The sequence below is a fragment of the Rhipicephalus sanguineus genome, chromosome 1 (assembly GCF_013339695.2).
Source record: "Rhipicephalus sanguineus isolate Rsan-2018 chromosome 1, BIME_Rsan_1.4, whole genome shotgun sequence".
NCBI lineage: Eukaryota > Metazoa > Arthropoda > Arachnida > Ixodida > Ixodidae > Rhipicephalus > Rhipicephalus sanguineus.
Genome location: NC_051176.1, coordinates 164926368 through 165180358, shown reverse-complemented (window position 1 = coordinate 165180358; position 253991 = coordinate 164926368). Strand labels below are relative to the sequence as shown.

General features: G+C 46.6%; 1 protein-coding gene across 2 annotated transcripts; it reads right to left on the bottom strand.

The window, feature by feature from the left end:
* Positions 1-19454: 19454 nt before the first annotated feature.
* LOC119401541 (protein NDNF-like) lies at positions 19455-221873 on the bottom strand. 2 transcript variants are annotated; one of them, XM_037668433.2, is made up of 6 exons: positions 221610-221873; positions 127124-127193; positions 62152-62370; positions 48806-48933; positions 26514-26761; positions 19455-22362 (listed from the first exon to the last, which is right to left on the bottom strand). In XM_037668433.2, the coding sequence occupies exons 3-6, from the start codon at positions 62358-62360 to the stop codon at positions 21220-21222; spliced, it is 1728 nt and encodes a 575-aa protein (XP_037524361.1). In that variant the 5' UTR covers positions 62361-62370; positions 127124-127193; positions 221610-221873; the 3' UTR covers positions 19455-21219. The 2 variants fall into 2 exon arrangements, with proteins under 2 accessions (XP_037524361.1, XP_037524369.1); XM_037668441.2 differs by lacking the exon at positions 127124-127193.
* Positions 221874-253991: the final 32118 nt, after the last annotated feature.

Here is a 253991-nt window from a genome sequence, read left to right as displayed (position 1 = left end):
AATAGTGGTGACTGCAGCTGGTCTTTGTAGCCTGCCTGGTTGACTATGCATGTCATTTACCGAGAATGATGAAACATTTACCTGGTGCGAGCTTTCCCTCAGCTACAGAACGATATATCCACCCTGAGGTTGCACTGTGGCCTCTCATTTTCCCCTTTTTGTTTAGTAATTCCGAAGAAATAGAATGCTACGCTATGTTGAGCAGGTAAGGGCTTAAATATCTTTTCCCGAGCATTGAGTGATAGGGTATTCTGGGTTCCAGAGATGGGCTTGATTCAGGTATATTATGGATTCACTTTAAATCACCCACCAAGCCTTATGATAGGCCTTGCTGCGCCATCTCTGGAGCAGAACGTGAACGAGACCTCCAGTACTTCCACAGGCGCTCGCTTTAAAATCGGCACGACGTCCCCCAGATACACGAAACCTCATAATTTGTTTAAATATGATTGGGACTGTAGACGTGCGGGAGCCGTTCCCTGAATGTCAACAGCCTTTTTAGTCTCGTGGATGTGCCCGAGTACTGCCAGGGATATCAGTTATCACAAATATAAGGAGTCCAATACATTAAACAGGCGTATAAGAAGCTATTTGCTTTTTGGACACATTTAGCGGCAAGATATTCCCCAACTGGATGTCACACCACCTTATACCATTGTTGTATAACTGAAATGCGGGCGAGTTGGAACATATCCCTTCTTGGGCGGCGCACAAGAAGACGACACACTCGTCCTGTGTTCTCTCTCGTATGTTGTCTTGTTGTGCGCTGCCCAAGAATGTATGGCGCCGTTCTCTCAAGCATGAAAGAATGCATTCTGCATACTGAATCGCCTTTACTGCCATTTTCCATCCATTCAAAATATTGCCCCGGCTAGAGAAGCGCTGAGTGAAATTACCGTGCCAATGGACGTCTTATCCTAAATTTAAAAATAAATTCCGGGGTTTTACGGGCACAAACCACTATATGATTACTAGACACGCCATAGTAGGGGACTCCGGGCGAATTTCAACCATCTGGGGGTTCTTTTACGTGCAGCTAACTACACTGGGATTTCGCTCTCGTAGAAATTCGGCCGCTGTGGCCGGAAGCCGAACCCGCGTCCTCAAGCTTGCGAAACATTAGCCGCAAAGCTAACACGGCGGGTCGATGTTTCGTTCTGTGAGGCTAGAATAACGGCATGAATTTACGTAAGCTTTAAGTAAACGTAAGGTTCATAAATTGCCAATTTTTGCTTGAAATTTAAACGTGAAAATTTTCTTTTCACCGCACATGTGGAAAACAACAACAACAACAACAACAACAACAACAACAACAACAACAACAACAACAACAACAACAACAACAACAACAACAACAACAACAAATCACCGACGATTGCGATACAACGCTAAATGTGAGCGTAGCTGTACGTGTATTTTCAACTGTCGATATAATGAGGCAAAGAATTTGAGAGAGGCGTTTGTGTACGTACAGTTAGAGAATACTCTGCATTTGTAGTTTTTATTACTTTTGAAACATTTCTTTTTATTTTGTCTATTATTATTATTATTATTATTATTATTATTATTATTATTATTATTATTATTATTATTATTATTATTATTATTATTATTATTATTTCATTTCCTTTTTATCTTCTGTATAGGAGGCGAAGGTTCCAGAGTAATCCAGCCGGCCTCGGAAATAGAGCCTCGCGTGGCTCGAGGCGCGCCAGGCAGGCGCCTACGGCGAGGGCCAAGAAGGAACGAACGACGCTCAACGCACTGATGGGCGCCGAAGAGCTGTGATCAAAAACGTAGTAATAAAAAATTGCCCTGAACCTCTGGCGCGCGTGTGTGCGTGATTCTTGCGTTTTGGTATTCTAGAATTTCCTTGCCATTTTATGAGATCTTTTTAGTCGGAGCACTTTACTTACTAAAAGTGGAGAAAACACGGAAGCACTGCGTCTACGTAGCGTGACCCGGCGAGATTCTGCACTAGCTTTTCAGAAAATGCACAAAAAAGAAAGAACGAAAAAAAAAAGAAAACAGTGGCGCAATCAGCCGTCCGAGTTCCATGTTAAGCAGCCATAGCAAGTCAATGTATACTCTGCACATGGAATTGTTAAGCAAGGGATTATGTTTACTACGTGTTGTTAAGTTTGCGTTTACCGAAGTGAAAAGCAGGGAAACGTGTCATTTCCGCGAGATATATTCAGCAGAGGAATACGTTACGCCACGGCTTTTCCGGGGCCAGTGTTATTTTTAGAAAAGGAACTAGACGAACCACATGGTAGAGAGAGAACCCTTTACTGAAAGGCCTAGAATTTAGCCAGCGTATAAACTTGCTACTCTGCGTGGGGAAGGGGAGACAAAAGATAAAGTGAAAAAAAAAATTAAAATAGGAGAAGCAGCTAAAGTTGATCGAGCTTTATGTAAATAGAAAGTTCATCGCACGCCTCTCTTTTCAACCACATGATAAAGTTAAGAAGTATACCGTTTTTTCAAAAAGTATCGAACCTTCTTTTTTTCCCACGCAAACCAATCAAGTGCGGGAGGTTTTCTTCTTTGGAGACAGGGAGGGGACATTCACGCGCATGCGTGAATTTTTTTTACGTCTGCCTACAGCGTCTGTTTCTGGTAGACGGCCCATGAGTGAGGACGTGCTGTGAGCGCTTGTCGGATTATGGTAAGTTGTAAAATGGCGAAACAATATGAGCAGCGATATTGCATCAGATTTTGCAAAGCGCTTGGCGGTACCCAAGCGGGAACTTTTGGCAGGATTCAACAGGCTTTCAGTGACAATGCCATGAGCACCTCTCGGATAAAGGAGTGACACAACCAACATAAAGATGGGCGATCATCAGTGGGCAGCCAACCGCATTCAGGCAGACCCTCAACAAGCCGAAAGGAGAATGTATCTGAGCAAGCGCGGGCTCTCCTCATAAAGTTACGTCTCCTCACAGTCTGAGAACTTGCAAATGAGAGAGGGGTAAGCACTGAATCACCACATTCTATTTTTCGTGATGCTGTGCGGCGCAAGTGACTGGATCTGTGGAGAGCAAGAACTTCGCAGCTACATCATGACAACGCATCCGCCCATTCTGTGCATCTGATTCAGGCTTATTGCACCGAACACAACATTCCTGTAATTCGGCTGGCTCCCTATACTCCCCAGAAATGTCTACGCGTAACTTTTGGCTGTTTCCCAAGATGCGACGGGTCGGTGATCAGCCTTTCAAACACTGTGTTCCAAAAATGTTTCCAACAGTGGCGGGAGCGCTGGGAGAGGTGTGTGCATTGCCGAGGAGTCTACTTTTAAGGCGATTAGTGTTCTTTTTTTACCTTCTAATCAATAAATTCATTTCTTCTGGCCAAAGGTTCGATACTTTTTTCAATACGCCACGTATTTAAGAAGCTGTTGTTCTTAAAGGGGCTATGCAACACTTTTCGAAGTAACCATTACATGGCCTCATTAAAGGAGTTTATTGCCTCACAAATCGACTGTCGAACAATTTTTTTTAGAATCCGTCGAGTACGAGCGGTGTTACAGAGATCTGTCGCACTCTGTAATTACTTTCTCTCTTCTCTCGTCCCGAGCACGCTGGAAGCTGGACCACGCTGGACCCGAGCACGCTGGGATGGCACAAGAAAAAAAAAAAATCGGCAGATCCCACGCAATGTGGGAACCGACGTAATGCGAAGCAGCCAGCAAAGAGCTGCATACATCGTCTTATTTGTCATTGAGGCTAATGAAGTCACTCATGTCGTGACATCTAGTTCGTCATATATCGCGAGGTTGTCATACATGCATGCGTGTAAAATCTGGTATATGCCATGCTAATGAAACATATATTCTGCTACATATATAGGATGCGTGACCTGCTATTTATGTTCGTGACTCACTCCTGTCATGCCATACAAATTTTGGTACATATCCAGTTAACAAAACGGCCTCGAGTGCACCATGAGCGTGGCGTCTAAATCATGCCCTACATGACATGCATGTCATGATTTTCGTGTTACCACCTCTTATTTATGTTCGTCACACAGTCACATCGTGCAATACCAATTTTGGTGTATATCAAGCTAGCGAAACGGCTGACAGCGCACCATGAGCGTGACACGTAAGTCATGCTTTACATGACATGCGTGTGATGATTTTCAAGTTAACTCCTGTTATTTGTGTTCGTCAGACAGTCACGTCGCGCAATACCAATTTTGATATCGATCAATCTAGCGATACGTCTGCCAGCGCACCATGAGCGTGGCGCGTAAATCATGCTGTGCATGACATGCATGTCATGTTCCTCATGTTACCACCTGCTACTTGTGTTCGTCACACAGTCACGTCACGAGACACCAATTTTGGTGTATATCAAGCTAGCCAAACAGCCACAAGCGCACCATGAGCGTGGCACGTAAGTCATGCTTTACATGACATGCGTGTCATGATTTTCATGGTACCAGCTGTTAGTTGTGTTCGTCACATAGTCATGTCGTAGCAATACCAATTTTGATGTCGATCAAGCTAGCGAAATGGCCGCCAGCGCACCATGAGCGTGGCATGTAAGTCATGCTGTGCATGACATGCGTGTCATGATTTTCATGTTACCACCTGTCATTTGTGTTTGTCACACAGTCACGTCGCGAGACACTAATTTTGGTGTATATCAAGCTAGCGAAACAGCCACGAGCACACCATGAGCGTGGCACGTAAGTCATGCTATGCATGACATGCGTGTCACGATTTTCATGGTACCACCTGTTATTTGTGTTCGCCACACCGTCACGTCGCGCGATACCAATTTGGGTGTATATCAAGCTAGCGAAACGGCCGGAAGCGCACCATGAGCATGGCACGTAAGTCATGCTGTACATGACATGCGTGTCATGATTTTCATGTTAACTGCCGTTATTTGTGTCCGTTACACAGTTACGTCGCGCAATACCAATTTTGGTGTATATCCATCTAGAGAAACGTCCGGAAGCGCACCATGAGCGTGGAATGTAAATCATGCTGTACATGACATGCGTGTCATGATTTGCACGTTTGGAGCTGTCACTTATGTTCGTCATACACTCTTGTCACGCCATACCAATTTTGGTATATATGAAATTAACGAAACGGCCGCAAGAGCACCAAGACAGTGGCATGTAAATCATGTCGTTCATGACATGGACATCATGATTTTCATGTTATGGCCTGTCATTTATGTTCGTCATAAAGCCATGTTACGCCATACCAATTTTGGTGTACATCCTATTAACGAAACAGCCAGGAGAGCACAAAGTCGTAGGCGGCTAGATAGATAGATTCGCCGCGAGATCGGGCTACAGGTGGCAGCACCGTCGCCGCGCTAGTGTGGATATGCGGTTGTCAGCGCGTATACAAACGTGCGCAACAGCGCTTCGTTGTGAGCGATGTGACTCGATTTCCGGCAAACAAAATGCATTGACTGCAGCTTTGTGGTAATATGTGCGCTCTTCATTCCCGAATTAATGCACGAAGCGTGCCGAACGTTACAATTACTTGTGAGAGAAGCGCATTCTGCCAACGAACGCGTTGCTCGTCTTCGGCGACAGTCGGCGTTTTCGCAATAGGTGACGTTTTCTTGTTGTTTTATTTGTACATGTTTAGCTTGTGTTCCACCTGCTACGCACTGCTGTATCGCGCGACTGAATTAACTATTTACTTCTTGTTCATTTGGATGCCCCTCAACAAAAAGAAAGCCCGTATTCCTGCACGATGCGTTGAAATAGCACTTTGTGCACTGCGTGCTCAAATATTCATTCGCATTTCTTATTCAGTTCTCCATGAAATGTAGGACAGTTTATAGGTTTACTGAGGAAAGCTACGTGGCTGACAGCGCTTTAGCGCTACGGAGACTTTTAACACGCACACGATTGTTTTTATTCCAGTAACAGTATATAAACATAACTGTACAGCGCGGAAATTTCTTCGATTGATTACTTGCACGACACTAATGGAACAAAGGTCCGGTTATTTCACGGGACCAAAGTATGCTTTTTAATACGAATAATGTTCGCTGCCTTCTGTCAATCTAAACAACGCAACACAAACGCTCAAGATAATGTAAAGAAAAAAAAGATGTGGCTTCGCGTGAAATTACTACGACATGAATGTAAACTACGCCGTTTGGATTAATTTTGACCATTTTGCGCTCTTTAACGCGCACCTTAATCTAAGTACACGGTTGTTTTTGTATAAATTTCACCACAAGTTAAAATTGCGCAAGGCAACTCAGTTTTGCGATTTCCGTGTCATTTCATTTTTTGTTCTTTTTAGGGGACAATTTAAGTACCGAAGTGTCAGACGTGACTTAACAGAACTATATCTCTCTAGTGAGACCAGGACCGTACACAACTAAAGCTCGTCGCGTAACGTATAAACAACACCTAACCACAACGCTCAAGTGCATGCGAGTCTTTTTTTACCACCGCGCCGCTAAAAGGCTATATTCCCGTGAGATTTAATACTTATCATCTTTAGGGCGACGCCAAGTGCACTTCGCAATGCGCTTGAACCACAGAGCGGCACCTACACTGATATGACTCTCGTGAACGGAGGGTACGACGACCACACACAGCACTCTCGACAAGTGCACTCGCTGATCTTATTACAGTACATATACAGCCGATCAAGGCCAAATGCTTCTTTACATCGTGTTAGGCATACGTACGAACGGTCAAAGTTGCATTAATGCCACGGAATAAACCGCCTTTTGAGGATCTGCATGACGTACGCGCACATGCAAACACAACGGGGCTAGCAGACGACGCACGGAGCAATCCACACTATGCGCGGTTCAGCCAAAAGCCGCTAGGTGGCGACTCCGCTCGATCTCGCGGCCAATAGATAGATAGATAGATAGATAGATAGATAGATAGATAGATAGATAGATAGATAGATAGATAGATAGATAGATAGATAGATAGATAGATAGATACGCTCAAAGTCGCAGAAGTTCGCTAAGAAATGCTTCGCGTTTAAAAGAAGATACGTCACGCGTGCGTCATGGCCTTGAGCACATTTTCTTTTTTTTCTTCGAACGTGGGGCTTACTTTCAGTGTGATCCCGAGCGCGGGCACGTGGCGGCCTCCCGCGGCGGTCGCGGTAGCTATGCGGCTAGCGATGCTCAAATCAGCCAATGGCCGTGAACATGGGTATATTTTGCGGTCATCTGGATACATGGCATCATTTGTCGACAGTAGAGGGAACGATCTCTAGCTCACTTTGAGAATTGATTGTACATTCCAGGCCGCGTGCTGCGCTACAATGTTTGGCTCGGGTGTTCTCAGGAGCATAGGCGTTCGTATGGTTCCCCTGCAGGGGGTGGGGGGGAGGTTTATCGCAGCGCCCCCCACTCCCTACTAAGTCAAAATATGGGGCAGACTTTGACCCCCCTCCCCTCCCCCGTGGGCACGCCTATGCTCAGGAGCCTCGGCTACGGTTCGGCAGCGTTTTCTGACCATGCTGAAAAAGTGTTGCAGGGCCCCTCTAAGCGTTATTTATCTGTATTTTCAACAGCCCCTTAGCTTTATATTATTTTTTTTTGTCAACACTCCCCAGTTTGAAAACTGGCACCGGGCAGGACACCCGGAAAAGCATTTTAACAAACATGAAGCGAACACTGCTTCCTCCTCTTCAGCTTTTGTCATTTCACATTTGGCAGTAGAGCAGACATTTAAATTATGCAGAGTGACGCCTTCTACTGTTGCGGAACTCTTTGCAATTTTATCCGCGTTGCGCTTTGTAACAGCAGTAAAAAAGGAACCAAAATGGGTCATTTTTAGCGATTCACAGGCCGCTCTAGCGTCGCTGCAAAGTAATAGAAAAGATTCTCTAAACTCTTCCCTGTTATATGAGACCCTAAAAGAACACGCAAAAGCAAAAGCAATGAATCATGTGATCGCGTTCCAATCGATACCAGGTCACTGCAACATTCCAGGAAACACTGCAGCGGACGCCGCGGCAAATCGGGCACACAATGACGAAGAGACAATTAGTCTTCCAATTTCACGCAATGAAATCCGCCTACTCCTGAGACAGGTAACCTGTAGCCTCACCAAAGACAAATGGTTCGATGAAAAGTCTAAAAGTTCGGACTTATATTTAATGGTCCCTTGCATAAAACTATGCATTCCATCAGACTAGAGAGAAGAGGAGATTTGAAACATTAGTCCACCGCCTACGTACGGCTTGGCACAGCATTTAGGCGACACTTCCTACACAGGATAAAACGTGCGTCTAGTACAGAATGTTCCTGCGGCCACCCTGACGAAGATGCACATCACCTACTTATCGATCGCAAAAAAAATATAAAACACAACTAAAAGCATTGCGAGCAAGTCTACTACTTTTAGATAGAAGGCCTTTCAGAGTGAAGAAGATACTAGGTCCATGGCCACCGGCAAGTCTTCAGAAAAGAGCGCTTGTCGCCTTCAAGAAGTTTCTTGAAGAATCTATTATTTTATAGTAATATTGATGTACTGCACACGATGCCGACTTCCCCTTCATACTAAAGGAAATGTGTAATGTTGTAATTTTATGTGTAATCATTTCTGTCAGCGTGTTTTCCTGTGTGTGTCATGCAATACAGAATATCTGAGTTTGAACGTCTGCATGTGAACTGACTTTTCCTATTTGAACTTGTGATACAACACTTGCGGACATATGAACCTATTAGACGTATCTGGACTGCCATGTGATGTTCGGCTGTGCGTATTTTCACATCATGTGTTCTACTGTATTACATTTTGTGCCCTTATTATCTTTCTTACTACATATTTTGCCTGCTAAGCGAGAAGGAGTAGCCGGTGCCACCATAATGGCACCAACCTGTCCTATTTCATCATTTCAATAAAAATAAGAAGCGAACACTGCAAGATGTCGCTTATCTAAAGTAATAAACGCTTGAAAAGTCATATTTAATTGAATGGATGAATGAATGAATGAATGGATGAATGAATGAACAATATTGTAGAAACCGCAGGAAGTTAATGAACCAATTAGGTGTGTACTTACAAAATGTTTCAGATTTTTCTGAGCCTAGGCAGGAAAAGTAAAGAAAATTACGCTGGCATTCAGAGAAGAAATAAATTGCAATAGTGGTTTGAAAGTATGAAGCGAGTAATTAATTCTTTCAAAAAGTATCAGTTTCGCCTTGCAGCGGCAGTTGTAGAATGTTCAGTTGCCCTATATCGTGTGCAGTAAAAAAAAAAAAAGAGCTAATCACCAGTGGAATAATCACCACTAGAGGGATTGCTCAACTAAATTTGTCAGTTATACTGTAGGTAATAACTTTAGGAGGACAGGTGACGAAAGACACTTTTATCCTGATTTCCTTCCTCGCTCTCTGCGTTGATCCCAAGTCTCTCCTCTTCGCTGAACACTGCATGTCGCTTGTAATCTTTCGGTAAGATTTTTCAGTCAAATGTTTTTATATTGTGGTTGAATACTGGCACTGTGTTCACCTCGTCGTTTCACAAGCGCGATATTCGCCTCCACCGCTCAGTCTCTCTTAAAACAAATCGAAGGATATGTGCAATGGAAGCGAAACTAGCTAGTGAACACATGTTGACAGCAGTAGTCAGTGATTTTATTTCTCGTCGTCGGATAAGGCACCCTCACAGTTTTGGCGGTTGAGTGGCCTATTAGAGAAGCCATTAATTCTCCTAGACGCTCCCCTCTCCTCTATTATTTTTTTTTCACGTGTTTGCTTTGTTTCTCTGTTATTTTCCGTATTTCTTTCACCCGCAATGTAAGCTGGCCAGCCAGAAGCTTCTCTTCCAGTTAACTTCTCCTGCCTTTCCCATCTCACTTCTCTCTCTCTCTCTCTCCAAGCTTTCCATGCACTTTTTGACGTGCATGTGTAGTTTCCAATGCGGCAGTTACGCTGCTCTTTCGCTATCTATTGGCAGTCTTGCTACCTGCTGTTCGTTTCCATCTTTTCTTCCGTCTTTATTATTTTTCAGATTCACGTGGACATAAGCATAACAGGCGCCATGAGTAATTACCTTAAATGCGAAAGTTTGTCCAGAAAGACGTTTCGGCTTTCAGCATCCTAAACGCGACCTGGCAATGTGATTAGCATGCGGCGCTGATTTTGCGGTGACTAGTTTTTTTAGTAAGGGCGGTGAACATGGAAAAAGGAGTATGTGCGAAGACTAATTTACAGATGTGTTTGTTTGTGAGTGCTCTTAGCCATCGGCCGGCCGCCTTCGTTAATGATATATCCAGCATAAGGATTAGCTGAAATTTTCGATTCTATAACGTAGGGGCTCTTTTTCTTCCCCCCCCCCCCCCCCCCCCGCGAATACAGGGTCTGCGTCCTAGTTTAAAAAGTCTTTTTGCTCTAAGAGATCATTTCTTCGAGTCTTGATGCTGCACTCGAAGTGGACAGTCCATGGCCCAGATCACTCACGAACGAAAAGGTTTGTGTATTCGGGGCCCTGACCTTTCCAGCACAATGCTGTGAATGTATACGAACTGCTTTCAAAGCCAGCTGCCCCTCTGAACTATACATTTAATTCTCGTCTGAATGGTTACTTTGTTGTTAGGGAACGCGTACAACGAGAATCACCAATGTTTACTTAACATTGTTTATTCAGTGGCACGTAGCAAGGATCAGCCATGAGAAGACTTGCTTTTTATTTCTCGATAGGAGATAAATTTACGATCTGAGAATCGGGAAAATCACGCTAAAGATGTAGATAAAACAAAATTTGCGCGTTGCAAGCAGGCATGGTGATAGGTGTAACCTTAAAAATGTGATAGGTGTAACCTTAAGGGTGCCCCGCAACACTTTGCCAGCATGGTCAGAAAACGCTGTCGATCGATAGTCGAGGCTCCTGATAACACGTGAGCCAAACATTACAGGCCAGCACGCGGCCTGGAATTTACAATTAATTCTCAAAATCAGCTAGCAATCGCCCTCTCTTCTATCGACAAATGATGCCATAAACCCAGATGTCTGCACCATACATGCACCATAAACCCAAAGTCCACGGCCATTGACTGATTTGAGCATCGTGGGCTTCATAGTTATCGCTGCCGCCGCGGGATGGCGCGACGTGCCCACTCGCTCGCTCGCGATCACGTTGAAGGTAGGCCACGCGTTCGAAGACGAAAAAAAAGAAAAGAAAGTGCTCAAGGTCAAGGGCTCGCCGCCTGGTGATTCCCCCTCCCCCTGCGTAGCTTTCAGCGCGCTCGCTGGTACGAAACGAGAGAGAACCTGTAACTCCGCTCGTACATGACAGATTCTAAAAATTTCTGACGCAGTCTATTCGTGAGGCAAGAAACTTCTTGAATGAAGCCATTCGATGATTACTTGGAAAAGTATTGCAGGGCTGCTTTAATGAACATGTTTATTTTAACGCTTTCTATTTTTTCCTAGCTTTCTGTCTGCAACACTTAGATAAAAAAGACTTTTTTGCCCACCATAGCTGCTACGTCTCTATAAAGACATACGTATTGTCATTCTTTCATATCGAAACAACCGTGTGCGTGCGCTAATCAACATAAGTAGTTTCCCGCTCCTATCGTGTAGGATAGACATTCATAAAACTATGAAACTGAGCACGAAATGAAAATGCGGACACGAGAGGAAACAGGAGAAGTGCACTTCGCATAATGTTTTCGTTTTCATTTTAGGCACCGTTCCTCTGCTATATGAAAAACTCGCAGGGTCCCTTATGCATTCGCCTAAGAGGACTCGAAGGCGAAAGTCATCTTCTTTTTGTGCTCAGTCGGTGTATTATATCCCGCACGGCAAGCGCTTTCGGCGGTGCCGCCATGTTTTCCGGGCGCGCGCATGCGCAGTTCACACCCGGTATTCCTCTATACGCAAAGCATTTTGCGTGTACCGGTGTGCCGGACCGACTGAAAAACGTTATTGCCCCCGCGTTTGTCAGCGAATGACTTACGCTGGCGGTCCAAGTACTACGTCGGCAATCCAGCATGTTTAGGCAGCGCCCACGCTTTCTGTACGCACGTCATCTATACCTCGCTTTCGGGGTTACTGTACCTGACTGCATTTCCTATCGCTCACTCCACCAAAGCGCGAGTGCCTTTTTCTCTGCACCCGGCGAAACTGTCTTTACTTGTCCATAAACGTCGTCCTACTTACTCTCTGCGCTCGAGCTGTCAAGACGTATATTTCTCGCTTCTGCTGAACCAAACCTCCAACAGATCAGTCGACACTAATTTTGTGCCCCACAGAGAGGTGCGTGAAAGATATTGGCATGTTTCCTGGCGTCTGTGACAACAAAACACATTATTGAATACAAAGTGAAAATGGTCATGGGGTGAGGCCTAACATGTAGGAGCTACAGCTTCATCAGATTGTTCTGGATCTGATCATAGAAAGCAACGCGAAAAGGAAATTAGCAAAAATCAAAGCAAAACCACAAAATTTCGTGATTTCTACTGTTGTAATGACGCTACACATGTCTACACGGTGCTCTACCGTGCACGGCTGAAGTGTCGCCTCCGCAAGGGCCAAATTATTCGCGCGTATTGGATTGCTTTGGCTATAGTCGTAGTCACAGGTACCCGTATATCCTCGTGGGCTTAGGAAATGTAACTGCCGTCACTTACACGGCGTTAACGAGTGACGCCGCCCATCAGTGTGGCGATGTATCACACGAGAACAAAAAGATAGCTATGTGGCCACGTTTAAGCTGTGCTCGTCCATGAAATACACTGAGCGACAGGTGAAACAAGGCTGCGGCACTTAACTGTGACTATTAAAGTCACGACGAGCACACAGTCACTTCCCCGTCGCGGGAAGTTCCGGTCCGACGTAGCACAGTGGTCGCGCTTACTGCGCAGCCGGCGCACCCGGTTTCGATATGGGAGCCTTTAATCGATGGTAAATATCTCAAATTACGTGCAAATTTTATGATTTCTAGAAAAAATGGACATTTCATAAACTGTAACGCCCTACAACTTTATAAACTGCCTTCAAACTGATGAGCAATGAGCAATTAAAAAAAAATTGTTAAGTGGTCATTTCAATCTAATTTCGACAGCGGCAAACTATTTCCTTTTCGCCTCGACGTAGTATTCGTCTGCGAAGACGACTGGTGCCTTACTGAAATCCTGAACTGTCTAAAAAAAAGAACAGAAAGAAAAGACCCTGTATTATACCGGGAACTCGCCACTTGAGATGAATGCGTCAGAACTTTTCGACTCTCCTCAATCTCGGCGTTCCGTCTTATTAGATGGAGGCATAAAGAGTTTCTGTTTTCAGTTGTAATTTCAAAGTTCCAGGATGGCATAAGGATTGGTGGTGTTTGACGGCAATCAGGGATCTCTTCTGAGGAAACGCTGCTTCGATAACAAAAGCTCTACGAGCCGAGTTAGTTTGCTTGCCCGAGGAATCGTCAGATTGGACTACCTCTCTTAAGGGTGGCTACTTATTTGAACAGCTCTCAGTGTCGCTGTGGTGCATAATTAGCGGCACGTATAACGTTGCAAAAGCACACATTTCGAGCGCAACCTGATCCGAACTGCAGGCATATAGGGGGTGAGGAAGAGGGGTGCGGGGTAATTCCACTGTGACAATAACCTTATGAACGAAAGTGCAGGTTGTTGTGCATACATTTAATAATAGCGATCAAAACACGATATGATGGCATTGTATATAAACATGGAACGTTGTCACTCTGCTAGTCGTGCAGATTAGTTCCATTTCAGGTAAAACACGTGGCTTGCACACTTGCTGGCGCCCATCGCTTCACCACTTCTGCGGCATTACCCTAGCTTCTCCTGTAGCCTATAAAACACGTTTGTTTAGGCTCCAAGTGGCGAATATCTTTTGCGCAAGAACTCAATATACAAAGACAGCTAGGTAAATTTACTAAACAACATATTAAATAATTATTTTACGGTTCGTGTAACAATGGACAAATTCTAACGAGTGTGGTTGCAAGGCATATATACACTCAGAATGAAATGGAGTTCTAAATGCCCTGTTGTTCCAGTTACTTTTTTTTCTTCTTTCTACCGAGCTGCCAGAAGTAGCACCAAGCTACCAGCAAGCCCTCGTATTTCGTCGCACACTCCGGGAAGGAATATTTAGAAAGATGTGCCGCTCTGAAAATTGGTTCAAAGTGAATAAGCCTCGCGCATTAACGAGCGGCAATTCGCTAATTGCAATGTGTGCCTTAAATAATTAATAATTACGTTTGTAATTATTGATGTTTGCCCTGCGGCATCAATACACATTACACAAAATGGTGCAGCTGTGTTTCCTCCATGAAGTCCAGGAGGGACCTATGATTCGGACCGTATATCCATCGTTGCAGGTCCGGTGGCCTGGTGTGCTGAAGTCCTGCACGCCGCAGGTGGCGTCGACGAGCCGCTTGTAGCCCAGGGCATGTAACTAACGCGAACTAACGCGAATAAAAAAAATTATTGATGTTTTGTTAATTAGCCGATTAGTGAATGTTGACTTCTCGCGCAGTTAATGTCTCACCCTTGACGATTACCTCCTTCCAAGGGGGTGTGCTGCTCGATGCGACCATCGAGCTCTGCTGACTTTCGTGAACCAAACGGATCTAGACACCTGTTTATAGACACTTTTTTTTCGTGCTTTACTTAACTTTGTACGAGTCTCCGTCATTTTTTTTCTTTAGGCTGCTATTTATTTTCCTCCTATCTTCCTTTCCTCTATCTCCTCCGTCCTCCCGAAAGAGTAGGCAGTCGTCGTGCCCCTCTGGGTGGCAGTTGCCAGCCTGCTCTCTCCCTATTTCCTCTGTGTCCTTTTGTATTTGTGTATGCATATCAAATAAATAAATAAATAAATAAATAAATAAATAAATAAATAAATAAATAAATAAATAAATAAATAAATAATGTCCCATGGCGTAATCGAGCTCTGCGACTACGACTGTGTTGAAGTTGGTGTAGCCTAAAAAAAAAAGAAAACATCAGGTATAACTTCCTGAAGAGCCGTGAATATATTTTTGTTGTTGTCGTTGGAACTGCTTTGTGAGGAAATTGCAGTTAATGGAATACTTATTACACGATCTTCATAAAAGCCTTTGCAGGACCGGCCATCTGGCTATGCGTGCTTACCTTTTTTGCGCTTTAGAAGCCCACCCTTCACCTGGGCCCCTTTCAGAAATGTGATTTACCCTGAAGTACAGTGTTGTTTATACATCAACAACAGCACTATCAGCTGGTCCCCAACTCAATCACGGCAAACAAAGGGTGCTCCATTGAATGGAGAGACACGTAGGGCAATGGGAGCGACGGAAACTGGACACTGTAATACGAACTCTTAGGCCGGTGGTTCTCAGCAATGGATGTTTCGGGGACCCCTTGTGGACATGTGGATATGATGAGGGACCCCTTACAGTGAGAGAAAAGGGGGCGGGGTGGTCATAAATTAACACAACATGCCGCGTGAAATAGGTGCATTTTATTTCTCCTTGGCAAAGAATGGTCCAATTAAAGTGCCATTCCAATTCGATCTCAACAGCTTGTCAATAAGTTGTGCGATCTGCAGCCACATTCAACCTGTTTCCAGCTATGTTTGCTCTTCAGATATGCAAGTCTAGAAAAAGTATGCTCGCTTGCATATCTTGTAGAAAACGGCAACGAAAGCTTTACTACCATCTCATGGAGAAGGGGAAACATAAGTTAGCTCCGCCGCAACGCAAATGTGTTACGCTGTGAAGTGTACAAAAAGTCAGAAAGGGCCGCTGTCGCGGGACAAAGTGTCTCTCCAAAAAAACGCATTTTTTTTTTTTCTTTTTGAGGAGGGGCTCCGCGGACCCCCAGAAATGGCTTGGCAGACCCCCTGGGGTCCGCGGACCCCCATTTGTGAACCACTGGCTTAGGCCTATTGCCATAACACAAATTGAGATGTAAGAAATGAAAATCGGAGGACGCTTGAGCTTCACCTTGAAGAGTAGAACGAGATAGCGTAATCGGGCCCCGTGTGCATTGCCTTCTCAATTGCTAACCTGGCTTCGGTTCTCGGTGCATGCCTCAACCGTGTTGAAGGGAAGTAAACGACTGTGCGCGTAACATTGGCCGTTTCAAAGCAGTATTCTAGAATGCATACTCCAAGTACAGTTGTTAAGTGCCCGCTACGCCATAATTATTCCTTTTGCGAATCAGCGAAGGGCCAATTACGTGTCCGCAGCTACGCAGCTGTTCACTTTGTTGATCCTTTTGCTACTGATGATGATTAAATATGTCTGAGTGCTTTGTAATGGGTGGGCCTTTAAAACACCCGCTCGTTGCGCAATTCATATGTTTTGACGCCTGGCGCGATTCTACGCTTCTGCCACGCAATAATACATGCATGAAGGAGACTCCTTCCACTACATGACATACATGTAGTGTTTTTTTCCCTTAGTAGATTCATGAAAATGCGTGGCTCTGTGTTAGAACACCTGCTTGCCAAGCAGACGGCCTGGGTTCGATTCTCACTCGAACTCGGATACGAACGCCTTTGCTTGCCACATCGGAATGACAGACAGTGCTGCATGTGACCATTGGGGTAATGACGAAACCATTGAACATATTTTATGTCAGTGCCCTCAGTACAGCTCTGAGAGACAGTCCCTCTCATCAGTGTTTGCTCGCCTCGACGATCAGCCGCTTTCTGAGCAGTCAATCTTGGAATGTCGGAAAGATCGAGCTTCACGCCAGAAAGCAACGAAGGCGCTGTTGAAGGTTCTGCGAGCGACTCGCCTCGTTGAACGATTGTGACACTCCTCTGCGTAGTGCGTGTGTGTGTGTGTGTGTGTGTGTGTGTGTGTGTGTCCCCTTACCAATTCCCCAGTGCAGGGTAGCAAACCAGATATGTCTTCTGGTTAACCTCCCTGCCTTTGCGCACTACATTTTTCTCTCTCTCTGTATTATTTTTTGTATTTGCATCTTTCTCGATTTTTCGGTCACAGATAAAATGATAATATTTCGCTCACAACCAACGACGCCTTGACCGACGCCGAAACCGGCATTTCTGCGAAACGAGCTCTTTAACGCTATCGCGTTAATATGACCCATCTCAGAGGATCAGCAGGACTAAGGAAAAAAAAAAAACTGCGGGCTATCTTACAAGAGATGGCGAGAAATGGATAGTGCCGACACCTCGGCTTAATCTTCGAAAAGAATTACGCCTCTCCCTCTCTGCCTCTCCTTAATATCTATGCTCTTATTGATTTCTATTCTTTTTCCTGTTCTCATGGAGAACTTCGCGATATGTATTTAACGCGAGGTCGCGAGGTGCTGCCAACTCAGATGATCACTAACGCTTATTTTAAGACGAAATTAAAATATGTCAAAGGCAACGTTCGCCACTAATAATTGATCAGAAGTGCCAACGTGTACAGGTCAACCAAAAGGCACAAACACCTCGAGGCTTCAATTTGGCGTCACGGGTCTATAACAAAACAGAGGAGCGAGAAGTGTAGCAGTGGGAACAAAATGATGACCGTAATAGCAAGCTATTTGCGAAGCGCATTTACTGAGTGGTAATCTGGATCAACGCATATACTACTAGTGGCCCTGTGATGCCTGCGTTATATCTACTTTATACTGCTTTTGCTGTCCCCTTGGCGATCACGTGAGCTTGCTCAGGTGATCTGGTTAATGGCACTCGCAGATTCTTCTTGTTCGCCAAAATTGTATCCGTTGAAGTGCTTGAGCCACCTGTGCAAGCAACATTTCCATAGCTACCATAGCCCTTCTACCAAGATTACTTATAATTTTACTTTATTAGAAGCTCTGCATACCAAGTGTTTTTACCGTTGACATATTAAAAAAAGACATCATATGGCACATAGCAGGAACCTATCTTGAGCTGCACTGGTCGCAGATCCATGCATTACCTGCACTGAACATCTAAATACGTTATTTATTTATAAACAAAAATTGAACTAATAAACTCTCTACCGTATTACTTTAGCGCACATATCGCAATACACGAATTGAAGCGTCACTTCATAAGGCACATCCACTTGGAACGAATTAGCAAAATATAGCACCAGTTTTGAGATAATTACTGACAGACGTGCAGTAAAAATGCACTGTTCCACTTTTTATGCACAAGAAAACGCTTTTTTTTATCCATTGAATTTAAATAGTTTACTAGGAGACGGATACATTTTGTAGCACACTTCGGGAACGCATATCTCAAAACGGATGCCATGTTCAGAATTTGTTCCAAATGCACATGATTTTCGAATTCGTGCCGTAAAGAAATGAGTTCAAAACCGTAATTTGAAATTCGTTTAAAACAAATGTACCGTAAATAAATTGGTCTAAGCGTAATTAGCTGAATTCTAATGATAAATAAACTATTCATTTTGATTTCTCGTTCATATAATGTCCGCTTCAGAGAGTAATCCAGTTCAGGAAATATAGTTTTGCTACGTGCCATAAGTGATTAAAAAAGAAATTTTTTAACAATAAAAAATGCCCCCTACACGATGTCTAGATGCCACCGCTGTACGTGATTCCCACGCGAAAATAAGTTGACATAAATATTTCAAAAAAGGCCTCCGTTTAACGCACAGACTCTCCTTCACCAGCTGGTTACGGCCCTGGTCAACGTAATGATCGCATTCGTACGTACTTCACAAGCCTTCGTCATCGTAAAGACTATTCCGAAAGCCATGCTGCCGCGGGTGACGAACTAGCGGCGTTAAAAGAAAAAAAAAAAAGATTACCCGAAAGCTTCGTTATTCGCGCTTGAACATGTTTGTATCCTTGTGAAATGCGGTATACCTAAATAGGTTTACAAAGAGCGGTCAGAACTGCGTTCTTTCTTGAAGCACGTAGAAGGGATTCGCCAGTAGATGAGACTAAGTAAGATGTTTAGAGCTATACGCATTTGCACGAACAAGTGATTGCATGTCATGAGCGCGAATCACATTTAGAATATTGCACAAGCTGATCTTCGAAAATGTGTCTACCTTTATCTTTTACGATGTTGTCGCGGTTGAAAAACGTCAGGTACTATTGGCCGACGGTGTCACATTATCAAGTTCCGGAAGGTGGTACCTGCATCTGGGTATTCACCTTTACGCCTTATGTTTGATAAGTAGATATGCACAAAAACTGCCGAGAGACCTCTCAGAAAGAAAACAAGAGCGTATGCATGGTCTACAATGTGGTATTGTACTACCATTAACTAGAAAGTAGCAAAAATATTTACCCATACTAGTGAAAGGTGAAATTACACCATCTGTGGTCTGCTATGCACTTCTACGAAGCTCTTAAAGTGAAAGCCGTTGACTTTAGGAGAAAGCTGGATATGCGAATAGGGAACGGTACCTCGCTGAACGTCAACTCTGATCTCGAGGAACAAATAACGTACCGGAACAAAATTTCAGATCATTTATGTCAAAACAAAATAAGCAGTAGTTTACGCTTTACTATACAGAATGGTAAGTGTTGGACGCGTGAAAGGAATGACAAAAAGCAAAGGTTCCGGGAGTGTACCCTTGGCATGTATTTGACTAGCGCAAAATCTCTACGTCCCGAGCATCAAGCTTAAAGATCAGCGAAGACAATGGACACAGTTCCTTGCTTCTTGCGTAGCAAATAGTTCATTAATGGCGGTCGATGCTACCGACTTCACGATACACAGTTCAACGTGCAATCGCACAGCTACTCGTGGAGAACATTGTTCATGTGTAGGCCCGTCGGTGATTCCGATGATGAAGACAACACAGGTGAAGCGAATGGCTCGGAGATGTGTCGCTGTCCGCCATTTGGTCTTCAGACGACATATGTTGTTGGTCGAGGCACGAGAGAAGGATCAGCGACGATGAACAACGAAAAAAAGAAGACGACAAGCTGGAAGCCTCAGTGAAAAATACAACGTCAAGTTCACATTGTAGTCGTAAACTCTGAATGTGAACATTGAGAAGGAAGCGTTCCAGGCACGATGTCGAGAGACTTGATTTTATAATATGTGAGTGGACATGCTTGTGTGAACTCCGCAACTGAGGCGTTGGAGTGTGGTACCCACAGTCCGCAGCTGTAATATGGATGACGCGACGCAGGCGGACATATGCTATGCATTGTAATGAAAACAGATGAAAGAAATATGAATATTTTACGGAGTATAAATGCATTGTTGCGCTTCCTAGCACGAAACGCGGCAAGCCATGGTGCTAGTTTCGCTTTTGAATCTCCTATAGCTTCCGTGCGCAGAAGCGGGTAAACCGTCATTTTATTGAAAACAAGCGGGTACACCTAAGTATATATACGCTTGTAAACACATAAATGCAACCATTAAAGACGAGCCCTTGCGAAAGACTTGGCACCTGAGCACAGATTTACTGAAAGTACGTGCGCCTGCTGAGTTGTCACACACGACCTTAGAGAGGAGAATGAAATGGCCTAAGCAGAGTGCCAGACTTCACGTCAGTATTATTTATCCGGTACATACACACAACTTTTTTACGTTATAATATCACTTTATATTAAAAATATTAAAAGCAGGGATAGTTTCTTAACCTTGAATAAATGTTCGACGCGCAATGGCTGCGAGGATATTTATAATGAATAAAATGATGTGCATAAACGTTAGCCATTGCAACAAGTAACAAAATGGAACAGTTTAGCAATCACATAACCTGTCCGCACTCCTGCCTCTATATACTTAATTCAACGTCCTTTAAGTAGGAGTTAAACTGGTGGGACGCTATCGAAATAGTCAAACTCTGAACAACAGTAAATACTGCATTCTTAAACACGGGGGCTGACTCATCGCTCTACCACAGCATCAAGAGCTATAGCAGAGCCTTTACAGACACTGGCGCGTTTCAGAGCAACGCTCAAAGCTGGCATGAGACAGTGAGCTCTGCACATACCGACCAACCACGTGGTCACGGTGAGCAGGAGAGGACCTTCGTTTTTCATTTTTTTGTGGATTTTTTTTTGAGGTGGCAGTGAGTTTACACGCCTTGTATCGCCTATTATTGCCACTTTGCACTCGCAGAAGCGTGGTACTACAGCGTTGTACGAACATAACGCGTTGAGAACCAAGCAATGGTGTTGTGGTATCGAAATTAGTCTTTCACGCGCCTATTTCACCTGCCTTACTTGATCACTGTGATAACGGACACTGCCTCAGTCCACAGGCAGATTACCACAGTCTGCCATTGTACACAGTGTTTCAGCACAACCTTGCCGGCCGCGCAAGTATTTTTTTTCTTCTTTTGTGACGAGGAACGCCGCATTATTCATCGCTTTCCCTTCCTATAGGACGGACTACAGCTTCTGTGCGTTGTGGCCCAAACTTTCTCGTATGCTAGCGTTCGACCTCGGGCCTTTGTCACGAGAACTTCGAAAACGTATGTCGTGTCCGACTGTAGCTTTCTAATCTTCTGCATGATGACGTTTTGGAAACGGTGCTTGCTGAAGCGGTGGTAGCGGCGACAGCTCACCTTACCACTCTTCTCCGCCAATTTGGTCTCGTCACAGAAGTCCTGCGGTCTGGCGAATACACCCGAATAACTTCCACGAACCTCTTGCTTGAAGATGCAGTAGCGAACTTTCTCATCGAGAGCGGCCTTCCAGGCAAGTGTGACGGAGTTGCAGGTGGTCAAAGAGCCCATCACTTTTACGCCACTATCGTCTGGCAACGTGGGAAACGGAAATTTGTGGTACTTCTTGCTAACGAGAAGGTGAACTCTGCGTAACTGGGGGACCGTCGACGATACCTTAATGATGTACGTTCCGTTCGACGGGTGGTTCAGGGTCAGCGTCCTGGTGTCCATTACCTCTGCGGTGAGCACCTTGGCTTTGCGCAACGTGACTGAGAGCTGTATCGGACCAGGGCCCGAACAAGACTGGACGAACAACCACATTGTTGGCACGTTGGCATTCACCGAGTATTTGGCTACGTGGGCAAAGTTGTCCCGCTGGTCGAGCACAATGCGGACAAGCTGGTTGTCCTGGATACGCTGGTTTCCCACGCTCCTGGCGACAACGCTGGTTCCCGGGTAAGCCGTACTAGAGTTCGTTTTTCCGTTGATCGCGAACACGTCGATGAAGTACCTCTGGTCGACTTCGAGGTCGGCGAAGCTGTGCCAAGTCCTACGGCCTACGCACTCGAAGACCACGTCGCGCTGTGGCCGGACGGCGCGCTGTATCTCGCGCGATCTGAGAGCTAGTTTGCGGCGGGCTGCCTTTTCCCACCAAAAGCCGAAGCCCGAATCAGGATGGGGCGGACTGGGTACGTCGCCTCGCAGGGCGCTGTCAACGGCGCACTTCGTGTGGAAGTTCTCCTTGCGGTTGGCCGCCACACAGTACTGCACGTCCTGATGCGCTGAGCTTTCAGACGGGCTTGGCTTCCACGTGAACAGCACACGGCCGTTGCGTACCTGCGAGTATCAGCACAATCAATGAGATGTGGTCAGGCGAAATTGTGCTTGTCTTAGCGATTAAAAGGTTAGCATTCAGACTCACTAACAAGCTGCAAGGTGATAAAGAAGTTTGCGTCATGCCTCAACTAATAGGGAATGTCTCCAAGGCTCTATAAGATTCTCTCACCTATAGTGAATGAATAAATTTATTGTGAACGCGAGTAAATGTTCTTTTTTTTTAAATTTCACTTATATGCACATTGCAATCTCTTTATTACAGCTTGATGATCTTCCTTTTCTACGTGATCCATGTAATTGTTTTGTCTGTGTTTTTTCGTTTTTGTAGACTTTTAACAGTGCATTGTGTTTCATTAATCTGTGTGTTTTGCGTACCTGTAATTATGGAACAGCAAAAAGCCCTATCTGCGGTCCGACTTCGAATTTCACGAATTAATAAGGAGTAAGCCGAGAGAATGAACGAATAAAGATATTAATATTTTCGTCAGTACGCAATGTCAAATGACATGTTCATAGAGATTTCGCTGAACTTCGTATATGCCCAATAAAAAAATATTGTAAACAATACATGGTAATGCACAATTCGGCATACCTAAGTGCAAGTTAACCAAAGAGAAACATATCAGCTTTTAGCTTCATACTAGTTTAGGTTGAAACACCAGCCGCAGTCACACTCGTCCATAGCACGCGAAATCACGCTAATTAATAGGCTAATAATATAGACTATTTCATTGACTTTCTGATTAATTACTGGAAGGTACATAAAAAATCCTTGAACAGCGGGTGTCGCTGAAGCCGATGTTTCGACAAGTGGTCTTGTCTTCTTCAAGGCAGCCACTGTGTATACCCCAGCGTCCAAAGATTTCACCGTAGCGTTAACGTAACAGGATTTTACGTCTCTTCGGGCCCCCATCTTCTCCTGAACTTCTGCCTTGCTTGTAAGGGAAATATTAATATTAATGAATAGTAGCCGATGAGTGAGCTCGCAAGCCACATCTTAGGATGGTGCGGATTTGAGACATGTGCCATCGAACTTGCAGAAAAAAAAAGTGCGCTGTTCGCCGATTTACTTGCAACGAAACGCTGTTTTGTGTATTGAAACACACGAGAGTCGCTCGATGTAGTCGCCAGTGTGTGGTTGATATATATGAACCACACAATGACGGCTATATTGAGCGACTAAGCCCCCCACTAGTACACAGATGATGTCGAGAGACCTAAAAAAGTCTTCCTCGAAATTTTCTCATTGTGAAGTGACGGGCATCTGCCATAGTGAAGGTTCGTCTTTACAGGCTGATTGCTAATGGAACTTTTAGCCATAACTCTCCGGCACCTGCTGTATCACGCATCAACTGCGACTTCGCATGGTTTTGACAGCGTGAGTTCTGATACGTGAGCATATCGGCCAGACGTTTTCTCTGAAACATGCGCAGACGCGATCGTTACCTTCATCGCAGTCGCGAACAACTGCCATGCACGCAAGCTGCGCCACAACTGTGTGATTAGAGTATGGCTTTTAGTTACAACAGCAACTTCGATCAAACTCCTGTAGGATGCATGGGTCGGTAGTATTGCATAAACAAAAATACTGTGCGATCTATTAGCGTGTTGCGCGCTGTTGCCTACAATTTATGTAGTACGCACAGACGCCATCATTGGTCTTATCTGCTTCGCAAGCACTACAAACTGACAAGAACTTGCACAAGTTGTACGATCGATAGCTGAGTGTAGCGCGTTCAGCTTCCAAAGTGAGAGCTTTGAGGTAGCAAGAGTTCCATCACTACTGGCGGCGGTAAGCAAAGCTTGCTCATCGTCGTTCACTATAGACGCCAGCTTTACGCCACTGCAACGTCAGCGCTGTTTACCGGCGGCGCATATTCTACTCATGGCGCTACTAAAATTTGACCTTTACCAACATAAAATACGACTTTTCGTCGTAACATTAAGCAACAATCGCTCTGTGACATTATCTATATCCACCGGCTTGCCATGGGTGGACGTTTATGGCCGCGCTTAGTCCCAATCGAAAAGTGGTGCACGCTGATTGGTGTATGTACGAGGCATTCATAAAGTAAGGGCTGTAGGCAAAAATATTTTAATTAGAAAAGGTTTTTATGCTGGTCTTAGTTTCGCACAAAACTTCTTAATTTTTTTCTTCATAATTGCTTTAACTTCTGAACACGTTTGGTGACGCTGCGCTAGCTTCTTTAAACCATCTGCGTTGAAGTTCAACGCCTGAGAATTGAACCATTTGATTAGTTGGACCATATTTTTCAAATGTTCAGGTGAAGAAGAATGACGCCACTGCATTGATTGTTTCTTTTTGTTTCTGCGTTAGTGCAGTATATCGATACCTCATGGCCGGTAACAACATGGGAAAGCAAGTCGTCCCTGTTTTGTCGATAGCCGTCCAAAAACGGTCATCCACTTGTCATACTTTCCTGTCTCGTCGGCAAGCATTTTCGGTGACCACCTTAAACACAATTTGCAATATATGGGGTTTTATGCTGCAATCGAGTAGGGTAAGGCAGGGCAAAATGAGACGCGTGGCAAAACGCGACATTTTGACTTTGCCGCCCTCTACAGGTAATATAAAAGGTACCTTTTCTTTCTTTCTCTATTTCAGGGATAGGTACCGGTAGTTTTCGACGTTTTTTGTGTAAAAGTTGATCGTTGCTCACAGCGTTCCCGCGGAAAAAAAAAATTGCGTGGCTGATGTCAGTGTGTTCGTAACCCGCCAAAAAGAGGGAAATTCTGCTCGGCCAAATTTTCGGATTCGTCCATGAAGCTACTCCGGCGTCAGTACAACAACGTAAGTATTTATATTGTTACTTTATACTACTAGCTACATTCCACCAAAAGTTTAGTTCATTTGGTGCCGTGGGCCAAAGGGCAAATTTTTTTGAATTCGGGCATGTGAGAGGGGCAAAACGCGACAAAAAGGCATTGAATTGCCTTAGAGAGTGTCTTATTAAATGAACCACTTATTTACGCTCATTATATATAATATTTTATTGTTTAGGATGGTACGGACGTAGAAGAGGACATCATCTAGAGTTTCCTGGGCGGAAAACGACATGAAAAATGCACTGACTGCTTTTCAGGAGTTTCGGAGCAACACAACGTCGGGTTCTGTGTGGATTCAATGCGTGGAGTGCAAAGACTGGGCTCATGATGACTGCGTGGGGGCCCACGGAGTGAATTTGAAGTGCTTATACTGTAAGAACTCAAATGATAAAATTTTTTCACACCGTCTCGTTTTGCTTCCCGCAGCGTCTCGTTTTGCCCCGCAGGTTGGGGCAAAATGAGACATCTGGTGCATTTTTGTTTCTTTTTAAAATAAACTTTTGAGCAGTGGGCTGTCCAGCAGGCCCATGAAGCGGCCGCCAGGTATTCTCTGTCGGTCGCTACGTGGGAGACGCCCGCCACGAGCTGAGCGCGTCCTGAAGGACGTAAATAAAGTTTTTCCAATCCAATCCAATCCAATCCAATCAGTTGCAACATCGCCATATTTATGTAGCACATACCTTGTACCGAAAAGAAAGTTACTGCATTGATGTTTTATGGTAAGGAGTGAAATAAAATAAAATATTCGCTATTTTCAAATTTTTGTCGCATTTTGCCCCGCCCTACCCCAAATACGAACAATACGGAATATAATCGAACAATACGGAATATGTCAGTCAGAACACTAATCGTCAGTCGTCGACCAAATCAAGCTTTTGGCTCACCTGTTCAACGATTTCATCGGTTTGAATACTGAGCCTATCACTTCGCTCTTCACCACGCACATCTGTGCTGCCATTCTTGCAGTTTTGACGCCACTGTGTAACCTTTCCTTCACTCATTGCTGTAATTCTGTAAACTAGACAACTATCGATGAATTTCGGTAGCTGATGACCATTTGGTACACAAAGAATGGAATCGGCAACTGGCAGGAGCGACGAATACCGCGGACATAGTCCCCTGCATTCACCGACAAGCTAACAACTATAATGGATTCCAACAATAATCTTAGTGCCCGCAGAAGAAACCAGTACACGGCACAGCATGTGTACAACTTTGTTCCGACCCTCCAATAGTTAAACATACTCAAACGCCCCTTACTTTCTGAATATGTCTCTTCTGTAGAGGGAGGCTAGAGTATTCACCTGTAACACATCCACTTTAGGCTTGATTGGCAGCAGTGGGAATGGGTAGTGGGTGTCAGCGTCCGAGGTACCGTACACGCGCACTCTGGTGTCGGCCGAGTCCGAGTCAAACTCCAGCATGTACACTCCTCTGGGTGCATCACGTCTCGAGAAGCTGAGCCGGCCTCGGCCATAGAACGAACCGCCGACTACCGGCTCTGTCGACGCTCCGTCGTCCCGGTACAGCAGCGCCGATGGATCCCGTGATTCTGCGTCAGGAGTTGACAGAGCGCTCAGATTGCTGCGCTATGACAGCAACAGACATGCAATATTTCTATCACAGACTCAAGGCGGCTATCATAAAAAAATGCCTTTGGTGAAAAAGGAATACTAACAAATGAAACCCCCCTCTTTCTCTCTTGTATGCGCCTTGTGCCTTTTTTCGTATTCCCTGCTGCACGTGTTTATCAGTATTACAGTCAATATCGCGACACAGCTGCGGGTCGTCGTCAGGCGCGCATGAAACGCGCTTTCTATACCCCTGAATACCTAGAGGCCCGCAGTGGGAGCTTAGTAGGTACGGTGTCGCGCTGCTAAAGCCGAGGATGCGCGTTCGATTCCCGGCCTCTGAGGCCGCACTTTGGTGGGGAACAAATGCAAGAATACCTGCGTACTTAGGTTTAGGTGCACGCTAAAGAGTCCCAGCTGGTCAACGTTATTTCGTAGTCCCGCACTGTTGTTGTCTCATACTCATACCGCGGTTTTGGCAGGTAATACCCCAGAATTCATTTTTTTTTTTCACTATGGGAAGCCTGCTTTGCCTCCACCATGGGTCGGTCAGTATTGTACTGTCTGGGATCGGCCTTATACGTGATGGCGTCACCATGACGTTAGAGATCGACAAAATTTGTGACGCTACTATGACGTCATCGTGACGTCACTCAACGTGACGTCATATGATGACGCTATAACATCATATGGTCGTTTTGCATTGCCTCCGTGATCTGGGACTGATTACGGAGGCAGTGTAATCGTCTTAGACTTAACGTGGCATACACGAACGGTTATTTGTACCGAATAGGGCGTACTAGTTTCGGTGTCAGAACACCCCCCGAAATTTTCTGAGCACGGCATACCCCATCCCCCTCATTTTTATCTTTGATTTTAATTATTAAATTTTTTCCACAAAAGGGCGGAATATTCGAACTGACTCGCCAACTAAAGCTACGCATTAAAACGCTGATACAGCTTATTAAGATTGTAAACACGGGGATACAGTGGGGGGTTTCAGAGTACCTGCATCACCGTGTTTTGTTTCCCTTGTCGGTGTACATGGCAATCCAACACATAGCTGTTTGGAACACGTGCAAGCTGCCAAACAAAGATATGCCATGAATGATCTCACGTCAAAAATGAACAGAAAAAGACAAAAAATAATTGCAAAAGAACACAACAGGAAAAGCACCGTCAGACTGATGTGCTACAGCGCCGAAGCTGCATGATGAGCAAGGCTTCAGGAACACAGTAAGAAAAAACAAACAATTATTGAGCGACAAGGAGTTTCCAGTGTCGCCGAAAGCAGTTAACCTCTCCCATTTCATCAAGTCAATAAAACAGCAACTACGAATGTTCACTGGCGCGGAAATAATAGAATGATTATTCGTGTCCTATTTTATTAGCCCGTAAGCATTCTTAGGCTACTCACCCAGGAATTCAGTCTGTCCGTAACGCGTAACACGATGCGCCCCATAAAAAAAGTAGAGGAGATAAAAGCAAACGTTGGCAATGTGCAGTTTCCAGCATATACGACCTCACGCTCAGAAGCCGAGTGCCTTACCCATTGGGCTAAACATCCATGCATGCCGAAGGTCAATATATGTGAACCGTTTGTACAGGTGACAGCGGCCTCCGCGTGAGAAGTGCGTCTGCTCACATGACAGCGAGGATCACTCAATCTGCGGAGCGGTGTGATGGCGAGCGGGCATGCGCTCGCAGTGCTGCAATGCCGCCCAGTCGAGAGCCGCTAACGGCGTAGAAACGCTGAACGACAGCGAGAGTACAGACTACGGAGGAATGAGCGAAGTGTTCTTACAATACGCACAGATAGGACCAAAGTGCTCATAGGTTTCCAGCACTATGCGCAAATTGGAGTAACGGTTCAACTTGCTCAATGATTCAGGGTGGGAAAAAGGATTACTCGTTCTCCGCCAAAACAAAAGCATATATAAGTACCCTCAGGGTGCAGCGTCATAGCTAACTGCCCATCGGCGCCGGAGAGCCCAGGAAGGTGTGAAGAAATCGCCGAGTTGAGGCAAGAAGCCAGACGACCGCTGTACTTGTCCTTCTATCTCGGTCATTTCCCGCGTCACTCGCACGCGTCAGGCAGGCTTCGTCGTGAATCGCTACTTCGGGGAGCCCGCAGGCGTCTCGCCTAGTGCTAAAGCGGCGCATGGAGCGTCTTCTCCTGAAGACCGGATGATGTATAGGTTTGAAATGCTTTGCTATAATGATCCCCTGTCTTTCGAGAGCAGAACCATCGTCTCTGGTGCACTGCCTTTCATTGTACGTTTACGCGCGCTACAAGGCTGAGAATGGTTCTAACAGGGAACGATGAACTGTCACGTGGGCTTCGTTTACGTGAGCTCGGCTCGAGCTGACCGAGTCAGGAGTCGAATTAACCCAGCATGCACACGACTGTATTTACATATAGACATTTCTAAACTGATGGCACGCTTCTACCCACCCCTCGCAGGCATGTTGATCGGACTCGCCCGATAACTCGGCCCGATCCTCAAGAATTTACATGAAGCCGACGGCCGATTTTATACCCGGCAAGCCGACTCGACCCGAATGTATTGGGATGATGGACAAGTAGCTACGAATATATTTATTAACCTCGACGCGTGTACAACATATCCGGCAAACGCGAACTCCGTAGCGGGTGTGTCGGCTGGCGCTACACGTTTGTTGTTATTATTAATATGAACTTCGCGTGGATGGGAAAGTGGACTATATTAGAGTCGCGTATTACCGTACACCGCTGGGAAATTGATTTCGTAAAAGTACGCACCAACATGTCACAAACATGACGGCAGCCGCGTTCATTGCAAGCTACTCTTGTGCCCTACATTCGCAAATTCAAGGTCATTTAACAATTTTCAGCAGCTCCGCTTGAAGCTCCGCCAGGTTATGTCGGCACCAGGGCAGAAAATGCCATACCAAGCTTTCGTGGGGCTAGTTACATATATATTTTTAAATGCGAAGCATTTCTTAGCGAACCTCTGGCACTTTGAGCGTTTCTATCTACGTATCTATCTATCTATCTATCTATCTATCTATCTAGCCGCCTACGTCTGGGTGCTCTCATGATCGCCTCCTTAACTTGGTGTAGACCAAAATTTGCATGGGAGGGTAAGAGGATTTGACGAATATGATTGCCAGGTCATGACATGAATAACTTTAAAATCCTGTCGCGTACGTCGTCAAACCCTTTCCACTAGACACCTGTGGCACATACCCGTCTACCACGGGCCGCGGTGTACGGGTATGCGCCACAGGTGATTGACAGTAGATATTCTACCCAGGAACGGCGATAACAGACATTGGTAACTTAGATGCGAGAGCGTTAAGAAAAACCAACATCGGCAGCGTTGACTTGCCGCATGGAGAGAATGAAAATTAGGATCCCAGCAGGAATCGAACCCAAGCATTCTGCGTGGCAATCAGGTATTTAACCACTGAGCCACGCCAGGTCTATAAAGTGGTTCGGAAAAACAGCCTACGCAGGCGTAATATTGGTGCAACGTCAATTGTGGTTGTGGTTCTGGCTATCTAATTTTACAAGAAAGCAATAAACACTACATGATGCTCCTACGATGTGTACCCCTACGATACGTGCGTTTAACGTCTGTAGTTCCAGTGTTGGCTCCGCTTTTATAGCAGTGTAATAAACATTGCGTTACTATTCCTATGATTCAGCAAGCTATATTGAAGCATTTCTCGACCCTGGAGGAATACATTAACGAAAGTTACATATGATATCGACATCACCGCAACGTAAAGTGCCCTTCGTCCACCAGAACGACGCAGTGTCCTCTTCATTTCTTACTAGGCTGGGCGATGGCCTCATGCTGACCGAGGATGATGCCAGATTGATTGACAGCCGCTTTGTAGACTAGGCTACGTAGACCACATACGCCCAGATAGTCTACGAATACGACAAACACCATCCACTGATGTTGGTCTAGGTAGCACTATCCTGGCCTACCAGCCTCGACGGCCTATACCTCACCAACGCGAAGGGTGGCTCCAGGTTCCGACATGTCGCTGGCTCGGTCGACAGACAATTTGTTGACGAAATGACCGAGGCATCCACGAATTCCAACAGCTCTACTATACCACATACTTCTCCACACATGGACTCCTCGTCACCACGATCACGACCGGATCCTATAACAAGTCATGACCAGCTGCTGGTGCTCACTGATCACGGTAATGATGCCCTTGTTGAAGAACTGTGAAGAACTTCTTGCACACATGCACATGGGTTGGTGAAACGTGCGTGCGTTCTCGGGACACGTATAAGCACTACACGTCAGCTTACCGCTTCTGGTGTTGGCAATACCCACGTTGCCATAGGCAGCGTTACCCAACCGTAAACAACTGGTTATATAACACATATGCGGCTCTTCAACATATATATGTGTGCGTTTAAAATTTATACGAATCTTTAGCCTCATTTTGTAACGTGTCGCTCATTAAAAAAAAGTTACGCCACACTCACCTACCCGCCGCATGCTTCGCATACCATCGACTCCCACGGTACATGGGATCTGCCGGATTTTTTAGCATATAAATTCTACATTAAAAACGTGTCACGACTGATTTTCATATATGTTATTCATGTGTTCTGTTATATAAACACAGGGTTTATACGCGGGTCTGCAGAACCTTGCGTGCAACTTATCTTGTTTAAGGAACTGTGATGAGTCCATTCAGTGCTTTTTCTTTCTTTCTTTCTTTTTAAGACGTGTGCGGAACCTGGAAAAGCTTTTGAACTGTCCGCTGTGCTTTTATATATTTTCACTCTTTATTTGCACTTCTAGTTGTGTATGCCATGGGAAGAGGAGTAGCCGGCTCCAGTAAGGAGCCTGATTTATTAACCATACCAACAACAAAATCGCCACGCATGCTTTAAGCGCGGCAACGGACTAGTCGGCAGTTGGGTCGAAAACGAGGGCCGTTCTGTCAATTATTCTTACGGCCGCTGCGTTTAGGAGATCGCGTCGTGGCCAGCCGCACATCTCGAGCTTCAAGGGCAAGGCTCGCAGATCCCGTCGCAGCCATAATGACGCCGGTGGCCGGACGCTGACAAACGCCAAGCTGATCGACAAGACGGGAAGTGCGTCGGGGAGGACGCATTTTTCTTCGCCGCGCGCGCCTTAGCGCTTCCCTCGGCGCAGTTCCCTGCAGCTCGGTTGGAGCCGAGCCAGGCGCGATTACACACGACAGGGCCTCCCCGGCGGCAGGAAGTGTAGTGCCGCGCTTGAATGGCTCAATGGTCGTCGAATCACGGCTTTCGCGGTTCTCGCGACGTGACACACGGGACGCTAAACACTCCGACTGTCACTCGGTCCTCTCGGAAGGAAGTAAACGCGCACTCGTGACTAGCAAGCAAACGCCAGTGCTTCAGTGACGACGTTCGAGCGTCTCGGTGGCCCTGATTGGATCGTTTGGCGGCCACGCTTTTCCGGCGTGCTGCGCGGAAGTGCCGAGGTGGAGTCGCAGTGGCCGCGCGTGACGGCTAGAAGATACGGCCGTGTGGCGCAGCAGCTGGGCTGACAGCGGCAGCGTGCCGTCGCTGCTGTGGCGGACGGGGGTGCTGAGGAGCACGCTTTGGCGCGTATTCGTCAGCGTCAGGACCAGACGGAGCGTTAAATTAGGAGGAACCCCGAAAGACGACCGAGACACCGGCGTGCCACGCCACTGACGGATGAAAGAGCACCCGAGAGTGGAGGGGGCCGTCCTGCACCGAGCATGTCGTTGGCCCTTGCGTGCTGCCTGAGCGATGGCCGCGGCTGTGCGGCCGGCGCGGCTACCGCGATACCCGCTCTACAGTGCGCCTGCTCGTAGTATAGACAGACAGCGCGAGAAGCGTCCACTCGCCAAAGGCGTGCACAAACTCCCTTACGAGGCCATCCTTAAAACACGGATTCATTATCTGTGTATGCTGAACATGTACGGCCAGGTGAAAGAAAAAAAAATCGTTCTTGCAAGGGGACTCATGTTTCACAAAAATACATAGATGTGTCTATGTTAATGAAAACCAGCAAATAATGAAGTCAAGGAAGGTATAGGGGACGTTAATTGTACTGTTTTAAGTGTATATTGTAGTAACTGTAGCGTCTATGTAACTCGCTCATTAGAGCCGAATAGGAGCAGTGAGTTTTACGCACCCCGTTGACTGCACCGTTTCTCACGGGTTGGCAGCAGTCTCAGCTTGATGAAATAGCAACGCACACTTGTTAACGAACAAAAAAAGATCTCAATGTTCCCAATGGCCATCTAATGCTTCAAACATTAGGAAATCAAAATACGTTTGGTGAGAACTACGGTGCAACAGAACAGTGTGAACAAGCGCACGCCCGCACACATACGCACGCACTCGCGCATAAACACACACTCAGCACACACGGACGTCTGTTATTTACATGTCGAATGTTAAGCTTAAACGAAGCGCTCCGCGTAGCGAGAGCAGTACACGATGGAAAACTCGGCATGTGGTCTGTTCTTGCAGGCCTGCTGTCCTGTGCGCAAGCCTTTCGCCCATGTTTGGTGTCCGCCGTAGCGTGATGCATAGCAGCGCTGCTGAAATAAAGCAGTTTAAACATGGCCCTCGCAACCGGCGAACCCCAGCGTGAAACCAGAAGCCCTCACGCGATTTCTCTCGGTTCTACCATATTTTGGTGTTTGATGGGATAATGGTTGGGAACAAATGGCGCCAGCCTCTCGACCTTTCCCAACTAACTGCTGCTGTTGGTTGCCGCGGGATCTTAGCGTGCTTTTGAACTCTTAAGGATTTCTTCGCCTCCTTCCCCCCATGCCTGTCTTTTGCATAAACATTCGTGCGCCGGTGGCACCTATGAAACGGGAGCGTACCCCGGCGATCGAAGCTCGTCCTATGTTTGTTTGAGGAGAGGGCGAAGCCTTTACGGCGGTCAGATTGAGTAAAGCGAAGAATGAGAAAGGCCATTCCTCGCTTTGCGATGCAGCGCGCTAAAGATGGGAAGAGAGAACATCATCAAAATTTTCACGCACATTTTCAGAAAGAGAGAAGGAATGAATGAGGTTCATGGTTTCTGCATGGGTTGCGCTAATTCTTAAGAACATTATGCGACACCAAGTCACCCAAACTGCCCCCCCTCCCCCTTTTAAACTTCATATGCAGGCGTTCTGCTTTGTTCATTGCACTCGAGCCTCTAAACGCCATAAACCGGCATCGTGCTGCTGCGCGCTCATTTATCGTGCACATTAAATTGGACGCTTATCGATGCCCAGTAGGAAGAACAAACATAAGCACATGGTAGTTTGCTTTTAACGCTACAAAGAGACGCACTCTAATGAAAATCCAGAAAGACCTTTCAAGTGCTGAGCCCTGGGCAGTGCACCAAAAGTTGCGCGAGACAAGTTCACGGCAACAAAATGCGCCTAAGAGCTGTTGCATAATACACATAACGAGTATATACAAATTCTATGTCATGCTGCTTTATAGGCGTTTATCCTTCCTAAACCTGCTGGCAATACGCATTTTTTTGTTGTTCGTTTCGTCACATGAGATCACGAGGTGTAAGCTTGCGTCAAACAAATTGCTTACGTCGTGTAGTGGAATACTAACAAACATAGGCGTGCGCACTGCGGGGGGCAGGGGTGCGGCCGCCCCCCCCTATTCACCTAAGAGGGGGGGCGCAAAGTCAGCCCCATGCATTGACATAATGGGGAGGGGGCGGTGTTGCGATTCGGGGGGGGGGGGGGGCGCAATGTCAGCTTTATGCATTGACTTAATTGGGAGGGGGGAATTGCGACGAACCTTCACCCCACCCCCCTGAAGGGGAACCTTGCGCACGCCTATGCTAAGAAAACAGAACACTCGCTTGGTTACAAATCTCACACTCTGCGTGGCAACATTTTTAGTTCAACTTCAGCCGCATGAGCGCTCGTATATTGCCATTTTCACTTTGTTTCTAACACAAAACAATTCACTTGTTAAGTTCCCCTATAATTGACTATTGCGTGCCCCTTTGAATTTATTCCTGCTCGGATTTCTATGTGTTGGAGTAATCATTATTATTCTGCTTAAGAATTATTGGCGAATGCGCGCATCATTACTATAACAGAGTGAGTTGTTGGCATTTTGATTTAAAAGTTCAGTTATACTGAAGTAACCTGAAGTAACCTTAAAAAAAAAAGAACACTCGCTTCTCCCTCTATTTTGTTGTACAGTAGGCAAGTACCATTCCAATGTATATAAAAGACAGGTCTCTAACCACCGATAAGTTATGTACAAGTTAACAGTCGCCGGCTGACCGAAAATATGACGCGCCAAACTGGAACCCCGACTTCTCTTTCTGTCGAAACTAATTCTGTCATATTTACGTTTCGTCCTGCGCGTCTCTTTTTTATAACAGCTGACACTTGGGCTGAGGCTGGTTTCATTTCTGCCAGCAAAAATGGGGAACGTCAATAGGGTGCAAAACGTTAGAAAACACATCATCAGCTGCTTTCACTTGAACAAATAAGCGCGTCATACGTGCCGACAGATGCGCGATGACTTTATTTGCGGAAACGCAACGCGTACACCACACTCACTTGTTTGTCCCAGTGATTAGCTCCTTACTTCGCCGAAACTCCTTGTAAACACGCGTCTCTTCGACGTCAAGCAGCTGCTCCGTGACGAGTTCGAGTTTCCGTACATAGCGCTAGCGTAAATGCCTATACACTGTCAGGTCGAACACAGCTGCCATTTATCAAGACGAATTGGGCTATATAGACAGCGGCCCTGTATCGCCAGATCTCCTTTGCCGCGAACAAGTACAATCTGTTCATTTCACTTCTTACACTTTTAGTGTTCTGCGAGCATGCATACTCTGCGCTATCTACGGTAGGTCGAGTGAGGAGAGCCATATGACGCGCCCCCGTTATCGGGGCACAGCTGCCAAAATCGCGCCCGACGCTTCCTCGTGCGGTGTCCTCTGTTTGAAGTACGGCGGCACGGAAGACGTGGTGACGCTGGGATGTTTTACTACAGAGCCCTGACTCAATCACAGAGGTTGCAGTGGAAGGTCTCCATTATTTCGCCCATTTCACCGAGAGCATCGCACCACTGACAGGCCGATACCGAGTACACAGTGGACAGAGCGGCTAGTATGATCAGAAAATTTTTGTTAAGCTGCCCAGAAAGTTGATATTATGCGTATAGCTGAAAACGTCTAACGGACTGGTAACATTCATTATTATTATCATCATCATCATAATTATTATTATTATTATTATTATTATTATTATTATTATTATTATTATTATTATTATTATTATTATTATTATTATTATTATTATTATTACTGCTAATCTGCTCGTTGCTATGCCGCCATTCAAATCATTGTTCAACCCGACGGTTGAGTTGCAGCACTTATTAAACTTTGAGTTCAATCGCGAATACCTTGCTCTTCGAATATTACGAGAAATTTCTCGCTATGCTGTAACGTCTCCCAAAACGATATTTGGTAGAAGTATTCGAAATAGCCTTGTCCGAGTAACTTTTATTGAACTCTCCAGGAATGCTATCTGTGCAACTAGAAAAACGTACCTTAATAAATGTGGTACAGTCACTGTTAATCTGCAATATCCCTATTAATGTTCTCTTCATACATTATATCATTGCGCTTTTCTTTAACTGCTGTAAGTAAACCAGGTCTCTGGTCGTCTTTCTTTTTGTTTGTTTGTTTGTTTGTTTAAGCTTTAAGTACTACAATAAGCACTACGTTTTGCAATACTTATTAAAGTCATCGCTTTGTTTCCTGCCCACATGCCGGGCCAGTAAATAGTCATGCGAGCCGCTTCTGGGTTTTAACAGGTCTGCTATTCACGTATTACTTCGTACAAGATGACCCAAAAGTCTATAATTATTATTAATACTGGCTTTTGCTTTACGTGCCAGAACCACGATATGACTACGAAGCACGCTCTATTAGGGGAGTGCGGATTAATTTTTACCATCCGGAGTTCTCCAACGCGCACATAAAATTTAAGTAAACAGGTGTTATTGCATTTTGCCTTTAAGGAAATACGGCCGCCGTGGTCGGGAATATAACCTGCGACCTCGAGCTTAGCAGCGGGACTCCTGAGCCTGCAGAGCTACCACGGCGGGCAAGACTATTATTATTATTATTATTATTATTATTATTATTATTATTATTATTATTATTATTATTATTATTATTACTACTACTACTACTACTACTACTACTACTACTACTACTACTACTACTACTACTACTACTACTACTACTACATACTTTATTTATTGCTGTCGAAAAAGTTGTGTCAAATCGCATTTGAATTTTCGAATTAAAAGTTGAAAAGTCCACATGGATGAATAAATATCGATGCATTTTTGCACAAATAAGATCCATTTAAGAGAAACATCGGCTTCGAATGCAATGTAACATAGGTTTATGCAATGTCCGAGTGCTGCGTTCTGAATCCACAAGTTACGACCGCCGCTACAACTCACTTAGTTAGCAATATATACACTCTAAGAAAAAAAAGAGTCAAAAGAGGGTCACGGCCGCGTGACTCTCTTCGGGTGTCCATTTGACCCCTTTTGGAAGGTACAGGCAGAGAAAGAGAGTTCGCAATTCGGCTGGAGTCACGGGACTCTCCTGAAGCGCGTTTCGATTGGCGGCGGCGCCGTATACGCCATACATATCGCGCGCTTGCCCTTTGGCGCCGTTGTGGCGCGTTGGCTCGACGACGGAGGCGAGGCAACGCGCCACAACGGCGCCGGGGCGGCGTGCCGCTTCTGTTTTCCTCTCTGTCTCCTCGTCTATTGGAATGCGTTGCGTGTTGGTTGCGCGGGTTGTGTGTCTGTTCATGCGCGTCTTCGGTGGTGTTGGTGTTGACGCCGGCTCCGTGCACGAAGTGACGCGGTGACGCTTGGAGGACGGAATATTCCTGGAGCTGCGGACAGGAACAACGGGCGCCAGTTAACGGTGAGTGTACTGCTTCGTAGGTACTAATTATACAGCTTTAGCTGGGCGTCTGCAGCAGCTCTGCGGAAGTTATCTGCCAGCCATTTCCAACAGCAGCCTGTGTCCGCAGGGCTGTTGCGGATGCCCAACTAAAGCTGTCAGTTAACGAGTTGCCACCGCATGCGCGTTGCTGTGCAAGCTCCCTTATAGTGAGCGATGCAAAAAATTATCAAGGGTCATTTTTTGCTGATCGCACGTTGTGTCTGCGCTACTGAATGTGCAAGATGTCGTTTTGAGATGCACTTTAGTCTACTTCATAACATTTCCATCGACCTTGAGTGTGTAGCGTGCTTCGGCGCGTGGGAACGTGAAAAAAAAATGCCTCTGTACAGAACGCTCAGACGCACTATATATAATGGTTTTTGTTGGCTTAAAGACGGTAGTTTGAGGTGCAGATATAGTACGGTGCTTCCAGAACGTACGCGGTAGTCATTCAAGTTGGACACGCTTCACCGGTAAAGTGAAAAAGCTCTAGACTTTCGACGGCGCGCGTTGGTGCAGCCGCGGCCGTGCACTCTTCCCTCGTTTCTGTTTGCTGTTTTCGTGATTTGCATACACTGCGATGACGTTGGGCGTTATTACAGAATCGAGTGAGTGTGCGTGATTGTGGGAGCTATGTGCGGTAATTCTAAAATGTGACATATCTGATCTCGACGTCAAAAAACTTGGTTCCTGAGCATGCCTGTTTGCATTTGTTGTTTTGTTGTTAGCCTTTATTATGTCTGTGTTAAACACTTATTGTGTAGGTTTTGCAAACCTTTACTGCAATTTCATTTTCTCATCATAATATCACGTTCTGCTTTTCAGATACCGTTTTTCATGGTGCTCACGCTGGACAGGAGCGACAAACTAGCAAGCCACAAGTCTGATGCCTCAAGCCGCCACCACTTTTTGATTTATTTTTAATCAGAAGGAATAAATATGGAAACATGATGGCGATTTCTGCTGTTCATTTATCACCATATGACACTGTACACATCACAGTCACACATTTTGGTTGGCTATACTCATAGAAGCATGTAAATGAGGAATACCCAAACTTCTTAATTGGAAATCACAGACCATCATTTCGCGCTTTCTATATAACTTTGCTGGAAAATATGTGTTGTTTTGACGAGTTTGAATAAAATAATGCTAAAACTGAACTATTCTTTTTTACAGTCGCTGGGCAGAACGGCAAGTATTATTGGACTTGCTTAAAATGAATACTCCACTATTTTCAATAGTAGTCGCGCAAAAGTAGAGCAAGGATCAAATGAGTAGCTTAAAATACTTGTGGAGTCGCTTGATGCTTCGGTGTGGGTCCCTTGACCACCCTAGAAGCGTTACCGGCAAGCGTCGTCTGACTCCCTATAAGTGGTAACGTGATCCTCCCGATAAGAGTCTTTGCACTCTTCCTAGAGGGTCAGGAGACTCTCCTAGAGCGAGCCGACCCTGACCCACGAAGAGAGTCACCGTGACTATTTAAAGAGAGTCGTATACGTGGCAAGTCAGAACTCTCCGAAAAGAGTCACGCATACTCTTTTTTTTCTTAGAGTGTAGAGCAACACACTTGTTTTTAGATATAGCCGCTGTTCGTTAGCTACTCTTACAAAATAACAAGCAAACAATTTTCCACTGAATATGTCAGCGTCCAAGCACTACACTCAAGTGGGTGGTCTTGTGTCCAAATACCTGTCCGTCATAACACGTTAAGTGTGCGTTTTTCTTTCTTTTAAATAGAAACATAAAATTGCCGACAGGACCGATCTCACGATGGCTGTCCACGTTAATGCGATTTGTATCAAAACAATGTTGCAACACACCAGGGGCGTAGCCAGAAATTTTTTTTCGGGGGGGGGGGGGGGTTCAACCATACTTTATGTACGTTCGTGCGTGCGTTTGTATGTGTGCGTGTATATATACGCAAGCAAAACTGGAAAATTTCGGAGGGGGGGGGGTTGAACCCCCCCCCCCCCCCCCCTGGCTACGCCCCTGCAACACACCACATAGCTACCGACTGCGGACGTATCATGGTTGAGGCATGCGCTGCAATACAGGTCTCCTCTTTCGCGCTTCCCTCTAGACACGCTACGCCATCTAGAAGCGCTGCCGCGAAGACCAAGCGTGTCATCTGAGATTCGTTGACAATTGTTTTCTCGCTTCCAGCGCACCTTCGCGGCGCAGCAGTGCTGAAGCTTCGCGCTACTGTGCTGAGGAACCCGTTTGTTAGCTTCTGCCGAGCCCCGGAGAAATTTCAAGGGACTTTTTTTTTTTTTTTTTTAGCAGCGGAACTGTTGAGCTATCGGTAACTTGTGCTCCGTCGTGCTAAACTCCTCAGGTGGGTATACGCCACAGGAAGTGGGCAAGCCCCACTACCGTGTACAGCAGGTGCGAGTGTCAAACGAGAACGAACATGTGAAAAGGAGAGAGAGAAAGAAAGAGATAGAAATAAAATGGAAGAGAAAAATAGAGAGAAATAAAGGGAATAAAGACAAAAAGATATACCTGAAGACAGAGAAAGACAGAGAAAGCGACAGAGAGAAAGAGGCACGAAAAAGAGATAGAACATCATGAGAGAGAGAGAAAGAAGCAGAGAGAGAGAGAGAGGGAAGAAAAGAGAAATAAAGATAGAAAGAGGGAGAAAGGGAACGAAAAAGATCGAAATAGAAATAAAGAAATATAAACAAACAAACACAAAAAAGAGATACAAGAAACAGGGAGAAAGAGAAAGAAGAAAGAAAGAGAGCAAAAAATAAAGAGAGACAAGGAAGGCCACCCAGCTGCGCTCTTCCTTCAGGCTTGGCGCCACTAGCGCGAAGCTGCCATAGCGTTAGCGTGTAAGAGGTAAGAAAGAAGCATAGTCACTGTGGACACACATACTTTGCACGAACAGCTATTGGGTGCAGCTCCCAAAGAATGGTAAGCGCAACAATAATAAAATTTACTTCGAATACACGGAATTATCACAGGTTTCTGCATATTTGATAGATAAAAAAAAAGAAAAAAGAAAGCTGTCAGGAAACATCCGACAGACCTAAAATTGAACCGTACACTGTCACCCTTTTTTTTTTTTTAAAACGCCTTTATGTATACACTAATAACTTCTTAACTGCGCTCAAAGCAACAGTAGAGAGAGAGAGAGAGAAAGAAAACCCGATTAAGGATGACTCTGGTGAATGGTTAGCATGTGAGAATCAGTGCAGGAAAGCAATATTTCGCTTTTCTGAGAAATATTAAAAAACACGTTGCCGGTTTGTCCCGCGTATACGATGGACAGTGCTCAGCAAAAAATGAATCTTTATTTTTGTGTGTTCAAACAAGTATCTCATTTCCAAGTTTATAGTACAAGGAGGTGAATCCCACGCCATCGCCTATTCAGCTTTCAATTCACCCCAGCGGCATAATTGCCGGCGGCACTAACCAGACAAATTCGTGATATTGTGAACGCATTGCCTATGCGTCGCATACTAATGGTTTTCCTTTCAATCCTCTTCATTTTACTTGGATTCGCACTTCATTTACTGCAGCTTTCACTAGACGGGGGCATCAACCTCACAAAATTGAGAAACATATTTTCAAAAATTCAAAAATATAAAAGCTATTGCATGTATGCTATTGGGCGAACAAAGAAAGAGCGAAAATTTTGAACGAAACTTGTAGTGGTATATACCAGTGCGTGAAGTTCGATCATCTACAGCCTTGTGATGGGAAGAACTGGCATTTGAGGCGAATCTTCCGTCTTAAAGATTTGCTCTTGCAAAGTTCTCAACGTGGCCCTGAACTGATCGTCCGTTTATAATTAATTGTTGGGGTTTAACGTCCCAAAACCACGATATGATTATGAGGAACGCCATAGGTAAGACCTCAGAAATTTCGACCGCCTGGGGTTCTTTACTGTACACATAAATCTAAGTACACGGGCCTCAGGCATTTTCGCCTCCATCGAAATGCTTCAGGCGAAAATGCTCGTGGCCCATGTAAATCGCCAGACATTCTTGCAGATACAAAAATGAGATAGCGAAGCCTGGCTGACAAATGCTCACTGTAAATGACGTATTCGAAAGGTGTCGAATGCGACGTTTACTCTGCAACTAAATGTGCAACCTGAAATCAATATCGCAAATAATGTGCTGCTGTGGTTACCGCAACACTTCGGTCATCTATAGGTTTCGGGGCATATTCGACATGACGTGATATAAGTATCTTCTGACATTACGTATTGTGTTAGAGCATTTGCTTTGGGTAAGAAATGACGACGCAACGCCTCAATCTATAAAGGAGATTAGTGCGTGAAGATTATGAGAAGATTCTGAAAGATAAGCAGCGCGACAGAAACCCCGGAAGAGAATCGCGTTCCGTTTTCAATGGGCGCTATCGAGTTCAGAACATGCAGGCGGATCCGGAGACGCGAACTTTTGGCTCGGGCGTCGTGCACGTGGAGCCGCCGTTGTTACTGCGCAGACTGTGGGCGGGCCGGAACGTTTAACGTTTGAGACAGCGTGTTGCACTCTTGCCAATGCAAAACACGTCCCCTGACTTCGTGTTTTCTTGTTGGCAGTACATATCGGCTCCTTCAGGCGCTCGTCCTTCGTTGCTGCCTTGCTACCACTGCTCTAGCCTGCACTATAGGGCGTCCACATGGCGAAGAGCCGGGACAGCCGCCGGACCTTTTTTTTTTTGTTTTGGTTTGTTTTCTTTCGTTTTGTGTGCATACGGCGGTTCCTGCAGCAGACCTGAGACGACGACAAACGTGGCGCCTATTTCGGCGCAGCGTCCCCTGCGCCCAGCCGCAGGGTTCACGGCCGCCACACCGGCGGCAGCAATAGCATCAGCATCGAAGGAGCAGCGCCGCACGGAAGGCGGGTCGTGCACGCACCGGGGTTGACCGACCAAAATAGAAGGCGGCCTGCCTCGTCAACCCCCCCCTCCCCCCAATGCGGGCGGGTGCGCGCTCTTCAGCGTCTTCTAATTGCCGTAGAAATGCGCCTACTCGGCACTCGTGGGGCGAACATCAATTCCATCACGGCGACGTTACCGCGCTGCTTGGTACATATTTATAGAGTGAAGCCACTCCACCCGCGCCGTTCGTCCGTTCATCAGTCATGTCGAGGCGACGTCAAGTGCGCGGGACATTTATTCATCTCTCGATCGGATTCGCGTGCGCAACGCAGCCCGTCATCGGCGAAATGCATGTATGCTCTCGGAAAGTGACGGATTTCGCAAACGCTACGATGCTTCCGACGAATATGGCGGTGGGTGGTGAAAGTTGACTCCTTGTAACTGTTTCTTCATTCACTCGCTCATCAGAGACTTTCTGCAGCAGGCTCCGTCTCTCGACACAGCGACACGCATGAGAGCGAAGGATGGACGTATCTTCTAAATGCACTATATAAAGGCCTGTTAAAACTAAAATCATCCGCAGTACATCGTCCCGGCCAGTGAACTTTTTCCGTGTCGAGGGATATGTGTCTATATGTTATATGAGAGAGCCGCAGTTGTTGCTTATTATTATTTTTTTCAGCTTGTCTAGCGCTATCCAGCTCTTTAATGTAGCCTACCCTGCGCCGCCCGTTCGCAGATTTTTGAAATAGTATAGGAGAGGGGCTTTTTAATGAAAAACTGGAGATGCCCGCCTTGCGGTGAGCCTATAGCACGCATATATGTGGATATGCATAGTGCACGCGACATACAGAACATACCCAAAACATACCACAGCACTCAACAGGCTAATCTACCAAAATGAGACCGGTGTCTTTAGGGGAGGTTATAGATGTCTTCACTGAGTGAAATGCAGAGTAGCATTAGTCCAACAGTTAAATACGTGTCCTAACTTATGAGCTGACAGTCCTTGAAAACTGGTCAAAGAGGACATTAAGGCTCTTTCTTCCAATAATAAGATTTTTTTATCTTTATTTTTATCTTAATTTTTTCGATATATTTGTATTCTGAATATTGTGTTCTATATGTTTTTTTTTTCTTTTTTTTTGAAACTGTGCTATCGCTGCCTGCATTGTAGAGGTGGCTGTGGGCCTCTGTCAAGTTGCTTGTGTTTCAAGCAACTTTTACCCGCAGTCTCCTCCATCGTTGATGGAAATAAAGAAGTTATTGTTATTATTATTATTATTATTATTATTATTATTATTATTATTATTATTATTATTATTATTATTATTATTATTATTACTTGCAGGTACTGCTGGCTGAGCGGGCCGTTACAGGGGTGGGGTACAAATCTGACACAAAATCCGTCATTGCTTAGATGAAGTAGTGAAGTGTAGATAATAAATAATATTTAGAAATCGTGATGTGTCATTATATATAAATAATAAACAAAATCTGACATAACAACCATCATGTCAAGCATAAAGCAGCAATGCAGAGCCGATACAAAATATACGCTGATATATTTTGGCGATATACGCAAGTATACGCTGACAACTTTATCGGCTTGATTGTAAATAAGAAGAATTTAGTGCTCGCGACATTTTGCCAAAGGTATGCCCGATCGCCGCTCTTGGTTCCCCACAACCATAAGAAGAAATAGTAGAGAAGGAAAGGCAGGGAGGTTAACCAGTTTAGGAAAACCGGTTTGCTACCCTACACATGGGAACAGGGTGGGGGGGAGATTTAAAGATGGAGAGGAAAGAGAGAGATAAGATCGTAATTGGTTATACGCACGCTGCTGTTCTGAGTCCGGCCAGGTAGCACGTTGCAAGCCAAGACACACGAGATGATCCGTTGCACTCAAAGAGAGGTATCGCAAGTAACTATGTAAAGTTTGTGCTGAACCAGCAGCGCCGTCTGCACGAATGTAGCGCGCTACTCCGCAGTGAGAAGGCAGCCACTACAGAGCAATGCAAGTTCACAAGCCACCGGTGCCGTAAAAGAGCTGATAATTGGTGCGGGGCGATTTTAACGCGATAGCGTTAAAGAGTTCGTTTCGAAGAAAGTCAGGTGTCGGTGTCGTTGGCTGTGAGCGAAAAATCGGCGTTGTCCGTGAGCGAAAATTTGAGATAGATGCAAATAAATAAATAATAATAAATCTTGGGTCCGAGTGAGAATCTAACCCAGGCCTTCTGCGTGGCAAGCAGGTGTTCTACCACGAAGCCACGCTAGTGCTTGAACTTGCTTTCTAAAAACGCTATAAGAATGTCATGTGGTGGCAGGAGTCTCCTTAACGCATGTAATATTGCGTGGCAGAATCGTAGAATCGCACCAGGCATCAAAACATGTGAACTGCGCTATGAGTGGGTGGTTTAAAGCTGCCCACCCATCACAAAGTGTGCAGCTGCGCAGGTGCACGTGGCACCGTATACGGACGCGTATAGTGGGCATTTCGCCAATTTGCAAAAGGAAGAATTATGGCGTAGTGGGCACTTCGCAACTGTACTTGCAGTAAGCATTCTAGGATAGTTTGAAACGGCCAATGTTACGCGCACAAACGTCCCATTCCTTGCGGCAGTGTTGATGCGCACGGGGCCCGATTACGCTATCGCGTTCTACTATTGAAGGCAAGGCTCAAGCGTGTTCCAAGTTTTCATGGAGAATAGGGGAGCAAGAAAGTCTGTACGGGTGACACAGGAACTATTTGGCTCTTTCAAGCTGTAAGTAAAAACTGTGCTCGGCACTGTCAGCGCAATGATGCACCACTGATGCCTGTTGATGAGATCTACGAAACTATATGGCAGATGAGTCAGATGTCACAGAGTGCTGAGTATATTGTTCGTATAGCAGCGTACAGCGACGATTCATGTATTACGCTTTCTAGTCATTAATGGAGTTATAAACTTCAACGCCAGCATTCTTTTGCAAATTGAGGGATAACGTAAGAATAGGTATAAAAATAGCAGTATATACACTGAAGAACTTATTGCGGCGGCTGCACAGCCATGTGGCTTGGTTACGCGATATCAACACCTTTGATGCGGCTAAACAATGCAGGAAATCAATTATTCACGCTCTTGCTTGTCGGAACCCCACATTCGCAAAGCAAAATTTCTTTGCCCAGTTACGAGTATGAAGTATAACTGCAGCCTTTCGTTTGTAAATCAATGTTACTAAAATTAAGGGGAACTATAGACTCCTCGGTGATGAACACCACGGGCGCAAAACTATTGGTTTTTAATTATTTATTTATAAAAGGCTGGGTCCCTCACGGTTACGTAATGACATAAGATGTTATTCACGACGCTATTTCTTTCCATAGCCACCCAAGATCAACGAAAGAAACTATATCCTTTGTTATCGTTACCAAAAGAATAAATCCTTCCTTCGAATAAATTCCGAGAGAGTGAACCAACTGAGGTTCGCGCAGCTCAGCTTCGAGAATTTATGGGCGATTCTGAAATCCATTGAAGCACGAAGATTAACAACCGTGATTTAAACCGGCACAATATAGCGTGCGCCTGAAAGGTGGAACATGCTACATAGTTTCTTCGCTATACGAAAAAAACAAACAAACAAAACTATTCACTATGTAGTTCTGGGTTCACCGAGAAGTGACTGTGTGTCACGTTTCGGCAACAGCTTTCCTAAAATGCCGTCTTTAAGAGAGAGTTTTAGATTAGGGAACACGAGCGTCGGGCAACGGGAACTCTATTGTAGACCCTTTGTGCTAACTCTTTTGTGCTCGCTGCGCTCTTTTGTAAAGGCCGCCGGTTCGCGAACACCAATGCTTGGGGCTCCCTAATGTAAAGCTCTAATAATTGAAAGGAACACCATAGGCAAACAATAAATCAGGTCAAGCTTTTATAGTTTTCTATTATTAACCTTGAGCTTCAGGTATTCGATCGGTGGATTAAAAGGTGGTCTGCGTGTGGCCGAAAAAAAATGCGATAAGTGCGAGGGAGGTGATTTCTCCCTCTCTTCAATGTACAACATATGTGTTACTGGCCTTTGTCCCATATTTCGTACACTTCACTCACGGACGTTCATTCTGACCTTTTTTCTTTCTTCTTAGCAAGAGCGAGAAAATCTTCTGAATGTTAAGAGCAGTAGTTTTTCTTTATGATTTTTCTTATCGTATTTTTCTTTATTTCTTTAGCTCGGCGACATTGCACTGCTGAGTTTCAAGTCGGATTCCGGATTGACGTCCCCGATACAGAAAGATAAATTGGCCACATATATACAACAAAATCTCTAAACACTTCTATCTAAGCAGAATAGTTTATCCGCACCCCCACGCAAACGTAAAGAGAGCTCAAGCCACAACGCTAAGACAACTACAGACAAAATCGCGCTATTGGCCAGTGCAAATCGGGCAGTTGTACGGAGCAGAAGAAATAAAAATTACATTCAAAGATTGCAAAGAAAGTATACGTATGCACGTTAGAACGCACTCTCTGGGACTTTGGCTCACTGGGGCCCAGTATTACGCGGGACCGCTTTGAAAGACTCATCAAATCACCATCTTATCACAGTCAAGTCCCGGCTGTCCAGTACGCCCACGACAGGGCCAGGAGGCTCGACCTCCCGGTTCCGTCATGGGAGTAGCCAAGCTGGCGCATTCGCGTCATGTGCAGAATATACAATAAAGTTTTGAAGAAGAAGAAGAAGAAGCAGCAGCAGAATAAGAATGATGTAGAAATGCGTAATATACTTTGGCGATGACGATTATCAGTATTACATCTCTTTGAGTCCCTTTTGAAAGGGGGCGGCCACAAATAGCCTCCTGCCACTGCTTGATGCACAACGGCCTTGCGCTTTGACCTTTACTCTGCATTTATTTGTACGTGTAACGGCTACGGATTCCTCAACCTCTTCCTTGCTTTCTTTTCCCCGTCAATACTTTATACGTCTCTAGCTAATGTCGAACGCTGGTCAGTTAATGCTCGCTACCGCTTCGAATCCCAGGGCTCCTGGGAAAATATATTGCATTGCAGTAGGATCTGCTGAGTTGTATCCGGACGCTTGCTACAGCACACACATGCCCGATACGGTTGCGAGCATTTGCTGCCAGATGAAAAGAGGGCCATAACTGCCACCGCTCAAGCATTATGCACGTGGATTACCATAGATGGAGAAGCACTAACTTCTTTCACAAATATGAAGGCAGTTATCGTATTTATCCCAGGTAGAATGTCGCGAGCATTTCCCGTGGGACGAACCGACAGGAAAGACTTCGTTGTCCTTCCTATGAAAAGAAAACAAAAAATGCATAGGAGTAGAATTTATGAGAAAGAGTTGCCCGGCTTGAATAATTATTCAAAGTTTTACCATCCCGTTGCCGCTATCTTGTTCAGTGGTTGTTGGAGACATAAAGCGAACCGACGGCCACTTGAAGAAAGTGCCGTATACCTTGGCAAATGGGATGCACGAACAAGCAAACAAATCAATGTTGACTGGCCCTCTTCTCTCTCCTCCCCGACGCAGGTCAGTGCCATACGTACACGCAGTGCGATTTGTGAATAGACATGCACGTACGTATTTAAGTGCGTCATCTCGAAATCAGCACTACCTTGAGGTCTCTTTTATCGTTACACCTGAGAAAACGCCGTCGAAGGTTTGTCGGCGCGTATTTGCTTTAAAAGATACGAGAAGGCTAGGACTGGTCATCTACAGTCGAACGCTAGCCCCGGACATCCTAATATCAATGGCCTGCTGGTTGTTTCTGCAGTCTGAACACATCGCGAGCTTTGTTTGCTATTTCTTTAAAAAAATTTCACCCCTTCGTGGCATGCAAATTTTGCGAAGCCACCTCGAAATGGTGGGCTGGCGTCCGCTTTACAGAAGGTAGTGTAGAATAGCACACGGGCCCCTTTTAAAAGCAGTCGGCCCCCGCACGAAATGCCGCTTCTGCCATGCACGTTCAAGTCGTGGCTTGGTGCAGTCCCTACGGTTAGTCGCGGCGTAATGCCATAGCTGGCCGTGGCTATCAAGACAACTGACACGAGTAACAGCGCCTGGCGTGCCATCCACTCGCAGTCGGCACTCGTGCATCTGCGTGCATTGAGAAACAACGGCACAATCTCTCCGCGTGTGCGCGCGTCGTGCATGCGAACGCCTACGGCGGCTGAGGCGACCCACCGTTGGATTCCTCGGAGTAGTCGGACGGCGCCAGGGGCTTCCTGAAGATGTGCCACTCGATAGGCGCCGAGCAGGGACTCGCTGTCAGCAGCAGCGAATTGCGCTCCTTCTCCACCAGGAAGAACACCCTGCAGATCCCGTCGGTGGGGAGGGAAGTGAGGAGGAAAGAAAGAGCTTAGTAAATGGATCGGTCGGCTGCCGGCATACGCCGTTGGCGTGATGCGGCGGCGCAGTTTACTAGCGCTAAAACGCGCATCAAAGCCCATTACTCGGGATAGAGTCCGTGATAGGCGGTTCCGAGCGACCAAGAAAGAAAAAAAAGAAGGATGCAAAAGGCGGGAGGCATACGCCCACCAGGACCACTTCGATAGCGGCGCCGAGACGTGCGCCGCACTTACACGCAAGCTCTGTACGGTGCATGCGGCGCAAGACACCTCAGTGCCGTGGTTGAACATCAGCCGCAACAAAAACGACATTCGGATAGAACGCACGTTGCTGCCTCTAAATTCTTCATATCTTTGCGTTAGCCAGACCCTAAAATGCAGTGCAGAGTTCGTGGCGAGGTCTGTACGTTTAGCTCGCTACGTGCTCGAGGTAAATCGGCCGCCAACCCGGCCCCTCACGACTTGCTTCTCATGGTCGTATACATGTTCTGCGTATGCAGTCTTTCTGTCCCATTCACCCGGTATTTACGAACTACCGTCCAAGACTAACGCTTCGTCCCAAACCATATCTTTAATCTTCGCCTAGGCACACGCGATCGTAAATATTGCTTTCTTTTTCTCCCATAACGTCCACGACGATGACTACTCGTGCCGCTATATAATTACAGTGACCAGTGAATCATTATAATTATAATAATTACACGTTCGTTAAGCGTCGTGTTACAATGTAAGCTGGGAATGTAGGTCACCCCACAGAGTGATCGACACAAATAAAAAAGAAGAGGTCAACAACAACAAAACAGCAGTTAATAGCATAATTGTTGCATACCTCGTTAGGTGTTTAATAATGCTGAGTTGGCAACAGTATAAGGCTTGTTAAACTAGCCTAATCGGAAAGTTCAGTGCATAAGGAAGTATAATCTTCGTTAACATTATACAGGGTGTTTCAAGAAAAGTGTCCGAAAATCCTCAAAAATAAGGAAAAAGATATTTTCACGCTCCCTTCATAATTACTTTTTTCTGTGGCAGCAGGCATCCTAATATGGGCAGAGGCATCAATTACAACACTAATTAAACAAGTCAGGTTAATTAAATTTTGAATTAGTGGAGACAAGCGGTCGGGTCAAAAGGGAAAACTGCAGCCCTTCCAGCGAAGAGCCTGTTGCCGCTTTCAGATCTTGCAAAAGTAACCACTGGCAATTATTAGCGAATAATGAAATCTGACGAATTTCGCCGGCGAAAGTGAAACCGAAAGAGAAACTCGGTAGAATTCCCATTTGACCCGACCTAATGTCTGGGCTAATTAAAAACTTAATTAATTTATTTTAAATTACTGTCGTATTTGTTGTGCCTCGTCATCTTAAGATGTCTCCCACCACAGAAAATGTCATTATGAAGACAGCGAGCAAATATTCCACCTCCCTTATTTTTCATGATTTTCGGACACATTTCTTGAAACACCCTGTACACCAAATGTTTGCATATTGTGCAATTCTGTATAACACGATTAACACGATCACCGAATAACGGGTGATCGTAGAAAATGTTATTGAAATAAGGCATATTTGGTCACCTCAGAGACGACCAACGTAAGGAGACGGCGGCCTCGCTATATTCCGATTTATTGGAATACCTTATTGCGTTTATTAATTCTAAAGCTACTTGTGTGCTTGCTTGCTTGCTTAAATTTCGCAAAATGGCCACATCTTGGGACAGGATACCACTTTGTACAGCTTTCTTCTCAAGAACGTAAATGAGGTAGCACGTGTGTTTCACATAAATATAGAACACCGTGTGCTGCATTCGTCGCATGCACGATAATATGTTCAGGAAAGCTGCATGTGACTTTTAACTGAGCGTCGTCTCTCTCTCTCTCTCTCGCTCACACACACACACACACACACACACACACACACACACACACACACACACACACACACACACACACACACACACACACACACACACACACACACACACACACACACACACACACACACACACACACACACACACAAAGAAAGGGTTTCACATAGCCCACTTGGTCCAGACATTTGCGTTTATTAACACAGCATAAAAACCTATAGGCCTATGGAGATTAGCACAGTGCATCGAATTGATAAACAGAGTTAGAAAAGAAGCTACCGCACTATTATTGATCTGTTTTTCTAAGATCACAATACCCGAAACACATAAAAAATAGAACTTTCATGCGGAGAAAAATATTTAAAACAATAGCTCGGGCAAAGGCCTATACGCATTTTGCTGGTGTACTGCACACCCACCCAGCTGCTTGCAACTCGAAATGTACAAAGGTAATGATACTCGCTTTGTATATTTAACGGATATTCAGGACGAAGATGTTGCGATAAACTTTAAAGCAGAATATAGGCTGAGCTCGTTTTATTCCAAAACCGGTCCGCGAAGGCTCCTACTGTGGGCCTACTTTTAGTACAAAATCCAGCTTTTTCGCTTGATCGGGACAAGATTTGGCTATCGACTAATCAGGCTCCATTCACCATTGTCAGCGCGTCTTACGTGCGAGTGGCTGCGAACGCCCTGAGCGAGACCCATCTGGTGGTGCAGCCCACGATTACGTGCGGCACGTTGTCTCGCGCGTTTCCTTTAGACAATGCGCGGCGACAGGCTTTCTCGAGAATGCGCGGCGGCGGCGGCGGCCCTTCACATCCAAGCCGTGCGGCGACCTGCGCGCGCCCAGAGATACGTGCCGCTACACTACGGTCGTTTTTTATTGGGGCTCGCGCAGGACGTGCGTGGCCTCTTAAAGGGGTCTTTGCGTATGCACGCGGTATACAACTTTCCCCGTGTACGCATGTAACCGAGATTGTTTCTCCGTTCGCCCTCTCCCCTCTAATCTTCTCTCTCCGTATCTGGAATCTTTCGCTTGGTTTGTTTCTCTTTCTAGTTCCTCTCGCGCTTTCTTGCTAGTTTTCGCTCGCTCCCTCGCTTCTCGGATCTCTCGGTATCGTATAAGGCAGAAATAATTTGCTCCGCCGGACTCCGCTGTGCACGCGCGCACGCGCGCGCACGCAGCCGCAGCTGGTTTCGGAGCACGCCTTCACTATCAGCCTGTCATGTGGCAGAATGCCTACATTTGTCTCGCAGCAGCCGCACGGCGGGTTTTTCACCAGTCCCGACAGCGCGACAATCGGGAGCGACTCGTCGCAGACTCGCGTCCAAAGGACGCGGCCCGCGGGCGGCCGTTCGCGCGAGCGGAGGAAACACGCGCAGTGCAACGAGAGCGGCGCCGTTTCGAGCACGTGTCCCGCGGCGGTGTTTCACTTCGGCCGCGGGGTCCTGAATGCGTGCGAAGGCCGGGAACAATGATGGAACGCGTGTGCGCCGGAGACAACGTATCGTTGCAGCCAAGGCCTGCTGCATGCTGGGGAACGCGAGAAGAGATAACTGGCCCGCTCGCCTCATGCTCGGCCGGAACCCCTCGTTGAGCGCACGTTCTGCGGGTAATTGATGATCAAACTCTGACAGTGGGATAAGACATAGCCGCAATGAAGACACCGTATGAGTTAGGGCGAATGAATCAACGATTCTACGTCACACGATGACTGTGGTGCACTGCTCCGAAATTTGGTTGCAGTCTCCGGAAAAACGGAGCCTGCAACAATGCGGATTTTCTTGCATTCTCGCTTTTATCTATATAATGCTTTGATATCGGCTGATTGAACGAAAATGAACACATAAATGACTCCGCGGTACACCTTTCTGCCAAATATGTGTTCGTTTGGCTACAGCTTTCAGGAGATACGGCGATTACCTTGCTTGACAGAGATAAGGATTTCGTATACCGTCATGGGTCATTTGTCAGCACTGTGCAGCTACACCTGAAACAACCTGGAAATAACCTGTAAACTTAAATGGCTGCGTTATCTTCCCATTAAAAAAAAGTCTTACGGAACCCATTTCACGACGAATGTTGACGTTAATGGGTTCAGCACTGAAGCAAGGTAACGACACATTGTATGCCAAGTTCTTCACTTTTGCGTAGCCGATTCCTTCAATATTTTTTAATTGCTGACATATCTACGCCTCTGAAGCGCAATGCTCCCCGTTCAATGAACGCTTTTGTTTCCCTCCGTTCACTTTATTTTTCCTCTTCATTTTATTTATCCATAATAATACCCTCGAAGGGGTTATGGCAGCAGCGGAGTAAAACCAAACATGCGAAGTACATAGAAAACACAAACACAATATCAACACCTGTCAGCAACAATTACAAAATCCCTCAGTGCCAAAGATCTAACATCATCGGACAACATATTTTAATATTCGACTGCACGAGGGCAGTGGCTTTGTTTCCACCTTTCGGTCCTGGCGCAACGTGCACGATTTTCAGAGCGGGATAATTTTTAGTTAAAGAAAGTTATTAACACTTAGCCTAATGTAAACACATATAGCGTTCTGCGTTAACAACATTGTATAAAATTTAAGGAATTTATTTCGTTCTCTGTAATCGGCTATTTCTGACGCCGACTTGTTCACTTCTTGCCTCTTGTGTATTTCTACCCGCGCACCTACTCAGTGGCACATGCACATTCTGGAGGATTGGCCAGAAAGGTTCCCGTAACTAGACATACACAATGGCGCATCCAAGCACACACCGCATTTAACAACGTCATAGTTCGAGCCAGTTGGTGCTGCATACTTGACCACCGTTTAGCGCACCGTGAAGCGTGCGTGTCTTTTTGTCTTTTCATCGAAACGTCAAACATACCACATTCCCACACCCGACTACCAAAGTTGTCTGTTTACAAGTTGTATACTCCAGCACATACTCAGTAAAGTTCTATGAGCAGTGTGAACTCGGACGGTCTTTTTTACTCACCGAATTCGCGGGCTTATATATTCCAGTCAAGTCTGTTTCTCAAAATCCTATGATCGTGTCATGAATAGAGCTCAGCAAACAGAGTTAGAACGTTGTTTTTTTCATAAGATTGAATTGCCCTGAGTCATGCATTATATAGGTTCATGTGAATTGCGTGCTTTTACAGCCTTCAAAATAAGCAGAATTTTCAACTTGCACAGTTGTGCAACTTTTTCCTCGTGTGCCTTTGTACCACAAGAAGGCTTGCCTCAGTGAGTTTTTACGTGGGCGCCAAGCGCGCTTGCGCTAAGTCCCTTGCGGGAGACAGGTTTTGACCTCGCGTGGAAAACTAATATAAAAAAAAAACGGTGCCCGTGCTCGAACTAGTATAAAAGAAAACACTCGTGGTTGTGATAACATCTTATAGTATGACAGTTTCCTGGAATTCCCTAACACCAACAGTCCAACATTTTTTTCGAAGAACGTTTTTATAGTGCCCTAAGCTAAAGGATTTGACTGCAGCGTGCCTCACACCTCTGGTAGTAGAGGGTTCCGTACAAAACCTCCTTGGTTCCGTATAAGTTTTGGGCCTCTTGAACATAAAACTTTGTACATGAACAGTTTTGCATCCCACCCACTTCAAAATGTGGGTATCGAAATGATGCCTGTGACCTTGTCTGTACTGAGCAAGCATGACGCCACATTCACTAAGTCATCGTGGCGAGTCTTGATTTCTACAGAAAAATGAAATGCCTCGCACCTTACTTTTATCACTTTCGCACATTTTTTTTTTCGCGGTCACAAACGCCAGTCTTGTGTCGTTTCTCCTCATAGATTACAACGCGTGTTTGTTTTTTTTTTCTTTTTCTCTATGTCTTTCTCTGGCAGTTGCCTTTCTCTTGAGGCCAGTAAGGAAGCAACAAAAGACTTTCGGAACGGCGACGACAGAGGCGTGTGCCGCCGAATGGACAATGTGAAGGAGGAAGACTGGACCCCTTACACTGCATACACCGCAATTGATACCGACATACGGCGAGTGTGTGTGTGTGTGTGTGTGTGTGTGTGTGTGTGTGTGTGTGTGTGTGTGTGTGTGTGTGTGTGTGTGTGTGTGTGTGTGTGTGTGTGTGTGTGTGTGTGTGTGTGTGTTTGTGTGTGTGTGTGTGCGTGTGAGAGAGAGATGTACCGCACGGTTCCTTTATAGTCTTCGCTGTGTGGAAGGTTTCGCCCTTTCAATTCGTTGCAGCGAGCGCGGTCGTCGGCCATATTGCGGTGCACGATGTCATCACTCCCGTTCTTCGATCCTCCGTGGCCGACCTTCCTCGGCTCGCTTCTCTTTGTCTTCGCCGCCGTTTTCGATCTCGAGGTGCTGGCACGGCAACTCGTGGTAAATCACTATCATTTCACCCTATATGCTCCATATCGTCGGGCCAGCAGGTGTCTTAAGAGGCCGACTGCGTATATGGAACGGTATAGCGCGATGCGACTATCATAGCCACGACGAGAGTGGATGAGTTCCCTCTTGGGATGGCGGCCACTTCGGCATGCGGCTAAGCCAGCCCAATTGCCAACTCACATGCTATCAGAGGCTTCCAACCCGTTTGTGGGCCTCATTTTATCGCGCTCGCTCACTCCAACGTGCTGGATGCACGGTGACTCGTACATCATGGCCCGATTCACCGGTGTCGTTGGTCCAGCTCAGCAGCTGCGTGGCCGGTGCACGGCGCGTGATAACGACTTATATACGCGCCACTTTTTACGATCCGTCAGGGTATTCCACGTAGCGCAGACCCTGCATGCCGTCCTTTGTTTCATTGCAAGGATATGCAACGAGCAGAACAGGTGGCATGCTTTAGAGGAGAAAAAAAAACATATGCATATAAATATGCACACACTACAGCTTATACAGTTGCCACCATCCAGCACCAAAGCAATGAGTCAACGGCAAATGGGCAACTAAAAATTGAAAAAAATAAAATTTCTCAACCGGAGCATCAAGGTGCTAAGCTTACTGTTGACGCTTCGGGATCACCATTAGTATAGTCTGATTTCGAGCATATACAATACGTTTCTTCGGTTATGGATAAGCCGTTCACATTATACAATTTCAGCGGATCTTTCTGTTCGGATGACGGTTTTTTTATCGTTATTTTCATTGATGTCGAATCTGTAGACGCTTATAATAACCTGTAAGCTGCAGTGTTGTCAAACATTGGGTTCCTTTGCTCGCATGAAATGTTAGACATGCACGATGCGCATCATGCATAAGGCGCATCGCCTATAAGGCGATGCGCAAAGCGCCGACAACGCCATCTGCCGCCACGGCTCAGAAGCGTCGACGGGTTCGGGCGAACAGCGTTTCCGTGAGCGTGTACGCGAGTGCACGGATGGATGTGTTTTTCATCGGGATTTAAAGAGTCTGTCGGGCTTCAGCGACGTCGGAAAATCACTGCTGCGCTGTCAGATGCTCAAACACATACAAAAACTTGCCTGGAGCGCAATTTTACAAGTTTCCGGTGCTATTTCATGAGCGAGAGCGACGGCGGCGGTGGATTGCGGCTGTCCGACGCAGAAGGTAGGCAATCGCGCTTTGTTTACGGTAATGTTAGAACGATTACCATGTTTTTATTTTTCCATTTATGCCGCTAAGTCTTCAGCGAACGCTACTACGTTTACACTTCGTCGCCTCGCCTGCATTGTAGACGCTACAATGCACATGAGGTTGTTATTACTGATAAGACGCGATGCCTAGGCTCTCTTGAAAAACGGATGGCGCGAAGCGCAATGCTAGAGAATGTTGGGCAGCTGACGGATCCTTTACAAAAGCGCCGTGGAATCACACGTGTGCTGCACGAAATCGGCTGCATTCTAGCTATTGATGGCACTGGAATGCGATCATCGGTGCAGCATGTTCACTGTGCGCTCGCCTCAACGATCACTCGCTTTATCGTGCTGCTCTTTATTGCAAGTTTATCGTTATGCAAGTTTATCGTGCTAGTTTCAGAGTTTTACCAACGCTGACCCTGCGCGTGAGTGTACCTGTGAAATCCATGCGCCGGTGCGACAGCGCGCTCTCTCAAGATCTCTACTATGTAAACACATGGCACATAAACGAAGCTACTGTGTCAATAAAAAACGTTGGTTCACGCGTGAACGTATGCAGGCATTAGTGACCGGGGCGTTATAAAGAAAGTTGTGTACTTACGATGAGCTCCACTTCGTAGGGAAGCTTGTTAACGCTTTTCTGTGGCAAACACTTGGCGAGTATGGTGACAATAGGGAGTTTTCGAATAGGGGCCCCAATCGTTTTGGGGCCCCAAAGAAATAGCGTCGAGGCCACTGCGCATGCGCGAGACCCAAACAACGTTTGGGTTTTGCGTTGGGGAGGCTAATTCTCGAATTTAGCAGGAGCCCCAAAGCCTGCCCCTAACGCTTTGCGTCAAGCAAACATGACGGTCCCCATTGAAGCGACGGCTTTTGGCCAAGACTAAAGTGTCCAAAGCGCCGCAGACACGATTCGAAAACTCTTAGCTCCTGCTTGACCGAAAGCGAGCACACGCAAAGGGCTTTGGGGCCCCTATTAAAAAACTCCCTAGTGTCATCCCACACAGCTGTGACATAGGACACATCTCTACTAGCGGCTCCTTTGCGCACACTATCGCCGCAAAAGTAATTTGGGACGCGCACAAGCGGCAAATCGCACGCGCGCACTTCCGTCAAGCTTGCAGTGAAAGAAGGCGTCTGCTACGCGGCCCGCTTGCGGTTCCAACGGCCGCCGCTACGCGGCTTTCAGTGGCGCCCCTATAGGCGCTGCGCATCGCGATAAACAACTCTAACGCCGCGACAGGGAGGGGATTACCTAGCATTGCTAACACGCCTGTCGTTATATATGTGCCAACTCGTTCGCGCTATAGTTTTTAGCCGTTTTTCAGCGTAAATAGCGAATAATTGCGCTACCCAGCACTTTCTCGGTTTCCTTTCACTTGTTGCCTACGTAGAAGTGATCTAAACGAATCGCTACTGAGCCCGACCAAAAGAAATTTTGCCTGCGTCTACGGTATACCTGCGTATATGCCAGTAGTGCATATAGGAAAGAAGATTTTTAAGGGCTCGTTTTTTGTTGTTAGACACAATATTAATGAGAACTAACAGACAATAATGCCACAGAAAGTAGAGAGGATGTTATTTGTAGTGATTAGGATATAAATGTGAAGAGAGTAAAGTGGACGCAAAGATAACTTGCCGCCGGCAGGGATCGAACCTGCGACCTTCGAATAACGCGTCCGATGCTCCACCACTGAGCTACGGCGGCGGTCATCCTCCCGTCCACTTTATGTCGTATTAAACCTAGGAGTGTTAGTCAGCGCCGATCGCAGCCATGGCGGCGAGTGTGGTTCGCATTAGTAGTGCATATACTTTTTTTATTTTTTAATTTCCAAGCAACGCATACTTCCCAGGCTGCTATCAGGAATCGGCTCTCTCACTATCCACGCACTCTCTCTCTCTCTCTCATCTCTTCAAATAGTTGTGTGGCTCGGTGTAGAGCCTGTTTCGGCTGAGCTTATGAATGAAGCTGGCCTCGAGTAATGCCCGTCTGCATATAGTTCTAGAATGATGCCCGTCGTTGCAACCCAGTGGCTGTTTTACCGCTTCTCTATATCTTCTCTGTCCTTTTTTCATGTTTCGAGCATTGTACCAGGAATAAGACTTTTAGCAGGCTATTACCACCATTACGCTGCTAGGCTCGAGGTCGCAGGTTCGATTTTTGCCGCGGCGACCGCATTTTGACGGGGGCAAAATGCAAACATTTTCTGGCATTTCGATTTATGCGCACAGCCCAGGAGGAGAATATTAACCCAGAGCTCCTCACTGTGATCTGCATCATAATGAGGTGGTGGATTTGGTTCGTATAACTTCAGAATTTTTGTTTTCTCAAATTCGCCAACGTAGTAACCTTTCTCTTGCTTTGGCGGCGCAGATTACTTGTAATACCATGCCTAATAAATAAATAAATAATAAATAAATAAATAAATAAATAAATAAATAAATAAATAAATAAATAAATGCTCTGGCACTCGAGCTTGCTGTGCAACGTACTGGAAGCTGAATGAAGAAAAAGAGGCAGAGGGAGTGCAAGACGTTGACTGTTAAAGTCGGAGCGCGCTCACGCCGAAAAGTAATTCGTGTGCAGCGTCGAGCGGATTGCCTATTTGCTCATAGATTCAATGGACCAAACTTCACAACGAATCACCAATAAGGAAAATACGAAAGCGTTCAGTCCTCGCTAGACTAATCTAATCGGAAAGACGTATAGAACGTACTATTTTCATTTACTTCGGACTAATCAGTGCGACGACTTGAATACGAATGAAAATTGCCAGCCGATGTACTACATTGGCATAATCGATCAGAAGCATATTGCCTTATGTTATGTCTGTTTGCTCTGTTTCTTTCTTTTTTTTTTTTTCGTCTGTCTGCTTCTCTTCGTTTACTTGTCTTCTTCTGCACTTTTTAATACCCCCTAAGGAAGGAGCTCGCGCGTCAAAGCGCTGCTTTAAGGTCTGAACATAGCACTCTTTCATTCGTCTCCCTCATTTTTCGAAAGCACGAAAGCGTGCTGTCAGGTGTGTCTGACTGCGTCGGCGACAGCAGGAGCCGAGTTGTAAACGAAAAACTGCTGCTCTTGCACAACTTAGCCGCTAGGGCATGGAAACGAAGCGCAGGAAAAAAACAATCACTTTCCAAAGCCCTATTGCTATATTTTACCGGGCTCTTCTTTTTTTTTTTTCCTTATGCATGCTCCTGCTTCGCGAAATGTGCCTCGTTTAAATGTCTCCCCTGAATTGAAAGAGCAATGCTTGAAACACGAAAGGCTTGCTGGCCCAAGTGCTGAAAATTCGCCTATTCCTCAACCATTTCTTGAATGCGGGCTTAAAGTGCGTCGAACCAGTAGCAGCATTGCTTTCGTGTTGCAACGTTTTCTCTTGTCACGAGCACGTAAAATGCCGCTCGCCAACATGAGCGAAGAGGAATGCACTCTGCTGCCGGTTGCTCCCCCCTCCCCGCCTCCCTTCGCCTCGCCATGCCTGGCGGTCAAAGAGGTGGTTTATGATTACTGTTTGCTCAAGCCAATCCATACAGCAAACACACATGCCGTATATATATATATATATATATATATATATATATATATATATATATATATATATATATATATATATATATATATATATATATATATATCAGGAAGTTGAAAATCCGGGGGGATACTTCTCGTCACAAAGCGAACATACGAGATAGACTTCTAACGAAAACGATATGCATGAACTACGACGCCAAAGGCATATATAAAAGAAGTACCATTAACAGACGCCACTTGTGAAACAAATAATTCTTGGCTGAGGTGCATTGGACAAAAAAAAAAAAAAGAAAGAAGAGTGCGTATGGATTTAATAGTAACACCTTTTATGTTCCTTTTATATCTCCCTCTGTTCTCTTTGGAAATTTACCCACCTCGTGCCAGGGTACCTAAACGGAAACCCGCGCCTGGTCAATATACTTACCACTCCCTCTATATGCACAATGGTGCTTAGCAGATAGCTGCAACTCTGAAATTGTTCATATCACTGGTGGTCTCTATATTCTCACGGTCGTGGACCTGCATGGCTTCGAAAAGAGCAGCATATAGTGCTTTAAAGGCCGTGCAAGCTTGTGCACACGAGCGACACCCGCTGTGGTGGCTTAGCAGGTAAGATGTCGCGCTGCCAATCCCGAGGACGCGGGTGCGATTCCCGGCCCCGGCGGCCGCATTTCGATGGGAGCTTAGCGCAAGAATGCTCGTGTAGCTCACTCAGAGTGAAGTGTACCTTAAAGAACATCGGGTAGTCAAGATTAACTAGAAGTACACCACTACGGCATGAATTTTAACCATATCATTGTTTTATCACGTAAAAGCACGGAAATTATTACTATTATTAGGCACGCGACAGGCATAAACTAAGCGCTGCGTGGCATTGTGCAGTATAAAGTTTGAGGCATCGCCATTTACGAATCACCGGCAAGCGCCGAGATCTGGGTAGTTGGTAATGATCCATAGCTCCTGATCACCCAGATAATAATAATATATGGGGTTTAATGTCCTAAAACCACGATAAGATTATGAGGGACGCCGTAGTGGAAGGCTCCGGAAATTTCGACCACCTGGGGTTCTTTAATGCGCACCTAAATTTAAGTAAATGGGCCTCAAGCATTTTCGCCTCCACCGAAAATGCGGCCGCCGCGGTAGGGATTCGATCCCGCGACCTTCGGGTCAGCAGTCGAACGCCATAACCACTAGACCATCGTGGCGGGGCCCTGATCGCCCAGAGTACATGAGACATGAACAAAGTACACAGAGCAAGCATTACTTGCAACTGAGTTTTATTGCGAGGTAAGAAGCTTCGCATTTAAATGCGAATATAATAGCGTAATATGATCGCATTCAAATGCGTGTATAATATTATACCTTAATATTTCAGACGTTCTGCATGACAACGCATATTAGCCCCTACATTGTACAAACGAAATTTTTTCTCTGTACTAAACTGCAAACTGAACGTTTAGCGTTGTTCCCAAGTCACGGAGCGCGTGAAAAGTGCCGCGTGCATAATTTCGCAGGTTGTAGCTCTTACTAGCGCTGTAGAATGGGCTGGAGCCCGAGTTCATCTTGCCATATTTGTCAAGAGAAAACGTATTGCCATCATCGACCGAGACACTTGCACCTCGTAAACATCTGTGCAATAAAAAAAAAAAAACGTTAATTGAATATCGTCTAATAATTACATCGTGTACTGCTATAAAAAAGACTCAATTGAGAGGTCTGAGAAGGAATTTCCAACTACTTGAGGCCATGTGGCGCACCGAAGGCTGGGCACTCGAGCGTCGCAGCAATGTATGTGATCAGCATATAGCCAGGATTGGTTGCGCTCAGCAGCGGGTAGACGTGAGTATTGGTCCACCTTGATAGATCCTGAATAGGTTGTGCACTCTCTTTCTTTCTCTCCTGTGTTTATTGCGCTCGGCGTGCCACAACACTGCTGCCACTCTCGCGAATGATGCAGTTGCTCTCGCAACGCACGTAATGGCCTGACAACGTTTGACAAGTTTGTTTAACGTTTTGGGTATGTTCTGTGTCCTTCTGAGTTCTGTATCTGTCGCGCACTCTGCATATCAGTTCATTCTTCATCATACCTGCCTGGAGCAGCATGCTAGGCGTACCGCCATGCAGACCGTTTCAGTACTTATTAAACAATCAATCCTTCTCTACCTCTCTCTCAGGAACAAGCTCAAGTTGCAGGCACGTATACCTTCTTATTTGATCCTTGAAGACGAACACGCTGACCTCTCCGTTCTCAGGTACCACGTTGTTATCGTAGAAGATTTCCGGCCTGTGCTTAGCGAAGTGGAAGGGCCTCTGCGACTCCGGCCTGGACGGTGACGATTGCCGCCGCAGGTCCACCGCCACGGCGGCTTCCCCACGCAGCAGAAGGCACACAAGCAGCGCCAACCACGGCATAGCTTGAGTGCTGCCAACGAAAGAGAGAGAGAGGGAGAAAAAGCTATGAGCGTCATTTGTATCATGTTTACAGCGCATGGCTATGCACAGAGACGACAAGCAAAAAACAGGCACAGCGCTTCTGCCCATGTTTAACCTTACGTTGTAAGCGCACTCCTAATGAACCAAGGAATAGCCCAAACATTTACGAAGTGCGTCACTCGAGAGGGCTTGCATTCATATAGGTGTTATTACCCTGCAGAAAAGGGGAGGAAAAGACAAAGGCGTGCTAGCCAGATTATGGACCGGTTTTTTACCCTGCGCTGAGGTAATGAGTTAAATGAAAATAAGTAAGATACAAGGCACGAGTAAAAAGAAAACAATTAAGAAGATTGTACATGATTGCAATGTAGCGCACGACACTTTAATCTGTCATTCAGTATAAATGTCCTCAACACCTTTTGTAGTGAGGGCGATTACAACCTGTTTTCGGCAATTGTGGGCTCCCACAAAGGACAATTGCTTAGTCGGTCCCATGCGTTTGAGAGTTGTTTGTAGGTGCACTGAAGCCAGGACTTCCACAAATGAGACGCGCTTTCGTCTGCTCATTTTTCGAATGTATACGGTTTTCTGCCATACCGATGTTAAAATGAAACAAATACTGCGAAGTGCACGCCTCAGTCAGGTGCGACGTTGGCCACATAGCAGAAGCGGTCGGCCAATGGCAAGCAGCTTTACGAACGAAAATCTTTTAAAATTCAGCCCCATATTTTTTGGAACAGGACCCACCTCAGAGATGCGATGGCCGTTGTATGCTTTCGTCGCCCATGAGAGAAGTGCGGAGCAATACTCAAGGCCGCCTAGCTTTAATAAGAACCAACCTTTTTTTATTCTCCTGTTGGCGCTGTGTTCTCGGTTGGCTATGGTGTCGTTATTGGCGGCTAGATCGTTCGGAGTCTCACGACAGCCAGTCCCTCCCGCAACAAAAGAATTGAGGTTGCACTACCAACAAAATAAATTTATACATTACTAGTAACTGAAAGTGCTTATGTCGCTCTCAAGAAGAAATGCGCCCTGCCATTTAGGACATTTTTTTGCAGTTTGACTGATTGCATATAATACTTGTACAATGTCTATCATTCCACTCTGGCTGCAATCCGGGTGCCGCCGCGCGACCGCATTAGGTAAGAAGTGTAATAGTTAAATCACATAAAACAATACACGGTTAAGAAACAAGCTATCGCCCCACGGTCAACAAAACTGCGAAGAGAAGCAAGTAGACATTAACACAATGAATGATGGGAGCACTGCGTGGAGGATGGAGACAAATAGGCGACCGCTGTTCGTAACGTTTGCCGGCTCCTCTAATTAATTCCCGATCCTCGTCATATCCTATAAATGCTCATGTTCAGCTGCACCACGGGCTTCTTAAGCCTTCGTTTTCCTTTTCTTTAACACCTTATAAGGTGTTAGCAGGCTGCTACTAGGCAGCCTGAGTGTCCCGCACCGTACATGGTCAAACCGAGAGTGGTGTACCTCTGGGGGTCTAAAAGTGCTTCTTCATGGCGGCGAATTCTCAGTGCTGCTGTGACGAACTAGCGACGTTGATGACATCACGTGAGGGCTCACGATGTCGGCTGCTGTGACGGGCCGGCGTCAACTACGTCACAACGTCGTCAGGGCAGAAGACGCGCGGGGCGCATTCTGTTTGAAGACGGACGAGCGGGGGCCTATTTCGACTGTCGTGCGCGCGGTGACATACCGCCGGCTGCAGCTTCCGGCAGCAGCGCTATCTGGTGCGCGGACTGGTCGCCCATACCGGTTTCGATATCGCAAGCGCACGTGAGAGCCGTGCTGCTTTTGCAAGCGCGGCTGGAATTCTTGAATCTTGAGAATCGTGACCTTTTTGCCCGAGAAAAGCGGTGGCGACCTCGGTGCGAGCAACGGGAAGCGCGTTCCCGCGAGTTTTAAAGCCGTGGGCCACATGGACGACATGCATTCTCGGCGGCCGCGCACTTTTCACTGCTGGACTATCGAAGTGGTCCCGTCATTTCCATTTCAACGATCTCCAGTCATATCCTTGGTTTGTTTCTCACTCCACTGTTTTTGCTTCACGTCGATGTTGCATGCCAGAATAATTATGCGCAGCGCGGTATGTTTTCTCTCGCACGTCAATACCGCTGAGCACATTCCATTTATTTGTTCCTCGAGGTCAACGCGCAAGATGTATGTTGCACAAGATTAATGTCTGTACGTGGACAGGCACCTACAGTATGGAAGAGGAAATAACATACGTACCCACTTGCGCTCTTAGCATAGGTAACGTCTTAACTATAATAAATTCACTCGGTCGTCGCCTGAGCAAGGCTGTCCATACACTCGCGGAGCACTGAGCTCCTTGAGGTCATACGGACTGTGTGCTTCCTCGCTTTATGCGCACGTTTTGTTTGCTGTTTTTTTGTGCCTCCTCTCTCGTACCCGCTCTTCCTTATCATAATACGACGTAGCCAACCGGACCCTTAATCGGTCAACCCTGCCACTTATTCCTCTCTAACGCGGACTCAGTGAAAAGCCTGAAAGTAAGCCTTGGAGCTTAGCTTGGGGAAACTAAGAAATGAATGGGCGTCTTTCGCGGTGTTCGGCAGGAAAGTGTTCTCTCTTCTTCGAAAGCAATAACCTCTATAACTTACAAAGTTTGCGTCGTCGCATCCATGAGGATGTTATACATCTATGCATATTTCTTCATATAGTTGTCGCTTATCAGCGCCACTGTCCGGCAATAGTAGCACGGTGGTTTCGTCATCACCGGTGGTGGAGAAGTCAGCTTTCGTCTTCTTTCTTTGAATTCAGCCCGTTTGAAGGGGATCGGATGTGGTGGCGCATAGTATTGCTACAGGAGGATTTGAAATGTCGACCTAGGCGGGCAATTGCTCCGTCTGAGCATACATTTAAGCGACACTAGGGCATTGAACCCTCGCTCAGCAAATCACCGTGACCCTGGGAAGCGTAATAAGAAAACGTTAAGCTCCCATTCGAGACATTACGAAGCCCTGTGGAAGCACAAGTTGTTGCAGTGAAGTATGTGGAAGCTTCTTCATCTATCATCTCGAGAAGAGCACGCCCCTTCCTCCACATATTGGGCACGACCACAGAAAGTGTTCGATGTCTCTTGTTTCGTTGCACAATTTTCAGAGCAGTGATTCTGTACATCCCGTCTTGAGTAAATATGCAAGTGCATAGGCAAATCCTCCTATTCGATGCAGCAGTGTCGCTCTCTGTCGACTAAACCACATAGTTACGTAGGGCGTATGTGGCGGAATCAAAAGCGACAGGGAGCGAGCACTGGTGTTCAATTTCGTGACTGATATTTCTTCAGAGTTCTGACATTATATATGCGGGGGCGTGAGAACGCTGTTTCTGCAAGAGCAATAGTTTTGTCATTACCAGCGGTTGAAGTGGCCAGGGAAACCTTCGGGGGAAGAAATCTGTGTTGTTGAGGTCTTTAACTAATGATAGTGACTTTTGTGAAAATTTAATAATAATAATTGCTATGGTTTTACGTGCCAGAAGCACGATATGATTATGAGGCACGCCGTAGTGGAGGGCTTCGGAAATTTCGACCACCCGGGGTCGTCAACCTAAATCTAAGTACACGGGCCTTTAGCATTTCGTCTCCAGCGAAATGCGACCTCCGCGGCCGGGATCAAACCCGCGTCCTTTGATTTTCGTGAAAATTTGCTAGTCAATAAACCATGGCAGAGCTGCTACAACACAGGCTATGAGTCGGTAAGACGTCTGCAAGATACATGAAGAGGGATAGGTGCGCGGTTCTGTAACTGTAGCGATCGGTTTCCGGGCATCAGGCTGCTACGGAAGAATACTTGGAGTACAAAAAAAAAAAAAGAGAGGGGTGGGGGTGGGGTGGGGGACGAGCTCTCAAAGAACACAGTATAATTTTGCTGTAGGACTGTGCTGTAGAACACAGTTTGCGATACACAGCACACTCCGTGTGCTGTAGATAACTTATGGCGAATTCCATTGAGAGAACATGAGTAGGGGCGTCGTGCAATGAGGAGTGGGGGTGCGAGCACTGAGAGCATGGGCCACTCGATCTGCCATGGGAATGCGGCACGCACTCTGACAACAGGTGAGAGAATGACGAAAAATACGTCATGTGATCAGAACATTCGAAGCCCTGGCATTCTCTGCGGGACAGCAGCACAATACGCGAGAAATCTGTCGGTCACATGTGCGCCATTACCCCATTTGCAATTGCGTACTACGTTTGTGCAACGACGCATCCAGTAGACATAGCTGCGGGTACTTCGTAGTCGTCATCGTGGCTACTGGTATAAACAAAACGGCGCCAATACGCCCAGATCACTGGTGCTAGACTACACATGGTTGCTACCCTTGCCACGGCGCTCACCGGCTTAGGCAAAATAAAAACAAATAAGGAGAACGTGACGTTTAAAATGCACGTGACTCTCTTCGTACTACGCCTACTCCGCTTTCCAGGTGAGAACACTTTAAACTGCTCCTGGCAATAGCGCTCTCGCTCTACCACTGGATGACAATACTCTTACTCCTGTTCGACCACTGAAACACGCCGGCTCTGAAGACAGCACTTTCAGCGTGCTTTTGAGTGCTCCTGTTCTCCCAATGGAATTTGCCATTAGGTGGCAGCTTCGCAGAGACTCCGTGTACAGGGTCGACCACATCTAAGGTGAGCACCTGATTAGTATTCAAACCGCTAAATCTACAACGTTCATTGTGCTTCACGAGGGAAATGTCCGTTATATGACCTCTAATCATGGTTTCGATGAGCACAACAATAGTTTTCCGGATTATGTATTAAACGTCAGCTTCTACGAGGTCTTGAATGCTAATGAGGTGCTCACCTTAGACGTGGACGACCCCGTACACCAGTGCGTCGGTAACCTGCACACCATGTGTATGCTATGCTTGCACACAGAGTTGCTAATCTGCTGAATACTTTACCACGTATGCCACTAGTGCCACTCACCAGTTGTTTGCTATTAGCAGCACTGCTTGCAGCAGTCCACAAGAAAGACATTCGGCTGTGCCTGCTAATTTCTGTGAGCTCCGAATGAGGACGTGACGTGTTAAATAAAGTTGTTTCGCGCCCACTCCCTGGCGTCTCAGGCTCTCCTGACCTGGCTATTTGAGTCAGGTGAGTCTTTTTGCGACGAATCAGTGGCAGGTGTCGTTCTCACTTTTCTGCACCTGTGAACGCGCTTGGCGTTTTAAGCTCACGCTGCTCAAGAAAGATGCAATAGATAAAGGCTCCGTGAATGTCATCCTAAGGGGGCACAAGGGGGCATAAGGGCTCCGTTTAAAGTGTTCCATTTCCAGTTAAAGAAGGAGAACATCTAGTTCACTAGCATTTCACTGCAGCCAAATCACCTCCTACTGTGCTCCTCCTACGGGTCTACTAAAACAAACGCAAGCCACTGTGAGGCTGCGGTCCGTATAATTTCTTTTGGGGCAGCTTGGTCGGGCACTAGGGACTCTAAGCTGTGGTCTTCGGTCGTGCAGTGCTCAAATGTAACTGCTGCTCTACGCAGCTCTACGCAATGAGGTTTATGGGATATTTGGTGAAGACGGAGAGAAGGGTGCGGCGCCGCTCTCGTCATCGACAACGATTATCTGTAAAAAAATTGCTAGACCATCTCACAAATCACAAAACTTCAAGAAATGTCTTAACAGCGAAGCTGTTAAGCACGGCATGAAAACGTCTCTGCTCCGCAAAGAACTATCATCATCATGAACGGGTGTGTGCCACAGGATTTGAGCAAATCCCACTACTCACCACTCCGGCAGGGCCTTTAATAACCCTGATGGGTGAGAGAACGAGTGCAGAGAGAGAGAAAAAAACGAAAGAAAGAGAGAAATAAACAGAGAGACAGACAGAAAGAAAGATATAAAAAAAGAAGGAAATTCTTGCAGAAAAAAAATTCTTCACGAGGCGGGATTCGAACCCGCGCAGCCTGGATCCGAAGGCGAGCGTCCTAAAACCTCGGCTATCCAGGCACGCTAGCAGAGCATAGCATAGCCTTGTAGGGTATAGCAGGCACGTAGGCAAGGGTGGGGGCCTTGGGGACCCCCCCCCCCCCGAAATTCGTCCAGCCTTCTATATGCCTGGGCAACTTTTATTTTCTTTTTGCCATGGAAAGACTTTCTTTCGAACAATTAGGCTTTGCCCCCCCCCCCCCCCCCCCGAAAAAAAATCCTGGCTACGTGCCTGGGGTAGTGTAGCAAGGGGTTGGGAAAGGGAAGCGAGCGTGAGAAGGAGAGATGTGAAGGTGAGGAGGAGGGAAAGTAGGAGGGGAGCGAGTAAAACGTAGCACAGAACGAGTGAGATAGAAATAGAGAAAGAAATGCAGAATGAGAGAAGATGATCGAAAGGGAGAGAAAGAAAAAAGCCGGCAGATCCTACGCATTGTGGGAATCGATGTAATGCAAAGCAGCCAGCAAAGAGCTGCATGCATCGTCTTGTATGTCACTAAGGAAAATGGGTGTCATGGTTTTCATATTAACTCTTATTATTTATGTTCGTCACACAGTAACGTCGCGCAATACCAACTTCGGGGTAGATCAAGCTAGCGAAACGGCCGCCAGCGCTCCATGAGCGTGGTACGTAAGTAATGCTGTACATGACATGTCTGTCATGACTTTCATGTTAACTCGTGTTATTTATGTTCGTCACACAGTCACGTCGCAAGATACCAATTTTGGTGTATATCAAGCTATCGAAACGGCCGCCAGCGCACCATGAGCGTGGCACATAAGTCATGCTGTACATGACATGCGTGTCATGATTTTCATCTTAACTCGTGTTTTTATGTTCGTCACACAGTCACGTCGCACAATACCAATTTCGGGATAGATCAAGCTAGCGAAACGGCCGCCAGCGCCCCATGAGCGTGGCACGTAAGTCATGCTGTACATGACATGCGTGTCATGATTTTCATGTTAACTCGTGTCATTCATGTTCGTCACACAGTCACGTCGCAAGATACCAATTTTGGTGTATATCAAGCTAGCGGAACGGCCGCCAGCGCACCATGAGCGTGGCATGTAAATCATGCTGTACATGACATGCGTGTCATGATTTTCATTTTAACTCGTGTCATTTATGTTCGTCACACAGTCACGTCGCAAGATACCAATTTTGGTGTATATCAAGCTAGCGAAACGGCCGCCAGCGCACCATGAGCGTGGCACGTAAGTCATGCTGTACATGACATGCGTGTCATGATTTTCATGTTAACTCGTGTTATTTATGTTCGCTACACAGTCAGGTCGCAAGATACCAATTTTGGTGTACATAAAGCTAGCGAAACGGCCACCAGTGCACCATGAGCGTGGCACGTAAGTCATGCTGTACATGACATGCGTGTCATGATTTTCGCGTTAACTCGTGTGTTATTTATGTTCGTCACACAGTCATGTCGCAAGATACCAATTTTGGTGTATATCAAGCCAGTGAAACAGCCGCCAGCGCACCATGAGCGTGGAATGTAAATCATGCTGTACATGACATGCGTGTCATGATTTTCATGTTATGACTTGTCATTTATGTTCGTCATACAGTCATGTTACGCCATACCAATTTTGGTGTACATTCGATTAACCAAGCGACCAGGAGAGCACACAGTCGTAGGCGGCTAGATAGATAGATAGATGCGCTCAAAGTCGCAGAAGTTCGCTAAGAAATGCTTCGCATTTAAAAAAGTCACAGTTTCGCCGCAAGGGCGAAGCAATGAATGCGATAGCAAGAAATTAATGCTATACGACGTGAGGCTCGCCAATGGATACTCTCAGTTTGAACAGCGCTCCTGTTGTAAAGGCGGCTGAAGCAGCGAAGGAAACTAGCGTGCTTCGAGTGTCGAGCTGTGACACTTGACAGTTCGCGCTCATCTTCTGTTTGTTCGTTTAGCGGCGTCCCTTGAGCTCGAGTGACTTTCGTACGCTCCGTAACATGAGCGCGGACATCACGGTGAAAGCGTGAGACATTCCTCTTCCCCTCACCACGAGAAAACCGCGCGAGCACACAGCGGAAGGGCAAGGTTCTCTCTGCGCAAATATAAGAAGCGAGCGAGCTCGCCGACGACTTTTAAATGCGCCCGTCGCGCTCCTAGCGCCATCTCGCTGGTAATGAAGAAACGCTTATTATCGCCTGCCGTCTCTGAGTCCGTCCAGCGGGAAAGGGTGTGTATATAACGCTCGCCGTTAGCTACGTGGAGGATCTGCGTTTCGTGGCGTAGTGAATAGCGCCACTCGCTGCGGAGCAAGAGGTCCCTGGTTCGATTCCGCGCTTCGAAAGCATTTTTCTCAATTATTTTTTTTGGGGTTTATATATATATATATATATACATACCTATACATATACGGTGCATGACGGCGGCGACGGCGACGGCAAAATCCAGTCGAGACTGTCCATATAATTGCTATCGCAATAATAGAGAGAGAGAGAGAGAGAGAGAATGGGATAGAAAGGAAGAGGAAGCAAGCATCGCGTCGTCTAGCGACCAGGTACCGCACCACCTGGCCAAGCCGAGCATGCACAGTAGCTAAGTCACGCCCACCGACGGAGACATCGCGCGCAACCTCCGCTCTACAGTGCATAGCCTGGCTGCGCCCAATCGTGCCGAGACAGTCATGGGGCGTCCTGAGAAAGTGCGTACTCCCGAGACGGAAGCCGCGCATTTTGAAGCTAGACTTGTCGGTCGACGGGGAGTACGAGTGGCGACGGGCCCGTGCTTCGCTGTGCCAAGCTTTTCGCGACTCAGTGCAAACTCCCCGCATTTTTTAACGAAAATAAAACAAGAGAAAAAAGAAAGACAGCATGAGTGCTAAATTAGCTAAATCGCTGCTTTATCCTACACGCTGTGGACAGTTGCGAAAGTCGTTAGTACGCACAGAAATGAAAATGGGTATTACTATTATTATTTTATTATTATTTGAACGCAAAAGCCTTAGATGCCTCATCAAACGCGAAAATTGACCGTCGGCGTACCGCGGCGCCGGGCACAGCACGAGTGATGCAAAAAATCACCATCACGTGATGACGTCACCATATGACGTGGTCATTACGTCACAGATAGCAAAAATTTGTGACATCATTAAATTTGTGACATCATTATGACGACATGAATTCTGGCCTGACGTCACGTGACGTAACGCCACATGATGCCGTCATCGCATTACATCGTAGCTTGGTCAAAGGTGGGCCGATCACGGAGGCAGTGCAAAGCCAGGACAGGTGCCTCCGATCCTGGAGGCAGTGCAAAACCACGCTAGGTGCACAAAGCTTTCGGAGAGTGGCGGGGCAGGATGAATACATCGAGTGAGAAGAAAAAGAAGATGGCTTTGGCCTTCAAGTCGTCTTTGGTGAATGCATAAGGGACCATATGAGTTATTATTATTATTATTATTATTATTATTATTATTATTATTATTATTATTATTATTATTATTATTATTATTTCATATACATATAAGGACAGAAAGAAAACAAGGCGAGAACAAGCTGACAACTGCCACTGAGAGTTCACAACGCCCGCCTGCTCTTTCGAGAGGAAGGAATAAATAGAGTGAATGAAGATACGAAACGGGCACTGTGAAATCGTGCAGGCCGTGAAACAGATATGCACGATGAATGTTTTCTGATATAGACACAGCCAACATTCTTTGCACGCACGAAGTAATTACTAATTGCCACTTTTGCACACGGAAACCACAAGGTAAGTGATACAAACCCTCCCCTTTGCCCCTTATCCGGTATCTTAAAAAATTAAAAAATAAAGGAAGAAAGAAAGAAAGCGGTATTAGGAGTCTTCGTTTCAGGTTCTTATCTGTCTTTTGTCGGTGTTCTTTTTCTTGTAGTATTTTGTAGAGCTTGTGTTCAGAAGTCGTGATAAGAAACTAGTCTAGCCGTTAAGTGGAGCTTGAGTAATAGTTGATCCCTTACAGGTGCATTAACTTCTCAAGGAGATGCCCATCAACCATTCCTCTCAGTGTTCTCTTCAAGAAACGACAGAGCACTGCCTTCCGCTTGATTTATTGCTAAAGGCGTTTCCTGGTAAAACCTTCGAAGCATATTAGCCCTCCGGTGAGAGAGTTATGTAGGTCGAGATTAACCTGGGCGAAAAGAATAAACGGCAAAGCAACAAATATACAAGAGCAGACAAAAAAAATCTATGGTGCTTAACCTAGAAACTATTCATGAATATTAACGCTTAAGATGGTTAACTACGGGCTCTCTTATGGATGGATGAACTCACGCCAGAATGGTCCCGGCGGCAGACCACAACGAGACCACTTGACTTGCAAAAACGCAGCATGGTGTCTACGAAGTTCTCCCTCTCTACCGTCCGCATCGTCCCGTCGCACGGAAAAACAAAGCGCGAAAAGTAAAATAAAGAAAAAAAAAGGGGGGGCGGGGAGTGCTGGTGTCCGAGAGGCCAGCGTGCCTGTCTAAATAAATAGGCGTGGCTCACTTGACCGCGCGTGTCTCGCGTCTGAAGGCGCGTTCCGGCGGCGTGCGCAAGAAACCCGAGAAGAACAACCTTAACGGGACCCTGCAACGGAAACTCGCCGAAGCAGTAGTTCCTTTGCTTTTCCTTCACTCTCCTTCTCCGTTTGTCAGTGGGTCGTATGATGCCCCCCCTGCAGCGGATGCAGCACTTGCGATACTCGGGGAGTCATACGGAATGAAGCGACACGCCCTTTTGTTGTGTTCGCCTTCCGACCGACGAACCTTTGAACATGTACCAGCCGTGGCCTTTTTGTCTTCAAAATGCGCGTAAAAATTATTGATGACTCGCTAAACAACCCGTGAGAGAACTTTGGTGGGTTAACGAGGTGCATTTAGTTTTAAACAGAGACGTACCGGAAAGATAAAAGTGTGGGGTTTACCGTTCCGAAACTGCGCAGTGTGCTACGAGGGAGGAAAAAAAAAAAGAAGACAGCGGAGTTGGTTCCCGCTTTCGTGACGTCTTTTGTAATGAGCACTTAAGTAAAAATTAACGCGCCTTGCACTAAGTCGCGCAAGGCTGGGCCACAGCACCTAGCTGGTCCTCGATTGGCTAGGCTTTTATCCTCGCCTCTCTCTTTCCCACCCCTTGTTATACTATACTAAACACGGCTATGCTTGCTCTCTTTTTTTTTCTATCTTTTTTTCTCTGTTTATTTCTCTCTCTTTCTCTCTCTGTCTATTTGTTTCTCTGTCTTTCTATCTTTTTTTTTCTTTCTTCCCTCATTTCTCTCTTTCGGTTTCTTTTAACCTCTTTCTTTCTTTCTCTCTCTCTGCACTCGTTCTCCCCTCCTACCTTCCCTCCTCCGCACCGTCACATCACTCCTCCTCACCCTCACTTTCCTTTCCCACACCCTTGCTATATACTATACAAGGCTATGCTATACTCTGCTAACGAATATTTGTTTCATGAATGACTGCAAAAACGTAACAAAAAATGTCACACGGTGGTGAAATAAACTTTAAACTTCAAAGTTCAATCGTGCCTGGATATCCGTGTGGTTACAACGCTCGCAATCGGATCGTGGGTACGCGGTTTCGAATCTCGCCTCGCCAAGAAATCTTTTTTTTTTTTCGCCAAGAATTTCTTTCTTTCTTATATTTCTTTCTCTCTCTCTGTACTAGTTCACTCGCCCATCAGAATTGTTGCGTCCCAAGCCAGACAAATCGGCGCAAGTGTTCCGGAGCGAAGCAGAAGAGGACGAAGAGAGTGCGTGCCGGTCCATGATGACGACAATTTTCTATCTACGACACACGGCAAACATGGAGCATAACAGCTCTGCTGTAATGCTAATTGCTGGAGTTTTACGTGCCAAAACCACGATATGATTATGAGGCACATCGTAGTGGACTCCGAAAATTTTGACCACCTGGGGTTCATTAGCATGCACCTAAATATAAGTACGCGGGCTTCTAGCATTTACGCCCCCGTCGAGAACGCAACCTCCGCGGCCGGGATCGAACACGCGACCTCCGGATCAGCTGCCGAACACCGTACCACCGCGGCAGCAGCACTTAAATATATAAGGTACAATTCGCGCAAGTAAAACAAGGTCAAATGCCATTGTTGGTTGGTTGGTTGCTAAGGGAATAGCTCAACCCACTACGGGGGATCGGCCACGAAGCGTGCGGCAGTAGACTTGCGCTTGAACTATTTTGTAACAACTTCTTTTTCTTCCTTATGCCAGAACAAAAAAACAAAAATCGTGCGTGACGCGCATGTTTCAATACGAATAGCTGTCGTACATGCAGATTCGAAAATCTCAAGTCTGCGCAAGTATCGTCATGCAAGTGTGCACACAAAATTTTCGCAAATATTCATGTACCAACTAACGTGAGGATTGCGTGCCGTATATTCAAGGCGATTGTGCAACACTCGGCCTCTTCGTGTAGTGTCTGCTATACAGAGCGTTTTCTTTTACAGCTAAAGCTGTTATGAGATCAAAACGACGGCCGTTTTTGGCGCCGTAGTTGTCAGCCGCCGCCGCCGCCGCCGCCGCAGCCGGGGTCGGTAACCGCTATCGCGCGAAAAAAAAAAAAAAAACCGAAAAAATATCCAGGATGGAACGGGGCTCGAACCTGGACCCTCTACGTCAGAGCCCAGTATTCTAACTCAGACCATGCCGGTGCTTGAAACTGCTTTGTAAAAAGACCCTATTATACAGGTTTCATGTCGGGAAGGGACCACATTAACATATGTAATATAGCGTGGTAGAAGAGTAAAATAACAACCAAGCGTCACACAATGCGAATTGGACAACGAGGGGGTTGTTGATTGCTTCCAACTCATTACAAAGAGCCCTGCCATAATTCTTCATCGTCATCAGGCACAGCATCAACAAAGTGCACATAATGTCTTACAGGCGTTTAGCGGGTACCACGGTTTTCCGCAGAATGACGAAAAATGGCATAGTGGCTGCTTCCCTACTTCACAAAAATTATGATGATTTATAGCGTAGTGGGTTCCTCGCAAGTGCACTTCTATTGGTTGTCAAGGAAGCCCATAAGGTCCCCATGATCCATTTCCGCAAGGTCTCAATAAAGTTCTTTCCCTATCTGTCTCTCTCTTTCTCACGTTAACGTATGTTATATAGCGTGGTGGGAGAGTGAAATAACGACCGGGCGTCCCACAATGCGAATTACGTAACTAGTGGTCGTTTAAAGGGGTCATGAACCACTTTTCCAAGTAATGATCTAATGACCTCAGTATCAGAGTTTACTGCCTCCCGAATCGATTGCCGCAAAAATTTCTCGAATCCGTCAAAAATGAGCGGAGTTACGGAGGTTTGGCGCACGCTCTCACCGCTTTCTCTCTTTTCTCGTGCCGACGAGCGCACTGGAAGCTAGACAGGGAGGGATGGCACGGGGGTAAGGAGTTACGTCAGCGCGCGTCATGAAACGCGATCGCTCTCCCGCTGTGATTCGTGTGCGCGAGTGCGGCTACCGTGTAAATTTAGCAGACTGAGGAGTGCTGCGCGGGCAAGTGGCGGCACACCGTGGCAAGAAGCTCATCTCATCCGGCTATCGGCCAATAAGCATGCTATATCTCTTGCGACGTAAACTGGCAGATCCGCGACGTCAACGTGCAGACGCCCCGCCCACCGACGAGAGTGAGAACCGGCCTCTGTTTGAAAAGAGGGCGCCTGAAGAAACGGCAACTTCGCGCTCCGCTTGTGACCTTTACGCGGCGCGCACGACTGTAATATTTTGCAGAGCAGTTCATAGCCGTGTCAGCTTTCCGCAGGATGTGTTTTTTCAACAAGCCCAAGGGGTGCTTCATGACCCCTTTAAAGCTTCCAACCCATTACAAAGGACTCAGCCATAATTCTTCATCGTCATCAGTCGCCGCATCAACAAAGTGCACATAATTCATTACAGATCTGTAACTGGTACCTCGCTTCTCCGCAGAATGACGAATAATGGCGTAGTGGGTGCTTCCCAACTTTACAAAAATTATGATTTATGGCGTAGTGCGTACCTTACTAGTGTAATTGTATTAGTAGCCCCGTAGCCCCAGAGAGTTTACAACGAGCTCAAGAAATTCCGCTCTGCCAGCTTTCGCTGTGACTGTGCTGCGCTTTCCGCGCAGGCCTGGCGCAGGCCTGGTGTTTTCTTTTTTTCACGGTCGCCTTTTCTCTACGCTCCTCCTTCCATCTTCCTTGCCCCCTTCTCCTTTGCGTAGGGTAGCAAACCAGATGTCTCCATGTTGGTTAACCTGTCTGCCTTTCCCTCATCTTCATCTCTCTCTCTCTCTGTGTCTATCTAGCAGTAACGTTATACTTTTTCTGCAACAAACTTCAGAAATGACATTTTTCGGGTGAAGAATGAAATCATTTACTATGAAGAGTTGTTCAATGCACACCGTTCGCTTTTGTTTCTTTTTTATTCTGTTGCGAATTCACCTTCTATAAGCCCTCTCCTACTTGCTTAGCTAGCAATGGTGCTTGCAGTAATGTACAAAAGAATAAGTGTTCGTGAATTCAATTTTGTTTCTCATTTCTCACACAGTTGCAAGCAATGACGGGCACGCCTAAAAGCGTCTAGGAAAAAGGTACTCGGTCTTATATGTTCCGTTACTTGCTGCAGAACGCCAGGTTTTACGCCGTCACAACCAGACGTATACATACGCCCGTTACATGTGTAACGGGCCTACACCTGTTACGTTCAGGGGCGTAGCCAAGGGGGGGGGGGTTGGGGGGGTTCAAACCCCCCCCCCGAAATTTTTCAATTTTGCTTGCGCATATATACACGCACACATACAAACGCACGCACGAACATACATAATGTATGGTTGAACCCCCCCCCCCCCCCCGAAAAAAATTTCTGGCTACGCCCCTGGTTACGTTGTATTCTGTCTGCCAAAAACTGCGCTCGTGCCGGGACCCGTTATCTAGGCTGATCCTCGTCTGCCGGTATTGGCTTCGAGGCATTCTTGGCGTACTGACAAATGCTGTTCACGGCACCCGGAAAACTTGGCGAGGGCGAAAGATGCCGGACTGTCTGCAACAGTCGAGCTGCAGGTGAAGGGGCGGCCGAGGTGAGGAGGGCAGGCGTGAGGGGAGGAAGCCACGGGTCTTGTGCAAGGCCCCAGCACCAGGCTGTCTGCGACGGCGGCCAAAACTGTGCGCGTACGCACGTCTGCATGCAGGGACGCACGGCGATTCTTGGCAGCCACTTCAACTCGGTGGCAGGTGCGAGTCCCCGGGGGGTGCCATGTTAAGGGAAGCAGCCGCATAAACAACCACAACAAAGGACACAGAAGCCAGCGGGTGCGGCGGAAGGTGGCGGCGCCCATTGTATAAACACCGCGCAGGGGGCTGGCATTATGTACCACTTTTACGCATTTTTTCCCCTAACGAAGCGTGTTTGAGTGTGCGTCCTTGTAATGTTCGTGAGTCGAATGAAAAAATTCGTTCTTCGTTTCCTCGAAGATTCAGTGGCCAGAACAAACCAAAGCGACACACTTCCGTTGCCTCGGGTTGAGACCCGTCGGGAATTGTGGCTTGAACTGTGACCAAGTATATAGTTGCACTGTGCGCGTGTATACAAAATATTCTGCACCTTCTACGACCTATAAGTTACTAGCTCTGGTATCAGGATGCTGTAGAGTCCCCCCTCCCCCCCCCCCGCCAATTCACTAAGTAATGAAGCTTGTTAAATAATAAGACTCCGGGTAGCGTTGTACAAAATTCACTTTGACCAGTGAAGCAAAATGGAATGGACAAAAGACGGCTCAAATAAAACATTCTTGTTACATGTATTTTCAATACACCGGTTATGTGCAATATACTTTCAGTCGTACAGTTCGAAATTACACTGCTGTTATTGCTTGAAATGTACAAAATAGCATGCCAATAGGCATCGATCTTGTGTAGCATTCCTGCAGTGGTTGGAACTGCTGACAAGCATGCCGCCCGCTTAATTGACCTTCTCGTTAAAACTGCTGGCCGTGTGCACAGACCTCGCGCTTTCAGAAGAGCCGTGAACTTTTGGCGGCGGACCAAACAGCGGCGGCTTGAATGGCATGTTCTTGTTCTTTGCCATTTTCGTATTGTATACAAGGGATTCGGTGTTCGTCGAGACCTTGATGGCCACATTGCCGGCTGTCCTCTCGTCTGTCAAGCGCCACAAGTTCGAATCCTTGCTTTTCTCTGTAGTCTTTCGGGGAACAATGAAGCCGGAGCAAAAGAGGGCGGTGCGTGCACTATGGGGGACTAGCAACAAAAAGAAAAAAAAAAAGGTGTATAATGAGAGCTACTACTACTGGTCATACAGAATGCAGTGCGAAGGACAACAGAACGCTCCGAGACAGCTTTCTTCTGGTCACGCTCTTGGCGTTGAGCCGTAATTGACGACTTTGCTTTTTTGTCGTAGTAGTTTTGTACTGCGATTTGTCTTTTGCGTCGACAGCTACAGCGATGTCAATAGTCTGTACTGGCCATGATAAAGTGTTCGCATCGGCTGCGTGCCGATTGTGCATACTAATGGTCGCTGCTATCTTGCGCGTGTATATATTCATTTGCGTGTTCCAGTGGTGTCAGAAATAAGATATGTAATGGCTGTTCGGCCATGGATGCGGTGAATGGCTGTTCGGCAGCTTTCGCGTGTGACTTTTGGCATTGTGCCGCAGAGCCCACTTCCCGAACACTGTGACGAACAGCGAAATTGCTCTTTCATCAGACAATTTATGCAACGAGACGTCGAATATGGTGTTGGGCAGTGGCCAAACCCTTCGTTATTGATCGTTAGAAAAACACGAAAACACACAGTTTCAATTTGGTTCCTGTTCCACTTGGTGCGGCGGCTTGCCAGCTTTCTTTACATTTTGTTCTAGACAGCCAAAACGTACGGCATGCTATCTCCAGTTGCTCGACATAGAGCATCAATCAAAATGAAGGACTCGTGCCAGGGACAGCATTTCCTAGTGATAAGCACGGAAGGGATCGCAAGGCGCCATAGTTTCGCGTGTCCTTGACCCAACTCGTGCGGAGGACATAACCAAACAAGGAAAGGGTTGCATGCATCTCAGAAAGTGCGTGCCTCTGAGTGTGAACCAAACTGCTGTTATTGGGATAACTTGTTTAGCTCTTAGTTTAGCAAAGAGGGGTCATTTCGACTTGAAAGCGCCATCACCGTACCAATCGTCCTATCTGCATTTGGTACAACAACAATTCAGGTACAGATGGGTGTCACGATTATCCTTTGGCCATCATTAGTGTCCTCTGCTGTAATATTGCAGTGTTTATACAGCATCTACACTAGCTAACTGTCATGTCACATTTCGTTTTCGCGTGTCTGTTTCTATTACACCAAATATTCGAGCTTGATATTGGCAGATACGGGTAGTGCAGGAACAGGAGGCTGCTAAAACCCTAGTTGGTACACCTCGGCTAAATTTAGTTAATTGTAAGGAAGCAGAAAGACGACGGAAACAACGGTCTCTATTTTTTCTCACCAAGCTGAACCGAAATACCTAGTGCGAATTATACGCCCTAGTAGATGTCCCTTTGCAACGAAAGGCTACATGCCTGTATAAGGAACCATTGAACGTTTTATATAAAATTTGTGTTCCGAAATCACTTTACCTGCTAATGTTAATGAACCCAGAGCGAATAAGGCACTTGTCGCCGCTCATACTGGCCATTCAAGGGATGGGCATAATAAAGATGTGCTTTAATCCTACCACTCTTAATGCAGTGAACGAGAGTGGAAGCTTGGCCGAGTTGGTGACAGTGCGTCGCACAGCGCATAAGCCTTTTTTTTTCTTTTTGTTTTTTGAAAAAAGTACAAAGGAGAAGAAAGAGTGCTAACTTTCCGCTGACTTTTACGTTTCAGAAGAAAAGATACAAAGAAAAGAAAGTCAACAGAAACCAGTTATGTCGAAGACAGGTCCAATCGCTTAGAGCACGTGCACACGACTGCCTTAGAATCGGTCCAGATAAAAACGCTCAAGCCGGGAGACCATAATAAAATGGGTGGTTAACGCAGCAGTCACTGAGCGTACAAATATTTTCGGCTTCAATTCACATGTTAACTGGGACCTACGCCTTGCAAATACAGAGGACTCATCAAGAAGGGGGGCGCAGCCAAAATCGTGGCAGTGAATGTCAATGCGGTGTAGTACAATGCAGTGCAGGGCAGCTGTCATCACACCCTCGACAAATCTTGACGAGACCAGTGTCTAGACACATGCTGAAGCAGAATCGCGAGTTGGGCTAGTTGGTGGATGTTCATCGCAACATAATTGACAGCGCAACGGTGTCCTTTACTTCTTTCTGTCCGTGTTTAACCCGTTGCGCTGTCAATTATATTACGATGAACAGTGTCTAGACGGCGAGGCTGTGACAGGGAATACAGAAGGCAGCTGAGCAGTGGTTTTCGGCTACTCTGACAGGTCCCAAGGTGAACACTTGTAGGTGAGTCGAGTATGTCGTGTTCAAGTACTTCGGAACAAGTGACCTGACGTCTGCAGATAGGATGGAGCTCTTTGACTTCGATCGTGGTACCTTTAAGCTGCATCCAGTATTTTTTATATGTTCAGGACCTTTTGCGTCCATCTCGAGCAACGCAATCCTAGTAATCGAAGCATGTTCAGCGCTGTTAAGAAATGTGAACGTGGGATGCCACTTTTACATCACGGAAGGTCATTACTGGTCGAACGCTCACTTAAACGCAAATGATGAATCAAGAGGATCTGGGAAGCCGCCGGACTCGATCATCTTCGTAGCGCACCGTTTCTGTTCAAAGCCGGCTGAGAGGCTCCCAGACTGTCAAAAGACCCCCTCCTATCATCATCATCATCATCATCATCATCATCATCAGCCTGTCTACGCCCACTGCAGGGCAAAGGCCTCTCCCATGTTCCGCCAATCAACCCGGTCCTGTGCTTTCTGCTGCCACGTAATACCTGCAAACTTCTTAATCTCATCTACCCACCTGATTTTCTGTCTCCCCCTCACGCGTTTGCCATCTCTTGGAATCCAGTCAGTTACCCTTAATGACCACCGGTTATCCTGCCGACGTGCTACGTGCCCGGCCCATATCCATTTCTTCTTCTTGATTTCAACTATGATGTCATTAACACCCGTTTGCTCCCTGACCCACTCCTATACATTGCTTCAAAGTGCTCATACTGAAGTGTCTGAGGGTGAAATGGGAGGTAGCTGTTGAAAAATCCGACAGACACTGCGGTAGCCTGGGGGAGGAGGGTGAGTTCAAATCCCCTTGAAATTTTTCAGTTATGCACGTGTATATCTATACGAATCCATATAAACACACGCACGAACATACATAAAGGGTGGTTAACCCTTCACCCCCCCCCCCCCCCCCCCCACACGTCCCTCAAACTTTTTGGGCTACGTCCCTGCCGACAGGTATAAAGAACGCTGAATGTAGCCGTATCATCGGCGTCGAGTGCTTACACCAGCCAGCGTTTGAACTCATACGCACAAAAACATTAACTCAAATGTAGTTAAATTACTTCAGCGCTAGACACCGCTTCCTGTGAGCAAAACTACGCGATAAATATGTTAGATCTACCTTCAAATTTTTAGGAACCTTGACTACGAGTAACCTGACCATATCACATTACCTATCTTCACCCCTACCACTTGTCGAAATTAAATGTACACAAGTCACTCATTAACCCTACCGTGCAATAAAACTATTCGCATTAGGGCGCAGCTCCAAGGCGCATGTTCCTGCGTGGAGCGTGGTCCCCCGTTGGCCCTCGCCTTATCCGCCTGCCTCGCGCGGCTCGAGCCACGCGACGGCTTTCTTTTGCCGGGACCAGCTGGATTACTCTGGAACATTCGCCTCCAAAACAAAAAATAAAATAAAAACAAATAACAAAAATGAAAGGGAATGATATAATAAAATAAAACAAAAATATACCAGCGAGGTCTGTGTATTTTCGCTGGTATGTTGTAGGTCCCAAAAGATACGATATGCTAACTAGCTCAAGTCGAAGCTCGTCTAAAATTTATGCGTTTGCTTACGTTACACTGTTTTTTGGTGACCTGACTGTCTCTATATGGCCTGGCCCCGTGAGGCTCTTTGCACGCGAAATGTCTTAGTTTGCACAAATGTGACATCACTTCATGAATATGTATTTGACTGTCGCGTTATTGTGGAACCTTTACTCTGTACCAGGGATCTCAAGCTTACCTTAGCTAGCGGTTCGCAGTCCCGAAATTTAGTCTCGCAGAGGGTCAGGACAGTGAAAAATGTGGAAGCGGCGGGGGAGGGGAGGGGAGGAGGGAGTAGATTGAACAAAATATCAGCTGACACTGTCGTTTAAAAGACGCCCATCCCGTATCCGATATATGGGTCATTCCGGAAGGGTATTTGGCGTCAGGATTCGAGAAACATATCGGTACCGGTCTTCAGAGTGACTCTGAACATAGACTATGCTCTTAAATATAGAGTTTTCGTTCCGCGGTAATGTTTCAAGACAAGGTGAACGCGTGAGGTGCCTCACACACACACACACACACAAAAAAAAAAGTGCTTAAGACCAGTCACGTCTGTGCAGCTTACCTGAACAAAGCGTTATTAATCGCAATAGGCGAGAAAATAATACGAGTTCCATTCAGCAATGGTACAAACAGTCGCAAAACCATTTTTAAAAAATGCGGGACGAAGACAGTCATCTGCGGGCCGAGCCGCTAGCGAAAGGTCGGCGGGCCATCCCTGTACCATCTCTATACACCGCAGCCTCCTTTGTGCTATGCGTCGTAACACATTTTTTTTTTTTTTTCACTCTCCTCATTGTTGTGTGTTACTTTCGGGCCAGCAGGAACACTCGGCGTCACGGCTAGGCGATCGCACGGCAGCTAAGGTATATGACGGTAGTTTAGCCCAATTTAAACGCTCTTTCTTCAAATTCACATTGCCTATACCTTTGCTTAATAACCCGAAACAATTTTCGAAAATGATCCTACCAAAACAACTTAAAGCATCTATATATACCTTGAAGACAATATGGTGCCCCAATTTCCATTATTGAAGCAGGGGAAACACTTAATTCTGCAATATGTTATCACTAAAGAACTTGACAGTGACCCCCCACGTTTCCCACCCTTTGAGTACCGCGTTATGTCACGCATCACATTTTGGCCCGAAGGTACTGCGAAAATAATTTATTCGTTAAAGCTAACTTTATCTGCTTGTCCGGACGGCATCGAGCCAAAAGTTCTGAAAAATACTACATGCATATATGCATGAACAAATGTTATCTTGTCCCACATTTTTCAACAGCCTCGCGATTGGAAGTTGGGTAAGACTGTTCAAGTTCCTAAGAAAGTGCCGTAACTGCCACCCAATTTATGTTGCTAGAGTTGCTAGTGTCTGCTTGAAAATCATGGAGCACGTCCATGTCATTTACACCCAAACCGTCAACTTTCTAAATTTCGGTGACTATTTCAATCCAAGTCAAAATGGGTTTCAAAAATGCTTCTCATGTGGAACTCAACTCGTACCTTTCCTTCGCGACATTCATACTAACGTTAATCTAAACATACCCGTTATCGTCCCCTTCATTGATTTAGAAAATGCATTCACAAAGTCCCACTCTCGCGACTTCCCCTACATCACCTTGTCTACTGGCAGCAGTTGCTGCATGCAAATAATACTTTTTCAAGTTTATCCCCTCTTTTATGTCGCGTGCCACAAGGCACGGCACGGTCTTGGGCCCACTCCTTTTCCTAATTTACATTACCCACCTGCTTAGTAATATTTCGTCAACGATGCGCCTGTTCGCAGATGACTACGTCGTTTATCGCCCGATCACTGACGTAAGCGGTAATCGATCACTGGCGTAGAAACAATTTGCGCAAATTAAGTGAATGTCACAATGCCTGGCTTCTGAATACTAACAAATTTTTTTGGTTTGCTTTCATAGGCGACATGAGTACTCAGCAGTTAAATACTTTATTAACGACAAAAACATCACTTCACAATTTTGAGCAAATTACCTAGGCATTACTCTCTTCAGCAGTGTTGGCGGTAACGCGTTACAAGTAACGTCGTTACCGGTAACGCGTTACTTTTTTCAGTAACTTAGTAACGTACTCGTTACTATTTCAGAACTGTAACGGGTAACGTACTTTCGTTACCATTTTTCGGTAACGTGAGGTGTCACGTTACTCGTTACTTTTCATTCCAATTATCCATGGTCTTACACAAAACTCATTCGTCTTGTAGGAGCGCCTTTCTTTGAGCTCGCCCCGACGTTATTTTGTTGCTGCTGCGGACTGCTGTCGGCCCGCCAAGCGTTGATAAAACGACCCCGCACGGGGTCCTTTTTTGCGCAGGGGAAATTGTAATGGGGAGCAAATTACCGAAATGTATTAATTAGATATGCTATAGCTTCGACTACCTTGCTATCGAGGTTCAAGTTGTCGTTCAATGTCGACGAAGCGAAGCGTTACGCGGTGCTCGTAACCGTCAAAAGCGAACTGTCGAGATCTGCTCTGCTTGAGGACATCGACTCGGTGTGAGATCCAGCACAAAGAAGGATGACTTCTTCGTAAATGCCTTTTGAACCTAATCGCCAACTGAAGATGAGCGGCTGTCTCGGTACCTTTGATGACGCATGGCATCGTCAAGGAAAGCTTTCCGCGCGCTCACCAGCTCTTCCTTAAAGTGAATACAGGAGTACCATATAGTGCGTCCGTCGAGCTCCTATTTAGCGTAGGTGCGGACGTATTAGCTAATAAACGAGTCAAGCTGTCCGATTAAAGCTTTGAAACGCAGCTGTTGCGTATATTCAGCAGTTTCTAGTTACATTAGGAAGCTGTTCCTGCAATACTCTAGCACTGCTCATAAACTTCGTATTCAAAATTAGTTTTGCTTCTTGTTATTTGCAACTGCGCCTTTGTTTCTGGTTATTGAAATCCTGAGCAAGCGACGCTGACCTTGAACACTTTCACATACGCAGTCACAATATTTGAGGCAATTATACAGGTCATATTGGAAAAAAAAAGAACTTGTTTATGTGCGCAAATACTTTTCCCCAGATTTATGCCATTTAAGCATTCTTTTATTGCTACAAAATCTGCGCATTTATTTTGGTAGTAGAAGCACGCCGTCATAATTACTGCAGGCTTGTTCAGTGGTGTTTTCATTGCGGAGAGCGTTGGTGATGAAATCGATCACTTTGTGTTTAATGACCCATTCCGAAAAATAGCTTCCCCATGTGCCACGCAGTTAGAAGCCATCACACGTAATTATACAGGTAACTTTAGGCCACTATAATAGTGCGAAGTTACGGCAGATTTGTGCAAATTGTTCTTGTTTAATCAGTATTTCGGGTAAAATTTTTGCTTGGGCGACAACTTTAATGTTACATGTGAATAGGAGTTTTATAAAGTTGCTATTGTAGGTTACTGAGTTGAAAAAGCACTGATTAATATTTCTGACTATGGTGTAACGGCAGAAGTAACGTCCGTTACTTTTTTTCGGTAACGGTAACGGTAACGCGTTAACTTTTTTTATGGGTAACGCAGGGCGGTAACGCGTTCCTTTTTCTTTAGCGTAACGAGTAACGTATTTAGTTACTTTTTTTCGGTAACGCATACAACACTGCTCTTCAGTGACCTAACTTGGGTAACACATATACCCAAGATCGCTGACGACGCTAAACGCACTTTACGTTACCTCAAACGGAATCTAACACGTGCTTCCCCTTCTGTAAAACCATTAGCTTACAAAACACCAATCCGATACAAGTTAGAAAATATTTGCTCTGCTTGGGACATTTGTGAACACGTTCTAACCTATCTAATTGGATCGGATACCAAACCGCGCCGTGAGATACATATGCTCAGATTACTCTTACACTACTAGCGTAACTAACCTAAAAAAAAGCACGATAACGTCGGTTACTAAACATTAAAAAATACGCCTCAAAAGCGCAGGGCTTTCACTGTATCATTAATTTCTTCATGTTTTGTCTAAGTGTTCTCCCATCAATCCAGCTCATCGCATCTCTCAACGCATCAGCCACGTTAAAGCTGTGTACCTTCAGTCGTTTTTTATCGAGACGGCCATCGACTGGAATGATACTCCCTCAGCCATCGTCCTTCACGTCAATATCAGCTAACTTGTTCTTTCACCCCCCCCCCTCCTGCTCACGTGAAACCTCGTATTCTTGAGGTATTTTCACCAAATAAATAAATAAATGAATAAACAGAGTGTAAATAAATAAATGAACAAATAGCCTAAAGGTCGTACCTTAGACGACAAGAATCTGTGATTGTCGCTTAATATGCCTTCACAAAAACAGACAACCGGGGGTTCGACCGAGCGGGGGGTACTGATAAGAAAAGGAGCTCTGAGTAACTTTCCTTACTTCGATGAATTTGTTTACACGGAGGGAAATGATTAATCCACGAGGTCCGCCCTGGTCGTATTCACGATAATGAGAGACAGACAGTCAATGAACAAATGCAACGAAAGAGCTTACAAGTTATATATAATGACTAAATTAAGCGCCGCATTCCTCCTTTGTAGATGCGCGATGTTTCCGCTTGGTATAGCTTATACGGATGTCCTAATTAAAATCAAAGGAAATGATGGTGTTTGACGTCTCGGAGCTGGAGTTGTTTAATGAGCACCTAAATCTTAGTATACGAAAGTTTCGGCATTCCGCCCATAATGAAATGCGGCCACCCAAGATCGGTTTTATGAGTAAACATTATGGGTGGCGCTAATCAAGAACGTTACGCAAACAAAAAACTTGCGCTATGAAATCGTATGAGCCAATGGCGTAGCCAGAACTTTTTTTTATTATTTTTTTTTTGGGGGGGGGGGGTTGTCAGCTGTATTATATGTTTGTTGGTGGGTGCTTATCTATGTGGGCGTCTATGTACACACATGCAAAATATACACAAGGTTAAACCCCCCATCCCCCTTTCCGGCTACGCCAGTGGTATGAGCGCAAGTGGAGTAACAGTGCATACACAAAGCTTAGCCCGTGCAAGCCTTGGCGAAAGATAAGGGTATACCGTATACACACGTCCCGCACAGATGAGGGCTGGAAGACCTTTGTGCGCGTATCCTAATCTGTTTCAAAACCGTCTTTTGTTTGCGAAAGAGCGCAATCAGTCAGATAGCGCAGTATAATTCAAACGTAGGGGAAGGAGCACATCAAAATGCGCCTTTCTGGTCTCAATAAATTGCGAGGGTTATTGCCGTAGTTACCCCTGGCAAGTCTATATCCACTTTAGGACTTCAATTTTGTGACGATTGCTCACTTGCATGTTTTTTCCTGGCTTGTTTCAATTAGGCATTGCTGGGGAAGGTGGTTCCATTCGGTACATCTCGGGGGTGGAACCACCTATTCTCAAGCGTCGCAGCCGTCACTGACAACGAGCCTTTCGACGAAACGTTAGCTGACATTGTATAACCAGGAGAATTATTCTGTTACCTGAACTCACTACACTCGTTTGTTTTTTATGTTTTATTTATTGTAACCACTCCCTTCCTCAATGCCATTTCGTCCTGAGGGTACTATAAATAAATAAATAAATAAATAAATAAATAAATAAATAAATAAATAAATAAATAAATAAATAAATAAATAAACACTGTGGCTGAATATTTGTCGTTATTGTTATTGGAAGCAATGCAAAGAGAGGCGGTCATGCAATTCTCACCAAAAAAAAGTACATCACACCACACGCAGTTTTATTACACGCAGTGAGTACGAGCAATATATGAACGAGTGTAGGCCTTCAGTTGCCGCAAGAATTCAGGCACAGCGTTGCGAACTTCTTATGAAGTTGAAGTTCGTGCTTTTGGAAAGGGGAACGACTGTTGAAACTGGGCATTGTAAAAGAAATTGTAGTTTAAAAATTAAGTAAAATCACTAAGGAAGTGTGTCAACTCCCTCATTCTTTCTCCCTCTGGGAAATAACACATCAAGCGGTAAATATTTCATACATACTCTTCATGGTATTTAACGTTTATTTACAGTGCATAAATGAAGCCCAACTCCGGCGATTTTTCCAGTTCAGTGCACCTCAGTGAAATTAGGTGAGCGCATTGTCCTGCACATTTCCATAATTTATGCAAAACAACAGGCCCCAGGGATGCGCAGATTTCTTACAAAGGAATTTTACTGAGTACCCCTGGGACTTCATCACAAGCAAAACGAACAAAATAAAGCTTTCTACCCCCCCCCCCCCCCTACTACTATACTATACTATACTTCTACTCGCACCACTCACTTGGCTTTCCGCAGTTATTGGCCACATTGTATGAGACGTCCGCTCGCGCAGCCGAATAAAATTGCTTTTACAGTTCACTTTTGAGCATACGGATTTCAAGTCAATCATTCTCTATTTCGTACAATGCAAGCAAAACACGCGAATAGCAGTCACACTATAAACATCGGTTTACATTCTCGTCCTCGAAAGCTGCAAGCCTCATTCAGTTTCAGTCGCGTATCACCCTGCGAGTGTCTTTCTTTCCTGCGGGCCTCCCAGCACCTGGCAACGCGTTACAAAATGAAAAATCACTGACCATCACTTCCCCACTTCCCTAAGTTGACATTGGTGAGTGCGCACTTGTAGCTACTTGAGCGTATTGTTACGATGAAGAGTTGTTTAAAGGGACACTAAAGGCAAATAACAATTTATGTGAGAGTGAAAGCTCAATGTATGACAATATCTAAAACCGCAATATTATCAACAGCAGTGCCCTACTTACTGAGAAATTAAGCTAAATGTATCACACCACGTGCGCCACAAGTGGGACATTTTGGAAATGATACCGATGACGTGAGAGCGTCCGACTACAATTAATCACTAGTAATCAAACTAGCTGCAATAAAAAAAAGAACATTCCGTGCGCCAAGAGACGTAATAAAATGCTGCTCGTTCGTTTCTGTTTGATTCATGGAAAAAAGAACCTCTTTGGCGTTGCCATGGGGAACGGCGCGCGTGGTTCAAAGGTTCCGTTTTCGCCGAAGTGCGCTTCGCCCGGCGCCCGGTTTCGCTCACGCGGTCCCGTCTCAGTGGTAGTTTCGGTATCGCGTACTGTCACGTGTGTTTTGCGCGCTCGTAAAACTCGCTCTGACAGAAAGTTCAACAAAATGCCGCATGCATGTGATGTTGCCGGATGCCCGAATGGTGCACGCCACCGCGCAGTAAAGGCGGGCAACGTTGGGCACGGTAACAGTGACGTGAGAAAGACCGCTTTCAGGCGGGTTATTTGAAGTGTGCTAACGCGATGCGGACCACTAAAACGTGATTTTATTTCAAAGTAAGCCCTTCCTTGGCACAAAAGTAGCACTACGAGGTTTCTGGACCGCGATTTCAACAATCAACGTCGACTTAATATTTGCCTTTAGTGTCCCTTTAACATCTGAGCCACACGCTCATCCCAAGCGGGTAACAGGCGGTGGTCACCTCGATAGAGCAGCGTAAACAATCGGCTCGTTTAGCTGTTATTGGTGTCAGTATTGGCATTGATAAAAGCGCAAGAGAACTGCACGGCTCTAGAAAGGAACAATCATACGCGCGAACTCCACGGTGGTCAGGGTGGTCTAGTGGTTATGGTGCTCGACTGCTGACCCAAAGGTCGCGGGATCGAATACCGGCCGCATTTTCGATGGAGGAAAAAATGATCGAGGCCCGTGTACTTATATTTAGGTTCACGTTAAAGAACCCCAGGTGGTCAAAATTTCCGGAGCTCTCCACTACGGCGTCTCTCATAATCATAGCGTGGTTTTGGGACGTTAAACCCGAAGAATTATATTAACTCGTAATCTATGTCTAGATTACCTAACACAAACGGTGTGCACTGAAGTGCGAAGAATCATAAATAAGCAAATCCAACAACGCATACTATATAATCGGTCACCCGCTCGCTGTTTCCGTTGTCCGGTTGCTTACACCAGCGCGGCTCAGATATGTGATGGTGCTGGCGTACGCAAAATCTGCTTGTTTTGCTATCGTTTGGGATTATTTGGTGCCACTGAAGCGTGGCTTGCACTCAATGTCAAGCGAGCGAGGAGCGGCTGCTGTACCAGCCAACGTAAACAAGTGCACCGGTTGTTGGTTCGCGCGGTCACTAGCGCTCTTTCGAGGAAATAAAATCAGCGGTTGGGGCTATACGTTCGATCGTCACTTTGCAGCGGAATGTGCTGCGCTGGGTTATCGGCGTTGTCAGCAACCGGCTCGGGTGGCGACGGGTGGAATGCGAATGGCGATTAACGACATCGCAGCTGTCACTGTTTTACAGCTCCGATGACGTGGTTCTATGACACGGAGCGGCCACAAACCGGCAACGTCTCTCGTAGCTAATGACCGTTGAATTCATTAACATCGCTGTTCTACAGCTCTGAAGGGTTGGTTCTCAGATGCGGAGCGGCCGCAAATCTGCAGCATCGGCTAGTTTTTCGCCTTCGCCATTTTCGTTCTCTGCAATGGCCATGCCGGCGCGCTTTGCATGATTTTCCGTATGTGCACGCTAACACGTCACGCGAAGGGCCTACTACTCGGTTGGGTTGTGGTTTCGGTGTAATGATATTTGCGGGTTTGTTCAGTGTTTCCACTGTCAGACTCGTCACAGGAGCATCTAAGGGATACATAATTGCCATTCCTACAAAAAAAAATTGCCGGAGTTGGAGGTAGGTGCTGGCCCCAACAGACGGTGCCGGCTATGCTCCATTTTACACGAAAGGAATTACATGTATACCACATGCAAAAAAAAAGTCGCAAGAGTGCACAAAACAAAATGACACTACAATCAATCCTCACGGCATGAAATGTCCCCACAGAGAAATGTGGAGAAATCCGAATAATTGCTCGAAAAGGTTTGCAAATCTGCTCCTGCGCTTCTGTAGTGCTTCGTGGTTTGTGAGCGCGCGTGTCGAGCTGCTTGGTACGAGTTAGAATAGTCAATAAGGTTTTTCTATCCATGTTGACCAATTAGCACGCTGGCGAAAATGAGCGAGGTAAATGAAAACGGATCGCTGTAAGTCCGTCCACAATACTGGTAGCAAGAATAACCTTAGCGCCAACACAGACGAAATGAAGAAATGAGACAAACCGTGTAAAAGGACATAAAAACGGGCACACACACACATGATATATATATATATATATATATATATATATATATATATATATATATATATATATATATATATATATATATATATATATATATATATATATATATATATATATATATATATATATATATATATATATATATATATATATATATATATATATATATATATATATAGCCATGGTACCGTTTCCGGACTTAGGTATCTTGTATCGTATTATCGTATGCATATTTTTTCATTGTCGACTCCAACGAACACAAGTAGCCGCCACAGAAACCATGGACTGACTAGAATGAGTAAATCCATGCGCTCACCACTCTCTGGTTGTCGCGGCTCGCGTGCGCACAGCCCCGATGACCGCTTTCAAGAGGATCCGCTGCTGTCCGTGTTGGAGCGGGGGTTGGCTAGGAATGCGGGACCGCTTCTTTCAGGTCTCGCGGATTGAATGAACACCGCCTCGAGTCCCGCTCTCACGCTTCTTCCTGGGAACGTCCGAACTGAAAGCAGCGACTGCTGGCCAGTCCGCGCGCACTCGCCTGCTGGCATGCAGGCCACTGAATGAAGACGCGCACTGTGCCCACACGTCCCTAGCCCGTGGCGCCGCCGGAGGGGTCCTTCCTTCGGTGGTGCCTCCCCCTTTTTCTTTCCTGTTGCCTCCCCTAGTTGCTGCTCCCTTTCTCCCGCTCCGCTCCGGAAAAACACCGTCAAAACACGATATGCGGAAGCCGCCTCTGGCCACGTATGTTCTTGTTTTGCGAGAACATAGAGTGGACGTCTTCCATTGTTCTGAACTTCGGTCGGCAACTTGAAAAGGTGCCTCTATAGGTCGGCCGAATGTAATTGCATTTGGTTGAAAAAGGAGCGAGGGACGGAAAAAAGCTACACGGAGCACTAGAATAGACTGACGGTGCCCACTGTTATATTGCTACAATAGCTCCTTTATATGCGACGGATGTATGCAGCAGCAAAACGACATTTCTTGGTGTTAAGCATCTTGTGACTGGGGCGGACGTATATATATGAAAGCCAACGCGTCTTCTTAAAATAAGTGGCTTAAAGCGTCCTAACCTAATAGGAATAATTCTTTGATAGACATCAGGTTTCAATACATAATTATCTCAGCCATCATATAAAGCACCCTTTGACAGCACAGGGCCAACGTTGCTGATATCACCGACGGCGGTCCTGTGCATAGCAGTCTACTCATACATCGAGGCCGAATCCGCATCGCGTTTGCACACAAGACGCGACGACCGCCACTCCACTTTGGTTCCCAGACAGGTATCCGAACAAACGCCGTCGGCCGCTTCTCTGAGGCGATGTCCTGGAGTGGTGCAAGCCGCCGCCCCCTTGTAGAGTCAGCTTCGCCGTATACTCGACAACCTCTGCTGCGGTCATTTTGTGCCAGGCGAAGCCGGGGTCTCAGCCATCATCGCACAGGGCACGGGTCACAGCCTTAGAGAAGCGCACGCGCAGAGATCACTGGTGCGCATGTCGCTGTCGCGAGCCTTCGGTCGTGTGGACGGCTGTTCTTCCTTTCTTTTTTTTTAGACATCTTAGACGGTGCCTTCTTTTCTTTTTTTTTTGTTGTTGTCTACTTTTTGAGTCGCCTGGCGCTTTCAGCCGAGCCCGCACGTCCCAAGTGCATGGGCTTCCGGTGTTACGTTACAGGAGTTCTTGGTCTCCTTAGTGACGCGTTTCCCCCGCTTCGCTGCCGAGTGGCTGCGCAGACGACGTGGAGATCGCATTCTTCGACGATGTTTTTATGCTTTCGGGGAATCGCGGCCCATATGGAACGAAAAAAAAAAAATCAACTAGTAACACCAGAAACCGACACGGGGTTCGCGCTGCAGGAGGCTTAACGGAATAGAGGGGAGACGTAGTCAACGAGCGCGGTATTGAAAGTTCCAAAAAAAGACAGAACGTCGGTGCTGACGGGATTTGCTGTAAATCACGAGCCTTGTTCTCCAGCAAGGCATATTTGGAGATTTTTCTCTACGCGCAGGCACAACATGACGGGCACACAACGCTTATCCTTGCTTGCAGACCAACGCAGTTGTTTGAGGCAGACGACCACTGGAACTCAGCGCTTTGGTATTTAAGTTATTTTTCTTACCTCGAAAGGATACGGTGGACGTATTTCGTGCAAATAATCTAGAGCTGGAAAATTTCCTTCATTTGTTGCATAATTACTTGAATAGTTAAGCATCCTTTAAATAAAAAGTGTCCCAAACCTGCGGCCAAATCCTATAGAAAATAGAACATACGTGCACACACATCACTCAGTTACAGAAAAGGTTAATGACAAGCCCAGTACTTTTCTGCACTGTACAATAATCTGACAAATCTCTTCCGTAATTTGTCGCTCCGTCTGCAGGTTAACATGCGGCTGGAGTGATGCCACCACTGCATACAAACGACAGCTGAGTGTCAAGGATCTGGGTTCTGGGTTGTCCCAGTACGCTTATGCTACTTGTCGTATAACATAGCAGTGAGTGCGACTGATATCCGGTAATAAAACTATAATCATGAACAGTTACTCCAAGTCGTTGAGACCACCCTTCGCTTACAAAGGGCGACTGGCTGTACATAGACATGTCGGGCTAACTCTTCACTGAGAATGAGGCAGATAAAATAAGTCCGTCATTGTTGTGATAAAAAATTGGAAGTTTTTGTGTCATGTGTTTGTGCAAGGTTCATTCCAGCATTACACTATATGAACAAAATGGAGCCGCTAATTAGGGCTACGAAGCAAGGGCGTAGCCAGAAATATTTTTTCGGGGGGGGGGGGGGGGGGGTCGAACCATACTTTGTGTTCGTGCGTGCGTTTGTATGTGTGCTTGTATATATACGCAAGCAAAATTGAAAATTTTCGGGGGGGGGATTTGAACCCCCCCCCCCCCCGAACCTCCCGCCCTGGCTACGCCCCTGCTACGAAGCTATGCTGCCGGAGGGGGACGTAGGGAGGGGGGGGGGGAGGCGACCACCATCTCCCCGTAACTGTTACCTCTAATATAATAATTGTCGGGGTTTAACGTCCCAAAACCACGATATGATTATGAGGGATGCCGTAGTGGAGGGCTCCGGAATTTTCGACCACCCGGGGTTATTTAAAGGGACCGACAACTTGGCAGAACGTGTGATTAGATCCTGGTAGAAATTAAAAGACCTTTAAATATAGTGACAGATTCCAGCATCCTTTTCGCGTTGTGAGTAGGATTTATATTTTTAAATCGTGCTTAAAAGTAACGAAAACCGGTATGTCGCGCAGCCTAGCGGAAGAGCCTCGAAGCTAGATTATGAAGTCGGTCACTTTGCTGTACTTAGTACACGTAGTATGATGCTGTCATGCGCGCCATAATTGGTCCTCAAAGTTAGAGTATGTATATTATTATCTATCCCCGCTCTGTTCTGTGCTGCCTATGAGGTAAAGGGAGTTGCACGGTGAGAAGCGGCGCTGCCTTCGCGGCCGCCAGTGGCCCATGTTCAGCCGCGGCGCATGCGCGCGGAGTGCGCGCATGCGCAGTAAACCGCCGCGCTCGAACACGAAACCGCTCTCGCGCTCACTGTTTGCAGCATGTGTTATCAAGTGTGTTTAAAGGGGTCATGAATCACCCCTTGGGCTTGTTGAAAAAACACATCCTGTGGAAAGCTGACACGGCTATGAACTGCTCTGCCAAATATTCCAGTCGTGCGCGCCGCGTAAAGGCCCCAAGCGGACCGCGAAGTTGCCATTTCCCCAGGCACCCTCTTTTCAAACAGAGGCCGGTTCTCACTCTCGTCGGTGGGCGGGGCGTCTGCACGTTGACGTCGCGGATCTGCCAGTTTACGTCGCAAGAGGCATAGCATGCTTATTGGCCGATAGCCGACGCAAATCGAGAGCGGCGTTCGGATCAGATGCGCTTCTTGCCACGGGGTGCCGCCACCTGCCGGCGCCGCACTCCTCAGTACACCGTAGTCGCACTCGCGCAAGCGAATCACAGCGGGAGAGCGATCGCGTTTCATGACGCGCGCTGACGTAACTTCTTTCCCCCGTGCCGTCCCTCCCTGTCTAGCTTCCAGTGCGCTCGTCGGCACGAGAAATGAGAGAAAGCGCCGAGAGCGTGCGCCAAACCCCCGTAACTCCGCTGATTATTGACGGATTCGAGAAATTTTTGCGGCAATCGATTCGGGAGGCAGTAAACTCCGATACTGAGGTCATTAGATCATTACTTGGAAAAGTGGTTCATGACCCTTTTAAGACTTCATATTCGCCGCAGATAGTAAAATTCTGACTAAAAATGTTTCACGGCGTTTTCCACGTTCCCATTCTGTGGCTAGACACTCTGACCAGTTTGCTTTCCGCTGCGCTAAAGAAAATAGGTGCCCGAAAAATTGGTTCTCAGTCCCTTATTTAACGTGCAATAAATATAAGTACACGGGCCTCAAGCACTTTCGCCGTCATCAAAAATGCGGCCGCCGCGGCCTGGATTCGATCCCACGACCTTCGGGGCAGCAGTCGAGCACCATAACCACTAGACCACCGTGGCGGGTAATTGTTACCTCTGGATGTTGTAATTCATTATGTCATGACCTTATTTTATATGGACCCTTTTATACTTAGTAGAGTCATTGGCTCTTGCTTTGTTGATCATGGCAGATGTACTGCTTTGTGCAGTTGTAGTTAAGTACTTTAGCTCGCACCGGAAGCCACGCAGTCAACTGTATACCCTAGTATTGTCGACAGAAATATGCGCATGTGATATGAAGGCAAATCAACAACACTATTCGCAAAACGCATGGTTATGGCAATACAGCGCGTGAGCTGAGGCCCGTCTCATTGCGATTCCGCACATATGCACTTACGTGCACGTTAGCAGACGAAAAGTCTTTAAAGAGCTGCTGAAGACATTGCAGGGATCGGCCGTCGAAGATGCCCGCCAGAGCGACGCCATCTGAAGCACAAGGCTTTCAGCGCAGGCTGCTTAGAGTTTTTGACATTTGCTACTATTCAATCAATCGAAACTAAACATGTCCTTCAGTACAAAGGAGATACCAAACGACGACATATGCTTCTGCGTGAGCACGTTCTACAAGGAAGAAGAGCAGGAGCTAAGCCTATCTTTATTTTTACAATTTTATACTAATAACCCAGTGAAAAAGGGTAGCCGTCGGGAAGAAATGGCAACAACTTCTCTTTTTATACTCGTATTTATGTGAATAAAAAAATAGCAGGAGGACGAGCTGTTGGCGCGTGGTCGGACAGGCCTATACAGCCCTTCTCAAAGCCGCCTGCATTCGTTGTATCCCACGCGTTAGGCCAGAGATGCGGGTAACGAAGGTATACGAGGTACCATTACATGACGAGTCAGGACTGCACCATTTCCTAAGAGCACAGCATGACGCGGAAGCGTATCCAACCTATAATGGGGCGAATGATAATTTTGTCATTCATGGATTAATATTGATAATTATATTACTACAACATCCGGGGCGCCATTTTGGCTAAAATTCATGAAGCTGGCATTCTTGAACGACAAGTTACCTAATTAATGAGGTTTGAATTATTACCTTTCCATTAACACAGTCAACTTCTAGTTAATTAAATAGTTAATTCAATTGGAATCATTATTGTGACTGCAAAATATATTGATTTAGAACGTTTACAGTCGCTGCGGAAATAAAATCGTCTTTACATATTTTATTGGGCATATGAAGTGACAAACTGTTAGTGATATTCGCCCTCCTTTTTATTTTCATCCTGTAGTGGAGTATCAAAAACACGTCCATAAGAAGAGCTTTGAAGGACTGGGTGATAGACAGTCTGTTCGAACAGTTTACTGTTGTGCATTTTTCCTTTGCTTTTTCTTAGGTCAGGACTAAACCTTCAGCAACCATTTATTCCGGCGTCACTTTTTCTTTTTCCAACACCGCTCGTTCGACAAGACGTACGTGCTACACACAGACGTGTAAGACCGATTTCTAAAGCTTATAAGCAGTGGCGTAGCCTCTACTCCTGCGTAGTTCATAAATAAACAGAGCGCACATAATCTACATGCGACCACACACCTAAAGTGGGCGCGTCGGCAAGCTTACCGCTCGTCGCGGGCGTCAGCCCCCTCTGTTTTCTACAAAGGAGCATTGATGAAAGGGCGCATAAACTCTTGGTGCGTCCGAACCCTCCATTTGACTATGGCATCCAGCGTACTGTATACTCACGGTATTGTCGGGCCGCAATATCTGCGCGTAGCCGGTAGAGCAAATCACTCAGACAAAGCGGGATCCACTTCCGCCACGTGTTGACCTGACGTGGACAAAGCCTCATGACCGCGCGGTATATGCGTGTTGACCTAACCGGGACAAAGCCTGGGTGCCCTCCTGCCGCCGCTATTACACGCTCACGCTCGTGTCTCATTCGTGTATATACGTATACACACGGATATCGGCCTCAGAGCGTGTTCTTCGGTCGTGCACAAGTGCGGGCATGCAGCGGTACATGCAAATGCTATACTGATGCGTTCCGGGGGAAGGGACGAGATTGGCAAGACAGATAGAGGAGACGCTCGAACGGCTGCTCAGCGTGTTTAATTCTGTGCAGGTAAAGCGAAGCCTAGGTAGTTTACCAGCTCTGCACGTGGCTCGTGACCGAATGCGGCCATCACACTCACGTAGGCTATCGCCTTTTTCGCGTAGCTCTTTTCTTGGCCTCCTTGAAGGCTATATTCGTTAGAAGACTTTTATTCTTTTGTTCTCTTATTTTGTGATTTCTTCAGAAGCGTTAGGTAAAATAGCGAGAAAACGCTCAACGGGTCTAAAAAAAAAAGAACGAACTTAGGCCGTCGTCACAGAAAACAGGTACTAAGATTTGCCTGCGTGCTTAACTTCTTCAGCAGGGCGTAAAACAGCTTGCAATGAGAAACTGTTGTTACCTAAACAATCTGCCTTTTTACGTAAAGAAGTAATCATGCGTAGCAGGCTTCGTGAAAGCGGCGGTCGTCACTAACTCCTAAAGGGACTGTCTACCGCTCAGAACATTTTTTTTTAAATTGTGGTGAAAATGAGAAGATTGTTTGCCACATCGGCGGTAGCGGGCATGCTTTTTTCCAATAAAAAATGGATCATAACTTTAATTTGGCTCTGGAAGTCGTGAAAGTATGACCGCTAACGTCACCAAACAGCGATGTGGTTCAATCTAGTGGCAGGAGCGAAAAACTCTCGCATGTAGACTAATTTTGTTGAAAACAAATATGTATAACTCTAAATTGTATTTTAAGGCCCGGTCGGCGAAAGCTCTGCAGGACTATCAATAAAGTTGTTACCAACTAACCAAAAATGTACTTTTCGCAGCTTTCCTTTGCGTCAAAGAGTAATTTTTGCTTTTTTTTTTCTCATGCGTTCAAAGAGGCACTCGTGGCGCTTCATTAATACTTCATTTGACAGTTTGCATGCTTTAAACGACCACTACGGTATTTGTTCTATTATTAAACAATAAAACACCCCAATAAAGCCTGCAAAAACTGCACGTGGTTCCGGTTTTCGACTTTCACCGGCACTACAATCGTCATCGCGTCCACCAAATAGTGTTGTGAGCGTCCCCCTATCAATGGAAGAAGTTCAAAGGCAGATCGAAAAATTCTGTTTTAAAATTTTCTACTTGCTTTCTGGAGGAACCGCTGCCAGGTTGGACACTTCAGACGGTACGCTTTCTATTGCGATACAAAACAGGATGGCGATAAAGGACAGTACACAGTCCCTTTAATGTGTCCATCAGTACGCGGACGTGAACTCATGATACGTCTATGGCCCCGGAACGTTTATTCTTCGCGACAATGACGCGAACATGTTCGCTGGACGGGTTGACCAGTTGTATCGGCATGAGTTGTTATACACAACGACAGACCATACTCCCCGTGATCGTTAATAATAACCTCAGAATTCGCCTGACAACATCAACTATCCCCCCACACGGCGGCGACGACGACGACGACGAAAACAACAACAACAACAACAACAACAACAACAACAACAACAACAACAACAACAACAACAACAACAACAACAACAACAACAACAACAACAACAACAACAACAACAACAACAACAACAACAACAACAACACATTTTTCGAACACATTTTTCGAACAACACATTCGAACTGCCTGAGCGCATGCCGAACGTAATGTAGTGTATGCTTTGCCAATTTTCGACGTCAAAAAGAAAAGAGAGAGAGGGGGGTGGGAGAGAGTCTCCGACCTGCTACAACTCTTAAATAAATAAAAAAAACACAAAAGAAAAAACTTTGACATAATTATGAGAAACTTTAATAAGCTTGTCAATCTCCACACGCATACAGAAATTCGAGAACTGAGCAGGACGTGATTATATAAAGCACGGTTCCAATTGGCTGTTTTTAAAGGCAGAGCGAAAAAAAAAAGAAGAAAGTCGGAACGTGCGCTTGCACAAGAGTACCTACGTACACAAGACATTGCGAAATTTGTGACTATGCACAGAAACAGCGGCAAATTATCAAGCAAGCCCTTTCCGGGACGACCTAACCAGCGCGTTCTCTGCATGTCGCACCATATACATTGTACAACTCGTCAAAATTAATCAGAAATATTTTTCTGTTTTAACCCGCTGCGAAAGGCGAAAAAAATCAAACAAAATTCTTTTTTTCACGGACTGTAATCCTCGATAAGACCGTATTGTGCATGATGAAAGTACCACCCGACCAGGGTGCAGAGAAGGCCAATTTTCGTAGCCGCACTACTCTCTAGGCTTCGAGCGAGAGTACAGAGTAACTAGCCAGTCGGGCACCACTCAGCGATGCAGACAGCTGTAACAACGGCACCGCAGTAGCGGATTGTAGTGGCCCTCCTAAATGAATCCCGCGTACGCGGAGAGAGCGCTGCACCGAAGTGGACGGGCGGGGATGCTGTCTGGCGGAGGGACGGAGCCGCGGGATTAGACGTCCTCTCTCGGACGTGCGTGGTCGGCCGGTAGGTGTAACGGGCAGCACGAGGCCCCGACCAGCGTGAGAGCGTGCTTACACTGCACGTTCTGTCCGTTAATTAGTCGACTTCAAAGTCTTACCGAACGCGCACGCCGCTTCGAAATACGGCGGGGCCCGGGCAAATGCGATTAGGGAAGCAGCCCCGGCGTGCTCGGCTGTTTGTATACCTCGCAATTAGCTGCGCCTGCCAATGGATGCGTGCGTGGCGGAGTAGGAGCAGCAATAAGCAGCATTAAAAGGAACATGCGCGGGAGAAGAGCGCGCGAGACAGAAATCTTCGGCGCGAGCTCCAGGAGGCACAGCCCCGGGCTTAGCGTAATCGACGTCCCAGTCCGCGAGGGAGAGTGCACGCACTCGTTAATATACGCGCACGGGAAACAGCTTGCCATTATGAGTTGGCGCGAAACACCCGTTTTCGCTCTGCGCGGGGACCCGGGGATGCGGTTTCGCGTGTTTTTGCGCACTCTGCGACCGTTTGGCAAAGATGCACAGCCGGGAAGTCTGTATGTGTAGAGGAACGGCTTTGAGAGGCCCGATCGCGGGGGCGGTGGTGGGTCATGCTGTATGTGGATTAATGAAGTTTATTCTGCGTCCGACGTTGGTGACGGGCGCGCTTAATTCTTCGCGAGCACTATCCAGCACTTAGCGCGAGTTGGGCGCTGTGCGAGGCGTAAACAGTGCAGCAGACGCTAATTTCGAAAGACGCGTCCGAGACGCCCTTTAATGCATTTCATGTTATGCGCGGACATTTTGCCACAGCATGTTGGAGTGCTCTGACGTCGGCTGAAAGCGGTTGTCAACAGCTCTGCAAAGAAGTTTTCTTTACGCTTGTATGACTGCTGTCAGTTATGTTTGTGTCTGGCATTTTAGGGGCATCAGTTTGTAATAAGAGGCTAATTACTGCGACATCTTTTATAAGAACAACAATCAAGAGATGTCATTGCTTTAGAGCAGACACTAATTCATTTGAACCATGCTGATTAACATCTAGCTAATGTACAAAAGAGCCAGACGAAGAAGAAGAAATGTCTCGTAAGGATGTGAACACATGCGTGCTGTAGTACCAAAAGCGAGGGCATGACTGTGGGGAGGAATACAAAGAGAGAAAAATGAAATACACTTCAGTCACGAGCAAGTGATCAACAATGATGCGACGACTTAAAGATAAATATTTTCTCAAGAGCAGTTCAAAGTTGTGGCTAAATGCAAAATCACAGACGTTGGCGCTTTCCGTGCTTTCGAACAGATGTTGACAACACTAAAAAATACGATCCGCGCTGAGATTTCCCGTTGCAAAAACAGCGTGGTCAAGGAAGCCTGTGGACTTCTGCGGTTTCAGCAGCGTTCTCATTGTTTTTTCCGCCAACGAAGGATGTAACCGATCCAAAGACATTTCCATGTGAAAGTTTCTAGGCCTATATTCAACCCGGTCTGCCGCAATTATGAAAGCAGTAGACGTTGTACAACGTGCTGATGGTGCTTCAGGCAGTCTTGGCGGGCTATTCCTGAATTGATCCAAACGAACACCTCTCTTGAGGTCACAAAGTGAGTTACCATTCTGAAGTGAGAGTCAGTCTGAGAGTGACAGTCATTCTGAAGTAAGAGCGGAATGCCGGATACTTGTACTATTCTTAGACCTTCCGGGAGCAGGTGTTCGACAGTCTCCACACATTAATCCATTATGAAAGTGCCAGCTATTCCAATATAAGAAGGACGGACGGACGGACGGACGGACGGACGGACGGACGGACGGACGGACAGACAGACAGACAGACAGACAGACAGACAGACAGACAGACAGACAGACAGACAGACAGACAGACAGACAGACAGACAGACAGACAGACAGACAGACAGACAGACAGACAGACAGACAACGAACTTTATTTGATTCTGAGGAGTTACCGAATGAATTTTTTTTTTTGAAAAAGTACAGCGGTGGACACGTCTCATTGTTTAGTACTTTCGACTTCTCGGTGTGGAGAAGTAAATGAACACAAATGGTCTCCGTGTATGTTCTTCTACTACTACCAACCTTGGATCCACGAAGGTCACTCCGCTTGCGCTAAAGGAAATAGCTTTGCAGCTCTGACACTCGGCCTCGTTCACGGCGTCGCGGGGGACAAGAGCGAGGTATTCTGAGGAAGGCTGATTTTCAGGACGCTACAAGAGTGAAGTCAGTGCTCAATAAACTTGAGCGTGTGTCATAGTCGGACTCTAATTAAGCTTCTGTTGTGACAAGAGTGCACCCCACTGTTGCTGGAAAACGAGCTGTCGTTTTCAAAAGTTCCCCAGCAGATTCGTGCCTGTCCACAGCTACTGCTTGGCTCTGCTGTGCGAATTTATGTCACGGCTGGCTCTCGAAGAATCGGAAGAACGAGAGACATCATGTCGCTTCAAAACATTGAAGCGCTATAGTGGAACGACATGAGCCACCCTTCGTGGTCCGGATTAAATTTCGGTCATTCGCAGCGTTTCCTCGCTCTCCGGTCATGTACAAGAACGTAGCATGTGCAGTAGGAAACAATAATGCCACACCAAATGAGAATGCGCTTCGACGTCAAATGTTTTCGACTGCTGCCACGCGATTTCGATAACATCAACGCCACATCAAGGAAGAAGAAGTGGTCCAGGGGGCTGAGTGATTGTTAATGCAGCATACTGTGATGACAAAGCAAAAATGAATTTTTATTTTTACCTGTTTTTGTTCATTGTTAACTGCTGAGCGTAGACCTAATGCCTCGATCAAGTCACAACCACGAGCACGAACTCGTTTACTCCGTCTAAACCATACTGGCTTGTTCTATATCAATTTCTATATAGAGAATTAGGGCATTTCAAATAACTCCAGCAAACTTATGTCTACCCATGCCTTGGCCATATTAAGCGATTAGGTGACTAGCTTTTTTTTTTATTCAGATTTTTTTTTCTGGTATTAGGACATACCGGTATAGTACGATCACGTAGATAACGTATTTAATGTAGTCAATTTATTCAGGAACATATCATTCGTCTCGTTTGAAGGCAAGTTAGTTAAACAAAAACGCTCGCTTGTTTATGAACGCAGAAAAGCCGAGCCAAAAGTGCTTAATTATGAGAACTGAAAATATCAATATATACATATATTGCCTTATACTAATCAGATCACATGGTGCAGCGAGGGGACAAAATAGTTTCTTCTTAAGTGAAAAAACAAAAACAAAAACGTAGAGACATGCAAGAGGCATCTCGAAGATTCCAAATAAGCTGTTTTCCGAACTGTGCATGCTGACTGCAGATAGCGGGAAAAGAAATTGCGTTTTCAGTTTCGTTTCACTAGGCCAGACACGTCGTACTGCCAAACAGTCTTCTCTTCCTTATGCTTCTTGCCTGGCAATCTGTTGCTTTTCTGCCTACCGGCGGTCGCTCGCAGTATCTAGTCTTCTATTTCACTTTTGTTCCCCCAATTCTGCTTTCTTTTGTTCCTGATGAGAGAGTCATGGGTTCCCAGTTAGTTGCTCACTTTCCTTCCAGCTGTCCCTCAGGTTCTTCAGGGTTTGCCTAGTATGGAAGGGCACCAGTGTGCAGACCCGCAGCGCGACGGTGTCTGCAACAAGCGCGAAACGCGAGGGAAGCCAAAAGAGAGCGCGTTTGTGTTTTTGGGAGGTCTGTCTCTGAAGAGGGCGCATTGCTTTGCTTCTGTCTGCTCTTCCGGCTGCCATTGTGAGCGCAACACGAAAAGGAGAAAGTGATGGGAAGCCTCGTTCGCTCCGGGGTTAGACAAAGGAACGCATCAGGAAACCACTGAGCCGTAAATGCACCGCAAGGACTGAGAAGGATCTGCTCCAATGGGTTTGCGCCCAACAGCTTTCGGTCTGTAACGCCATGCCTCGAGTAGGCATGTAAGGCTCCAGTGGCGCGAGGTGCAACATGTAGCGTGCAGTACCGCCGGCTACAAACGAGAAACCGCAAACCGAGACTTCTAAAAGCGCCTAATGCCGAGTTTGATCCGGCTTTCCGCTAAAACGTCCGCTATTTTCCCGGAACCTTATCTCGTCTGCATGATATTGCCACGTGCGTGCTATGAGAAAGACGAAGACGACAGCGAAAAGGCTCATACGCGTTTTACAGGAGCCAGAATGAAGAAAGAAGAGGAACTCGCTTGCGCGCGGTATTAAAAAGACCGACCTGCTGTTCTCTCGATCTTGGCGTTACGACCTCTCTCTTGACGTCGCGACACTGGTGGAGGTGCTGGAGCCTGCAACCTGATGCAGGAAAGCCTTATTCGGACACGTACCCCCAGTCCGGAGACTCAGCCTCTCGTCACGACTCCAGTCCACCGATTCAGCAGGCGCCTCCTAGGCCTAAGTCCGGAGTTCTCGACTGTTGCTCCTCTTCCCAGCATGGCCGCTCCTACAACATCAGCGGATCTCCTTCCTTCCCAGGTGACTCTAGAGCATCCTCACGTGCCTGAAATCTTCCGTGGGGAAGCGTATGAGGATGTCGAGGACTGGTTCGAACAGTTCGAGCGGGTCGCTGTGGTGAATCGCTGGAACGAACGACAGAAGCTTGACCGTGCCTATTTCGCGATGGAAAATAGCGCTCGCACATGGTACGAGAACCGGGAGCCCACTTTCCAAACTTGGGCCAATTTTCGCCACAAGCTCCTCGAAACATTCCAGAGCTCGGATCGGCGGGATCACGCACAGCAACTGATTGAAGCCCGCGTGCAAAAGCCCAACGAAACCGTTGCCATGTTCGCAGAGGACATGACTCGTCTGTTTCGCCGAGCTGACCCTGACATGCCCGAGTCGAAGAAGCTGCGTCATCTGATGCGGGGCGTCAAGGAACCGCTGTTCGCGGGCCTCGTACGAAATCCGCCGACAACAGTCGACGAATTTATAAAGGAGGAGACTGTTATTGAGCGGGCACTGCAGCAACGATGCCGCCACTTTGACCGCCTGCCCAACCACACGCCAATAAGTGCTGCGGCTCAGAACGCTGCCGTTGGCGAAAGTTCCCTGCGACAAACGATCCGGGAAATACTGCGTGAGGAACTTCGGGCCCTCGGCGTTCCTTCTACCGAGCCGCCAGTTGCGTCTGTCGCTGAAATCGTGCGCCAGGAGTTGCGGCAAGCCTTCACATCGCCCGCGCCATGTCCTGAGCAGCGTTCGCTCAGCTATGCTGAAGTGGTCCGTCGTCCTCCACCTTCACCTGAGGCAGCGCCCTTCCAGCCACCGCCCGCTCTCGTGCCTTGGTGGCAACGGGATTCTGCGAGACGACCACCAGTTCGCAGAACCGACCTGTGGCGCACGGCTGACCGTCGACCCCTTTGCTTCCACTGCGGGGAACCAGGCCACATTTCCCGCTACTGCCGTCATCGAGATGCTGGGTTTGGCAACTTTTCACGTCCAGCTTCTTTTCGCTTTGAAGACCGTCGCGCCCACGATGGTGACCGCTTGTCGACCAGCCACGTACCTTCACCAAGTCGTCGTTGGCAATCTCCGTCACCTGTGCGTCACACTTCCCCGAACCGCCAGAGCTACGCTGACGTTACCAGAGGCCGTTCCCCGAGCCCGCGCCGGGGAAACTAACTGCTGCGACCTCCGGGGGCAAGGTTGCCAATCGTCGAGACGCCGAAAAGTCCCCCCTACCGCCGCAAGAAGACGATATGACGACGACGACGAATACTAATGCCGACGACGTCGTACGGGCCGATCTCAGTGTTCTCATAGACGGACACCACGTGACAGCACTGGTTGACACAGGCGCTGACTTCTCGATTATGCGGCAAGAGCTCGCCGACCGCCTTCGGAAGGTCAAGACGCCGTGGACAGGGCCGCACATAAGAAGTGCTGGTGGTCAGCTAATGACTCCAACGGGTAAATGCACCGCTCGGCTTGTAATCGGCGATTCCAGCTTCGTCGCCACTTTTGTCCTTCTACCAGAATGTTGTAAAGAGCTCATTTTGGGTATGGATTTTCTGCGAGAGTACGACGCTGTCATCAACATTCCGGACCGTATGGTGACGTTTTCCGCACATCCGTATGTCGACACCACCACGACCACCACTGACGACCGACACGAGCGTTTGCGAGTTGCCGACGATGTGACGCTCCCGCCGAGATCCTGCTGCCTTGTGTCTGTATCATGTGGGCGGCCGTGTCACAAGGATGTGATAGCGGAGCAAATAGCTACGCTATTGCTTACGCAAGGTGTTTCCGTCGCGAGAGGCATTCTGGCACTGGCTGGTGGGCAGGCAGAAGTACTCCTCACCAACTTCAGCAACGAGCGCCGTCACATCCAGAAGGGTACCGCGATTGCCTACTACGACGACATCGACCAAACGAGGGATTGTTTCGCTTTGCAACCTCATGACGCGACCACGCCTCCCTCGACTCCTTTGTCTGTCGACGTCAGTTCTACTCTGTCACCCTCTGATAGGCAGCGCCTACTGGAACTGATACACCAGTTCGAAGATTGTTTTTCGTGTACATCAAAGGTCAGGCAAACACCATTGACCAAGCACCGAATCGTTGTTGAAGATAACACGAGACCGATCCGACAAAATCCCTACCGTGTGGCTCCGAAAGAACGCGAGGAGATTCAAAAGCAAGTACAGAAGATGCTCCAGGATGACGTCATACAGCCTTCAAAAAGTCCTTGGGCATCCCCCGTGGTATTGGTTAAAAAGAAAGACGGCAGCTTGCGCTTCTGTATAGATTACCGCAAGTTAAACCAAGTCACGAAGAAAGACGTCTACCCGCTGCCACGCATAGACGATTCTCTGGATAGACTGCGGCATGCACGCTATTTCTCATCAATGGACCTACGAAGCGGCTATTGGCAGATAGAGGTCGACGAGCGCGATCGTGAGAAAACTGCTTTCGCGTCGCGACAATATGCGGTTATAATGATAGCAAGAGTGAAGGAAAGCTCGTTGTTTGTCTGGTATGTAATGTAACAAAGAACAAATACGAGGCCTATTTTAGTACGGGACTATAAACTACCAAAATATTTGACATTGTTTTGTAAAAGGGGCTGTTTTCAAAGAAACATTATTCGTTTATCCCGTTAATCACGAAGTTTCAGCTACCGATCTGGAAGGACATGTACTTACGTCAAGCTATTTCGATGTACACAGCGGTTCACTGTTAAAGGGAACGTCGGATCGCGTGTCTTCCACTCGGCGCCCCCGGGGGCTACAACGACTTTCGCACAGTCGCTGTAAGCGCCGGGCGCGGTGCTCCTTCGTCGCGTGAACAGCCTGCTTCGCGACGATTCGGTGTGCGGCAGCTCGCGGCAACGGAAGACGAAAGAACACAACCGATAGTGCTCACTGCGCTGGCGCGAAACTCATTGCAGCCGCCGGCCGGCGTTGGCGCCGAGTGGACGACGCGCGATCCGATGTTCCCTTTAACAGTGGACCGCTGCGTACTTAACTTGGAACCATTCCTCAAGACGAGATCATTTAACGTGTGCCTACAAAAAATTAAAAAAAAATTCACCATCTCCCACTAAAGGGAACCATGTGGGGATGCGAAGGAGCGCATGGGTCGACTTAAAAGTTTCGTTCATCACGGGCACCTTAACGCGTCCTTGCCTGTGGAGCACACCATGAATTCACTGTAGTTGCTGTTGCTGTTACTCGTCCCGAACTCTTGTTGGAGCACGCCACGCGGGTTCATCGCGCGTCTGCAGAATCTCGTTCCCGACGCCATCAGGTGATTTCTGAGAGAGTGTAAGGGGGAGAGGCCACAACGTCTTACCCAGCCCCTCACACAGGCCCGAACGCGCTAGCGCGTGCCAGCGCGTTCTTATGAGGATACAACGCGTTGGTTCATCGCGCCTCTGCAGAATCTCGTTCGCCGACGCCATCACATTATTGCTGAGAGAGTGTAAGGGGCAGAGGCCACAGCGTCTTACCCAGCCCTTTACACAGGCCCGAACGCGCTAGCTCGTGCCAGCACACGTGGTTTTGTCTGCGTTACGCCAAGCTAGGACAGCATACGGCATCCCGGGCCCCTAAAGTGCTCTGCACGTATCATCATCAAGGCGGTCGAAGAACAAGACGAAGAAGACTTCTCCTTGGCGCAAGCGCGCGCTCTGCACGTATCATCATCAAGGCGGTCGAAGAACAAGACGAAGAATACTTCTCCTTGGCGCGAGCGCGCGCTCTGCACGCATCATCATCAAGGCGGTCGAAGAACAAGACGAAGAAGACTTCTCCTTGGCGCGAACGCGCGCTCAAAATGTTACAGATGGCTATGGTATGTTTTAGAAAGCGGACGGTCGCCAATGGAACTATACGGACAAAGCCCAGTGCAAAAGCTGCTTCGCATATAAAAATGGGGTAGCTGCACACTAGTGGTGCGTATACTGTGGAAACAGCGAAGCTGGTGGCCTTTGCCTCCTCGTCACCCTCACATCACTCCTCCTCCCCCTCACATCCCTTTCCCCATTTCCCTTTCGCCGTTGCTATACTGTAGTATACGTGGCTTTGCTATGCTCTACTTTCTCCCCTCCTCCTTTCCCTCCTGCTCATCCTCCTCCTCACCGGCACTTCCCAACCCCTTGCTATACTATACTATACATGGCTATGCTAGGCTTTTTTTCTCTTTCTTTCTATCTCTTTCTGTCTCTGTCTACTTGTTTCTTTCTGTCTCTCTGTTTACCTTTCTTTCTTTCTTTCTTTCTTTCTTTCTTTCTTTCTTTCTTTCTTTCTTTCTTTCTTTCTTTCTTTCTTTCTTTCTTCTTTCTTTCTTCTTTCTTTCTTTCTTTCTTTCTTTCGTTGTCTCGCCCATAGCAACGCAATCACATATGGTTCGTATAAATGCTTGTTCTGCTAGCGTGCCTGTATTTCCGAGTGGTTTCGACGCTCGCCTTCGGACCGTGGGTACCCGGATTCGAATCCCGCCTCGACAAAACAAATTTAATTTGTTTTATTTATTTGTTCTCCTCCTTCTCCCCACCTATCTTCTCCTCTCCTCCTCCTCCTTTCCTTCCTCCGACACGTTGCTAAGCGACGCATGGTGACGTCATCGCTCGGCGAGGTTTTTCTGCGAACACCTGATGGGGAAACCTCCGACTGTTGAAAAAAGACTTGCGAAAAGGGAACGAAAAGCAATAGCAATGTACCCGTATATACTCGGAATATACGAGCACATTGATCGACTGTTTACACCAATGCTTTTTCGCAATCCAGACGTTGGAGTTTAGATACTGCTCGTCAACGTATTGCTATTTACGTCGGTCGCCCACGTGCGCCTGGCTGCACGCACTACAGGACTCGAAAATACATGCATATGTGCTGTGCAATGTAGCATGAAACAGAGCTGATGTTCGGCATAACGACCGATATTGGTGTACACACTGACTTATGTAATGGTATGTGAAAGATGCACGTACGCTGACTGCTCTGAGTGTTTTCCGAGGCTACTGATAATTACGGGGAAATGCTAGGATCACGAATACATGCGAAGTTTGCCTGTTTATAAGATACCTCTGAACATGTGCTCGATATGTATGTATGTATGTATGTATGTGTGTATGTATGTATGTATGTATGTATATATGTATGTATGTATGTATGTATGTATGTATGTATGTATGTATGTATGTATGTATGTATGTATGTATGTATGTATGTATGTATGTATGTATGTATGTATGGTATGTACGTACGTACGTACGTACGTACGTATGTATGTGTGTGTATTTTCTCATACATTTGAATAATGGGTCATTTTACCATTAACTTTTCTCTCTAATCACTCTTTATGTAACTGTCCCCTGCCTTCAATGTATGTGACAATTGTATTGAGTCGTGTTATGATGTATAATTTTGAAATGACTTCTTTATGTTTGTGATATCATACGATGAATTTCCACGTCATCCATCTAAAAAGAGTAGCCTGCACCATATTTTAGTGCCCACATCTTGAATCATGTCAATAAAAAGTCTAAAGAAAAGAAGCTTGTGCTGAAATTTCTTTAATCACTTCGTCTCCATCTTACTCATTTATACATCAGTTATTAATAAAAAAAAAACATCTCTGTTTCAATTAAAGCGATCAAGCAATCCACGAGTAATGTATGCGACTGATGCTAGACAGTTTTTTTTAATTGTTTAAACTCAGGTGAATTATTACAAATATTATGCGAAGATGTACACAGCGTGCTAGACGCAACGATAATGCCTCGAAACAAGGGGGTTCACAACTACTTTCTTTTTCTTTTTCACCTCGTGGCATAAAACGACGGATGTTGAACGTGTGAACGACAAAAGTTGCTATATTACAGTCAAGAAAAAAGAAAAAGTGCGGGCGCTGGACACCGGAAAGTGAACAGAAATCAGCCACATCAAAATCTCTCCGATTCCTCAAATTCCTCTCAGAGCAAGAACAGTAACGAAAGGAACATGCGGGCTAAACGGGAGAAACTGCAGTTGAGTCGCCATCAAAACCAAGCCGGTGAGAAACGTGTGAGGAATTGAATGAGGGGCTCTCAATACATTAAAGAGGGAAAAGACGGGCAGGACAGGCGAGTAGTCGCCGCAAGGAGGCAGAAACGCAACAAGGCGTTGTGAATCGCGTTTAGCCACAGATCCCAGAGAACAGCTATATTTAAAGTGCACGCTACTCGTTGTACTTCTTCCTTTCCCTTCTTCGCTTGCTGGATGATCAAACTCTGATATCAAGGAGGACAGGGGTTCGTGGAATGGTGGGACAATGCGGCAATTTTATTCGTGCAAAAAAAAACAAAGAAAAAAAGCAGCCACGCTGTCACAAGGGTACAGCGTGCGGGCTGTCACTGCTGATGGAGAAGGACATCTGCGACTGGCAGCGATGTGCAGCGGCCGCGACACCTCCTCTCGGCATCGTGTGTGTCCTACGGTGAACAGCGGTAATCGTGGAGCACGCATACGAAAATAATAAGGGACGCATAGCGGGAGAGGGACAGATAGAGAAGGTAGTAAGAAAGAAAAGAAAGTACCCGGTGGCTCCTCCGCTCCTCATATTTAGAGGATCGCGATAGTGCCGCCAAAACGCGCACCCACGGCGGCGGTGCCAAGTTCAACGGCCGCCTCCGCTCACTCCCACCCCTCCGTGGCGGCCGCTTACGGGAATGGCGGCGTCCCACACGGCAATCAGGTCGTCTCATCAGCGCGCGATGGTCGTCGCCGTCGCATCTCGACGCGTGTACCTGCACGCTTGAGTCCCCGCTTCCTTCCTCCATTCTTCTACACCCTTTCGCTGTCACTCCTCCTGTCGCTCCATTCGAGCAAGGGCAGAGACAGAGAAAGAGCAGGCACCACCATGGCGCGCGTCAAACACGACGCTCATTGCGAAGAGGAAAATAAAATGGCCCCTCCTTTCTCTGCTCCCATTTTTTTTTTTCCGACTTAACGCCGAACTTGGGAACTCGAGCAAGAGCGGAAGCCGAGCTTAAATAAATTAACCAATGATTTTACGTTTCAAAACTGCCATTTCATTATTAGGTTTCTTCACGTACACATGCACTGTGGTGGCGAGGAGACTTTACAACCCCACTACGACTGTCCTCGCTACATTGTGCAGAGGTGATCACTCGCAACCGCTCTAGCTCACTTTGACCCCAGACCGATTTCGGTAGCAGCCATTATGGAATGTCGTCCTGAAAAGTCACCGAAAATGAAGGCGACGAAGACATTATTAATGTTTTTAGAGACGACAGACTTGCACAAGCGGCTGTACACTAATAGTGATGTCGTAATACTGCATAAGAGTGACTGCCGCACTGTGTATGTGTTTCCTGTCTCTCTATCTCTCTCTTTGCCTTTAGATATGTTATGCGGCAACGTTAACTCTCTGGGAGATATTACACTCTTACATGAAAAATGAGCATGCAGAAAACTCATTTTAATTATGGGGCTTCAAAACAGCCCAGTTTTGTCTTTTTTTTTTTTTTTTTGTCACTATATCCCTCTGCTTGGAGTACGGGAATTAAAGCAGCGAGAACTCTCCAGGTACACGTGGAAACTCGACTATATTTCGTCTTTTCGTTGCGATTCCGGGGTTTTCAACGAGAAATCATTATCGCAAGGGTCTGCACTAATGTGCGGCGTCCGTATAGCCCTGTCCGACGCCATACCACGGAGCGATCCCAAGCTGCTGCGGCGGCTGCAGTGCTCTGCCGCGCGGAGCAGCAAAGGTTCCTGGCAGTGCTCCCTCGCCACGAATCAGAGGAGAAGAGACGACGTCCCTATTTTTAACAAAAAAAAAAAAAAAAGTGCGCGCGAAGTAGATTCCCCCCTCGAAGGTTCCCCCAGCCTCTCCGCTTGCTTCTCCGCAGCACGTGTGCTGTCGTGATGGTTGCTCCGGGCCGGAGCTCAAAGGGCCCTCAACGCGGGCACGCTAGACAGGGGCTGTGCGTTACCGGATTCCCCCTGGCAGAAGCCAAGGCAGCCTGGCTGTCTCCGGCTGCACGGCAATTACGTCTTTTCCTCGGCGTTTCTGCGGCCGCTATATCACCGCTCTGCTGCTGTTCGCCAGCGAGACTGCTGGACTGGCGGCGCCGCGAGGGTGGGCTTCCTCGCACGGCCCCGGCACCCAACTCCCGCCCATTTCTCCCAGCCAGACACGCGCGGCCGCTGCGCCCCATTGTTCTCGAAGTGGTCATTTGTTGACCGGACGGAACGCCGGTTCGGTGTACTTCTTCCTGCCTGCTCCCATTGCTCCGGTCGACTCCTCTTCTGGCATTGGCAATGTGTTTTACCTTTTCTGTTTCCCTCTGCACTTTTCCTTTTGATGAAAGCTCTTCTTGGCAAAGCCATTGTCGCTGGCGCCGAGCTCTTTCCCTGGGAACAATGGCCCGATCGTGTAGCGCACGAAAACAGAAGGAATCGAGGCCCGAACAAGGGCTCTTCGCCGGAGTGGCGACACCCCTCCTCAGAGTAGCGCATCTCTCGTAGGGCGAAAGGAACTGCGCGGCCCATCGTCTTCTCGCTCTCTTTGTTTCCCGTGTCTCCACTGCTCGTTTCGCGTTCGTTTCTCGGGGAAAGAGCATTATGAGCGAAGAAAAGCACTCATTTTGTAAGGAACAAGCCAGCGCACGCGGAGCGCTAGGCTGACATTGAGCAGGTAAGCAAGAGTGGAGTGACGCAACTTTTCCGCTAGGGTCCATTGCTCCTTTGTTTCGACCCTTAATTTATTAAGACCTGCAGAAATCAAACACGAGAATTGACCGTCGGTGTCGCGCGTCCACGGCGTCAACACTAGCGATGCAAAAAACCGTCGTCACGTAATGACGCCACAGATCGCCAAAATTTGTGACACCACATGATGACGTCATCACATGACATCGTCGCTTGGTCAAACGTAGGCCGATCACGGAGGCAGCGCAAAACCAAATGAGATGCAGAAAGCTTGCAATGCCTCCGATCCTGGAGGCAGTGCAAAACCACGTTAGGTGCAGAGCTTTCGGACGTGGGCGTGGAAGGATCAGTACATCGACTGAGAAGGAAAAGAAGAGGATGGCTTTCGCCTTCGCGTCGTGTTAGGCGATTGCATAAGGGACCCTGCGAGTTTTTAAATGTACACTCACGTTTCTTTTTACACTTCCTGATGGCACTATGTTTTCAAACTGCTGAGATGTGCTGTAGCCACCGGTAACGCCATCATCATCATCATAGCCCGCTTTCGTTTCTTATATTTGCTGTGTTCTTAGGCTGACGTTCTAAGACATATGCCAGACATGAACGCTCAGAATAGGCATTCCACGCGGCTGAATTATGTGGTGAACATATTCGACGTAAACGTTGCGGAAGTTCTTGTTGAATGCAACTAATAAATAACTAGCGTTGTAACCAGGGGCACTGTTCTGAAAAGATTATTTACAGTTTGCAACCTTCTTGCCTATCGTGTCTATGCTTTAATATATATCGCACTTCTTAGGCCACAAATTTCTACCAGCTCGCAGCGTTTTCTCTTGTTCTAAGCTTTTTGCGGTTACGCAGGATGTTGGATTAGATGTGGCCTAGCGTAGGCATAACACCCTGGCCGTAATGGATTGCAGAGACCCTTCACCTCGACCACTACCAGTAGTTGGCGAGCACCGATCAATAGATATGCGGCGTCTCAGTGCAGGCATAAGATATCCACTTAATTGCTGAGCATTGTTCTGCGAAGCGTTCGTTGGTCGTCTCGTGGTTTATAGGCACGCCATGTGTCGTGCGCAGCATGCATAGAGGCGGCGGCGAACGGAGCATGATTCTCCAGAATTACATGTATCGCCAGTTGGTCGAAAGTACCCAGTCACGTATGCTAAGGAAAGTAATTAGACCCTAAAACGTCTTCATCATTAGCATGCCATATTGATTACGATTGCACGTAAGGCTGGTTTTAATCAGATAAGTGCACGTCTCCACTTCACTTGCGCGATTGTGGACATCAAGAAGACGTTTGATTACGAAACAAAGTTCAGCACCGCCTTCCTCATTCTTAAACAGGGCTGTTCAGGTGATTCACGTAGCAAGGAGTTAGACGAAGAATGATAGAAAATTAGGCGAGTTGGAGTACATTCATGGTCCAACAGCGCAAAAGGAGAGAGGAGGCCAGACGACACGAGCGATCATGTCGTCTGCTCTCCTCTTTTGTCCATGTCATTTTTCATTGTTGAACCATGCTTTAGATGAAGCCATGTCTGTCGCTGATCCTGTGAACATGGCTATATGATACAGTTGGGCTTGTTGGTAAGTATAATTCACCATACAGTCAACACATAGACAGTGCGTCACGAAACACGCCATGTTCACTGCAATAAGGGTTCTCTACCATTTCAACTGATGACAAGCTAGACGTGTAAGAGTCAGTATACACTGATGAATTTAATAGGCCAGAAATATCTAAGCACTGAGCGCAACCACAGTAATCGCTTACAAGCTTCCCATAACATTTTATCACACTTATTTACTTATCTACCATAAACCCCATAGGAGATTGGTCTTATATTTTACAAAAAGTACGCCTTCTCGCACAAGTTTAAGCCGGAGGAATAATAGCGTCGCACTGAAAGTTAATTAAAATTTACCCTAGCATTATTCACGGCCTTCTCCAAGGTAAAATTCTGCGAAATTCCCAAAGCCACGACTCAAGCGCTGCGTCTACAAAGCGAACTTCTAGCTACCGCTATCATTCATCTCATTCTTTATGATATGAAATATAACCAGGCCAACAATCCCCCGCGGGGCTGTAGAAAAGTGGTGAGTAAGTAGTACAGGAAACGATAACACAGTTTTAGCACTTAATCGTAAAACGAATAATACTTTCTCAACTGCGGAGGAAAACATATATACATAATGGTTTGCTGCTCGTAATAGAAGGAACATGATTGTTTTATTCGTGTATCATTAAACGAGTAAAGCACCCCTTACGACCTTCCCCATGAAATGAGAGCCCACCCAATGTTAGGGAATGTTTATGCCGGAGTGCAAACTATATAGAGTGCAAGAGAAAACAAAAAGTTTCGTTCTTTTTTTCTCTTTCTTTCCAATTTGCACCGAAGCATGGTTTAGAGCGTGAGCTTCATGCAGGATCGCAGAAGTTTATACAGTAGCGTAGCCAGAAATTTTTTTTTTCGGGGGGGGGGGGGGGGGGGGGAGTGGGAGTGGGGGCGTTGAACCCCAAGATGAGCGACCTCTGTTGTTTTAAGTATACAGAGTCGATTAGCGGCTATGTGTGCAACGAAAGGCACGGTAAACAATTCGTCCAGAAACGCGAAGCGAAGCAGCAGCGATACGCATCCAAGAAAGATGACTGGAATGACACCAAGCCGGGCGGTGTCATTACGCAGAGAACAGACAGAAGCGGACTAGCGCCGTGTCATTCACAGGCGCCCAACAAGTACTGTGACAAGCACTTCGTGCATTGTGACTCTGGTTCGCCGTGTAGCGGTGCCATAGGCTCACGGTTTCCAGCGAACGTGTCTAAAGCAAGTTTACGTTGGGGGGCATTTGCCATCGAAAACACCGTCCCACTCTGCACTTGTCAACAGACTTTAAACAAGGAGACCACTCCCAGAAGACTATTAAGAAAGTTTCGCCTGAACAGATTTTCACAGCACGTGGAATCCGTATAATTCTTTGCAGACACCATGGGACGGGAAGTCGCCGTCGGCGCCTCCTAAATGCGATAAAGCCTTTCTCGAAATTAACGCAACAAAAAGAGAATCCTCATCCACCGGTACCACGGCGCAAGTTGGTTCCCGTTCCGGGGCCGGCGACGCTGGCTCGGTGCCCGCGGGTACAGACCGCCGCGCCGCGACAACGCGAGATGCTGAGCGGCGCTGACGGAGGCGCCGGGCGGCGCGTGCTCGCACGGTCTGGCGACGGCTGTGTCGCGTGACCTAAAAGCCGCCCGCGTCGCGTCTGTTAAAAACACATTAACGGTTGGGCACTTGGTGGAAATGCTCCGAGCGAAACTATCGAAGCAGCGCATCTCTCTCTCTTTCTCGCGACACGCTCCGTGGTTCGGCCACGAGCCTGCGTCAGGAGCTCGTGCCGTGGTTCGGAGCGGGGCTCGTCATCAAGCCCTCGACGAGTCAGTTTCAAAGAGACGACGGACGCATGTTGTGCCCTGTTTCGTTCTGACAAATTGCGCGGCTCCGCTCCCATAACTCTCTGCTCAAATGAAGAGTGATTAATGAAGAAGTCTTCTTTCCGAAAGTACTCTGCTGAGTCACTGTAGTTGGAAATAGGCTGGAATGGAAAAACCACGCCCATGACGATGCTGTTGGAAAGAAACGAAACCGAAAGAAATAACGAGGAATGAATTACTGAAAGGTCGCCAATCGGCCCGGCATCACGGCGATCAAAAAGCAGCATGCTTAGTTTGGAAGACACAGTGACAAGGTACTAATTAAGTTATTACTGTAGGCTCACGTGCACACAAATAGAAATGATGGTCAAACAATTAAACGACAATGTGTCAGCCATTTTTTGCCCCCTCCGTCATGCGTTGGCCAAAACAAGAAAAAGATATGCCCGAAGCTGTTATCTTCCGGCTGGATGAGAAACCCAAGCGTGACCCACAGTTGCACGCCCCGATCGAAAAGGACCTTCATCGGCGTGTACCAAGGTGACGCAGCACAGGAGAAGAGTGTGAATGCAGGCATGCACGGCCTATAAAGCACGCGCCCGTCGTGTTGCCTTCCTCAACAGCGCTCGGCTTCACAGACGGGCTCCTCTTTCTGTTTATTGACGAAAAGTGGCGCGTGATGGAGATCCGCGGTGGAACGCGCACGAAGGCCCTCATCAGCTTCCCCAGCTTCCCGCCGCTGAGACAGCGCCCTTGTTTCGCATCCGTGCGGTTCCTGAAAGCCGGATATTCGTGTTTCCGACTCAGACGCCGCGTGGTTTAAGCAGGAAACCGAATTGTTGCAATTTTTTGCCGACCGACGTGCCATCGGGGCGACTCCCAGTGCTCGGGCATCATCGCCATGGGCTGTGCGGCGGCGTGCGTGACCTGGGCGCGCGGTTCCTCGCTTCCCGTGTCACGGGACCCCCTCGTGTGACTGAAGCGCCTGCCACCGCCGCTGCTCGCAGTGCGCCCTGCCCGGGCGCTCGTGAGTCGCGTGCTTCTTCCAGTGTCACGTACGCGTTGCATGCGCACAGGCTGCGTGCCTCCAAAGCTGCTAAGAGAGAGCAGGTCGACCAAGAAGACATGAATTATGTACGCCGCCTCCCAGGTGCTTTTCACGGTATCGCTGGAAGAGGCCGCGAGGGCTTCTTGCGCGTGTACTTCACGACTGAGTGATCTACCTCGGAGAAGGAGAAGACAGATTTTCTTACAGTCTTTTATTCTATTGCTTCGTTTCACCGACGCTAATCCTCCTATACAATATGGCCGCACCCGTGCTTGAGTTACTGCCGGAAGAAGAAATCCCACAGTACCGCTTTAGTCCCCTCATACGTACCGCGGACCGCTGCTCGACCACTTCATAAGATTATATATACTGGTACTATAACTAGCAGCTGACGATCCAGAATCATGACCCAAAGGTACAGGTAATACAGAGAAGGTTATCAAGTGATTTATCCTAGCTGTCTGAATACCCAGTAGGTGCAAAAATAATTGCGTGAGAACCACATGTATTCTTTATGTCATGCTTTCGTATATGTTCAGGTATCACAAACGAAACTTTAGCACTAACACAAATTTCCTGTCAACACACACACACACACACACACACACACACACACACACACACACACACACACACACACACACACACACACACACACACACACACACACACACACACACACACACACACACACACACACACACACACACACACACGCACACACACACACACACATGCGCGCGCGCACAAGCGCAAAAAGATAGACAGACTAGAGCTGTGCACGGGCCGCATTTCCGAGCCCGAGCACGACCCGGGCCCGCTGACTTTGTCGAAGGCCCGCCCGAGCCCGACGGCAAAGGGCTGCGAGCCCGCCCGGCCCGGCCCGACGTACGAAAACACAATCCCGGGCCCGGCCCGGCCCGGCTTTTTGAAGGTTCGCTGCGAAAACAAAACATCCCGGTAATTTGGCATTTTATTGAGCATATCAAATATGATCAAACGACACACGACGAACAGTCTCTATTACACAGATTACAAACTGTCGTGCAAAAGCAGCAAACAGTCCAACGATTCCGGCTTCAACGAAGCACGGCGCTTTCGCATTATGTAGCCCGCCGAACTGAAGTTACGTTCGCTGCTTGCACAAGGTAAATGTAAATGGTAGCGAAGCTTCCATAGAAGCCCATACGTTCAGAAAATCCAGAAAATGGCTGCTCATCAGCTGCTCATGGGTCTTAGCGCCATCTGTGTGAGGAGGGAACACTTCCGGCGGAACAAAAAATAAAGCGGATGTGACGCAATATCCGGTAAAGAAGTGACGTCAATTTGTTGGCACTAGTGCGAAATTTGACCTCAAAATATTTTTCTTAGGCCCCTGATCGCTAAGGACTCGCGCTAAGGCGAGCCGGCAAGCCCTTGGCGAATGCGCGTGAAGCCAGCGCTAGCTAAACTAATATCGACCCGTGACTAAACAGCGGTGTTTAAGTGTACCGTCGTGCAATTCGCCTTGGTTTTACCAGGAAACTTTATTCTCTGAGCTTTTATTCTGCGTTCGTGTCATCTTCCACGGCGTGAATAAAGTGGGCAACAGCGTACCTCTCATGTTTGCAGCGTTGCTTATTTGCTTCGCACATGCGCAGGTGACTTAAAGAGCGCATTGCATGTGTCCTTCAGTTCTAACGAGAAGAAATGAAGCCTGGGCACGCCAAAATAATGATATTTCAGTTTTATTCAGTGATCACAATAACGCAATTTAATACACCCTACACAATGAGCAACAAATGTCACAATAAGTACAAAACGTGCGTACACTACGTGCACTATGTTTTGCCTTTTGTTCCGATAAATTAACCTTACGTGTAACGTATCAAGACATACGAAATGTAGTGATTGTAGTGCGACAGATAACTTAGCGATCTGCTCACCGATAACAGGAAATATAGTAGGCCCCGCGTGTTCACGAAGGAAACCGGGCAGCAGGAATACTGATCCATGAAAATCCAGCAAGCACACTACTCCGAACCGTTGCCCCGGTGTCTTATCTAGAAGAGAGGGCTCGCCAGGCGTAGGCGTGTTGCTATTGCATCCTTGAAACACCACATCGTTTCCGCGAGTACCGAGGAAAACGTTCGGCGTGAAATGTTAGCCGCCTCGTGCCCTTGTCCGTTGTACACCGCAGCCAACACGTTCATCAATGATGGAACGCACCTCGCAACTTCGCTCACACCAAAATGAAATTCTCACCACAATAATTCACAGAACGCATGCAAGTGCGAAACACCAGAACACCTGACGGGGCGTGTCGCCGCAGACGAACTTACGAGCGCGCCTTTCCATGCACCGCAAGGGCTGCACTGAATGACAATGACGAGCGCCTCTCTTCAGGGGGCGCTAAGAAAAAGGTTTTTCGTAAGAATTAAACACTGTCGTACATTCTTGGCACATTGCGCCTGCATAATATTGTTCGGGAAATAAATGTAATTTGTGAAACATAAAGATTGCTTTACGTTTGAATAAAACTTGGTTTTTCGCTATTAGTGTTTGTTCCCTCCGAACATAGTCGCGCTTCAATCGCAGTACCCATAACTCCCCTTGCTGGTGTCGTTGGCAATAGGTACTGAACCGTTTTTCGCCCGAAGCGACCTATTTGAATCGACCTTGGCTTGCACTCGTCGCCGAAATTGCTAATATATTTTTTTGCCAGCCTGGCAAGGTTGGGATATCTCTGCTGCTTGTTTTTTTTTTTTTTTTTTCAGAAGATTAAAGCTTCAGATGGACAGGAGGGCGATTCCATAGAGAGATAATCGGGGAGCTCATCTTTTGTAACTGCTACATTCTCACCACTGTCGCTCCACTCGCTGAACAACTGCATTGGAATAGAAAAGCGGTAAAGGGCGGCCGCGGAAAAGGCGCTGTATGCGTGCTGGAAAACAATTGCCGCTCATTCTCTATATTTCGGGCTTGAGTCGAGCTTTGCGCCGGGCCCGAGCCCGACCCGCTAAAACTCCAAGTAGCCCGAGCCCGGCCCGGGCCCGAGGTGAAAATACGCCGGCCCGCCCGAGCCCGGCCCGCGGGCCGGGTCGGGCTCGGGCTTTCGGGCTACCCGGAGCCCGTGCACATCTCTAAGACAGACAGAGACTGTGTAGCAAGCAGTTATAGGTGGCAACCCGTTACAGGCCAGGCTGGCTTGGTTGCTTGAGGGAGGGTGACCAAGCACGAGCACTTTAACACTTGGCTTACATCGAGGGTAATTCTTTGCAGAATTTTGCTGCTGTTTCGGCAACATATTTTTTATTTGCTACTGTAATCACCTTTCGCTCACGCGCTTTGTTAGCACTTAATTGTCAACTGCAAGACAGCTTATTTTTGGAAAAGGTGATCATAAATGAGTAGCACACACAATCTAGACATTTTGGCGATAGTAAACAGCTAGCAATTGTTGAACTTTTCTTTTTCAGAAGTTAGAGCCCATGAAGAGGTGGCACCATGGCTGGTGTCACCTGGCGTCATGCAACACCCAAGATCAAGCAGCGACAACGGCGCCACCATGGCGAAGACTTATTTGTGAGCACTCAGAAGCCGCACCATTACTCAACGTCTTCCTCAACGCTACTCAAGTGGTAATGGCGGCTTTTTATTTTTCTATTTTTTAAGGTTTTGCTATCCAACACATCTGTTTTTCCGAGATTATATAGTGAAGCATTCGCTCGCGTTTCATGCGTGATCTTTTTCACAATAGCTGCTCAACATCGACACTATCAGCAACCAACCTTTTTGTTGCAGTGGGCCTTTATTTAGTGACAAAAAATGCGCATGACACGCGAAAGCGGCTTTCAATGGGCACGTTCACAGGAAGCATTCTGCAAGGCCCCTGTTGCTGTGCTGAAGTCGGCATGCGCATTTGATATTTAGTAAATAAGTTTTTTTATAACCTCCTGATCGCGCCCGAATGCAGCTAGTGTTATGCCAAGCGGCCTTGGCTTTATGTGCGCAACGTTGATCGTGCATATTCATGCTCGATATTGTACATAATTATAGCACGCCAATACATATGTAATCGTGATGAAAGGCAGGGAGGTCGGCCTGCTACCATGCACTGTGGAAAATATAAGGAGAGGCAATTGATGATGAGTGATGAGTAAAGACGACGTATCATTCTTGTCCACTATACAGGGTGTTTCGAGAAATGTGTCCGCAAATACTCAAAAATAGGGGAAATGGAATATTTGCTTACTGCCTTCATAACTAATTTTTCTGCCGTGGCAGACATCTTAAGATGACTGGAGACATCAGTTACGGTAGTAATTAAACAAATTAAAGTAGCTAATTTTTAAGAGTGGAGATAGGCAATCGGGTGAAATGCGAGAATTGAAGCCCATTGCCACTTGGAGGTTTCAAAAAAGTTGCCTCTAGTAATTATTGAGGAGTAATGAAAGTCGACTAAATTCATCGGCGAAACCTAAACGCCAATGAACGCACTTAGCAGACGACCAGAACGACGTCAGTGTACACGAAAACAATTGCAGTGGTGTTACTTTTTCTCTATTCGTTGAAGGGGCCCTGAACCACACTTCCAAGTAACCATCGAACGACCTCAGTACTGGAGTTTATTTCCTAACGAATCAATTGCCACAAAAATTTCTCGAATCCGTCAAGAGCGAGCCGAGTTGCAGAAATTTGTCTCACGCTTTAAGCGCTTCCTCTCTTCTCTCGTCCCGACGAGCGCGCTGGAAGCTAGACAGGGAGAGGGGAAATGAGTTGCGTCAGCGCGTCATGACCTTGAGAGTGCGTGATGAAACGCGATCGCTCTCCCCTTGGGATTCCTGGGCGCGCTAGTGTGGCTACTGTGTGATTTTAGCAGCATAAGAACCTAGAGTTGGGCTTGAGAACGTTGCGAGGGTGTTTGCGGATTAGTGGCCACGTGTTTTATAGCTGATTGTCATTCTTATATTCTGTTGTTTCTTGTTCATGTGAAAGGTTTCTTTTTCTGTTATCGTTTTTTTCGTTCTCTTCTTTTTCTGTTTCTTTAGCAATAAATATTTAGTTGTGACCAGCACCCGTTTTTGTCGCTCTTTTCTCGTCTTCGCTTTTTTTTTTGCGCGCTGTTTTTACGTTTAAGATGATTTTAGCAGACTATGTAGCTCGGCGCCGGCACGTGACGGCATCCCGTGGTAAGAAGCGCATCAGATCCAAACGCTGATCTCCATTTATGCCGGCTATTGGCCAATAGCATGCTACTGTTGTGTGGCGCCAAACAGATGCCGCCGGAAGCTTCGAAGAGAGTGAGGACAGGCATCTGTATGAAAAGAGGGTGCCTTAGAAAATATCAACTTCGCGCTCCGCTTCTAAACTTTCCCTGCCGCGCATGACTGTAAGATTTGGCATAGCAGTGTCTTCCTTCCGCATGATGCGTTTTTTTCACCAAGCTCGAGGGATGGTTCACGACCCTTTTATCATGCGTGTGCCATGAGTGCTATAATCTCAAGCGCAGCCCGCACACTGTCGAAGCGAAATCGATCGATGGTTGATGTAACGACGCTCGCTCATTCTGGACGTCTTAGAAAAAACATGGCATGCATTGCGCTCTTCCGCGTTTCGGTTTTGGTTTCGCAGGCGAAATCGGTCAGATTTCATCAGTCCGCTAAAATTACCAGCGGGCGCTTTTTGGAAATCTCAAAGTGGCAATGAACCTTTTGCAGGAATGGCTCCAATTCTCCCATTTGAGTCAGTCCAATTTGACTCCAATTCTCCCATTTGACCTTACTGTCTTCACTAACTATCAAGTCAATTAGTTTGATTTATTTAATTACTATAGTAACTGATGTCTCTAGCCATCTTAGCACGTCGACTGCTACAGAAAACGTAATTATGAAGGCAGCGAGCAAATATTTCATTTCGCTTGTTTCGGGGGATTTTCGGCCACATTTCTTGAAACACCCTGTATATGCAGCCGCATCTTTAAGGCCGTAGTTCAGTGACTATCAGAAAGGCTTTATCAGCTCTTGTGATCACGGCTGCTCAGTTTGCGTCAGACCAGGCACCGAAAACAAACTTTCTCAAAGCTGAACAAGTCGATCAGTCTGACGGTATGAAGCTTTGGGCATTCCACTTGTAGTGTCATTTGTTTCTTACACGTACACTTTTTCATGGGAGATTATGGAAACGTTTTTACGAATATAGCCCCCAGGCCGTATTCGTAAAATGTATATCACCCGAAGGTGTTTCCCAAGTGTCCGATGTTTAAGGGGAGCCGATCATACCCAACAGTGGGTGTGACAGATAGACGATGGCCGATTGAAGACGACGCTTACAAGAGACAAGTTTTATGACCCTGCGTGAAGCACTTAACACCGCTTCAACTTTTGAACGCTGCGCTCATGCCGACTAAAGTTCTGCAATGATTCGTATCTGCTGGTTTTCCCCAAACATTTCATTTATTGATTGAGAAATCAAGTCAGAGAAGCACGGCTTTGAAGAAAGCGTGTGAAAATTTCAAGAGCGTTTCACGTCGGAGGGCACTACGGCAGAGGCCGATAGCTTGTGCCCTTCAGCGCAAACTGATCGTGTCAGACGCTTGCGTTAAGGTTCCAGCTAATTTCACGCGCTTCCTTTTCAGGCCAAAAAACAGCGGTTACCAATGCGGGAGAAGGAAACAACTGCTGGATTTCTGTTCACCCTTTTCCCTTTGTGCGCATGCGTCAATAGCGACAGCTGTTTGTGCAGCGATTTCGTTTCCGTTTGAGATTTTTTATTTACGAGACAATAAGAATATTTGGGGTTTTACGTTCCAAAACCACGATTTCATAATGGGGGACGCCGTAGTTGAGGGCTCCGGAATTTTCAACCATCTGGTCTCCTTTAACGTGCGCCTAAATCTAAGTACACGGTTCTCTAGCGTTTCGCCTCCATCGAAATACGGCTGCTGCGGCCAGAATGCCGTCCCGCGACCTTCTGGTCAGCAGTCGAGCACCATAGCCACTAGACCCCCGCGGCGGGTGATTTACGCGATATAGTGCGTTTCGCATGCAACTTACTCTAAATCGCACATTGTTCCTGAACAGCGTATTCACTGAAACAGATAAGGTAAGCAAATGGAGTATTCTAGGATCGATCAGTTATGTAAGAGCTATAATTTTACGGGTCCATCTTGTCCAACTAGCATCAAGAGGAACTATATCTGGCTTACAAATACGGAAAGGAGTCTGCGACCATCAATGCTTCATTTAAGGGAAATAAAGATATTTCGGTGGGGAATTTTGCTGTTCAGCTATAGTACTGTCCTCACTTACATTTTGTTAACTGTTACATTGTTTGCAGAGATGTAGCTAGATAAGTCATACGAGGGAACAGTGACACACGTTCAAATAGAAGTGCACTCGACACAGCGATGTCCGAAATCGAACACATTACAGCCATATGCTCGCTGAAATTTTACGCATCCATCGAACTTTTATTTTTTTTTTTGTTCCAAAGTTTCATCGCACAAGGAAAGATACAAGTGCTTGATTAGCGCAGTACTAGGCACATCTCTCTCTCTTTCCTACTGTGTTGGATGATACAGCTTCGCAGTTCTTGAGAACTTGAAGAATGTGTTCCGATTACGGGAGTGGGACCAGAGTGTCATGATGCGAGATATACTGCGTGCTTATCGTCAAGCTTATCCGGTGCAGTGACAAAACTGGCCGCAAGGGAAGTTATAGCGGACGCAATCGGCCTTGCACGTGGTTGGTATTGTATTTATCCTCAGGTACTAACTGGTGCATAACCGAAGGTTCACTCGGAGTACACGAAGCACTTGCGTCATCCATTTCTATAGCTCTTTATTACCGGCGCAGGCACATCCAACGTGTCATGGTTGCCTGAAGAGATTCTGTCGCTTAGTGAACATCAATAATATTATTTTTACTGCCACTGTCCAACGCTGCTAGGTGACCGGCTCTCACCACCACCTCGGTCTGAAAAGCAACACTGCGAGACCCATCAGCTTGAGCACACGTGCGTTCTAGTACGCACATCAGACCAAGGTTCTTGATCTGAGCTATATATGACAGAGAGACCTGGGGCCTGTCTTTGAGATCTGTCAGAGATCTGGGACTGAATTTCCAAAGTTGTTTTTCGTACCTGACATTGGCTCATTGCCTTCGCTAGTGATGTGTCTAGCTTAAGTATTGACTAGAAAATACTCTAAAATACAATTCTGATGTAAGATCTTATTTTTACAAAAATACGGGCATTGGCCTGTCATTTCACGTCAGGTGTCAAGAGTGTTCTGTGAGATAAAATACACAGGGTATACATGCAGTTGCTACGACGCTGTCAGGAACGCTCCGACAAGGGTGGGGGAGTCGGCCTGCCATCTTCGGGCTTCTCAAAGGCCTGTTGAGCTGTTACACACCATAATTGACATCGGACGCTATGGTCTGGTTGCGGTGCATGCAGCGATGACACCTCGACTGTTTTCCTTTGCACGATACAACACCGCGGCCAGGCACGTTAACGGTGTCTGTCACCTGGGCCACGCTGGTTCGGCTACCACACGTGTGGATCCTGGTTTCGACTGCCTCCGGCATATGGCTCTCTGAGGCATTGTGCACTGCGAGTTGTGCTACCAGAGGTCACGACGCCAGGGTAGCGCCCTTGCTCGCTGCCTTGGCGTCTGTGCCACGCCACTGTGCCCCCTTCAGGCACCTTCACACGCGATGCGCGTACAGTACGGTTAGAGGCGTTCCGCAAGTCCCCACTCCCCCGTTTTCTGTCTCTCTTTACCACTTCTTGTTCTTGTGAATCTCGCTTCACCACGGCCGGCGCAGCAGGCAGGCGAGGCCGTCTCCCGCCCGGTCTAAACATAGGCCCGCTGGATTTAAACCAGACGCTTTCTGCGCCTTTGTGCGCGGCCGCTCTCCTACCAGAGCGCGCTCCGCTGCCGCGCGGCCACGCGCGGAGGAGGCCGGCACGAGCCGGCGCGTCCAGATTCCGGCTTTGTTGTTGCTTTCGCACCCTTCGCGAGTGTGTCTCAATGCGCGTCTCTAAGTCCCTGCTTAACCTACTTTTTCTCGGACCGCACGCTGCTCCTTCTCGTGCGCTGTCACGGCACGCTCCAGGTGAGGCGTTGGCGCCCTGCGAACAGAGAGGGGAAGGCCCGACATGAAGTGAGCAGCGCCCGTTATAGTTTCAGGAATCGGGAATTGGAGAAACAAGAAAATGTCCAGTGGCGCCAATTATTAGAGCGCGCCTCGCAGGTAGTACAACAGGCTGAACAAATAACCAGAAGGCGCGCGAAAGAGCAAGCTCTCTCGTCAGAACGAAGGCATTCCTTCCAGTCTGCTAGAAAGTCAAGAGCCGAGGAGGCAGGGAGTCTGCAAAGACATGCAGCAGACGCTGATGGCGTTTGCGGACGGATATTTATATTTGCTAAAGTATATATACGGTCTAGCTACCTCAGATCTTTTCGTTTTCGGGGCCTCAGCGCAGCTTGTCTTTCTCAGGGAAAAGTTGTCAGCTAAACAAGCAAGAAAAACAAAAACAAAAACAAGAGCGACTGCAATAGCAGCAAAGAGGGGGAAAAAAAGGCCGAGTTAAAAGCGGTCTGCTTTGCTCTTGAGAGGGGTTGTGCAGGAGGCATTTTACTTTTTTTCGCTTGAACACTTAGTCCTGCAGTCCATAAAAGTTCGCGCAATGGACACTGTTTGGTGCTGCTGTAAAGTGCACAAGGGAAATACGTACTCGACGGAAAGTCATAGTGGTCAGTTTTTTTCTTTCTCGAAGCTGAGGAACGCGTCGTCTATGGACAGAAAGAAGAAGCAAACATGCGTAATGACCTCCCAGTGAAGCAACACTACGCGTTAGTTAGGCAGACGGCGTGGGCGGCTTCGCCGAATATGTAAACTTTACCCATATCTTTTTTTTTTACCCTCACTTTCTCAACGACGCATGCCCTTACCCAGCGCCCCTATGGCCCATTAGAAACAATATCTGGTTAACCTTGTCGCGGGATCTCATCCTTTTCTATCATTTCATAGCAGCGTGAGGCACGATGAACCTTTGTGTGTTTGAACTTTTTCCCTACTCTCTATCATAAGTCATTTGCTATCACTTTTCCATTTTCGTTCTCTCTTTCTTTTTTTATTGTTTACAATTTACAATAAGAAACACGTTCGAGCTCACCTTGGTTCCGGTTATCATAGTAGCGTAAACAGACGAAATATACAAAATATATCTGCCGCGGTGAAAGAGAGAGGTAGAAAAAGGCAGCTTTGCTAAAACGCAGAAAATTCTGCCAGTGTACGTATATGCAGGCGCCTACGCGCCACTCTGCAGAGAAAAGGAAATCGGAGAAAGAAAAACCCAGCAGGAGGGCGAGAAAGAAAGGAAAATATACGTTCAACTATCAACGATTGAGACGAATGTGATGTCGTTGACAAAGAAAGGTCGACGCATGTGAATTAAGCTAACGTCTTCGAGGAACGCGAAAATAAATGTTAAAGCTTGACGTTGCTGTCACGAGGACACACGGACTAGTATTTTCGCGAGATATAGTGGTGCTTGGTAAACTGAGTCCAGTCTACTGTGGCAACAAGTTATTTTGTCTCTGCAAGCCTGGGCATTACAACCAACGATGAATATTCTGCTGTTTCTGACGCTCCAAAGTTACCGCAATATGGGTTGGCAATCAAACCAAGTCGGCACAAGTAGATATGAATGCGCTGTTTAGGCGAAGTCGATGATCTAGTGTGCCTCGATTTCAGGGGCGGCGAGTTGTGGCTGTTAGATTCTGCTGCCGTCCACGAGGTTCCTATATTGATTAGCTGTCGTGTCAGCCACATATTGAATGGGGATCAATGAAAAACAATAAAAAAAGTGCTCACGTGTTGTGCTTCGGGGGAACGAAGATGAATGCAGGTATTTCAAAGTAAATAGCGAAACCTCTGATTCGGCGTTTCTCATACAGCCTCAGTGTTGCCTTTAAGATGTGCGCGCTCCCTGACGAAGCAACAGACGAAAAATAATCAGTTATCAATATAAGGGGCTCTCAAGTGGTTCAGCGAATGGCACGGCGGTGCAGGCACATAAACAATGACACCGCGCACACAAATGAACATCGTACACAAATGAACATTGTAGCTCGAGTTATACGCGGCTTTAGAGACTCCAACATTTTGCCGCCTTGGAATACGCTTCCTTTCTATAGGCTCCAATCATCTAAGCCTGGGGCACAGCTGTATGTTCCACGACTTTCATGAAGTTCACAGATTCACCTTTCATTGCAACATCAACTAGTTTATTCTTCTACGAGCGTTTATTCTTTCATACAGGCTGCAGTCAATCTACTTCTTAGTCTTACATCTATCATCATATTTTCCAACACTGTAGTTGCGCGGTTACCTCGTTTGTTCTCGTTTAATAATTTCACACACTGAGGAGATCAGACATTTTTAGCTATACCCAGTTTTCGCAAAGGTCACATACACATTGCACAAAAGCGAAAATATATATAAACAAGAAAGGATACAAATAAAAGTAAACCAGGAGAAGCGACCGATATGCATCCGTGTTAATTAAAGTTCGTATACATTGTTCAATAAACGCACCACTACGTGCTTTACACCCGAATGTTGTTTTCCAAATAAGCCGGACGTCAAACATGCAATACACGTAAAGAGCTCGTAAAACTTATACATTGGAACGCCTTTATTACCTACAAAAAACAACAACAAAAAAATCACAGCATATCCACGGAGTGAATGATGATGAGTGGGCGAAGCTGCGGAGGTTCATCGGTAAACCGTGAATCTTCCGTGAATTCTGCCCAGTACATCATCACCGACGTGAGATTGGGCGGGTTTATACTAAAGGTTCGATGAGAGTTATGACAACTTGCAGCTCACTTTAATTTTGCATGTACGCTGTGAATTTTAATTGTTTAGAAAACCATTGCTTTAGAAAACATCTGGCGTCTTTCGTTAAGCAGCTGGCATCTTTTCGTTCTGCTTTAGAAACATCTGACGTCTTTTCGTTTTGCTTTTAGAAAACATCTGGCGTCTTTCGTTGGTTTATTTCATCAATCAACGGCGTTTTGAACAAAATTTTTATTGTTTAATCACGCACAGGAGAAATCTCACCAGGCACTACCTTGGAGGTAAACAATGGCTGCTAATGGGAATGAGAGACAGAAGAAGTCGGCTTTTAGCTAACACTTACACTTCTAGTTCTACTAACGTTTCCTACTGGAACATGCCAATGGCTGTTAATGGGGAATGAGAGACAGAAGAATTCGGCTTTTAGTTAACGCGCACGCTGCGAATTTTTTATTGTTCAACAACGCACAGGAGAATTCTCCCATCGGCACCACCTTGGAGGTCAAGATCTGGTACTAGCGTTAAGACTGGTTACGCACTACGACGGGGGCGAACGAGTGCCGCTTTAAGGAGCTTCGCCCTTAAAAAACTCCCGTACGGCTGTTACCGCACATCACAGTTTATCGGGGCAAAGCCACGGACTTATTCAAGGTGAAAACATTAAATGGCCCATCGGTCGAAAAATCTGACTTCCGGCAGCGTAGTCCCGCGGCATCGTGAACACTAATGGTACCGAAATTCTCGTCTGACGTTAAACACAGATGTAACTATACCTAATCATTAGGAGTGCAAATTTAAGTGAATTCAAAGTGAATTTAAACTGAATTAACGTACAATAAAGTGAATCAAGAAAGCCTGGCAGAGCATATAGACTTTCATCTGCGATCTCCTTAGCGTTAGCTGTAGGGACCCATTGACTGTTTACTTTCGTAATAGAAAATTCACGCTTGACCAAACGACTTGACTTGCTTGTTTTCAAGATCCACTGCTTTTCTTTACGTGTCCGCCATCTTTTGAATACCTCTACTTTTTATTCTGCCTGTTAGTAAATTTAAATGCTAGACAAGCTGTATTTGATACTGAGAAGCTGAGTGGGGTAAGTGGCTTCCATGAAACGAATTTAGAAAGAAAAATATTCCTTCGAGAATAACACTTAAAAATATTGGGCCATGCGGAGCCGGACGGATGATGTTAACACAATATCATCTACTCTCTAGCATACCTGTACAGTTGACACGCAACGACAGTATAGCGTGATGTTTCACTCTAGTCCGCAAAATACAAAGCGCAATGCTCTCGATTTAAGTAAAAGACGCGGAAAAATACGCACGTGTTTCGTCAGTCAACTTGCCCATGGAATCCACAGTGAAATCAATTCTGAAACAGGCGTCTATCTCTAAGGAGGGATAACCACAGGCATAGGACAGGGAGGTTAGCCAGGACAAGTGAGCGCTCGGTCCATCAGCGCACCTATAGTTCGCAGCAAAACATGAAAACAGGTTCTGTTTACATGAATTAAGAACGGCAACCAAACAAAAGTATCGAGGATCTACACGTCTTCCTGTCCCATTTTTGATGGGTGATAATATTTTGCGGCCGCAAAGATGTAAGTCACGCCTGAATTTCTATGCTGCAAATATTATTAAAAGCAAATGTTATTAAGGCATGCATTGTTTATTCGCATGCAGAACACGATTTCACTAGAACGTGTATGACAGGTATAAAAAGTGGCTGCAGTCTTGTCCAGCGTAAGAGCTGGCAGCCGCTGGCAGCCGAAAACCTTGCAGTGCCACTCGCAGCAAGATTTGCGCTGCAACCGAAAGTAATCAAGTACAATAGAAATATTTCACCTCCCTGTACTGATGTATGACACGCCTTATACAATGCCTCTATCCCCTAAAGGTGGAATCAATGAAATAAGTGAAACGAAAAGCCCGCACTGGCTGCAAAGTTCCCACGGCTCCGGCTCACATGGCACCACCAGTTGGAACGGTGGCCACGTTACACACGGTGTGTTTTCTAACTGACAAAACCTACACCGTATAAATGATCGAACGTGCGGTATTATGCACGGAAAGGTGCTTCCCAGATTCGTCATTGAGATATCAAAATTAAACAAAATTGAACAAAACTAAACAAAAGCGCTATAGAGCCGGAAGAAACTTCGGTACCGGAATTACAATGGTCCATTGACTATATCTACCCGTACTATGTCATTCGTTGATATGCCTTTTCAGATGCGGCGCGAAGTAAAATTAATAACATAAAACTTGAATGTCAGCACGGCTATTGTGTATACTGTCGTCTTTGCTGCTCAGGTTAGTCGGGGCCATTCCCACGTCGCTTGGCGTCTGTCGTCATCTCCTGCTGAGATCCACATATCTATACACATACCTATATCTGGCTTGCGAAACACACTGAAACGTGCACGTAAGCACTACGCACGAAATGGCAAAACGCAATGACGAGGGCCCGTGGCATTACTGCGCTGAAACAGTTGAAGCATGCGATCGTTTGCGCTCGTCAGGTCTACCACCCAGAACTGCGCGTGTGGTTGCCACCACGGCCACTAGGTAGGACGCTGTCCTTCAAGAAGGCATTGATTTACCGCGCGCTCGCGGCGAACACCACATCCGTGGGGCATGTACAGTTCCATGAAATATATATGTCCTCCATACACAGCATGAAAGGTATATACCGCTGAGAGTGGGCGCATCAGAAAGCGCGAACCCTGCAGGATGCGACATTTTCGCGCAGTTATTTTGGCGCTCACAGGTCCGCGGTGTGCCCGGCTATGTCTACGCGCCAGGCAGCCCAGTGGCGGGAAAAGCGAGGACACAACGCGTCTTTGAAGGAGGCGGCATCTCAACGCGCGCGCGTGTATATGAAGGCGAGCTCTCTCACCTAGGCGTATATACCCGCGACCTCAAGCGCAGCGCCAGCAGCGTCCGTCTCGAGACGCTTATACACACCGGGCGTCTCGTCTCCCGTTCTCCGCATGTTTTTTTCGAATCATTTTATTTTTACCGGATTTCCTTCTTCCTTACTCTCGTTTGTTTGCTCTGAGCGAGTCTTTTTTGTCGTCGTTCTCGCGAGCGACGCTCGCCGCCCGAACGAACCGGAGCAAGACGGACGTCTTCGTGCAGACCGGATTTGCGCTTTCTTTTCTCGGGTGTCCCTTTCGCGCACAGAAGCAGACGGCGGACGCGAGTGACATTCTCAAAAGGAGAGAAAAAAAATAAAGAAAAGGAGAGAGAGAGAGACAAGCTTTTCTTTCTCTCAGTTCCGCAGGCGAGTGAATTGCGCCAATGCGGGACGTCCCGAGAGCCTCTACGAATGATGATCGCGGCGTAGACCGCTCGCCGTTTCCTCTCAGTGTTCCCTTCTTGCCTGATTTATAGACTGGATTCAGATTTTCTGGCATTTATTCGACAGGAGAAAATCTGACGCCGTCGCCTCTCGTTTATTTACGCGTTACTCTACGTTCTGTCTGGGCGCGCCGTCTTAAATATAGGACGCTACGACGGTATCGCTCGATGAAAAAGAAAAAAAAAGTGAGGGAATTCAAATGAATCCAATTACTCGGCACGACGGAAGTTTGACTTGCACTGCGCGCACTGGTACCGTGTGCAGTGCACGTATACGGAAGGCGATTCACGTTCGGCGCGCATTCCAGAGACAGAGCTCCTCCGGTGTAGTTCTTTATAACTGCGAAGGCAATCCTCTGACGAAAATCATCAGCGATGCTGCCAGCGCATTTTGACGACTGTCAATGCTACGTTTTCACTGAGGATAAGAGTCATAATGATAAAAAGCATAGCCGAGAGAGTAATGACGCATTCAAAGTTTGAGTCTATCAAAAATAATAGTCGTACTTGCTCCGTTTAACTAAATTAATCAACGGCGACGATGCAGGCACTGCACTTCACATTTGTTTTCTATATTTTTTTCGAGTGCTTGCTAAGTTATTGACGAAAAGTGAGCACCATATTGGAGCAGACAACATCATATCAATCACAGTCACGGAACCAAGCCCGAACTACGAGTATGTGTTCTACAACTTCTCATTTTTCGTAGGAACAAACAGAACTATTAGCTGGTAGATTCTGCGTATGATGGAAAAGCGCCGTGTGTATCTGTCTATTGTAGTACAGGCAGTACCAGCTCATAGTCTACTAAGCTCGAGGGCGCGGGTTCTATGCCACGGCGGCTGCATCTCGATGGAGGCAAAATTAAAAAAAAAAAACATGGTTGATACCTCCGTCATAGGAATCGGTATGACACGGAAGTGCAATGTGTCCTCGCAGTAGTTGAATGTTATTATACATATATTGATATACGAGAGCTTGCAGAATGTCTATTGGTGTTTGGCAGCTATAGCACCGCTTCATGTGGACGCGCACGCGTTGACGCCTGGTGGCACATCTCCATCCCGACGACTAACGTCCATGAACATGATTAAACCTTTGTGGTAGCTCTAGCAGTTAACATACACCTGGACACAGCTAATGGTGAATCCCGCGCAAAGATGGCTTCAACATACACATAATAAACGCTAACTCGACATGCACTCTTTCAAAGATCGTCATTTGAGGAGAGAAACGGCAAGGTGTGCGCTCCCTAGTAATCGGTGCCAGTTCACTCGAAACATTAGGCGGCGGAGAAACACTGTTAGTCCAATTGGAAGCGGCCCTACGATGGTGAAGAGGCGTCACATGCTGACGCGAAAGGTGAATCGCGTAACTGCATCGTCACCGAATCAAATCACCATGGACACCGCATTTCACCGACCATAGACTTTTCTACAATATTGCAGCGAAAGCCTCCGCCACCCTGAGACTACCGAAACGCTCACAGTCGGTGCTCGTTAGTGTCGTGATGCATTACTCGTGGCCTCCGAGATTGGCTCCGGCAACGCGCCGTTGCTAGTGTTGCTCGGTCCGTTCCATTCGCACGGGGAGAGCGTAATCAGAGAGAGCGGTGTGGCAGTCAGAAGAGCGTCGGTTATTGGACGCTGAGTTTCTTTACTGAGCTTCGGCTAAGGTCGCGGAATGTTAGAGAGTTAACAGAAGGATCCCACCACGGCTGGTCTAGAAACGTGACAGGAAACGCGGCGCCCGTCGTGTCTCGCCTCTATAGTCTGGCCGTGATTACTCACGGTTCGAGCTGGGAACGCGGTGTGACAGCTAGGCGAGTGTCGCAGAGCTATTTCTTAATATAGATGGATGCTATGAGCGAGGCTTGGGCTAAAGCCGCCACCTCGCGGTGTAAGGCGTTGACAAAATTACGCTTCTTTTGGAAACGCGCCGAATGGGACGGCCGTAGCAACGGCGCGTTGTCGGAGCTAATAGCGGAGGCCATGCAAAAGGGAGGAGGCAGGGAGGTTAACCAGGCAGCAGTCCGGTTGGCTACCCTACGGCGGGGGAAAGGGAAGGGGAGTGGAAAGATGGGAGAGAGAGAGAGAGAGGGAAGCGAAAAAAAAAGGAAATGATCAATAAATGTGCGGACACGTATGTCGCGGTGGCACTGTGCAATAGTCACAAGCGTTCAAAAAGGCCCGTAGTCCTTAAAAAGCACAAAATTGCTTTAACTGTCTTGTGGGCGGACGAGCGATGGGGACGGTGCACCAGCAGCATCTGCACGGAGAGCGGCCTATCGTCCAATCGTCGCATCGCATCAGAAAGAGTTCGTCTTTCAGAGGGAAATCGAGGGCCGCGGCATATCAGATGATCAATGTCTTCCTCAGTGCTGCAGATCTCGCATGTCGCACTGTCGGTCACTCCAATTAATGTTGTGTATGCCTTCGTGAAGGCAACTCCCAACCAAAGTTGACAAAGAAGCGAAGCTTCACGTCGACGAAGTCCGGATGGAGGTCAGAGTTCCAGCGTAGGGTTTATTTGGTGGAGTCTCGTACGTCTTATACTTGGCATGTTCCACTCCGCCAAACAGGGACTACGTGCCAGGTGACGAAGCCGCCTTGCAGCGTCTGTTCTAGAAAGAGGAATCGGAACGGTGGTCGCTTCTTGATGAGATGTGCGAGCAGCATTGTCTGCGGAAACATTGCCACTGATCCCGTAATGACCAGGTAGCCACTGAAAGTCAACCTCGTGGCCTTTTTCTTTGACGCGGTGATGAACCTTGAGAATTCCGTACTTAAGCTGTTCGTGGCATCCGCGGCAAAACTTACGGCTCTGCGTTGTGCCCTAGAGTACATCGATTCGGAGAGACCGAGCAAGTGGGCTATTTTCTGCCACTCTAAAGCGGCGTTACAGTGAGAGATAAAAGGCGCGTTCGTGAAGCCTCCTGCAGTGTGTGACCATGGTGCAGTGGTTAGAGCGCCTCTTTCCTATCGTTGCGGATCGAGAGATCGTACATTCAACTCCCGTTCACGGAACTTTTTTCTTCTACTTTTTTTCTTTGCCATCTGATCGTGTGCTTTTTTCTGACGTATTTCCGTGACGGAAATACGTCATGAAAGTCTTGGTAGACCCCGGCATAAAACACTTTCGCGTTAAAAAACATTCGTGCTCTTAGATTTAGATGCATTAAAGAAACACAGGTTGTCGAAATTGAATCCGGAGTCCCCCACTATGGCGTGCCTCGTAATCATACCGTGGTTTTGTCACGTAGAACTTCAGAAATTATTATTATTAAGTTGCAGTCTATATACGGAGCGTAGCTTTTTGTTACATGCATAAATTAAAAAAAAAGATCACCTGTGACATGCGTCATATAGCGGAATTCTGCTCCTTCAATTTGGTTACCCGGGGAGTTCCTGGATTAATAATAACCTTTTACTAGTTTCTTTTGTCGAATAGCCTACATCTGCGTCAAAACGGTAAAACGAAACGGAACCCTCTCATTGGTGAGCTTCGCGGCAGCCGCAGTTTCGATGAAGGCGAAAATGCTTGCGGCCGGTGTACTTAGATTTAGGCCGGTGCACGTTAAAGAACTCCAGGTGGTCGAAATTTCTGAAGCCCTTCAGTACGGCGTCACCCATAATAATATCATGGTTTATTATTATTATTATTATTATTATTATTATTATTATTATTACTATTACTATTTGGGTGAGCTGTAAGCACAAGCCTAAGAATCTCCTGCACGCGAACACATAAAACATATAGCAGTCCGAAGGCGTGAAATGTTTCACCACCTACATTGGCCGGGCTAGCCATATTCAGGCCTTAGTTTCCACGGCGCGAGCCAACACGCGGAAAAAATTAGACGAACAAGTAGTCCACAAAGATTGAGATAGGCACAGTATCTGCACACACGCCAATTACACTCGTCGCGTACACATTCACTCAGCGCGAAAGGCCGCGTGTTGCCTGTATATCGAAGCTATCGGCCTAAGCAGCGTGCCATCGGTCAAGGCGCGACTGCGGCATGGCAGACGGCACGTTTTGGGCGCGACCTAAATGAGCCTACGCGGAGGTGTGTCCACGTTATAGCCGCCACAACGTTGATCGCGAGTGTCAGCGACAAATGCCGTTAAAGAGCGTTTGCTGAACGTTTGCTTACTTTCTTTATTTTCTGTTTTGTTTCATTGTATCTTCCTTCGCCGGTTCGCCGATGTCGGTTCTCTCAAGCTTCGCAGTGCGGCCGCTCCGGCGACGAACTTGCCAGCTTAGCAAGGAGGGGCGTTCTCGAAAGAGATATACTCCGTCTCTTGGCTTATACTGGCTGATTGATTGCTGCCCGCACTGCCCTGTGTATTACGAAGTTTCCTTTGGCGTCCTCGTGTAGCCCGTGACAGCGGAATGTTCGGATTAACCGCAGCCTGTTCGTAAACACGGATTCACAAGACGGATCGGATCACCAGCTTAATGCGCAGTCGTGCTCGCGGAGCGACTGAATGCTGATTATGTTAAGTGCTACTTTGGCTGTTACAATGTAACGTCATACCGTGTGCACGAATTCGCTGCAACCAACTCGTTTTCCCCGAAAATGTAATCTCAATAATTCTATAGGAATTTAGTGCGCTTCCTTTACATGAGACAAGAAGACGCGACGCACTGCATTCGCGCCGACGTCTTCTTGTCATCGTGGCAGCGACGAAAAATTGTTTCGCCCGTAACGCGCGCAGCGAAGCGATAGCTGGCAAAATGCACTGCGCAGTAAGCCTTATACTGCTTCGGCTGGTGCTTGTTGGAATGAACATACACGCAGGTGGTAATGGAGGTGGGAGGAATAGATCACTGTTACATTTTGAAAGCATGCAGCCATGCAGAGACAGTTGTAATTCTGCGTGTATTGCCATGGTATGGGTCAGGTTCGAAGACGCAGGTTCTATTCCCGGCCACTGCGGCCATGTTTCCATGGAGCCTAAATACAAAAAAAAAAAGAGAAATACTTCGATTTAGGTGCACGTACTTGATTTAGGTGTGCGGGAACGAACCTATGTGATCAAAATCAATCAGGGGCCTCACGCTACGGCGTCACGGCGTGCCTTGTGATCACATTGTGGGTTTGTCACGTGAAATTCCAGTTTACTTTTTTTTTTACCGTTAGGTGTCAGCAGCAAAAATCATTGCAACTGCCTACAACTATCCTGTCCCGGATACAGAAGCCCCCAGAGCACAAGTCGGATCGCTCGCTCGCGCTTCTAATACCATTCAACATCGCTGCCAACAGGCCAACCTCGTACCTTTTTCTGACAGGCAGTATTACCGGTTGCATTAACGGACGAGGAATTTGGTGATGAAGCCGCTCCGTATACTCATCTATAGGCCACGAAGGAACTCAGTCATCTCGCTGTCAAGAACAGATTCAGGAGAGAAACTTCGCCTGTTTGCCACTGACGTGACTCATTCTTTATGGAACACGCTTAGTTTCCAGCGCACACGTCTGCATTTCCCCTCTTCGAGTCCATCTCCCATCTTGACTATAAGCCGAATCGAAACAATCGGCTCTACAGGCTGTGGGTTAGCGTATTCTTTTTTTTTTCAGAATCCTTTGTTTTTATCGTCAGAGTAATCAACAGTCCTGCTTGTGACGACTGTGACAACCAGGATACTATCGAAGACCTTCCTTGCCATTGTCCTTAACATACACCCCACAGTGAATATTTCTCGATACCGGTATAGCCCATTTAGACAGCCATCGGCTGCTTTTATAGCAGGCGATATTCATGGAGGGTTGGCTGATCAAGTGGCTGATATTAGAACGACTTTGATGTGCCCGCATACTTTGTTTGTCTCCTAAGCGTTCAACCAGCATAATGAATCAAGTGAGATGTGTTCGTTTCAGTTAACGTCCCCATGTTTTTCCACTAATTTATCTTGCTCTACCGTTGAACACCATGCGTACACGCAAACCGGAACCTTAAGCCTGTTTCACATGCGAGCGACCGAGCGGCGGGGCCCGCAGCGATCGAGCGGCAGCAGGACGCTCGGACGCGGCTTCGTTTCACATGCACCGCTCTTGCGCGGCGCGCGCCTCTGCGATGCGCAGTGATGGTTGTGGGAAGCGCCCGTTATCCGCGGGTTTCCTTTCTCCGGGCTCGCTTGTTTTGGTGCGCTTGGGTTGCAAGTTTCACGAGCCTTCTACTTCGGTGATCAAATTTCAAGCGCCTAAACCTTGAATGATGAAAATGTGCAGTGTATCAGAGTGCAATTAAACAACTTCAGTAGTCACGTTTATTTCTGTTCCAGCTTTCTTTTTTTACCACGCAAGTCATGTTGCACGCCCATACACTTGGCCATGGAAAAGCGAAAGAAAGAATTTGTTTTGGGGGTTTTAAGCTTTCACAGGGCTTTCGGTGGCTTTGCTCTCGAATGCCGCAAGGCGCTGGTGCGCCGTATGGGCCGGCAACCGGATGCAAGCGGCCCAGTCGACGACATTGTGGGTTTGTGAAGGAGCTCGTCTCTTTTTTTTTTTTGCCTATGGGCATTCTGCAGTAAAGTGGCGGCGGCATTTGTCGTCTTCGGGGTACGTGACCACTAAAAAAAAAAAAAAAGGAAAAGAAAACAGTAAACTGTTCGAACGTGCTGCACCAGAGTAGTAAAAAAAAAAAAACTGAAACGTCTACTGCGAACAAGTGCGGAGTGTCGTAGGTTCCCCCTGTGCGGACCTATGTTGGTGTCACGATTCGATAAAAATACAAAAGAACAAAATGACACGTGCAAACGATTTGTCTGCTTTGATGGAAGCGCAGTAAAGAACAACAAAAGGAAAAGAACGGCGTTTTCTACACTGCCAGCTCGTTGCAGCGAATGTCGTCTGCTAGCAAACCGAGTCGGAGCGAGTTCCTCCCGGCGCGCGCGGCTGCTCTCGACTCCATCCCTACGGTCACGTGCTCCCCGCGTCACTGCTCCCCCATTGGTTGACCTTGGGCAGCCGCTCTGCCGCTCGCGAATTTTTCCAACTCCGGCGATCTCCATCGCGCGTCCACTGGTCGCTCGAAAAAACCTGTTTTTGGGCTTCCGCGACGGCAGCCGCTCCGCTCTTGGAGCAAAATCGCTGCATGTGAAACAGGCTTTAGGGGCATTCGCAATAGCCGCGGCGTATACGTCCGGTGCGCGTATCTCTCTGAACAACATTGAAAGGGGCGCAAGTACTGAGTAAAAAATGTAGAAGCAGTAACAATGAAGCGATAAATAAAAATGAAGAATTATCTAAATATTAAATTATTGCAAGTAAAATAACAAAGAGGATTCTTATTAAAACATCTACAGCCAACAACGTACATCGTAAGTCTTTACTGACAAATGTAATGCAGACGTTTACCCATCCTAATGCGGCACAGGCTGGCTTCAGTTATGTGCTCGATATAGTCGATACGCTGGGATATTTCATGAGAGCTGTGCCCGTAAACGAGCGTCTTACTTCATGCTGACTTAAGCAAACAGCCGTATTGACATTCCCTGTCATTATGTTTGTTGGTCACCAGCGGGTTCACTAAATGCCTTAACGGCGTGTCTGTCAACTTCGTCGCTTTCGAGGGTGTTTGTTTTATTGTTTGTTTGTTCTTTTTGTGACTACGCTGCCGGTTCTACTTTAACTGCCAAGAAGCTTCGGTTTTCTGTCCTCCTTCGCTCCGCTTTTTGGAGCACGAAAGAATAGCGAGGCTGTCATCTTGGAGCTTTAACGAGCAGCCGCCCCGCAAGCTTGCTGGTGATACTTTCGCGACCCAAAAGCGACCCTTGTTATGACGTTGAACAAAAGTCGATCGCGCACAGAAACGTTAGAAATGTCAGAGACGTTCCCGCACAAAAAATACTTTTATGCTGTTTCACTTCGCGCTGTCATTTCGTCTCTCATCTGAATGACGCTGTATAAAGACGCGTGCATTGCTTTCGACGATAGCGACTTTAGCCTGCCAGTGGAAACGCGGTGGTCGGTTTACATTGAAGTTTGCCGACTCGAAAGACACACGGAAGCGGCAGTGGAGCGGCCTTATACAACTATAATAACGACAACGGCGATAACTGGCGCCGCTTGCCAGAAGTAATACAGCATGATGTTCATAGAAAGAATGCGCGTTAACACATATCGTTTGCGCAAGGAGCACGTTTATACAGTTGCCATAACAAATACCACACACATGGAAAGCCTAAGCGTTGAAGCGAAATTCGTTTATAATGGTTATGAGCCTCTTCATGTCACACAATATGCAACTTACGAATGCAAGGCACGCGCTGTAAGCTTAGTCAAAGTTTTCTTCGCTTTTTTTTTATCCGGCAGAGCTGTTAAGTTTCTTGTTATGCCGTTAGTCGGCGACCGAAATCTATCATCATGATGAACTGACACGCGCTCTCTTCGTTCTCTTCTTCCTTTTTGTCCTCTTCTTCATCTTCTGCTTCGCTCCCAGAACACGTGCACCGATTAGTCCGGCTTGGGATGCAATAACTATGATGTGCGAGAGAACGAGTACAGAGAGAGAGAGAGAAAGAAAGAGATAGAAAGGAAGAAAAAGAGAGAAATTCTTGGCGAGAAATTTCATGGCGAGACGGGAGTCGAACCCACGTACCCGCGATCCGAAGGCGTGCGTCCTAACCACGCGGCTATCCAGGCACGCATAGCATATAGCCTTGTATATTATAGTATAGCAGGGGGGTGGGAAAGGGAAGCGAGAGTGAGGAGGAGGGAAATGAGGAGGCGAGATAGTAGAGCATATAGCACAGAAAGAGAAATAGAGAAACAGAGAGCAAGAAAGGGAAGAAAGACAAAGAGAAAGGATCAAGGAAAGAGATAGAGAGGAAGAGGCAGAGATAAATAGAGAGTGAGAAAGAAAGAAGGAAATAAAGAAATAGAAGTAAACAGAGACAAAAGGACCTAGAAAAAACAGAGACAACAGAGAAAAAGAAAGAAAGAGAGGAAGAAAGAAAGAGAGAAAAAAACAAGAGAGACGGAGACTGGCGCCCAGCTTCACACTTCCTTGAAGTCTGGCACCACTATTGCGAAGCTGCCTTTTTTTTTTTTTAATTGTGAACCCCATTACGTCGGTGTCTGTTGCAGCCATCATGACTATCCTTATCATATACATATTTTTCTTCACTAGAAAAAAAAATATACTGTAGTTGGTTTCGTTCATTCGGTATTATATTTACGGTAAGCGCTGTGTCTTCAATCCGTCCATCCGACCAACGTCCTGTTTTCAATCGTCGTTACTATAAAGGAAAACTGCTACTCAACAGACAGTCTTGGTACGCCGACCTCAACTGTCGTCGCAACCGGAATTCTATCAAGACTCTATTGAATTTTTTACGTGACAGGGGCCCATTAGACAGACCATAATAAGTACTCCCGTTCCTCACCTTTTCTTTTATCTCATATCCTTGCACGCCTGCCTTTTCTCTCCGCTCGTCTTTCCATTTTTGTTTCCCTTTTCCCCTTGTGTAGGTAGCAAACCAGATGTTTGAATACCTGTAAACTCCCTGCACCTTCCTCATCGGTATATATATATATATATATATATATATATATATATATATATATATATATATATATATATATATATATATATATATATATATATATATATATATATATATATATATATCGGCCATTCAACTAAGACTCTGCTCTGAAAGGCTCTACTTTGGGCGACCCTTTGCCACTTTTTATTCACCTCTACCTAGCAACCGGCGTGAATAAGAGCTGTGTCAAACAACGCGCACGTCAATGTTAATTCCTTCGGAAACATCGCCACAACTTCAGAGACATTAAAGAGCGAACACACAAAGCACGCCAATAGGTCTGCGCGCCGGCAAACGTACTTAAAAAAAAGGGCGAAATTCATGCCTGCTTTTTTTTCGCTTAGCACGGGCGGCATCTCGGTCATTCATGGGCTTTGATACGGATTTCGAAAATCCTTGTTAGATTCCGGAAGGCGTGTCCATCTTAGCGAAAACCACCGTGTAGGCTGACAATTTTGCTGGCCGCGTATGTTCTCAAGACGGAAGGAACTATTCCATAGCAAGGTCGAGAACTGGGCTAGTTGGTATGGTTCCATTATGGTTAAATCAGCGCATACAACACAGGCGAAGAAAGAGATCAAACAACACAGACGCTGTCGCTGGTTGTGTCTCTTTCTTCGTCTGTGTCGTTTGCGCAGCCTTAGCTATATTGGAACTATTCCATAGGTCCTATGGTTATGGAGTTGTTTCCGCAAACACTACGGAGTGTAACTCATCGTATGGTCTTTGAAATTGTTTCGAAAACTGCTGTTGAAATGCCTTGCAGGGGGTCTTTACGCCCGTAGAGTAGTTATCTGCCTTTTCTGAAGGTACGCTTACCCCAGTGTAGATATTCTTTTGTCGTGTTTCACATCGTGTAGACGCCTTTCCGGTATAGATGTCTCTTAGTTCAAAGGGCTTTAAAGTGCCCACGCGTCGTGGGTAAATGAAATAACTAGCCCTAAACTAAAGATTGTATTGCGGCTCTTACCAACTTTTTGGCAAACGTTCAAGTGGATTCAGTGGAGTCAGTTTTGTTTGTTTCTTTTTTCTTTTCTTCGCAGTTGACCTGTCGTTTTCGTACAGGCTGTTGCAGGAAAACGCCATTTTGAGAACAGTCAGAAACGGTGCATGTGCGAGACCGACTCGGCGCAAGCGGAGCACTGCTTTGTAACTCAATAGTGTTCACGTCTTGATGGCACCGGGTGGTGCGCGGAACGGTCAGAACAGCCACACGCAGCTGCTCTTGAGCGGGAAATCCAGTTTTCTTGGCTTCGTTTAAACAAGGCGCGACCACCACCCCTTTTTCCAATAATAGCCGCTCTCCTACACCACTCTCCGCGGGCGGCCAGTGTGTGCCTTGGCCGGCTGGCCGGCCGGCTCCCTCTCCTTGCCACGCGACCGAGTCGTCGGCCGATATTGGCCGTCGCGCATCCGATCGGCATCCGAACGTTGCCTCGGCCGTCCCACCTCGCGCTGCCGCCGCTCTAACCAAGCTCGCTCACCGCTGCGCGTTTCCGCCCTGCGCCGATACTCTAATGATCGCAGATGCCAGTGACTGCTGCCCCTTTTGCTTTGTTGTTTCGGCCGTCTCTAAAACTGCTGCGCATCGTTGTCCGTGTCTGCCGACGGTAAGCACAGTGCAGCACAGGCAGCATCAACGCTAACGAGACGCGGAGTAAGCCGAATTGTACGTGTTTCTAAACCACTCCTTGTTCGCAGGGGCAAGAGGAAAACGCGAAGTGTATACAAGAGGTTGTGGTCAGCGAAACGGCGCATGGGAGTATTTGCTCTTGCGAGGCTTTCGCAGGCGTTCGTGGAAGCTTTTATCGCTGTTTATTTCTCTATACAGTATCGCGACAGGACTCCCGTGGAGATTTTCGTGCAGTTAGAGCATGGGCGTCGGCTGAGATCACACAGCGCCGTGCAACGAAACATTGCAAGATAAACCTACCGATTGGCGAGGCCGCTGTTCATTTTGTGGGCTTTGCGAAAGAGTCTCCAGGACATACCGCCCTAAGTGATATTTCTCCTTCAATGGAAAAGATACACTGTTGATAGCGGTGTGTGTAGACGACCATACGTGGCAGACAAAATTAATGTGCTTGCCATAATAGACACGTTGATAATTCTTTTTCTTTTTGTTCTAGTAATGAATGATACAAATTGCCTGGTACTGTTACAACGTTCGCTAGATCACGAGGAAAAAAAGGCGACTGATGAATTTGTTAGATACCATGCCCGAATGTCCCTTTCTATTATGGTACATATCATAGCTCGTGGCTGTATAACCACTGATTGCATTAATGATAGCCACGTGAAGATGACACTAATATACTTACCTCCTTCCCTCACCCGTACCTCAACCGTAAACAGCGTCAACTTACTTAAAACATATACGTTTTCACTAAACAACCATATAAGAAATTACGAAACCTAACGCTGTCTGCAGGCGTTTCATATATGATCATTCAGCGCCGTAGCGAGAAATTTCTGTTCGGGAAGGGGTCCAGTGACCCTTTATGTATGGTCGTGCGTGTGTTCGTGCGTGTGCGTGTATATATACTCATGTAAATTAAAAAGAAATGGGGCAGGCGATTGGAGAGCGCTGAACCCCCCCCCCCCCCCCCCCCCCCCCCGCCCCGCCCATGGCTACGCCAGTGTAATCATTGTATGCCTCTGTGGTAAGCCTAACGTACATCTACGTCATGCTGTTGCAAAGAGCAGTCACTGCAGGCACGTGTTATAAGGAAACAAACGTGAGATTTCTCTTCAGAGAGATATAGCCAGCTAATATGCGTGAATGATACGAACTCTAGGCTTCTGTGTAATGCAGGGGTTCCTTGTGCCTACCCGGTAACAACGTGAGTGGAGCATCGCTCAGGAACACTGACGAAGCGCGAGAAAGCGCCGGGAATGATCCAGCACACTACACTGGCATAATTTCTGACGTTTTACTTCCAAAAACCACGATACGATTACAAGGCACGCCGTAGGGGAGGGCTTCGGAAATTTCCTCCACCTGGAGTTATTTTACGGGCACCTCAATCTAAGCACACAGGCCTCTAGCATTTCGCCTCCATCGAAATACGACCGCCGAGGCCAGCATCGAACCATGCATCGTCTTTCTGGTCAGTAGCCAAACACTGTAGCTACTATACACTACGGCGGATAAATAAATAAATAAATAAATAAATAAATAAATAAATAAATAAATATTGGTATATATACAGAGAGAGAGAGAGAGAGAGAGAGAGGAGAGAGGGGGGAGGGAGAGATTATAAAAGCAATAAATGAAGAAAAGACATAACCGCAACGTTTATACTTTCGAACCCAGGTAGGTTCACAATAGAGTTCAGGACACGCCATTAAAAACAGCTTCTGAAAAATTGGAATTGTGGAATCGACGTTCACTTCAATATGCATCAATGTAGCAACCATCGTTCCCGCAAGGCTTCGGAGCGAAGAAGTAGGTGGCACGCCATCTGGCGGCTACGGCGGGTCAGTTCAGCTGACTTCCTATTTGCCGTATTCAGTGATGTAAGCGCATAGCACCAACCAGCGTCGTGCCACCGCGTTAACGCCATATTTATTACAATGTTCGCGAGTGCATCTAAGCTTACGCGACAGCGCGTATAGCTTGAGCCCGAATGTACAGCGGTGAAGTCACATTCTTGCGCCTTGCCTTGTCTGTTATATGCCGCTCATTTGCACTGAACGGCGCCACGACGACTCTTCCTCCGGCTCTCTCTTGAAATAAAGTTCATTCCTTTCGTTCGCGGTGCTCCCACCGCAGCGCGCATATTTCGGACGCGCGCCGTTGGCTCTGTTATACATACAGTGACATTTACAGCCGAGTCAACCGAGCGCAGCATGAAGTGACGAATAAAAAAAACAAAAGAAAGGAAGAGAGAGGGAGACGCGGTTTTCTTCTACTACGAGATGCAAGGGCAATTTGTCTCGGGAAGAAACTGACGTTGTCCGGGTAAATTTAGAACACTTTGTCTTTCTTAAATGACCGCCACCTTGGCACCTGCGCTTACTCAGCTGAAGCATCTGCGTGAAAGAATAATGGATAGTAGGCTGCACATTTCTTCTTTCACAGGTCAGCTGAAAACTGTTCTGCTCGGCGGACTGCGCGAAGAGACGACTCTTTCTGCCGGTCGCGGAGTGCGCTTCGGTCTCGTCTATGTAGTTTGCACCCAGAACTAAGCGTTTATTATTATATTGTCCTTCTCGCTACTGAAAAAGTTCGGTCCACCATGCAGCGATAAAAGTTATCCAACGCTTCTTCAAAGACACTGCTATTTGTGATGAGCACTGACTTAACTACATCGCGTGTGTGCATTGTGCTTCTGTGTGTCAGACATTAGCGGGCTGTGTTAAAAGAACGTTTGAATTCCCAGAATACAACACTATATTTTATTCTTAAGTTTTATTTTATTCTTATAGCCAAGTGAAAAGGCGTATCTGCCGCTGAAAGGACGACAACAACTACATTTATTTTTATTTCAATTAGAAAAACCTCAGCGTTTGTACTTGTAATCAGAAATATACATGTCACGTATGTTGGACGAATTTGTTAAACCCTTAAACGAGCTTGTACACTCTATTTTGAAATAACGTTAACTGGAGTTGCGTCAGCATCTTATAGGGTACTCCTTCGTGAGAAATGTGCATTGGTGGCGTTCACGCGCAAACCAATGACACCATATGCCATTTCTATTGACGGGCAGTCGGTTTCTTATGCCAGAACCTACAAATTTCTCGGCATAATTATTGACAGAAACCTCAATTGGAGCCCACACGTGGCCTATTTGAAGAAGCGCCTGACGGCCATTGCCCAGCTGCTCAAGTTCCTGGGAGGGAAAAACTGGGGCATGTCAGTAGATGCAATGTTAGAATTATACAGAGCACTCTTTCTTGGGTTTCTGAGATATAGTCTGCCTGTACTAACCAACACCTGCAAGACAAATCTTCGCGTTCTACAGGCTGCACAAGCTCAGGCACTCAGAGTTTGCCTAGGTCTGCCCAAATGTGCGCCAACAGAGGCGACTATTGCCATCGCCAAGGATATACCAATACAAACACACATTGCGTTAGAAGCCTTGAGAGCCCACATAAGGCATTTTGCTCGAGCTCCTAACCACCACCTGGCAACACTGCCCTCAGAAAGACCGCTAGCATCATACTGCGCGACAATCTGGAGCTACTCCGCCAACCTACCGTCAGGCTTCAGCCCCGCATCCAAACCATCGATTCCACCTTGGTGTTTAATTCGTCCTGCAGTGCATCTCAGTGTACCAGGAATCAAGAAAAAAATCTGATTTGTCATCGCCTGTCCTGAAACAGCTATCTCTGCTTCTACTGCACGAGAAATACACCGACCACATACATGTTTACACCGATGGCTCAACGACCATCCGTGATTCGTCCGGGGCAGTAGTTGTCCCAGCGAAAGGTGTAACTGTTAGCTTTAAGACCGACCACCCAACAACATCAACGGCTGCTGAACTGACAGCTCTTCGCGCTGCACTTTGTGTTATCACTCGCGAACAACCGCAGCGATGGTCAATTTTTAGTGACTCCAAAGCAGCCCTACAATCTCTCTTGTCAGCCCTGCGGCGTGGACCATATGAACAACTGGTATTCGAGATAAGACACCTCATTCATACGTCATTCGAGAAGGGACACCAAGTGACATTTCAATGGTTGCCAAGTCACTGCGGCGTGCTTGGCAACGAACATGCCGATAATGCTGCTCGGTCAGCTTTGCAAGGAGACAAGGAAGAGGCTATACCCCTTTCAAGGTCTGATGCTGCTGCCATGCTTCAAAGGATCGCAAAGAATATTTCGCACTCAACACTGAATACGTCAAGAAGCCAAAACTACCGGCAACACCACCTAAACGAGTTGCGGCGACTTCAAATACCATCTGGACTCCGCCGAAGAGAGACCACTCTGCTATGCCGCTTATGGCTAAGAGTGGCTTTCACGAAGTCATATTCGTTTCGAATAGGGATGGCCGACAACGCTCTTTGCGACGCCTGCGGCACCGAGGAGACCTTGCAACATATCTTCTGCGACTGTCCTCGCTACGCTGCGCAGAGACGATCCCTGGTATTCGCTCTCGCTCATCTTCACAACAGACCGTTGACACTAGACACGATTCTCCAATGTCATCTTGAGAAGTCATCGAGAGTTCAAGCAACCAAGGCATTGCTCAAATTCCTAAGGACAACAGACTTACACGAGCGGCTGTAGACTTTTTAATGATGCCGCATACCGCACAAGACTGCCGCTCTGCGCTGTGACGTTATGTGTGTGCGTGTGTGTTCCCCTCTCTTTCTCTCTTTCTTTACTCTTCTTTCGATCTCCCCCATCCCTTCCCCCTGTACAGGGTAGCATACCGGTTATGCCAAACTGGTTAACATCCCTGTCTTTCCTCTCTCCCGTTTTCTTCTCTTCTTCTTCGTGAGACGGTGCACTTCCCTATGCGCCGTGAGCCACTCCACGTCGTCGTGCAGTCTACTCACATGGTGCACTGTCACGAGCCCGTTCTCATGTTCCAGATCATGCCTCCGAGCTTCCACGAAATAGTGTCCCATTATACTCTTAAACGGAGTACAGTGTTGTGGCGAGATCGAGTTTGGTCTTTTGAAACTGCGCCTGCACGAAAGAAAGGAGCTGTGGGTGGAAAGGAAACGCCTTCTCTATAGCTGTCGGTCGCTGTTGCCAACTCGAAACGAAGCTTTAAAAATGAGAATTTCTTTCTATTTTAACCTTCGAATAGCAGTAGCCTCTTCCAACTAAAGGTGCCACTTTCTATTTGTATCATTAAAATATCATATTAGGACGTGGAGACGTGCTTTATAAGGGCATTTGGCACGGGAAACCAAGGAATTTCATTATTTTAAAATAATTCGGACGCGAAGGACGCAAGGGCGAAAACTGCAGCCTATAGTGCGTGCGTGCACTATGCCAGTGATGAAAACGGGCTCGAGGTTACACGCACTCGGCACAATGCATATTTTTTTTCTATCCCCGCACGATATTTGTATGTATTCGGCAAAGGGCTAATGTTTCGTAACACACACCTCGGAGCGAAATAACTTATTTATCTGCACCCACTGACACGTGCGAAGAAAACCTTTCTCTGGTGTATTCGCACTTACGCTAGCTTGCTTTATGGGTTGCATTCCACTTCTCCAATATGCGAGAAGTTGAGCAAAACAGCAGGTCAGTTAAACAGGAACACAATGAAGTTTCATCAACCTAGCGATATGCATTGTGCAGTAAATACAGATGACACAACCAATATATCGAGACACCTCTGTCACACAGAAGAGCAATCAGTTATAGACTTGCTATGAAGAATAAACCAGTATCTCCCAGTCCACGTCGGAAAGAGACTTGTGGGCATTTGAAAGGCGCCTGCATCTTCCTGCAAGCGTTCAAGAATGATAGCGATTCACAGTAAGTGTGCGCCAAAAGTTAAGTGCAATCTTTGACACAGAGATGACTTCGACGCATCCTCAAGCGCATAATTTCAAGTGCGTAGCATTTTAAGGGCCCGGCTTGTCGTCCATCCAGGGTGTCATGGATGTCGCATGGTCCCACCCGAAATCAAGTGGTCAATACAGGCCCAAAACAAGGCTAACAATGCTCAAAACCGAGTTAAAATAAACGAACAGGGTCTGAAATAATATAATTAACAGAAATAATCGATAAGTAATCGCAATAAATAACTAAAAATTGCTAAAAAACGGTTCGGAAACGTGCGGCTGGCACCCGCGCAGCGCAAGAGTTGGTGCCACCGCCTCGCCAAGCGTGCGATTGCTCCTCCCATCGGCGCCTCCGTCGCTACATCTGCAGGGGGAAGCAACCTGACGGAACTCCCTGCAGACGACCCGTATCTCAACTGCCGTAACAAGCAGAAACTCGATAAAGCGCAGCAAAAAGTAGCGCGCATGTCGCACACCAGTTTGTTAATCTCCCTAACAAGATTCTACTCGTTCCGGGGAAACCTTACATGCTTACCTCAAACACTGACGCCATCGGTGGTTAGGTAAACGGATCAGTGGGAGCTCTACGAACTGGAATCGCTGGGTGCCTGTGCTACGCACTTCCTCAGGTTCCACAGTTGTGGAGCTGCATTTAGCGCAGGATTCAGAACTACACCAACCGCTACCCAAGAACGAGTTTCTTTTTTCATCTGCCATATCCTCCCAGTTGTAGCTGTACATGGCGCTCTATCGCGGATGCCGGACCTCAAATGTCTGTGCTCGTGGGTTTCAAGGCGCAGAGAATAAGGCCGGGTAATGTAACTCTTTACAATATGACCGTATAAATGGTGGTGTGCCCGATACAACAATGCTCACAGCGGGAATTCGCTAAAAGTATATTGCGCTTGTTCGTAATGCCGCCCGAACCATGGTGCCCTTTCGCGTCTCCTCGCAGCTTTCCTACACGAATTAAATGTCAGAGTGGCACATGCTTGTGATCTACATTTTTGCATCACAGCACTATTTCAACTCGCTGAAAACACTCTCTACAGAATAAAGTGCGCGTTTTTGTTTGTTTGTCGGCCCTTTTCTTAGATAATTTAATCTTTACGACTGCTTTTCAAAACACGGAAAGAGCAAACACGAAGAGAAATAGCCTAATATTTATAAAAGATGGCGCAGTGAATTTTTATTACGTTTTTTTTTTTCGCTTGAATAGTGAAAGTTCGGAGGGGTGGAAATACAGAAACTCTATCGAACGTCTGAAGTTGGTAAGTTCACCCAAGGCTACCCTAAAGAAACCATCGGGAGTTAGAGCACGCAGTTGGGAATAAGGGAGTTGCCACGCGTGCGAAAATACCGGGACAGGCTTGAAGAAAATGCGGTACGGTCCCACAGTTTAACCGTCTAATCCACGAACCATTCAAAACAAGGACAAAAAACACACACACACACAAGAACAACATTAGAGCACGGTCATTGGCACGTTGGAGGCATCGACGTGGCAATAAGCCGAGGTCTAATATTTCGGATCACTGCCCACACCTCACTTTCCAAATCGCAAAAATATAAGGGAACTGTCAGAAGCCGGTATACTATACGAAGTTTTATCGGCACCGGGTGCAGACGGGAGAGGGGAAAAGAATAACAAATACCCCGCGTAGGAACCAAAATACGCGCAAGTATCCTCGCTCCATGGTTGCCTTTTGTTTTCTTTCTTTTATTCAATCTATACGTTGTGAGCTATTCCAAGTTCCCGCTTTTATATATTAAAACGCTTTAGTTATCGTTATGAAGCTATTATTGTATTTTTCCATCGAGTATTGAGGCCAGCAGCACCCGCTGGCTCCTCTAAAGAAACAGAAAAGATGAAAAATGGCAGGTGCACGACCTCCTTCGAGTCAATAGTGCCCGGTTCCAGGCGGCGCGGCAATACTTCTTTCCGGATTAGAAACGGCAGACCGTGTTGGTTTTTCATTTGGGATTTCGCTCCGGCTTTTCCGAAGCAGGCAGAAATTGGCCGTATTACGAAGCCATTTCCAAGGGGAATCTTGCTCTCAGCGGTGTCGCTGCTAGCCTCACGTTCCAACCGACCTGATGCGATTACTCGGAAAGAAAGGTGTCAAAGCTCGTTTCTGTGGATTGCTCTGTGCGCACGTTTCTACACGCGCAGTCGGCCTCAAAAGAATACAGGACACGAAGTTCGTGCGGACGAAACCTAAATTTCTGCAGAGCCATGGGCATGTATCGTCGAATCTAAAGTTTTAGTGCGCAGCCTGCATCCTTTCACATTTGCGGCGGAACTCGTGTCACGTAAACCGTGGTGGTCTGTTTATGCATGACGGTGCATGTTCTTGAGCTCCGCAGCACATATCCGCATCGTTTTTATAGAGCTCTTGCATTCATGAAGTTCCCGTAACTAAACATTCAATGCGACAGGAATTTCTTACGTGTACTCTAATGTCACTTTGAAATAATGCTGACAAATACTGCACATTAAGCCGAGATTGAGGTAAAGAAAGCCGGCTTATTTTGGAGCAAGAGCTTTTGCTCCATTCAGTGCAGGATGTACAACGAGATGCCCTCGACGGTGCCCCAGCCGACCTCCATGGACGCCACATATGAGCAAGAAACTTCGGCAACGGCATCAGGTGAGTGACGCGAGCAGGAACGCCGGGTTGCAATCCGACTAAATTTCATGTATACGTCAGACGTTGCGTAAGTACTCGACGTGATGCTTGTCAAAGTCGCTGACGAAACCAGAACGCGCAAGCTGCGAAATAAACGAAAAACCTAGCGTATTTCATCTATAAATAAAGGAAGAAACTGGTAAAGTGTAAACACCCTTTCAAACGCGCTGCAACAGCTGTTGTGCAACAGCTTCGGTGTAGACCGGGCTGAAAAGCTCTTTTACATGACTCTGTGACTTTTCCCCGACAAGCACGCGTAACAGTATGAATAATTCTTCGCGTGTTTCGTAATTTACTCTATGAAAACGAGATAAAAAAAATGGAATCGTCGGGGTGCATGCGAAACTAAGGACGCAAGCCCTGCGTGTCACCTTCGCTCCAAGGAGAGGGGAAAAATCGCATTCGCTGAGAAAATTGAGTAACAGAGGATCGCACCGGTGTTTATAAAGACCTCTCTTTTAAATAGTATCTCCTTATCTGTTAAAAACAAGTGAAAATTGCGGATAAATTTGTGCTATTTTTCACCAAAAGCAAAGTGAGCCTTGCAGCCTCGCTTTAACGCCGCAAATGCTGCATATTACGGAGCCCTGTATAGTATGTGCACCTGTCTTCGTCATCACATTTACTTATGACGCAGTCGCTACATTTTATAGTTCGCCGTTTATGCGCCAAGTGGTGCAAGCGCTTGTTCCCCATACTTTCCCTGGATACTTCTTGGATATTGTTCTCACGCCGCTCACCTCTCATCATGTATGAATTAACTCATCGTTTCATCACGTGGACATGACAGTCATGTTCACAGTCTGAGCGTCTTTATGTGTGCTGTATATGTATAAATTATACCGGGTGTTTCACGTAAAAAGAACGAATGATTAAAACAGTGGTTAACCCCAAATGAATGCATGTGGTTCACCGTCATCTGGCGCACGTTAGGGTATTTTTAATATTGCGCTTAATTATTTAATTAACTAAGATCAATTATACAAAAATTTTAATATTCCTCTAAAGGTCAAGTGCGTTTGGTTACATTGCAGACGGCGTTCCAAAACGACCGATCCATTTTTTTTTGTGCGACGTACTCGCTATTTTTTGCGCTGCCTGGGGATTTTTTCCGGCGTTGAAAGAAAGCCAGCGAAATATGAAATAAAACCACGTGAATGCGCTCGTGCGCTGCCGTATTACAGCGCTTTCAAAGCGAAATAAGTGAGCGCGCGTCAGGCTCCTGTCGTTTTCGCGCACGAACTCTACGTCGAGGCGGAAATACTTAGCCGCAGCTAACATGACAAATCCAAATGATTTGCTTAATGATTGGAGGGAATCTCTTTATATGAGAAAGCTGCAGGACGTCACAGTTTACGTCATACCCATTTTTTTTAAAAATGATAAAAGTTGCACGTAACTTGAGATACTCGTCATGTAATTTTAAGGACGAAATCGAAACTAACCGCATCGGCGCGCAGGAAACGCGACCGCTCTGATACGCCAGACTAGAAGTGCTCGTGACGAGGAAGTGACCGAATTCGAATCAAGGCGCGTCGAAGCGGAATCTGGTTATAAAAGTCGGCAAGTCGTCTGATAGACTGCTTATTATTTGCGTGTGATGTGTAGTGCTTATCTGTTTCTTAAACATTAAACAGGCGCAAAAAACTCTTTCGCCTGTCTGCAAGAAGAAGCAGCGCTGCCCCTGAGTTATGCTGTACAGAGACAGAGGAGGAGGATATTACGGTTTTCTTGCGCACAGCGCGAAAGGAACAGATAAGTACTAAATGTCAAAGGTAGGGGGATCCCCTGGTGTTAATGAGATGACTGGCCGCTTTCCATGACAATACACTGCCGCGACGCGCCCTCGTTTAAATTTCGTCTCTTCCTTGTCATGGCAGGTCCTGGTCTGACGTAACACAGCCGCCACATTTCCTGCGCGCCGGGTGCGGTCAGTTTCAGTATTGGCCTTCAAATTCGATGATGAATATCCCAAATTACGTGCAGTTTTTACAGTTTCTAAAAAAGTGGGTACGCCATAAATGGCGCTGGCAACAACTTTCCCATATAAACAAGGCCCCTAAAGTCAATAGTTATAAAGTTAATTAACGAGTTTTTGTTAATTGGCCACTTCAATGTCACTACAGCTTTGCAAAGTATTTCTGCCGCGACGTAGAGTTCATGTACGTAGACGACAGCGGCGTGACTGTCAGCATTTTTTATAAGAAATCTATATTTTCCACACACACACACACACACACACACACACACACACACACACACACACACACACACACACACACACACACACACACACACACACACACACACACACACACACACACACACACACACACACACACACACACACACACACACACACACACACACACACACACACACACACACACACACACACACACCACACACACACACACACACACACACACACACACACACACACACACACACACACACACACACACACACACACACACACACACACACACACACACACACACACACACACACACACACACACACACACACACACACACACACACAAACGCGCGCGCGCGCTCACCCTGTATAACATTGAGTGCAGCTGGTGAGAATGAAAATCCCGTGCCCCTTAACAGGCTGCATCAGTACACGCGTATCGCAGAATAATCCGCCCAAGTGTTTATTAACTTCGCATGCATATAGAATACGAACAATGATATAACTGGTGCCAAGAGTAGCATTCGCCTTTGTCTCCATTATCCACACCGCATAGACGACATCAGCTGCCACCGCGACGGCTGTGACCCCAACAGTCATGACATTCCTCTCACGTCGATATACCTGGCCTCGCTTCTTTGCTTGCTTGATGGTTGTGGCAACCGCACTTCTGAAGATTGTGTTCGTTCTTCATCCTATCACGCTCACACGCTGATGTGGCGTTCCGCTGGGATGGCGCGTACATGCATCGCCGCTGACAGCCACCTCCCATGGCCAGCCCTTGACTGAACCGAATCCCTGCGAAGCGGCGGTGCTATGTCCTATCATGATGTGTGAGTCGGTGCTCGCGACTTGACACTTCAAAGGACACGCCGAGCTTGTCCGCTGCCAGCAGCTGGGTAGTGAGTGGGTAGCGGTAAGACTTGGCTTTCTTCGTTATATTTATGCGATTGCAGGGCGGCGCGATATCGATGAACAGCTTCTGTGCGGCGCGGTCATGCCTTCGTTATTTCTCCAACGAAAACATGGACAATTATTCAGATAACTATCGTGGCGTCGTTAGAAATTACGAGAAGGTCACTTAGATATGAAACCGGCACAAAAGCGGCGTCATGATAATCAAGAATTTTAAGCAAGACTTTGTTGTGTGTTCTTTTTTAACAGAAAAACAACGCTTCACTGTATTAGCAGCGCTGTTTGTCACAAACACCGCGCTAACGTTCAACTTATCTTTAAGTAAAAGCAGAAGAACGTCCTACCTTAACTATTAATATGCATCTCACAGTTTCCGTTTATTCAGAGTCAACGCAGTGTCATTAAAATCTGTGCTTCATGGCGCTATGAGAATGTACCCTTAACGTTAGCCAAGATGTTTGTTGAAAGTTTAAATATATTTTTACCAATAACTGTCCAAGTACTTAGTTCACAAAAAAAAAATGTGTTGGTGGCGAAAGAGGACAGATTAGCCTACACGGTACAGACCTCGTAACGAAATATTGTACCAGCGTTTTCTGTTATTATTATTATTATTATTATTATTATTATTATTATTATTATTATTATTATTGTTATTATTATTATTATTATTATTATTATTATTATTATTATTAATGGTTATAAAAGTCGGCAAGTCGTCTGATAGACTGCCGACTTTTAATAACTGCCTGGACACTTCCACATTTCCTAGCATGTGGAAAACTGCTCGTGTTTTCCCAGTATTTAAGTCGGGCTCTAAAACAGATGTTTCTAATTATCGCCCGATTTCTCTACTATGTGCCACATCAAAGATCTTCGAGCTGGCTCTTCACAAAATATTGTCTTTTAGTGTTAAAAGCTCATTGATTCCTAATCAGCATGGTTTTCTCGCTGGCCGCTCAACTACCACAAATCTTGCTAGTTTCATGACGCAGATCTCCACACCTATTTCTCAGAGAGGACAGGTTGACGTAATTTACTGTGACCTGAGCAAGGCTTTTGACGTAGTCAGCCACACACTGATTATGGTTAAACTTGCGCATTTTGATGTTGACTTGTCAGTTGTGAATCTCCTGCAGAGCTATCTGCTCAATAGATATTGTTATGTAGCCGTAAATGGCGAACGTCTTCTTTGTATAAAGTGACTAGTGGGGTCCCTCAAGGGTCGGTATTAGGCCCACTCCTATTTTTAATTTACGTTAATGTTGTTTATTTTGCCATTCGTAATTCTTCTTTCCTCTTGTATGCCGATGACATCAAGATTTTTAAGGAAATTCATTCAGTTAACGACTGTCGCTTGCTGCAGTCAGACTTGCGCTCTCTTTCCAAATGGTGCAACGGTAATAACCTTTCTCTGAATACCTCGAAGACAAAATTCATGTCTATCACTCGCAAAACATCTAGCGTGTCATTTCAATACTCTGTCAATTCTGTGCCGTTATGCAAGGTTTATGAAATCAGTGATCTCGGTGTTGTTGTTGACAGCGCGTTAAACTTTTCAGCTCACGCTAAGCGTGTTGCTTTGCGGGGTCTTCGCACCCTAGGCTGTGTTTGCAGATTGTCTAGAGAATTCCGTTCTCCTATGCCCTTCCGAAAATTGTACACCGCGCTATGTCTTCCTCAACTGGAGTATGCGTCCGTGATATGGAATGGCATTGCTCAATCCAGCGGTAACACCATTGAACGAGTCCAGAAAAAATTCCTTAGCATATATAACCATCGCTTTGCTAAAAAATCTCGTTCAAATACTGCTGAATTATTATCATTGCCATCACTTCACTGCCGACGAAATCGTTCTGATCTCTTGTTTGTTTACAAGCTAGTCCACGGTATCATATCCTGCCCTGTACTTCTCAATTGTGTTAATTTTCGAATTCCGCGTAAGTTAACTAGAGAGAACAGACCGTTTCATGTACCCGCCTGCTTCTTCCAACACTCTACCGTTCACAGAATACAAAGTCTCTATAATGTTAATTTTCTTGATCTTGACATTTTTCATAGTCCACAATCATTGTTTTTATCCGAGCTTTGTACTGTTTTGACATAGTATGGCACAATGTACAAAGTCTTCCCTTCTCCGTCTTTCCGCATAGTTGTATATATGCAATCTAATTTTTCATTCCCCTTCAATATTTCTCGTGTTGTCTTATTTTACTCCTCCCCTTTTGTGTTCATTTCTCTTTGTCTACGTGTATTTGCTCTTTTTATTTCTGAAGACTGTCTGTATTGTATAGTTTATTTTTATTGTTTTTTTTTTGCGTGCGCCTGCACAAAGACCTTACGGTTGTTCCTGGGCACGTTAAATAAATGATTGATTGATTGATTGATTGATTATTATTATTGTTGTTGTTGTTGCTGTTGTTGAAGTTTGCTCTATGTCAGCGGGGACACTACGTTCAATTTAGTCTTTACGAGCACCCTTTTCGAAGAACTGTTGGAGCACGAATGAGCAAGACATGATATTCACATTTATACAAGCGACGGGTAAAGACTCTTTCTTGAAACATGGAGTCACGAAGGTAAAACACATACATTTTTTTAAAGGGAATCCTCTGCCGTTCTTAACTTTGCAGCGCATATAAATTTAGCGAGACGCACAAGTTAATGAGGCGTGATTTATTCATTCGATAGGAATTATGCGATAAGAAATAAACGTTGCACGTAACGTATATTCCGTGAAGCTAGACATCAAGAATTGATAAAAACAGCCGCTATATGCTTTCTGCTAACAATGTCATGTAGATTTCACTAGGAATCTATTGCACTATCAATGGTCCCCAATGTTGGACTACCGCTGCCACCGTATTCGCAGTGTGTGGCAAGCCAAGAATGATGGAGAGGCTCCCCTCAATAAAAGCGTGTTGTGCCCGGCGTCTACTGCCTCGCGTTTGAAGAAATAATAACTTCCTTGCAATGGCAGAAGAGTGCCAGCTTTAGTCGTTCAGCAGAAGCGAGCATGCTGCGGTCATACGCCACATTTACAATTAATAACTAACCACAATCACGTAGTGGGCTGGCGCAAGCTATATGTCTGTGAACTCTGAATAAATGGTTACTACCTGGGAATATTTGATGTGCGCCCTGGGCAATGCACGGTACATAAGCGGGTTTCGCATCCCAGTCGCTCTTTCTTTTTTTTTTAAGTGTCTGCATTTCGCTAGTATCAATATCGCGACCTAGGTCGATGCCAATAGGTCGATGCCATAGGCGCCTAGCTAACGGACGTATGCATCTATTGTAAAAAGTGTAAAGAGAAGGATGCCGTTAACCTCGCGTATACAAAATACCTCCGCGTCAGCAACACCCCCGACACAATTCTATTTTTTTTTTCTCTTTGTATTCTCTGTGCTTGTGTAAGCCACCACAGCCATTGCAAATCAGTTCTGCGGAAACCCGCAAGGTGGCGGAAGGGTTAAGAAAGGGAAAATAGACAACCACCTGATTGTAGCACGAATCACAAGGGTTCTGCGGTTTCCGCAGAATTGATATGCAATATGCGTCTAGTTGCTTCGAGTTGTCGATGAATTCGCCCTCGCGCTGCCAATTGCTAGCTTCCTGGTTAGCTCACTTGGTAGAGCGACCGCCCCGGAAAGGCGTTGGTCCCGGGTTCGAACTCCGGACCAGGACGAATTTTTCGGCGACTGAGAGGCTTTATCTTTCTGAGAAATCCGTATGGATTTCCTTGTGCTTCGTGCTACAATCGGGTGGTTGTCTATTTCCCCTTCTCCACCACTACCATGTACCAGGGGAGGCTGATTGCACCGATTACGACTTATATCTTCACAGACGCATCACTAATCTCTAACGCAGAAAAAAAAAAAAAACGAAAGAGCGTTCGGCGGGTGGAAAAGTGTAGCGGCAAGGAACAGTCTGAGGAAAGCTAAGCCGGCGACATGTGGATACACAAAGGACCAGGACGACGGGTGCTATCAGCTCGCGCATGCATGTTCCCTTTGAGCGGAACATGCCGCGGCGTTCTTGAGTTGTCACTGGCTATTGTAATCTTAATTTACTGCTTCGGCTACCACACTGCACTGCGGGCAACGGCTGCGAATCAGCACAATGCAAACCATGCTTTTTTTTTTTTTTTTCAGCGTTCGCGTCCGACCTAAGCCGAAGAGTGGAGAAACAGCGCACCGACGGATAGCTGATGACATCGGTAAACGCGTCGACGCCTATTTATCGAGCAGGGACCTCACCGCCGCCGCGCTTACACCAGCTTTATGGCCATGCTTTCTCTCAAAGTGCCGCGGTCGCAAAATTTGAGTTATGTTATTAGCTGACGTTGCATGTGAACTTAAGTACAGACGGCCCTTATATAATTGCACAAACTTGTTGACATGGGTAGGTGAATGTACAAAACAAGCGTGACTGTGAACTGCGTGCAACGCCACAATTGGCAAGAAAAAAAGCATAAAGGCATCAGTGCAGTTGTACACCTTCCCTATATCGTGCACGGTAAGTCCCCTCTCTTCTCGTTTCCCTCACTTTCTTCCAGTTCTTCCTCACCGACTGTGTAGGAGAGCAAACTACACGCTCGCCTGGTTGATATCGCTGCCTTTCGTCTTCTTGCTATTTTTCTCTTGCACTTGCCAAACAGAAATAAGAAAAGTCGCAAGAAAAATGACGTATTTTTCTTGATGTGTAATAGTTGCCCACGCATGGGCATGTAGGCTACATTAGAGCCCGTTATCCCAATACATTGTTAAGATGCTTCGACTGCCCATTTATTCATATATATATATATATATATATATATATATATATATATATATATATATATATATATATATATATATATATATATATATATATACGAAGTACGTATTGCACATTGAACGAACAGCCGACACACCAAGTCTACAGTAAATAACAACAGAAAAAACAAACAAACAAAATAAACCAAATAAAACCAGGAGAACAGATCTGCAAGTACACACCCGTTAAGGTTCACTAAAAGTTTAATAAAACATCGTATACGTGAGTCATGCGGATTCTCCTTTCATGTGGTACTTCAATCAAACACACAATACACACGGAGTTCATAAAATGTACTCATCAAGTCAAATAATTACGTTAACATCTATAAGAAACTTCCGTTAAATGTAGACTTGAGTGAGTCCTACTGCTCAGAACGCATCCAGTGCAGTAGCAGCCGCATTTCGCAGTGGACACCCCCTTATATTCGAGAGACAACTGCCTTTGCGACGCGCATGGCGTTGTCTTCGCCCGCTGCGGTATACTGCCGTGTTGAGGCCTCAGAAATACACGCATAAATCACCGCTCACACAGCGTGTGTACAAGCGAGAAACCAGCGCGAATTACCAACCGAGGGTGCTGAGCCATAGCTCAGTCATTTAGCGCAACCGGCTTCAAACTATTAGTTGCCGGAGGGGGAAACCTTGTTTTTACAAGCCAGCCTCAAGCTGTCATAGGAGCAGTAAAGAAGACGAATCAAGTTTAAAATTTCGCAGCCCAGCAAGAACAAAGTGATAGTGCAATTTTATTCATTAGGATACCCAGAAAGTACACGACTGATATAATATAAGCCACTTTTAAATACATCATTAATTGATAAGTAAGACAGTCGCATAACTGTTCCTAACTGCGCAGTATCTACATGACCCGCTTTCTAAGCATAGAAAACCCTCATACGTAGTCGACTGCCAGGCCAGGGAGCATCTCCACACATTAGAGAAACCGGAAGGCTCCTAACGGGCCCACGATTCAACCGCCTAAGTGGTCTATTCGTCAAAATGCTAGTTGGACTAGAGAAAAAAAAAGTACATCGCCACAGGCGGACGCGGGGACCCGTTGCCTCGCAAGAGCGCAAGGCTTCGCTGCAAATCTCATCACCGTTTTAAAATACTGATGCCTAGTTTTAACAAATGTACCAACGAAACTGGGGCAAAACAAAATGCGGCAAGTCATCCGGGCTAGCGTACCGATTATGTTAGCTATTTTCTTACAGATGTCGCGTTGCAAGATAAGTGACAAGAACGATCAGAAAAGCTCTTACTATTGCAATTACTATTGCAACATGTTGCGCGTGAAAGGAGGCAAACGTATGTACGGCATAGAAGGAGGGAAACGATGCCGAACAACAAAACGTAATTTCGCTGGAGAGCGAAGTAAGAAGTCACGCAAAAACCGTATTAAAACCCTTTCGCAAGAAACTTCGGAGGGCTGGTTTCGATCAGGCTGCCCTCCTTTTTTTTTTTCTCGCGCCCTGTCTTGCGGGCATTGTATCTTTCTCTCAGTCTATCAGGGGGCATGCGCTCCACGCTGGTCGTAAAATCGCACAAGGAGCTGCTTTCCAGGTTTTATACGTCGTTGTGTGACTCGCCTTCTAAACTGCTTTACTGTCGCATATCGGAGGCAGAAACGGTAGCGACTACTGTACGAAAGCGGCACCGTGTGTTCTCGCTTCTGTAAAAGTACGCGCGCCCGAAATGAGTTCGCGGAGCCGACCTTTTCACCGCCTCCCTGCCTTCGCAGCCACATGGGCCGATTCAGCGGCGCCAAATTCCAGCGGGCACCGAACGATATTTACGACCGTTTCCCCCATCTCTACCACGAACATTCACGTTCCTTCCTCCTCCTTCACGTATACTTACGCCAAAGCCGCCCTCCTGCAGTGGCAAAGCTCACGCGAGGTGGTGTTCGTGAGTCCGCGCGCGGTTCAGGTGTCTCACAACTTCGACGCTCTGGCTCCCGCATAGAGAGAAAACACGGAGGAGGGGAGCAAAAAGAAAGAGAAAAAAAAAAAGAGACGCACACCAAATGTCCGCGGTTAAGAGACACACACGTGCGACCGAGTTTTCCTGGAGATTAACGAGCCAGTTTCAATCCGTCCTGCACCCTGCTCGCGAAGGAAGAGGCTTGAATGCCGGTCCATTGACCACGGCCATCCACGAGGAAAGTTGTCGCCTACTAAGGCGTACATATATATATTATATATATATATATATATATATATATATATATATATATATATATATATTATGAATAGTCGGGATCGAGTCGCAATCGGAGAGGCCACGCTGTCGGCACCCGCGATTCTCGGAGATGGTTCATGCCGATATCGCAGGAAGCTCTTGCGCGGAGGAGGAGAGGCGGCCGAACAGCAGCAAGGCCTGGCTGCACTCGATTCCCTCCTGGAGACCAGCGGAGGAGAAAGGAAACGCGAGAGGAAGCAGCCAGCGGGGTCCGATACAGGCCGCCGCCGCCGAGCGACATCAATGAGAACGCGTTGTTGGCGATGTGAGGCAATCTATACCCGCCGCGCGGCTTCCCTCATAGAGCTCGCGTACGCGTGTTTTTCGGTGGCGGGCTCGGCGGCGTGCTTGCGCCTGTCTGCAATCCCGGTTGTGTATACGCACGCACTGTGCGGGCCAAACGGAATCGGCCTCCTCCTGAGCGGCGCCCTTGAGACCAGCTGTATACCCACTGAGCAAGAAACAAGCTGGGCATGCACTTCCGGAGCTCGATTGCACGGGCGTGACGGCACTTGTCTGGCCTAATTAGCGTAACTGGACGACGAAAAGAGCCCATTTTGACACACCCCCGTATGTAATCTCGATGGACCAACTTGGAGCATGAACGGAAACTACAAAGTTTGCAGCTGTAGAACTTGTGTTTGGCGGACGTTCTAGATGGTGGCCTAAAGACGATCGTATCTCAGTTTGTAACAGTAACCTCAAGCCCCATGATGGATTTTCTGCATTGCTTGCGCACGGGAAACTGGGCCAGCAGTATTTCCGAAAAAAGCTCTTACATTAGAATACTTGGCAAGAGCGAATTAAACTCAATACAGATGTTGGAAATACTAAGAGAGAAGGCTGTCTGTCTATGGCAAAGTGAATCTGCCGTAGTAGAGCTTAGCAGCTAAGGCGTTGCGCTCGTCCACGGCGGCCACATTTAAATGGGGGTGAAATAAAAGAACAGTCGTGGTCGAAATTAATTCGGAGTCTCCCTCTAGAGCGCGCTACACGATCATATCGTGGTTTTGTCCCCTGAAACCCCGGAATATATTTTCTGTAACGGCACAGTGCACTTACGAACGAAGAGCTTTGTGATTTGGGGCCTTGTTCCGGTGAAACAACGCTATTTCACATTCCGAAGTCCTAACAGCAAAAGTCCTGGCGTTATTTGCCGTTGTTGCCCCGCCACGGTGGTCTAGTGGTTATTGCGCTTGGCTGCTGACCCGAAGGTCGCGGGATCGAATCCCGGCCGCGGCGGCTGCATTTTCGATGGAGGCGATAATGTTTGAGGCCCGTGTACTTATATTTAGGTGCACGTTAAAGAACCCCAGGTGGTCGACATTTCCGGAGCCCTCCACTACGGCGTCTCTCATAATCATACCGTGGTTTTGGGACGTTAAACCCCAGATATCATTATTATATTATTTGCCGTTGTTTCGTAGTTCACCCCGATCAACTCCTCATGAATCGACGAGACCCGTCGTAGTCAGCATGGTATGCCCAGTTTATAGCAGAACGCGCGCAGCAAGAGATACACGGGCGGCTGCAGTCACTACTGACGCATTTGTACGCTATATCAAATGGTCTTAAAGTGGGGTTCTATATATTTCAGCAGCTGCTTTGCTACTGGAAGAGGGCACTGATATAGCCAAGTGCTTTATTTAAATTCATACCTGCGTGGCTGACGATATGGCGACAAGGCTGCAGGCCTCATGAGAACGCGCCAGCTTTCTTGGCCGACAGTATCGACAGCTGCGAACTTGAGAGCTGGCGCAACGTATGCAAGCTTGTGACCGGAATGTGACGTTCTCTAACTTTCCTATCGCTCTTAATGGTGCGGTCGCCGAAGTAATTAAATACCTTAAGATAGATACTTCATTATATTTCAAGGCTACATTTTCACACTGCAGACAGATAACAGCATAAGGGTCTGCAGTGCAAAGCACTGTTGTTGGTTAGGTTCACATAACGATCGAATTCGCAGGCTTTGATAAAGACAATGCGGTATGATTGCAAAGGAGAAATGTTGCGATCTCAGGTAGATGGCATCGCGCGGACAAGAATAAGATGTGTTTGTCGGTGGTCAGGAAAGCGGCAGCCGAACCCCGTTTTACAATGAACGGCAAGAAGGAGACGCCAGTGGCCAAACTTTCGTTAGTCACAACCATACGAAGTCAAGGAATGCGTAGGAACAGCTTTTAGTTATTTCAGAACGACAAAGTGTAGAATTGACGAGGTAAAGCGAAGTGGTTGATTGGTTTATGGAGTTGAACGTGCCAAAGTGACTCAGACTATGCGAGACGCTGTAGTGTTGGAGAGCTCCAGATAATTTCGACCACCTGGGGTTCTTTAACGTGCACTGGCATCGCACAGTACACGGGCTTACAGGACTTCGCCTTCATCGAAATGCGACCGTCGCGGCCAGGATCGAAAACGCGTCTTTCGGGTCAGAGCCGAGCACCGTAAACACACTGAGCCACCGTGGCGGCCTATCGAAATAAAAGTGGACGAAAATAGAAATTGCGGCCGGTGGGAGCCGAACAAACGCTATCCACATCACGCGTGCGTTGCCTTGCCAATTGAGGGTTGGCGTCCACATCCTTGGTTATTCATGTATGTGCGCAAGATACGACCATCGCTAGCCAGTGCCTTTCAGGGTGATGGCGGCAGATATGGAACATCTTTTCACTGCTGGCTTCATGAGGTAGATTGAATCTGTGTATGACGCGAATTTCAAGCCACCATGGCACTACAACTTAATGACTTACTAAGCACAGGTATACTATTCCATCGCGGTCTCTGAGCTTGCGATAACCTTCGCACGTTGCTCACTGTTTCTTTTTTCTTTACCGTAAGCGCAACGCACAAATGTTAAAATTCGAACTGCGTCGGACAGGACCAGAAGAGCAAACGAACATACAAAGAGCTGTTTCCCCCCTCCCCCCCCCCCAAAAAAAAAAAAGGAAAGAACTTTCTTTTTTTATTTGGTAAAGAGACGACAAATATGTATGAAATGGACTTTCGTAAAAACAAGCAACAAAAGTGTGACGGCAAACTTATCTGTTATCATGAGATATGTCACTCCGGCCACTGACGCCGATACCTTTGCTCTTTACTCCACCTGTAATGCTATCCTTTCTTTCTTTCTTTCTTCTTTCTTTCTTTCTTTCTTTCTTTCTTTCTTTCTTTCTTTCTTTCTTTCTTTCTTTCTTTCTTTCTTTCTTTCTTTCTTTCTTTCTTTCTTTCTTTCTTTCTTTCAGAAAAAAGAAAGAAAGAAAGAAAGGAACTCACCGCCGCGTTTGTCCAGTGTAACGCTTGCTGAAAAGTACTTAGATGTATGTGCAGCTTCTATTGCGCATGTCCAGTAGAGGACTGTGGTGCGAACAGTGTTTAATTCTACAGCGCAGCCGTTTCAGCTTTTCGTTTGTCCGCGTGGATCGTACAGAAAACGTTCATGATCACGAACTGCCCGCACTCTCTTCGTCCTCTTCTTCATCTTCTGCTTCGCTCCGCGAACACGTGCGCCCGGCGCGCGCTCTCCCGCTGCGCCCATTTGTCCGGTGTGGGATGCAATAACTCGGATGGGCGAGAGAACGGGTACAGAGACAGAGAAAGAAAGAAATAGACAGAGAGCGAGAGAGATAGAAACAGACACATAACAGAGATAGAAAAAAGAGAGAGCAAGGACAGAAAGAGAAAGAAGGAGAGGAAGGGATAGAAAGAAAGGGAAAGAGAGAAAAAAAGATAGGTACAGCGAGAAAGGGAGAGAAGAAAAGAAATAGAGAGAGAGACAAAACAGAGATAGAAAAACTGAGAGAAAGAGAAAAATAAAGAGAAACAAGGAAGGCCGCCCAGCTCAGCTGTTCTTTCAGGCTTGGCACCACTAGTGCGAAGCTTCCTTAATTTTTTTATTCATCATTTGCTGCGACGTGAATAAGCAATGAGCAAGCAGTTGCGAAGCAGTAGTAAATACCACTACCATGCGCTGCGTTGCTTATTTATTACTTAATATTTTTTTTTTTGGGGGGGGGGCTTATATAGGAGAATTGTGCACATACGAGATAGCGGCCATTAATTACTCTTGTCATCCCGTAGGACGGAGAAGTTGTTAGAAGTCAGCGTAACGTACGTATGTCATTCGCTTCTTTTCCTGCCTGGCGCTTTTCATATTTCAAGGTGATCAACCAACAAGCACAAAATTATTCATTATCGTCTTTATCATAATAGACGCGTCTGCCTCCCGGAGTGTGCGCGTCCTCGACCGCGGGCATCATGTTTGTGCGGTTAAGGGAAGCCGAGATGGTGCTTCTAGTCTGTTCACAGTCAGTGCTTAAAATGCGAATTAAGAAACCATAACTAGAACCCGGATGTGGACGTAAGACCAGAAGGGAATAAGCGTAAGCTACTTGCGTTGACAGAAGCAGCCAGCATCAGCAGTAGCAGCACGTTCAACAAAACCCGCATAGCTTAACGAGGAACGGCTTGCGTTAAATTATTAGTCGAATTGCCGTCGCACGCAACACGTTACACGTGTATCTTTGAAAACGGCCGGCCGGCCTTGACCAGGCTGTGTATCAAATGACGTGAGAACTCATGGTTCCCATAGAGATCACTGTGCGAATGAGCTCTGGGGTGGTCGCGTAGACAGGAGTGTTACGTTACGTAATGACTTCAGAGCCACACCACGGCTCGCGTACAAACGCACGATGCTGGAGGACGCCGAGATTGCTCCACTCGACATGCTACTTTGCCCGCGCTATAGCCACGAAGGCAGAGTTAATGAGCATATCTGGTTCCTTCTTGAGGCGCAGATGTCAACAAAGCTGTCTTTTATAATGCAGCCGGCATTATTTCTTAATGCACGCTTACGCTACGCACGATACCGTCACAATGTAGTACAACATGCTGTGGGTGTCCGCGTGTCGCGCACACACGCAAGCAAAAATATACCTATCTAGACAATAAATTATCATATTGTGGCCAAAGAATGAAACCATCATGACGCTCAGGTTGAAGTGAGATATTTAGTAAATGATATGCTCGTCCATACCCGCTGATAACCAAAGTTTAAGTAAATGCGGGGTGACTTCCAAGGAAATGATTAAACACTGTAGTCCGACGTCGTCGTCGTCGTCATCAGCCTGTCTTATGTCCACAGCAGGACGAAGGCCTGTCCCAGTGATCTCCAATGCACCTCGTGCTGAGCAAGCTCATTTGATTGCATGCCTCCAAATTTCTTAATTTCATCTCTCCATCTACCCCATTTGCCGTCTTCGGCCGCGCTTCACATCTCTTGATGTCCATTCTGACGTTCTAACTGACCATCTGTTATCTCGTCCTTTTCATGACGTGACCTGTCCATATCCATTTTCCCTTCTAAGCATTTATATACATATACTGTGATATCGACTGCCCCTGCTTGTTCTCTGATCAACTCTGCTGTCTTCCTATCTCAGAGTTACGCGTATCATTTTTCGCTCCACTGCACGCTGGGTGGACCTGAGCTTATTGTCGAGCTTCTTCGTTATTCTCCAGGTTTCTGCAGCAAGTCTTAGAACTGGCGAAATGCAATGGTTGTACACATTCCGCTTTAGTGACAGGGGTAGGTTACAGGCCATGGGCTGAGTATGCCTACCGTGTGCGCACCATGCAATCCTTATTATCCGGTAAATTTCCTTTTCATGAGTAGGCTACCCTGTTAATATTTGGCCTAGACAGACATACTTTCGACCGATTCAAGGGTCCGGTTCTCTATCATTAATTCTTGCTCTGTCACCGTACCACCTAGCATTATCTTTGTCTTCTGCATATTCATCTTCAACCCTACTTTGACGCTTTCTCAGTTCAATTCTTCAATCACCTTTTGGAATTCCTTCGGCGTCATAGCTGAAGAGTACTATATAAAAAAAACCTGTTTATATGGTATTCATAAATTACGAAAAAGCATTCGACTCGGTAGAAATACCAGCGGTTCTGGAGTCGTTGTGTCGACGAGGAGCACCTGAAACACATGTAAATACCATACTCAGTATGCACAGATATTCCACAGCTACCCTGCTCCTCCTCAAGAAATGCAGAAAAATACAGATTGAGGACGGAGTCCGTAAAGGAGAACGATCTCCCCACTGCTATCCACTGCTTGTCTAGAAGAAGTATTCAAACGGCTATATTGGGAAGAAATAGGAACAAAGATTAACGGAGAATGTCTCAGCAACTTACGGCTTCATAAATAAAAGCTGCAAGTGCATATGATATATTGTTAGCCATAGCTTTATCGACGGAGAAGGCGCAGTGAATTTAGCCCTGGTGCTTATAGTTTGCGCCATGAATATGGTTAAATATGCCAGATAGCGTTGCCGCTTTAGCAGTATGAAGTTTTCATCTGGATCTCATAAACTTCCTCCTTGAAGAAAAACCTCATTTCAGGTCACTTCGGCTGCACAGGATAAGAAAGCAAATAAAAAAATGGCCAGTTTTTCTTTGGTGACGGTCACCTATTCTTCAACTTACGTTTTTTAAGCTCCAAAGACGGGCGTCAAAAGGCGCAGAGTGTATATACATTGGAATTCCCTTGCTTTCTGGGTCGGTGACCTGTGCGTCTAGGTTTAAGGCGTAGACACTGCGATAGATGAAAAAACGCCACGCCAACGTGACAAACGCAGCACAGTCACAGCGAAAGCTTAAGGAGAGTCCTTTTTGGAGCCCGTTGTAAACTCTCTTGGGGCGACTTAACCACAGTTGCAATGTACTCACTACGCCATAAATAATCATTATTTTCCGAAGTAGGGCAGTGCCCACTATGCCATTATTCATCATCTTGCGGAGAAGCGAGGTACCCGCTACACATCTGTAAGGCATTATGTGTACTTTGTCGATGCAGTGGCTGAATGCGATGAAGAATTACGGCTGAGTCCTTTGTAATGGGTGGGAGCTTTAAACCACCCACTCGTTACGCAATTCGCATTGTGTGACGCCTGGTTGTTATTTTACTATTATACCACGCTATATTACATCTTTTAAAGCCCTTGCCTGCCATGAAACCTTCGCCTTCACCCGCGATGACCTCTCAGGACGACATTCCAGAATGGTTTCTGCCGTCATCGGTCTGTGATCTATGCAAGCTAGAGTGACTGCAAGTGATTTTCTCTGCGCACTGTGGTGAGGACAGTCGCAGAAGATGTGCTGTAGTGCCTCCTCGTTACCACAGTTTTCACAAAAAGGGTTGCCAGCCATTTCGATTCGAAAGGAGAATGACTTCGTGAAAGCCACTCTCAGCCATAAACGGCAAAGCAAAGTGGCATCATTTCGGTGTAGTTCCAGTAGGCGTCTGAAGACGTAAAGTGGTCAGGCAGTGGTGGTGGTTGTTGTGCAGTCTGCTTAATGCTCCAAAAGTAAACGCTGTGAAGACGTGTAGTCTATTTTTTGTTCCTTTTTGTACGTGAAATTAAACCTTAGGTGAACGCTCTTTTAGCGCTTACAAGTGGACCAACGCGCTTTTTCGTGGAGCATGGCTTCAAAGCACTGATAGTCTATTTGCGTTTGAACTATACTGTCATTTTATGCTTTTATTTCTTTTGACCTTGCACCGAATGTTATACACGCGTTCGTACTTTAATTTGATTCGTTGTTAAGGCAGACATGAGACGACTTAAACGTCTCATGGTTAAAAAGAATTCGGAGTCGTCCAGCGTCGGCGTGAACATGAATTCTATACCGAAATTCTCGTGTAGTCAAGTAAAGATGTATGATGCACCGATGCCAAACGATTAGGAGTATAAATTAAACTGAATTCAAAATGAATTTAAAGAGAATCAACTTACATTAAAGCAGGTAAAATGAACCAACAGTCAATCAACTGAAATAAGTGCGAGTCAAGAATCAATCAAGTGACTGATCTGTGAATCAACGTACATTAAAGTGAATCAAGTGAATCAAGAGTGATTCAAGTGAACTAACAGTGCCTCCCAGAACAAAGGAATTCGCCTGTGATCTCCTTGGCGTTAGCCAAGGAGGTCACAGGCCAGTACAGGCGGGTACCCGGTGACTTCTTTTTTTTTTTTTTTAACCTGGCGCTTACTTATGACGCCATACATCAACCACCATGTGATTGTTTTTTTCTTTACAACGCTCGTCTGTTTATTTGATGAAGTAAATTTCATTCATATGCTAGTGATAGCAGAAAGCACGTGCTTCCAGCCCATCCAGCTGAACCCCAACTAGATCTCTTTATCTATCTAATGCTGATCGCTATAGTATATACCAGGTGTCCGCGATACTATCGCACGACACGAGAGACATTTCGCGTGACCCGTGTTTTATACTGCCACTCATTGTGCTATTCTATATCCGTCCGCTTCAAAGATAAAAGAGGAATGGTACCATTTCACATATAGACGATAAGTTATTCTGCGGTCGCAGAATCAACTACGACTCTCCGCAACGTGTTGCGAGTGTCAGCCGAAGGTGTTTCGCAGCCGAAGGTGTTTCGCAGAAATAGCCCTCTACCGAATAGCATCGTGACGTCACGCGATACACTCGCGGGGTTTCTGTCCCCGGCGTATAGGTCGCGTCAGCGTGCGCCGCCAAGGATCTTCGGTGCTTGTTTACAAAGCGGAGGCACAGAACCCCGCCGTGCAATGCGCGCGAGGGTGGCTGCGCAGGGAAAGGCGCCCGCGCGAGAGGGACGTGTGCCGCCATGTGGATCGTGTTGTTTCCCTTAGCGCGGTATAGCGACTACACTGGCGCCGGCGGCGACCTTTCCGTGCCTGAGTCATGCGACGGCCTGAAGAGCTGCTGAGAGGATGCGGAACAGGAGTTCTGGTCATCTTCAACTGCCATAGCTTAATACATTAGCGAGTATACGTGAACGTATGCACAAACGCGAATTCGGCGCGCTGTCTTTCATGCGCACGTTTACATCGCGAAGCGCTCTTTTGCACCATCTTCTGCTTGCCGCATCTCGCTGCTTCCGTGCGCTTGTCAAAGTTAGCTCCACGCGCTATATATATGCACGTTCAAGCTATAATCGATGTCAGTGTGAGCACTCTGTAAAACACTGGCTAGAATCAGAACGGCTGGTATACGTGCCTGACTACAGTGACTTGCAGAAGCATCGTAGACAGTAAAAACAACCAAACAAGTAAAACTGAGGATTTGGTTCTGCAACCATAACACAGGCGTCTTTGTCATTCCGCCCCGCACGGAATACTGCCACCGCGGTCATAACTCCATCCCGCGACATTATACTTATAATATAGCAACCTAACGCCGTAGCAACCGATGATAATAAGTCGTCGTAGGCGGTGATGCTCGTGATGAGATAGAAGACGGTCAACACTATAGTACTTGTAAACATATGGTCACGCCATCAGACTTCGCCGTTTTAAAGAGAGCGTTTTTCCTATCTTACTTTAAGCGTTTTTCGCCGTCGTTACTTCGCACTGTTTGGAGGGAAAAATGGCAGTTGTTTGAATAAGCGATTTATAGACAAGCTGTAAATGGATCACACCGTCGTCGCGCGATGTTCTAAACAAACATCGCTCTCGGTTTGGTATACGGAATGCTGACTATATATCAAGGTGTGTATCGGTAATTAGCCAAAAAAAGGCAGAGAAGATCACATGCCTTTTACCCGAATGGCTCGATGCGTATGAAAAACGTGAAGCACGGTACTGAGTGCTACTGCCGTCAGCAGTGACGTCACTGGAAGCTCTAACAGTCGTTCAGCTTCTATTATTGTTTCTCCAAAGTGCAGCTTTGAAAACATTCTTCCGTTTATATACAACCGCAGATTTTTTTTTTATCACTTCGAACATCATTTACCGCACAAGGCTGTATTGCGCATAAGTCTCAGTGTTAGGTAAACGCCGGTGTGCGTCTCTAGCGCGTGATATCTGACATGCGTGGCGAGAAACTTAGCGTGAGCTACTATCGTGTGCCTCATATAACGCGTTTATTGTTTTAAAATGTAGGCCTCTCTGCGCCGGAACATTTTAAATAGAGAGCAGACGGCCTCTAGAATAAACAAAATCAGATAGAAACGTACAAGTTATCGCCGCCGTTGTCTCTGATTGCTTTATGATCAACCAGAGGACAAACGAGAGAAAAAACGCTTACTTGTAAACTCAACTGCCAAGGGATTCAGTGCTGCAACTTGTCTTTCGAAGTTAGAAAAACAAAAAAGAGGGAAGCAAGATTGTAGATCGATTGTGTTTCTTGGTTTGAAAAGAGAGTCCCGGCTGCGGCTTCCAGGCAGTAGTCCCAGGAGTATATTATTGGAAAGCTGATGGCGTCGTCAAGTCTTCACTGGCCGCGCTGCGAAAAGCACCTTGCCAGCCCGCCACCGTTGTGAAAGTGAGTGCGTAGAGACAAGAACCAAGTCCTTCGAGGATGTACGGATTGCCGGAAGCTCTTGAATGGATCACTGGGTCTCCGCGGAGGATTTCAAGTTTATTGTTTGTAGAGTGGTAGCCCCTTGTACTTCGTTGTTTCAAATCGTATATAATGTCCAGTGGACTGCGCGGTTACTTTCGTAGCCTGTGACCCTGCTCACTGGAGCTCTATTTCAGCTCACCGATAAAACGCCGGAATATAGTATTTGACACTGCTTCGAGTTCCAGCAACGCTGCCGCCATTCATGGCACTCTGCGCTCCGATTTCGGAAATATTGCTATAGTCAGAGTGCGTGTTTCTCATTGCTCATGAAGCGTCGAATACAGTAATCAGCGGCGAATACGTATATGGTTTAGAAGGTCGCCCTCTAATCGTTTCAGAGGTAATCCATAGCAATACGTATTAACACTGAAATTCTGCCCAACATAGGCAGAATGAAGTCTCTCCGTGCATTCCGCATACACACTCGTAGATGGAATTTTATGTCAACGCGCTCGCTGCTCGTTCCACCTTGACATACATTTTGATGCATGTCAAGGTGGAACGACAGCGAAGAAATACTTCACATATTTTAGCTAGCGTTCAAAAGTATATACCGGAACAGTATAGGAGGACGCGATGGAATGCATGCTGTGGTGTATTGTATGCAGCAAGTTACGTTATCTTCTTGCTTACCGCTTAAGTGTATAGCTAATAATTGCTTAAGAAGTGACTGGCACATCAACGCAGGTGCTGGCTGCGCCCTTTATTCCAGCGACGTACTTCCCTCACGGCTGTTTGTGAAAGAGGTAAACGCACAAGAAAGAAAGGCATTTGTGCTAAATGTACTGCTCATTCATACACGGAAAGATGGAGGGCACTGCAATTACTGCCCGCAAGCGGACTTTTCAAGTTTTTCGTTTCTTTTCTTCGTACTGGGCTTTCTTTAAGACGCAGGCAGAACGCTTGTGTAACAAGTACGACGTCAGAAAATACTGAATTAGCACAGCGCAGTAATGTGTTTCATAAACTGTTCATTCACGCTGGTGAGTACTTTAGGTGAAAATTTTACATATACTTGCTCGAACTACACGTCTATGAAGAAGATGCGATAATCGAAGAACAAAGAACACTTCACAAGTCTTTGCTTTTGGTTCCTTACTTGCTGATAATTAATCAAATATTTAGTTAAGTAATTAAAATAATAGAAAGACAAAAAAAACAGATGCGCAATCAGTATGCCAGATCACAAGAAAAATCCCCCGTCCCCTCCCCATTTAGCTCTAACGAACTGAACGGTAAGCTTGAAACAACATTTTTGCCTGAAAAGGCGTTTGGTTATGAAATCGAATTCGCGTTTTTCGGTCCTTAACAAATCGTGTGACTGATTTTCGCGAGTCACCCTTCAGCTGAAAAACTACTTCGGCTTTTTAGTACTCCCCAAAATAAAATAGTTGGTAGCCTGCGCCCTTTACTATCACGTCCCTTTTTTCGAACTATGTAGTGATTGTTTCGCTGAGTAGATTAACAGCTTCATCCTTCAGCCATGAGGAGAGGGAATGCTGTGCTCAGTATCACTTAAAGGAGGATATAAGGTGCATTTTATATGTGATGGTTAGTCTAATTAACATTCACTGACAGCATATTAATAATGGCCCATGATCATGCGAAGTATACAGTGCAAGCGTTTCTGTAAGGTAGGAATTGAGGATATTCGGGTATTTGTGTGACATGCACCCGTCACAGGCATCGTCCGCCACCTGGCGTTACCGGTGGCGTTTGGCAGCGTTATGGCCCTGAAATTTAAAGAGGTTACAAATTCTTACCATCCCTATTGGCGCACGGCTACAGTAGTTGTGCATTGAACTGGCTGTTTCAGAGCGCTCTGGCGGAACTACCGATGTGGTGATAGGCAGATTCGAAGCGTTATTATGATTATAGCAGGTGATAACGTGATAATTCGCTTTCACTGTGGCCATTAGGGCTTGCTCATGCTCGCAGTAAAGCTACGTTACTTGCGACAGTAGTCTCATGCATGTGCTCACTCTCAAAGAACCAGTTGGATATTTCGCAGCCCACTGAGCATTCACCACGCAAGCCTTCAAGAACCATCTCCATTGGGCACACAGCCTCTTCTTTGGCGCATTCGGCTCGGTATGCGACAAGATGCTTTTTACGCGCACTAGAAACAAAGGTGTCGTTGTCACGATGTGTCACGGAGGTTCAGTGAGCGCGTGGGGAGACAAAAAGAGGGGCGAGAATGCCCACGGAATTCGCCGGCATTCTCGCCAGATCACAGCGGCGCAAGAAGCGGCACTCGGGAGAGTGTTACGTGCCCTTCGTCACCCTTTGCCATGACGCGCGTCTACACTCAAGTTCGCGCACTCCCACCAAGTTCGTTCGTCCGACAGTCCGGGGCAGAGCTGGGTGGGTAGCACGCGCCCGCTGCTGCCGCGTCCGCTTTGCCGCCAGCCCCAGTCGCGTGACTGCTTCGGGGAACATGGTCGACTTTTACGATGTCACGTCGCGAATGCCAAGGGCGACGGCCCACTCTCTCTTTTCTCCGAGCCTAATTTCTCCTGCCAGCGGCCCGCGGGCATTCCTGGCAAGCCGACCACAAGACTCCGCGCATCCCCCCATCCTACCATGCTTTCCAGCCTCCGCCATTCATGCCTTCGCTCGTTCATCCTCGTCGGGTGCTTCCCGCTTTCGTGCGCGCCGCGGGCTCAACCGTCACGGCGCACCGAACGGGTTTCTCGGCGCTTCGGCCACCCGAGTCTTTCCTGCTGCTTATGCCGAGTACGTCCATTCGAGGAGGCCACTTCGAATGCCCCTCGCGCACACTGCGCATAGGAAAATAAACGGCGGGTCTCCCGCGCAGTTTACGCACGACGCGAAACGGCGGAAGTGAAACTCGCTATCGAGGTCTACGAGTGAAAAAAGAACTGCGGATAAACACGCTTTCGGCTCAGCTTGTATAAATGCGCACTCTCGGATGGGATGACCGGTCGTCGCTGTTGGCCTCGTGCCGTGAGCGCGATCTGCTTATCTCTACCCTGTCACACTGCCTCTCTTCGCTTAACGTCGCGTACGTGTCTTGCGAAGCAGCGCTTTCGGCGTTTTCCAGTCACGTGCCCCTGCCCTCAAGGTGGGCTCTCGGCCCACAGAGTTGACAGTGCGTGCGTTCGTACGCCGGGCTATAATCAGGCACGCTGCACAATGATCTATACGGAGAGTGAGAAATAAACTACCCGACGATAGCTCGAAGGGCCAGATAGATAGACAAGATCGACAAAACCTAGAGCATGCTTGAGACAAATTTCAGATATAAAAACAAATAAATGAGAAATATAAAGCCATTACAATATTTATAAGCCCAGAAACTAAAAAGGCGGGTATCATGCGATTGGACTTAAAAGCCTCCGACATACGTTCAAGAAGCCTTAAAGTCAGAGCCATAGTGAGGCCTGAGAAAGAAGATGCTCCCCTCCCTCACACGTCACCCGGTATGACTGCCCCGTGGACAGTGGCCCGCCGGACATTGCAATATAGAACGAATGATTGTAATGAAACTCCCAAACCTCCACCCATGTAATGCCCCCATCGGCGAAGCCCTGGCAGCATCTCCTGACGTTTTCTAAGGTTCCTAAAGCTTTTGCTGCTTCGCACATATTCAACCGTATTAAAAAAATGACCCACCATTACCTTAGAATGCGAATCGCTGTTGCACCCCATCGCGAGAGATTGCGGGATCTAGAGGTCACAGGAGTTCTGAACGTCGATATTTGGTAGGCTGAAATCACGAGAGTGAATAAACTACGCACGATAAGATCGCGCACTGAAATCTCTCTAAGCACAAGGGCGTGCAGGCTTTCAATAGCTTCACTTATTGACGGCGCAGCATTTAGCCTCCCATCGGGAAAATCTCTGCCACTGTTGTGATTCTCAGCGGAGACGACCCCACTATATTACCGCACATTGTTCTGCAAAAAGCATTCAAAACACTCTTCGAGCGTCTTACACTGCGGCACACGTGGCTTTGTCTGGAAAGACCCAATCTCCATACTGGTCTTTATCTATCTGAGCGACCCAAATGAAAGCGTTCACGGTTTTCTGAACTTTTTGTGTAAACAAAAACTTGTTTTGGCCCGGGACGAGTTGGAGCAGAAAACACCCAAGGCTCGAGAACAGCTCTCTATATATTACCTCGGCGAACGGTGGCGGTGCAACAGGCGCCGCGATTAAATCTGTTTCGCGAGGCAAATCTTTGTCCAGGCGCACTTGTGAAGTTGTCAAAACAGCCGCAGGATCATTAAGATATGCACCTCGTTCACCGCGCGTATTGTGTAAAGGACTTCAGAGAATATGGAGCAGATTGTTCTGTGCCGCGCCGCCGTCCGTGCGACCCAGAACATGAGCGATTCTCCTTTTTTTCCTCGAGCTGAATTCTCTTCTCGCGCGCAAAGGAAAGAGAGCTAGAGAATCGGTCGTCTTACGTAATGCGCATGGCGAGGACCCGAATGGAATTGTCGCAATGGCCGAGGAAGTGGGCAAAGGGGGTGGGAGGTGATGGAAGCACACGTAGCCGCAGGATACGCGTCGGCGCTGGCTGCTGCTGATCATATCGTGGCAGCGGCGCTATCGATATTCATAACGACTGACACATATGTGTCCACGGGCTACATGAAAACTACACGAGTGGTCCGATGCAGACCGCAGACGAAGCGATTGAAATTAAGCGATCATGTCGTCGAACCTGTCTTTTGCATTTTCTTTCTTTTTTTTTGTGGTGGTTGTTTCGCCAGCGCGTTACAGCACTTGGGTAGCAATGCTAAGAGTAAATAAATACTTGGCTTGCATTGCATACTTGCTCTGCTGAGAGCCGATTAAATTGCTAAACACATTCTTTGAAGAAAAATAAAAAAGAGGAGCTAAAAAACTTGCGCTGACGTGGGCGTCTTAGCGAATGAAAGGAAGTGAGAAACAAACACGTCTTACATGCTCCAATGGTACGTCATATACATATGTATAATCTGCTCAGGTGGTACAAGCACTTGTTGCGATGCGTGAGCGTTAGAGACCACTTTTCTTCAATACGCTGCTCCAGTCGGGTTATCGCACCATCTAAACGGAAGAGTCTTGCAAAAAAGTGACGCGTGAGTTCATGAAAATGTTTTCGTATGAGCAACTCTTCCTCACCCAGCAGTACGGTTACTTAAAATTGCAAGAAGAGGTTCGCAGCCTTTTCTCAGTCGGATATGCTATAACGTTTCGCCAAATGGACTCGTCAGCTTATACATATTTCATCCGTTTCTACCTTCGTGCACTTGACCCGCAGGTCACGGGATCGAATCCCGGCCGCCGCGGCCGCATTTTCGATGGAGGCGAAAATGCTTGAGGCCCGTGTACTATCAGCGTCAAGTGAAACCCGAACAGCGGCAAGCATTCGCAGCGGTATAGTGCGCGCCGTCCAGTTATCGCCTTGGACAGGGGTGCATATATGCGCAGCAGGCCCGTAGCCAGGGGGGGGGGGGGCAGCCCCCCCTTCACGAAATTTTGATGACACATGGTGTTTTATCGAAAATAAATAATGAAAATAGGCGTTTTATCAAATAGTCAAGGCCTTCAGCAAGTGCCCCCCCACCCCCCGGAAAAAATTTCTGGATACGGGCCTGATGCGCAGTACTGCCGAAACGGATGCGCGCGCCTGTCCATGGTGATGACTGGACGGCGCGCACTATACCACTGCGAATGCTTGCTGCCGTTCGGGTTTCATTTGACGCTGATAGTACTTAGATTTGGGTTCACGCTGGTCGAAATTTCCGGAGCCCTTCCCTACGGCGTCTCTCATAATTGAATCGTGGTTTTGGGACGTTAAACCCCAATAATTATTATTATCATATACCTACGTGCACGTCTAAAATTTATTTGCCGCTCTTATCACATTTACCTATCACTGATTAACGCTTTACGTATACCTTTGGAGAACTAAATAGAGCCATAACGCTCGATAGCTGTGGACAGTTCAAAAAGTTAGCGACCAAAGAAAGTGAACGTTTAATAGCATTTCAGTCGGGTTCCACCCCTCTTGAAAATGGTGTTCAAGACAATAGATGGTCACTTTACAAATGACACTGTTGCACGATATAAAGAACTACATATACCTTTTTCACAGGATATATATCAACTAAAAAAGGGCGCAAATAAATAAATGAATAAATAAATATTCATAGAAAGAAACAATAGACAAAAGCGTCAGAGCTACTGAGCCCGAAAGAAAGCCACAGCGTTTCAGCGAGAAGGAAAAAGAAATAGGCGGTAAATGAGACCGACGGCATTGTTCATGAGGCGAAGTATATAGAAGCCTCGCCCGACTAATCGCCGTCTGTTACTCCTTTCATTACGGTCGCGAAAAGGAGACGCGCAAATAATCGAGCGCAAACTCATCGAGCAAACAAAACGCACGTAAAAAAAAAAGAAGGAAAGAGAAAAGAAACCTGCAAAGGACGCCGCCGCAGCATCATCCCAGCAGCGTGGCGAGTGACGACGCAGTGCGCACCACGCCCCCCACGGGCAAGGAGGCGAAGCAGGCGCAGGGCCAAGCGGCGCGCCGGCGCACTTGACCGTGTTCCCGAAAAGAATACAGGCCGGGTTCGAACACGCAGGCGAGACCGGGCGCGTCCAAAACGAGGGCACGCCAGTGAGCGAGTAGCCGGCGCGCGATATCGCTCATCTACACGATCTCGAACGCACGACAAAGCGAACCGCGCATCTGCACCAACCGGAGGAGTTGGCCCAATGTTTTGACTGGGCGCACACGCCGCTTGGTGAGGTGCACTGACAGGGAACTAAGTAAAAAATAAGTAAATAGAAGAAACTGAAAGAGAAACGCGTGACTCGCCGGAATCCTGAAGGTAGGTCACGGCGTTGCCTTTCCGACAGAAGAACCAGACGCCAGCTATGTATACGCACCAAGCGCCGCGCGCCGTTGTAATAATGACGATCGATGCTATCGTCAAAGGGTTGTCGCCACGCTGTGCTGCGCAAGCCTTTGACTTCCCAGGCTGCTTAATGAATGGCCCAACTGTTCCACTTGCTCTGCGCGAGCGAGCGCTCGTGTGTAATGCGCGAACATGATTCGGCGAATACATTTGCGTGAGCGGGAATGAGCATTAAGTGCCAACCCCATTCATGCGTCGGCACCCTGCATGGTACACGCCTATGCCTCCAGTTCGTCTGACGCCGTCGGTGACGCGTCGTGACGCGCCGAAACGCGGACATCTGACGATCACTGGTGTTCATCTATCACAAGACCCACCACTGCCCGCCATGCTTGCAGGCTTCCGTCGACTGCAAAATTGTCGATACTTAATTCGAATCGCAGGCACCGTTGAAACGACGGTCCGCCGACCGTCGTTTCAAAGGTCCGTACGATCAGCTGATGCCAAAATATTGCACCAGTATCGCGATTACCGCAGCACCTGCGCTTGTATATTTCTTTAGTTGGGCTCCAAGTGACAGATACTTCCGAATTTCGTTTGAACGAACGTGGGGTATCGCGATGCGCACAATTTCAGCCGGTTTCCATCAAATTCGACGAAGCACCGCCGCTCTATTTGTGCGTCTGCTGCCGCAGGACCTGATCTGAAGATTGGCCCGTTCTGACGAAGACTCATTTTTACAGTGCAGTTGAAATGCGACCACAGAGATCAACTCTTCCTTCTTTTCGTACAGCGTCATCTAGAAGCGGTGACACAGCGTACTATCAGCATCGTTACTCTGCCGTTCTCGAAGAATGCCATTTGCACGTGCTGTGCCGCTTCATTAATTAAATGTAACTGTACGTAGGGGCATCTGTACGCAATATTCTGCTGACGCAATCTTCAATTTTCGGCACACACTTCTTGCTTGCTGTCCGAAACAAGTCCCTAGTTGTGGCCCCTTCGAAATAGCCTGTTCTTTCATCTGCCAGCGTCAGTATACATATATACTAGCATGCGCGTTTGCACGACAAAACTACGATTAGCGATTATTTACGCGCGAAATATTCAACTAAGTCGATTTATTTGTTACATAAGTTACCTGTATAGGACAACTGTATGTATAAATATGCAGTGACAGCGCATACTGTATTCCTTCTCCCGGTCACCATTTGCAAACGTGTGCGGTACGTAGATCCCTCCCACGCGATCCTGAGTTGTGCGACGATGTTTACATGCGGAAATCAGTGCGGTCTGTTATGTTTGGACATCATTTGATGTCACCGACGAGCAGTTTGCATAATATTTAAAACGAGCGAGGAGCAGTCACTATAGATGCCTTTATTATTATTATTATTATTATTATTATTATTATTATTATTATTATTATTATTATTATTATTATTATTATTATTATTATTATTATTATTATTATTTGATACTTAAAAGACGTCTATGCAAAGGACAAAGAATGAAATAGGGAGAGTGTAAATGAAGAGAAACTGGACCGCTCAGTCTCTGAACTGCATCACCGCTCCAAGGCATTCGCGAAACTTTCCTGATATAAGGGTAATGCAGCACATTTCGCCACCACGACAGAACGCCAGGCGACGCTCGACAAGTCCCGCATCATGCGTGGATGCGTACCTGCAGCCTCAGTAGAGCGAGACGCGACGCCGGTTGCAAGGGCGGCGCGTGCGCGCTCGTTTCTGCGCATATACGTCTGGTGGGGGCCTAACGTGCGCCACATCCTCGGCTCCAGCTTATGTATCGCGATCGTCGTTCATATTATGCGCGTTGGGAAACTTTCTCGTGTTGTATTGAATAACTGTTGGGGTTTCACATTTCAGAACCGCGATATGATTATGAGGGACGCCGTAGTGGAGGGCTCCGGAAATTTCGACCACCTGGGGGTTCTTTGCATGTTTTATTAAATTATTCGCGAACTTAAGGTGCTGTAAACATTTTTTTTGTCAGTGTTTACCTCCTTACCGTCCCTCTGCAAGAATCGCTCTACTTTATTGTACTGTTCCCTTAACTGAGATAAAATATAATAGCACTCTGTGCATACTACTCATTCCTCCGCTTTTTTTTTTTTAATTTTCACTTCTTGCGTGGAGAAAGAGAGAGAGAGAAAAAAGAAAGTATTGAATAAAACGCGTGTACTTATACTATGTGCACATGGACTATAAGCTTTGCAGAAAAGCGGAATATGCACGAAAACCCTGTGTCGCCAGCATCTTCGAGACTAGCAATGAACAAATATGAAAAAAGAGGTCTGCCATTTGCCGCAGAAGGAGCTCTGTACAAGCCTGCTGTGATGTCGTTCCGTGCAGAATTCGCATGGCCAGCTCGATAATTATGACTTCCGGCGTAGCAATCTGTGTGAGAATTGAGCGTAGGCGTCTTTCTTATTAGTTGCAGGGTGCTCGTAAAGGAGGCGTGGTAACGTGGAGCTTGATATATTGCTGCCGCAGCGACCCTACTACTTCTACTTTCGCCATTTATTCTTTTTAATGCTTAAGTTCTTTTCTTTTCTTGCAGCACAAGTTTATGGGACATAGGTTTCGAGAGAAGGCTCAACTGTCCTGCAGCGTGAAATCCCCGCTTTACAATTCTTTTTGTTTTTAAAGCATGGAGATTATTTATAAGGTGGAATAGTGTTGATTGCAAACGAAGAGTTAAAATATAGAGTGACATTTACCGGAGTTGTTACACAAGAACGGTAGCACTATACCAGCCAGTTGCAATGTTGAAGGTTACTTGAAGGCGGCAAACCCATGATGAAGAACATTTACGAACCAGAAAGCTTTTCGCGAGTTCGACATCTGAATGCCGCCGAAGAATAAGAACGGGATTGTGCACACGCGGTAGGCATTCTGTAGTCACGACCGGCGACTTACCGCTGTCTCTAAATCGCGAAGTGCACAATTATTGCAATCTGCCAGTACTATACTAACTAGAGTGCAGAAACTTGGAGAGTAACAAAGATGCTGGAGAAGAACTTGAGAACCACTAAGTGTGCAATGAAGCGGAAGAAACTTGGAGAGTAACAAAGATGCCGGAGAAGAACTTGAGAACCACTAAGTGTGCAATGAAGCGGAAGACGACGGGAGCAGCATGAAGATATCAAAAGACGAACAAACAGTTGACATTATGCGAAAGAAATGAACCTGGGCCGCCCACGTAATGCGTACACGACAGACAACCGGTGGTCAGTTAGAGCAAAGGAATGGTTAGCAAGAGATTGGAGACACAGCCGAGGACGGCAGTGACTTACCCGGACTGACGAAATTAAGAAGTTCACAGGCATGATACGGAATCAGTTCGCAAAAGATAGGATAAACTGAAGATGATTGGAAGAGGGCAACGTCCTGCATTGGACATAATATAGGCTGACGAGCACAATGATGATGACGAATTGAGGGCCAATGACTCACGCATAACTTTATTTATTTATTTATTTATTATTTATTTATTTATTTATTTATTTATTTATTTATTTATTTATTATAGATGCCGTGCTCTCTAAACTTTTGGCGCCGGTAGCACACGCAGTACCACCTCTTTATGAACTTTGAGTCGCGGTATATACATTCACAACGGCAGCACGCTTTCGGCGGCTGACCAATCCGGACTCGCAACCAATACAGTGCAGCCCATTGAGTATATGATTCCAAATGCGATTAGGAGGGGCTATCAAAATGCAGCCGCAATTACTCCATCTTCCGAAGCACAAATTATTTGGGTTTGATTAGTCACGAGTGAACTCTTTACACCTCGTGTGGTCAATACTGGGCTTCAAGAAAATGTCGCTAATTACTCTAGAGCACCCCGATAGTTCGACGCAGTACAGCCAATGCTGCATTCCAGTGGCGTAGCCAGGGGATGGCACACCGGGTCCGTGCCCCGCCCCCCCCCCCCCCCCCGAATTTTTTGTGTTGCCATGGCATACAGAGCAAAAAATGACACTCGACCACATCACATCTCCACATTTGCCTGCCCGGCCCCCACATTAAGTCAAGGAGGTGCCCCCCACCCCCACCCCCCCGAAAAAAATTCTGCCTACGCCCCTGCTGCATTCGCGCTCATTTCTCACACGCACACTGTGGCCAGCGGGAACACAACCTAATAGCAATGCAGTAGCTGTTGTTTCTTCATGTCTTTTTATACGCGCATGGTGCGTGCGTATTTGGTGCATGTGTCGGCCAATTAGACGATTTTAACGCTATATCGCAAGCAATTCTTCACGCACATACAGCTAATTCATTTATGTAGCTTGCATTCTTTAACACGTGCGAGAAAGATACAGTCTAGACTGGTCTCTGGGAGCTTCCTTATCTTTGCGGAAAGGTTTCAGGAAAGACGTACTCAATTGGAATTATAGTAAAAAAATTCACAGCCAGAATTCATCGCTCGCGAGCCTATATATGCTGCGAAGTAAGCGCCGATTTAAATCTGTTGTGCCACTCCTTTATGCTTTCAGAATGTTGCGACTGTTACGAAAGCTGTAGCTCCTCACACACAGTTGCAGTGTATTGATGCTATCAACACGAAGTTTTAATGCATTCCGTTTAATTAAAGCTTGGACACAGCCCTAACGAAAATGTCCACTTGCCGCCGTGGCCTTTTTAATGTTGGTGAGCCGCCCGACGTGCACGATTCGCATGCTAAGGAAGCATTCGTGGAAACGTTTCCCTTGAGGGGAGTTCGTAATTAGGTGCCGTTGACGCTGATTCGGTACGCTCCGTGCGTATATAAAGCTATCACGGAGTCCACGCGCATGCGCTGTGCTGACAGCGAATGGCGTATGACGCCAAAGAGAGGAGGCACATCGCATTCCAAAAGATACGGACATTGCTGAATTGAAAATGTAAAAAAAATAAAAAAAAAATAATGGAGACGACCATATATAAATGAAGGTCAAAGCACACCTTGCGCAGCTTCAGGTCGATCGGGAGGCGTAGATTTATAAAAGTGTTCAAATTCTTCGCCAAGCAGTCGCTACGAGGCATCAAAAATTCGTACATATGCGTACGTAACGACACGATTACGTAATCCGCATTATATAGGCCCGTGTACTTAGATTTTGGTGCACGTTAAAGGGACACTAAAGGCAAATATTAAGTCGACGTTGATTGTTGAAATAGCGGTCCAGAAACCTCGTAGCGCTACTTTTGTGCCAAGGAAGTGCTTATTTTGAAATAAAATCACGTTTTTAGTGGTCCGCATCGCGTTAGCGCGCTTCAAATCTCCCGCCTGAAAATACGACTCTCATACGTCACTGCTGCCATGCCCAACGTTGCCCGCTTTTACTGCGCGGCCGCCGACACTAGTAGCAGCCGAGCGGAAGTAGCGGGACCCACAGTAGCAACAACGGCGCTGCGGCAAAGACTTGCTCGGATGGGCACATTCAAAGCCGTCACCAAGTTGCGCTTGGTCTCGTAATCCTCAGTACGAAAGTTCAGCGAGCACACGCGCAGAGGTTTTGACTGTTTAGCTCACTGGCGCAATGGCATGACACTAAGCCACTTCGAGCGTAAGGGTTCATTCCGCGGCACCCAGTGAAAAGACACACCGGTTTCCTTGCTGCAGCACTGCCGTTGCGCACCATTCGGGCATCCGGCAATATCACACGCATGCGGCATTTTGTCGAACTTTCTGTCAGAGCGACCTTCACGAGCGCGCAAAACACGCACGGCAGTACGCGATCCCGAAACTACCACTGAGACGGCGAGGCACAGCTCGGCGAAAACGGAACCTTTGAACCACGCGCGCCGTTCCCCATGGCAACGCCACGGAGGCTTTGTTTCCATGAATCAAGCGGAAACGAACAAACAGCATTTTATTACGTCTTTTGATGCTCGGAATGTTCTTTTTTTACTGCTGCTAGTTTGATTACTAGTGATTTATTGTAGGCCGACTTCCCTACGTCATCGGGATCACTTCGAAATGTCCCACTCGTGGCGCTCGTCATGTGATACATTTAGCTTAATTTCTCGGTAAGTAGGGCACTGCTGTTGATAATATTGCCGTTTTAGAAGTTGTCATACATTGGGTTTCACTCTAACATAAATTGTTATTTGCCTTTAGTGTCCCTTTAAAGAACACCAGAGGGTCGAAATTTCCGGAGCCCTCCACTACGGCGTCCATCATAATCATATCGTGGTTTTGGGACGGTAAACCCCAGATATTATTATTAGCATTATATAACTGTGTATAACGATTGTACAGCCGAAGCTGTATGGAGGAAAGGAGGCCGCGGAAACAGTGATGCACGCCGTATGAAGCATTTTCCCTCTCTCTGTATAAGTGCGTTTTTTTTTTTTTTGAAAAAGTTAGAATTTCTAGTCTTTATTCGAGCGCAAAACCGTCCGGGCACCATCCCGTTTTGTTATTATGATCATTTTTCAATTTTATGCTTACGCCACGAGAGACGTATACAGTTGCCAGCACAGTTGTACATTAGTGCACATAAACGGTCAGAGGCACGGATAAAGAAGAGAAGGAGGGAGGTGCAAGCGCTTTGCTGTGAGGGACAGGAGCAAAATGATGCGGAGGAATACAGAGGGATAAAGGTGAAATAGACAGCTGAAATGTACGGTGGTCAAGCAGACGTCCGCTCTGCTACCCTTACCCTGGGAGAAGGTGTTTAAAGCATGAACAGGAGGTGGGGAGGAGGAGGAAGAGGGACGGAAAGGTGCGAAGCATGAAAAGCAATACACAAATATATAAAAGGGACAGATATTGTGGCAGAAATGGTGGCGTATGTAAAGGTAGGGTCACATTGTTGGCCGACGCCACCAAAGCACCTCCATTGCCGAAGAGTAAAATTATCAGGTTACGTTTCCGTGGAAAGAGCAAGGCCTACTATAAGGTGCAATAACTTATGTTTGACAAGATGAAAGGCTTTCTCTCGTCGAGCCAGGCTCCTATTCCCAAGCACAGTAGAACGCCACCTCAGCCGCACCTGAGCCTCGCCGAGTGAACGCCACTCAAGAGTCATCCAGTTACGCGAACAAAACCCAAAGCGTCAAATAGTTCGGTATGGACACAAGTTTTTCTACGATGGCTTTATTATTATTATTATTATTATTATTATTATTATTATTATTATTATTATTATTATTATTATTATTATTATTATTATTATTATTATTATTATTATTATTTATAGCGAAGCTGTATATGGTTAGGGCATTGCGTTTGTTACCGAGCAAAAACATATGCGCCACAGAAATTGGGCTAACCCCACTACTCACCACTGGAAAAAATGAAGATCGTGCTAGAAACGCCAAGCGCATGCGGCAAGCCAGACAAGGCGATGCATGTCGCGGCAAAAAGACGCATGCCGCTTAAGTCGAAAACTTTAAAGGAGCATGCACTAAATTCAAACGCGACTTTCCGGACAGACATTTAGGATTTTTTTGTAGGATGTGTGACCGGCCCAAGGGGGGGATCGGAGATCTCTGTTCGTTCCGCGTTCGTTCTGGCGGTGTTACGTCACAAAAGTGGGCGGTTCACAGCTCTCTTCCGCCGAGAGGAAGAGGACAGCCAATCGTCAAGCGGTGAGCGGCGAGCTTTCCGGAAGTAGACGCGCATCGTTTGTCCTCGGCAAGGGGACCGTATATTTCAAGGCGAAGTGTTTCTCGCCTTCTAATAAGTACAGCTGTTATACGAAAAGATATTGTTTTTCTTTTCAAGCTCAAACTGTTTATGAAACAGCAATAGGTTTGAGCGCTGATATTTATTGGTGTTAGTTTTTCTAACGTGCTCGCTATGTGAAGTCGCGCACGCGAAAAAAAAAAAGAGAAAAGTAGCGGTTGGCGCAGTTTTTGAAGATGTCGTCCTACCGGAATGTCTGGCTTGGCTCCCGGGTGTCGAATCGTCAAAAGGAGCTTCTGCTGGCTTTTATAAAAGAGCACCCACAGATACCTACGCCGTCGTGCCCACTGGGGCCGTCGTTCACGAGTGAAGACCGGGACGACACGTGGCAGTAACTGGTAGCGCTTTTGAACTAAGAAGTCGCTGCGCGTAAGACCACAGCCCAGTGACAGGCCCGTTCATTTTGTTCGCACTGTTCGTTTCGAGAACAGAAAGGTCATGTCTTCAAACGCATCTCGCACCTCCAACCGCAAGAGAAGCACACGTCGCAAGCGCCATTTTCTGAAAATCAGCTCTTGCGGCAGCCGCAACCGCCGCATCATGCCGTGCGAAGCCGTTTGTTCGCTCGAGAGAACGCGTGCGAACGGTCTCGCGCTCCGTTCGTTTGTAGCGGACGACATGCTCGTTATGACGCGTAATGACCTCACCAAAAAATAAAAGATCAAGCAAAAAGAAAAATGGCTACGCCCCTCAGAGACGTGGTTTTTTCCTGCTTCGGCCAATCGCGTATCGCCGCCTGAATGGGTACAGAACGAACGACGCAGAACAGAGATCTCCGATCACCCCTCTCGTTATGCCGCGATATGACGTCACCAAAAAAAGAAAAGATCAAAAAAAAAAAATGAAATGGCGACACCCCCCGCCCTTGAGTGGCATCTCCCGCTTCAGCCAATCAGCGCACTTGTTCTTCTCCAGGAGAACGAACAAGCGGAACGAACAGATCTCCGATCGCCCCCCAAGTTGGAAATTCTGTGTCACCTCGGTGTCGTGTGCTAAACAGCTTCGCTGGTCATCCACCTTCGAAGAGTGGGACGGCTGCTAAATTTTGTGCGGCGCTAAACATCGTTCCCGCCGTGGTGGCTTTGCGGCTGCAGTTCGCGCTGCTATGCGCGAGGGCGCGGGTTCGATTCCATGCCACGGCAGCTGCATTTTCACGGGGCGAAAACGCCCGTGTACTTTGATTTAGGTGAACCCTAGGTAGCAATGCATGATTAATCCGGAGTCCCACAATGCGGCGTGCTTCGTAACCATTATAACGTTGTTTTGGCACGCAAAACACCAATTTTTCTTTTTCCTGCTGTGCTAACGCGATCGGCCGATCCAGGCAACGTGTCGCATATCAATTGATGTGTACTACTTCGGAGGGAAAAAACAGCCAGAAAAAGTGAACACAATAAAAAACGATAAGGTAACCCGCAAAACCATGGAGTTCATGTTAAAGAGACAGGGCGTGCAAACACGGACACAAGAGAGAAGTCAAGGCACCACAAACGCCGACTAACAACTGAAAAGGCTCACAACAGCGTAAAGCATGAGCACTTATCTGCGCATGCCCAAGCAATAGGCGAACCTATCAATCCATGAATATATGAATACTTACCAACTAGTTTAGCACTCTGTTATTTTAAGCCATGGAAAGCAGAACGCGTCCAAAGTTTAACGAACACTATTTCATCTAACCCAATAATAATTTCTGGGGTTTTACGTGCCAAAACCACGATGTGGTCATGAGGCACGCCGTTGTGGGGGACTCCGGATAATTTCAACCACCTGAGGTTCTTTGACGTGCACTGGTATTGCACAGCATACGGACTTCTAACATATCGCCTCCATCCAAATGCGACCGCCCCGGCCGGAATCGAACCCGCATCTTTCGGGTGAGCAGCCGAGCACCATAACCACTGCCCCACCACGGCGAACATTCAATCCAACTCAAAAATATTCATTTCATTTATTACGAGCTATCTTCGGATTAATTTTGACCACCTGGGGTTCTTTAATGTACACCTGAATCCAAGCACAGGGGTGTTATTTGCATTTCGCCCCTATTGAAGTTGAGCCGCTACAATCAGGAATTGAACCCGCGTCCTCGAGCTTAGCAGCGCGACACGCGTATACCTACTAAGCTAACACGACGGGTAATAGAAAGAGTGCATACGATAGTACACATTCAGATATATTGTCAGCGCTCTGATTAAACAATTAAATTATAGATAATGCACACGCGCCATCAAAAGACAAAATATCGATAAGAGCAACAAGGCAACCTGCGCCTGGCGTCATTATCGACATCATAAAACGATAGCCAGGGAAACAGTCCTCACAAATGCACAGTCTGTTGACAGGAGGGTCTTACTGTACGCAACTTCATCGTCTCGGCGTGCCATTAAGCCTTACCAGGTTCTTTTCTAAGCTCGCAATGATTTTAACATTTGAGAAAAACAACGAACGCCGCAGACACACTATAAGTAGCACGGCATAATACGAAGATTTAAAAATGAAAGCGAGCTGACTACGGAAGAATGACTAAAGCTAAAAAGCACCCGTCGTTGGGAACAAAGCTCTGGGAAACGCATTTAGAGCCAAGTCGGAGCCGATTCTTCACGCCCTAATCTCGGCTTGCGCGCCATTTTTCAGGAGCTCCTTAAGCCCCTGACGGCTGCGCGGGCCCATGGCGCGCTGTCTAACCGGCCATGTCCCTCCCCCCCCTCGATAACCCCTTCTTTTTTTTTCTTCCTCCTCTCGAGTTCGAAATGCGGAGAAGACCGGGCTCATATGCGTACCGTACGTTCGCGCGTTATATGCTACCATCTCCTCACAATCGCGCCATCGAAGGGCTAACGTCGCCAGCGCGCTGATGTATAATACACACAGGGCGCAAGTATTTCCGCAAGTCTGATCGTGCTCGCGGGGACTTACATGCAGTACCGCACTGAGTACTGCTACTAGCCATGGCATATGGGCTCATCAATAACTGATAACTTGTGTGCGCCCGCTGTGTCGATGGCGATGCCTCAGAGGAGCCGCGCATGCTATTATATCGGGACGGACGTATTTAAAGGAGGAGGCGCTCTCCGCCGCGGTCTCTTCTCTCGAGGTCCAGCTGGATCGCCGATCAATCAGACACTTTTCTTCGACCGGTTCACCGTTTTTCTCTCGCTGGCTGTGCGTGCGAGATGCCCTCGTCTTTCGGCGCGCGTCTGAGCGCTTCCCGATACTTTTCGCTCGGTGCATCTTTTGTTTCCTTCCCTTAAGCCTGGATATTCCACGGCGCGCCTCCATTGTCAAGCCGCCGGCGCTTTGTATTGGTCCGCTCGTTCGCGAAGGAATCATCGCCCGCTGTGAACTCACGACCTGCGGATTTTCTCCCGCATGCAACGTCGTGACGAGCCCGGCCTTAAAATGGGGCATGCTATGGAAGAAAACTCGTTTGTCCTCAGCCTCAGAGAGGCGAACGAGAGCGCTGTATATAAGGTCGGAAAAAATCCATGCCCAACGTCGTTTGCCAAGTGATTTTTGCAGTGCGCCTCTTATACGAGCTATAAACTGTCCATTTTTCGTTGAAACAGCGCTCTAGTAGACGAGGGACAAGAAGAGGAGTGCACAGCCATATACTGACCAGCACACATGAATTTCTCTCTACTTTTTCTGTCTTTTGCGGAAGCTTGCGAGGGAGGTTACGAAGTATGACTTTATACAACCCTCAGAAGCGTTGGATTTGATGCTGCTTAGTGAAGCAGTGCGGCGGTTTGGGCACGTTGGTATTCCATCTTGAAAAACTATGAGCGCACAGGAAACACGGACGACAAAAAGAGTGAAGTACGCGGTGACCCCTATGAAGCGCCGAATCCAAGGTTAATTAAAAATTTGCTGGGGTTTACGGGCCAAAAACGCAATATGATTAGGAGGCACGTAATAATGGGGGACTCCCGATTGATTCCAACCACCTGGCGTTCTTTAACGGGCTCCTAAATCTAAACGGAAGGGTCTCTCTTGCATTTTGCCGCCATCAAAATGCGGCAGCTGTGGTCGGGAATCGAACACGCGCCTTCGCGCTTAGCAACGTTACACCTTACGTGCTAAGCTACCACGGGAGGCGAATCCAAGGTTAAAGAAACGAAATGCAAGTGAATGCTCACGGTCGCCTTCCGGTTCCTTTATAAACCCCGCGCGAATTTTAGCACGCAAAAAAATTAAGGCAGCTTCGAACTAGGGGTGCCGTGCCTGAAGGGAGTGCGGAGCTGGGCAGCATTCGCTGTTTCTCTTTATTTTCCTCTCTCTTTCTTCCTCTATTTTCTTCCTTATTCTGTAATCTGTTTTTCCTATGTCTTCTTTATCTATGTTTATTGCTATTTCTTTCTCGCTCTTTCTATCATTCTCTTTGTTTCCTTCCTTGCCATCTCTCTATTTATTGCTTCCTCTTTCTTCCTATCCCCTTATCTCTCTCGTTGATTGATTCTCTCTCTTTCTTTCTCCTTCGATCTTCCTTTTTTTTTCTCTTTCTATGCTATGCTTTACTCTCTCCCCTCCTCCTTACCTTCACATCACTCCTCCTCACCCTCACTTCCCTTTTCCAACCCCTTACTGAACTATACTATACTATACTATACTATACTATACTATACTATACTATACTATACTATACTATACTATACTATACTATACTATATGCTATGCTATACTATACAAGGCTACTACGCTCTGCTCGCGGGCCTGGATAGCCGAGTGGTTACGACGCTCACTTCTGGATGGCGGGTACGCGGGTTGGAATCCTGCCTCGCCAAGAAATTTCTACCGAAAAGAATTTCTTTCTTTCTCTCTCATTCTCTGTACTCGTTCCGTCGCCCATCAGAGTTATTGAATCCCACGCTGGAGAAAATGGCGCACGCGTCCTGGGAGCGAAGCAGAAGATGAAGAATATGACGAAGAGAGCACGTGCCGGTTCATGATGATGATAGTTTTCTGTTCGCTCTGTACGGCCTAACGGTCGGCTTAAACAGCTCCGTGTTAAAAATCTTGAACTATTTACACTAGTTCCCTCCAGTAATAATGAGCACATGTAGGAGATGCGCTTTAGGAAAGGCTCCAACTGTGTCTTAAAAATACGGTCAGTCCTGACGGCGTGACACACCCGCACATGTGTTTGTAGTGAGGGTCACAGGTTTTAAAAGACATCGCCTGGAAGAACTACTGCCTTCAGTTTTGTAGCCTTTTTTTTTCTGTATCGCGTCAGGAAGTTCTCACTCGAAAGAGCCATTACAGCTAGCTGGAATGATTACAGTTTTTCTTTTTCTTTACGTGTGCCACTGAGAACCTGAGCGCCTCAGTATGCTTAAGGATGAACGCAGTCTGCGGTGACGGGAAGATGAGCGACACTCCTTCGTGGAAAGCATTTTTCCCCTGTACCATTCCACGCGAGAGTGCCGTGTAGCAGGAGATGGTCATAGCAGGGTCGTGATGACTGAAACTCATGCTGCACAGGATGCGTTGACTCCATCTCAGCGCACCCTATATACGCTGTCCTCAACATTTCCCCTTGTCGGCAAATGGAGTGGGAAAAAGAAAGAAAGAATCGAAGGCCCAGAAAAGTGCATCTCTACACACCGAGTCACAATGGAGAAAAGAGCTCGTAGCGGCGGAGCGAACAACTTTTTCTCCCCGCGCGTCGAGGATTTATTGCCCTTCGGCAGGCTCGCCATTTTGCGGCGTTTTTCCTCTCTCATCGGAGCGACTGAGAGAATGACAGTGTATTTTCCCGCCTACACGCACCAAGGGCTATGTCGCGCTTCTTCTCTCCGGGTTTTCTCTCGACGCGTTCTCCTCACTGAGGGGCGCTATAGACGGAGGAGTGCGCAGCTGTCAGCGTATACGGCACCATTAGAGCTACTGCTTCGGAAGCTATTGCGCCCGTTGCATCTTGTCTTTCCGCACCTCGTCCCCAAAATATCTCTCGCCGTCGTGACGCAGCGTTCGTATACGCGTCGCCGCGGCAGCGAAGTCGCGCTGGGTTGGCGGCTCTCTTTTTTTCTTCCATTTATACGAACCGTGGACGCGCGCCACCAGAAAAAAGCGAGCGTATATGATACAAGAAAGCTACAAACAAACAAAAACGGCATTGAAGCAGCGGACAGAGAAAGCACTCGGCGGACTTTATTAGCGCCTATGCCCCTTTCGGTCTCCGCAGAAGCGCGCGTACTGCCATTTATTTGTTGGCGTCGAGTTGCAGCGGCGGCGGCACGAAGCGGCCCGCCCGCGCACGCCGTAATTCCTCCCGCACCACCCTCGCCGCTTGTCAGGAAGGCCCTCTCCATTGCGATCCGAGTTCATTCATTTCCTCGCGGTTGCGCGCAATTAGCGCGCAGATAATGCGTCACCAAGCGACTGCCTGTTTCTCATATGTCATGCCACTGCTGTACTGTGTTGTACTGAGTGTCCGAGTTTATTGCAATCCCTCTCCTTTGTAATTTACTGTCGTGATTAAGAACACCTCAAACGAGCTTCGAAGTGCTAAATAATAAGACGTGAACGGCGCACTGTAGAATGATATTGCACTGTGTTTGGATGTAAGCATGCATGCGGACACCGGCGCCGCTCGTGACAGGCTCAATTAAATGTGACTTTACAACGGCCTTAATATTCTGTACGACCGCGAACCTAAAGAAACGGAGAAATCTAGTGCATCCCGCGTCTAAAGGGTAAAATGCCACAGACTAAAATGTTATTGCCACACATAACAATACACACTAGGTATACATCCCAAAACAGACAGACGCACTTTTTTAGCTCAGCTCTTGAGCACCCTTGCGTGGGTCTCACGTCGTCCTCGCCGGCGCAACACAGCGAACGAGTGGCATAAGGAAGGAAGAAAGACTTGGAGGACGCTTGAGCATCGCCTTCAAGAGTAGAACGCGATAGCGTAATCGGGCCCCTTTCGCATCGCCTTCTCAAATGCTAGCCTTGCTTCGGTTCTCGGTGCATGCCTCAGTCGTGCTGCGAGGAAACGAATGACTGTGCGCGTAATATTGGCCCTTACAAAGTATCCTAGAATGTCTATTGCAAGTACAGTTGTTGAGTGCCCACTACGCCATAATTATTCATTTTGCTAATCAGCGGAGGGCCCACTACGCGTCCCACTAGGCAGCACGCGAACCTACACAGCTGTCCACTTTGTTGATGCTTTTGCTGCTGATGATGATTAAATATGTCTGAGCGCCTTGTAATTCGTGGGCCTTTAAAACACCCACTCGTTGCGCAATTCCCATCTTTTGGCGCCTGGCGCGATTCGACGCTTCGGCCATTCAATATTAACGCGATAGCGTTAAAGAGCTCGTTCCGCAGAAATTCCGGTGTCGGCGTCGCTGGTTGCGAGCGAAAAGTCATCTTGCATAACATAATCAATAAAAAAATCTTAGGTTCCAGTGAGAATGGGGCCGGATATCGCTATCGCGTTCAACTCTTAAAGGCGAAGCTTAAGCGTCCCCCACTTTTCATATGCGTTAAGGAGACTCCTTCCACTTCATGACATTCATATAGTGTTTTTTTTTTCCCCCTCAGGAGTTTCAAGAACTAGCGTGGCTCTGTGGTAGAACGCCTGCTTGCCACGCAGACGGCCTGGGTTCAATTCTCAATCGAACCCGAAGATTTTATTATTTATTTTATTTGGATCTTTCTCTCACAACCAACGACGCCGTCACCGACACCTGGAATTTCTGCGAAACGAGCTCTTTACCGCTGTCGCGTTAAAACTACCGAACTCAGAATGCAGCGCAGAAAGTATGAAAGTGAAAGCGAAGAGGGCGACAGGAGGAAAGAGGAAGGAGGCATACAGCGGAAGCACGAGGAGCAAAGCGGAGGAGGAGAGCAGCGACCGAGAAAACACAGCGCAGCGGAAGATGGCGACGGCGATGGCGAAGAGAGCTCGAAAACGAAGCGCGGGCTTCAGACCCACTGCGCATGCGTACACTACGCCTGCTGCAGCCACCGCCGCCACATAGTTTCGTACCAGTTCGCTCCAGCAAAACAATTCACGTGCATGCATGCTTTCTGAATAATGAGAGACGCAGCCTGTGGAAGTATTTCAATGTGCCCCTGCTGCTCAAGGAGCTGTTCATGCAGAGGCTGAGCGACTTCGACGCCAGAATCATGCTGCGCTCAAATTTTGCACTAGGGAGTGTCGTAATTGAAGGCGATGTATATACTTTTTTTCGTTTGCACTCTACAGCACTGCACTCACGGCGTTTTGTAGCAGTGTACGTTTATGTTCACGATAACCCGGTAAGGACAAAGAAAGAAAAGCCACGAGGATCGTTGCCGTCAAATGAGGGAATCTTATTCACAGAATTGCGCAGATGTTTCTTAGTGTGTATAAACATTCTCCAAAAGCGTCCCTGGCTTCGCACTAAATACAAATTACCATGCCTGCCAAAACGATAGTCGGGTTTCTTAAAAAAGAAAAAAGCTCCGCAAACGTGTGTGCAATGACCACCGCTGGAAAGAGAATATCTTTATATTCATATAATGTTTAGTCCACAACATTATGCTATATATTCCGTCTAATACCATCACGACTCCCGGGCAGAAGGCCTGTGTGCGCTACTGACGTCGATAACTAGCTATCGCACGGGCGCTCACTGCGAAGATTCATATTAAAGTCGGGACTCGATGCATTTGCACGAGGAACGCCTTAGGGCGATGGGGGAGCGTAATGAGAGAAGTGAGATTAGTTACGAGAGGAAAGCTGAGGTCGGCCTGCAAGAATCACGAAGTTGTCGTCGCTTCTGAATAATTAAACTACTGCGTTCTACGTTGTAACTCATCAATTTAATAGTCTGGTTTGCGTAATGGCCCTATCTACGACTCTACCTGTTTCTGCTGTCCGTTGCCTTCCCCCTTTTCCTGCTTCTCATGCAAAAGTGTGAGCGGCACTGGCTTTAGCGCCGCTCGGCAACTGGATGAACGAATCTGAGAATGAGTAATGTTTCAGTGTAGGTGCCACGCTTCGGCTTGTGGTCTTTACAAATTGACAATTTGAATGCGTGCCACGGGAAACATTTTTCTTACCCTTTTAAAGGTTCGCGTTGGCTCACGTACATAGTGTTTTCTGCGAATACACACGCGGCGAAGCTCTATATATACTTAAGTTTGCTGCTGGTGCATACGTTCACACTAAAGAATTACATTCTATCGTCACGCGAAACGTGTCAAATTTAATAATAGCGCAACCGTTTTAAACGAACATGCTTCAGAGAATTCAACCTCTCTCGAAAGACGATTCGTCAAGAAGGCAGGCGGCTCGTTTAATTTAGCGCGCTCTCTCGTCCTTCCAGAAACTCTGGCCTCAGCTGTTCCCTTTTACGGCCATAAGAAGAAGCAGGAAAGAGCGCGACACAGCGAGAGAGAAAATGAAAAACAAAATTTAAAAATATGTCGCGCGCCCTTGGTCGCGCTGCGAGTCTGTCGCCCTCGCGGGGTTTGCTGGCATCGCGCTCTACTTGGGTGGCCTCCTGTGACGCTCCGGTTATGCATTCCATTGCGAACATGCACATATTCTGGCTGACACTCGGCGAAAAACAATGTACGGATGGTATACCTCCGAGCGCGCTGCGTTCAGGGTCTGCAGAACATTAGCTGCCTTCCTCAACTTTATATGAAGAGAATGAGCGCTCGTGTGCACGAGCTAATTAGCGTCGCTGCGGGAGGTGAGTCAGCTCAATGTCGAAACAAAAGCACGCGGGCAAGTTTACCGCAGTGGAATGCGTTCCAAGGACGATTTGCATTCCAGCCGCAGCGCCTACCCTCGTTTGCGTTGCAAGCGCTGTTCGGAAAGCTACCACTGCAAGTTTGCGGCTTAACTGCTGTTCAAATGTCTTCACTCGCAAGTCGACGCAAAGCCGACAGCTCTGTCTGAATCAGCCGTCGCCGTGAACGGATATACGTGTAAACAACGCCACCGGATTACTGTGACGGGTCGGCAAAGAGAAGCACTCCGGCGACAGTTTTCGCCTGGTTTCGTGAAAAAGCGTCTTCCGGTCGTGACAGTCTGCGTTGTAGTGAAGCATTGTGAAGATTTACTTTAGTGTTTTGGAAAAGTCATTTATATTTTTTTCTGTTGTCTTTATATATATGGGCAACTAGCCTAAAGACAAGCGTAAACAAAACGAATAAAAAGCACCAACAATGACAAAAGGAAGCACGCATAACACACAGTAGAGGGAAGGAAGAAATATACGGTTAGAAGGCGTCGACCGCGTCCATGTGCCGCGTTCTCGCGTCCCCGGGGCCGTCGCATTGACCCTGACTTTCGCCACGTAGTGCGTGACGTCTCCGTTTCAGGACTGGGTCGGTCGCCGCGGAGAGAGACGCAGTCGAGAGTTCAGTACGCGGAGGTGGACGCGTACGGCGGGTGAGGACACCGTTGCACGGCTCCGGGCTCGCGGAACAAGGCAGGCGGTGCGTCGAGAGCTCTCTTTCCACGAAGAGCTCCTAATGAGAGGAGCCCGCTACAATACGCACACTTCTGCTTTCGTCCTTTACAAGCCACAGATGCGGCTCTTTCCAGCGAAGAGTGAGAAGAAGGGCGGGAGACGAGTCCTCTAGGGTGTGACCCCCGAGAAAGCCACAGCGAGACACGGGACCCTCATCCGGCGTGCCAGACTCTCGCCCGAGCCCGGTGGTGCGCGCAACCACTGGCTGCGGTACTGATGCGTAGATATGCTGTAGCATACGAGAATGGAAAGCCTAGATGGGTGACTGAGTGGTGTCTCTGGTGCGGAGCGTGCTTCAGAAGCGCAGTATAGGGGGGGGGGGGGGGAGGAGGGGCCGGGTAGGCATCGTTGTTTTCGTGTTGTTGCTTTTGGTTCGGTTCAAACTTTTCAACTTGTGTGACACAAGTTGTCATCGGTATACACACACGTCATCGGTATAGTAGTGTCAGTGCTGGAGGTGCACCTGGGCGACCGGCGGTGCCCCGCTCTCCCTAAAGTGCTTCTACTACACCGCTCTTCTCTGTTTTAGTTTCTCTTTTCGCTGGCACGGAGTTTAGATGAAGGGAAGACAAGCACGACAATAGTCTGGAGGCAGACTGTTTCTCTCCTGAGAATCTTGGCTTCTCAGGAGCCAGCCGCCCAGAATGAGGGAAAACAGGACGAAACAGTAACGAGAACGAGGATGAGGGGCGAACTGGAATAAATCGCACACGCGCGCAGAGAGAGAGAGAGAGAGAGAGAGAGAGAGGGAGAGTAACCGAATGGCGCCGTGGCGACGCCTCTTTCGTACATTTTTGACCCCAGTTCGGGCTTCTGTTCTTAGTTATTTCTTCCGATTTGACGCCTCCGCTTTTCGTTTTCCGGCCCCGAGAGAGCGAACGCGATGAACGGAGCCACAGAGAGGAAAGCGAGGATGACCCTGGGCCTAAAATGAATGCGCGCCAGTGGCTTTGATAACGACAATGCCGCGGTCGTTAGGGCGCACAAAGCGACTCCGGAGAATGGCTCGGCCCGACGACGTATGCAAGCGATCCCGCGCGGATTCCTCACAGGGCGCGCGAGCGAGCGCCCGCCAGTGAAATAAAAGGGTCCACAGCGTACGCCACCGCCGCGCAGTCTTTTGTGACGGCCGAAGCCGTCGCTTTGTACCGCCCTTATCGGGGCTCGGGCCTGACTCGCCTCCAGATTGAAAACTCCCTTCCGCCCACCCCTGGCGCGCCTCGAGAGCCAGATTTTTCGGCGATCTGCGATCGGGAGCCCACCGACGTTTTTATCCGCTTCATTCGCCCGAAGGAAATTTGCTCTGTGCTTGGCATCGGCACCTGCCTTTAACTTTAGGTTACGCACTCCTTTCTTTAATAATAATATCCGAGGTTTAACGTCCCAAAACCACGATATGATTATGAGACAACGCCGTAGTGGAGGGCTCCGGAAAATTCTTTAAAAAGAAAAATCTCATTTAATATCTGCTTTGCGTAATCTGTACGCATTAACTCTTCACTGCTGTAGCAGCATCACTGATGTGCCCTGCAATCAATCACATACTCGAAATTAATGTTTTTTTCTGTTTTTTTTTTCACGCAAAAGAATATGAAACAACCATGGTTTTGCGTTAGCAAAAAAATTTCTTGCAGCACCGCCCATGAAGTGAAGTTTTTCGGGTTTATTAAAAATTATTTCCGCTCACGTCCATGAATCTTGACACAATATCCAGCCTATGAAGTATAAGAAAACATACAAATGCTGAAATACAAGGCACGTATCAATACTAAGTTAGGCAATGAGGGCGGAAAACGTGGCGGCCAGGTTTCTTAAAGAAACGTTAAAGATACGCAGGTTTCTTTAACTAATATCTCGGGACAAAAAAAAGTGTAAGTGGAAACCCGATGCGATGTACGAACTGACAGAGCTATGATCCGGACGCTTACGACGCGCGTTAAAGCCGCCTTGATGAGCTACATCATGCACGCTGATTTCGAATTTTTCAACACTTCATTATTGTAATTATTGTCAATTTTGTGCGCTGCGCAAAGATGAACACTTCATTCATTCATGCCTTCACTGTCGTGGTTATAACGTATAGATATGCAACGAAAGATATATCTACAAAATATAGAATAGAGAGAGAGAAAGAAGGAATATAGGAAAGGTAGGGAGGTTACCAGAGTACGTCCAGTTTGCTGATAGATAGATAGTACAGTATAGGGCTACGAATGAAGCTTCATTGGAACGTTCTTGTAAGTTTTAACTACGTGGGCTCGTTTAATCCGAACTAAAGCTTGGTGCTTTAGCATTTCTCCGCCATCGAAATCCGGGTGTGGCCGCCGAACTTTAGCCTTCGACCATTTTTTAGTCGCCGAACGAAATAGCCACTACCGCCTCGTGGCGGTCTCATATGCATACAACTCCAGCCGACAAACAGGCCGCGTTGGTGCCATTTCCTGCTCCTCGGAAGTAGCGGCGAAAGATATTCAGAAATAGAGGACGTGGGGGAAAAAAACAATCGAACGAAGGACGTATTGCCATTGTCGGTGCGTCGACGGCAAAATATCGACGTCGTACTAAATGGAGCGACAACAACGATCAGAATACGAAGCGGGGGAGGCCTTCCGCGTTCTTGCAACTTCACCGCATATGGAGAGCAGTCGAACCTGCTGCACGTAATGACCGTGCTGAGAGACGCGCAAAATTACTGCTTTCTCGGCTCCTTGTGATGTCACACAATTGTGTCAATATGTCGACACGCGTCGTCGTAGGATACATTATTTACGGTAAGAGGTGCAATACAGTTTATATGTTCGTGGTTTTCTTTTCTTTAAGCGCTCGACCTGCGTCGCTACTTCTCTCAAGAAATTTGGAGTTCTTACATAATTTTGCATATTTAATGTAAAAAAAGTTAGCGCGGCTTGCACTAAGTCGCGCAAGGCTGGGTGGGCACCTAGCTGGTCGTGACTTGGCTAGGCTTCTGCCCTCTCACCTCTCTCTTTCCCACCCCTTGCTATACTATACTATCTTTTGTTGTGTCTTTGTCTTTCTATTTCTTTTTTGCCTTTCTTTTTGTCTATTTCCTTTCTTTCTATATATTTATCTCTTCTTTTTCTTTCTCTCTTCCTTTCTTTCTTTCTCTATACTCGTTCTCCCCTCCTTTCCCTCCTCCTCACCCTCACATCTGTCCTCACCCTCACTTCCCTTTGCCACCCCCTTGCTATACTGTACTATACAAGGCTATGCTATGCTCTGCTAGCGTGCCTGGATAGCCGAGTGGTTACAAGGCTCGCCTTCAGACCGTGGGGACGCGGGTTCGAATCTCGCCTCGCAAAGAAATTTTTTTCGCCAAGAATTTCTCTCTTTCTCTATCTTTCTCTCTGCACTCGTTCTCTCGCCCATAAGGGTTATTGCATTACAAGCCGGGCAAATCGGCGCATGTGTTCTGGGATCGAAACAGAAGACGAAGGCGATAAAGAGGACGAAGAGAGCGCGTGCCGGTTCATGATGATGATCTTCTATCTACGACAAAGGCGAACCTCAACCATGCAGCCCTGCGGAAAAAAAAGAAAAAAGAGAGAAAATAAATAAAGAAATACAAATACAAAAAAGTAAATACATAAAAACTCGACATTAGGCTCAATTGTTATTCTGCGAGCTTTGAACAATTTCGCATCATGGTTTTATTGGAGAGAGCCGTGCAGGGCGGAATTGATTTGATCGCCGTTTTTCAGCTACTCGGCATTCAATAAGAACAGGGTCAGGAACCATGGCACGTCTTCGAGTACTGCGCACGTTGTTTTGAAGGAATTATTATCAGTCGTAAACAGAATGTAGAGGAAGCAAAAAATAGATACATTAAAGAGCAGAATAACTAAACAAGGAAGGAAGTTTAGAAGAGCAAGTTGAGAGAGAGAGATAGAGATAAAGGCACGGGAAGATATGCACCACACGCAAGTGGACAAGAGAACCGCCTCACCATCTTGGCCGAAGTCCAAGATGGTGAGGCGTTTCTCTCTCTCTCTCTCACACATACACGCACACACGCACGCACACACAAACACAGGTAAGGGTGGTGGTCTCTTTAAATTTAATTGAGCTGTAGCTAAGTAAGTAGCCCAAATTTCACTCAAGAATTTTTTCCCGATCCTCGTATAGGGTTCAAAAACCTGACGCATATCAGTTCTTGCGCTTTATTTCATATACGTGTCTCACTTGAACTCTAAGTGTTTAAAGGCAAATAAATGGGAACAATTTTGTCTTCTGCGACCCAAATAAAAGTAAAACTTTGTATGGCACTTTTCCTCAAAAGCGAAGTCCCAAATTAACTAAACACTTTCTCAGTCGCGTGCATTTTACAGCAGCGCGTGAGGCAGACTCGTGACCACACATGGCCTTGCCATTTGTGGTCATTATATTGCGAAGGAATGCATTACATCTTCAAGAAAAGCCACCTGTTGTTGCTGTAGACTATTTTATGGATGGGTTTCGACGCCGCCATATTGGGCTCTTAACCTTGCCATTTTTTTATGTTGAAGAACTAAACGAACTATGCTACGGTTGGCCTATACACATGGAAACGGTTGGGTTGGTGCATTCGGCGTTTCCTGACCTTATCATGATAAGGTCAGGAAATGTGCACTGCAGTGCACGTCATGAGATACAAAAATAAGAAAACATTCGTTTAACAGCCCAAGGAGGCGGCGCGCACATGTCTTACGTAAAATAGTCTATAGTGTGGATGAAATGCATGAATTTCAAGAGATATCGCTTTGAGCGATGTCACATATTTGGAGTTAGAAATCGGGGCAAGATGCTGTATTTCCAAACCGGTCATCTATGTACAGAAAGCATGTTCAAATATTTGAGTAATAGTCTTGCACGTAGCCAGTAAGTTTGAATCGACTTGCAATGACCACTAGCTGGGATGCGCAGGGCATCACTTCGGCAAACTTTGTTGCATTTAAAACTGAGGTGAGATGAGAGAGTTCTTTGAGTGCTTCGCACTGTAACTGAAGGCCGCCGAGGTGGCCCAATGGATACGGTGCTCAGCCGTCGACCTTGAAAGACACGGCTTCGATCCCGGCGGTCGCATTTAGATGCAGGCGAAGTTCTAGATGGCTGTGTACCGTGCGATATCATGTACACGTTAAAGAAACCACCATGGTTTGAAACTATGCGGAGCCCTCAACCAAGGCGTATCTCATAGACTTAGTCGCCTTGGGACACTAAAGCCCATAAACCGACCGTCGTGTAACTGAGGATGATGTCTGCTAAAATTTTATGGTTGTGTCGCATGTACGAATGCAGGATACGCGTATGTCGCGAAGATCACACCAATGCAAGCGAAAACCTATAGACGCATACCTTAACCGTCATTTTCCTGCTTCTGTTGTGTATTAATGTTTTCAACAGCTCATCAGTAGCAGAAACTATGCAAGAGCCTTGTCTACTCTGAGGCAAGTAAGTTTTTTTTTCTTTCTTTTTGAGTCGGCCTCTACGTACAGTGTCCAACAAAATGGGGCTACAGTTTTTCAGTTTTCGAATTGGCTCTTTTTCTACATCGAATTTCTTATGCCGGTATAAAACGAAGTAGGAAACGACGTCGCAATAAAGGCTGAGTTTGACCGCTAGGGCGTACTGATGGCCATCGCGAATGCGGCCACAGCCGCGCAGCGGGGTCATTCGCATGTGGCGGCCGCAGTAAAACAGCTTTTGTGCTCCCGGAAGGCCCTGAAATAGCCCGGAAACAGGTCTGGCGTCCACTTCTTGCACTTCCTCGTCATGCCTTTATATCGCGGGGAACGAGGCGAAATTACAGCGGCCACACAAAATCTATCAAAAGCGCGTTCAAAGTAACCTGATATTGTTCACATCCTGTAGCAAAATTATCGCAACCATTCGCACGAGCGAGGGAGGTTGAGATCCCACCTACGATATGATGATGCAGATTGTTCAAGTGTTTTCTTTTATTTCACAGTGAAAGCTGCTCGGGGCTCTTCCCCTACTCGTAAACGATATTTGCTGTCTTCTGTGACCACTGTCGCAGAATGATGCGAAAAAGAAATGCCGGGCGCCTGATGTATACGATGTGCGCCTGAGCAGAAAGCTTAGAAATTCACTGCAGCACTTTTGAGTGGCTACTCAATGCTTGCGTTTCTTGGGCCAGTCGCAGTTACCTAGTGGTAGATATACCTTAATTTGTAGTCGCATCTCCTCCGTTCGTCGTCCGGCCAAACGGAGGAGATGCGATAGACGACGAACGGAGGAGATGCGATACGTTAAGCAGCCAATCTCGACATTAAGCCGCCAGTAGTTTTCCTCTGCAAAGAAGCAGCTTCGCTTGGCTGAATTTTAAGTCTTAACATAAAAAAAAAGAAAAACGCCTCCGCAGAAGTTATTTGTTTCCCTTGTCTCGCAGTTTCGATGCAAGGCTTTATGTTTAAGGGTATCGGGCTGGAGGTGTACGAGTGAGATTGTTAGACCTATTAGCTCATACCCACCCTGAGGGAATGGCCAAAAATGAGGTAATTAAAAATTACATTAATAAAATAGAATTTCTCTGTAAAAAGAATATTTTTGTTAGAATAACAGCGTCTAAATAGACGTCGTAAAAGGGTTGGGGTGGCGAAGTGGCACCTGGAGAATAATAAGTAACTTCATAAAATAATAAAAATAATTTATGTAAAAACAAAATTGGTGAAGGGGAAAATATAAATTTGATTCTGTATCTGGAGTTTAAATTTAGTGGGCTCTACTGAGAAATATTCAATGGCAGCGAAGTGATTGAACTCAGTGGAGTTGTTCGCTTTCAGAACCAAGTAGGCATGAGCGTTGGCGCATTTTTTGAGGTGCTGTCCTGTTACTTGGAATCCACCCTGGTCGAGTTTAAGGGTAGTGTGTTTTTACAAAAGAAAGGGATATGTATTGGGTCAAGTGTTGCGCCGATTTTATGTAGCATATTCCTGGCCAAAATTGACAACCTCATTTGCGCTTCTTTGGACAACGAACATGTTATCCGTGTGTTTAGGTATGTGGACGACTTTCTGGTTTTTATAAGGCTTTTGCCAGGAGAAAAAGTGGACAGTGTTGCAGAGGGTATTTTATCTGTTTTTAAGGATTGTTCTCGAGGTTTAAGTTTTACCTGCGAACTACCACTCGACAAAGCCATAAGGTTTCTTGACTTACAACTAATGTTTTATGACAATGACCATGTTTGCTGGATCTTTTCGCCCCGAACAAAAGAAGCACTAATGCCATATGAATCCAACCAGTCGAAGTTGGTCAAGAGGAGCGTAGCGCTCGGTCGCCTCATGGACGCGGTGCAAAAGAGCTGCTCCCATCGCATGGCCTGTAGCCTGAAGGAGCAGGTCGAGAGGTTGATGGCTGCGGGTTTCCCTTTCTCGGTCATTACGTCTGTTGCGGAAGTTGGGTTGAAAAAAGTGAAGGGGCTTAAAGTTAGGAAGCCTACCGAGAAAATGAAGGATTTTGAAGTGATACCTTACATACATAAGGTTTCTCACAACATAAAGAAAGTGGCTGGAAAGCAAGGAGTCAGCGTGGTTTTTTCCGCACCATGCAAATTGGCAGGCTTGTGTGCGAGAATAGGCATCGATGGGAAAAGGAAAGAGGCCTGTCAAGTCAAGCACATGAAACCCTTTGTTGAGTGCAAGACTGGTGTTGTTTACTGCGTTCCACTTGCATGTGGCAAAGTTTATATTGGGCAAACGGGAAGATGTATAAATAAGCGGCTGCAAGAACATAATACATCCTTGAGCGGGGACTTGGGAAGCAATCTGGCTGTTCATTGCCGCAGTTGCATGAAATGCAAATCCAGTAAGCCGATGTTCGATCGCACGACCATTTTGGGCAGGGGAAAGACAAGATATTCGCGGGAGATTTTAGAAGCATTTCACATTGTGAATCATAAAGATAATTGTGTCAGCGATACGTCCTTGTCACTGACGTCGAAAGAGCGTGCCTACTTAGCGTAAATATTAAGTTGAAGTGTCACGTGTCGTGAGAAGTGATGGCAATGCGCATGTGTGAGAAGCCTTGTGCGGCAATGCAATTTCCAATAAAGCACAGTTGAAAGTCCAGCGTTCGTCCGTGTGTAACGCCTTCTTCTTGTGTACGTGTTTTCTGTGTTTTCGCTGGTACCCATTTTTCAAGTTCATAATGCACCAACTGGCCCAACAGCTAGCGCTAATGCATTCAATGGCAGTGCAAGCCTTCCCGTCGTTGTGCCCAAGAGTGAATGCAGCGAAAGATGGTAAAATTGGAAGGGCAAAATACAATCCAATTACGTGGAGCGATTTTTCTAGGGTTCGTTTTCTTAACCCAGTAAATATCCGACAAGAAATGAGAAAACATTCTATCTCTCCTATTACCTACATTAAAAACAATATTGGTCGCCGTGGTGAGCCAGTGGTTACGGTGCTCGGCTGCTGACCCAAAAGACGTGGATTCGATCCCGGCCGCGGCGGTCGCATTTTGATGGAAGCGTGCGATTTCAGTTCACGTTAGAGAAACCCTGGTCAAAAAATCTAGAGCCCTCCTCTACGTCAGTGCGTCTTACGTAGAGGCGTTTATACATGTTTAGTGTGACCGTTGTCTCGATCTCTCTTTTGCTTGTGACAGGAAGTGAGCTTCATTCGAGAGAAAACGCTCACGTGCTTTCGTTTGAAATTCGAGCCGTTATTTTAGCACTCTGGATGGAGCGACTTGATATTTTGCAGACACGATCGTCAGCGCACTACGTTTGTCTGCTGTATAAAACATAGTGACATGCTATATAAAAACGCTTCGAGAAAGCGTGCCGCATCAGGGGTCATTTTGTCACTGTGCGGCGAATTTTGCATTGCCACGAAGTAATTTTTAAGCCTGAAATGCAGAAACACAACAGTAAATTTAGGTAATTTACATCACTGTATCCAACCGCATATACAATTTATGCTTTTCGCCCATCTTTTATTGTAAAGAAGTAACCCGCTTGATCAATCCTGAGCAGCTCAGTGGTTTACAAATCGTTACAAGTATCGGTGTGATGTTCAGCCAAGGCTTCCTGACGCAGCATGATCCATATAGCAAACGCGGTATACGTGGGAGTGCGCACGCATCACGTACGTAGATATAAACGCCTCGGTTCATCCTTCAACTTGTACCCATAGCGAAGTTTTCGACGTTACAACACGAACAAACACGCTTCCTGCTCTTCTGAGGCGAGTATATACAGCTCGTAAGCTTGCGCTGTAGTCGTAGCACGTCTTCGATTCTCATGAATTAAAAACGCGTCGTCAAACGAAATCGTGCTCTGGGTGAAGCGACGCGTTTCGATCGTCACTTTCCGATCCATATCGTTTTCGGTCGTGTATGTGTGGAGGCGACTCTCCCACGAGGAGCAACAAATGCGACCGACTCGGTTCTCTCGAGAGGAGGTGCGCCGAGAGACGAACCCGGGGGCGTTGCCAAAGCTGTCGGCGCTCGACAGTCGCGGTGCGTTCGCGACGGCGGTGGGAAGGAAACCTTGGCCTTAATTAAAGCGCCGTCGTTCACTCGCCCGCAACGAATCAGAGGCCATCAGTTTGGTCTGCGACGTAAGGTACCCGGAGCAAAAATGTGGAAATCCAAAAACACTTGGGCGCACTACAGGGCTGCGCAGAGCCAGAGGACGGCGTCGTTCTTCCTTGCTCAATTTATTTAAGTGGGAGTCACCCACCACACCTTGTCAAACACATTGCGTCTGATGGGCCTTAACATGCGCAACACAAACGGTCGCAGCGCTCTCTACTGGAAGGAATGCGAAAGTGGGGACGCAATATATACGTCAGTGGTAAAAATAGCGAAGGCATTGTAAACTGCCGGACGCTAAATAGTTTCCAATTTATGACATACGCGAAAGTGAACAGGAACAGGGCATTACAGGAGGAAAGTTGCTAAGGCTTGGTGGAGCACAACGTGTAGTTCTGATAAATGAAGTCGCGGTGACATCACATCCGCTTACGGCTGGGTAAAGTAGTCGGAAGGAGCGGGAGAAAGAACGGGGGATGGCGGCTTCAGCGGTGGTTTAGTTAGCGTGCAGATTCTGTGTCAGCACGCCAAAATTTATTAGCATTGTGACAACCTTTAGTTTGCACTAGACGACAATGATGATGATGATGATGAGTGTCTTGAAAAAGTGCCAGAAGTCGATTGGGAGGCATACGTCATAAGAGCTTTTAAATGACAGAAACGATCATAATTCAAATAAAGGAATGTGTAATTAGGCAATAAAAACTGAAGTGTAGATTAAAGATGAGCTTAAAGAAAGGGAAAGCAAAAAGTGTGGACAATGGTGTATGAAATACTTCGAGCGTAATTTTGAAATCTCATTTGGTATTAAAATTTAATAATTTTATGGAAGAAAAAGAACTGATGCAGCTATGTCAGAGAATTATTAAATTAGGAAAACATCAGCAGGATAATATACTTGTTTGACAGAGGTAATCTGATACGGCTCAGTAAACGTATATGACTGTATCCTCTATAGCACCGATGCTCCAAGCCCAAGTAGCACAGTATATTAGATAAAATCCATCCGAGACTGCGAAGCCAAACCTTCGAAAGTAGTTTTTATTTTAATGGAAAACCACAAGCGAGACAGAAAAAAAGTAATAACAGCAAACAAAACCACCGATCAATCGATTTCAGCTCATGCAGTTGTAGCATTGAGGAGATACCGTCATACCAGATATGCGATATTAATTAAGCCCTGGGATACGACAGCGCAAACTTGTTAATTAAGCTTCAAATGTGGTCGGCTAGGTGACTACTTTCGATCGCAAGAAAACTGGAGATTCAAATACAACTATATATTTGAAGTGATAGACTTTTTTTTCTTCCATACTTAAAAAAAACTGCGTATATTTGGCCGCGGTGTTTTAGAAGTAGCCGACGTATAGACCCTTCGGAAAAGAGCATATAAGCGTATCGACCATTTCTGAGAACCTACGAAAGGGACACGTGCGTCGCATTGATCACACGATGAGATCGGAAGGTGCTTTACTCAAGGCACCTAAGTTTCGAACATACTCACGTGTGTGTGTGTGTGTGTTAAAAGGCACATATTTGAAGTTTCGTATAGTTATCAACGCAGTGGTATTCCCTTATTAAAAAAAAACACCCTGAAGTGTCGCGCATGGCAAACTACCACAACGAAATCATTGTATCTTGAATGCCCTTTGCAAACGCTGCTTTGAGGATGCCAGCGAAAACAGCTTCGAGGGAAGCGATGGTTCAAAAACGAGATGTTTCACTCGTGTTGAAACGACGCCAGATAACGAAGCCGGTCTAGGACGCGGACTCGAACAAAATTAGACACACATCGCACGTAATCGTCTGACGTCAAGCATAGACAGAATGTTCCATAACGCATCAGCGCATCCTTCAAGACTTCCGGAACTACCCGGATATGCCCTGCTATAGCTTTATAACGCGGAACTTGCACATTTACGCGCCATGCGTTCACGCACTGCTACAACTACCAGCAGAATCCTCAATGCGGCCTCTGAACGACGAGAACTATCACAATGGCCTATAGAAATCGGCTCTGCAATAATACAATGTTTTTGAACGGCACAAGAGGAGACGACATACAGGAACAACTATGTGCGAAGGGGTAGCCGTCAACAAGCAACGGTGACAACTTCTTGATTTATTTTCTATTTGAATAAAAAAAAAACCGCTGTGTTCGCCTCCTCTTGTCCCATTTAAAAGCATTGTTTTGTGGTCCTTGTATGTATATTATCAATCTGCCCAAGTTGGCACTCCGTTGAAACAGTGGTCATGCAGTATAGGTACTAAAAGCTAAGCGCTGAACATTCCTGTTTTCTCTACCACATGATGCTACACATCCGGAAGAGCGGGCGGGCCCGTACGCTGTGCCCGACTTTCTAAGAGCAAGTTGAAACAGTCTTGCGAGATCTGTGTGTGAGACACGGGTCTCAAAGAGAGCTCAATTTCTGTATTTCTATAGTAGAAGCCAGGCACAGCTTTCAACGGCGATCAAGGCAAAAATGAGATGTTATCTGAAAATTGTTGAACAATTTAGGACTATACCAGAAAAATTCATTGACTACTGCTCTACATTTGCTCCCCCAACGCGATGCTTCATTCGCGTTGGCGGAACACCCGCTAGACACGAAGTGTGCATCACTGCTCTTTCTTTTTTTTTATTGAAATAAAATACAAATGAAGGAGTTGTTGTCACCATTGCTTGGTGACGGCTACCCCTTTCCACTTGGTTGTTAGGATATAAAAATTAAGAAACAAAAATAATATCATCTTCGCCTCCGTCAACGTGAATTTCGCCGCCAAGTTATATCGCCTGTAGACAAGACTTGAGAAGTAACCTGAAACATACCATAAAATGGTGCGCGCTTAAGTCTTTGATGACACTTAAGGAAGTAATGCCTAAGTAGGAACTTCACGCTCTATGCCCGAAGAGTCAGAAATGAGATCGCCTCCGAATCCCAGCATTATCTATCATAACGTGGCTCCGGCAACCGTCTGCATTCACTAGCGTTCACGCGGTTGTGCTTGGTGAACTTCAATTTCTTGGCTCTGTGAACAGCGGATTGAGGCCGGAACAGTTTATGCCCTGTGCTCCACCAGAGAGAGGACGATGCGTATCGCAAAAAAACATTCTCCCGCCTTCTCTGGTCCCCTTGGAGCGCTGCTGACTGGAGCTACCTAGGCACGCTAGATGCGCGCGAAGTGTATTTCAGAACGGCAAAGAAATGCGCGCACTTGCGCGCACACCACGTCCACTCATGGGAGGGCAACTATGAATTCGGGTCGCGAGTGACAGCAGCTTTGAAATATTGCCCGATAATCAGTTTCCGGATTGCCGTGCGCTACCATCGCTCTTTCGCGGCCCGCGCGAGGCTCAAGTTCTCGTGCAGATACTTTTCGGCGCGCCTTTTAAAGCGGCGACTCACGAAATGCGCCGCTCTCTGTCGTTCATCATTCTTGTTCGTTTTCGCGCAGCGCCACGCGTTCGCACGGCGCTCGCTGCGGCGAGACGTCCTGGTGCTCATTGAAAAACCGCACGTAATCGATTTGACGGGCAAACCATTAAGGACCAAACACGCGGCTTCAACTTCATTTCTTGTTCTCCGTCGAAAGGGTTCGCCGGGCTACGATGCATGCAAATGACTCACACGGTTGCTCGCATACCGCATATCTCGCACCCTCGTGGCTACGGCGGACTCGCCGTTGCGTGGAACCACGTTCCGAACCGGTAACAATAGAAGCGGCTGACCCAACGAAACAAAAGCTTGCTCGGAATTCGCTTGTGCTCATGAATCGCATCCGCGGATCGGCGCGTGAATGATGAAACAGTACGGGTTCAAATGCGCGGCGCTTTGCCTGCGGCGAAAATGTCTTACACCATTGAGCGCACGAAATAAAGTGCAAACTAATCTAATGTGGAGCGCACCGTGAGATCCTGCACGTCTTATCACACACCTTACCTGACCACCTTATGTGTGCAGCTAAAGAAGAAATAACAAAAAGCATAGTGACTGCAGTTTCACTTGGGAGAGAATGGACTGACTTCTCAATTTACCATGACCTCTTGGGGCAAAAAGAGCACAATAATACGACGAATAACAATGAGGCACGATGAAAGAGTCACAAGCCGGATGTATGTAAAACAAAGAGCAAATGTGACGGAATGAGTCGATGCCTAATGAGGCAGCCGACTTCCTACACACAGAAACTACGGTTCTACGTTGGAATCCGCAAAGTAAATGAAAGAACTACAGAATTCAATGACGTGACTTGTCACAAGATGGAACTGAACCTGCTCTACTGATGACGCTCTCGCACCGATGAATTTGCTCGGATTTGGGCCCGGTCAACTATACTCGGTTGGTTCGAACAATGCTGCCTCCTTTGAGCATTGAATGGGTATAAAGGTGTCCAATTAAGTTGTGTCGAGCGTAAAATGGTGGCGGTGCAGTGGATTGCAAGGAAACGTGTGTTCATGGGCGCCAGGTTTGCGCACCGCGATCAGCGCACGAAAGTGGATGGCCCCTTGGGTACTTATAGTTCGCGCAATTTCTTCATAACGCGAAAAATAATAGGGCAATAGGAAGTTCCAAAGCGCTGAATAGTATAGTTCCGCAAAGACTTCACAACTTTCTGAGGGGAATATATTTCATAAAAATAAGACTTGGAACGATAATTACTTGTGGTTTACTAATTGTGAAACTATTATAAAACTGCGCGACGTGTTCGACTGAACAATTAAAAACCAGTTTTTGTCGCGTTCTCCGCCAGTGCAGGAGGACACTCGAGCCAGAAACAAAAGTTAGCTGTAATTATTCAAAATCCCGGATCAACTTGCACTAGATCCCTAGCACAAGGCGCACTTTGTGATGTGTGTCAAACGTCGTCATGATATGAGAATATGTTTCAATTGTGGAGCGCACATAAAGCAGAATAGGAGTTCAGTGGACAATGTGACTACTTTTGAGAGTAACTACGCGGAGCAGCAACAGTATAAGCAGCGGAACAAAGTGGCGGAGGGCCACTTAGAGCATGACATGCTTGTTCACGCTGAAAAAAGAAACATCCCTCATTCCACACACACAAAAAAAAAGTTCAGAAAAGTAAACACACGAATGAGAGCGTCAATAAAGAGGCCAAAGACAGCAGCATTCCTTATATTCATTTGCCACTGCAAGAACAACCGAAGTCACCCTGGAGGCTTTGCAAAATGAACGAGTAGGTCAAAGTATTGGTTCTTGCAAAGAGAATGACACAGTAGCGCTACGTGCTAAAACAGAGTGCCCCTAATTTCTGCTGTTGTTCCGTGTTTGCATTTGTGTGTCAGTGAAGGAATTCGACGTCAGTAAAGACATGCATGAATTTAGTACATCAAATTTCATCACCTGAGATCAGAGTTGACTCTAAGGAGATTTGATAAGATTGAGCTGGACCAGTTCACTTATCTCCTGTCACTGGTTCCGCTGTGTGATCGCTCGGTTTCCGGATACTTGAACATTATTTTTTTTTTGTATTGGCAAAATCGTTTGAATAAAGTACAACATGAAAAGCTTTAATAGCGTTTGAAACTGTAGGCCTATTATTCACTATCATCGTTCGTGAAAAGCTTGAGTGTTTTTTTTGTTAGTATTATTGGATCACTTCAATACGCAATCTTTAGTATACCTCCAACAAAGGCCGAATTCATTATTGTTATAGTGGCTTCCCTTATAGCTATGATATTAATAGAAATTAAATTGAATTGATAATTAAGAACCGTCAGATATGGGGCATCGAGTTGATGCAAGTTCTCTTGGTTTACAGAGACACTTGATTTCGTGAATGGCTCTTCCAAGTTCTAGAAAAACGACTATATTAGCATAACGCGTATACACGATTCAATCATAGCATCGATGAAACAAGCATCAAAGTCAGCAGCTACTTACACGTATCGTACACTCACATGAGGTTAGCTTGACTTCAACGGCAATACAGAGCTTTTACAGGACCCTTTATCGATTCCGATTTAACTGAGCAGTATCGGCAATGCTTTAACTTGCATATTTTTCTGTATGCATACTTGTAGACTTCTATTTGATGAGTTAGCTGTGGCGTAGGTGATTCGTAGGGCTCCGTGTTTTCGATTAAATCCGAAAAAAAATCCGATAAACACTCGCCGGTAAAAGTTTTGACCATTCGGATTTATCCCATAAACTCTGATTTTAAAACGGCATTTTCAACCTTCAAAGGGCATCTTCAAAGCTGAGAGACACCAATCGAAAGGAGCGCACCTCCACCAGCGGCAGTAACCTCGTATGCTTGCGTCTATTACAATACGCTTTAAGGTTGTAATACGAAAAAGGTAAGTGTTTTGTATTCAGGTATTTCTGCTTGAATGTATATGTGTTTGTGCGTTCAAATTAACCTTCCAGACCTCTCAAATACACTTAGTGTGTTCGCACGTTTTCGTGTTCAGATACACTTTCATCTAAGATTCCAGAGTATTGAGAATAATAATAATAATAATAATAATAATAATAATAATAATAATAATAATAATAATAATAATAATAATAATAATAATAATAATAATAATAATAATAATAGGTCCTTTATTTCTGATCAAGAAGATAAGGGAGGCTGGGAGAAAAAGCTGAGAAGTTTAAGCAGCTTGGCTAGTTCCAGCCGCCTCAAAAGTACACTTTGGCGAGTTTACAGCAGTGCAAATCAACAGCCGTATTAACAGGGTCAATGAAAAGGAACTGAGAAAGAAATGAAAGGATGGAGAAACAGGATTATCAGAAACAATGCAACGCATTTTCATTGGAAATAAAATTAACAAGAACACATTGCAACAAATTATGATGCAAAATTAAACACCGAACTACGGAGAATTGGGATTTACGAGGAATAAACTCGGATAAATGCCGAATTTCCTCCCCAAAAATTAAACTCCGAAAAACACCCTACGAATTTCAAGAAAAATCAACTCTGAAAACATGGAGCCCTAGTGATTCAGTTACCCTGCTGCGTCATTTAGGCGCAACTCTAAACTAATGTTAACGTTAGCAGACAAATATAAGTTCGGACAATATGTATGTAATTTATTGTAGGCGGCGAGTCCATAAATTCAGTCAAATGACATTGAACTCGCTATTGTAAGCTTACAAGCCTGGCGTACCTATCCCGGCCATTATGATGGCCGCAGACAATATATTATGACAGATTCAAGGCCTATAACGTACTGGACTTTCTGCGACGCACTGTGGGACGCTAACAGAAACAAACTGGCCATATTGTACGAAACAAATGTTCGCTTCACACATGAGTGCGCTCTGGTGTCTGCTATTACGTGGTACTTGCAGCGTTCCTCACGAAGTGACGTAGAACGGTAGTACGACCCGTTCGCACCGTTGGCTCTAAGTGTTTCGAGCGCGTCGTGGCCTCGAGTGGTGGGATCTTGCGTGCTTGAATCACATTCGCCTCAGTGTCGCTTTCTGTAATCAATCGTTTGAAATTCAGCAGCGTACACCTCCGGTACCTAACAGAGGACGGGAGGTTCGAGAGGACTTGGCACACACAACCAGCATTTACAAGCATTTCGTAACCGCAAGAAATTTTCAGAATTATTCATGTCGGTTTAAAGCGACATGCAGGTTCATGCGGAGATATTTGGACCGATAGCCTAAATGGCTGTTGACCGCCTGGCAATACTGTATAAAGCTTTGTCGGTAATAAATACAAAGTTGCTATATAAACAAGAACTAAGTAGTTAACTTTTACTTGTAGGAGACAAACAACCACCTAAGCAATTAGCAAAATATATTCTGGAACATATAAAAGGAAAAGATCGACGCAATGCTTGGTTAGAAAAGAAGTCAGTGGTGTTTGCATATTATGCTAAAGTTTGTGGCAAGCTTTATATCAATGGGCAAGTCCCTAGCACCTGAAAGCAACACCCCCAGTGCCTTCTCTTCTTTCTTTTCGCTCCGTAAATTTCTCTGTCCTATATGCGCGCGACAGTAACCTAGAGGTGAGCCTGGTAGACCTGCCTGCCTTTCCTTCCTGCTCCTCAATATTGTCGTTCTCGGAAACCTCCCTGGGACCTCGAAAAAATAAATAAATAACAACAAATAAGAATCGCGTCTGCCTTTTCGAAAAATATTGCCCTAACTTCGTGTTTGCCATTTCTTTAAGACTTTATGTACTTACATTAAAACAAGCTCCATCGACAACAAGCTGAAATAAGTGCGCTGTTACGCGTCAGGGTCTGTATAAATAACTCAAGGAGAGAGAATGAAAAGGAAGAGTATGCGAGGTGAGTGGGCGTGGGCACATGTGGCGGCCAATACCCATTTAAACTTCGGAGACTCTGCTCTGAACGACAAGCAGTTTTTTCAAGACTGCTCTTTTGATAAGACAGGGACAAATAGCAAACTTACAGTAATATATACACAATTCACAGATGGTAAGACATGGTGATCGACTCCGGTGCTTGCGATATTCGCACTAATACAGTCAGGAGTAGGCCGCATGGTGCAGGAGGAGCCTTACTCCACTGAAATATTTAATGTTTAGTATGACGCATTTGTTATCTGGACATCAACTTTCGTTCTTGTATGCTAGTGTACGCTCTCTTTCTGGTACACATACCGTAATTAGCAATCGATGACTCCATTACACCTGTTGTATTTGGTTGTTGAAATCGAGCTGTTTGTTCCCATCGTTTATCTCCTTGAATACACATAGATTACACATGCACCACAGCCGATTATACCTGTTCATCACGCTTTCTTTAAAGGGGAACTCCGGGGATTTTTCGATACTCACCAATTTGAATTAAACTTTAAACATATGTTATCTTCGGTACCCTGATGATATGTGCCAAATTATACAACCGTAAGTCGTTCATTTTTTCGAAAACGAATTTTAAAATTGGTAGCAGATTCCGGAATCACGCCTGTTAACGCAGGCCACCCTGTGTGTGTGACGTAACCTGCCTACTCTTTTCGAACCCCGCCTCGCCCAGCAGACGATTGCAGCGCAGCGCTTTCTTCTACGAGGCGGCGACGACGCGAGCAAAGTTGTTCGGTTTTGTTAGCTGCTAGCCTCTTAGTCGTTGTTGACATCGGGTTTTACAGTAAGCACGCACAATATTGAGCAACGAGGAGATCGATGCGGGGCACGTCAGCTACTTCACGCGCCGGCAGGTCGAAATCAAAAGGCGATGCTTCCGCGCTCATATAGTAGCTGCAATCATCGCTGAACTCTTCACTGGTAAGTTGAGACGGGCTGGCACACCTTGATTCCGCGTCGATGACATCGCCAGCTTTCTTTTCGCGCGATAGAGGAAGCACGTGTGCTATGTTTGAGGAGGAGAGGTTGAGGAAAGGAAAAGGCGCAACTTCTGCAACCCTAATTGGGAGCACGGCTCAGCGCCTTGTGCTATGTTTACACCCTGGCTAGCCGTGACGGCGTGTAGCGGACTTCGTGACGTCATCGCATGCCCAGCACGAGCAGCTCAGCTCCCTGTTTCGGTTTCGACTCCTCGTTTATTGCTTTTTTAAAATTATTGACGAGTCCTTCAGCAAAATGAACCACCCTTGCTGCTACAGGACTTTTTATACTAGTTGAAAACGGCATTATCTCAATATGGTCGAAAATGCACCGGAGTTCCCCTTTAATGCGAAGGCGCATATAGCAGGAAATCGAACCGATGATGTAATTTTTTTCGAACTCAGAATTCCGCCAACACGGTCACTTTGCGCTAGGGATCGTAACATAATGTTCACATTGCGTGCTACCGAACGTCGACGGTTTTCAGGCTCGTTTCGTGCACCCCACAGCCTTCCTAATCTAAAGTCGGCTGCTGCTACGTTGGTGCTTTTGAACAGCGACGTGCTCTTTCGCTCTAACGGCGTTTGCACGGCGCGACATGAAAATCTATGCGCGGCGTGAAATATATTTGCGACTAAATGGTTCGGGACAAAAATACAACACTAAACTAAAATAAAATGTAGCCCTAGCCCGCATCTGTTGCAGTGTGCAGGCTGCATGTTTGCTTAGTATGGCCAAGGAATTTTGACGAGCTCGTCACTTGATGCACCGGAGTTGCCATATACATTTTCAGGAACGTCTGGGGGTTTTTAAAGTCAGGCCTGAATACACTAAACGTTACGAAAGAGCAGGGGACCCATGGCGTATGTTCATCCCCGTTGAGAATAGGGAATGACTGATTCACTAGAATCCGGAGTTTCCTTGAAGTTTATTTAGTTGCCAAACACGACACCTTTTTCTCCTCGTGGTGGGGTCATTTTTGATGAACGACCACGTATAAACGACAAATGACAAAAAAAAGCAAATTGTCCCACTTACATTCCGTGCAAGAAGATATCTGAAATGAGGCCAATTTACGCGGTAGTGGACATTTTCTCGTGTGCTTCACGATTTGTCCTGACCGCGTGCTGTAAACAAGCTCGGCAATCGTAACTTTAACGATAGCCGGGTGCACGGGCCAATAAACGTTAAGCGTCTTTCGGATCGACGCCGCAGCGGTCACCTTGTCTTTTAGTTCCTCTTGTCTCCCTCAGCCTTGCTGAACGCAACCTCAAGACTTGTATGTGGCGCTTCCCATGATACTATCGTCTCCTCTTAACGGCTGGACAAGCAGGTGTCGCAGAGCGGATGCGTGGCCAACGCGTAGCTACTGTACATCCCTTTAGGTTACCGGGTCTCTGCTTGAAACCACCGAACCGATGTAGCGGTCCTTTTTACTGAAATAGCTGTTGTACAACTACACCGGTGTAACCTACAGCGTCTCAAGGAAGCTGTGAGACTGTTGCTATTACATTTAAGCTGTATCTGTATTGCGAACTGTACGTTAGTGAGTGAAACAACATTATTTGGTCCACAATAGACGCGAGTAAACTCAACGTCACCTGCCTAGGCCCACTCGGGGACCATCAGGTTAAACCTGACGGCCCACGTGACACTTCTCGAAACTAAGTCAGACGATAATTACAGAAGATGGTTCGCCCATGTTTGTGACTGTCCATCATGCACGACTATGGAGGAGAAGCGTATGTACTTTGGAAGCACTCTCAACAGCATACGTGGATGTGTTTTGAGGTGCCTTAGAAAGAGAAAAACTTTTTATTCGCTCATTTTAACACAGTGAACTGTTGATCGGGCTTACTCATTGATCACTGGAAATGGGGCATAACAAATGTCACTGGGAACTTTCGCCACACAGTGTCTCTATGGAGCAATATCTATCGCGCCCTATTAATAGTTACTGTTGTTTACTGCATAACAAAGAAGACGGGAGTTGTTGCCAGAATTTATTACGGTGTCAACAAATTCTTTATTAAGCACTCGTTATTACTCTAAGAACTGTTGTATTCCTTCAAGGATTTATTAAAAAGAATCTTAAAGGCAAGATAGAAGCATATTATATATTGCCCTGCTCTGATAGATTATAAGGTGAACTTCCACATTAGGGGATAAACGGATTCACAGCAGGCTTTTTCTGTATGAGTATCTGTATGATCCGAGTACGTTTCCGCTTTCATATAAATGGATGTCATCGTACATTCATTACTTTCCGCTGTGCTACTTTCGACGGCCATGAGCCCAGAAACTTAGTGAGGGAAAGAGCCAACGAGAATGAACTACAAAAAACATCTTCCACAAACGCTACTTCTGTGTTGCCGACTCAGACGAGCAAGAACCAAACGGCAAATTTGATATGCGTCGCGGAACGCAGAAACAAGCCAGGAATGACACACGTTTTGATGGGGCACATCAAAATGGACGGATGGAGCTATACACTACCACGACATCTTTGATAAGTTGATGCTTCCGTACTCATTGTAACCTTGAGATCTGTAGGGTACTTATGACGACGGTCCCCTCAGTATTGGTCGCATTATATTACCACGAACCAAATCGGTGTCTAAAAAATACTTTTTTCTTAAAGAAGTTTAAGCACGCACCTGAGATTCATCTGTGCTAATTCGATGCCACATTATGGAGTGCCACTTACTATTTCTGATGTTGTCCGAGGATGTTCCCAATGGTTTAAGTTCACTTAGCTCTTTAACACTGCTGCACAAAGAAGCAAAGCTCTATATACGTTAAAATGAACAAGCCTGGCAACATTCTTTCTTTTTTTTTCCGGTTCATACGATATGCCATCTCACGCAGCACGACGCAAGTTCTTCGCCTTTATTGTTCTTCAACTCGGGTGTGGTCACGGTGTGAATGACTCAAAAGCTAGTTCAGTCAAACGGTTCTAGCGGAGTACGCCGATAAGCTGCGCGATAAATCTGTTCCGGTTGAGCAGCGCAAACGCTTCGAATAAGGCACATCCTGTGGATTCCTTATTGATAAGATGGCGCGCAGAGACGGATGAATAGTCAAACTGCTTTCTGTGATGTACTACGTCGTTCTGCTATTGGTCAAGAAGGCGTCCAAGTGCGATAGATACCTCGCATTTTTTTATTTATTTTGGCAAGGCCAACGAAATAGTTGACGTTTTTCGCGGGTGATCATGACTGCGTAGCATGGTACAGCTTTCGCGCCTGTCTCAATGCAGCTGCAGGCGCTAAAGCGCACAAATGGTCGCAGCCAAAGTGAACTGCAACACCTGGGCTGCCCCGGTTTGACTCCGTGCCATGTCAATCAAGTGCTAAAAACAGCGCAGAAGCACCGGTGGAATCTTAGCAGGCGCAGTTCACAGCAGCTGGCCGCGCGAGAGACACACAACAAATTGGACATAAATGTCATGTAGTAACAGAAAAAAAAGCATGGAGGAAAAAGGGAAAGGAGCTTGACGGAGTACTGGCTGCGCGCGCCAGAGCGCACATGTGGCGGGGCCTACTGCGTGTGCACCGCCACGACGCCTCGTAGCACTCATTGGATCTCCACTCTGGTCGACTCCGCCCCTGCCGTACCATGCTGTCCTGCGACTGCTCTAGCTTTGATCGATCGAGATCGATGGGATCACAACCCAGCGGCCACGTGCTCCCGTTCCACTCCTTCGACTGCGCGAAATTTCCTTGCTTCAAAAACGCGCGGTTTTTGAAGCAGAGAAATTTCAAAACATCAGACACATTCCATCGCTTGCATCTCAGCTCTAAGCGATGCCGCACCGCTTGTCCACTTCAAAGTACAATCGCAATGAGCGCGTTTAGGCGTTCTTGCATCCCACTTCCAGCTTCGCAGTGCATGTTGAATAGCCGCCGCACCTTAAATTGCGTTTCCACTGGGGTTCAGCCCCATTCTTCGCGGCTGCCGCTCTCGAAAACCGGCCAGGCGCCTTTTAAGTGTCAAACATCTCCCTGCGGTGTCGACTCGGTCAAACGAACAAACAATACGCGCGCGCGCGAAGACAGCAGAGTGCACTTACCGGCTCAGTGCAGCACCAGACGGCAGTGGCCAGGCATCCAGTAGTGATGGAGGTCAAGTCGGCACGCGCCGGCGTGTGGCGCGGCCGCGAGTAACGGTCCCGGCAGACCGGAGCAGGAGCACGTGCGCTCGGCGACGGACGGCCCGGCCAGGGGTAAACAACGACGCGGCGGCGAGCGGGCGGCTTCGGCGGCGGCGGCGGCTCCAGCGGCCGTGCGTCCTGGCGCTCCGAGTGGGCGCGAGCGCATCAATGAGCGACGGCGAGTGCGCGCCTCGGCCACAGACGGCGCTGCCTCCCCGCTGTCTGGCCTGCCCGGCACACACGACTCGTCTGGCAGGCGGCCGTTGTTGTTTTGCTGCGTGCCTCCTCCCCCACCTCGCCGCCACCAGCACATCGCACGACGGACCAGGATTAGAAGAAGAGGACTCCGGAGGAAGGGCCGCTGGCTCCCCATCTTCCGCGGCCCCGTCGTTGCTCATCGCGCGAGGAGCGCGTCGGAAGACGCTCGCTCATCTTCGCAGGCTCGCCGGTCCAGACCGATCCCAGTGGTGGTCGGCCAGTCCTTTGTGTATGCGCGCTCCGTTTCCCTTGACTAACGATAACACGCTTCCAGGAACCACGCATCCGTCCTTTGTCGTCCTTCCTGGACATATGACCGGTTGCTCGCTCGGGTCACTGACCGAATCGGGGGAGCTGAAAGAAACATCGTGCGCCATACTCTAAAAATTCACTCGTTCGGCATCTCGTTATTTTTGTCTATTTCCTATATATCATGGCAAAACTGCCTAGTAGTATTTCGTAACAGAGTAATTAGCATCCAGAGGGGTAATTAGCGTACCTCCAAGCATTCGTATCGGTTAAACGTTTTGTGCAAAGTCTCACACTACTCCAAAGGTCACCCACTTCTGCTTATATATCGCTTATCGAAAAAGCGGGGGAAAGAAGTATCATTGCATGGGAAGGAGAAAAAGATGAAAGTCACTAGAGGTAAGTGGATTAACCAGAACGAATGTTCGGTTGGTTACCCTAGAGTGGGATAGACGATGTAGAAAGAGAAGAAGGAAATATGAAAGGGGTCCTTTTTTCTTTAGACATTACAGTGTTTTTTAAATAATATGGTGTAATAGTAAAGCACCTGTCGTCTTCACGCTGATAGTCCACATCAACGGGGAAATACCTTACCGCTGCTAAAGTTACTTCGAGAAACTCATTAGCAAAGACTTGTTAATTCACCTTTTAATAATAACAATAATTTCTGGGATTGTAAGTGACAAAACCACGATATGATTATGAATCACGCCGTAAGGGACGGCTCCAGAAATTTCACCCACCTAGGGTTCTTTAATGTGCATCTAAATCTAAGTAAATTAACATTCTGCATACGAAGTGGAGAACAGTAGTTTATATGAAAAAATTATAGGGCGCCTCTCAGGACCAAATAAAGTTATTCAGTCAGTCAGTGTCACAATATATGGCATACTCATTTTTAGATATCCACGAAATTACGCGAAATTTGAGATATTAGTTACTGATTCAAGGCCCCGTTATCGAAACTGAGCGTGCAGGGCGCGCAAGAAAGCCGACCGCTGTGGTACGTCACACTGGAACTTCCCGTGAAGAAGAAGTGGTATTTGAATGAAGGCGAGTAGCAGCCGAGTCTGGTCAGGAACAACAGCATATCGTCTAAGTACATGCAGGGCTGGGCAAAGATACTTTGAAATTGTATCGCGATACGATACAAGATACTCGGGCAAGGTGTATTGGAGATACAGATACAAGATACTGCTGCAATAATTGTATCCGATACGAGCAATTGTATCTTAAGATACTTCGATACATTCTCTAATTTGTTATTATAGATCCATATAATGTAGCAGCGAACGCCTAATGCACGAAAATGTCTTCTTGAAAATTTCCCAACTGTGACCCATTTTGTTTCCCTTTAATGAAATGTCTGTTAGTATCTAAAAGCTTTGCCCTTCTTGCTCAAAGTACATTAGTTTCCTTCCAAAACAACTTATTGCGGTTTGTTTTAGCTTCTTCACAGGACAAAAGGACAACTCTTTAAACAGTTCGCTGACAGCGGTTCTTGCTTGTCATTTTTGCAATTAATGGGAGTCACTGCTCAGCTTGCCGACCAGCTAGCGGGTTGCCGTATACTAATTACGATAACTTCTATAAGAAGCCTTCGCACGACGGCGCAAATACCGGTGTGGACTTTTACCTTGTCCGTAAAAGACAGTTTGCACAATACCGTATATCCGGACAGGTGAGCAGCAGCAACAATGCTGGTAGCGACTTTTTTTTTTTTTTTGGGGGGGGGGGGGGGGGGGGGGTGCATGGTGTATACCAGGCGTTTGAGACCTTTCGCTAGCGGCCCCGCCCGCACACATGGCCATCTTCGTCCCATTTGTTTTTATTTTCTAGATAAGTATGTTCGTGAGCTACACAGACATGACATGTCTCAAGCTTTCCTCTCGTGAGGAACATGTGGTCACGATGTGCTGAAACATAATCGTGGAACAAAAACTCTATATTTCAGAATCCGCGTCCAGAATTTACTCGTTGTGCACATCGGTATCGATGTTTCTCGAATCCTGATTCCAAATCCCCTTCAGAAATGACCTATATGTGAGACATGGGAAAGGCTTCCTTTCGAATGGCAACGTCATTTTGTTCAAACTCTCTCCCATCATCTTCACTTTCCCGACCCTCGCAACGAAATTTCGCGACTGCGGCCCGCTGGCTATAAGCTCAGTTTGAGACCCCTGGTGTATACGTAGATGACGTAAAACAGCAATGAATTTTCATATTAACGCGATAGCGTTAAAGAGCTCGTATCGCAGAAATTCCGCCGTCGGCGTCGGTCCCGTTGGTTGTGAGCGAAAAATCATCATCTTGTCCGTGACCGAAAAATCGAAAAAGCTGCAAATAAAATAAATAATAAGAATGTTGGGTCCGAGTGAGAATCGAACCCAGGCCGTCTGCGTGGCAAGCAGGTGTTCTACCACACAGCCACGCCTCTGCTTGGAGCTGCACTAAAAGTAACTTTCATGCTTCCCAAAAATACGCGTCCTGTATACAGGTGTCACAATACGAGAAGTAATATCGCAGTAATATTGCGTGGTACAAGCGTACATTGCCATCGGTCGTCACACCATGTCAGTATCATAACGACTTGATGGTTTAAAGACAGCCACCCATTACAAAAGGCACACACATTACTGCGCGTATTCCCTTAAGACCACGTAGTGGGTGCATCGCAACTTCGAAAAAGTTTCTCGCGCATAATTGCTCCTGGTTTAAAGCATGCTACCCATTACATAAGGCACACACCTTAGTGCGCGCATTCTGTTAAACACTCGTAGTGTTCGAAGTGCGCACTAGGGACAGGATATCGCTATCGCGTTCAACTCTTAAAGGCGAAGCTTAAGCGTCCCCCAATTTTTCTACTTATCTGCTGGCGTAAAGGATTCTTTCTTGGTATACTCACTAACGTGCAATCTTTTTAGCAATTTTTCTTCAACGAGAAAACGTATGCAACACAGAGACGTCTCAGACGTATTGTATAGCAGCACAAAGCATCGGAGGACACCGCCGTTATTCGCGCTATTGCCGCTTATAGCTCCCATTAGGTGGCGATTAGTAATACGAAAAATATTTAAGAAGGCTAAAACAGGAAAACTAATATAAGTAAATTGAGAGGTGGTTCTGTATCAAACATTCACATTGAATGAGTACAGAAACACAATACAGACGGCGCCCTTTAGAAACGGAGCATGCAGTAAAACAACGTTTCTCGAATCCCCTTCCTAACTTCTTTAAGAAGGCTCCTAATGATTTCCATTATTATAATGCAAACTCAGTTTCGCTATTTTCCTAAGCGATAAGCAGAATGCTTTGTACTGCAACCTAAGGGACGCCTACATAATTATATATTTGTTTTCAAAATCACCTTGGCAACGTCTAAATGGGTAAACAGTAGTAGAAATATAAAGCAGACAGTTAGAAGAATAAAGCAGAGATCTTATTTTGGGAATGCGTTACAAAAGACATACTGCAGTGACCAGACCAGAAAAACAGTACAGAGACGTAGGTAATGTATTGGATGCAAAATGACAGCAATAAAGCACGTGTGCTAATCATCAAGCTATGATTTCATAAATTCTTTGAATAAATGTAGCAGGAAGGGAAAAATACGGTACGCCAAGATATTTTCTGTTAGGTAAACGCTTGATCTATTAGATCTAGCATCAGTACTAGTGGTGCTATAGTTGTTTGCATATCTTATTTACATATAAGTTAATTCATTGCATGCAAGTCAAGCTTTACATCCAAGTCAAGCTTTACATCCACGAGATCCTTCAAATCGCTGATATGTAAAATCCACGCGACGCAAAGCAACCCCATTCTTGCACGCATCACATTTCGTTACCGAGCAAGGCGCAAGAGAATCTTCAATAACGACACTGTAACAACAGTGTCGTTATTCAACATCAGAATTTTCGCGATAGACGCTGCACGCAGTGGAGTACGCGACGCTGGTAGTGGCTGAGAGCAAGTGTCGCGGCACTGGCGCAGCTAAAAACAAAAGAAATCGACAAAACAAAAGGTACGTGGGCTGGTCGTAGACGTCCGCGTGCTTGTCTTCGACTTCTGCCCTCACTGAAGAACTCTGGCGGAAAAATAAAATTGCGTCACAGCCCTTATACTTGTTCAGATGGCTTAGTGGCACCAGTACCAGCTTGAGAAGCGGAGCTTGGCCAGCGATTATTATTTCGCACGGTTGTGTTGCGATAGAAGTAACCTTGTATCTTAAGATACACGATACATTATCGAATGTATCGGAAATACAGATACAGATACTCAACTTTCGAGACGTATCGCGATACAGATGCAAGATACCCACAGAGTATCTAAGATACATGTATCTTCGATACTGCCCAGCACTGAACTACATGATAGGACCGCTTAATTTTGTGTGTGAAGTGTAGTGTTTATGAGTTTCTTTCTTGATCAACAAATAACGCGAATCACTCTTTCGCCTGTCTGCAATAAGAAGCGCCAGAGTGGCTTCCCCAAATTTTACGGTGTACTGCGAAAGAAAAGTTGAAATTGCGGTTTTCTTGTGCACAGCGCGAAAGGAACATAAGCACCAAACATAAAGCGCAATGGTAGGATGTGACGTTACCATATCGGGGCCTTAAATTGACGATTAATATCTTGGATTACGCGTGATTTCTTGAATTTCTAAAGAGAATGAGTGTGTCGTATATTGTGACGGCCTACAACTTTTCCATATAAACAACAACCGTAGAGTTGGTGATCAAAAATTTAATGAGATTTCGTTCATCGGTAATTTCAATGTTACTTTAGCAACGGCGAAGTATTTCCACCTCGACGCAGAATTTGTTTGTAAAGTCGGCAGCCTCCTGACTGTCATAGCATTTTCATAAAAAACCTGTCTTGCAAAAAAAAAAAAAGAAGAACAAGAAGAAAAATCGTTCCTTATTTAGAGATAGAAAAAAAAAGCCACGTGTATGCACCGTCATTACTGTTCTTCATAGCACAAGATAATACTTGCCTCTACTAGAGTCACTTGTGCACGCTTGTTGCCAGTAAGAACTACAACAACGAAGTGTAACTTTCTGCTGCCACGCCTATTGAGGTGGGTAGTCTAAAATGATTTAATTTCAGTAATGGTTTATCGTCAATACGAGGTGGTACAGTCCCGACTGTTCACCTGCTGTACACATAAGCGTCAGCAGGGACGTCAAAAAGAAGCACTTGCCCCCCTCCCCCCCCCCCCCCCCCACCCTCCCCTCATGCCACACCAACACTTGCCCCCCACCCAAGTCACCAGCGCTCCCTCGCCCCCCGCCGCGATGCAACACGGATTTCCAAACTCTAAACAAAATGCTGCCGACGCCCATGGTTGTACATCGCGTTGAAAACAGCGCGAAAGAATGTGGTCGAGTGTGTTCTTGAGACTCAACAGACGCAGCTTTATCAGCCATTCCTAAGCTGAAAGCAAATATTTTGTAAAGCTTACGGCACGCAATTGGAGGATGCCGCGCGAAAACGCTCTACAAGAGTTTCCCAGCCGGCCTCCACTGCTGGGCTGTAAATATTGTATATAGTGTTGACCCGTTTCTATAGTGTGTAACGGTAACTTCTTGCCACAACGAACAAAGAACGGTAGCCTCCCGTCATCGGTTTCCTGGTGGAAGCCGGAGTGAGGAGTCCAGGCGGTGTAGTAAGTCGTTTTTAAAACCTGCTGGCGTGATATATCGTGGCGGCACGCGAAGTATTCTAGCTACATCAGAGTGTGACAAAGCTATTACTTCTTGTATGTTGTCATTTCTCCAGCTAAAAACGCTGCATTCCATTTCAAGGCGTGCCACCTGACGACATCGGCGGCTGTGGAACTAGCAGCTCTTGGACTCGTCATCCAAGAGCAACCTCAAAAATCCTTGGTCTGTATCCAACGATTCGACAGTGTAGCTGCAGTATCTATACCTCGAGGCGCAGACCGTACAAACAAGTGGTGTTCGAGATCAAATTTTATTCATACCTTCAGCGCGAAAGGGCTCCACACCACATTTCAGTAGGTATGATTTAGAAATTACGGTGGTGTTACGACAATGAGCACCCCGATAGCGCTGCTGCTATTGGAAAGGGGCTCAAAAGAACATTAACACCGTTGTGGCGATCATCTTAGTACATCACAGTACATCACAAACAAGTTACGTAGAAATTAAGGTCTTCAAATGTCATACGTTTATCTTGGTGCTATCACCAAGATAAACGCCTGTTGTGGATCATGGGATGCAGGCTGCAATGACCAATTTTTCGTCGTCCGATCTTTGCATAGGTGACCTTTGCTTGGCTTCTACCCGACCCATCCATTCCTTATCCTGCCATGTCCTCAGGATGAGTAAAACATGCCCTAATATGCAGTATAAGAAGGCCACTAGGTATTTCAGACATTCAGGACCAAATTGCCGCAATTTCACATTCAGCATCGACGCTCCAGGGACCGCCGCTTGACGCGCATTTTCTCTTGCCGCGGAGGCATAGCGCACAACAGACAACCAACATATGCGCTACTACACTGCAGTTTTGTTGGAATTTTCATCCGCTCTTGGTAACACTAGTTGTCATCTCTTCATGATATCGCCATTGTGACATTGCCAGACCGGGTTGTGAGTCTACGCTCCACAACCCGATCGACCTCAGAGCATGCGCTTGCTTACGATCCTGTCGTCGTTTCCTCGTCGTGAAGGCTGACACTCTCGTCCGACCGTTCATCACGCTGATGTCATTTAAGTTCTATTGTAGCATGGTTAGGAGACTTGTCGCTGAAATGTCCAGTATATGAGAACAATGTGGTCCACGTTACAAAAAAAAGGGATGTGGCTATTAGAGCCTTGGCCAGATTCAACCTCGAGGATCAGCTACGGCTGGTCGCTAGAGCCCAGAACGCGGCCCGAGCTCAAGGCATCTTGGACTAAAGACGACTATCCGAGCTCTTTTCTCAAATAAGGACGTTTTTCTCTCTCTCTCTCTTATTGCAAGACGCAGGCGTAGCCTCTTGGATTGGCGAGGTATGCAAATAAGATCTGGGCGCTTAGCTCTTGGTGCACTGCAAATAAAGCTAGGCAGCCAAAATTAATCCGTAGCCCTTCTCTGCGCTCTCTTTCACATTCACAGAGTGCCTTACAGACTTCACACGCAAAGCTAAATATCGTTGGCGCATTGCCTGAGAACAAAAAGTCACACGGTCCCTTGTGCCTTTGCCCAAGATGACACCAAGACGAAAGCCATGTTCCTCTTGTTTTTCTTCTCAGTCGATGATTGTATTGATTGCAGGATTTCCGGCAACAATAGTATGCCGGAGAAACAGACGTCAGGGCCTCGTTTTCGCAAGTCGAAGTCAATATCGCGTCTTTCATTGATCGTAAACTTCAAGTGGCATAAGAAAAAAAAAACAAGAGCAACGTCCACCTGCCATCGGTGAAATAACACCATATTATTTGTTCTGGCGCCATCTTTCCTTCCTATGTTTCAATGTAACAAAGAAAAAAAGAAGAAAAGTACAAATACACAATCATTGCAGAATATTAATGAGAACAGACAGACAGTCAAGCCAATGAAAGCAAATAGCAAGGGTCTCGTTCTGGCAGACTTATGCCTTCAGGTAGTATGCGAGAGATTATTGGTCAGCTGCCAGCTCGTAAAAAGATCACCTGCTACGTCACACCAGCAGGCAGAAAAAACTAGTGTTCCGCATTCGCCGTCATGGCTGCGAGCAGCGCTCATTGACACTGCCAGGTTTAAATGCGCAGATGTACCCGATAAAGTGAACGGGACGATGTCCGCCGCCGTAGCTCAATTGACAGAGCATCGGGCGCGTTATTCGAAGGGTGCTGGTTCGATCCCTACCGGCGGCAACTTATTTGTTCGTCCACATTAATTCCTTCTCATTCATATCACAATTACTACAAATAACATCGCCTATACTTTCCTTGGCTTGATTGTCTATTAGTTCTCATTAATGTTGTGTCTAACAGAGAAAAACGAGCCCTTAAAATTTCCCTTCTTTCGTACAGTCATTGCAGATTACTCAAAGACGTGCCACCGGTTTAAGGGGTGTCGAAATGCAGGACACCCACTATATCCGCATGTCGCCTCCATGGGCCTATTGTAGCAGCATCACGGGAACGTTGACACGTAACGAGCATACCACGCATAGCGCGGTTTTAGACCTACTCGGTGCTCGTTGGTTGTTTGCTCCAAACACAGCAGAGCTCACCGCGACGAACCAATATTTGTGTCTTTCAGGGAAGTGAACCCACTGCTTCGTCCCAGAGCCCGTCATGGCTGCCTCTACTTGTCTCCTTCTCTCTTATTCAGTCTAGGTACCTGTTTATACGGCGCACATGTCACCTGAAGTATACGAAAATAGTTGGGTTGGCCCCCTGAAGAAAATAATAATACGAGGCAAGCTAGCGGAAAGGAGCCAAGCAGGAGCTCCTGGCGGATAACACATCCAATAGATGGAAGCAATAAAGGGCTGACGGGCTTTGGCCGTCGACACGATGGTGAAACCTGTAGCGGATTTATTTATTTATATTGGTTTGTGCGCTCGTTTCGCCGAAATGTTCGCTGAACCTGCCACAAAGTGTGAAAGCGTTGGCCTTTGGAGCTCTCACGCGACAAGCCAAGTGCTGCACTTGGCTCAAATTGGGATCCTCACCAGGCGGCAACTGGGCCACGTACTGCCTTCGTTTCGCGGTTTCGGTTTGCTCCGCCAACAAAACCGCACTGGAGCGAGCGCTGCGGCGAATGTTTTGCGACGCTCTCGACGTCTTTTCTGCTGCCCGGCTGTCTCTCGAGACAGGCAGGTGGCCTGTCGTCTTCGTCGTCGCCTGCTTCGCGCAGTAATGGCTTGGGTTCGCACCGTGGGGCTGCACCGAAATAGGCCGCACCACCGGGACTCCTCTTATACCCTGTCGAAGCTTTGTTCCGCGCAGCTGAATGAAAGCCGCAACCGCATACTCCCGATCGGGTGCTTTAAGAAGGCTCGGCAAGAGCTACTGATGCTTCTAAAGTTATTCTTTGGGAGCGTTGTGGCCACACGTGGTCTTGGAAATGAAGCAATATTCGAAAACACGGCAGCGTCGAACTTCGCCGTCGAACAACGAAAGGACGCGAGTCGTAAGATTCGCTCAAAAGCAATGCTGCGCTGTCTCGCGCAGGATTCGGGCGCCCGTATTTTTCGCATGTAGCTTAGACAGCGCTGCTCGCAAATAGTACGGCCGCGGACTGGCAGTCTGCAGCCGCGCATCATTGCGGTGCGGGTCATCGCTTTGTTTGGCTGACCCGCCGGCGGCGGCGGCTGCGGACGGGCGGGCATTTCGACAGAACGTCGACAGAGCCGCAACCGAAAGCGCGGCCCGCTGAACGCCTTTACCCTTCCCTTCTTTTCTGCGAACTTCGCACCTGATGAAACATTTAAAGGCGCTATTTCGGGGTTTCCACGCCTGCTGCTTGCCTGCGGGTCTTTTTTTTTTTTTTTTCATTATTATCTTGCTCTGTGCCTTCCCAGTTCACACGCTTTTTCTTCGATTATCGTTGTCCAGTGTTGCCAAAATTTTCGCACGCTAAGCGTTCCCCTTTGTGCGGTTATTAGTTCGTTCGTTTTGCTCTCGCGTTATTTCTGTTTCCCATGCTGGGGATGGGTCCCTGTCGAAAACTGTCGCCTGATGAAAGGAACGTTTCACTATACTGTTTCGAACATCGAAGTGGGTGGGCTGGTTTTGACGAGAGGGCTCCCGTGTTTTCTGGTATTTCTTGACATCGCTTATAATTCAAGTAAGGTTCATAAAAAATAACTTTTTCGGCGCACTTGCTATCTCTTTTTCTGTGAAAGGACTCGCTTTGGGCTTAGAAAGAAAAGAACCAGTTTCGTGGCTCTTCTTCATTGGTCGTCCGTTTTTACACGTTTCATTTTCACGCTGCGCTCGCGCAACTAGAGTTTCAAACATATAAGAAACAAATGTCCGATGTATATATACATATTACCATTCGGTTTTTGTCAGGTGGGTCGCTAGAATAGGCTGACGTTATTTGCTCGACCGGCAATAATGTTCAGAAAGCTAAGTAAACAAATACACTCATAAAGTTATCTACCTTAGAAGATACGCTGTAATGGTGAGATTGAAACATAGTAGTAGTGATGCCACTGATGTCTCCGCTGTTTAGAAAAGATTATATAAACATGGTGCCGCTTTCGGAGTATGTGTTCTTGAGTTGGGACACCTGATCACTCCCAAGGTTTAGGCCCACTGCGGCCTCAGTATTGCGATCAAAATTGTTTATTACGGCGAAAACCTTCAATGTCTCATACTCGCGTCCGTCCATCCGTGCCCTGGAACGGTTCCAGCTGTGGTCTCTCGCCCTCACACTCTCTCAGCAATCACATGATGGGACATCGGCGCATAGCAACAGTTGCGCCGCCACAGCTGTGGCCTCTCCCCCTTACATCACGTGATGGCACAGCGGCGGCGTCCGACCGTCCGTCTGTCTGTGCTCCCTCACACCCTCTCAGCAATCACGTGATGCCACAGCGGTGCGCGCCGCAACGCTCCTTCGTCAGACGTCTCGTTGCAGCAGTCGAGTTAGTAGGATGGCTCCCAAGCGGCCCGGTGAATGATTCACGGCGAGCGGTTCTGAGAAGCGCCTCAAGAATGTGGATTCCCCCGATACCATGACATAGCCATGTCGAATGGCCACAGGCTTTCGCCCAACACACTTTGGAATTTACAAAGTGTCGTTGAATTTTTAATGACGTAGCATCCACCCATCCATCCGTCCACCCATCTATAATGATTGACAAGTCACGACATGAATAGCATGACATGCTTGCCGCGTACGTCATACAACTCTTTGCCCCCGTCACGTGCGGCGCGTACACGCATAACACGGCGGGTATGCGCTTACCCCCTTGCCCCCGTTGATACCCAAGAAGCGCGAAAATAGAGACAGAAATTTCATGAGACACTTTGCGTAGGTTAAACAAGAGGAAGACGTACCATTTGTTAAAGTTGGCGATTTTAATGTCGCAGACAAACGCTGACAAACGCACTGCAACAACCATGAGTCAGCAACACCGCCATTGTGGTGACGGTTGCCTAACCTCAGCTGTGATGTTGGTGCTTGTCTAACGTCAACTGGGGTTGCAGTTTTGGCCACACGTTCTCATAACAGTGTAATAAATATTACATAATTACCCCTATGACTCATTAAGCTATGGTCAAACGTTGCTTGCCCCCCCCACAGGAATGCGCCAAAGAAACGCCGCTTATTATGTTCATAGCAGAACACCGTATCGCGCATTTCGTTTCGTTAAAACTGCCGTCTGTGCTCTAACGTGAACGCCGACGTGTCTGGCAACGGCATGTGTGGAATCTGCCAGAAGTTTCCGCTTTTCTTTTTTTTATGATGGCAAGTTTATTACTGGTGCGCATCGAACCCCTGCCACCGAAAACTTGCGGTGTCGGAGAAAGGATACGCGATGGAACGAGATGTAACTCGCCACCGGCAGCAATACATTCTGCGGTCACCGAGAAAAAGGTAACGAAGTGCATCGCAAGGTACCTCGTCACAGGGCCGCGCCGGCGGTGACGTTGACAGTGCGAGGAAACTCAGTGCGGGCATAGCAGAGAGTTTTAGAAGGGGTGACCCGAGCCACTGGGCCCCCAAGCTGCGTTGGGTAAGGCGCTCTTGCGTTCGGAGGAGCAGCACAGTCTGAGAGTTGGGTCAAAAGCAGGCGGCGTAGGGTCAAACGTACGGGGCGGCACACGTGACAAAATTACAATTATACGGGACGCGGGCCACACTGCGTCGTGTGTGCGTCGTCTCGCTTGAGACCCAAGACGCCTTGGGCAGCCACGCTAGTTTTCGATTTTTGGGTCTTGGGACAACGGGAACCCAAGAGCCGAAGAGTGACTTGGGTTCTGTGCATGCGTCCTGGCGGCTAGCAAACTTTTTGGGTCGCAAGGCTTCTTGGGGCCCGAATTATAAAACTCTCTAGTGACGATATAGGCGATTTTTTTTAGCAGCGCAGCTGTTCAAGCTTGAGTTCCAGCCGTGGCCGGCGACCACTCAAAACTCGGCGCAGCTGTGCTAAGCGAAGTGGAAGTATAGCATAGACATGAATAGGTGTAGTACCGGTGAGTGCCCGGCGGCACTGGAAATCGAATCTGGTGCGCACCGCATTGGATTAATTAATTACTATCTGGGAGTTTGCGTCCCAAAACCAAGATACGATTATGAGAGAGGCCGAAGAGGAACTGTGGAAATTTAGACCATCTGCTGTTCTTTAACGTGCACTGACATCGCACAGTACACGGGCCTCTAACATTTACGCCTCCATGGAAATGCGACAGCCGCAGCCGGGATCGAACCCACGACATTCGGGTCAGCAGGCGAGCACCATAACCACTGCCCCACCGCGGCGGACGCGCCGCATTAGAGGCGGAAGCTCTAACCACTTGACCAACGGTGCGGTTGGCTTGCCGCTGTTCCGCTGAGAATACTGGGTCTTCGATTGTTTTGATTACATGGTAAAAATCTCACCACTCGTCGCCCTCCCACCTGTTCCCGGTGGGATGCGCGCAGCATTTCAGTGGCGCATCGAGTGGCCCTGCTCTTACTGCACCGTCTCCACACTCCCTCACTGCGCGGCGCCTTTGCGCCTGTTCTCCCAATAAGTTTTGGCGTGAACTTGCTATGCTGTCAAGTAGTTATGTCCTACGTACGTTCTGTACAGTTCTCCGTATCCTACAAAACTGCATTTTTGTATTTATTATCAGGTAATTCGAAGTATTCGCGCCCAAATATTTGTTTAGGTATGCATTTTCATACACGTTCATCTGTCCTGAGCTTATGTACAGAACTTCGTGTTCATATACTGACTTTATTTGGTTGTACACCTGTGACAAACGTGTGACAAATTTTTGACGTTACTATTCTTTTTTCTTTTTTTGCTAGCTAGGTGATAAGGAGTAGGCGATGCCACCTAAACACGCCACACGTAGGTGATCAAAAAAGGAAGCGAAAGAATAAACTAGAAGCGGAGCATTCATCCATTAAAAATTTCTCCCAACGACTCACTCTTTCCTTACGAGGCAACAGCAACGAGTCAATATTAACCAGTCGTGTAATCATTTTTCTGAAGTGGAAAAAAGGAATAAGCTGAAGCATGTGCGCTTCTTCTATAAGCCTCAGGGAAACTAAAAATTCCCGAAGTCGAAGTCATCTTCTGCTCCATAAACCCACTTTTGAAAACAACTCTGAAAAATAATTCAGATATTTCTAATTTCTGGACACTGCTCGTGTATAATGTCCTGTTTTTCTTTTTAAAAACTTCTAAACTCATTTGTATTCTTACAATGTTTCAGCCGTGGCTGCAAATTTACTTCTAGTTGACTGAACACCAAAATCAACTTTTTTTTTTTTTTCAGCAGATTTGCAGAGTCGAACAAACAATCCAGCCTTTTTGCGCACAACATGCATCAGTCCGGGTTGACATAGTATATCCACTGCAAACACGCCCGAAATATACGGTAATGCACAAAAGATCGCAAGTTATTTTCCACTGAGATTAACGGGCGTACGACTTCAAAGAACTCTGGGAGGCGATCACAATTAGGAGCACAGTCAATAGACGACCGGGAAAATTGACTAGGCAGAAGACCGGACCAGAAAGGTAAGGTAGGGGAGGGTGCTTAGTGTACCGATGAGGCTTTTGCCATTTACAGGAGAAGTCTGTACGTCTTAAGCCAAATCATCGTTCAGTCATCCTAACTAAATGAAAAATTGCCCGACTTTTCATAAACAGGCGATTTTGTTGTTCTCTCCTCAACGTCACTATAAGGAGGCGCCATACTTTTTTTAAAATATTTTTTACGTCATATTTTTGTGACTTCATTTTGCTCTTCTTTCTCTCTCTCTCTCTTTCTCTTTGCTTTTCTTCCCAGTGCATATTTGCGGTTGCATGCATAGTGAGCGCTATGCCCTGTCGTATCTTTTTGGTGCTGGCCTCTAGTTGCATTTATATCGTGGCGTTATTTCCACGGTGCAGCAAATCAGGACCGCCTGAGCTGTAGCTTTCCTGCGCAATCTTAACGGGTTCCTTTGATGGTTAGAAGACGCTAACGCTGTCTGTTTAACCGCAGGGTACAGATACACGGCGAAAAGCAGGTACCGTCGCATCTTAAGATAGGAAGAAGATAAGAAGCCTTATTGAACAACCCAGATTAATAAATCCTGCTTATATATTATAAGACCGAACTGCGAACTCGCACAGGCCCGGTCAGAAAAGAGCGCCGACTGCGCGAGGCATCATTTTTCATTTTCCAGTCTAATATTAGAGGCAGCTTCGAGTGCCCCCATGAGGATACGGCCATACATCTTGAGCTTATTTGAGTGTGAGTGAGCTTGCCGTTACCCAGGAAGCTAGGACGCGCAGTGAAGTCCATAAAAGGTATTTTTAAGGTTGTTTTCCTTTGGCGATGGTCTCAATTTCGCTGTGCCACAGAGTAAACAAGGAAAAACGTGCAGGGTTTGCAAAAATAGGATATACTGTTTGTTTACCGGACGATACTTATTTTCGTGAAGCATATTAGATATTACGTGAAGGAATATGCTAAAAAAACGACCATTCGGGCGAATCGGTATTTAAATGTTGTTGGCAACAGAAAAAAAAAAACACTAGGACTACATGTGACGCTTTTTTTAAAATGACATTAGGTACACAATTTTCACGCATGAGAAGCTCATAGAACTTTACGGCCGTACAGTGAGCTTTTCGGGGCAGTTGACGATAAGCGATCTTGGCGCCCACTGCTGGAAGCTCCCCCGTTTCAACGGTACCAAATGAGTTTTCGGTGATAAAAACGTGCGGAAGTGGAATTACGGAAAGCCCGAAGAAATGTATGTTCTAGCTGTACCGGCGCAGAACAAACACTGTAATCTTACCATCGGGTACTCATAATTTGGTGATCATAAGGCTGTATGGTATAAACAGACTTGTGTTCATTCGAATCCGTAAGATCTTTTAATTATCGTACCGCATCCCGCTCAAAGCATGATGGCCGGGGACGATGACAACATCAGGAAGATGCTAAAATCACAACAAGAAAGTCCACTGAAAGCCTGTAGACCAAGCACGGCGGTACTTTTTATTTATTTATTTATTTATTTATTTATTTATTTATTTATTTATTTATTTATTTAATTAATTAATTATTTATTTATTTATTTATTTTATTATTTATTTATTATTTATTATTTATTTATTTATTTATTTATTTATTTATTTATACTGCAGCCCTATCAAGGGTACAGCATGAGTGGGAACGTCGTATAATGCCAGTACACTCTAAAGAAGACAGGTGAATAAACTTTTATTGTGAGCTAGCGCACTATGCGCCCTAGGTGGGTGGCCTCCTTATTCCAGGTCAGGGCTGGGAAAAGATACTTTCAGATTGTATCACAATACGATACAAGATACTCAGGCAAGAAGTATTTGAGATACAGATACAAGATACTACAGCAATGATTGTATCCGATGCGATACTTTCCAATCGTATCTTAAGATACTTCGATACATGCGCAAATATGTAATTACAGATCTATCTTATGTAGCAGGAAACGCCTATATTTCCTGGTAAAAATGTTTGCTTGAAAATTTCTTAACTGCGAGCAATTTTGTTTCATTTGAATGAAATGTCTGTTGGTATCTCAAAATTTTTGTCTTTCTTGCTCAAAGTATATTAGTTTCATTCCGAAACAACTTATTGGCGTTGCTTTAGTTGCTTAACATGACAGCTCTTAGTGTACAGCGGTGTTTGCTTCGCGCTTTTGTAATTAATGGGAGTCGTTGCTGTGCTTGCCGACCAGCTAAAGGGTTGCCGTCTAACTTCAGTAAGAAGCCTCCACACGATGGCGCAAATACCGGTGTGGAGTTTTACCTTGTCCGTGCAATATTACCGTTGCAGCTGTCCGTTGACAGGATCAACGGACAGCTGCAACAACGCTGGTAGCGACATTTCTTGTGGCAAATTGTGTATACGTAGAGGACGTAAAACTGCAGTGACTTTTCATATTCTTATCGGCCGCCGTCAAGCGTTCTTTAGAGACATACTCACTAACGCGCAATTTTTAAACAATTTAGTAGAGTTGCACAAAGCGTCGCAGGACATCACCGCTATTCGCACTATTGCCACTTAAAGGGACACTAAAGTGAAACAAGGAATCGCTTTAGATTGATAAATTGTACCCTGAGAGCTCTAATGTTGTTAATTTCACCATCGTAGGTTTCTTAATAGAGGAGAAATTCAAGGTCAGAGTTTCATTGTAAATCGCGCGCCGAAATCTCCGCGCGTGACGTCACGAATTTCAAAGCTTATATTTTTCCTATTTTGGCGACATTTGCTCGACGCAACTTCCTGAAACTTCGTATGTTAAGTCTGGTCCCCCCAGAGAACAATGCACATCATTTTTACTGATTAGGAGCTATACGCATAACCTATTAGACGCCGTCAAAGAGTACGACGTCACGGCCTCTGGTGCGGGCATTTAAGGTCGCATCGCCATCCGCCCTTTCTTCTTGCGCTTTTTTCACTTATCCAACAGTAAACCAGTTTACACCTCTTAAGGGGGTTTTGCCGTAGTCTATAACTAACAACCTTACGCCCTAGGAAAAGGCTGTTTTCATGTATCGAAAACACCCATACCATAGGGTGTTTCTACTGGCCTAACACCCTTATCAGGGTGTGTTTCCAATGGCCTAAACATCCTTATCACTGAAAACGTGAAAAATAAAATCTACCAGTCAGGGAACATGCAATCACAGATGACATCAGCATAGAAGGTGCACGCACGCGCGAAGCCGTACACACAACAGAGCGTATTGTAAAATACGCTCTGTTGACGGAGCGTATTTACAACGGAGCGTTCGCGCTACACAGGCTTACACTGACCATCTGGTATATATAACCATAGTATCTTAAGCCGCCGTTCAGTGCTGGTGGGGATATTCCTGTTCCGTATAAATGAACATTAAACATTAAGAGAATAGGCGTAAATTTATGCTATGCTTAAGATAGCCCTAAAAGAGACATATCTTTTAATCTAAGCTCGCTTAAGATCCAACGACATTTTAATCAGCGAGTCCCAGTTATGTCTGGCACGCTGTGGTACTGGCCAGGGGTGTTTCGATAACCCATAACACCCTTAACTCCTAAAGGGTGTTTTAGCTAGAACATCGCCCTTTAAAGGATATCTGGGGAAGGAAAATACCCCTTAAGTCCTAATTTTTGCAAGTTTTGGTTAAGCAAAAGGGTGTTTTGCTTGCTTGAAACCCCCTGAAGGGTGCAAAGTGATTTACAGTTCGTCTGGCAAGCGTGGTAATTTTGGAATTGTAAGAGAGGATTTACTAATACGAGAAAAATAGCTTTCTCTTTTAGTGTCCCCTTAATTTTTTGCCGACCTATGCCTCCAGAATGCGACTCATACAACAGTGACGAGACGCTACAACATCTACTGTGTTTTTGTGATCGCTTTGTGAATGAACGCGATTTTCTTCGCGCGGCGCTGAAGAAACTAGACTGCAACAGACCGTTTTCGGAAGAGAAGATCCTTGGATCATAGCCCTACGCGTCGCAGGCCCGCAAAGCGAGAGAGAGATAATATTCTTTAATTAAATGCCCGGAGAGGTTAGCCTGGTTTGTCGCCTGGCTTGCTATTCCAGGTGTCGGGTGATTATGGTATATACAATGATCACATATACACCATATACACACAAATAGTACATACAGTCACAAACACACATATATACATAAGAAGAGTCCTTCACAGGCTTTGGTTAAGCTGAGTGTTTCTCAAGAACGCCAACAGCGCTTTTGTGCCGCGCATCGTACAACTGCTGTTTTGCCACGGGCCGAGAAGGTGCTGCAGCTCCAAGCTCGAGCCGCGTTGCAAATGAAGTGCCTCCTTCAGAATCTGTCGTTCTGCGTCGTAATGGGAACAGTCGCAGAGTACGTGCTTTAGGTCTTCCCGAGTGTTACATGTGGTGCACGTGGATGAGTCCGACTGCCTGATCTTGTGCTTGAAGTATTTCGTGTAGTCAACGTCGAGTCTCAGCCGGTGAATGCAAGTTTCATCTTGTCTGGTTGCTCCCTGTGGCATGTGAAAGCTACACGTCGGGTCTATTCTGTGCAGCGGTCCGTACTGGTTATTTGCATCGCTCCATATTCTCTGCAGATTCCGAGTGAACGCAGATACCAAAATCGCTGCGTCTTTTCTTGAAAAAGGAATTTCGATTTTCTCAGATGCCGTGTCATGCGCAGCTCTGGCAGCGGAGTCAGCTCGAACATTCCCTTCGATGCCGCAGTGAGCGGGCAGCCACCGCAGTACTACATCGTGGTGTAGTTCATGAGCATTACTGCCTAGGCGCCTGATGTCTAGGACTAGTTGGTCTTGCGTACGTGGGGATTTCAGGGACTCCAGTGCGGCTCGTCAGTCGGAGAATATCACCCAACAGTCGAGTCTCTGATCTTTAATATATGCAAGCGCCCTCCGCAGTGCAGCCAGCTCAGTAGCAGCGGCGGATGTGCGGTGACTGAGAGCGGCTGTGATGGTGACATTCGCCGACGGTATCCACACACCTATAGCAGATGATCCATCTGTGACAGACCCATCTGTATAAACGTGACGGCGGTTTCTATAGTTGGTGTTAATGTGTTCGAGAGCGAAGTATGTCAACGCTGGCCCAGGTGTGTTTCTCTTGCTCTTGAACCCCGGCACTGTCGTGACTATCGTCCAGGAAGGAAGCTGCCATGAAGGCCCCGTCAATATCGACGGCTTTTCCCGCAAAGCGATGCGAGCTTTGATGCTATGCTTAAGATCAACCGGGTTAAGCGATCGTTTGTAGGCGGGCAATAGACAGGCACACATGTACCATGACAGTGCTTTCTTACCTCTTCTTTCTTTCTTTTAATCCCTTCCCTGCGTGGGGTAGCAAACCTGACGCGCGTCTGGTTAACCTCCCTCCCTTTTCTTCCTCCCGCCCTCCTCCTCCTCCTCCTCCTCCTCCTGGCAATTAACGTAGATGATTTCAGCACAGATTCTTTTGCGTATATCGAGAATTTACAGCCGCCCTCGTATTGTGGAGAGGACTCACGAGGGCATCTTTGGAAGATTAGTGGGAACAAAGTATGAAGACATGAGAAATTCTCGTGATTTCATGGCTCTGGGAAAAAAAATATCACAGCATATCCACGTGGTGAATGATGATGAGTGGGGCGAAGCTCCGGAGGAAATCATCGGTAAACCGTGAATCTTCCGTGTAACGCAATGTGACTAGATTGTTTGAGAACCACAATCTGTCGCACACACCACAACTATGGCCGAAACTGTTGTCAAGGAAGTCCCGCTGGAAGCGCGCGTCGGCGCCTTCGGGCAGAGCCCGCCTGATGCGTTTTGCAGCCACTTCACGTGCTCGCACAGCCTCGGGCTCTGCCTGCCGGTACGCGCGCTTTCTCGCGCTTTCTCACCAACACCATCTAGTGAGCACTTCACGAACTAGAGGTGGCTACTACAAACGGAGGATGGGCAGACCCACGGCATAAGGAGCTTCACCCCTAAAAGTTAAGTCCGACCGCATGTTTCGAAGCGTCGATGAGGGGAGGGGGTGGACAGCAGTGGTAGGAGCACCCTAGAAGTTCGCGGAGCGGTAAGACGGGTACACGGGTGACATGTAAACTTCCTCTATTGTGCCATACGTTGAAGTGCAACGCGGAATCTTTAGGCGTGTTTTCGGCATTTGTGTCTTGGCACTGTACAACATAAGCAAACATGACGGGCTCGTATTTGAAAGAGCTAAAGGGCTGTACCAGATCAGCCAACGACAAGAGCCTAGTACTTGTTTGTTGGAAGAATGAACACCTGCGCTTAGTACCTTCATTTTCTTATTATAGGTACCTGGTCACAGTGGCTAAGGCCTAAATCAAATAGGGAATTTATCAGACCGAGGTGCACGTTAAACAAGCCCAGGTGGTAAAAATTAAATCGTAGTTTCACACTTCGGCATGTCTCAGTCACATCGTGATTTTGGCACTTAAAGCCCCAGAAATTATTGTCATTATTACCGGGCTTATCCGCAGTGTTTAGAAACTGACGAAAAATACAGTCGTCTGCCCTTCGTTGTGGAACTGCAAGAAAGCATCACTTGAGCGGTGCCTCTTGACCATAAACTCACCTAATAAACGATGACCTCGAGTGCAAACAAAACGCTTTTTGCAGAGTTATTTGCCCAGGAGCTTGTCAGTATAGAATTTTCTCAACAGATTTGATGGGATCGTCTTCACTACCTGAATATTATTTCTAATGTCCTCATTTATTATATTTATGCTGCTGACACTAGAAAACTCGAAAGCCATCCTTTCGTAATATGCCCTTATGCACAAGTTAAATAGAAGAGTGAAGCTTTAAAGATTATTTTTTTACGGTCGTCCTTAATAGATATTGAGTTTCAAAGCTGCAACGTTACGTGCGGCACAGCGATTCTGAGATGTCAGTGTTATCGAAACAAAGAGTGGCAATGCGGCAAGCAACTTATATTCATGTGGCTTGATTTCCTGCATAAGAAGATTCGTTCACAAAGGTTTTACGCACACACAACTAAATGCGAAATAAATCATGTATCCCACGCCTGAATTGTACAGTAAAGAAGGAGAGAGGGAGGGGGGGGGGGGGAGAAAGACTTCAGTAAACATATGTGACGCGTATTTCGCTCTGTTCTTTCAGGCAAATAGTTGTCTCTGGCAAAAGCGATTCTTTTGTAGTCGACGGAATACATATGAGAATACTGTCATTTGCGCGATGTTTTACATTGGCGCGCAGCTATATACACGCGTAAAATTCCATGCGAAAGCGTCCAGTTTTTTGTACATAACATATGCCGTAATGTGATGTGCATTGTAACTCAAGTACGTGTTATAATCGTTGAACATGGTCATTTAGTTGGAACCCAAATTCCCGCGATGGTAGCAACTGCAGACGAGTGAGCGAGCGAAGCAAGCAGGACAGCGACCACACGCATGACCCTGTAACTACATTGGCCAAAACGCAGGCACTCGAACGCCCGCGCTCAGTCGAAAATCGTATTGCCGCTGTAAAGTCGCAGACAGAAATGCTTCCAATGCAGACCATGGTGGATGCATAAAAAGAAAAGCGCCCGTGTTTTGCGTTTTTTGTTTGTTTGTTTGTCTTTCAATCGGTGCAGCACAGATTCATGCACGCGGAGCTGAGCTGTCGAGACGCGTGACGTCACGTCTGCCCTCGAAATCCGCGATATCCCCCGTCGTGTGAATTGATGTTATCACTGAGCGCTGGCAACGGACGCCAATGATCGCAGACAATCGATCGTGCCAGTCTCGTGAAAGCGAAATGTCCTCCACGCTTTGCATTTATTGCGGCGAGAGAGGGAGAGAGATAGAGCAAGGAAAGGCAGAGAGGTTAACCAGACGCACGTTCGGTTTGCTACCCTTCACTGGGGAAAGGGATAAATAAAGGGGCGAAAAGAGAGACAGCATAAAAGAGAGAGATGGACAGAATCACAAGCACACTTGGGGGAGCACATCATGTTCACAGGCGGTCGCACAGACCTGTTGACTTTAAGTACTCCGGTAACATTTCCCTTTTAGTGAAGGGAGAGGGAAGTTAACCAGACTTTGTCCGGGTTGGTACCCTAAGCATGTGGAAGGGAGAGGGAGATAAAAGAGAAAAAGAGGTACAGAAAATATGAGTAGAGATGACTCACACCCATGGTCCGGCATATCTACAGTAAACATTCTAGTCGGTCACTTCAGTCAGCCGTCTTCAAATGTTACAGAAAGGCTCGTATGGCTTTCTGGGCTGATGAGCTGTGGGGCGAGGCTTCCAGGGTCTTTTCTCTATAACACTGCTGTGTTGGCTGCGGGTCGTCGTAGCCTTCTCGAATGCGTACCGCTATCCATCTCATTGATCATCATTCGTGTGCGCGAAGTGCAAATGGAAAGAGACCATTAATCCTTTCCTATGCCACTGTTGCCGCCTTGATAAACAGTGCGAGACTCTCCTGCGTGTCTTGAATCATTGTCTGGGCAATAATTTTGAATGAATGTTGCAAGAAAGAGGGGCACGTTGCTGTGGCCATTTCTATTGAGATATGGCACAGATCAATTCATTTATTTCAACAAAAAGTTCTAGTCATTGCACGATTGCTGTGACACCCACTAGAGATAAAGCATGGCAGCATATCGTAGTCTTCTTGCATTGTTCTTGACATCATCATCATTAGAGTTTAGATATCACAAATGTGCAGGTAACTCCGACGGAGTCTCACTCCCATTTAGCCGAATGCAGGACAGATGTTTTCGAGGTGTGCAAAATGAAGTCGAGCACACCAAACAAAAGCACCCGTTGGCAGGCGCTGCCACCTGCTATTGTTTTGTTTAAACTTAGCATAAAAACGCATATTATGCTCGGTGATAGATGGTGCACCAATATTGCGGTTTTGGAGTTGGTGAGTTTAAAAATCTATGAAATAAATAAGCAGATAAATGAATGAATAAATAAATAAACAAACAAATAACTAAATAAAAATGGTTGATCCCTCCGTCATATGAATCGGTACAACACGCAGAAGTAGTTGATTGTTTATTATAGAGCGATATACGAAAGCTTACACAGTGTCTGTTGGTGTTTGTCAGCTTTAGCACCGCTTGATGTGCACGCATCTACGTTGGCGCCTGGTGGCACATCTCTATACCGACGACTAACGTCCGTGATCATGATTAAAATTTTATTGCGATAGCAATTATATGGACGCTCTCGGCTGATATCTGCCGTCGTCCATCAGCCGCGGATATGTATATGTATGTATATATATAAAAAAGGACACGAAAGAAAAATAAAGCAGAAGAAAAAATTCAGAAGCACTCGACCGGGGATTCGAACCACGGACCCCTCGCTCCCCATGTCCGCTGCATCACACAACTCAAGCATGCCCCATACATGCGCCGGCGAAATAACGGCGAGCACCATTTACCGCTGGTGGTAAGCAAATCTCGGAAGAGCTTGAGCGTGTTTTCTATCACGCAGCGCTCCTAATTTTCTTTCAATTTGAAAACTGCCCTTGAGATGCGCATGACAATGTGGCCCTTTTCTGTACCCACTCGTGATGTGTAAGAAGAAAAAAACAAAGAACACCGGACACACCTTGCATCAGACGCCCGCGTGTGGCAAGAAACGCAGGGGGTCACTCCACGCGCCGCAGTTTAAAAGAAAAATAAATATCTAAGAGCATCTGATTCTCCATTGTCGACACTTGCAGCGCATTGCTCAATCAAAGACGTAACAACTGCGACAGGCCCTGCAAGTATCGAGCTTCTTCTTGTTCTTCGTGTGACATCCCAATTTCTTGCTATCGCATTCATTGCTTCGCCCTTGCAGTGAAACTGTGACTTTTTTGTGGCAGCTGTGGTAGTTAACGTGCACATGGACACAGCATATGGTGTATCCCGAGCAAAGATGGTTTCAACGTGCACATAATGAACACCAACTCGACATGCACACCTTCAAAGCGTCGTCATTTGAGGAGAGAAACAGCAACGTGTGCGCTCCCTAGTAGTCGGTGCCAGTGCACTCGAAGCAGTAGGCGGAGGAGAAACGCCGTTCGTTCATTTGGAAGCGGCCCTACGCTGGCGAGGATGCATCGCACACTGATGCGAAAGGTGAATTGCGTAACTGCGTCGTCACCGAATCGAATCACCGTGGACGCCGCACTTCAATGACCATAGTGTTTTGCACAATATCGCAGCGAAAGCCTCCGCCGCGGTGAGACTACTGAAACGCTCGCTGTCGGGGCTCGTTAGTGTCACGATGCGCTACTCGTGGCCTCCGATATTGACTCCGGCACCGTGCTGTTGCTAGTGTCGCTCAGGCCATTCCATTCGCACGGCGAGGGCGTAATCAGAGAAAGCGGTGAGACAGCCAGAAGAGCGTTGGTTATTGAACGCTGAGCTTCTTCACTGAGCTTGGGCTGAGGTCGCCATCCCGCGGATTGTTAAAGAGTTAATAGAAAGATCACACAACGGCCGGGATAAAAATGCGACGGGAAACGCCACGCGCGTCGTGTTTCCCTTCTAGTCTGGCCGTGATTAATCCCAGTTCGAGCGGGGAACGTGGTGTGACAGCCAGGCGAGCGTCGCAGAGCTATTTTTTTATATGAATGGATGCTATGAGCGAGGCTTGGTCTAAAGCCGCCACCTCACGGTGTAAGGCATTGACAAAATTACTTTTTTTTCAGGAAACGGGCCGAATGAGACAATCGTAGCAATGGTACAACAGCGCGTTGCTGAAGCTAATCGCGGAGGCCATGCATTACTTCACTCTACCGCTTCCGGGCGGCTACACCATCCCGCGAACCAAGAGATCCTACCAAGAGCACTGTGAGAGGAATGTGATAAAAGCCGCGTTGGCCAAGCGTCTTGCATATGTGACTGTGGCGCAGTGGTTGGTGCGTCCGTCACCTATCGTCACGGACGAGAGATTGGGGGTTCGACTCCCGCTTGCTGATCATTCTATTTTTTGCCTTCTCGTCGTGTGAATTTCGCCGAGTGTTTCCGTGACGTTTCCGTGACGGAAATACGTCATGAGAGAGAGATAATAAAACGATAGAAAGGCAGGGAGGTCAACCAGAATTGTAGCATTCGGTTTGCTACCCTACACTAAGGGGAGGGGAAAGGAAAATAAACATGGAAAGGAAAGTGGAGAGAAGAGCAGGCGCGCGATAAAAAAATAGAAACAAAAGAAAGCTGTAGAGCGGGAGCACTAAAGCCTATTCAATAGGCCACTGGCTCGCAAATGTCTTGGCGGACCCCGGCATAAAACACTCTCGTGTTAAAAAAATTACGGCAGCCACGCACTGGTGGCGTCAAGCCTGAAGGAAGAGCGCAGCTGGTTGGCCTTCCTTGTTTCTCTTTATTTATTTCTATCTTTCTTCTTTCTCCCTGTTTTTAATCTATTTTTCTATCTGTTCTTTCTATTTCTTTCTTTCTCGCTCTTTCTATCTTTATTTATATTTCTTCCCTTTCTTTCTCTCTCTCTCCCTCTCTGCTCCTTTCTCCCTCGTTCTTTGTTTCTCGTTGTTTCTCCCTTTCTTTCTCCATCTGTTTTGCTCTTTGTATTTTCTATCTCTCTGTCGTGTCTGTTTCTATCTCTTTCTATGTCTTTCTCTGTCTTGCCATCTTTTTATGCCGTTGTTCCCTTTATTTCTCTCTATTTTCCCCTTTCTTTGTATCGCTTCCTTTCTCGCTCTCTCTTTCTTCGTGTCTCAATCTATGTTTTTCTGTCTTTTTATCTTTTTATGCGATCGCTTCGAAGCCATTTCTTGAACTAACTGTCGCCTTCGTGGGACCATTGGTGAGTAGTGGGATTTGTACAATTTCTGTGGCACCTACCCGTTGATGATGATAGTTTTCTGGGAACCATGGATATAATAAGGCCGGCTATAAAAGCTTCGCTATTTAATTAATTAATTAATCTATGAGTACGTGGTATTACCACTAATCTCATTAGGTGTCCACACGAGGAAAAGTGGTTCAAAGCAGCACTTGAAGGTAACCTGAGGGCCCGAAGTAGCGGTAGACTAAATTACAAAATGGAAAAAGAATAAAAAATCCCAATTGTCTGAATCTTAGCTCTCGAAATAACACTAAATTTTTGCTTGAGATAGAAAGAAAACAAACAGATATAGACATATTAATCCTACCGTACATGAGGCCTGTGCCGAAGTTTAGTGCAGTACATTAAAAAAAAGTCACAGTTCCGCCACAAGGGCGAAGCAATGAATGCGATAGCAAAAAATTGGAATGTGTCACGAAGAACAACAAGGAGCTCGATACTTGCAGCGCGCCGCTGAAGCACAAAGAAGGACTCCCGAAAAGTTGAGTTGAGTTGAATAAACTTTATTTGCCCAACGGTTGTTATTGTGCCCGGGGCTAGTCTGCCAGGGATCCATCATTCGAGGAACATCTTTCGAGGTCCTCGGCGACGGCCCTGGCCCGCTGGACGGCCCACTCCTGGTCTTCGGGGGCCTCGCTGAGAAGAACGCACAGGTATACACAGGACAAGCGTGAATTAACAACTGTCACAGTTGCTACGTCTTCGTTCTTGAGCAACGCGCTGCAACTGTCGACAATAGAGAATCAGACGCTCTTAGATATTTCTTTTTCTTGTAAACTGCGGCGCGTGGAGTGACCCCTCTGCCCCTCCTGCCACACGGGGCCGTCTGACGCAAGGTGTGCCCGGCGTTCTTTATTGTTTTTTTCGTTCCACATCACGAGTGGGTACAGAAAGGGGCCACTTTTTCGTGCGCGTCTCAAGGGCAGTTTTCAAATTGAAAGAAAATGTAGGAGCTTTGCGTGATAGAAAAGACGCTCAAGCTCCTCCGAGATCTGCATAACACGAGCGGTAAATGTTGTATACAAATAGCTCGTCATTATTGCGCCGGCGCATGCATGGCGCGTGGTTGAGTTTTTCTAACGCAGCGCGCTGGAGAGTGTAGGGTCACTGGTTCGAGTCCCCGGTCGGGTGCTTCGGAATTTTTAAAGACGATAGTCTTTCTTGAGATACTTAAACGGAGAAATTTTGGTCTGTCTTTCTGTTTGTCGGCACGTCACTCGATTCAGCCACTTGGCCAAAGTTGAACCACTTTTCCGAGGGCCAGCCATCTTGAACGGCTGACTAGGTTCATACTTGTGTACATTGTCGATCAAAAAGCAAACATTACGCATATCTGAGGCGCAACATCACTAGGTAAGTATTAGGTGGTGTGTTCCTTTAATAAAAAATGCATAAATACGTAATTCTAAAGACCCTAGTTTCTTAAGCTGCGTTGAAAATGCGACTGCGCTGAAACTTGCCTTCCTCCGTTCCCTCTGCACGAGCTCATTGTTGCGTTTCGGTTTCGGTTCTGTATTGCACTGTAAGAATAGAATGCCATGGGGCGCCGTTCTGGCATTCCTGTTTTACCCAGGCGACGTGTAAATAAAAGATTGTGTGGAGAGTACTCGTTGAGTGCGGGCGTTTCTTCTGCTTCAACGCTTCGCGCCAAACCGCGTGTTCGGGCTGGCTGTCGTCCCCGCCGGTCGTGTTGGTCACCGCCGGTCTTCGCCTGCTGCTGCGCCGGGACTACCAGCCCGCAACACAGCACTCATGTTTCCCGACGTATTGCCAGAGGGCGTCCATATCTCACGCAGCGCTTCTTCTATCGTCTTAAATTTAGACGACATTTGCAGCGAAGCACGCAGATACGCGGCCAATTTTTTCTTCTGCTTTATTTTTCTTTGCGCATTTTTATATATACATACATATAGATATCCGGGACATGACGGATATCTATACGTCAAAAATTAATCACTGTCATGTGAACTTTTCTAATCAATGCGACATTCTCGACTCAACTTCGACCTGCTTTGACGCCACCTTGGCGCATGCCTTTTTCACTTACGAATCAACTTTTGAAATTCGGTGAACAAATGCCTTTTCCAAACTAAGTCTTTCTGCTATATATATTATTCCGAAAGTCATTCGGCTGGCGGTCACTGGGACAAGTGAGCGCACACGATCAATGTTTTCATCTCCATGAGGGTCGGATGGGCTTCTGTCGCCCTTGAGGTTTCTACAGCCTTCCCGAAAACGCTCTACCCTCTTGAATGTAGTTCTTTCTTTGATGGTATCATTTCCATGTGCCTTTTGCGACGTTTGATGAAATTATGCACCATTTGCGCTGCTCAATTTCACGCACACGCTATTCCGCTGTTCCGGCGGCCTCCATTTTAATAAAGACAAAAATTTTCTTGCACGAAAGGTTACAGCATAAAATTGTCTCGTCATACAGCAGTCCTCCTCGTAATGAGTGTTAGTATGTTTTTTTTTTTTACTGGAGAGAGTAAAAGACAGGCGCCGCTACATCAGTTGCCGTCTTTTTATTAAACATGCAGCTCATCTGCGAGATGTGCCATTTCTCACCTTCTGCATGAATTATACCATTGAATAGGTTCTTCGTTTGCCCGGGTGCATGCCAGCGCGGACCTAGTTGCCACTGGATCATTCTAAATGCGCCTATTCCTCATGAATGCAGCAAAAATCAGTCGGAGCTCAAAAAAAAGAAAAAAGAAAAGAGAGAATAGCGCAAGGGAAGCTGCACATGCTTCGCACTGCGAGCGTCAACACTGTTAGCGATACTGTAGCCTACTATGACGCAGCCACTTCCCCGATAGCAACTACGTAGGGTGGAAACTTGGGCATGTTGGTACAGGACCAAATGAATGTAAGAACGGAGCAGCAGAGAAGGACTGGCGAACAGCGCTGTGTGTGTGTTCTTCGCCAGTCCTTGTCTGTTGCGCTGCTGTAACAGCTACGCATATGACTGTTAGGCGCCCTCCACATGCGCATGCCGAACTTTGAAGTGCGCATGCGCGCATGTGCGACCATGTACGCTGTGAAGTTCAGTCCCAAGACGATGGACCTTGCAGAGCTTGCTTCTATACTGCCCCATACCGACACACTTTCTGGACAAACCTGCCACACCTACTTTCACCGACGAGGTCGTGCATGCCTGTGACGAAATTTTTTCCCATTAGTGGCGCCGTATATTACATGCATCAATTACGGAGTAAGCGCGAACGAGAGTTTTAGCTCTAACGTAATGCTCATCTGCTCGGTCTCTCTAGAGGGTGGAATTCCTTGTAATACTTGTATCGATAGGCTGATACGGTAGGAGTTCCACAACCCATCAGCGCCTCAAGGATGTTGTGCTTTGGGTACCGAGTCATATAACTTCATTGCGAAAGTTTTATTAATTTCTCTTTCGCAGTATTTTTTGCAGTATTATTCGTTTCTATAGTTTGCATAGGGGTATAGTCAAAATTTTCTTATCTATCATGACAATTCTCTTATCTATCATGACCTCCTTTGCCTCTCGAATGCGCGCTACCACACTTTACTGCAAGACATATTCTTTGGCTGGTGATTTCGGCTGGTGACATCGTTAAACCAGGATATACGTGGCAATTGCCATTTTTTCTTTCCCCAACCTATTTTGTTATATTTTTGAAGAAAAAAATGAAGAAAATATGCAATGTCCCATGCATATAAAATTATAAATTTATTGCGACAGTGCTCACGAGGCCCGTAGCCAGGAAGTTTTTTCTGGTGGGGGGAGAGGGGGGGCACTTGCTGAAAACCTTGACTATTCGAGAAAAACACCCATTTTCATTTTCATTATTTATTTTTGCTAAAACCCCTACTGCACCAAACTATCGGGGAGGGGGGCTCTGGCCCCTAGACCTCCCCCCCCCCCCCTGGCTACGGACCTGGTGCTCACTATGTTTTTGACTATGAAGGCAACAGCTTCGTCGTATTTGTCGGCGGCAAGAACGAAGCCGGGGGGAATAATGACAGTATTATTACTCCTTACTCCTTACGACTCGTAATAATAACAGTCTTTATTTTCTATTTCTCCTTGCAGCGGTCTTTCAGTTTCTGTAACTAGTGGAAAAGGGACGCTGCGGAAAAACAAGAAAAAAAAAAGACTTCGTACGAGCTTTGAACAAAAGCCAATCCTTTATTCATGCATTGGCCCAGCGTGCTTTATGAGGTTCACCTACATTCATTATATCGCGACGTTGTAAAAATGAATTGTGTATGGCACGTCATGCTTTCATCGGTTACGGTATTTGTTTTCGCAATATTTCCCGCAAAAAACAGCTTCCTGAGGCAGATACTCGGCATGGTAGAAAATAAAATAAACACAGTGAACGCACAGCTGCAGTGTCCACTAAAATAAGTACGCCTTCCCGTTCAAAAACGTCTTTCGGCTAACAGTAATAATAATAATAATAATAATAATAATAATAATAATAATAATAATAATAATAATAATAATAATAATAATAATAATAATAATAATAATAATAATAATAATAATAAAATAATAATAATAATAATAATAATAATAATAATAATATAATAATAATAATAATAATAATAATAATAATAATGTTCCTTGTTTAATATGTACAAATAAAAGTTCTTCCACCCTTTCGGAAACAGGCTTGACCTTAACGGGGCCTAGTCTAATCTAATCTAATAACAATAATCTGCTGAAACCACTATGTGATTGAGGCGCACAGCTGTGGGAGACTCCGGATTGATTTCGATCACCTGGGGTTCTTTTATGCGCACATGACTTCTAGCATATGGATGTTTCCCACATTTCGCCCCCATCAAAATGCGGCGGGGTTCGACATATCTATACCCACTGCAGCAGTGGAGAAATGCTACAGTGTCCGCCTCCATATGGGGCGGTCTTCCATTTCCAGCGGTGCCAACCGGGAGCCCACCGAGGTGTCATCTGACGGGTAGATGAGTGCCACGATCTGGAGTTCGTGGGTTTATGTGTACTCATCTCCCACCACTTCCTTGGTGAAATGGTCGAGCGTTTGCCTATGCTGCAAAAGGCAGAGAAACGCTGCCGCCGGGTTCCTGCCGGCAAAATAGGAGCAGGCGCGCATCCGGCCAGGTGCTCAGCAGAACAAAATTCCTAGTCGCTTGGGAGGCCAGCCACCCGATGCGAAATTGGCGGCATGGAACCGCCAGTCCAACAAGTTAGGTCGACTTTTTATATGAAGAAGCACGTCAATCATGTTAATATCGCAGTTCAGCCGTAGCGCACACCTCAGCAGCTTAAATCTTTCACTAATTAGGCTTATTAGTGCCACTGGCAATGGCACTGCTGCTACGCACTTTGTTCGTAGAACGTTATTGTGTCGTGCAATCCTTTTTTTTTTTTTTTTGAAGAAAGTTCATCGACTGAAAGCCTCGAATACTAGTCCGGAGAAGAAAATAAATTAATATGCATCCGTTCCATGGGAGATGTACGACATGCTTTCTCGGACACTGTCAAAAAACTTTTTTCTGCATAATGAACTGGAAATGATGAGGTGATTTGTTCGCGATCAACATCGTGGGACCAGATGTCAAGTAAATGCAAAGCCTTTCTAATCTTTTAATTAATAATTGCAAGCGCTAATTAGGTACTTAATCCCCACTTCTGGTTGGCCAATGACAATGACCGTTGCGAAACTTGCCATGACTATTAGCTTTTGAAATGCATAAAAGGTTGCTGACTTTTGTTTATCGTCCGTTTCATTTTCAATGCTCTCACCCTTCGTCATACTCTTGGACAGAACTGGCACATCGCCTCGCTACGCCGCCGTTATCGCTGCGATCGGTAACGCAGTGCGCCATTTGACAAAAGAGGAAATAACGAAAATTAAGTTATACTTTAGAAAATGCGGGCTCTGAAAGGACAAAAGATGTCACAATTTTCACCTTTTTTTTTACTGCAATTGACCATTTCAGACGGCAGCAAATCGTAGACATAGTATGTGCATTGGCGCGGCTTTTGTGGCACTTTTAAGCAAACATTGTTTCATCGACTGCACTCTTGCACTCTGTTCACATTATATACAGATAACTGCATCATGATTCATGTCTGCTTGTCTTCTGTCGTGTCATCACGGACACCCGAATGCAGATATCGTCTGCATATTACGGTAACTTGACTTCTGCTGCTCTCAAAAATAATCGTTGACCTAACAATGCTAAGTTGAAACGCATAGACCTTAGCTCTCCGCCTTGCTGCCAAGGGCTTCAACGTGTTCTTCGAGAAGGCCATAAAAGTAACAAAAAGCAGAAGGG

Coding starts and splice junctions, on each gene's coding strand:
- LOC119401541 (XM_037668433.2), bottom strand. CDS start 62,360: ATGCCGTGGTTGGCGCTGCTTGTGTGCCTTCTGCTGCGTGGGGAAGCC. Junction 48,934..62,151: donor TTCAAGGATCAAATAAGAAG/GTATACGTGCCT, acceptor CGGGATCTGCAG/GGTGTTCTTCCTGGTGGAGA. Junction 22,363..26,513: donor CTAAAGTGGATGTGTTACAG/GTGAATACTCTA, acceptor TGATACTCGCAG/GTACGCAACGGCCGTGTGCT.